The sequence below is a fragment of the Malaclemys terrapin genome, chromosome 16, assembly GCF_027887155.1.
Source record: "Malaclemys terrapin pileata isolate rMalTer1 chromosome 16, rMalTer1.hap1, whole genome shotgun sequence".
In the NCBI taxonomy this organism is placed as follows: domain Eukaryota; kingdom Metazoa; phylum Chordata; order Testudines; family Emydidae; genus Malaclemys; species Malaclemys terrapin.
The window spans coordinates 29,991,563-30,275,609 of record NC_071520.1 but is presented as its reverse complement, the minus strand read 5'-3'; the positions used below and the strand labels follow the sequence as shown (position 1 = coordinate 30,275,609).

General features: G+C 53.6%; 3 protein-coding genes and 1 long non-coding RNA gene across 7 annotated transcripts in view; 2 read left to right on the top strand and 2 right to left on the bottom strand.

The window, feature by feature from the left end:
* Positions 1-12,702, top strand: part of GLTP (glycolipid transfer protein) — a 15,497-nt gene extending 2,795 nt beyond the window's left edge. The window contains exons 2-5 of the mRNA XM_054006725.1: positions 8,936-8,997; positions 9,808-9,941; positions 10,659-10,809; positions 11,749-12,702. Of these exons, the coding sequence (XP_053862700.1) occupies positions 8,936-8,997; positions 9,808-9,941; positions 10,659-10,809; positions 11,749-11,931 (530 nt within the window). The 3' untranslated portion in view covers positions 11,932-12,702. The remainder of the gene's footprint in view (positions 1-8,935; positions 8,998-9,807; positions 9,942-10,658; positions 10,810-11,748) is intronic.
* Positions 12,703-20,276: 7,574 nt separating this feature from the next.
* On the top strand, positions 20,277-62,521 carry TRPV4 (transient receptor potential cation channel subfamily V member 4). Its single transcript, XM_054007016.1, has 16 exons — positions 20,277-20,354; positions 38,063-38,482; positions 44,766-44,938; positions 45,507-45,659; positions 45,881-46,021; positions 48,278-48,576; positions 50,460-50,639; positions 51,428-51,586; positions 52,095-52,187; positions 53,239-53,312; positions 54,094-54,259; positions 55,295-55,361; positions 56,034-56,350; positions 57,445-57,572; positions 58,992-59,113; positions 59,611-62,521. The coding sequence occupies exons 2-16, from the start codon at positions 38,103-38,105 to the stop codon at positions 59,766-59,768; spliced, it is 2,610 nt and encodes an 869-aa protein (XP_053862991.1). The 5' UTR covers positions 20,277-20,354; positions 38,063-38,102; the 3' UTR covers positions 59,769-62,521.
* Positions 62,522-80,244: 17,723 nt separating this feature from the next.
* LOC128824964 (uncharacterized) lies at positions 80,245-83,041 on the bottom strand. Its single transcript, XR_008442551.1, has 3 exons — positions 82,898-83,041; positions 81,238-81,311; positions 80,245-80,669 (listed from the first exon to the last, which is right to left on the bottom strand). It is a non-coding gene; the product is annotated as an uncharacterized LOC128824964 (long non-coding RNA).
* Positions 83,042-104,773: 21,732 nt separating this feature from the next.
* On the bottom strand, positions 104,774-213,519 carry FAM222A (family with sequence similarity 222 member A). Of its 4 annotated transcripts, XM_054006951.1 has the most exons (4): positions 213,010-213,519; positions 190,628-190,736; positions 157,700-157,831; positions 104,774-106,115 (listed from the first exon to the last, which is right to left on the bottom strand). In XM_054006951.1, exons 3-4 carry the CDS (start codon positions 157,779-157,781, stop codon positions 104,872-104,874), a joined length of 1,326 nt encoding a protein of 441 aa, XP_053862926.1. In that variant the 5' UTR covers positions 157,782-157,831; positions 190,628-190,736; positions 213,010-213,519; the 3' UTR covers positions 104,774-104,871. The 4 variants fall into 4 exon arrangements, with proteins under 4 accessions (XP_053862926.1, XP_053862927.1, XP_053862929.1 ...); XM_054006952.1 differs by lacking the exon at positions 190,628-190,736 and having other exon boundaries at positions 213,010-213,518; XM_054006954.1 differs by lacking the exons at positions 190,628-190,736; positions 213,010-213,519 and adding an exon at positions 189,622-189,647.
* Positions 213,520-284,047: the final 70,528 nt, after the last annotated feature.

Below are 284,047 nucleotides of genomic sequence, written 5' to 3'. Positions count from 1 at the left end.
GGGAGACAGTTGCCCAGTCCCCAAGGAATTGGCAGTCTGAATCATGTCCTAGAAAATGAGCTCCCCAGGCGTAAAATCCGCTTGCCTGGCATCTAACATGGTGTTGGGACAATACGTTGTTTACTTGCTCACCCCAGGGGCGTTGACAAGTAGGCCACAAGGCTTGTTGCAGAATTTATGGATGATTTTCTCTGGCCTGTGTTACACAGGCCGTTAGACTAAAAAATCTACCTGAAATGTTGTTCTGCTTCCTGAGACAGACATTCTGTTCCGAGAGAGACCTGGGCATGGGGCTGAGTTGCCCGCTAACAATTGCATTCTCTTTGCAGTTACTGGATCCGTTTTGTTCAGTGGTTGAGATGTACGAATTGTTGCCCTTTCAGGGCTGAACTCTACATTTCAGTTCTCGGGACTTGGCTGGAAAGTCAGCACTCAACTGAGCAGGCTGCAGGGTTAACGAAGCAGGGTTGTTTAAAGTAAAACCCCACTCTTCACGTCTGCAGGAGAGGGTTGCAGCTAAAGCAGACGAACAGGCTTGATGTTTATTACCATGGCACTAAAGCCCTGCCTGAGCTTTAGGACTGTGGTGAATGCCTGCTCAAGAATTCATGTAAGGTTTGGATATGGTGGATTTTAACTTCCGTGGATTCCTGGTAGATGCCTCCCCTGATCAATTGATCCTCAAGCAGTGATGGCCGTTAAACGTCATACCTTGGGTACATCTGCCTTCTAAAGATTTGCTCTTGCACCGCGCACCGAGGTGAACTCTGCTTCCCTGTGCTGTCCTATAATAGGTCATGGGGGGCAGGGGATCGCTCAGTGGTTTGAGCATTGGCCTGCTAAACCCAGGGTTGAGTTCAATGCTTGAGGGGGCCATTTAGGGATCTGGGGCAAAAATCAGTACTTGGTCCTGCTAGTGAAGGCTGGGGGCTGGACTCAATGACCTTTCAAGGTCCCTTCCAGTTCTAGGAGATAGGATATCTCCATTAATTGTTTTTTAATGGGGCATCTTTTCCTGCATGGTCTTTGACTGTTTCCTCATCCTTTCATCTCTCTCTCTCTCTCTCTCTCTCTGCACCATGTCTCCCTCCCTAAACTGAGTTTTCAGCCCCACAACATCTCATTACTGTACTTTCTGTAAAGCTTTCCCTCCTTCCCTCCTGGGCACTCACAACGTTTGGCAATTGTACCCCACACCTAAAAGCCAGAGGATTAAACCTACTAGCCAAAGATACTGACCAGGTGAGAAGCCAATTTCTATGCCCCCTACCTTCTTAGGCTCCTTGCAAAGAGGAGGATGTTGGGATTCCAATGAAGTGTTGACCCTCCTCCAGCCGCCTGGCTTTAGCAGTGGAGAGGGGTCTGTGACTCGGCCTGTCTGTCCTACTCTGGTTTTGATCTGCCTTCCCAGTGGATACCTCCAGTGCCTGCCTCAGCTGTTACAGTGGTTGCCAAACTTTTTACTGAGGTGACTCACCAACTGCATTTTTTGTCTTCCCCTGCTCCTCCTCTTCTCAGCCCTCCAGTGCCCTGCTCTCCCCTCCCCTACCCCCAAGCCTCCTTCTTGGCTCACCAGCCCTTTCCCCGTCTGCAGCCCCAGCCAGCTCCTCTCTCTCAGGCCGCTGCTGTCAGCTTGCTGGCTCCAGCTGCTCCCTCGATCCCACTTCCCACCCTGCTGCCCTGGCCCAGCAGCAGTGAGTGCAGCAGGGGAGGGGAGGAGAATGCTTCCAGAGCATGCATGGGGTGAGGAGTGACAGGAGGGCAGTGACAGGCAACCCACCTACACCTTTCCTGTGACCCCCTAATGGGTCAAGATCTGTCATTTGGGGGACACTGACTTGCAGCTCTTTTGAGCAGCAGTGGGGAAGCTGACTTGATTCTGTTAGTTTCATTGCTGCCCAGAGCGTTCTGACTAGCAGCAATAAAACTGACCAGGAATTGTTCAGTTTTCACCCTGCTGTAGCTTGGCAGAGGCCTTGAGCTGTAGGACTACGTCAATTCCCTTCTGCTTGCATTTGCAGAGTTAGTGTTACAATCACGGGGGTTAAAATGGAAGCTTAGATTCTGCAGCTGTTCCGATGGTGCAGGAAAGCTGCCTGTTTCCCCGAGCATGTGGGTTTGTCCTGTCCCAGTAAACTAAACATGTTTTTAATATAAATGTTTGACAGCCAAAAGAATTAGGTATGTTCCTGCTTGGTTATATCTCCTGCAAATTACTCAGTTAAGTGGAATGCAGCGTATTAGAAATCAGCCCAGTTCTCAGATAAGTAGCATGCTTCATAATTGAGTGTAACTGAATCTTGCCACCAATCCTGCCCTGTTTACAGGCAGTATATAGTGATACTTTGCTTTCTCTTGTTGTCGGATATCCAAGTGAATAAGGAGCCTCTATCCTTCAGTCATTTTGTGTGTGTGATCTATAGAAAAAGAACTTCAGCAGTGCAGTGTGTTAATGGTGACTGTCTTTGGAAGGCTACCAATACTTGTCAGCAAAGGGAATCGAGAGCAAGAAGGAAGATCTCGAGCCCACACTCAAAACAGTGGGAGGTCGCTGAGTTGTGACTGCTTGTGAGCTGTGGCGGTTACTAGATGTTGCTATTGCTGTTCTGATCAAGAGGGAAAAATCCCCAAGGTGTGTTGCACTCTGTATGTAACATGAATCCATCCCTCCAACCCAATATTTACTTACCTGATTTGGCAGCATAAGCAAGACTTAGGTAAGCAGTGACTGACTCTACTGGATAGGACGGGTGGAACAACTCTTTTCTTGAATGGCTTGGGAAATGCAGGTGGTAGCAGCACAAGTAAGAGCATTAACCTTTCTGCGGTGCTCTGGGGAGGGAAGTATCCTGGCAGCATCCTTCTGAGTGAGGTGGGGATTGTCTTTTGACCAGTCACGTTGGGATGTGGAACACAAATGAAGTGGAACTCTGCTACTGGTGATTGGGGGGGGGAGTTAAATGTGTATATACAATTGTTAGTGACTTGTCTGTGGTCTACATCAAGTGGGTACTAGAGCCAGGGTTAGTGCCTGGGCATTGCTAGCTCCCAGTACTGTGTTCAGTCCACTTGGTCACGCTGTGTTCCATTGCAGGCCTTTCCTGTTTGTCTCGCTGCATTGTAACATGCTGAGCTCCTCCTGGCAGTTGGATGCCAGTGGACTAGGTAATGCTGTTGGAAGAACATTGGGGCTACTTCAGCGAGAGATGCTGCTGTACGACCTCGTTCCACTCGTGTCAGTTTCCTGGAGGCAGTTAGGGCCCAGTAGGATTTGTCACAGTTTACAATAATGCTGAAGAGTGACTCTGCCATCTGTCTAAAACACCAAACAGATGCCCCTCTGAGCACCCTGGCTCTGCCCAATCCCTTGCCCAGAGAAGGGCAGGGATGCTCGCTGAGCGTGAGAACCTCTGGTCAGTAGTAAAGTCAGCAGCCCTGACTGGGCAGGAGAATCTTTCCAATGTGGAGCTGTTTTACCCCTGCAGCCCTGGAATCTGTGATCGCACCAAACCTACCGCAGCTTGGTGTGGGGAGGGGCTGGAACAGTCTGTGTGAAGGGTAACCCTGTGTCGCCAAGCAGCGGTGTAAAAAGGGCAGCAGAGGTTCCATGCCTGTCTCAATGACGGTCAGATTTCTCAGAGTACAAGAGAAGCTGTTTTACTTCTGGCAGCCCCACAAATGTTGCCTATGACGGATGAGAGTGAAGGCAGGATTTGGCTTTGCGACGAGCCAAGTTAACAGTTCTGTTATAGTCTAGCACTGTTTGCTGCCGATAGCTATCTGGGGTAAAAAACAGTAACTTTGAATAACAATGTTGACTCTGAATTCACATGGGGAGCAGCAGACCTGTTGAACAGAAATGTCACTCTTTACCAGGCCCCTACCTGCATCCCAGCAGATTGAGGAAGTTTTAATTCATCATATTTCAAACAAAGTACCAAGCAAGGTCTTTAGCTGGCACGCCCATCACTGCTATTGGCCTACGGGGCGTGCTCGTGGGTGAGAACCAAAGCTTCTTACAAAGGGATCATCCCACATGTGGTCTGCCTGACTCAATCATATCGTAATCCAGTGACTGGTTGGATTGCATCACTGGAGAACTTGTACAGTAGAAGGTTAATTGGCAAAGATCCCATCAAACTGGCTAAACGACTGAGTGGAAAACTGCTGAAGCTCGCAGTTCAAATTCCCTCGAGTCAAACTGGTCACTGTAAGAACCGCCTGGGCTGGCCCAACCACGTCAAAGAGGGAGCTGAGCAACAACACAAGATCATGATTTAACCAAGTCACCCGGAAAATCAGGGGCCGTGCCAGGGATAGAACCCAGATTGGAGTCCAGTGCTCTAACCACAGGACTGCTGTCCTTGTCCTGTCCCCCCTCACTGCCGGGGCACTGGAAGCTCGGTCTTCTGTGCAGTGACCTTTATAGTACTTCATGGCTTCTGTCCCTCCACTGCACTAGCAGTTGGTTGAGTTCTTATGGCATTGTTCCAAATCAGATGGGGGGAGGACTTTAAGATGCTGTTGTGGGAAGGCAGCTTGGGAGACCAGATTTCAGCCTGAATTGATGTGCATGTATTGTCACTCCAAGAACCTTCCCCATTTCCCAGGATTCCTTTCCTTGAGCCAGTCCTTCAAAAACGCAGACCAGCTTTGCTGTGTGAATGGAGCTGTCTCTCACCAGCAACCCTCAAACGCAGCATAGGGCAGCTTGGTGACCCTGGCAATAGAGGCTTGTCTCAAAACATCTGTTCAGAAATCTTGTTTTATCACACTGACCTTACTGAGCTCCCACCTCCCTTAGTGCAGACAGTGTTGTGTTAGGGAGCAGTAACCTGCGTTACAAACACACCACAGTGAAGCCATTAACAGTCGCCTCCTTCACAACTCCCTGTAATGGTCTTGTGTAACCACTGACACATCTGCAGCGTAATTGAAGGGCTTGTTTACACTTGAAAGTTAATTCAGATCAAAGTAGGGTGTGGATTTAAAGTGTGAGATCTGTTCTAGACTAACTCATGTGTGGACAAGCCCTAAAAATCCGGATTTTTATTTGGCATTGGGATATTTCAACACCGTGGATATTCTGCTGTTAAATTGTGAGCAAATAAGTGTCTGGTATAGCGCAAGCAGGAAAGAGGGCTGATTATCCATCTCGCCCTCCGCTTTATCCCCAGCTTCTCCAGCATTTCTTCCTGGGATGAAATAGGAAGGTGGCACCTCCCTGTAAAGGTATCAAAGCTGCTAGGGTGAGGCCGTCAGCAAGAGCCATTACGCTGCGCTCTGGGGCAATGCAAAGCAGAAGGATTCGGTCTGAGCTAAAACTGGTAAAACAGGAATGTGACGGGCAGAGCAGTCGTGTTCCCAGGACCGGGTTTGTGCTAAGCGTAGCCTTGGACGGGCTGCTGCAGTAGGGGAGCAAGAAGCAGCTTGTGGCCCTACGCTCTGGGAATGCTCCTCTACACCCACGTGTTTGGGGCAGAACTTACTTGCTGAGTTAGTTTTTATCCTATCTGATAAAGCTGTTACAAGCTAACCATGTAGTCTTAAACCTAATGGATGTTCATTGGAAGCTGAATAAATCTGAAAACCTTTGGCTCAGCAGAGCACTAATTGCAAAGAGTAGTGCTACGAAACGGAAATCCAGGATGCGTCAGCGATTGGAGCACCAACAACATGAGCTGGGCTGCCATGGGATGAGTTGAACAGTCTCGGATGCCTTCCTAGAAGGATCTGAATGATCCTATTAAATGCATACCCCGCTCCCTGCCCATCCTCTGAATTTTGCTTCTGTTCATCTTATTCTAATGGTTTCCCCTCCAGTTTCTCTCTCTGCAGAATAAGATTTAAAACTAGTTGGATTTTTATAAATGGGAATGCAAATTGATTTGTATTCTGTATAATCAAATGTTGAAAGCATAGGAAAGATGAGGTAGCAGTGGGTTACTGCGTTGTGAGAAGCTTGCGTATGGAGGGATGGGGAGGCCTGTATGTGTGTATTTAAAGTTTTAACGCGTTGATGGTGGGGAGAAAGAAACGGCTTGTGAGCGCTGTCGGGTGTTGGGAAGCTGTGTCCCCTGGGATGGCGGCTACTTTGGCTGACTGGGATCTCACCGCGGCTCCCTTCTGGACAGCCCTGGGCCCTTTGCCCAAAGTAGAATGGGCTGTGGGGAGCCAGAAAAGGGGTTTTTCAAACAGCGCTTTGCTCGCCTAACCCACTATCTCTGCTATTCAGTGGCACGGAGGCCAGCATTCCTTCTCAGCCCGTCCCTCTGGACATCACTGCTGCTTTGGGTCCTGACAGGCCCAGGTTCCTTCTGGCATCCTGTCCCCCCTCGGCTTTCCTGACTTCCTCCTGGTTCTCTGTCTGGCTGTTCTTGGAGGGGATCCCGCTCTGCTCTCCATCTTCTCCCTCTGCTCTCTCCGGGTGAGCTCACTTGCACAGTCTCAACCATCCTCCTGATGCTGAAGGCTCAGGCTCCGCCTCTGCTCCTGACCTGTCTCCCTCCAGCTGACCCTGCACCTCTCCCTGGCTGCCATCTCCTTGGGGAGTCTGGCTTCCGCGGCCCAAGCTGTGCTCACGTCCTCTCCTCTTCAGCCAGTGCCGTGATGGGCTGGGGCCTCTAGGTGCTGCAGTGATGTATGTGTAGGTCAAACTCCTCTCCCATCAGTGTACTGGGGATGGGGGAGCTCAGACGCTTGTCCCATGGAAATAATGAACCAGTTCACTCGTCTAGTGTGGACGGGCCAGGTGGTCCCTGGCTGCTGGCGAACAGGATTTCCATAGCCAGTTAGGCATTTCCATCTGTGGGGGAGGGGCAGGGGCGTCATGGAATGTGTACAGCAACTTCTCTTTTCTAAGCAGACTGGCCGGCCCCATGCAGAAAAATCCCAGTGGGGCGTGTGGTGCCCAGGGGCCCTGCCAGTGGGGATTGCACTGTATCAGGGAGCCCCAGCCGCTGCGGGGTGGGGTGGGGATATTGCGGGCATTGCCCCAGTTGCATTTCCTGAGCTGATGCTCCTCAGTGGCAAACCCAGAGTGCAGATTCTGCTGCCTTTCCACGTCCTGATGTCAGGATGTGCAGTTCTCAGCCGCGTCCATCTCTCATTGCACGGGTGGAAGCTGTTGCTCAGTTAAATGTCCATCAGACAAGAGCTAGTGTTCTGTTCCAGGGGCTGCCTCCGTGGCCGTGCTCCTGACAATGTCTGCTATTGTGGGAGACTTGCATTACAAAAGTCCCCCTACTAAAGCTGCGTATAAGGCAGTATAATGGCTGCCTTGATTGCCAGCCACTATCAATGAGGTGCTGTATCTTTTAATTGGATGCATTGATTTTACTGAGACACTTTGGTCGAACGCCATAAGTCACAGAACAGTAACCTAAACCCCCTTCAAGTTGGGTCAAGTAGTGAGATGGCGTGAAAATGGTTCCCAAGTGCTTGTGGTACCTGCCCACATGGCGCTCTCTGCATGAGGGCTCTGGCCCCTGGTGCTCTGCTGTGTGCTGTCCTCTGGTTTAGGGGAGATGTTCTCAAGAGCCAAGTGTGCCAGGGCCCTTCCCCATCTCTGTACGTAACTCTGGGGATCTGGCTGAAGCACAAGAAATTAAAGCTTCGGGCTTTGCTAAAGTGAATTTGGAGACCGTGAAGTGCAGGCACGTCATGGGCAGCCGTGAAGCTGACCTGGCTCTGCCTTGCTCTCGTCATTCCCTCTTCCCCATTGTCCGTGTGCTCCTGGCCTGGCCTGGCAGGAGCGCTGGGAAGGGGGAGCGGGATCATTCAGCCTCTGGTGCCTGACCCTGCTGGAAGGGGCTGACCGTGGAGCTGGGTTTTTCTGCCTTGTGTGCTTGTCCAGGGGAGACTCCCAACTCCTGGTCTATTTCAACCCAATCCAAATTCAGGCCTGTGACCTAGAGGTAAAGGATCTGTATCCCTTGGCATCTCTGCTGGATCAAAATATCATTGCCAGCCCTATGCAAATAGGGTCATGGATTTCTCCGAAGGATTGTTCAGGGGTCAAGGAAATGTTACACACTAACAGTCGGTGGCACTGCCCTTCAGTTAACCAGCCTTTCTTAAAAATAAGATTCACAACAATGGAAGGGAGGAAGTAATCGGAATCCACAGATTATTGCTAAGAACTGAAAAACTAGTGTGCCTTACCTCGGAGTAACTAGTGTGTGAGCTGTCCCGAGGGAAGAGCACAATGAAGACATGGCACTTGAGTTTTATAGTGAGGTAAGCTGGGCGTGGCCAGCGCTCGACCCTCACCTGGGGTTGACCTCATGGTAAAACTGAAGTATGTTGTGTTTCCCTGTGTTCTTCCCTCCTGACCGCTCATGCAAACATCCCTCCTTTTGAGCAGTGAGGACAAGGCCATAGAGGGCTGGGAAGTCAGATTCCTCGACAAAGGAAAGCTTTCAAACTGGGACATGTGTAAGCACTAAACAGCTGACGCGTGACAGAGTGACGATGAAACTGGGGGATCTAAAGTGATGTGGTAATACAGCATGACCAAGCTGACCGCCTTGAGAGCATTTTGACCTTAAGCAGAATTCACTTCCTGCCCCAATAAACTGGTGGTACCGACTGGTAGGAGCTGAAGCTCAATTGGTTTGTCCCCGAAGTGCTGTGAAGATAGAAGCAGTAGGACTGCTTGTGATTTTTTTGCCCCAAGTGTGTGTGGTTATTTATCCACTGGACACCCCCTTTGTAGCTCGGCTGTTTGTAGATACCTCATGCTTTTTTTCACCCTGACTTGTTTGTATCTGATCTGTTCCGGATCTGTTTCCTTTTGACTGTATTTCAGAGGTATCTGGTTGTATGCCCTGATTCAGGGATCTGTTCTGTGACATAAATTGGCTCTTTTCGTTGGCCTTCCTGACACGCCCTCTCTTTTTTTTTTTTTTTTTTTTTTTTTTTTTTTTCCCCCTAGATTGCCTTGGGACACCAATCGTGTATTCGCCAGTCAAAGCAGATCTAGCTGGAAATATCAAGGTAGGAAGGGGTATCCCTGAGGTCTCGGATTCTTCAAGACCTGTATTCTGGTGGTACTTGCACTACATCACCAAACTCCAACACTAAAGGCTACAATCACTAATAATTGTGCTGTGCTGGGGAGACTTGAATTTGGCGAATTTCTCCATGTGAAGCTGTTGTCAAAATGGAAAGCTGTGAATTGGAGATGGCAAGGAGGGTCACACTGGGTTTCTTAGCACAGCTTCAAGCAGAGGAACATTCAGTCCAGGGTTGCTTCTGGCTTCCTCCCCCCTCCCCCTCCCCCTGCAAAGACCTCTCTAGGTTCAGGATTGACATTTGCTATTAGGTTTCTGTATTGACTGGCCTCTTCAGTTAGTTGCTTCTGCTTGAAATTTCCCACAGTGCCTATAGCAATGAATTCAAGGAACAAAACTGGCGAGAGCACCAGGCCAATGTCTCCAGCAGGCCTTGGGAATATTCTTAGTTACATTGCAGTCATAAAATGGGAGTCTCTTCCTGAAGGAGCCTGCAGTTCTGTGGACTTGGGTTTCCAGCAAACATGCTTTTTGGCTAGTTCATCACTGATTTCCCCATTTATGCAGCTGTGATGCTATCTACCAATGTTAAACACCCTGAATTTGGATAAATACTTAGACCATTTTCCCTCCTCCTCCTCCTGCAATGTTGCTGAACATTGCTAAGCTGCCTGTAATGGGAGTGCAGAGGTCAGTGCTCATAACACTGCATTTTAATTGCAATACACTCGTTTCTAAGGCTGTAGGCTGCATTCAGGCAAAGCTCTGAATTATTTCCTTTGGTCAATTTCAGAAAATCCGAGCAGTTTATGAATCAAATCCTACCAAGTTCAAAACGCTAAAGAACATTTTGGAAGTGGAGAAGGAAATGTATGGACCAGAGTGGCCGAAAACTGGTGCGACACTGGCACTAATGTGGCTAAAAAGGTGAAATGTAGATTGTGTGGCTGTAAATCTCTCGCTCTCTAGACTTGCATGCCAAATGCTGATTCCACTACAGAGAATGAGTTGCTCTTTGTGGTTCTGGCCTAGTTAAAACTCCATTGCTATTAATTTGTCCCCCTCCAGTATGTCTGTCACCTGGTAAAACAAGGCTGCTGTCTTCAATACATAGTCTGTTCTAGCACTGTGGTTCTCAACCAGGGGTCCGCAGCCTCCCAGTGTCTGGAGCCCTGTGCCCCCTTCTGTGGCTGAAGCCCTGAGACATCTTCAACGCAGTGGCTGAAGCCAGGAGCCCTGAACTTTCCCCTGTCTCTCTTCTCTTCTCTTCTCTTCTCTTCTCTCCCTCCCCCCCCCCCCCGGCCCCTGGAGTTTTTATGGTGTGTGTGGGAGGGGGGAGCTCAAAAGAAGGTTTGGCCTAGACCATGTGGGCTGCCTGATGCATACATGGCAGGAATGGTAAATTCTGGAGAGAGGCCATGTGAAAACCCTGCTGCAAGAAATCCAGAATCCTGCTGCAGCCACAGCCTGTTAACCTCCCTCGGGGAGGTGTTTTGAGACTGGTACTATGGGTGACACTTGCAGATGCGGTTTCTCTCCTAACTTGGGCTGACTGGTGATAGAACTGCGAAATGCCTGATGGACAGTTGTGTGTCTAGTGCAAACCTCTCACACAGCTGTTCTGTGCTCTCCTTATTCACTCAGGGGCCTGAAGTTCATTCAAGTTCTCCTGCAGAGCCTTTCAGATGGCGAGAGGGATGAGGAAAACCCGAACCTCATCCGAGTCAATGCACTGAAAGCCTATGAAATAGCCCTGAAGAAATATCATGGCTGGATGTTGCAGAAGCTCTTTTCAGTGAGTGCTTGCCTCCAGAGGGACTAGGGGAGAGACGCCCGACTCATTGGCTGGGCATAGCCCCTGGAGCAGTGCTTCCTGGTGAAGGCGGCTGGGAGTTGGTGCCTAGATGCTCACCCTATAAATACCTTTAGTCTCTCCTGCATAAGGAGTGCAGGATTGGGCTCTGCTCTGCTTCTTCTCCTAGGCTTGGCCAGGAGGGGACATGATTTTCCAAAGTGTCTCAGGGTTTGGGAGTCAGTCTACACAGGGTAAAGGAACCTGACTTCTCAGAGTGCAGAGCTCCTGCCTGCTGAAAACCCAGCCCCTGGGCCTCTGTCACTAGTCACTCCTGGGAATCCTGGCCAGTTGGTGCTATGCAGGGGACTTGTGGGCTCTGGGCTAGTCTCCGTGATCCCAAGGAGATGCTCAATTCTGAGTAGCCAGTGGGGTTGCTATCAAAGTTTGCTGTGGTAGATGCTTGTCACAGCAACTTCTGTGTGGCAAGTTGTTGGTCTCGGCTGTGCTTGTAAGAACTCACTTGGCTCCTTTGGTGCAGAGCCGGGAGTGTTCTGCTTGGGGGGGGGGATGGGCCCTAACAGAGCTAACGGGAGCCTGGGCAAGGCAGTGGAAGTTTGTGGTAGGCAAAACGGACAATGGTGAGCTTGGGGGTGTCTCGGCGGGGAGCAAGGGATGGTCGTGCTGATTTAATCTTCTAGAGTGAGGATTTCCTCAGTCAATTAGGCAACTTGGAAGGAAATTTAAGTTTTGCACCTACCTTTGGCTTTAAGCCTTGTGGGCCTGCTGCTTTGAGGTGTTGAGCTCATGCAGCTTCTAGGGTGCATACAGCCCAAGGTGGGTTCATTTTATCGTCCATTTGTACAAAAAACAGTGAACTCTGAAGCGCCCCAGGTGTCTTGCCTACCTCTGCTTCACTACAAGTTCTTTCCCCCCTCTTAGGGATCCGTCTATGCTCTTCCATACAAGTCAGATTTACTGAAGGCTCTTGAGAAAGGAAAAGAAGTGAACGAGGAGGAGACTTTAGAGAAGATCCACCAGTTCCTAGCAAAAGCCACTCCTGTGCTGGATGCGATTTACGATATGTACACAAAAATGAATGCAGAACTGAACTACAAAGCTTAACATTTGCACAGGACTCCTACCACCAAGTATACACTACCTTCATCCTAACGTGGGAACCCGAAATCACTGAGCACGGGGGCTGCTCCTGGTCAGCAAGGGACTGATTCCTGGCCTGGATATGCAGGGAATAGCCTGGTTTTTAAATAGAGCAATAAACTAATGATTGTATCTCAAATCTTCATGGAACTTCCCACACCTATTTACCAACAGGGGAGCAATGAAACTTTCTACTCTTGACTTAACAGATTTCTTTAAACCCTGTCTGGGGAATGAGGTGAACTGACAATGCTTAGCTGCTGCTATTTTCTGGCTCTGCCTCAGTTTTAGAGAAGGGTCTTATGAAGATATTGGTGTATATTTAGATACCACCATGAGTTTGTACTTCCCTTGCAGCAGTTCCCTCTGATGGCCTGTGTGGGGGGTTAATAGGGTTAAACAGCTTGATTACACTGACTGAGAAGCTTCCAAAATAATGCCAGAAACTTGGAAGAAAATAAGCCTTCAGTGATTTCTCCCCCCTCCTCCAAGGTCACAGTGAAATCTTGTAGGATTGATTTTCCTCCAGGGTGGGAATGGTTTCTTTTGCCTAACTATTTCTTCAGGGACAGTTACTCCAAGTTAAACCACTTGTAACTGCTATGTGTGTATTCTTAAAAATTTTGCTCCAGAGACACAAGTTGCCTTAATAGTGGTTTGTGGCACAACTGAGCCTTACCTTAGGACAATGGAGGAGGGAGGGGAGAGAACTTCAAATAAATGCTAAAAATGAAACATCTGTTTTGAAATTCTTTTGATGTTATCTGACTAGAGAAATTCCTTCTCCTTTGGTGCCAGTCTCCTCACCATCTGTTCTCTTAAATTTTACATAGAGCATCTGTTTGATAATGTGATGCTTCACTCTGCACACATCTGGAGTCCTAGATTTGCAGTTCGATAATTCGAGAAGCTAAATTACCTACAAGCCTAGTTCAGATCGAGTCCTTTATCTCACCAGCAGATGGGGCTATTTGCTGTTTAGCATGGTCCAGCTTTAGTTCAGTGACTTATTTTTGCTATTTCAACTTGATTTGGCTGTCCTGCTCCTCCAACTTCTACCAGTGTGGAGGCCTAGAGTAATGGGGGTCAAATTGCCTGCTGCCTTTTCCTACCTGTGTTTTTACAGGCCACCTTGGCTATTGTAACTTGGCACAGAGTTCTACTGTTTAAAGTATTTCCATGGGATCTAGCTACACGTTCAGGTACTAGGCTCTGCTTTTTCCATCAACATGTTCAGCATTAGGAGAAAAAAGGTTGGTTAAAATCTGCCAGGTGCTCAGCTGATCCCATGCTTAATACTTGACTGATCTCAGAGTAACATGTAGGGCTGCTGGACCATGCCAGCACTGTCCCCTGTGAGCTACAGAACAGGGCCGCACCAATCCAGGCTTCCCTTGAAACGTGCCTTGTCTCAGGGCATGCAGGAAGCCCTATTCCATGGCAGGAAGGAAAAGGAGCTCGGTCCCAAGCCCCCCCTTGCCATTGCTCAGACTGCACACGGGGCTGCTGCCAGCATAGCGATCAGCTGGAGAAGGGAGCATGGGGAATCCCTGATCAGAGGGGCGGCCATCTTACAGCAAGGCATGTAGGCAGTGGGTATAGAAGGCCAGGGCAGGCTATGCCTCCCTTAGCACAGCTGGTTGTGGGGTTTGCAGGGGAAGATTTTGCTTATGCCCCATGCAGGGTCTGTGCTACTCACCTTCCTGGCTTCATCAGTAAGCTCTGGCGTCCAGGAAGATTACTAATGAACCCAGGAAGCTGAGTAACACGTTCTGGCCCCGGACCCTGCATGGGGCATATCAAAATCTCATGTTCTTGGGCAGAGATGAGCTTTTCTCAGGAGGGTAGCTTGGGGTCTCAGGAGGTGGAGGCGCAGCGCAGCTTGGGGGGGCACTGGCTGGCCTGGGCCTTCTCTGGGGGAGGTGGGTGGAGGGGGGACTCCACCTGCTGCCCATGGTGAGGTGAGTCCTGTCTGGATTCCCCGGGGTGGCTCATGCAGGAGAAGCAGTGCGGTAGTTTCCCAGCTGGGGGCCAGTGATGAGGAGCCAGCCCCTACAGGTGCTCCCTCAAGCTGGGGACAAGCAGCAGCGACCATCACCCGAGTGCCCCCCCCTCCCGCCCTGCCTGACATGAAGAGTACCAACAGGCCCATCCCAGTCTCATGGGTTGTAAGGGGCAAACTGCTCTTAAAGCCGCAGGAAAGCTCTGCCTGTGTGTGATGAGCACTGCTCGTGCTCCTTGCAGTACGTGTTCTGCCCTACGTCTCCTGGGAGAGAGGGGCTGCTGACTCCTCTTCTCCTGCAGCAGCAGGGGGCTGAATTACCAAGACACCAAAAACGTCTGAGCTTTGAGTGAATCTTCCACAGTAACAAGGTGCCCTGGGCCGAGTGATGGGCACAGTTATCTTGTGGGGTTGTTTTGGTTTTAAAGTGTTGTGCTCGGAGGGTCATTCACTCCTGGCTTATTGATGTACTTGCCCTGGAGTGCTGCATTGGGACAATGCTTTGTATGGCCTCCCACAATCCCCCTGTTTAGTGCTGGAATCCAGCGGGCGGAGCCTAACGTTCCAGGATGGAGCTGTGCCCTTGAGCCATCAGCATCTTCAGAACATGCAGGACGGGTGCCTGTCCTCATAGCCGCCTGGCATGTTCAAGCCATGCTGTGCAAACAGGTCACATGGAGGGGCCTGAGATGCTGACCAGCAGCAGGGCTGCCCAGAGGATTCAGGGGGCCTGGAGCAAAGCAATTTCAGGGGCCCCTTCCTTAAAAAAAAGTTGTAATACTATAGAATACTATATTCTCGTGGGGGCCCCTGCGGGGCCTGGGGCAAATTGCCCCACTTGCTCCCCCCCCCCGGGCGGTCCTGACCAGCAGTGACAGGGTTAACTGCTAGTGGGGTGATTTTAGCATTCATCAGTCAGTGCAGAATGTAACCGCTCATAGAGCTGAATGGAGACATTTGCCCATCTTTGGTCTTTCCGTGGCTGACGTGCAAAGATGCAGCCCATTGACTTCCACCGCAAAGGGCCCCAGCAGCTCACCTTTCAAAGTGGTTGACTTTATAAATAATGAGATATATTTTTGGTCCTCAAGAGTGTGAATATGCTGATGAACCTTGGTGAGTTCCCTACCAAACCCGCTCGCTCCTGACAGTAGCAGTAATAGGGACTTCACTGAAGAGAAACTATGGGGAAGGAGCATTTATAGGAGGCAGCAGTACTGTGTCCCTCTAAAGGCAAGTGCTAAGGTGTGATTATGGTAGGAATCCTGCTGTAGCTATACACTGGCTTCTAGAGCAAACAGTGTTTTGTGGGCACTCTCTGAAGGTGACACTAACACAAATAAGGCACATGTGTGTTCAGAATGATTCTCAATGGCGTTTGGGGGGACACCAGATGATTTGAAAGCAAGGGATGGAATAGGAGAGTGTAGTGCACAGTGGTTACAGACACACTAAGGATTGGGCCCTATCCTGTTCCCCAATGGGAGCGTTGACACGGACTTCAGTAGAAGCAGAATCAGGCCCTTTGTCAGTGACAAATACCATTCCAAGACCATTCAGAACAGGCACAGTTTACAGCAGTTCTTAAACCAGCCAACGGACCACTGATAGCATCACCGCACTTGCTGGTGGTCCATGGGCGTCTGGCTGATCCCACTGCACAGGGTCCTCCTTGTTCCCAGCTGTTTTATTCTCTACAAATAATCACCCTTGTTCCTGTGCTTGCTCTTGCTCACTTTACATTCTGATTTCTGCAGCTCATTGTTCACTGACCAGAAGTTAAAAAAATCCCCTCAGCCAATCCAAACTCCCAAACAGTACGATATGTAAACCACCCCACGCTTAGCAACAGTCTTCTCTGGAGTTGGCTAGTGCATGGGATGTATCCCATTCTGCTGTCACCTACTCCAGGGTAAATCCAGCCTGATTTAAACAGAGTTGGGCCAGATTTAAGCTGGTGTAAACAGGAATAGACTTTGGCCCAGTACATTTATAGCAAAGGCATTCCCGGTGCAGATATTCAAGAACGGTTCTGTCTTCAGCTTTCCCCCTGGCTTTTATGCACCAGCCTTGATCAAACAAAATGATTATCCATTATCACAACTACATTGTCTGTGGATTTAATGTCATGGGCTCAGTGGCTCCAGCCTTGGCTACGGCAGCCTCTGCTCTGTTCTGCGTGGGCACCAAGCTTTGATACGCTTCCACTTTGCCCTAGTTATAATCACCATCAGTGCCACCGGAATCCCCTCTTCAGACCGGTGAGCGACCGTGGGCTGGGGACGTTGGCTTGCGTTTGTCTGGAAAGCACTGTGCACGTTCATGTGCTGTGTAGGACACAATGACACCAGCGTTAAGGGCTTCATCTGACCCCTTTGTGCGTATGCACTGTGATGCAGTCTTTAATTACTCGATCACACACTATTCTTTGCACAGCATACCTGCCTCATTCAGCATCCCGGGCAGCGCTTGCTTAATGAGCTGCTGTGGGCGTGTCGCTAGAGGGCGATGGAGGCACACACTCTGTATGCGTGTATATATATCTCCTCAATATTTATTCCACTCTATATGCATCCAAAGAAGTGGGCTGTAGTCCACGAAAGCTTATGCTCTAATAAATTTGTTAGTCTCTAAGGTGCCACAAGTACTCCTGTTCTCTTTGGGGGTGGTTTCACAGCTCTGGCAGACAGCAAAGCAATGCTGAGATTCAGGAATGCTGGGGGCAGTTCCAGGTTGGGATGGGGGCAAGTTCTCTGGTGGTTATAGACCCTCCTGCCCTGTCCCCCCACCCCAGGCTCTCCTTGTCCCCTTCTGCTCAGATTCCCCCCTGCTGCCATCCCTCCGCCAGTCCCTGCCTATTCACTGCACCCGAGTCCTGCCCGTTTTCCCCTCTGCTCCCGCTCCCATCCATGTGCCCCTTAACCCTGCTCCTATCCTCCCCCACTCATGACTCCTGCCCCTTCCCCCCAATTGTTCCGACTCTCTCTGCTTCTGTCCCGTCCTGCTCCTAACCCGCCTCCCTTCCAAGCTCCTATCTCCCCTCCACCAGGCTCTTGCAAGGGGAGCACTGAGAGCAGCACTGGAGGGCCAGGCTCCTTGCTCTCAGTTCCAGGGCCTGGTGCCACAGCCGTTCCCCAGCTGCCAGGAGACGCAATGGCAGGGAAAGTCCTGCTCAGCCCTGCAGCCCTGGGCTGGAGCGTGCTCAGTCACTCTGTGGTGATGGTGCATGCAGGGCCGGCTCCAGAATTTCTGCCGCCCCAAGCAAAAAAAAAAAAAAGTTCAGCGGCAGGTCCTTCGCTCCTAGAGGGAGGGAGGGACCTGCCACCCCTGAATTGCCGCAGGTGCCGCCCCTCTCCCTTGGCCGCCCAAAGCACCTGGTTGTTAAGCTGGTGCCTGGAGCCGGCCCTGGGTGCATGTTCAATCTGGTCACACATGGCCACACTGCAAGGGGTTGGAGCATGCTCAGTGTGGATGGACTCTTTGGAGAATTTAGCTGCCAAACTCTAACAAGTCTCTACTGAGCATGTACAAACTGAGATTTTTCAAATGCTAATAACTGCTAAATTTGGCAGATTTTCATGGGAATAGCAAAAGGCACTTCTGACACTGGGCAATCCCACTGCCATATTTCAAGTGCTTTCTCCAAAGCAGGTGGGTGCTAGAACTTCCCAACCGAACAGCTGTATGATTTTTTTTGACATGGGCAAAATAATGTATTTCCCCCTAACCCCATTCTATAAAATAGCTGAACCATTTTAGCTGAAACTTTCCAAAAAAGTTCAGCTGGAGGCAAACACCTGGCATGGAAAATTTCATCCCAAATGGTTAAAATGTGGCGAAGTTATAAGCAACTGAAAACAGGATCTTATAATGGAAGGTGTCAGATAAACTTACGTATAATGTTACCTGCTCTGCTTATAATAGATGATAATAGTACTTTACGCAACTTCAGCACCCTGTCCATTCAGTGATCCCAGCGTTCTTAACCCACTTAAATGAAGGCCTCCGAAGTAGGCATTATATGCATTTACACACAAAGAAACAAGCACAATTGTGTTGCCCAAGGTTACACAGCAAGTTGGTAGCAAGTTAGGAACAGAACTCAGGAGTCCTGATTCACAGTCCTCAGCTCCACTTACTAGACCAAAATCCAGGTGCATGCACATGGCAGTAAACTAGCAATTGCTCTTTGCTGGTAGGCTTATGACATGCAGCCTCCAGGGAGTGGCCTGTCGAGAACAGAAGTCATCTTTAGAGGTCTTCCCAGATGCTGTATGGTGGCTCGGTAACTTCCAATGCAGCACCAACAGCCTAGCGCAGTTACCCAGCAACGGGTGTTATTACGCTCCCGTTAAACAGGTTCCTCACTTTGCTTGGAATGGAAATTGCTTGTTCTGCTTTATCCTTTCCTTGACAGTAGCACCCCCAATGTCCTAGCTGCTACCCACACGGTCCCTGTCCAGAAGGGACACCGATCTACAGCTTGGATCTGCAGGGGCCCCTGGCATAGACAATGCTGGGCTTGAAACCAGGGGAGAGGAGTCAGGGGAGAGGTAAAGAGTTACCCCAGACCTCAGGAATGCTCTCTCTCTCATAGCCCAAGTTCTCCAGACCCTCTCCTCCAGCACCGGGATTGGGGCCTCCCAGCTACACCCAGCCCCATGCAAACCACGCTAGTCTCCTGAGCAGGCTGTTGTAAGCAGGGGCAGGCTTGCACAACTGGGGTGGCCTGGGGTGGGAAGAGCTGGGTGACGTCCCAGCTTCTCTCACAAGGCAAGTGAGTTTCCTGGCCAAGGCCCCAGGCGTCATTTGTGCACCTCCCTGGATCTCCGGTGAGAAAAGGAGAGACCAAGGCTGGTGTTTCAGGGAGGGACAGCAGGGCAGTGGGAGGGGCACAGGCCGAGCTGGGTGGTTCTTACCTGGCACCAGCTGTCCCCCATTCCCATTGTGCTGCCCCTCTTGTCTTTGTTCCAGTCCCTTCACATTAATGAGCTCCCGTGGAGCGGGGGTGCTATGGAAGCAGGGTGGGTCCGGGTCTCCCCATACCAGGCACAGAAGAGAGTCTGGGGAGCAGGGCAGAGTCGAGGTGCAGGGAGTGGGTCCTCCAGTGCCAGGCAGGGTAGGGTCGAGACGCAGGGCAGGGTCCGGGCTCAGGGAGTGGGTCCCCCTGTGTCGGGCAGGGTTGAGGCACAGGGAGCAGGTCCCCTTGTGAGGGCAGAATCAGGGAGCAGGAAGCCGGTCCACAGGTGTCGGGGTGCAGGGAGCGGGTCCCCCTGTGCGAGCAGGGCAGGGTCGGGGCGCAGGGAGCGGGTGCCCTGGGGCAGGGGCAGGGCACATGGCAGAGTCGGAGCACAGGGAGTGGGTCCCCCAGGGCAGGGTCGGGGCACAGGGAGCGGGTCCCCCTGTGCCGGGCAGGGTCGGGGTGCACGGAGCCGGGCAGGGTCGGGGCGCAGGGAGCGGGTCCCCTGGGGCAGGGTGAAGGGAGCTGGTCCCCAGGTGCTGGGCAGGGCAGGGTCAGGGCGCAGGGAGTGGGTTCCCCGGGGCAGGGTCGGGGCGCAGGGAGCGGGTCCCCCGGGGCAGGGTCGGGGCGCAGGGAGCGGGTCCCCCTGTGCCGGGCAGGGTCGGGGCACAAGGAGCGGGTCCACAGGTGCTGGGCAGGGCAGGGTCGGGGCGCAGGGAGCGGGTTCCCCGGGGCAGGGTCTGGGCGCAGGGAGCGGGTCCCCCGGGGCAGGGTCGGGGTGTAGGGAGCGGGTCCCCCTGTGCCGGGCAGGGTCGGGGCACAAGGAGCGGGTCCACAGGTGCTGGGCAGGGCAGGGTCGGGGCGCAGGGAGCGGGTCCCCCGGGGCAGGGTCTGGGCGCAGGGAGCGGGTCCCCCGGGGCAGGGTCGGGGTGTAGGGAGCGGGTCCCCCTGTGCCGGGCAGGGTCGGGGCACAAGGAGCGGGTCCACAGGTGCTGGGCAGGGCAGGGTCGGGGCGCAGGGAGCGGGTCCCCCGGGGCAGGGTCGGGGTGTAGGGAGCGGGTCCCCAGGTGCCGGGCAGCGCAGGGTCGCGGCGCAGGGTCCGGGTCCCCCGGGGCAGGGGCAGGGGCAGGGTCGGGGTCGGGGCGCGCAGGGCCGGGCAGGAGGCGGTGCACTCGGAGGGAACCTGAGCCGCTCCGGCTGGAGACGCCGGCAGGGGCTGGCGCTGGGCCGGGGGGCGGCCCGGGCTCCCTCCCTCGCTCCAGGCGGGGTGGGGCCGCGGGACTCAGGTCAATCACGGCCAGCGCGGGGCGGCCAGTCCCGGCTCTGCGGCGCGCCCCAGAGACCCCAGCGCTCCGGGGCAGACGGGCCGGGCCGGGCCGGGCCCCTTCGGCTTTAGCTGCGCTCCGCCCGGGAAGCGAACGGAAGGTACCGGGGCGCCGCCTGCCCGCGGCGGGGAGGCGTGGGGCTGGGCGGGGCGCGGGAGACAGAACCGAACCATCTGCGGAGCCCGGTCCCCTCCGGGCTTTCCCAGCATCCCCGTCGGGCTGCCCTGAGCTCCTGGGGCTCGGCTCCCCGCCACACCTGGGGATCCCCCCCTTCCCTGGGGCTCGGCTCCCCGCCACACCTGGGGATCCCCCCTCCCCTGGGGCTCGGCTCCCCGCCACACCTGAGATCCCCCCCCTCCCCTGGGGCTCGGCTCCCCGCCACACCTGGGGATTCCCCCCCCTCCCCTGGGGCTCGGCTCCCCGCCACACCTGGGGATCCCCCCCCTCCCTGGGGCTCGGCTCCTCGCCACACCTGGGGATCCCCCCCCTCCCTGGGGCTCGGCTCCCTACCACACCTGGGGGATCCCCCTCCCCTAGGATGCTGTTGGGGCGCCCTCTCCAGGGGTCACACACTGTTTTGCTGGGGGCAGCATTTCTCCTCTCCATTGGGGCTTTGGCCTCTCTGAGGCTCTGTACCCGCCCGGGTCACTGTCCAGAGGGAGGCAGCTGGAGCGTGCTGGGGGGTGTCGGAAGTGACACTATCAGGTCGGTTGCTGTGGAGCAGGCTTGGTTCATGTGTGCGACTGGAACTTTGCCACACAACCCTGCCACCTTCTCCTTAAAGCACCAGGCGCCTTTCCTCGCCCTTCCCTCCTCTCACAAACATGTAGCAGCCTGTGCCGAGAAGTATCCGATAAATAAGTAATTCCCAAACAAACCCTCCCTTCCAAACCTTTCTCTTCCCCTGGGGAGAGGAGAGAGCTAACACAGGTCATCACTTAATGCATTACTGGCACATGCTCAGATGGGGCGGTGATTATATGAACCGAAGAGAGGGAGCAGCCGTCCTGGCACGAAGTACAGTAGCATTCATTAGTGGCAAGTCCTGCTGGGAGGGTGTTGCGTCCATGAGGACGTACCATGCGTGTGGCACAGCTGGGGAGGTGTGTTTCACCCCGTGTACATGAGGCATGAAGCAGTGGTGAACAGTGCAATGGTTTCTGCCTGGCTGAAATCTCTGTTGCGGATTGTCGGTGAAATACCCTAGTGCAGGGAGTTTCCCTGCAATTCAGTCACTGGGCTGATGGGAGCAAACGCTCCATGTGCTAAAGGCGATGTCAAGGTTACTGGGCTCCAGCACCCCTCTTGAATGGTCTTCTGTGTCACTGGGACTCAGCACTGTCAGGAAAGCCTTTTATCTGGCATCTGTGGTGGCAGGGAACGGAAGAGCTGACTCTGTAGCCACTGCAGTGGCCAGGCAGGCACCGCCACCGGGCCAGAAGTTGGATTCAGGGAGGGGAATCGCTTTCTGGTGCAATCAGGCGTGTTGTGACAGGATTTGGGATGTGGTGAGGAATGGCTGCAGGCGCATTGAAACCCACAAATGCTCAGCAGGCTAAATCCGCAGCTCTCTGACTGGTGACGGAGGGGAACTCCTCTTGACCTGCCTGCCTCCATTTCACCTACCATTGCTTTCCCTCTCCTTATGGCTGAGAACCTGGAAATTCACCAGCCAGGTCCAGCAATCTCTCTCTGAGGCCTTATTGCAAACCTAGAGGGATCTATGTCTAATCTCTCTGTCTGACTCATCTGGGTGTTTCTGATACACCCAGCACTCTGATATCAATGGGTCCTTCTTCAACTCTAATGGGAGTCTATCTATCTATCTGTCTGTCTGTCCACCCTGCTTTTCACTTTAATATCTCAGCAGCCATTCAGACTCACCAGATTGTTTGTATGATAACAAAGTCAGCTGGGCTGGTTTCCAGAGTGTATGTGTCACTCCACCGGCATGCCCTATGGCTGGCGGGGGTGAATCTCCAGGGTAGATTAGGGAGCGTGCTCGTTTGGGAGCAATTTGAGCAGCAGTTTTCTTAGTTCTCTACAGGAATTTGTTGTTGAACCAATTCTTGGCATTTGTAGGCGATGCCCACTTGCTTGTCCACCCTGGGCCTTGTCGGAGAGACTAGCCCAGTCCGAGGCAGGCTGTCCTTTGTGGTGACAGACCCCTATCTTATTGACGGGGGCATTATGTCCTCATGGGACAGGTGCAGGGCAGGCAGTGGCTTCCCCCATCACTGAGCAGAAACAGTCACTTAGCCAGGCCCTGAAGAGAGGGGAGTTCAGTATCTAGATGGGGTGGCCAACCTGAGCCTGAGAAGGAGCCAGAATTTATCAATGTACATTGCCAAAGAGCCACAGTAACACATCAGCAGTCACCCTCCCGCCTGCTCCCCAGCTGAGAGTGTGTCTAGGTCTGTACAAGACACGGCAACACAAGCCCTGCCTGGTACACCAGGTCAGCCCCAGAGTCCAGAGCCGGAAATCGTTTGTGATTTCTTGTGATTGGCATTGCTAATTACTAGTGACTCTCCCCTGGCGTCGGCTCTCAGGGCTTCGCAGTCTGCACCGAGATTGTCCCGCTTCTCTCGAGAGGATACATAGAAACGGGAAGTTTAAATCTTTTGTGTCGAGTGGCTTCCTCCTAAGAGGAAACACGTCTGATGGCTCATCAGAGAAGCAGTGGTTTGAATGCCAAGGACGGGAGCGACCCAGACGCTGCTAATTCACAAGGCAGACTGCAGGCATTGCTTTTTTTCTCCAAATGAAACTTTGGGACTGTACTAGCCTGTGTGTGCCCGGGGAAATGACGGCGATTAGCGTGCACGGCCCTCCCTTCCTGCTGTGTCATGTGGCATTAATGGCGGGTCAGTCTCATTCTGCTCTGGTGCTTCTCATGCAGAGAGAGAGAGAGAGTGTGTGTGTGTGTGTGTCCGTCCTCGAGCCACAAATTGTAGCTCTGGATCCAAAACTGGAGCCTGCCTGTGTGTGGCTTGCAGCTCCCCCAAGGTGGGTCACTCACCACCTTTCAGGCTGGATCTCAGGGGCAAACCTGCAGGCGGCGTGGAGACGGCTGGATAGCTGCTGGCCGGTTTGGATTTGGAGCATGCCTGGGTCAGTCAGTCTCTTTGGAAATTTAAAGCCAAGAATGGAACCCTGGTACCACCTGGCTCCATGCAAATTGCAGCCCCAGCCCCCAAGGGAAACAGAACCTCTGACCCCACCCAGTATCCCCTCTGCCAAAAGCCTGTGCAAATAAACAGGCCTCTGAGTGTGACCTAAAGGTCAACAAGCTCTGGGGACTGAGCTGCAGATCCGAGAGCCCCTCGCTGACACCGGGATTCTCGGGAGCCCTTCCCTGTAAAGCGGACTCCCAGCTGTCCTGACCTCTGGGGCAGAGAGGGGATCTCAGGTGTGTCTATAACCCGAGCTGTATAGGTCAGAAGGTCCCCGCTGCAGGGCACCGGGGAAGGGACTGGAATCCAGAGCAGATTGCAGAGATGTGACAGGTGCCTGGCCCAGCGAGTGGGCAGCGGCGGTTCCCAAGTGCCCCTGTGCAAGACTATCGTGGCATTCTCCTTTAAAGGTGGCAGGGCCCTGCATCACTGCGGGGAGGCCCTGTCCAGGGGGAGAGGTCGCCGTCTCCTAGCCAAAGGCTAGGGTTGCCAACTTTCTAATCTCACAAAACCGAATACCCTAGCCCCGCCCCTTTCCTGAGGCCACGCCCTTTCCCCACCCCTTCCCCGAGGCCCTGTCCCCTGCTCACTACATTCCCCCTCTCTTGGTGGCTCGCTCTCCCCCACCCTCACTCACTTTCACTGGTCTGGGGCAGGGGGTTGGGGTGCGGGAGGGGGTGAGGGCTCTAACTGGGGGTGTAGGCTCTGGGGTGGGGCCGGGGATGAGGGGTTTGGGGTGCAGGAGGGGGCTCCAGGCTGGGGGGTGGGGCAGAGGGGTTCAGGGTGTGGGAGGGTGCTCTGGGCTGGGGCAGGGGGTTGCGGTGCAGGAGGGGGTGAGGGCTTCATCTGGGGGTGCAGGATCCAGGGTGGGGCCAGAAATGAGGGGTTCAGGGTGCGGGAGGGGGCTCTGGGCTGGGGCAGAAGGTTGGGGTGCGGGAGGGGGTGAGGGCTCTGTCTGGGGGTGTAGGCTCTGGGGTGGGGCCGGGGATGAGGGGTTTGGGGTACAGGAGGCGGTTCCAGGTTTGGGGGGAGCTCAGGGCTGGAGCAGGGGGTTGGGGCGCGGGCTTACCTCTGGCATCCTGGTCATCGGCGCAGCGGGAGCGCTAAGGCAGGCTTCCTGCCTGTCGTGGCACCACAGATGCGCTGCACCCCGGAAGCGGCCAGCAGCAGGTCCGGCTCCTAGGTGGAGGCACGGCAGGCTGTTCTGTGCACTGCTCTCGCCTGCAGGCACCGCCCCCGCAGCTCCCAGTGGCCGCGGTTCCTGGCCAATGGGAGTGCAGAGCCGGGATGGGGGCAGTGCGTGGAGCCCTATGACCCCCCACCTAGGAGCCGGACCTGCTGGCTGCTTCTGGGGTGCAGCACGGTGCCCCATGACAGGTAGGGACTAGCCTGCCTCAGACCCTCATCACCGCCGACTGGAGTTTTAACGGCCCTGTTGGCGGTGCTAACCGGAGCCGCCACGGTCCCTTTTTGACTGGGTATTGACCACCCTACGGAAGGCAGAGGCCCCTGTCCTGAGGAGAGGTCGGTCTCCTAGCCGAAGGCAGAGGCCCCCGTCCAGGGGAGAGGTCGGGTCTCCTAGCTGAAGGCAGAGGCCCCGTCCAGGGGAGAGGTCGGGTCTCCTAGCTGAAGGCTGATGGAAGAAACCATTTCTGCTATTTGGTCTCCTAACAGCAACAGCGGCCTATTTTACAGTGTGATACCTGGGCATATTGACACCATGGCAATCCCAAAGATATTTTACCAGCTTTAACGCAAGTTGTGCTGATGGCTTGATGGATGTGGACAAGTGTCTCACCAGGAACTGGACTAAGACCATCAACTTGTGTCACAGAACAGCTGGGAAGGAGCTGGAGCTATAACCAGAGGAGAGGAAAGGGGACCAGGAAGACAGAGCAAGGAAAATGGGGGACTCTGAGGAGATGGAGAATGACTGATGGTGAATACAGGAGACCTATGGGGGAAAGATGGGAGCCCAAGTGCTCTGGTGTGGGCTGGACACCGCCTACACTTAATGCCTGTTATGCCCCGTGGAGTGATGTGTGACAGTGGTGTTCTGCGATGGTGGGGTGTGGGGGAGGTTTGAATGGCTGCACAAAGTGGTACCCAGATGCTATGGCGTTAGAGGCCTTAGAAATATGCTACTTCGTAGAGCTAATACAGCCTCAGGACCTGGGCCAGCCCTTCAAGCACCAGGCGTGGATGTGCCAGGACACAAGCTGCTAGCAGAGTGTTCTCAATGGTGGAATATCGATGGTGGCCACATCTCACATTTCTGTAGCACTGTTTATCCCAGAAGAGCCCAAAGCCCTCTACAAACAGGCTCTAACATACAGGATCTCTGCTGAAAAGGCAGCTGCATCTGGGATGGAGCACAGCACCTATGGAGCAACACTACACAACAGTTTGGCCAGGAAGCGAAGGGGAATCCAGGATACAGTTGAAACTTCAGGGGGAGCTCAGGGAGCTGGCCTGTCATCGCCCAAAGTGGACTTTTGCCAGGATGCTGGGCTTAACACCCCTCCCTGCTCTTGAAATAAAAGGGCCAGGGGATTCTTAACAGCCATGTTAAGGACATGTGCCACTTACTGAATCATTAACACCACTTCCTGGGTTTCCAGGGAGGTCTCCCATCCAAGCACTGGCCAAGCCTGACTTTGCTTAGGCTGTGAGAGCTGATGAAATCGCTGGCTGAGGTGGTCTGGTGGGAGCGCGTTACGGGAGGGTAGCAGAATAGTGGCCTTTAGCTGGAAAGGGCTGTGGCCACAGGCTGGAGGCTGCACACTCTCCATGGGCGTCTGGTGGCCAAGGAGCACAGTGCAGCTCTGTGCAGTGTTCTGGCAGCACGGAGGCACCAGCCCAGAGAACACAGGCTGTTGCTTACCCTGAGCCCAGGCCTGGAGTAGCCCTGTAGCCGACAAAACTGTGCAAACTGGGCTTTGGTTACGAAAACAGGATGACCTGCAGGGTGGGGAAATCTGGAAAAACGACAAATAAACTAAAAGCTCAATGAAATCCAATTCATCCCCTGGCCATCACCTCATCGGGCAGCCCGTCCGCCTCTGGGATTGTTGGGGCTTCTCCACTCAATGGGGCCAGTTATAATCAGCACACACTTTCCAAAGCAAACTTCCTCCCGGTGTCCCTAATAACACCACCGGATCTTACCAAGCTGCCTGCATTTTCCATCATGCCGGGCATTGACTCACCTTCCGCACTTTGCTCTGCTCCAGCCATGAAAACAGACCTGTCGGCTCTGCCTTTGTGCCGTCCCATTCTCGTTCTCCTCTGCAAGGAATCGGCCGCGTTACTGGGGTGCAAACCCCGGGGGGAGCGGATAGTTCAAATAAAAAAATGGTTGCCGCTGAAATCAAGGCCAGTGTTTCCTAAAACGTTTGTAGTGAGATTAGGGCTGGTGGAACTTTGTTTAACCCCCACTCCTCCCCCGCGACTTGTGGGCCTGACCCACCTGTCTGTGATCTCCTGAGTCCCAGTGACTGTGCCTCGCCTAAACACAGCTGTGCTTGTTTGCCCCACACCGTGAGGCAGTCTGGATTCTCCCTGGCAGCAAACAGAGAGGCACCGAACCAGTCAGGAATCAACAGTGACAATGGGCTTGGATGGGAAAAGCCAAGTTCCCACCTAGTGAGGCTGTTCAGTTGGTTTTCTCCTTTGGGGATTAGATCAGAGTAAGCGAAAAACAAACTCCCAGCCCATGGAGGGGTGTGTTTCTGGAGTGATGCCGGCCCCCATTTCGAGTGCTGTTCCAACAGGTATTCCAGGAATTGTGGTTGGTGCAGTGGCATTATCCCAGCTGGGTTTTGACCAGTGTGCTGGGGATCACAGAGGGCACGGTGACAATTGGGACTGGGCGTGTCCTCTGAAGCACCACGGGGGATCTACAAAGTAATACATAGCAAGGGGAAGCATGGCCTAATGGTTAAAGCAAAGGACTGGGATATTGGAGAACTGGCTTCTCTTCTTGCCTCTGGTTCTAACTCACTGTGTGACCTTGGGCCAATCCCTTCATCCCTCTGGGCGAGGAGGGTGTGTGTTCACTGGTGGCTAGCCCATGTCCGCTGATTCAGGCTCACGGGGATATCCAATTGCAGTGTAGATATCCCGGCCGGCTGGGAGCCTCACCCTCTGGGGTCCCAGAACCCAGGCTCCAGCCTAAGCCCGAACATCTACACTGGAATTTTAGAGCCCTGTGACTGAGGCCCGCAAGCCCGAGTCGGCTGACACGGACCAGCCACGGGGGTGTTGTTGCAGTGTAGATATGCCCCGAGTGCTGGTGGTGGAATGACATCCACATTGCAGCGCTTAGCGAGCCTCAGATGAGGAGTGTGACACCAGGGCTGAGCAGTAAAAATCAGGGTCTGATCTGCCGGAATCTCCCTGCAGCTGGACTCAATTCCTGTGCTTGTGCTGACTGCAGCAGGCTTGCCAGAGGTTAAGTGACAGCAGAATTGGGCAGGGAGCCTGTAATCCCCACCGTTGCTCCAGCCCTGCCAGTGTGGAGACGGGCAGCTGCAGTTCCAAGATGTCTGCACTCAGCTCTGGTCTGGATCCCCTCCTTATATGACCCAGAACGTCAAGTCCAGGGGAACACTCCTGAGTTTGTGGGACAGGGGAAAGCCAAGAGATCTATTAGTATATCGCTCTGGCAAGGGGCTGTGAATGACCAAAGCAAACGTATAGTCACAATCTGCAGATCCACCCAGTCCCTGTAAATACCCTGTTTGTCACTGAATCTCCTCCCATGTTACTACACAAGGAAGCCAAGAAAAGGGCCAGAGACAGAAATGACCAGATTGGAGCTGCCTGTCGTTCTGCTCTCATGTCTGTCCTCCTGCCGCTGTCATCAGCGTGGCTGGGGCGAGCAGCACATTAACAGCAACGTGGGACGCAACAAACCGTGCCCTGCGGTCTCCTCCACACACCTGGTGCACAGAGGGGCACTCCTGGTCTGTTTCCAGCCTGCCTTGGCTCCCTCGAGGCGGGACGGGATGCAGGGCTGGGATGCAGAAGTGGAATCAGAAGCTCTCCGGCCTGATCGGGACTTCGCTCTGTGGGATCGGCTCCTTCCAAGTCAGGAGGTTCATGTGTAGAAGAGAGAGAAACCACTTGTCATAGTAATAAAGATTTCTAAGGTGCCTCCTGCCCAAGGCTTTCCGGACCTAACACACTTTAATCAATAAAATATACAATAAAAGCTTTCTCGTCCCCGTACTGAACAGAAACGCTGCCCCGTGCTGTCTGCCTGAGCTATCACTGGGTTTAGATGCTTGTGCCAGTCCATGCCAAACTGACTGGAGCTTTCTGCCAATTCTGATGGGGTTGACGTCAGTGCGCCCGGTGGATTTGACTGCGTGGAATCGACATTCCGGGTTCTGCTTGGTCTTGGGCAGGGAGATGGGTCTCCGGGTGAGACTCCCCTGGCAGATTTTCGGCTGCCAGCCTTCGCTCTCTCTTTGGCAGAGTAGCTTTGCCCGCCCGCTGTCGGCCTGTGTCAGTTAGGGGCTGGGCCCTTGGAGTGACTTTAACCCAGCTCTAAGCTGGACTCTGAACACTCTTTGAAATCCCTGATTGTTTGTAATGAACTCCTGCCTTTCTACCAGCATGGTGCCTTCTGTCTGCCTCACGCACGCCGGCCTGGCTGCATGCTCCTCTCCCTACTTCTAGTCCCCCTTCCTTCTCCCGATCCTTTAGCTGTCAGACCCATCCCCTCTCTGAGACGTCCACTGCATTTCACCCCAAAGCCAGCAGCACTCATCCTCCTACAACAGCACTCCCAACCGAGCACCAGCCAGGTCCTGTGCGTGGTCGTGGGTGTGGAGCCCCTGTCCTGTTACCCCATCCACTCCCTTGGTTTTCTTCACAATCGTGTTTAGTAAGAGCCTGGCCCTCCAAGGGCTTCTCACTGGCCATAGCACTTGCTGCCCTGAGTATCACCCAGCAGAGTGCCCCGCGCCTGGCACACACAGCCAGCGCTGCTGGCTAGCGGGCCAGGGGACATCACTCACTGGAAGCCGACGCTGGTGCAGCAATGGGACGTGCCCCATGTGGATGTTTTTTTTTTAATTGCGCCACCTGCCGCTCCTGTGCGACTCTGGCCAGGCACGGCCCAGCCACAGAGGAATCTTCAGTCTCGTGCCTGCCTCTTAGGGTGACCAGATGTCCCGATTTTATAGGGATAGTCCCGATTTTGGGGTCTTTTTCTTATATTGGCTCCTATTACCCCCCCACTCTCTGTCCCGATTTTTCACACTTGCTGTCTGGTCACCCTACTGCCTCTGCTCTGCTGCTTCTGGGAAGGTCATTTCCATGGAAGGACCTAGCCCCTACGGCATCCCGTTGCACCAGCTTCTCCCGTTGCACCAATTTCTCCCATTGCACCAGCTTCTCCCATTGCACCAGCTTCCGTGTGGAAAGTTTCCTGACTTTCAGTGCTGGAGAGGCCTGTGTGTCCCCGACCCCGGGGTGTACATAACAATGTGATCTGTTCTCCCCCAGGGTGGGTGCAGCTATGTTAATGGGACATGGATACCCCTCTGGTGTGGGGGGCAAGATACAACCGGCATGATTAAATAACAAAGGACTGTAAAGCAAAGGCTGCCTGGGCATCCCCCCCCCCCCCTGTGTGTGAGAAGAAAGAGGAACCCGAGAAAGGCAATGTGGGGTCAGTGCAGCTGGAGCCGGTTTGTTAAACCTCACGCTGAGTCGTGAGCGCTGAGGTTGCTGCCCGGGCACGCAGCGCCCAGATCACTATCTCCTTCCTGTGCCCAGGGCGTTTCGGAAGGGCTGAGACATGCAGCGACGGAGTCACTCGATCGGGGGCGGCGGCGGGTTCACGTTGCATGACATTGTGCTGGGGCAGCGATACTCAGACCTCGGGGGTTCAGGGGCCAAGTAAGGGATCAGCATTACCCAAAAGAGCCACGCTCACGGGAATTCATTGTTTCATTTACTATAGTGCTGTAGATTCATAGTTACACAGCATGACGGGGCAAATATTTAGTTTATATCTATATATTATTCTCACAGTAAATAAGTTAATAACTTAATTGGTTAATTTTTAAAAGCATCCGGATTGGCTAATAGCTTAGGTTGGTTAATAATTAAATCACCCCGTGTTTTAATATCACGCGCTGCAACATCAGCGAACCGTGTGCGGCTCTTACTCCTCCATCTGAGCATCGCTGTGTTGGCGTGTCGTGGGCGTGGCTCCGCTGGGTCCGGCATCAGGACGTGTGTCGGCCACGTAGTGATGAAAGCGCTTCGGGGTTCGGGCTGCAAAGTGTCACTTAGACTCTGTTAGTAGCTGGGGTCCCACCCACGCGGCTCGTGGGGTCTGGGATCGCCTTGACCGTGCTGGGAAGATCCCAGGGATGTTGGGTTGGGTGGCATCCCTCGGGCTGCATGCCCCTGGCACCCAAACGGGTGGACAGAGGGTAAGCAGCCATTCATGGGAGCACATGAGACTTTCACAAGCTCCCGACAGACTGGAGAGCTATTGGCTTGCAAACGTCCAGCGCCATGGTTCATAAAACCAAGGGTTCGTGGCTGGGTGTCTGGAGCCGGGGATCTGCCTGCCTCTTCCAGTCAGGCCAGGCTCTGAGGAGCTGAAAATGAGCAAAAGAGCTGAAGGACATAGAGTCCCCCCCACGCCCCCAAATGCCATCCTGCCCTGGGATGGTGGGGAGGGCTCGTTCCCAGCTAACACTCAGCCAGTGCTTTAAACTAGGATCTATCCCACGTAAAGGTGTGAAAGGCTCTTCCAGGTGCCCCAGGGAGGGGGAGGCTAATGTGGTGGGCGGGCTCGCTGGAAACACAGCCCGCATGTGGCAGCCTGCAGGGACCCTGCCCACCGAGGGCTTGAGCCTTCTCTCAAGTATATCCATGGGAAACCTCCCGGGAGCAGGAACGGGCCATAAAGACAAACAGCTTCTCACGGCCACCCCTCCCCTCCAGAGCACTGCCCCCCAACACCCTCCTCCCCCTGCTCCATTAACCAAAAGCAGGATGGGGACAATGGATCCAGTCTCTGCCGTCTCGCTACCTGTGTCACCGGGCTCCCAACACGACAGGCTCCTCGTTCACTGGTACTCCTCTCCCAGGGTATTTAAGGCACTTTCCTGGGGTGGTTTTAGTGTCTCTTTGTAATCAGGGTTAGTGGCAAGAATGGGAGGGCAGCGTGGGCCAATGGCTAGGGCTTGGGATTGGGACTCGGGAGACCTGGGCTCCGGCCTCACCTCTGCCATGGACTGTCTGAGATGCCTCTGCTCTCCGTACAGTGGAGAAGAGGATGCAGACCTGCCTTTGTAGCATGCATGAGGAGCCATCTGTGGGTGCAGAGCACTGGCAGTTATTTGATCAGCTGGTGGGACCTGTTCTCGGTGGTCTCCTTTTGAGATGTACCAAGACCCATCCGCGGGGTTCGGCACAATCCTTGGCAGGCCTGGACACTTCTGTCTTGGCAGGTTTTTTCCCTAAGCCCAGCCATGAACCCTCCTGTACCAGCCCTCACCACCTGCCAGGCCGAGTGACTATGTGACCAGGAGGCAGATCATTGTGTTTAGTCTGTGCTGCGGGTGCCGCTAGAAGTTTAGTCTGTTTCCCTCCGTACACGCCACCCTCTCTCCTCCCTGGAGGGGAGCGGGAACTTCTGCTGCCATGGTGCACTTCGAGATCAGGGATAACACGCTCTGCCCCCTCTGCAAAGCACATTACTGCCAACCCTAAAGATTCACCCTGTGCGAGTCCAGCCCAGAAATCATGAGATTAGCCCCGAAATCCTGGGGATTGTGATTATTGAACCACCTCTCTGCAGCTGTGTGTGCCAATCCGTGCTACCAGCTCGCCCAGCGTACGGTGGTTCTGGCCCCGCTGCAGGAGCTGTCACTGCCGCCTGACGGCGTGGAGCTTTCAGCTTCTCCCCAAACCCAGCATTGTCAGTCATGAGTTCTGTGCCCTCATCGCACCCATCCTCCATCCCAGTTAGTCATTCTGCCCCCCAGCCCTCACATCAGTTCCCTCCATGCATCAAGTTCTCCCCTGCCACGTAAGTTCTCCTGTCAGTTCTGCCCTTGACATCGGTTCTGTGCCCTGAGATCAGGGTCCCATTGTGCCAGGTTCTGTCCAAAACACTTTCCAGTCTCCTCCTCCTCCTACCCAAAACCTTGAGGGGGAGCTCTGGCCGCCTCAGCCAGAATCCTGTAACTGGGGAGGAAACCGTGAGAGTTGGCAGCACCGATCACGTCCTTCTGAAAGCCAGACCTTCCAGGGAGGGTCATGGGAACTCCAAGCCTTCCAGGAGGGATAGCTCAGTGGTTTGAGCATTGGCCTGCTTAAACCCAGGGTTGTGAGTTCAATCTTAAAGGGGGCCACTTAGGGATCTGGGGCGAAATCAGTTCTTGGTCCTGCTAGTGAAGGCAGGGGGCTGGGCTCCATGACCTCTCAGGGTCCCTTCCAGCTCTATGAGGTAAGTATAGGTATATCCCAGCTGCCCAGTGTGCGGGCTGCATGCAGCGAGCGGGGCCAGAGGAACTTCTCCGGATCCCTTCCCCACAGTTCTCAGATCCCCTTTAAACAGCCAGAGAGGATGAAAGACACTGAGAACAATGGCACAACTGCCTGGCTATCCAGGGAGCCCCCAGCTGTGGGCTCCTTTAAGGAGTGGGGCAGGGAACTACTGGCCTGGGGCTGATGGGTCAGGATTCTCTCCTTAAAAACTAGGGGAGGTGGTTGTCCTTGTTTCCAGGATCGGAGGCTGGACAGCCCTGGGGAGTGGAATCGTCCCTCGGCCTGTGGAACAGGGAGGATCCAGGCTGCTGGAGGGGTGCTCAGGAGATTAGGCTGCCTGGAGCATACAGCTGTAAAATCTGCCCTGGAATTTTACTGTGTGTTGAAATTAACCCTTGGAGTGCTGGTAATTTCCAGGCTGCTGCCAGCGGAGCGCTGGCGGGAGCCTGTGTCTGTAGCTATTCATATTGAAAGGCTGACATGACCTAGATCCTGAGCACTTGGGCTATTGCTTTCTGCCCTATGTCTCTGCATGGTGGTTACACTTGGCCAGGGCGGGGCAGCTCTTAGCAGGAGGACTCCCTCCCGGAGCAGCTCTGCCTAGACCCCGAGGGCTGCTTTATTGCCTCTTACCCAGGGTTGTTGCGGGGCTGGAGAATGAGTCCCTTTGACTGGTGGCTGGCAGCGCCCATGGTTATTGGCTTTGCCCTGGGCTGCCCTTTGTCTGAAGAGGTGAGGGCTCTTTGGGCTTTGCCCGTCGGGGTTTTGTACTTTTTGTACAACACCATCGATGCTTTGGTTGGAATTGTCAAAGGAGCCTCGGGAAGTTAGGCCCCTCCAGTAAATGTCAGGGAGAGCTGGGTGCCTAGCACCCACTGGTTCCTTCGAAACGCTGCCCCATGGTCAATAGCCTGAATACCACTAAGTCTGCAGAGGGTTCACCAAAGGGTTAATGCTGTGAGTGAGCAATGTTAGCAAAGGGGTGTGGAATTTGTCAGGCAGGACGTTTGTGTGGTGCTGCTAAACGGAAGGGAACCAGGGAGTGATTAGCCTGATGACAGAAGCTCCTGGGACTTTACCGAGTCTGTGCTGACTGCTGCCTTTCCAGCCAGGAGGGAGGCACTGTGCAGTGGCCTCTGTCTTGTATTCTTGTGTTGGGGAAGCAGCGTGGTCCAGTGGCGAGAACAGTGGATTGGGACAGTTGGGTTCTAGTCCTGGTTCTGCCACTGGGGTAAATTGCTGCCCCTCTCCGTGTCTCAGTTTCTCAACCTGCAAAGTAGGGCTAATGATAGTGACCGCCTTTCTAAAGTTCTTTGAGCTCTATGGATGAGAAGCACTAGATAAGAGCTATGTATTCTTCTTCTTCTTCTTCAGAGGACGCTGGAGATCTGCCCTCTTAGGCAGTGTCTAAACTGGACTCTCCCATCATCGCACTGGTGTGGACGAGGGCGGACGCATTGGTATGTCCGTATCTGTGATGTTTGACTCTGCTCAGAGCAGGTCTAGCTGACCTGCAGATAAATCACGGGTGATCACCTGTGCCCTGGCTGCTCTAGTGCCCCCTACTCCTTGGTACCACCACTGGAGCTGCACCAGTGGGAAACCTCCCGAAAGAGGCTATGTAAATGCGGCTCGGAGGAGAATCTGGTGTAACGGTCCTGGCGCCATCACTGGGAGGGCTGAGTCACCATGGTGATAAACCTGGGGAAATGTCAGCAAAAGGAAACCAGATCTGAAGATGGGACAAAGACACCTCTGTGTGGGTGAGCAGGGAAGGAGACGAAGGGCAGCCAGAGACAGTCATTCAGAGGCCAGCTCAAGGGCTGGGAGCTCTGGCTTCTATTTCTGACCCTGTGGGGACGGGTGACCTTGGGCATTGGTTCCCCATCGGAATAGTTGTGACCAGGCTCCGGGGGCGTAGCGGTGTTAAATCACATTGTTCATCCACGTGTGTAAAGCGCCGAATGCCTGCAATGCTCCAGCAAGCGCTCGGAAGTGCTGAGAGACCCTCCGGAGGTTGGGGGATCAGCCCTTCTTCCAAGCGCTTGGCTCTGCAGAGGTGGGCTGGAGACCCCATATTTCTCGGTCAGCTGGGGGACCCTGAGCCTTTCCCGCGGGGTTTGGCACACCTCTCGCCCGCCCTTCCAGCATAGGAAGAGCAGAGGTAGCACCGGAAGGGGAAGAGTGGGGCAGCAAACTACTCGGGACTCCCCCAACACTCTGGGCTTGGCTCGTTTGCCCCTGCTTTGCAATCCAGAGTGGTTCTGTCCATGTTGTCTCTGGGTGAGAGGGTGGGATGCAGGGAACAGAGGCTGGACACTGGACTGGGAGCCAGGACACCTGGGTGCTAATCTTGGCTCCCTAGGTGACCTTGGACTGGGCACATCCCCTCTCTGGGCCTCAGTTTCCCATCTGTATAAAGGGGATAATGACACCCCCCCTTTGTAAAGCGCTCCCATAGGAATGAAAAGCCCCTCTCTACAAGCCAGGTTTCTCCAGCTCCAGAAGGCCTGCTCAGCACTTCACGCCTACCCAGGGGTGCCTGCAAAGGCCAAGGTCCCAGCGGAGCGACAGACTAACCGCCCAGAGAGGAGGCCGCACAATATGGATGAGCCCCACCAAGGCAGATGCCAAGGCTGGGTTGCTCCTTGGAGTCAGGACCTCCCTCGAGCGGGAGATGAACGGGGTGGTGTGGAAGGGGCCATGAGGGGTGGCTAGGAGAATGGCCTGGCTGACCCCGGAGAGAGGAGCAGGAGACGGGGGTGGGTATGGAGCTGGGCAGGACCTTCAGAGTGAAGAGGAGACTCTGAGCCTGGCGTGGATGAAGCTGCGTAAGACAGGACAAATGGCGCTCCAGGGTGGTGACTCTCCGGCTCCGTTCTCCTTGCTGTTTCATTCCTTTCCTTCCTCCCCATCCCGGCACCATCTCCCCATGCCACACGGGGCGCGCGTGCTGCCCCAGCCCGGCAGGGAGCGGGGATGCCTCCGTCGCTCAGGGCTGGGCTCATTCCAGACACCAGAGTGCTGAATTTCCGATGACACGGCAGCAGGATTGCTGTGCCATTGAAACCTGCTGGCTCTCTAGTAATGACATGCTACATAATTAGAAGCATGTTATCCAGCAAACGTTCCAGTCTGAGGCCCGGAGAGCAAAGCCCCACATTAGGGCTTGTTATACAAAGCTACAACCAAGTCGAAATGACATGTTCCCAGGCAGCTTTTTCTGTCCTCCCAGAGCTGCTGGGCCTGTCAGCAACAGCACAGACACCGACCTTGGCTCCCAGAGCTGGCTGTGGCTTAGAACTTGCTGCCTGCTGGTTATTTCTTTTGCAAATTTTCCTGTGCACCAAAATAAATCAGGGACATGGATTTGAATTCCAGCTGCAGGACAATCCACACTCAGGTCCCTCCCCTGCCACGGAGCCCTCATTTGGATCCCCTCCCCCATCCCATTGCAAGCCTCCATCTCAGGGTCTGATTGAAACAGATTCCCCGTTGCCCCTCAGTTGTGTCACCTGTGCAGTGTGAGCGTGAAACACTAGGGGGCAGCATCTCACCCAGCTCTGCTCTGGTGTAACTGGCTGCACGCAGGAGGGGCAGGGTGACCAAGAATTGGGCCCGGGAAGCCTGGTCCCCCCCCTTGCCTACACCTGGGAAAACTGGGAATGTCGCCGTTGAAGTCAGCGGAGCAGCACGGGTGTGAAACCAGCATGAGACTAGAATCGGGCCCTTAGCGTTCACACTCATGCCTGCCCTCTGCTGAGTCCACTCTGTGGGGTCCTGCGAATGGCACTGTGCCAGCCTGCTCGGCCAGGGTGGCAGCGTCTGGCTCTCGCCTGCTGCCCCGGATCCACTGCCTTGTGTTGCTTTTAGCCAGGCCCTTGGTGTTTATTGGAGGGGGTTTGGGGTGGCTGGTTGGTATTTATAGGGCTGGAGAAAGAAGAGCCTGTTCTCTCCCCTGCACTGGGCTGTGCCCAACAAAACCACATCTGGGCAAGGCAGGGCTGTGGCAGGGCTCGCCCTCTGTCATTACAGCAGCTCTTTGAAACACGAAGCCCGCAGCTGATTGGATCCCACACACATCTGCAGATATGAGGGACCCGGCTGGCGCAGCCACCACCACGGCACGGACTCGCTAGCTGCCTGCCCATCCCGCCCTGCATCCCAGGGGCCCTGGCTCCGAGTGCAGGGGAAGCACGTTTACTGGGAGAAGTGAGACGCGGGGAGTTTGTGATCTCCCTGAGCAGGGAGGGACAGGACCCCGGTGCAGGGAGTCCCCCGACCCGACTAGGCGCACAAAGGGTGAGAACTGGGAACTGGCTAGGAACGATCCCTCGCCAGCGAGACCCAGGCAGCTGTTGCAAGATCCCAGCAGACACAGGTGTGAGGGGAGCGGGGGCCCTGCGATCTGACGCGTGCTGCTCACTGGGTTATTCTGTTTTAGGAGGGTTGAGTCGATTTGGTCCACCCCCACCCCCTGGGAGATCTCGTTCCTCTTTGGGCCCATGTAAGTGGTGTCTACACTGCAAAGGGGGGTGAGCGTACCTGTGTTAGCATTACTCTAGCTAGCACAGGTAACAACAGCAGAGTAGAACTGGTGGCAAGGGCTTCAGCGCAGGCAGGCAGCCCATGGGTTCTGTGGCTGGCTTGTACTGGGGCCACTAGCCCGCGCTGCCATCTTTGTGCTCCTATTGTTACCTGTGCTGGCTAGTTCCGGGGTGCTCCTACCTGCAGGGCAATTCCCCCTTCTCTTGCAGCGTAGTGGGATCCCAAATCCACTTGCTGGCTTTCTGCCCGGGCACATGGATGGTCCCCACTCCGGCCTTGCCCCTTCCTTTCCCTGACACAGGGAGGCTCGGCAGCGATCCCCCACCGGGCTGCTGCTCTTCGGGGCGCTCTGGGGCTTCGGCCCAAGCTGTGCCCCAGAGCTGGGGGCCCAGGATTCCTGCCCCCGCAGCGGGTGGCGCTGAGCAGGGGCGGCCTGGCTTTGTGCGTCTCTGGCTGGGAAGGTTTGTTGCGTAGGGCGTCTCTCTCACCCTGCACACACATGCCCCTTCCCACCCCCCCATGTCATTTCTCACACTCTCACCCACCCCTTCTCTTCCAGGCACACAGGGAGGGATTGGGGCCCTTCCAAAGCGGGCGGCATGGCGGACTCGGACGACTCCCCCCGGCTCCACGTCGGGGAGGCCGGCGAGGCCCAAGGCGAAGAGGGCTCCCCTCAGAACGACGCTTTCCCCCTCTCGTCTCTGGCCAACCTGTTTGAGAATGAGGATGGCCCCTGCCCCGCTGAGGCGGCCCGGCTCCCCCCCGGCTCAGGGGACAGCAAGCAGCAAAACCTGCGTATGAAATTCCACGGGGCCTTCAAAAAGGGCGTGCCCAACCCCAAGGACCTGCTGGAGTCCACCATCTACGAGTCCTCTGTCGTCCCAGGGCCCAAGAAAGCCCCCATGGACTCGCTTTTCGATTACGGCACATACCGCCAGCACCCCAACGAGAACAAGCGCCGGCGCAAGAAGATAGGGGAGTGAGTATGGCACCCCCGTCCCCTACGGGCAGCATGTCTGCTTACGCTGCTGCCTTTCCATGCCAAAGGCTCTGCGGGGCATCCAGCCACGAGATGCCAGCCAGGGTCAGAGTAGAGCTGGCTGGGAAAAGGAGGGAAGGAGGGCGGAATTGTGAATTGCTGTTTTAATTTCAAATGGTTTTACTTGCTCTAGAGGTGTCTGGAAAAAGGGGGCATTTTTTGAGCAAATTTTATCCAAAATTTTCCCATTTATTTTTCAAATTTCGGAATTTCCAAATGCAACACTTACTCAAAGTTCTGAAAAATATCAGCCGGCTCTAGCTTGGGGCATTTGCCTTTCCCAGCCTCACAACCCAGCGTCTCTCTGGGCCAATCCAGAAAACGTCACAGAGTTTGTGAGCCTTTTTGCCCCTGATGTTTTGTTGCTGTTCAAGAAGTGCTGGAGAGATCTTTGTGCTCCTGTTTCTACTATTTTCCGTGCTCAGGTGCCCTACCGAGCCACATTTCTTTTATTTTAATGCTACTTTTTAAAAAAATCCACATTTTTATAGCAAATATTTGGAACTGTTCGCTGTGGATTGAACCTTCTTTGAGATGTTTGCAGTGAAAACTATTTATCTGAGCTGCTAGGACTGCAGGAAGCAAACGCACTAAGAGGGGGGGACATGGAGAGGCAGGATGGGGTCGCTACGTTTGATGCCACAGTCCCAGCGCTCAGCAAGGGCATTTCGGCCAACCTGGTCATTTCTCACAGGTGTCAGCTAGTAAAAGTAATGAGTACGTCTAGCACCGGGCAGCTGCATGTTGTAGCAGGCTCTGCAGCGCTTGTGTTGAATGTGCCCACTTAACACCACCTGCTTGTGTCTGATCGAACGTTTTCCATGGTCACTTACAAAGCAGAGGGGCACTGGGGTTAAAGGCCCCTTGCTGGGAGCTGGACAATAGCCAGGCCCCTCCGACCTGGTCCCGAGCAAACCTCTGCCACCCGAGAGAAATGCAGGCGGGGCAGGCCGCAGAGCGAAGGGGCTGCCAGGGGCAGAAGGTAACAGTGAGCTGTGCAGACCGCCCAAGAGGCAGTAAGGCTGTTGAAGCAGGACTGGGAAGCTCCAGAAGCCCAAGGGACGATCAGAGCCAGGGGGATTTCCCCTCCCCTGTGTCCCAAGCAGGAGGAGTAGCTGGGATGCCCTTGGGTGCCCATCAGTGCACTGCCTCTGTCAGCCTGCGGGAGCTGCTGAGACCCATGAAGCGTTCCCTCCCTAGCTGGGCGATGCTCCTGGCGCTCCAGGCTGGTGTTAGGGGCGCTGGACCTGCCTGAGCTGTCCCTGAAGTAAGGATGAGATGAGCCCTGATACTGGGGGATGGAACCCCAGTGCTGAGACCAAAATGGGCTGGAGCCGCGGTCTGGAACGGACCTCGAACCCTGGCGCAGGCCGGCGGGAGGTTGAGCTCGATCTGGGGGCTGCGAGCGAGCAGCGGGGCGGAGGGGGAGGTCAGCGGGAGCAGGGCTGCGTGGAACTGTCCCCCTGAGCGAGCCGCGTTGGAGGGCGGTGCAGACAGCCTGGCCTGGGAGGTACTGGCACGCGTCAGGGCTGCTGGCTGCCAATTCCCCTCTCACGCGCTCCCCTGAAAGAGAGCTCTGTGCTGGGCCGTCTCACTCTGGCTTTCCTCGCGGGGAGTGGCAAGCCGGCTCCGGCATGAATGGGCTTTTCAGGAGTCCCCCCTACCCCCTCCCTGCCAGGCTGGGCCAGGAAATGCTCCCGGGGGACATGGAGGCCCAGCCCGCCCCAGAACAGGCAGCAGGGCACAATGCACCGGTCTGTCCTGGGGAAACTCCCCACGCTGTGGGGCTGGCCAAGCCATGGGCTGGAGAGACTCCGGCTCCGCTCCCCGGGGTCGTTCAGACAGCATGACAGCCTGCTGGAGTCCACACTCCACTGTGCTTCCCGGGGCGATGGCCACCCAGGAGACCTCAGGTGCTGAGGACTGACAGGGACCCAGGGGCTGGGGGGCAGGACCCAGGGTTCCGGTGCCCGCTCTGGGAGGCAGTGTCCCCCCATGCTCAGGCTGTTTGTCAGAATCCCTTCCTTCTGTCTTCTCCACTGCACCCTTCTGTGGCCTGGGGCCAAACCCACACCTCTGGGTCTCACTGTCCCCACATGGTCTGTAGTAAGGGGATGACAACACTCCCCCCGCAGATCCTAGGGTGAAAGGGGCTAGGAGTTGGGGGGCATTGCCCAGGCCAGAGAACAAGGGAAGCAGGGAAGCGGGGGAGGGGAGGGCGGGGATCAGAGGGGAAGAGACGCTCCCAGCTGGTTTAGCAGGCACTGGCTGGAGAGCTGTCATTGTGCATGGTGCTGTACAGCGCACAGAGGCAGATGCCGCTCTTCCCGATGCTGAGAACAAATTGTCTCCTGCTTCTCTCCCCCGCCCTGGTTCCTGTATATGTGTTGGGTGGGGGGGATCCCAGACCGTCCGTAGCAGCCAAGGTCCCGAGCCCCACAGCAGCCACATGTGCGCGGAGAAGCATTTAGGGCCGTTGCTCTAGGATAGGAGCGTACGCCTGGATGACCCCGTGACACAGTCACCTGCCTTAGATGGTGCTGGGGGTCTCCCCCTCCCCCACCTGCCTGAATCACTTCCATTCCCAAGGGGCTGGGGGGCCGCGGCAGAGACCAGCGCTCGGAGGGGAGTGTGCGTTCATGTCGCCCCCACGGGCACGGTGTGGCACCACGCCACTGAGCTGGGGAGAAGGCCCTGGCCTGTATTGACTGTCTGCATCCCACCTGCACTGCAGGGACATTAGCTACAAGTGAAATCGGACCGGCAGGTCTGAAGGCCCCATCCTGCCCCCTAGAGCGTGGCCTCTGACTTCCATGGGGGCAGGACCAAAAGCTTGTGGACGTTCTCCGGTCGGATCTGGCCTGAGTGGGGTCTGTGGACGAAGTCTAGCTGCCACTCCCCCGCTGTCCCTGAAGATGGTCTGAGCTTTGCAACCTGGGTGCTGGGCCAGGACTCATCCCCAGAGCTTGGAGCAGCCTTGCAGGGGAGGACACTTCCCCTCGTTCCTGTGGGAAGCTCTTTGGGGCTGGGAGCGGGGGGGCGGATTTGTTTGTAAAGCGCCACGCCAAGGTTTTCATTGATAGCAACAATCTGGTGATCTCCCTGCTAGGAGGTTCTCCTGGCGTTTAGCCACACTTTCCCTTCCCACATATCCCCCCGTCACTCTTCTTTCTGGCCCCTTATGCCACCCGAATGGTCCCTCCCCAATAGCTGAGTTGTTTGCTTGTAACCTACCAGGAAGTGCAAGCAACTGCTGCTCAGGTTTCTGAGGCTAGAACCCAGCCAGGCCGGGTTAGCTGTTTGGTTGGGTTCTTGTGCCGGCAGCACTGCCTGGGCCGATCCAGCCCTGCGGACCCCCCGGGGTGGGCAAGCTCATTGCATTGCACAGAGGTCCTGGGTCGCTCCTTGCCGGGTGAGGTAGAAATTCCTTTAATGATGCCTTGTTCTGTAAGTGGCTGACTCGAGGGAGAAGGCCTTGTTCCGGCTAGGCCTGGGGCTTAGCTGAAACCGGTTTGTGTAGATGTAATTAGCGGAGACAACAGAGGTGCCCAAACCAGCCCGGCTTGCGTCCACAGGACTGGCCGGAGGGCCCGTATCCTCTGGAGAGTGGCGTTTAGCCATCCCCAGCCTTCCGCAAGGGAGTTGGCCCACGTCACCCCCACCCCGTCCCTGAGCCCGTTTATCCCTTTGCGAAATGATGCTCGCCTGTCTCCCGGGCTAAGGGCATTAAGGTTTGCAAAGCCCCTGGGGCGGACGGCACTCGGAAGAGGCCACATGTTCCTGCAAGCTCACTGCGCTGGGGCAGATCTGCATCCCGAGGCCCATTGGTGCTGGTCCTAGTGTAACCAGAGGAGGGCGCTGCAGTCTTATTACACTTTCTAGCTCTGGGACAGGACCTAGTCCATCACCCCACCCCTCTCTGGCCATCAGCCTGCTGCCACTGTAGCTCTCACTGGCCCTGGAACCGAGCCCTGGTCTCCCGCGAGGCCACACGGAGCACTAACCACCTGGCTACGGGGCTGCCTTCCCAGCGTGAGGTGTGAATTCTCCCCCCAGGACTGTGTCTCTCTGGTGCCCTCTGGGCTCGGGGGCAGCAGGCTGCTGTGACAGCTGCATTGCTAAACCCGTTTGGCTGCAGCCTCTAAGCAGGAGTGGGTTCAGGTAGCGTTCGGGGTCACGTTCACCTAGTCCTTGTTTGCCAGGGGATTTCAAATAGCACCAGGGTGGGTGAGGAGCTATCTTGCATTGGCCCAACAAGCTCTCCTCCTCAGGGGTTGGGTCCAATACAAGGTATCGCCTTGCCCACCCGGTCTCTCTAATCTCCTGGGGCCGGCACGGCTACAATTGCACTGTCTGCCTGGGATTTCGGTGTGCGCGGCCAGCTAGAGTTACGTCTTCCTTCGCAGACACGATCCCTTTATTTGCAGACCCCTCTTGGGGCTGGGATTCTCGGGCAGCTCCTGGAGTGAAGGGGAGGATTTGGGATTTGCTGACAGCAGCAGCGTGGAGCTGGACAGGGGCTGCGTGTATAGTTGTGTCTTGGGAGATAATTGCATGCACCAGCGCCCAGGCTCGCTCTTTGCATCCTCTGTGATGCAAAGTCCTTGCCGAGCAGCTGTCGGCTGGCCTCTCTCAGAGCACGCAGGGTCCCCTGAGGGGCAAGTGGCCTCCAAAGCAGGGAGCCATTCGGAAATTCAAGTGCTGATGGCCCTGGGCCCTGTGAAGTGAGGGGCAGGCCTGCAGGGCCAGGCATGAGGGCAGGGTTGAGCCCATCCATGGCGGTAGCTGTACCAGACCTGTTGCTGTCAGGTTCTGGAAAGCTTAAGCTTTGATTTAACTTCATATTTTAAAAGTAAATGTCTAGCCTCATTTCTAATGTGCCCTGGCACAGCGCTGCCTCTCTGAAACAGAAACAACGCCCAGGAGAGGTGGGAATGTCTAGGAAGGAGTACGGCAGAAAGGGATCTAGGGGTTATAGTGGACCACAAGCAAATTTTGAGTCAACAGTGTGATGCTGTTGCAAAAAAAGCAAACATGATTCTGGGATGTATTAACAGGTGTGTTGTGAGCAAGACACGAGAAGTCATTCTTCCGCTCTACTCTGCTCTGGTTAGGCCTCAGCTGGAGTATTGTGTCCAGTTCTGGGCGCCGCATTTTAAAAAAGATGTGGAGAAATTGGAAAGGGTCCAAAGAAGAGCAACAAGAATGATTAAAGGTCTTGAGAACATGACCTATGAAGGAAGGCTGAAAGAATTGGGTTTGTTTAGTTTGGAAAAGAGAAGACTGAGAGGGGACATGATAGCAGTTTTCAGGTATCTAATAGGGTGTCATAAGGAGGAGGGAGAGAACTTGTTCACCTTAGCCTCTAAGGATAGAACCAGAAACAATGGGTTTAAACTGCAGCAAGGGAGATCTAGGTTGGACATTAGGAAAAAGTTCCTAACGGTCAGGGTGGTTAAACACTGGAACAAATTGCCTAGGGAGGTTGTGGAATCTCCATCTCTGGAGATATTTAAGAGTAGGTTAGATAAATGTCTATCAGGGATGGTCTAGACAGTATTTGGTCCTGCCATGCGGGCAGGGGACTGGACTCGATGACCTCTCGAGGTCCCTTCCAGTCCTATAATCTATGAATCTATGAATCGGCCCTTACCTCTCCATGGGCTGTGTTAATTCTGAAGCCTAATGACACCAGCTGACATGTCAGCATCGTTAACTATTGCACTGCGGTTCAGTTTAATAGAAACACCCAGCTATGCCGGAATCAGTGGTGTAATGCGGAGAGCTTGAGTTATGTTCCCTAGTGTGAATGCGGCTGGGTTTCCTTCCACAGGAAATGAAACACTTTACACAGGCGACCAAGTATTACTGCCTGCATTTTACAGATGGGGAAACTGAGGCACGGAGCAGGGAAGCACCTTGTCCACGAGAGTCAGTGGTAGAGTTCAGTCCCCCTGTCTTGACTCCCAGTCCAGTATCCTGTCCACTGAGTCATACTGCCTCTTGTGCACCTGGGTAACTGCAATGCTGTGGGGCAGAGGAGAAGTCAAGGGCCAGGAGACCAGATGCCCCACCCAGGCACCTGGCGCAGGCTGTAGTAACGGGAGTGTCAGTGGCCGTGTCTGGCTCATGCACTGGCCCTGTAGGCATCAGGCCGGCGCTGGTGGCCGGAGGAGCTGCGCGCTCTGAGAGCCTGTTTGTAGAACCGGTGCCCCTTTTCCAGGAAGCAGACCCACAGCCCGAAGGCCCCGGCCCCCAACCCGCCTCCAGTCCTCAAGGTGTTTAACCGGCCCATCCTCTTCGACATCGTGTCCCGGGGTTCAACCGCCGGCCTGGACGGGCTCCTCCCCTTCCTGCTGACCCACAAGAAGCGCCTGACCGACGAGGAGTTTCGAGGTGAGCTGCGAAACGGGCAGCGTCAGCACGGCCTGGGTCTGGGGCTTCCTGCCAGGGCGGGGGAGCCGAACATACCAGCTCAGGACAGGGGAGAAGAGGGGAAGCCAGTGGCTGTGCTGCACAGGCCCTGTGCCCTTGCTGCAGACTCTAGGGACACAGCAGAGTCCGTTGGGCTGGGCACTTCATGGGCAGTCAGCATGGCGGAGCGTGTAGTGACGGTGAATTGGGCTTGCACCTTCAATTGTGCATACACAGCTTGGCTGAGCCTGGCTGTGCAGCCACTGCCCATGCCTGTGTGAGTGCATCGGGGCTGGTGGGTTCCCCTGAAGACCCGGCTGCCCTTGTGGGGAACTAGCTTCTCTTCCAGCCAAGCAGGTTTGAGGCCCCCATGTGACAAGAAACGCTTCTGAACGCAGGTGTTCCTGGGCCTTGCACACCTGGGGGCTTGTGGCTGGGACAGCAGAGGGTGAAGGTGGAACCCCTGGAGGTGGGCACGTGCCCGCTCTGAGCTTCAGGCTGTGCCCGCCTGCCTCGCTCCCTCTCTCACAGCCCCTCCACTCCCCTGCAGAGCCCTCCACGGGGAAGACCTGCCTGCCCAAAGCGCTGCTGAATCTGAGCGGGGGCAAAAACGACACCATCCCCCTGCTGCTGGCCATCGCGGAGCAGACGGGCAACATGCGGGAGTTCATCAACTCGCCCTTCCGAGACGTCTACTACCGAGGTGGGGGCTGAGCCGTGACCCGGGACGGGGGTGGGATTCCAGGCCACGGCCAGCGCTGGGAGGGCTGCTGGGAGCTGAGCCGCGGCTGGGGCAGAGCAACGTTCACCCCCCCCCAGCCTGCCCTCCCTGCAGTGCGTCGGGAGCGTGACGCCGGCTCGGCCGGGGCGTGGAGGGCTGGGGGTGGGCGCTCAGGGCACTGACGGGCCTGCGTGTGGTTCCAGGCCAGACGGCGTTGCACATCGCCATTGAGCGTCGCTGCAAGCACTACGTGGAGCTGCTGGTGGAGAAGGGGGCGGACGTGCACGCCCAGGCACGCGGCCGCTTCTTCCAGCCCAAGGACGAGGGCGGGTACTTCTACTTCGGTGAGTGGGGAGTGCTGTCTGGCCCTGCGCACGGGAAAGGCCATGTCCTTAGGTGGTGGGGGGCCCCAGCTGGAAGCGCGGGTGGAGAAGTCACCTCCAGTGAGGGGGATGCCCCAATGGGGGGCTTGGTAATGAGCCAGACCTGCCTGCCCCTCGGCCCAGCTCCCAGGTGTGGGTGCCAGGAAGCGTCCTTGTCTGCCCACTGATTGCTGATCTGGGAGATGGGCTCTGGGGTCTCACTCCGTGTCCGACAGACCACCCCAAAATGGACCCCTCCCCCACATCAGCAGGGGCCTAGAACTGACGCATCGCTGGAGAATGACCTGCCCTCCCATAGCGGGTCCCCTGGCGCAGGGTTGAGGCCGGCTGGCTGGGCAGAGAGGGGGAGGCTGGATGTCTCTGGCAGCCCCAGTGGGAAGGGGGGACCCCGAAGGCGACTCACAGGGGGCCCCCTCGGCTCAGCCACGGGAGCGGCAGCACTCTGCGCCTGGCCACCCCGCGACCTCAGCTGGGTGCCTGTGCCCCACTGCACCCTTCGACGCCTCCGAGCACTGGGGCCCTCCCCGCTCGGCCCAGGGGGGCTCGCAGGACTGGGCACACGAGCTGGCCGAAGCAGGCAGGGCCCCGCACAGGCAACCGCCAGCCTCCCTCCTGAGCAAACACTTGCCTAGGCCCTGCAGGGACACTTGCCCAGGGCCAGGGCGGCTCCTCTTGAGGTGCGGGCAGGCTGCTGCTTCCAGCCGGCTGGGGGAGCAAAGGTCACAGGGCCAGGTGGGGAAGGGAGCTGGTTCCCTCAGAACTGGCCTCCCGCCTGGGACCATGGAAACGGAACCGAGCCCTGTCCCCAGGGCAGCGCAGGAGGCCGGAGAGCCCCGTGGCCCTGTCCTGGAAGGCAGGTTTCCCCGAGCCCAGCAGGGATCCAGATGACAGCGTGCTGGTGCATAGGGGCACTCGCTCTGGGGACAGAGCCCCCCTCTCAGCCCCCACAGCCTCTGAGGCCCAAACCCAACAGGCCTGGCTGGTGCCTGGGCAGCAAGGGTGGGTCTGACTCACAAATCCCATGGGCCCGATCCTGCTCTCTGGGGTTTTACACCCATCTCAGCAGAGTTATTCCCATTTGCACCAGTGGGAGTGAGGGCAGAGTTGGGCTCTGTGTCTCAGCAGGCAGCCCCTGTCCCCATTGCCTGGGGGCATGAGCCGGGGCGCCCATTCGAGCCGCAAGCTGGGGCGTCGAGCCCACATCCAGCTGGAGATGCAGGGGAAGAGCCCGGGCCTGTTTCTAGCACGTGCTGAGGCCCTGGCTCCGGGCTCTGCTCTGGAAGAGGGCATGGGAGGGGGCTGGATGTGCCAACTGCCCAGGAAGCTGTGATGGGGATGAGGCAGGGGCAGGTGGGTTGAGGCCAACATCCCCTCTAGAGATGGGAGGGAGACCAAGGGGTACCAGAGGGTGGGAGATGTGGGCCACCTGGGCCAGAGGTTCCCTGCTGTGCCCCACCAGAGGGAGCCTTGGCACTGCTCCCTCTGGCCCCTGCAGATGGAGGCGAGGGACATGGTGCCAGGTGGGACCTTTAGACCAAGGCCCATGGCCCAAGCAGCCACCTTAGTGCGAGGGGGTGAGAGCAGGAGGCTCGCGGGCGAGGCTGGTCCTGGCACCAGGTGGGACTGGCCAGGCTCCGGGGGTGATGTGACTCTCCCCAGGGTGCCCTGCACGGGGATCAGCGACTCCCCCAGCTTGTAGGATGGTTGCCATGGTGAGCGGTGGTGGCTTCTGTGTGGAGATTCGACCCTTGCGCTGGTACACACCGGCCTGTGTGGGATCTCCCCGTCGGGTCACACAAACAATCTCACACGCAGTCACGGTGTATGTGCTTCACACATAATCATAGAACTGGAAGGGACCTCGAGAGGTCATCTAGTCCAGTCCCCTGCACTCAAGGCAGGATTCAATATTATCTAGACTATCCCTGACAGGCGTTTGTCCAGCCTGCTCTTAAAAATCCCCAATGATGGAGATTCCACCACCTCCCTAGGTAATCCCATCACACACTCACGCTCCTGGTTACTCCACCACTGCTCAGGCCTATACTTCTGCTCGCCCCAGAGCTGTTCGCTCACTGCCTGGGGGAGCAGAGCGGCTGCCTCTTCTCAGGCCTCTGGCCTGGCTCCCCGTAGCTGGCTGCCCGGCACCCAGAGCCCGGTTCTGAGAGTGGCGGGGCCGAGAAAGGCTGACGTCCGTCGTGCTCTCTCCCCTGCCAGGCGAGCTGCCCCTCTCCCTTGCCGCATGCACCAACCAGCCGCACATAGTCAACTACCTCACGGAGAACGCACACAAGCAGGCAGACCTGCGGCGCCAGGACTCGCGGGGCAACACGGTGCTGCACGCCCTGGTGGCCATCGCTGACAACACCCGGGAGAACACCAAGTTCGTCACCAAGATGTACGACCTGCTGCTGATCAAGTGCGCCAAGCTCTTCCCCGACACCAACCTGGAGGCCCTGTTCAACAACGACGGCCTCTCGCCCCTCATGATGGCGGCCAAGATCGGCAAGATCGGGGTAAGGGCCTGCCGTCCCGTGCCCCTCCAGCTGCTGCTGCAGGGAAAGGGCAAAACCAGCTCCGCCAGCCCCAGGGTCCCAGCTAAATACAGGGTGGGACAGATGGTTACGCACAAGGGGTTAATGCATGTTGCAAGAAACCACTTAAAATGAGGCAGGTTTCCTTTGAGGAGGAGGGCTGGTCGGGCAGCTCTGGAGTGACCTTTGCCCTGGGCGCTGTGGGGTTTTGGTCTGTTAGCATTGTCCTGCGGGAGTTCATGTGAGCACTCAGGGATGGTCTGGTTTCATCCGGCTGGTTGTTGGGGTGCTCGATGTGCTGGATGAGACACCACATGCTGGGATAGGCCCGGGCAGGACCCCTGGGTGCTCGCTCACCCACCCACCCACCCACAGCAGGGGCTGGTTCCCCTGATTGTCCCAGGGTGCGCTGCTCTGGGGAGTGAATTTGGGCCTGGCTGGTTTGTGATTTAGTGACTGCCTCCCCCTAGCGGCTGGTCACAGTTCTCCAGCGGGTTTGTGTGTTTAAGAAGCTGCACTGGAACCTTACAAGACAAATGGCTGTGTGGCGAAGGAGTCCCCGAACTTGGGCATAAGGGTAGCAGCCCATTAACAGGCTTGGTTAATGAATCATAGAATAGCAGGGCTGGAAGGGACCTCAGGAAATCATCTAGTCAACCCCCTGCTCAAAGCAGGACCAATCCCCAATTTTTACCCCAGTTCCCTAAATGGCCCCCTCAAAGATTGAACTCACAACCCTGGGTTTAGCAAGCCAATGCTGAAACCACTGAGCTATCCCTTCCCCCTGCAGGTGTCTTGACTGCGCCACTTCCCTTCTCTTCTACCTTGTCCTCCTCCCCCCATACTGTGCAGCTGGGAGCACGCTGCAGTGCCACGTGGCGGGGTGCATGTGTGAGTCTCCAGTTAAAGACACGGGGATTGTGAAAGAACAGGCGCTGTATGATGTTACTCCTCTGGAAACAGGGTGGTACAGCCGTGCCGGTCACTGCTGTGCCTTTCCACCCAGGGAACAGGGTTCATGGGGTCCCCAGCACCTGCCCCAGCACCCCCTCCCAGCCACTCTGCGGCAGCATCGTAGGGGTCCCAGCTCATCATGGTCAGGCAGAAAAGTTACCCCAGGGCCTTGAGGAAATGAGGTGCTAGCCAGGCTGGTAAAACAGGCGTGGGGTGGAGAGGAAGCAGGGGAAGAGCGTCCATCACACAGTAATTGCTATGGGAATATTAAAGCCAAATCTTTCCATGCTGGCCCCTGATTCTGGCTGGCTGCCGCAGTTATCGGTGCTCAGCGTGGGACACTCTGGGCCGGCGTGACAGACAGTCAGAGGCTCGGCCCCTCTGAAAACCTGGGAAGTTGGGTGCCCAGAATCAGCAGCCACTGCCGAAAATATTGGCCTGGACACTTAAAGCAAGTGGAACCCCCTGAACCGGCTGCTCAGGGCTGCAGGGAGAGTGGGGGGCTCTGAGCAGTGTGTCCCGGTGCCCGGCTGCTCAGGGCTGCAGGGAGAGTGGGGGGCTCTGAGCAGAGAGTGGGGGGCTCTGAGCAGTGTGTCCCGGTGCCCGGCTGCTCAGGGCTGCAGGGAGAGCGGGGGGCTCTGAGCAGAGAGTGGGGGGCTCTGAGCAGTGTGTCCCGGTGCCCGGCTGCTCAGGGCTGCAGGGAGAGTGGGGGGCTCTGAGCAGTGTGTCCCGGTGCCCGGCTGCTCAGGGCTGCAGGGAGAGCGGGGGGCTCTGAGCAGAGAGTGGGGGGCTCTGAGCAGTGTGTCCCGGTGCCCGGCTGCTCAGGGCTGCAGGGAGAGCGGGGGGCTCTGAGCAGCATCACTTTCTATATACATCGTGCTGTGATTGACCATCCCCCCCCCGTTCCCCAGATGTTCCAGCACATCATCCGCAGGGAGATCACGGATGAGGACGCCCGTCACCTCTCCCGGAAGTTCAAGGACTGGGCTTATGGGCCCGTCTACTCCTCGCTCTATGACCTCTCCTCACTAGACACCTGTGGGGAGGAGGTGTCTGTCCTGGAGATCCTAGTGTACAACAGCAAGATTGAGGTGAGCGCTGAGGTGGCACCAGAGAGGCAGGCTGCAAATGGTGGGCACGCAGCCTGATGTGGGCCTGGGCTGCCGAGCAAGGGCCCATAGGCATGGCAGGCCCCTTGCAGGACCCAGCCCCCAATGCCTCGGCCATTGTGAAGATTTCGGGAGGATGCAGCCTGGCTCATGCACAGACACGACTCCAGGCCAGGCACGGTCAGCGCCACCCGTCTCTATCCCCCCAGCCGTGGGCACGGCCAGCACTGCCCTGTCTCCATCCTCCCCCGGCCGCGGGCACGGCCAGCGCCGCCCTGTCTCCCTCCCCCGGCTGCGGGCACGGCCAGCGCCGCCCCATCTCCATCCTCCCCAGCCGCAGGCATGGCCAGCGCTGCCCCGTCTCCCTCCCTCGGCTGCGGGCACGGCCAGCGCTGCCCCATCTCCATCCCTCCGGCCAAGGGCATGGCCAGCGCCACCCCATCTCCATCCCCCACTGGCCGCGGGCATGGCCAGCGCCGCCCTGTCTCCATCCCCCAGCCGCGGACACGGCCAGCGCCGCCCTGTCTCCATCCCCCAGCCGCGGGCACGGCCAGCGCCGCCCTGTCTCCATCCCCCAGCCGCGGGCACGGCCAGCGCCGCCCTGTCTCCATCCCCGAGCCGCGGGCACGGCCAGCGCCGCCATGTCTCCATCCCCCAGCCGCGGGCACGGCCAGCGCCGCCCCGTCTCCGTCCCCCCGGCCGCCCCGTCTGCACAGGCGTAGCCCCGCCCCCCGCCCTGAGCTGACAGCCAGCGTGCCGGGTTGTTGCAGAACCGCCACGAGATGCTCGCCGTGGAGCCCATCAACGAGCTGCTGCGCGACAAGTGGCGGAAGTTCGGGGCCGTCTCCTTCTACATCAGCGTGATCTCCTACCTCAGCGCCATGGTCGTCTTCACCCTCATCGCCTACTACCGCCCCATGGAGGGCACGGTGAGGCTCACGCCGCCCGGCCTGGCGGGTCCCTGGGGCTTGGGGCAGCTGGTGTGGATCTGTGCAGGAGCAGCGGGTTCCCGCTGTCCGGTTGTACACAGAGCTGAGCTTTCCGGGCAGTCCCTAGCGGTTCCCCCAGAGCCCAGCCCGTTTAACGCCTGGGGTCTCCCTGCCCCATGGGAGCTACAGCCCACGTCAGGGCCCCGGCAGGCCGGGCCAGGAGTCCAGGGAGACAGGCCCGGATCCCACCTCCGGCTGGGATCCCTGCCTCTAGCAATGGCCAGCGCCTGACCCCCATACAGGAAGGTGAGCCCGTCTGGGTGTCCCCGCCGGGTGTGTCCTGGGCAGCGTCTGGCTCCCGGTGCCTGGGAGAGGGAGGGCTCTCATTTCTGCCCGGGGCAGGCTGGCCATGGTGCTGGGGGGGGGGGAGAGGGAGCATGACTCTGTAGGAGGCCATAGTGCTGGGATTTCGAGGTAACATTCTCATCACCGTATCCCTGCTCTGCAGCCGCCGTATCCCTACACAACGACCATCGACTACCTGCGCCTGGCCGGGGAGATCATAACCCTCTTCACCGGAGTCTTGTTCTTTTTCACCAATGTGAGTGGAAACCATTCACCCCCTTGCACAAGTGCCCCCTCTGTCTCGCACGAGAGCCTCCATGCCCCTCTACCCTCACACGAGTGCCTCTGTGTCCCTCGCACGAGTGCCCCCATCCCCTCGGCCCTCACACGAGTGTGTCCTGACCTCACACAAGTATCCCCCATCCTGCCACTCTGCACTTGCACAGGTGTCTTGTGTCACACACACGTAAGGGGTAGGGCCCAACTCTGAGACCCACAAACCCCACAACACACGCGTCCCCTGAGAACAGAACACACCGGGCTGCCTGGCCCCGGGAGAGCTCAGCGGCACCCACACCCTTCCCAGGAATCTCTGAGCTGTTCCGCACTGCGCTTGGCAATTGCCCCTTGGGCTGCAGCCCTCAGACTGCTCCTGCCAATCTCCCCAGAGCTTCCCCGAGGTCACGGGTTGGGGCAAGGCAGGAGCAGAGTGGGGTGGGGGGGGCCATGGGGCTGGGAGCTCTGATTCAGGGTATTTAACACACCCCAAAAAGTCCTCTGAGGGCCCGCTCCCAGTGGCTGTAAACCGGCTGCGCTCCATGGAAGCCGGTGGTGCTATGCCATGGGGCCATACCCACTTGCACGAGCAGGGGAGGTGGCCCCTTCCTGCTGGCTGTCTCTTTTCTGACTCTCTCATGGTGCCGGTCCTGGTCCCCGCCTCCATGGGTCTGGCTTCCCTGCACAGCAGGGGAAGGGTTAAATGCAGAACGAGAGGGCTTTGCATTTACAAATTTCGGATAAAACCTCGTGCTGCCCCCATTCCTGCGGGGCTGGGTGGGGTTGGAGCCTCTTAGCACTGAGCCTGCTGGGCGGCTCCCTTCAACTCCCCTCCTCTGGGTGGAGCAGGACCAGTCCTGCCTCCATCCCAGCAAGGACCCTGTGGGGATGCCAGCTCCTCTTGGGATGCCCACCCCAGCCGGACCCACCCTCTGCCTCCATGGATCCGTACGCGCCCCCAGGTGCCGCGCTGGGCTCCCCTCCCCGAGCCCACCAGGCTCCGGCTCCACCACCTTGTCTTTCTTCCCCAGCTAAAGGATCTGTTTATGAAGAAATGTCCAGGGGTGAATTCGTTCTTTATAGACGGCTCCTTCCAGCTGCTCTAGTAAGTCGCAATGCCCTTTGCCCCTGGTGCACCCCACCCATCGCCCATGCGATGTCATCTGACCCCCAGCCCTGGAGATGCATTTGGAAGGGAAGGGGCGGTTGCAGGTGCCCGGCGTGCTGGGATCAGCCGTATTGTCTCGGGGAGATGTCAGCCCAGCCTGGCGCTGATGGAGTCTCCTTTGTAGTGGACAAAAGCGCAGAGGCCTCCCGGCACGCCGTCTCTGGCGCTCTCGCCGGGGAGTCCAATAGACACCTTGGGAGAGGAGACAGGTGTGCGAAGAAATGCAGACAAGATCTCTCCCCCCCCCCCCCCCCGCTGCAGAATTCTCTCCAGCGTCGCTGTGTCTGCCCCCTGCTAGGGGCCGGCTCAGCAGCCCGACATCCCTGCACCTGCGGGTTCACGTCCAGCAGGGATCTCATCCTCCTGATGGAAATCAGCGGCCTGCCCTGCCCGGTGCTCTGTGTGGGTTTCTCAGATGGGAACTGTTGCCTATGGCAACTGAAGCTGCCAGGGCACTGCATAGGGGGTGGTGGGCTTGGTCCGGATCCCCACACAAACACCGCTCTACCTCCTGCTGTGCTCCGCCAGCCCACAGTTGGCTGCCTGGGGGGCCCTCCTAAGGCACTTTGGAAGTTGCTACAGAGACGGGAGCCAGTCCCATTGCTCATACAGTGCCCTGGGGCAGGACTGGCAGAGTGCAGGAGCTCAACCCCTCTGGGCTGGTTCATTCCAGGGGGATGTTTTGATTTTGCCTTTGAATCCTCCTGCTCTTCCGCAGCTTCATCTACTCGGTGCTGGTGATCATCTCGGCAGCGCTGTACCTGGCGGGGATCGAAGCTTACCTGGCTGTCATGGTCTTTGCCCTGGTCCTGGGCTGGATGAACGCACTTTACTTCACCAGAGGCCTGAAACTTACAGGGACCTACAGCATCATGATTCAGAAGGTCAGGCAGGGACCAGGCCTCTGTGTGTGTGTGTGTGTGTGACACTCTGGGGCTGTCTCTCACTATTTGTCTGTGCAGCCCCTAGCACAGTGGTATCATAATACAGCTGATTGTGGTAACAGATGTGCCTGGGGCCAGGGCCAGGGTCTCCCGGTGCTTTTAACCTCTGTCCTGGCCAGATTCCAGCCAATCCCGTTCTTCTCCCTAAACTGCCCCAGCGGTTGCAGTTGGATCCCGGAGTCGCCTCCAGGGCCTGTCCTGAACTGCTGCTGCAGACCAAGCCTGGTGGAAGGGATGTTAAACCGCAGGCTGCAGGGATTAAGCCAATCTCTAGCTATTAGGGTTTAGGACGAGACCTTCCCGGGGGCAGATTAGCCCAATCGACCTATGCAGGGTTCTTAATACCTTCCTCTGAGGCATCTGGTGCCGGCCTGTCTGCGACAGGACGCTTGGTTAGATGGACCTCAGGTCCAATCCAGGCTAGTAATTTCTATAGTCCTGTGGCATCTCTGTGTGCTGTTAAACAGCTGTGTGACAGGGGGCTGGAGCCAGCGCTCTGGTCACGGAAACACCCCTTAATTCCCCCCAGGGTGGACCTGATGGGGCCTAATTAGTGGATTTGAATCTGCTGGGAGTGGACTAATGAGCGGATTGGCCCATTAGCACAGGAGGTATAAGAAGGCAGAGGAAGGATGCGCAGGGGAGAGAAGTAGGCTACCAGAACAGATCTCTGGGTAGAGAGAGCTCTTCCCTCTCCCTGGCAGAGAACTGAGGAGAAACTGAAGCTGTAAATGATTGTTGTGTGTGGGCAGGAAGGGGGTGGGAAGAGCAAAGGTAAATGAACTGCCCAGGGGTGTCTCTGAGTCTGTGTAGACAGAGCAGGAGACAGGAGTGGGACATGGCCCTGTCATGGGAGCATAGCCCACCCCAGGGCTGGCTGCATTTCAGTGAGTGGCTGCTGCGGGGCTCTCCAGGGACGTAAGGGGCTGGCTCTGATCCCAGCACAGCTAAGCTCTGCCTCTGGGGTTTTTTCAGATCCTCTTCAAAGACCTTTTCCGGTTCCTCCTGGTCTACGTGCTCTTCATGATTGGCTATGCTTCAGGTACGGCACGTCCGTGGGAGCTGTGGAGGGGATGCTAGCTCGGTGTGGAGTGGGGAAAGTGGCAGGGAGCAGGATGGGCCCTGGCGTGATGCTCAGCCAAGCTGGAGAACCGTGGCCCGAGAAAGGGAGAACACTGCATATTGGCACTGGCCCTTGGCAACCCTTCCAAGCTCTCACGCGGTGGCCGGGTAGACAAAGGGCTGAGTTCTGCCTGGTCGGGGGAGGAATCTCACCAGGGTTTATTGTTCAGATCCCCTGGAACAGGAGCTGTGGGGAATGGCTCGTGTGTCAGCGCAGCGTGCCTCGGGTTGTGGTATAGTGCTGAGTGCCCGAGCTGGCCATTCATTTACCTTCCTTTGCACCCTGGGGCACTAGTGAGGGAGTTACGCAGGGAGGCCAGGGAATGCTGCTCTGACCCTCGGCTTTGGGAGCTTCACTCTTCCATGGGAGATGCGGGGAGCTCTCCAGGCTGGAGTAGGATGAGGGCAGAGCGTGGGGCCCAGGTCCCCACTGCAAGTGCAGGCTCCCGGCAAGGCGGCGCGCAGCAGTCATCCAGAGAGGTGGTGACACTGACTGGCACCTTACCTTGACTTGGCCAGTTCTCCCAGCTAAGCCCCTGGCTGAGTTCTCTGGGGATCTCACCCATATCTCTCCCCCCTCTCCCGGGCCCAGCTCTGGTCTCGCTCCTGAACCCCTGTGCCAGTGCCGAGGCCTGCAACAAAGATAAGTCCAACTGCACGGTGCCCGCCTACCCGTCCTGCCGGGACAGCAAGACCTTCAGCAACTTCCTGCTGGATCTCTTCAAGCTGACCATCGGCATGGGCGACCTGGAGATGATTGAGAGCGCCAAGTACCCCGGCGTCTTCGTCATCCTGCTGGTCACCTACATCATCCTCACCTTTGTGCTGCTCCTTAACATGCTGATCGCTCTGATGGGGGAGACGGTGGGGCAGGTCTCCAAGGAGAGCAAGCACATCTGGAAGCTACAGGTAAGGTCTGGCCAGGCCTTGGCTGCCAGGGGCAGACACCCTGTCAGGCCAAATGCAGGGGGCCTGCTGAGGCCATGTTAAGCTGCTCGTAGACTGGCCTCCTCCCCAGAATCCTCCATGCCGACTCCACGCCCTGTCCCAGGAGGCACAGGAGAGAACGGCCGTTTATGGGATGCTCTTAGCGTCTACGGAGCATCTGATGCAGGTGGTGCAGTGGAACCCTGGAGATGGGGAATGGGAGCAGCTGAGGTTATTGCCCTCCGAGCTGCTGGTGGTCCCCAGGCTGAGATCCATAGCTCTATGCTGCCCAAGCTGGTGATGGCCCATCCGTTAGCATGCATGCCCTGATGAGGACACCGGGTCCGCAGCCCTGGACACCAGGGTGTGTCCGCCCCTTCTCCCAGCAGCACCTACTGGGGTAGCACAGGGGGAAGCTGTGGTGTAGAAAGGGCTCCGGCATTTTTATCGCCAGGTTCCCTTCCCCTGCTCAGGGACTGGACATGGAAATGAACTGGCGGGTCCCATCTGGTCCATGACCACCCGCTTGGCCAGAGCAGAAGAGTGGCCTGTTCTCCTGCACTCTAGACTGGGGTGTCTCCCCTGGCAGAGCCTCATGGGAAGGGGGGACACCCCTGCCCTCAGATACACATGCACCTTCCATTGGTTGCATCGGGTGTCACACTCGGGTACGTAGGGGCAGGACTGGCCTGTGCCGCTAACCCAGGGAGACGCTGAACGAACTGAGAAGGGGCAGCCCCAGGATGACCCTGGCTGTGGGGAGCTCGGCGTGATTGTCTGAACCCTTTTGGGGAGCTCAGGTGCTCGAGAAAGAGGCGAAACAGGGGTGTGACGCTCTGGAGCTGGGTGACGCCCGCGTCCCAGGGATCCTCCCTGCAGCGCATGGCTGGCCTTAGCCCCAGCAAGATCCCAGCCTGAGGAACATCCGAGGGAGCGTGTGACCCCCAGGGTGGGGTTTCCCATAGTCCTCCCAGGCAGTTTGGTGCCCAGCGCCCATTGGAAGCCAGGGGTCAGATGTCCAGCCCCCCCTTTGGTTCCAGTCTGGCTGACGGGCCTGTGTGCTCCTCCCTGTGCAGTGGGCCACCACCATCCTGGACATTGAGAGGTCCTTCCCGGTGTTCCTGAGGAAAGCTTTCCGCTCGGGGGAGATGGTCACCGTGGGGAAGGGCACCGATGGCACGCCGGACCGGAGATGGTGTTTCAGGTAAGCTTTGGGGGCCAGTGGGGAATCAGGTGGCCAGTAGCTCAGAGGACTACAAGCTCTTTGGGCTAGTGCCTTGCCAAGTGCCTTCGACCTGGGCTCAGACCCAACCCCCTGGGAAGCCCAAGCCCACCCCAGCCTTGGGCCCGTCCTGACAACACCCATAAACAAACCGAACCGTGGGGCTAGCTAACCTCCATCCTGAGCCCCCTCCCCGGCATCTCCTCCCTCTCCCCTCGCCTCCTAGCTCCAAACCTGCTGCAAGCTGATGGGCTTCTGCGGCTGCACTGTTAACGAAGGGCGGGTTCATTTGCATAGGAATGAAGGCGTGAGGCCGGCTCAGCACCCAGCGGGGGCCAGCAGTCTGTATTTAAGCAGACAAGTAAATATGAAGGATGGGACTCCCCATCCCAGGTGTGACAGTGTTTCATGGAGTGTCTCCATTGATTCATAATTAGGCCTCGTTAGAGCCTAGTAGTTTGTACTAACCGGGAGCCAGGCAGAGCGTCCTCTGCCCCTCTGTGTGGGGCTGAATCACTTGTTGTCTTTCAATGGCCGATACGCGCGGCCGCAGCGTGGCTGTAAGTATCGGGGCCGTCCCATGACATGGGGTGCCTCTGGAGGAGTGAGTGGGCAGAGCGCGTCCTGGGGGACCTGTAGGGAAGACAAAAGCCCAGGCCCGACTTCTCCAGAGCTCGGGAGCCCGTCTGCCAAAGGGGCAACCTGGCGCCGTTTAAGGGACGGGCGCCCCCAGCCTGTCTCACCCCGACGTGCTGCATGGGAAGGCTCCACGCCGTGGGGGGCGCATTGGGAAGAACCATGGTGCCAGGCTGGTGCTAAATGAGTTGGGACAGGCCCGTGCCATGGCTGGGGATGCTCATGCAGCCAGCTCGCTGGCATCGGCATGTCACCCGGTGTCCCTGGGCTCTCTCCAGATCACTGGGGAGCAGGGACAGCTGGTGCGAGGAATTCCTGGCTCTGGGTACACCCCAGCCCCCCCCATTGCCAGGCTCCATTTGCTGGATGTAGGCTGAGCCTGGCCATTTGCTAAAGGGTCTGCCAGTGCATTGGCTGCCCCATCCCTCAGCGGGCTGCTCCCATCCCCACCACCTCTCCCATACCAGGTGCCAGCAGCTCGTTGTGGAGGGCGGCTCAGGCCTGGGAGAGGGAAACGCAATGACTGAGTCTCCAGCTGGTCATTGCATGGACCATGCACCTACCCTTGCACAGCCCCACTGTCCAGGGGCACTCACGCTTATCCTGCTGCCCAGATACCGTGGCGATGGGCCTGCGTAAGAGCCTGAATGGGGCAGGACAGAACCCAGAGGGATTCCCGCTGCGGGGGGCGGGGCTGGACTCCAGGGCCTGTTGCCCCACCTCCATTCGTTGCCCTGCCCCAGGAGTGCCTTCGTTCCCCCACAGGGTCGATGAGGTGAACTGGTCTCACTGGAACCAGAATCTGGGCATCATCAACGAGGATCCAGGCAAGAACGACACCTACCAGTATTACGGGTTCTCCCACACAGTGGGCCGGCTGCGCAGAGGTGAGCGGTGGGACGGGGGACCATGGACCCAAGGCACTGCTCTGGGCTCCGGGTGGAGAAGGGGGGTTGCCCCTTGGTGGCGCCTTTGGGCAACTCTCATGGGAGTTAAGGAGTCCCCTGTTTATGTGCCTCCAGCGTAACCTTTGGCTGACCTGTAAGCAGGGGGTGTTGGCAAACAGGGATGTTGGGGCAGAGGCCTCCCTGCGTCCCAGCAGGTGTGAAGGACGCTGGCCGGGGCTGGCCGGGCTCAGCAGAGCTACCCGTGCTTCTGGACCGGGCATGCAGGTGGGGGGGAGTGCGGAGATCAACACAGCCAAAGCTGCATCACAGCAGTGAGCGAGGGGGCCGAGGAAGCCGGCGTAGGAGCAGAGGTGGGGGAGAGATGAGGGCTGGACGAACCCACCGGGGGAAAATCCAGACTGGGGGGTGGAGGGAGTTGGAGTTACCGTGCCAGGGTAACTCCCACTAAATGGCCTCTCCCCATCCCCGTCCGGCAGATCGCTGGTCGAGTGTGGTGCCCCGGGTGGTGGAGCTGAATAAGAGCTCGCAGCCGGAGGAAGTGGTGGTCCCGCTGGAGAACAGGGGGACGTCCGACATGCACGACTGGAAGCAAGGGCATCCCTCAGGCTGGCGGAAAGAGGACTCCCACATCTAACAGCGGGGTCAGGCACGAAGAGACAAGCCAATGCTGGCTCTGTCCTCCGCCCGGCCTCTGCTGCCCACCATGCACAGGCCCCAGCGTGGGGCAGCGGGGCTGATGCGCACAACGCAGGCAGGCAGAAACCAACCAGCAACGGAGCTTCTGAAACAGCCTCCCTCCCACCAGCGGCATGCAGCGCACAGCCGGAGCCCCCCGCTCTCTCCCGGAGCCCTGCGCACGGCCCTTGGGTCCGAACGGACTTGTCCAGCAGGGCCCTGGCTGGCTCAGACACCAGCCGCGGTGAAATAATCATTTTGCTGTTGTTATTTCCAAGCGCCGAGCCCCTGGCTCCACACCCCTTGAGCCCGACCGTCATGAAGTGCAGAGCAGGGCTGTAGAGAGAAGAGGGATTTGCAGGGAATGTTCATGAGATGCTCACAGGACAGCACCCCCAAGCCCTGCGGTGTGCCCATGCCCTGCTCTCGTCTTGCACATGCTGGTTTGTGTGTGCGGGGGCCCTGGTGGAGAGACTGGCCGGTGCTGAGATGCCACGTCACTTCCTGGGCGCTGTGCCAGGGCTCCCCTTGGCACACACTCCCCTGGCTGGGCAGCAGGCAGTCTGTCGGCGTGCAGAGCGTCTCAGTGGGAGCGCCGTGCGTACCCCTGCCCTTGGCACCAGGATTCCAGCTGCACCGGGAACTGCCCAGTGTCCCCTAGTGAGTGGCACCAGTGAGCTTGTTGTGCACATGGAACCCCACTCTCAGCCCCAGCCATGGGCAAATCTCCAGGGGCGCTGGCATTTGCTCCCCCAACAATCGGCTGGGCAGGGGGACGCCATTGTCCGGCCGACAGACAGCAATTCTGTCCGAGCTGCCTCCTCCCAGGAGCCGGTGTTCAAGCCTAACCTTTGCTTTCTGCAAACGTCAGTGCCGGCAAACCCGACCCTGCAAAGCCAAAGCACACAGGCCTAGTGCGGATCCCCCAGCCCTTTCCTAGCCAGGGATCCAGTCTCTGCCCTCCACCAGCTGAGGGAGAGCCTAGAAATCAGCTTGCCCAATGCAGGGAGGTTCCCTACAGCATGTTCTCCAGGCCTTAGATCAGCCTGTTTCCAACGTCCTGGGCAACGGGGCTCCCTCCCTCTCCCTGCAGAGGTTGCGTTCACCTTACCGTGGCTCTCTGAAGAGAAGGCCTGGACAGAGGGACTGGTCTGTGTCTCAGGCAGCTCCCCCCTTCGCCCCGCTCAGTGCCACAGGTGCCTTGCAGGCAAATGGCACGGCTGCCTGTTTCCGTGCGCAAAGTGTGTTAATCAGTGACCGTTTCCAGTGCTCGCTCCCGACACACCCCAGCTCTGCAGTGGAACAGAGCTGGAGCTCAGCGGTTCGGCTGCCCCATTCATTTCCCTCCCTGTGCTGGCGGGACAGGGCTCCGTGCGGTGGAATCGCTGTTGTTACCCACAGGGCATTGGCCCTGTTAGCGCCAAGGGGCTTTTCCGTCCATGGTCTCCTCTGCCCGGAGTTCTGCCCTGACAACGGGCCCGAAGGGGTGTGCTGGGGCAGCGATGCCAGCTGCTGAGTCTCCTCCCAAGCACCTGACCTATCCCAGGAGCCGAGGCCACTGGAGGTGGGTGAAGAGTTGGTGAATTAGCTGCCAACAGACGTAGGTTTTATGACTTTGTTTGCAATCAGCTGAGGCACGGCCCCTGTCACCATTACTCAGCCTTAGGGCTGCTCGCTGGCTCTGCCCCGTGCCCGTTGTGGCCGCTACGTGCTCTTTGTAATGCAGACTCGGTGCCGGGTCACTTACGTCACGTGGCATTGTTTCTGCTCCCTGCCTGGATGGTTCCCACGCCCACAGAAATCTTCCATGTTGGTCCTTGAATATTCAGCGTGTGAATGTTTGTGCAAATTCGTGCCAGGCACAGTCAGTGTGCAAAGCCATCTGTGCACAAGTACTTGTGTCCCATTTCTTCTCTTTGGAGGTGCTTGGGACCAAAATGTCACTTGTGAGACTGTTCACGAGGAGTAAATCGCAGGGGCCGTGGACAGGCAAAGCACAATCTTGATGTTTACACAAACGAACGTTTGTCACTGCCATTTGCCAGCCTTTGCCCCGCTGTACTAGAGACGCAGGCAACTGGAGTTTGGGCTCCTTTCTGCCGAACTGTGGGGCATTCCATTCAGTTCCAAACCCCGTCTGGTAAAAACCACCGGCGGTAGTGATGGAGAAGGCCTGGGAGCCCCGTTCCTTTCCCTTTGCTTTCCACTGCCAGTGCAGGCTTGTTCCTGGCTGCCTCAGGGATTTGTCCAGCCTCGTTGTAACCGTCTCCTGATGGGCTCCCCTTGAAACATTATTCTCCAGACCGGTAGCTCGCCCCAGGCCAGTTCTAGCCAAGTTTCCAGCCTTAACAAGAGAGAGGAGAGTCAAGTTTTAAAGAAGCCACGAGAACCAGTCTGGCTAGTTCAGGCAGGAGAGCAGACGAGCCAGTATTTTGTAGCACTGACTTTCCAGCTGGTACCTGTGACACCGGGAGAGAGACCCACCTACCCTGAGAGTAGTTTCACCAGGGAGTGATAAAGTGGCTGCTAAACACTGCCCTCTCTCTAGCTATCGGGAGACGACTGTACCATTCCCTGGGAGGGATATTTCACTAGTACGAAGGGGAGCAGGAAAGATGAGCGCATTATCCATTACATCCCCCAAAAGGCCAGTGGTGGCGCCATATACATTTTTGCACAAGATTTATACAACTATTTATTTAGTAATAAAAAACGAACCACGCCCCCCTCTGCCTCCGTGTTTTATTTGCTGATCCCGCTCTGAGAGCGCGAGACTGTATGTGTCCCGGCTCCCTAGTGAGAGATGCAGAAATCTGTGGAATGGCTCATCCCAAGGGTCAGTGGCCAAGAGATGCCAGCTCAGGTTCCTCTCCGTGGCCAGGTGAGCAGTGAATGGGCGGTGCTGGTTTACAAGCCAGGAATCCCTTCTGTTAGCCGACCACTCTAATCTGTGAGTGGCTGGAAGTGGGCCACAGATTCTGTGGTGTTGGCTCATGGCCACTCATCTCTAATACAGAGCAGAAGGCAGCAGGTTTCATCCTGCAACGCACCATTTTGCTGTAAGTAGCCTGACCCTGGAGCAGTGCATGCAGGGACCTGTAGTCCTCATGGGCCACACCATCATATTAAAGATGATGTAGGATTGTGTCTCAGGCTCCGGGCAATGTGGCCCTCAGAGGGCAAAGACTGGGAGCTTGTGTAGCTCTAAGGGTTTCAGATATCGGTTCCTTGTAGACTCATCTCTTCAGGCGCTCACATGGAATGGGTTCTGCTTGTGCTGTTGCACGGGATCCCAGTGTGAGGGGAAGTCTTATTCCAGTATTTGGGGGCCTTTTGCTGGCTCAGATACAACGTTCTGTATGGTGCGCTTGCCCGACTATGTGCATCAGCTCCTTGTGTCCATGTGCCAATATTCCTTCGAGGTGGAAAAGGACGTGATGATCCCACGCCTGGTGAGGCTTTTCTTCTCTGTAATGAGGCGCTTTCCTGTCCCGGCTCAGGGCTGGGACTAGAATGGGTTGAAATTTTGCAAATTAAAAGTTTTTGTTTTGAAAAATGGCCAACCCCCCCCAAAATGGTCAAAAAACTGTAGAATCAGAATTGTAGGACTGGAGGGGCCCTCAAGAGGTCATCTACTCCAGTCCCTGGCACTGAGGCAGGACTAAGTATTGTCGACATTTCCCCTTGTGTTTTTTTTTTTTCCAGAAAAAAATTGGGGAGGGTGGGGCAGACGGTGAAAATGTTTGGAAACCAAGGAAAAATGGGTCAGTTTTGAAGTTGTCACAGTGAAACCAACCTTGACGTTTTTCACGAGAATAGGACTTCCTTTTTCTACCAGCTGTTGCTGTGGTCTCCTCTGACGAGTGCACAGGAGAGACCCTGCAGGCCATCTCGTACAGAGGGGAACCGGAGAGCGTGGAGTTTAGAAATGGCAAAATAAGATTGCAGCTCATCAAGAGAACGTCTAGGCAGTGCCCTGTATTAAATCTATCCACGGGCACCCAGGGCACTTGGTGTCTGGCTCATTCTCTTTGTAGATTAGAAGCTCCTTAGGGGCTGTCTCTTCTCCTGCATCGTGTGTGGCACCGAGCGTGCCTCCAGCACTCCACAAATCATGCTTATGCTAAGGGGCAGACTTACGACCAACAAATACAGTTGCAGACAGGATCATTGGTGCTCATGTTACCTGCTGAGACGTGTGCATTTCGGGCTCTGTGGTTCCCTCTGTTGCTGGTGGGCCCCAGGGCAGAGCACAGCACTGCATTCCTTACATTGTGTTAGGTGCCAGGGAAATGCCCAGCTCATGCCTTAGCAGGCAAAATCCTTCCAGTTGGGCATTAGAGGCGCTTTTCCATGGGGTCAAAACAAGGGGCTGTCCCTGGCTGGGCACTTTCTGAGCCCCACTGGCTCTGTTGGCCGCCCTTAGGGCCCAGTCCTGCAGGCTGGAGCTTGTTGGTCTCCTCTGTGCACAGACGGTTGCCAGGGACTGGGCCTTAGTGTTTTCAGCATGAACATCCTTCCTCACAGCCTCTCTTCTCCCTGTCCATGCCCTGATGCCGCAGCTCTGTAGCTATGGCATCACCAGCTGCTGGGCCCGTGATGTCACACCACTGCCGCAGGAGAAGGAGGAGGGAGCGATGGTGTGCACGTGGGTAGCGTCAGCCACTAGCAAGTGTCCCCCGGTGTGAAAAGCAACGGTGAAGGGGACGGGCGTCTGCTGTAAGCTGAGCCGTCTGAAAGTCGCTCTTCAGGCATGGCTGAGAAGATTGGGTGGCCCAGGGCATTGATGTCCCAAGGCAAGGTTGCTATGGAGGCCTGTGCTGTGGTGCGAGAGTCCCTTTTGCAATCCAACATTTCTGATGCGGTAGCTTTGCCTCACACCCTTAAGACCGGCCAGACTGGGTCAGACCAATGGTCCATCTAGCCCAGGATCCTGTCTGCCAACAGTGGCTGGTGCCCGGTGCTTCAGAGGGAATGAACAGAACAGGGTGAGGAGCGAGTGATCCATCCCCTGTCGTCCAGTCCCAGCTTCTGACAGTGAGAGGCTTAGGGACACCCAGAGCATGGGGTTGTGTCCCTGACTACCTTAGCTAATAGCCATTGACATATCCAGTTCTCTTTTGAACCCCGTTCTACTTTTGGCCTTCACAACATCCCCTGGCAAGGAGTGCCACAACTTGACAGTGTGTTGTGTGAAGAAGTTCTTCCTTCTGTTTATTTTAAACCTACTGCTTAAGAACATAAGAGCAGCCATCCTAGATCAGTCCAATGGTCCATCTAGCCCAGTATCCTGTCTTCCAACAGTAGCCAATGCCAGGTGCTCCAGAGAGAACGAAGAGAACAGGGCAGTTATCAAGTGATCCATCCCGTTAGCTAGTCCCAGCATCTGGCAGTCAGAGGCTTAGACACACCCACCTATTAATTTCATTGGGTAACCCCAGTTTTTTGTGTTATGTGAATGAGTAAATAACAATTCACTTACAGTCAAAAATGGTGTGAAGAATCGCCCTGTATCACATTCCCCTTACTTGTCTTTTTTTTTAAGCTGAACAGTCCCATAATCCCATAATCTCTCCTCATATGGCAGCTGTTCCATCCCCTAATTAGCTTTGTTGCCCGTCTCTGCACCTTTTCCAATTCTAATATAGCTTTTCTGAGCTGGGGGGACCAGCACTGCACGCACTATTCCAGGCGTGGGCGTACCAGGGTTTGATATAGTGGCATTATATTTTCTGTCTTCTTATCTATCACTTTCCTAATGTTCTGTTCACTTTTTGGACTGACGCTGCACGTTGAGCGGGTGTTTTCAGAGCACTATCCATAGTGACGCCAAACTCTATCTTATCTCAGGGGTTGGGGGGGAACAGGGGGAAAATCTACCACCCTGAGGGGAGAATGCTGATGGCAGCTTTGACGAGGCAGCAGGAAATTGGTGTCAAGGTTTGCTGGGTGCATCCTGCCTAGCCTGTGCTCAGAGCAGCCAGTTCCCTGAATCAGGATGAGAATTTCAGGGTTTTAAAATTGGCCTTGAGGACGTTATCAGGAAAGTTGAGTGTAAAGAAGGATTATAACCCCTCCCCTCCCCCCCGGCCCTCCAATGGGTTCGATCCTGCACTATTTAAGCCAGTGGGCATTTTCCCATCAGCTGGAAAGGGAGCAGCATGAAGTCCGAGAGTAGATAATCAGCCCTAAACACGATGCTTTTGAATCTACTGCACTGTTGAAATGGCCTCTCAAGGCCTCCAGTGTGTGTGTGTGTTTCCCTATAGCCAGCTGCCTGGCTGAACCAGCGCTCAGGGCTTTTCTTCCCCATCAGCTGTAAATTGTGTTACGTGGGTGAAACTTGTTCACAATCTCATTAAAGTTTATTGACAGGGCAAGTTTAGAGTCTTTAATTCAAGCCGGGTTCCTGGAGACTTTGATTGCAGCAGGGCGCCCTGGGTTACAGTCTGCAGCAAGGAGTGATAGTGTTGATGGATATTTTAATTAAAAGTGTGCTGTGTGCGGGGAGGAAATTAACCCCTTCCCGCATGCTGAACCCGCTGTTTCTCAGCAGAGGTGCCAATGAACTCTATGTGCAGACACAGGGCTGGAGTAGCACACACAGGTCAGTAGAGCGGCGCGTGGCATTGGCCCATTGAAAACCTGGGGCAAACCTCTTTGGCTTGTCCCGGGCATGACAAGCACCTCTGGGTGGGGTGAAAAAGTGTGTGTGGGGGTCACCATGGTAGTTTGGGAACATGTCTGGTTTCCGCCAGTAAAAAGTGACAAACCCTGGGGCTTGTGTAGCTCAGAAGAAGGGTGCAAATCTCGCCTGACCCCCCACAGCAGCCGGGGAAGGGGCTACAGCCCACAAGAAAGCATGTCGCCTGCAGGCAGTTTGATGGGCAGATGTGATTTGGAGGTGAGGGGGGCACGTCCGAGGCTGGGGCACATCCGAGCTGGGGCATGCCATGCCAGCTGCAGAAACTCAAGAATAAGCTGGAGTGAGCAGGCTGGACCTGATGGCTCTGGCCTTGCTGCCGCTCGGCTGCACAGCCACAAAGCTACCAGCCCGCAGAGATGGCAGCAGGGACAGGCAGCGCGGTGGTTGGCACCTCATGCCACTGGAGGGCGCCACACACCACACAACAGCAGCCAGGCCAGCAGGCTGGGCCCCGTTCTCAGTTAGCGGGGCTGAGCTGAAAAGCGTTGGGCTCCTTGGCCCTGCCGCGTGTCTCTGTGCCCCCCCGTGGGGTTACCGCACTCCCTGGGGTCCCTCAGCCAAAGCACTGTCAGGCCGCGTTTCCCCGGCCCAGCGTGACGCTCCCTGTCGCTCAGGCCTTTGGCGCCCACCAGGTCTCAGGGATGCTCTGACCCGTCCCTGCCCTGGCCCAGGAAATGGCGTCGGCAGCGGCCCACATCCGCTCATAACGCCTCACCCCGCGCCGTAGAGCGCCTCTCTGCCAGGCTGGCTTGGCATGGCTCCTCCCCACTCCGCTGCCAGAGCCTGGGGGGTCCACTGTGTTACGTGACGTGTGTGTGGGGGGGTCCCCGTTTTGGGGTGTCCGGGCTGATTCACATTGCACCAGGAAGTCGCGTGTGGAACAATTTGGGGCTCAGTGAACTGCGCTCTGGGTTGGGGGGTGGGGGGTTGTTCAAACTAGAATGTTCAAAACAGGCCGGGGGGGGGGGGGCGGTGTCCCCCAAACCCAGGGTAAAGTTTGCACAAACCCTTCCTGAACCTGGCACAGGACGTGGCGGCCTGGGGCTTTTCCTGCTGAGCGGATGTTGGTGTCCGTAGAGGGGAAGGCAGGTGGGACGGGGTGGTGTGTAGGGACCACAGACCCCTTCAGTCTATCTGAGGCCATGGGCCAACGGTGCTCATAGAAGTGACTGGGGAGGGTCCCGTCCAGCTACCGTCCACGGCCACCATCCCCTCGGCTCTGCGATCAGGGCTCACCCCTGCACCATGCTCCCCAACAGGCACCATGGCATCTTCGGAAGGCCCTTCCATCGCACCAGCCTCCCTTGCTTCCTCTGTTGGCATGGCAACTTGTTACTTCCTTTGAGGCAGGGAACAGAGGTGCCTGTGATGGATCAAGTGGCCAGATTGTCATGACAGCGCCAATCATGGTTTGTGGGGGCTCCGGGTGATACTCCCCCGCCTCACACTGCAGTAATGAAACAGTGGGGTAAGCAAAGGCCCCGTGGAGTGACTGCCCAGGCTGGCTGGCTCTGACATGCTGCCTTAGCACCATCCTCCATACAAAGCCAGCTCGCCGGACACCTCCTGGGATGTTCAACCCTGTCAACTTGGCCCCCCACACCATCAGATGGTCTGTGATGGGCTTGTCCCAAGCTCGCTGGGCCACGATGGGAGAAGAGCTGTGTAGGGAATGACAGCTGGGTAGACCCCGTACCTGCCCTGGGCTGACCCGCTCCAGGCTCTGCTTGTTCGCCTCCCTGCTGACCGACATCTCAGCTCAGCCACGTTGGATGGCCTCTCTGGCCACCTCTCTCTGCAGCAGCCCCTAGCAGAGACATGCCAATACTGACATGTACTTGCCTGCTGCTGGGCGCCATGGCTGAAACTGAGAACGTGCCAGCTGTGGGCATGCCGAGTGTCCCCTGAGCCCAGATGCCTGTGTGAGTGTGAGTGGGGGTGGCACGCCCATGCAACCGGAGACCCTAGGCTAGGGTTGAAGCCCAGCTGTGACACTCACCTGGCCTGGGCTGAGTGGCTCTGCTTTGGTTTGCCCATTTGTACAATGGGAGCAGAACCTGAGGTGGCGTGGTGATGCGCTGACCAGCCTGGGTAGGGGCAGGGAGGATTAATTAGGTAATATGTGCGAAGTGCTCTGGCGGGCTACGAATTCCTATTCCTCCGGGCTGCAAGTCCGTCCATGGCTTGGGAGCCCAGCCTGGGCTTTGCACCATTCACCACAAGCTGGGGCTGTAGCTCGGTGCCATCACAGCCTTGTTCTGGGCTGGGCCGGAGAGGCCGGGCTGGGGTTGCTCTGAGTGGGGTTTGCAGTGGAGTCTCGCAGGAGACGCTGGGGATGAATTGGCTGGAGGAGGGGAGATCCGTTTACAAGGGTGATTTCCCCCCAGAGTTTGCATCAGGTGAAGCTGCCACGTGGCCCAGGCCTCGGGTGGGGAGGCTGCTTGGCAGGGAAGGACCTAATACAACAGAAACTAGGGAATCAAATAGTTTGTAATATAGAGCCCAGCCTCGCATGCAGCCCAATCATAACCTAGCCACACCGATCGCACTTCCAGTCATGGCCCAAAGGAGCAATCCCTCCCTCCCTGGAGACGTGGCCAGGCAAACCCTACACTGACGGCTTTGCCGCTGGGAGCGCTCTGCATGACCCTTCCTGCTTGCATTGAAGTACCACTTACACCTGGAACTAAAGATTCATTCTCGCCCATTATGCTGCCAGCTTAATTCATGTTTCTCCGCACTAGGACCTTTGTAAGGCTCCTGTACAACTTGCAAGCGGAATGCAAAAGCTCTGCGTTCAGGGCAAGAAGAACTAATGCTGCGAGCTACAACACGGACCTGGCCCGGTTCCCTTAGCCTTGCTCCTAGGGCTTGCCCTTGAGAACGCTGTGCTCCCTCTCAGCGCAGGACATCCCTGGATGCAGACATTCATTTCCCACTCTGGCCAAGGAGAGGAGCAGAGTCAGTCAAGTATTTCCAGCTGACCTGTGCAGTCACGAGCAGAGCCATGGCTGCCTAGAAGTGAGGCATCAGAGATGGAAAGGTCGTGATCAGCTTGTGGAATCCCCACCCAAATCGCCTTGCTTGCAATCTGTTTCATTATACTTCCTGAGCGCTGCGGGGGCATCAGAAGCTGGGGACCTGTCCGCATCAGATTTCAGCCCAAAATGTTGGCAATCTCAGCGGGCCATCAGATCTCGTGAGATTTTCGCCATCTTGGATGTGTGACATTGGTTGTTCTGCAAGGTTTCTACCCCTGTGGTCTGCATCCAAGCCCCAGGCCCCTTCTAGCTGCAGCTTCCACCCAGAACCAGCACCAGAGAGGCAGGGTCAGAGCTGAAGATTCTCAGCTAATGCGTGTGTGGTTAGCTCCAGATAGGGGTTTGCAATTGGAGCCCAGCTCTCCTTAGCTCTCATCTTGCTGAAGGAAGATCCCCCTACGGCACAGATAGCTGATAAGACAGAAAATATCATATTGCCGCGCTATAAATCCATGGTACGCCCACACCTTGAATACTGTATGCAGATGGGGTCGCCCCATCTCAAAAAAGATATATTGGACTTGGAAAAGGTTCAGAAAAGGGCAACAAAAATGATTAGGGGCATGGAATGGCTGCTGTATGAGGCGAGATTAATAAGACTGGGACTTTTCAGTTTGGAAAAGAGATGACTAAGGGGGGATATGATAGAGGTCTATAAAATCATGACTGGTGTGGAGATAGTGAATAAGGAAGTGTTATTTACTCCTTCATGTAACACAAGAACTAGGGGCCGCCAAATGAAATTAACAGGCAGCAGGTTTAAAACAAACAAAAGGAAGTATTTTTTCACACAATGCACAGTCAACCTGTGGAACTCCTTGCCAGAGGATGTTGTGAAGGCCAAGACTATAACAGGATTCAAAAAAAGAACTAGATAAATTCCTGGAGGATAGGTCCATCAATGGTTGTTAGCCAGGATGGGCAGGGATGGTGTCCCTAGCCTGTTTGCCAGAAGCTGGGACTGGGTGACAGGGGATGGATCACTTGATGATTCCCTGTTCTGTTCATTCCCTCCGGGGTACCTGGAATTGGTCACTGTTGGAAGACAGGATACGGGGCCAGATGGACCTTTGGTCTGACCCAATCTGCCTGGTCTTCTGTTCACAGCTCGTTGGCTTTGGGTTTGTGATGGGTTGGCAGAGGTAGAGGCCGGAAGGTGGGTTCTGGGACAGTGGTTGGGAGCCAAGTTTTGTAGGCAGCCCCCTTCCCTTGCGGGCATTGTGGGCGCTTGGGGCTTGGCAGTGACAGACGTGCCAGCAGGGAAAAGAGGCAAAACAAACACATGGCCGTAATGACTCTGCGCTGGGAAATCAGCTTCCAGTGGGTGATCCAGAGGCAATAAATACGTCTAAACAAAGGCTGCCGGCTGCACCTACTGGCACCAGGGAAACTCAATTACAGCGGGGGTCGTAATATCATTTTGTCACACTCGAGCATGACAGGCACGTGGGTCGTGATGGAATGCAGCATAAATTGTGCACGTCAGACGAGCACATTGGAAATGAACTAACCAAGTGAGGTGAACTTTCAGGGTAAATACTGTAAGTGGATTCCTTCTACCACTCAGCCAGCCCGCAACTTCTTTGAGCCGGGATTAGAAATGGGGTCGTGCCTGCCGGGTCCCCAGCCCCGAAGCCGACCTGCTGTTGACACTGATGCGGCTTTTCTTTGAGGTTACTTTGCGGGAGGCCCTGACTTTGCTTCTTAAGATTCTGCTTCCAGCTCTTCCGTGCACTCCCAAGGTCACTCAGCCCCCCACCAGATTTCTGAATGGCACCGCTGCCTTTGGGCAGTAAAAAGAAGATAAGGTTGATAAATGTTTCTAGAATAAGGGATTTTGGTCGTAAATTGCACAATTCACTTTACAAGACTGAGAGAAGCTCATTGCGGTTTTATTGCAATGTGCTGCCTCATTTGCCTGGTTTTTATTCCCATCCTGGGCGAATCGGTTACTGCGCTTCTCTCCTGTTGTAATTCCAACGTTGGAAGGACCGTTTGGCTGCCCAGGACTTCCACTCGTTAAGTCTCAGCTCACCAACACTCTGCCCTTAAAACAGCATTAGCTAGCTGCTTCACGCCGGGGGTGGTCCAGGGGCAGGGACCAGTGGAGTCTACTATTCTGAAGTGTAGGCAGGTGTAGTTTTTGAACCTGTTAAGTGCTTGGCCTCATGGATACCCCGTGGCACCGCGACTAGGCAGGAAAACATCCAGAAGAGGGCATAGCTCCGTTAGTGACTAGCTGTAATACAGGAGGGGGAGGCTAGTGGCATGAGCACGGGGTAACTCCTAGGCAGGTACAGAGGGTAGTGAGGTGCCCAACTTGCTGGCCCTACATTGTTTAAACCACTCGGTTTGAAATATCGCTACCAGGAGCAAGCTGATCGCCATGGAGCAAGCATGATCGCCGTATGTTCAAAGCCCCAGACCTTGCCTGGCAGTGCCTAAGTCTAAACCAAAGGGGTGGGGGAGGACTGTGTGATGAATAGCTGCTTCCCACCCAGCCCGGGAGCTGGAGCAGTTCCATCGAACAGGTGTGCTAATGTCCTTGAAACACCCAGGCAGTCTTTGCGACAGCCGCGTCCAGGAAAACGGCAACGGCAGCCAACAGGGTATGCCGGGCCGCCTGGAAAAGCTGCACACGTCTCCCAGGAGTAACAGGCCCGATGGTCACACACTGCCAAAGCCTCATCCCCACCACCAGCCCCAAGCTACTCTCCACACCTGCCCTGTGGGGTTAAAACTCACCCCGCCTTCAACTAACAGGAACAAGACGACTCATTTGTGTCTCCTAGGGTTCCTCATTCTGGCTGCTCGGCCTACCCACGGGCTCCTCTCTGCCTCAGCCCCCCAATCCCTCACTCCAGGCAGCCTTGCTCCAAAGCTTGCTCATGCTCTTCTATGCCCTTGGCTACAGGGGCCTTCCTCCAGGCCTGATAGTGCAGGCTGGTGTTGCAGGAAAGCCTGGGTTTAAGCCCTGTCTCCAGGGCTACACCTTCCCCCTTTCCTGGCCTGGGCCCGTGCAGGGTTTGTCTTCATGCTGCAGTGAGGTTGAGGGGCATGAGTTTCAGAGGGGCTGAAATCAGCCAGAGCTGTGGGGGGCTCAGCGCCTCTGAAACTCATGGTCTGAGGTGACTTGCCTGAGGGGGCACAGTGCATGAGTGGCAGGGTCAAGGCTGCCACCCAGGAGGCCTGAGCCCCGGGCCCCTGCTCTAGCACTGACCCCATAGGCCTGGAGCAGCGTTCCCTGACAGCAGAGCCATTCACAAGCCGGGTTTGGCCTTTTCCAGCCTCTCCCCAGCCGCTGGGCTCCTGCCCAGCCGTTTCATTGAGCCCCGCACCATCCAAGAGGAGCGGGTGCCACTTACCCTAATTGCATTTGAATTTTGAATGATAAAGTCACAGCCTCACCTGTTAATTATCTGCCTTTAAAAATATAATTCTTATTTAAAGAAAACAAGCTGTCTATAAATCCTCATTTAAGCCAGGAAGATTTACCGCTCGGAGAAGGAAAATCCAATAGGCTGCTCGCGCTAATGAAAGTCTCTGGAGGTCACCCCGCTCTCTGAGGTGTAATTATCTTCTCAAGCCCCATGTTTATACTGCAGAGGCCGCTAAGCCACAGGGGAAGGCAGCTCCCATCCTCTCCCGTCTCCCTTGATAGCTTTCTAAGCTTACCTTTCATGCCAGCGTCCCCCTGCGGGGCTCTGCCTCCTAGGATGTGGGCGTGTGGGCTGGACCTAGAGGACGATGGTGTTATGGCTCTTGAGACCAGCAAAGGGGCTGGCAATGAGAGGTGCCTACTCCGAAATCTGCGTGGGTGGCCCTGCTGGGTCAGCCCTGTCAATTCCCAGGGGGCTGTGTCCTCCTGACAGGAATCCCCCACCCCTCCTGGAGAGGCTGAGCTGGGAGGCCAAGAACAAAATGGGCCATGGAGGCTGAACGCCCCTGCTCCCCCCATTACCGGCAGTCTCCAGCCCCGGCCGAGTGGCTTGGGGAACCTCCTGCTAGCGCACCAGCATTCCCAAGAGCAGGGAGAGCCCAGGACTGGCAACCCAGCCTCCTTCAACGGGCCAGGGAAAGCCGAGCCCACGAGGATGGTGCCAGGCCAAGCTGCCTCCCTCAGGCATTCCCAAGGAGATGGCGGGCGGGCGGGCGAGCACAGGGAAGGTTTAGCAGCAAGGCATAAGCAGAGTCTGCACCGGTTCCAGAAAGCATTGGCAGGAATGCTGGGGGTCCGGCTGCATGGCCCAGGCCCGCTGACTCCCACTGGGCCAAGGCCTCACTTTAACAAGGGAGCTGCTTGGTCCCTGTCTCTGACCCCTGCTCGAGTCTTGCTTTTCCCTTGTGGGTGGAGAGCTGGGCTGGGGCCAAGGCCTGGCGCGGGGCGGGGTTTGGAGAGCCATGCTGCACCACTGAGCTCACCAGAAAGCTTCCTGGCCACAACGGTGATGGGGTGTCACTCCAACCGGGCCAGGAACGGAGCGCGGCTTCAGCTGCGGGCTGCTCCGGGGGCCATTCAAACCAGCACAAGGTCAACGCTGCCGGCCTAGTCCAGCTCCAGCCATGGCCCCTCGTGTGTTGGTGCCCATGTCACACAGGACTGGGCCATCCTAGCCTGGCAACGGGCCGTGGGGACGCCTGAATATAAGTCACTTGCTGCTGGCACTGGTGCTCTGACACACTGCCTGACACCCAGACAATGGAGAGTGGAGCTCACCTCTCCTGGCATACAGCCAGGGTGCCGCAGGGCCAGCTCGCCTCAGGCAATGGCCCGGGCGAGGTCAGATTTCCCTTCCCACCGCCCGCAAACCTGAGCTGCTGGCTCTGGCTAGCAAGTCAAATGCTCACATTCGGAGGAGACGCCAGCAGGGAGGCTGCAGACGCTGGTACTGAGGCGGTGTCAGTCATCGTGACTAGAAACGCAAAAGTCAGTTCATTCAAACCCGGCACTCGTGGCATTGTCGAGCAGAGAGCAACGGAGTACAAAGAGCAGAGCTGTCAGCTGCCTTCAGACAGCCCAGCCCTTTACTTCCCAAATGCCAAGCTAGCAGCTGAAGCTGCCATGAAACCCTCAGTGCCTCTGCGGAAAACGGCCTCAGCGCCGGGTGGATTCTCTCTCGCTCCTGCTGCGGGAGGGTGTGCGATACGGAGAGTCCAGAGGAGAGCAGCAGCAGTGATAAAACAACACAAACCTGACGCCTGAGGAAAGGTTACAAATACTGGGGCTGTTTAGTCTTGAGAAAAGCAGGGGGGACCCCTGAGAACAGCCTTCACATATGTCAAGGACTGGGATACAGAGGAGGGTGATCAATTCTTCTCCCTGTCCACTGCAGGTAGGACAAGAAGTCATGAGCTTAATCTGCAGCAAGGGTGATTTAGGTCCGATATTAGGAAAACCTTTCTAACTCTCAAGGTAGTCAAGCACCGGACCAGGCTTCCGAGGGAGGTTGTGGGATCCCCGTCACGGGAGGATTTTACGACCAGGTTGGACAAAGCCGTCAGGGCTGGGCTAGGTTGACTCAGTCCTGCCTCAGCCTGGGCAGTTGGATTTGCTGACCCCTCGAGGACCCTTCCAGCTGACGCATCTATAAGTCTATGCTTGGCTGACTGGCAGTGCCCCCGTTGTGCCAAGTCCCTTCCTCGTGGGGAGGGGCCTGGTGGGGAGGTGAACATGCTGCCCAACTTCCACCTGGGACAGACAGGGGGGCAGAGAGGGACAGCTTGAAGGAGCTAGTTCTATCATGTCTCATGCCCGAAGAATGGACTGGCGCCCCTGGGCTGGGCGCTGCACAGATGACTGACAGACTTGGCCCTTCTCCCAACAGGGCACAACAAGGGAGTGTACCGAGCGCTAGGCGGCTGAGGCTAAGGGTGAGCGACCACACAGACAGTCAGGTAGCTAGGCCCGCGTCCCCCATGCCCTTCGGGCACAAAGCCGTGGCCCCAAAGCACGTAAGAGACAGTTCAGTTTCTGCAACCCCTGGTGCTCCCCCCTTGCTTCTGTTGGCGTAAGACACCCCTCAGCTTTCCCCTGCCGTGGGGGGGCATTTCGTAACGCCAAGGCCTGGCTGACAGGAAATGTCCCACCCCCCAGCCCTGAGTTTGAAGTACAAGTGGAAGGAATTAGTCTTAGACTTTCTGGGCTGTCTCTTCTGACGTGCTGGCTTTTGTTTTTTGACTTCACTAAAATCTTAGCTGAACAATTACCTCTTCTGGCTATGAAGAGTGCATTATTGCCAATCCCCTTAGTATGAGCTGCTGTTATTGTTTGAAGATGAATAGCGGGAGATTTTTTTTTTTAATTAAAAGCAATTTCAAACTCGAAACTGCTAATCCCCCCCCACCCACACACACACACACCTTAAAACAATGTTTTCTGGCTTCATAACATGTGATTCCCCCTCCCCCCACCAACCAACGCATTTCGTGTATGTTAAACTCTACTAAGTTGCACATACATCAGTTGCTCTTGCTTTAGCAGGCTGAGGGACCTCGGGCTTGTACTTCTTCTGCTCTCAGAAATTACCCCACTAGCCGGAGAGGTTGGCGTCGTCTCTATAAAGCCCCAGGCCCAGAACGAAGGTGTTACGTGGGCTGGCAGGTAGGACTGGCAGGCGGAAGAGGTGAAGGAAGGCACAGTTTAGAGAAAGGGGGTTGGGTGGGCCGGGAACACTGTGTGAAATACTGGAGAGGAAATAGCATAAGGGCAGGGGAGGCTGATTAAAGACATGGTATGCGAAGCCAGGGCCCTAAATTGAAAGGCGGACGGGCGTAGATGAAAGGAAAACTTGCTTCTGCTGAGAGCCTGGAGCAGCCCTCCAGTGAGGCAGCGTGGTCTGGGCGATGGGGTGCCCCCAAGCAGGGGCACCAGCCGCACAGAGCAGCGGATGAAGTGGGGCAAAGGGCTGACGGACTGGGTTCAGGGCCCAATGCAGCGGGCTGCTGAAAGCGGCTGACGGGGCGTAGTTCTGGGAGGGATGGGGGGAGACATGGAAGCAGAGGCAGCAGCGACTTGCAATATCATCGTTATAAAAGTAATTCATAGCGACTGGGTGTGTGGTTGGCTTGGGCGGGCGGTGTGCTCCTGGGTGGGCCTGGAGGGAGCTGCCTGCCAGTGTCTTCGGGTCTCGTGCCCACAGGAGAGACGACAACCCCAGCAGAGGTGGCAGGCAGAAGGGTTAGCTAAGGAAGGAGCACAGCTCGCCAGGGAAACGGGAGGCTGGATGTGGAGCAGAGCTTCTGAGGCCCAGACGCCCGCCGCTGTCCGTGCCCAGGGTCTGCCCTGGCCTTTGCACCGTGCATTTCCCGGGGGCAAAAAGTTGTAGCCAAGCTACTGTAGGCGATGCAGGGCCCCCCAACATGGCTCTCTGAGGGCAGAGAGAACTCCTGGGTCTGTTCCACCAAATACGATAGTCTGGGGGGAGAGACTCTCCTGCTCTCCTCTCCCTGATGCTCCTGTTTCATGCTTACGCCTCGGAGAGGGGCCGCAGGGAGGCACTGCTCCTGGCAGGCGAAATGGGGCAGCCCCGCTGATTATTGCTGCCATTACCTACTGGCCTCGTTAGCCCAGCTGGAATAACGCCGGGTTGCCTGGCCCCCAACAGAGTGCCAGCTGGCCCTTTTGTGTGGCTTTTCCAGCGGTTCAATTAGCTCAGAGAAGGCCTGAAGTTAGCATCCCTCTTAGTTCTTAGCCGAACTGCTGGGGAGCCTGGAGGCTCCCACCCCGTGGTGCTGAACACACAGGCAGCTACAAGGCCTGCCCCCACGAGTGGCCAGTGCCGCTGCTTGTCATGCCTGCTGTCGTGAACACTCGGACGGCAAGTGCAAGGGTTCCATGACCGGGAAGAAGGAACTGCTGCTCTAGGTGACCCCAGCACTTCCATGGCCCTTGAGCGTCACCCCCAAAGGTGGTGTCTATCTTTGGAGCTGGAATTCCCCGCTCGCAGCTTGCGCTAGCTCTCAGCAAGCCAGCATGCTAACACTACTAACGTAGCTGCAGTAGCAGGAGCAGCAGTGAGCGGCAGTCGCCCCAAACACAAACTCGCCCGGGGGGCCGTCCTCGGGGTGGCCTCGTGCTGTGGTGGCTCGCTGCTGCGGCTACGCTCCTGGGTTTAGCACGCTAGCTTGACGAGAGCTAGCGTGAGTCCGTCTTTGCGAGCTGGGGTCGTTCTCCCAGCTCCAACTGTAGATGTAGCCAAAGTCAGAGGTGGGCCTGCGAGGAGAGCGATGCAGAATGGAGAGAGACGTGGGTGTTAACTAAAGGTGGTGTCAGCATTCAGAAATACCAAGCAGCAGTGGCGAAGTGCTCCCAGGCCCCCCAACTCCAGTGTTGCAGCACCCTGGTACTTAGTGGGGATGTGCGTTTGGGGCACGGATAACGTGCTGGGAGCCAACGAAACGGGGGCAGAGTGAACCAGAGTGGGCCAAGGGTTAGGAGCTGCGTTCATCAGGCCTCATGTGGAAGTCCCTCATTGGCCATCGAGGACCTGTCCTGCCTGGATTGAACCCACTTTGCAGATGAAATAAATACCTGCATCTTGCACAGGAGGAAAAAAAAAAAAACCCACTATGAGAGACTCCGAGCTGACTCCATTTACAGCAACAAGCTCATAGCCCCAGTGAGCACACAGGCCCTGTGAAACCAGTCTCCTTTGTCCACATTACACAGACCTGCTGGTTCTCTGCACTCATATTCCCTCTTCTTGGGTTCCCCCCAGAGCCGCCTGCAAAACCTCAGCTCTCCGACAGGCCCTTTTGCACCCGAACGTCTCATCGATGTGAAGATGTCCCCTGAATTGACTGTGACCCTGGCAGTGCCTGATGGCAAAGGTCACCATTCACCAGCGCTGGGGAAGGAGAAAACCCAAGCCGCTAAGTAAATTAGATTGCAAAAAAGGGGACACTTCATCTTCAAACTTGATTACTAGCCCCTAGCATTAACTGCGCTGGCTCTGTTTAAATGTGATTTACACATCGCTCTCATAGTGTGGTGTAAGTATTTCCCCAGGGCAAGGGAATGAATAAGTTTCATTATCACTACTTAGGAAAGGCTGATGGTTTCAGCTCTGAGCTCAGGCTGCATAATCAAATGAGGAGCTGTGCCGGCTGCAGCTTTCAGGCAAAATAATATTTGAAAATGATCAACTTTGTTTTCGAGTCTGGTTCCCACCCTACCGTGGAGGACACGTGCCAGGCCCCTCGCCAGCTCGCACCCTGTGCATGAGGCAGGGGGAGCCCTGGCCTAGAGCTGTGCACAGGCAAAGGGCCACGCTGAGAATACCCCCTGCCACGGCAAATCTGATGCACTGATCCTGCAGCTCCTCCAGCGCTGCTCAGGCTGTCACCATGGTGGGTGGCTACGGCTCAGGAGATGGGATTTTCCAGCTGAATTGAAAATAAACCAATTTTCCCCCATGAAGATTTTAATGTCCCAAAGCTGAGGGACCGGATGTGAGTGGTTTTTAAAATAGCTTGGGATGCATTAGGAGCAGATGTTACCTTCTCCCCATGCCCCTGTAACATACAGACATCTGAGCTAGCTACAGGAGAGAGACAGGCACCTCGGGGAGCACGGACTCCACCCATAACAAGGGGACACAAGTCTCAGGCAGATCCCTGCTATGGGCAGCCCAAGTCCATGGCTGGCTCCTGACTGCACTAGAGATATCTAATACACCTGCATGCTCTTCACATTGGTACTGAGGCTCTGAGGAAGCTGCGGGTCTCCCAGAGTCTCTTTCTCCAGGCACCATTTCCCCAAACTGTCTGCACGGGACTGACTGAGGAGTGGGTTGACTCAGGACCTGGGTGTAGCGGTTTTAGGGAGGGATCCTGGCTTGCTGGAGAGTTATGAAGCCAACAGGCTATACGCCCCTGAAGGTCACAGCAAGCTTGGGCAGCGAAGGAGGATTTCCTCTGGAGTACTAGCGCTGGTTTCTGTCGCTCAGGACAACAGGCTATGCCTTGGCCAGGTAGCAGCACAGTACCGATGCATGCAGCTACGGCGTCAGGACATGAAATGGATTTCAGCCTGTAGTCAAGAGTCTGTCAATTATTCCTGAACCTTGCATTAGCCACAAAGGGGACGCTGCAGGAACACCGACTGGGTAATAAACACATATTGATGTATTTTAAGGTCAATTTCAAAGCAAATTGACCTCTGAGGTCCACATTAACTGAAACAAAGGGAGGATTGAAAAAGCAGTCGATATGTGCATGGCAGAGGGCTCATGCTACACACCCAAAGACCAACAAGCATATAAGGACCAGTCCATGCCAGGGAGTCACAGACCACAGCATATTCCCACCGTGTGGAGCTGGGTTTGTAGTTCTGCCTTGGAGTCCTGGGGGGTGGGGGAGAGAAAGCGCCTCCAAGCAGCCCCCCTAATGAGACCCCTCAGCCCTGGGCGTCTCTGTGAAGATCTGATGCAGTCCTTGAGCATTTCACCAGGCCCCTGCCCCACTGCATGCATGCCCCTCCAAACTCATTTAAGAGCTTCCCTTCCTAGGAAGCTGATACCACGATGACAAACCTGCCAGCATGCAACAAAGAGAAGAGAAAAGCACTTGTCATCAGGAATGCAGAGTGCGGAAGCAAATTTATTTTTAGATAAATTTAAAGCTTAATTTGTGAAGCTAATATCAATCAAAATGAGAGATGGGGTTTTTTTTAAGTCCTTTTGCAGCAGTGCAATTTATAGCGCCTGTCTCCTCACTCTCAAGGAGTCCACACAGACTCAAAGTTTAATATCAGCTTCATCGGCGCCTTCCTTAAAATTATTATTATTATTTTAATAGAAAGATATTCGCAGACCAGAAATGTCATTATTTTCCCATTGACACGTTATTAAACTGCTCGTTGTGCACGTCCTTGCCTCGCAGAGAGCTGCTAGCACATTGCTAGAAGAGCGTGACGCAGGCCCCTGGATGGCATCAGCTGATTTGTTGTCAGAAACCGGCTGTCCCCCTGGAGTGGGGATCTCACCTGCTAAGCAGGGCTGGGGCAGTTCAGTGCTTGGAGGGGAGACCTCCAAAGAAAACCCAGGTATGGCAATGCAGAACAGGGAGTCCTTTGTGCTCATGGGTGAGATGTGACACTTGGAGAAGGGAATGCCTGCAAGTGATCAGAAAACCAAGAGTGGGTTAGTTCTGTTGCCACTGTCATTCCACATGGAGCCCTCGGATTCTGCCTCTCTCAGAATCTACCATACTCCAGGTTCAATATGGTATCAAATCCATAGCCACCTCCTCTTCTAAGCGGTCACAGAGCCTTGGACGTGAGTTGTCAGAAAGCTGCTGCCTTCCATGCCCTGCCTTTCAGTGATGGGTAACGTGACATTTACAAAGTGCTTTGAGCTCTTCCTGGAAGGAGGATCAGGTCAAAGAGATTAATATGAGCCCAGAGGAAGCCTGAAGATCACTTAACACTACTCCTAGCAACTGCTTCTCATAAGAGTTCAGACACATACCAGGAGTTGTTACTGATGGCCACAAAAGTGCCATTTGGTGATGCCTGGGATTTATGAGTCAGTACAGGGACTCCGCGCACACACACACACAGAGCCCTGGGTCTCGGAACATGCCTGCATTGGGCTCTCTGAAGAGTGTGTTTCTTTTTGTATTGCCAGCTGCTGTTTCCTAGCTGAGATGTCTGTATTCATTGTGAGTATTGACTTACTTACCTGATTTGGCGCAGTCTGATTCTCAGATATCCGCCGGAGCTTGTGTTAAATGAATACTTGATCGAGGCAGGCACCTGTTAAAGAGGAACACGGCCATTGTGCATTATACATTTGAAATCTTCCCATGTACAGTGAAATCCGCCAAGACGGATATATCTGAGGGGAGAATTAAACTGCTAAATAATAAAAACCCAGTGCACCTCATAATGAAATGTAATGACTTCTAGACCTGCAAGATGAATCACGCTGCTCCTTAGAGCTGCTAGCCCCTGATTTATAGCACAGTGGTAAATATGATAGAGGCCTCTTCACTGAATTCCTTGTACCAAGGGAAACGGATACCAAAGTAAAGTTCCTGCTGTGCTCACCCTTCCCACGGGGTCCCTGCAGCATGGAGACGACATACTGAATCCCAGCCTGTAGTGTGCTGTGACATTGTAGTCAGGCACGCAATTGTACACCTCCATGCAAAATGGCGTCCTCCCCATGCGGCGTGAGGTCACGCTGTGTGAAGGATGCCAGTTTGTTCTACAAAACTGCCGTCCTCCATGTGCATTTTGGGGCTGGATGGAATGGTCCCAGGGGCATAGTCAGTCCTGGAGCATGTAATGCATGCCTTACATACGCAGACGGCACACTGCTGATCCCGGCCCCGCCAGCCCCAGCCCCAGCCCCAGCCCCAGCCCCCCCTGGGAAACAAGCCAAAGAATCCATTCTCCACACTTTATGGCCTTTCCCAATGGGAGACTCTCTCCTGCTCCCAGAGGGCCAGTCCCACCAGTAGCTGGCTGGGAGTTTCACTGGCCTGGAGGGGTGCAGCCACTGACGTACCTGGGTCCTGCCCCACTGGAGGAGGGAGTTAGTCTGGGGCAGGAGAGAAGTCACGTTGCCAACTGGGGCTGTAAATGCTGACCCTACTGGGACATGCAGGGTTAACGAGCAGGCCAGCAAGCCCCTGATGCATCACACCACCTTGCTAGGATTAGGTACAGAGCAGATGCCTTTGCTGGGAGAGGAAGTCAGTGCCCCACCGAGCCCTTTGAAACCTCTCCCCTCCTGGGTAGCACCCCGTTGAGCATGCCCCGTTCCATTCGAGCCACATGCTGCTCTCCTGGCGAGGGTGCTCGGAGCGTCTGCATTAAAGGAGCTCTACAGCTGGGTGTCATCTGCGTGCTGCCAGGGGCTGCCCTGCCAGCCTCTCACCAGCTCTCCCGGGGGAATGGAGCCACTGAAGAGGAGGGAGAGCAGGGGCCTGACTGGGGGAGGAGGGCGTCCTGCTCCATACATTCTCGCCTGTCTCATCTGGCCCGTCGGGCCCACTGGGAGCAGATTCTCTGGGGGCTGCAGGAGTCCCACGTGCAGCTGGCAGCAGCAGTTCCCCTGGGAGGAGGGGAAAGCCGGCTTCTGCTGCTCACGACAGGTAACAAGCAGCAGTTTGGATCCATCAAGCAAAGCCGAGAAAAGCCCACAAAGGTGTCATGGCGCCGGCATTTATGGCTGACCTACTGCCTGAAGAGTTGGGGCTTGGTCCTGCGCCCAGTGAAACTGAATGGGAGCAGATCTGGGCAGGGGCGCCAAGGCAGCCCTGCTTGGGGGCACTGTTCTCTCAGGCCCAGACGCAGCACGAGGCCTGTTGTGAGCGCTGGGCCTACGCATTCACCCGACTCGGGAGCTCCGCTGGGGAAAGCAGGTCAAAGTTCCCACGCCGGTCCAGTCACCTACATTGACAAGTGCTGCTGGGAAACGGTAGCAAAGGGAGACAGATTAACGGGGTCAGTCTAGACCAAAAGGCCCCGCTGCACGATTCCAGGGCTGTGTTGAAATCACAGGAGATGTGGAGCCAGAAGTTAATAAGCCAAAATTGGCATGTTGGATATCTGGCCTAATTGGTGGACAAAATAATGAGGGGATGGGCTATTTCCCCCCCTGCTCCCCCCAGTCACACCCTTTTGGGCCCTTAGAAGCAAGATGTCAGTAACGCAGCCAGAGGTCCGGGTTCTGTTACAGGAGTGGGAGGGTGAGGTTCAGCGGGCTGCGATTTGCCAGAGCTCAGACTAGAGGATCATGACGGTCTCTTCTGGCCTTAACGTCAGAGATTTATGTGGGGAATACAAGAAGAACTGAGGGAAAGAACAGATGCAGGCGTCTGCCACCCCCCAGGCTCCTGGGACCCCAGGCCTCAGAGGGGTCCTGAGCAGAACGGGCCGGAGAGAGGGACTCAGATCATCGCCAGGCCTACCAGCTCCAGCTGAATCCCAGACGCCACCAGGGATGACAGTTATTGCTAGCTTTGATACCATCTAAGAGACTGTCAGACAACAAGAGATTTTTTTCCTACTAAAAACTGCCTCCAGCTAAAGGGACAGGGACCAAGGGACGCTGTTTGAACGAAAGCTGTATTTAATACCTTACATTTCAAATGCTTTCACCGTTTTCCCTTCTTTTCTGTCTTTAATAAAAGGTTAAAAGGGCCTTTAATGGGGTGTTTGCCCTGGTACAAAGCAGGCTGCGGTCTCTGCAAGCCACCCCCTAGGCCTTGTGTAACGCTGTTTAACAATGGACAGTGACAGGGTTCTGTTACTGCCTTTCGCCCATCTACTCCATCCCACTTACTACCCCAGCCCCTGGGCCACGGCCTGCGGCTCTGGCTGTACTTTGACTCCTCTCGGACTTGACTCCACAGATCCTCGTACAAGGAGTCCGCACCAACGCTGGTTTACACAGACGGCGCCGCGTCAGAGCTCGGGACCCCGGCAGGACAGGCGCTGCCGACGTGGAGACTGAAAAACTGCCCTATCCCGGACACAGCTTTGTTCCCGAAGATTGGCACCTAAAGGGGACGCCGAGACCGATAGGAGGAAGCTCAGCGGGCTGAAAGGGGCAGAAAGTCACTGGCCAGCCCATGGGTGCCCCAGTGGGATGACTTGGTTAGCTCCCAGAGCCCCTGCTCTGTCCCATGTTTGCAAGACCTTCTTAGAAGGCTCAAACTCCACATGACCCCCCTTGACTCCCCAAATGGCAAAGACCGATTCCTTTTCTCCAGGGTCCTGATACCAGCATGGCTGAGCCAGCAGCCTCTGCCTGCTGAAATACCCGCGCCAGCCACCGAGAGCTAGTCGTAGGGCATTACACAAAGCACGAGCCCCCAGGACTCCCTGGTATGAGCCCAGTTCCCTGGCGGCCGGATGAGCACTTGAGCACCTGCCCAGGCCACGTGGCAGCGCTGCTCATACTGTGGTCTGCCGTGCAGCCCCCGCTGCTCGTGTCCTGGCCGTGCGAGGGCCTTTCCAGGGCTCCCTGCACACGGTGCTGAGAGATGCTGGGTAATCACAGGTATTGCCTAGAGAGTCAAGGCTCCCAGCACTGAGCCGTTGCCTGTGCACTGAGTCATAGCGATGAAGGGGGCAGAGTTAAGGGTCCCCAGGCTATTTCACCCTTGGTATGTGCCAAGTTGAGAGCTTGTGTGTGTGTGTGTGTGTGTGTGGGGGGGTGTTAATGGAAAATACACACACACTTGGATTTTATCTCACCCCCTCACCTCCCCCCTACACACATTACAGATCTATTTAAAACCCACACTGCAGATACACAGATCCCCGTAATGTCCTGGATGTAACAAAGTTTGGAGCTGCTTCCCGCCCCCCCTCCGGCTGTGGGACCCATCTCCTCATCTGAAGCAAACCAGAGCGGCGGGCCGGGGAGGCCCAGGCTGAGGCCGAGAGGCGGTGGGAATGGTTTCTGGGTCAGGGGAAGCCCTTTCTAAGTCTCGGTAAACTCCTCCCAGGCACTTGGCTTGGGGAGTCAGAGCCTGATGTTAATATAAACACCCAGCCCTCCCACTGGGCACAAGGGCTGGCACAAGCCAAAAGGCTTCGGTTTCTCTCTGCAGCCGGAACTGGGATTCAGGGTATTACAGCGCGAAGGGCGCCTGCCCTTCTGTCCCCACCTCCTCGGGGAGGTAAGCGGCTTTGCTGGGCTCAAGCGAAGCCGGTAATCCCTGAGCGTTAGCTGGAGCCGACACCTTGCCTCCCGTCGGCTATCCCGCAGGCAGCAATGTAGGGCAGCGGCTGCGCTGGGGTCCACTGGAGTCAGCACGGGCTGCCTGTTTATAGCCCTCCTGCTACTAACCCCTCGAACGCCACGAATCAGATTTCCGGGCATGGAAGGAAGCCAAGCAACGGGTCGAGTGCCCTGTGGCTTACGGACCAGCTCCCTGCACTTGACGCCGAGCCGCGTGGTTAGAGTGTGGCCAGGCAGTGCTCGGCTCCATGGAAATCAATCGCCCGGGCAAAGGCTGGGAACCAGCGACAGCAGCGGTTGCATAGGCCACGTGATCCTCAATCCCGTCAGCCAGGCAGTTCCTGATTCAGTCTGAACTGGTGAAATAGTCACACTCCCCAGCTGCTCCACGATACTGTCACTAGGGCAGCCGATGGCTTCCAGGGGGAAGACCCAGGCCCCCGTCAAAGCAAATCAATCCATGTAGGTATATAACCCGCCTACCCACCCAACATGGCCCCCGTGAGATGCCACTGACTGCACTCGAGCATTGAGACGCCACGTTTACTTCCCCTTCTAGGAGGGGTGAGAATTGTAGCATCTCACGCACCAGTGTCCAGTGGCTGCTGCTGGAGAGCAGCTTTTTACAGGGACATCTTTCTGCTCGCTTACCCAGCCAGGTGCTTGGTGGCCTCCTGGGGAGGAGAAGAGGACAACAGACAGCTCTTTGTCTCCACATTACTGGTTCTAATCCAGCCGGAGACAACCACCACCACCCAAAGTCATTTGGGAAGTCCCTTGTGAAAGGAGTTGGAAGCAGGCAGGTGTCTGTGTCTGAAAGGCCCGGCGCCACCAATGTGTCCCTTTGCCGGCAGGCCCTGCAGCAGAAAGGTCAAGGAGAGGACGGGGTAGGAGAAGGGTGAACTCGTATCTTAAGGGGACTTTCCTTCAGAGCTTACATGGCTCCTCTCCATCCTGTGGATGAGCAGAGCAGTCCAGTGCCCAGAACTTGGCACGAGCCCTCAGTTCCCCGAAGGAAATATTTGCCAAGGGGCAGCAGAGACTTGAAAGGTTCTTAGTGGGGACGAGCAGAAAGCTCTCGGTTGGTGTGCAAACGCATCAAGTGATCCCTCCATCCCCTAAAGCCTGCAGCAACAGCATCTCCCGGCAGAGACCTTCCCCATCACAGCCACTCTCAAACAGGGAGAGGCTGAAGTCTTCAACCCACACACCTTCCAGAGCTACTCGCATTTCTCTTCAGCTGCACACTACAGTCACCCCTGGCCAGAGAAAGCTGCACGAAGCTCATCCTCCCAAAGGAAAGAGCAGCAGCTGCATCACCTGGGAGATGTACAGCTCGCGCCAGGCCCAGGCTGCCACGCTCAGGTCTGGCGTCAGAGCCAGGCGTTGGACAAGGCTGGCTGGTGCAGCAGCATCGAGACTCACATGGAGCTGGATCTAGATAGAAACGTAGCCGAAGCTGGGGGGACGGAAAGGGGTTGGTTCACGCCTCTCTCTGCTGAAATTGGATGAAGCCCTAGAGGGGAGACTGGGGGAAATCCAGTACTGGCTGGGGGACAGGGGAATGGGAGCTTTTCTACCCCTCAGCTCTAGGGGAGCTGCCACGTTCCGCTCCAGAGGTGGCTGCATTTCAGTGGTGGGTGACGTGATTGCTCTCTGGAAAGCACCCTGTAATCCTTTAGGATGAATGGTTCTATGCAGATGCAGGCTAGCAATATTACTGGTAATCAACCTCCAATCCTGGCCAAAGGGATTCCGCTCTGCAGACCCCCCTCAAGGAATGAAACGCCGTGACACAGGGATGTAGAATTTAAGGGCTCTTTGGTGGGGGGTGAAAGTCTGCAATAAACACAGCCTGTCCATTCAGATCGATCTGCCTTGACCTGGTGCTCGCTGCAGTATCAGGGCTGGTTTCGGAGGATCTCAGATCACTCTCTTGACTGAAAGTCATTTTTTTGTCTTCTTTCAATCCTCTCCATGCACAGAGATTACGCAGGGCAGCTCCAGCACTCTGCAGCCCGGGCAGCCAGCCGCTCCACCAGGGACCTTGCGCAGGGAGGGTCAATGGAAGGTAGGTTGCCAAGTAGAACAGCTTCCCCAGCACAGTTATCACCACCCTTCTCTCTCAAAGGTGGGGAAGGGTAATTATCCCTTTTCATAGGTGGGGAAACTGAGGCACAGAGAAGGTAACTGACTTGTTCAAGGCCACAGAGCCAGGAATAGAACCTAGCGTCAACAGGCTGCGTTTAGCTAATGAGGCAGGGAGAACCCCAGGGTCTATCCCTGTCCTGCAGGCTGAACAAAGAACCCCCTTTGTGCTGCCTTTTCTCAGCCAGGAGGGACCCTGCAGAACCCAGGTCTTGACCCACTGTCCCATGCACTAGGCCATACGCTGGATTTACCTGCCTAGAGAACAAACAGGAGCCAGTGGCGGGCTGCAGAGTGCCCTGTGGGGCCAGAGGCTCAGGGTTTGCTGAAAGTCACCTTCAGTCGCCAGCCCTGGGCAAGGGCCACACACAAAGCGTTAACCCTTTGCGACCCCCTTCCCTGCTGGGGTGTAAGCAGGGTGTAGCTTTCCCGCTCGCTCCTGGCTCGCTCCCCGCCTCTGCCGTCACAAGAGCGGACACGGCAGGCCAAAGCTCCCCCAGCATCTCGCCATAGGAACACCGCTTGCAAGGCCTTCTGTGCTGTCTGGGTCGCACCGTCCTGTGCTTCCTGGCTGGCAGGAAATCACGAGTGGGTGACAGTCCCTGTGTGCGAGGGTGCGGTGCGGGTGTCCCTCGCTCTTCGGAACATGGCTGGGGAACGGGTCTCTGTCGTCCCCCATCACTCCGCCGGGTTGGGTCCCAGTTCCTAGGAGCTCCGCCCAGCAAGGCACTCTGAACCTCCCCACTGCAGCACTTAGCATCAGCCCTATTGATCACGTCTGCACTGCATGGGCATTCACGCAGCACCAACAGCTCACCAGTCCTGCTCCCGGATACATGGGCTCTGTAAATCCTGGGGGGATTCCCTGGGCCTGGTCTCGCCCAAGTCCTGGTCAGGACACTTCAAGCTGCAATCAGTTTGGAACTGGGTGTCCCTGCAGGTGCGACTCCCAGGAAGTCAGTAGGCGCAGGGTAGAATCCAGGCCAGGTTCCTTAGCAGAAGTTGTGGATAGTGCCACGCATGTGTGCGCGTTCACATGACCAAATGCCCTGACCTCAGTCTGTGTATAGTGGAGATCACAGAGGACGGCCAGCCCCTTTGCATATGATCCCTGGGGCTCATTAAGCAGATGAGATACAGTGTGTATTCAGGCTGGTTATTAATGTACAATCTTTGATTAATGCTTTGCATAATACTAAAAAAAAAAACCTTCACAAGTATCATGAAAACGTGCTAATTATCAGGCCAGCTTTTGATCAGCAAGTTCCCTTCAAATAATTTACCAGCTCTTCTTCTTTCACTGCTTTTCCCTCCTTCCCTGCTCTCTCTGTCCCAAATGCCTATCGGAGAGCGCATTAAAAAAACCATAATCCTGGAAACAAAACTGCTCTAGAAAGTTCCTGCCTAGCATGCTCCTATCTGGACCAGTCACCGAGGTCATGGACGCTGGTAACATCTGAGAATGGGCAGGGAAAACCAAGGTGCGCTCAGAGCCAGTTCGGAGCGACAGCCAGTATCGGACTCCCGCGCTGGGTCTGCCCTCTGAACGCGGAGCAGCTGGTGTCCAGATTGGTGTATGGTGCCGTGTTTCTGAGAGCAGCCGCTGATCCCACTTCCTGTAACTGACACCCCTTCTGAGAGCACAGCCGGAGAGACACCAAACAGACTGTCTGCTGCTGAGCGGAGGAGATAAGGAGAGCGGGATGGGGCCCGCAGGGCCATTCAGAATGACAGAGCTCTCCAGAGAAGTGACAAAGGAAGCCAACGTTTGCTTTCCCCAGGATCGGACTGGGGCAGGAGCAAACTGCAGAGCGATTCTCTGAGCGCATCTCCCCCCAGTCTGGCAGGCAGGATCCTGAACAGGTGGGGAGGCTGGAGGGCTGAGATCCGTTGGGTTGCAGATTTCCTGGAGAGGCTGGGAAATGGGAAATCGAAGAGCTGGAGAGGGTAGTGAGTGGGAGTGAGAGAGCAGCTTCAGGGGCTAACCTCATCCCTTCCCAGTCCATGCAATGCCAGGGTTCCCTGGGCCCAAACTCCTAGCCTGGGTCGGCGCTAGCCTTCGCCCTCCAAAATCTTCCGGCCACGGTGCAACTCCACCTGGGGTAGCAACAGCACAGACAGGAACCAGGCAGCCACTGGTGCCCTACCCGCTGCCCAGAGCGGATCTCCAGAAAACGGTGCTTGATGGCAGGGCCGCCGAGAATGGGTTCGGGCCCCAGTGAAACATTATTTTCGGGCCCCCCAGCAAGGGTGGACCGGCTAAATAAGGCCAACGAGGGTGGGGGGGGAAGCTGGGCCCCGGGCCCCCTTCCGGACCACTGGGCCCCAGTAATTTGTACTGCCCCCCCCCCCCGTCAGCCCTGCTTGCTGGTGCCGTCTACACTAGCGCTCTCCCCGCTGCTACCACCAGCAGGGCTGCACCTGAGGGACAAAAGGCTGGCGTAGACACCTCCTGGGATCCAGGGCCAGCAACATGCGCTGCCAGCCTCTCCTCGCCGCTCTGCGCTGGGCACACCAGGAACCCCTGGGCTCTTCTTCTAGCTCCGACACTGACCCCTCAATGGCCTTGGTGAAGTTGCTTAACCTCCCTGGGTTTCAGTTTTCCCATCTGTGAAAGGGGGTCAGTACTCACCTTCCTCCCATGGGGTGCGAGCGCGGCTCTCTCCAACGCTCAGACAGCACAGTGCTGACACAGAGGAGGATGGGGCTTCCTTGCTGTTCTGCAACCATCCAGTCCTGCCAAGCAGTCACAGAGAACAATGAACGTGCAGCTCAGGAACGCTCCCCTGCAGCAGCCAGGCTGGGGTGATGCACGGATATCATCTCCCTGCCGGCTGAATGAAAGACTCTAATGCGTGTCATCATCTCGCTCTCACCTGCCTTGCGGCCTTGTGTTCTCCCTCTAGCGCGCAGGCTTCCAACGTGAGCTCCAGAAGATCTCACAGAAGAGCACACAGTCCTTCTCCTGCCCACGGGGCAGCTGAGCAGATTGTGAGAAGTCGGTGTGATTAGTTCAGGACAGACTAAAGTAAGCGGTTCTTTGGGAGTCTTCCACGCAGGCATCCCCGAGCCGGACGGCATCGCCTCAGCACAGCCACTGAGACCAGCACCCGCTGTTAGCGCCAACAGGAAGAGAGGCAGAGATTTACATACCCGCAAACAAGATCGGACACTCCGTGGCCACAAGTGCAGTTTGATTTCATCATCCTTCTGCCTTGTCAACTTGAAATATGCGAAGTATTTAGAAATGTCACGAAGCTGGAGCTGTCCGTCAGGCAGTGACCAAGCACCAGGCAACAGCAAGCTACCGAGGAAGGGGAAGTTTGTGTCTTGGGGAGACAGGCAGATTCTCCATTGCCCTGCACTTGGGTAGCCATTTGCATCTGCACGGGTGGAATGACAACACCGGCTACAAGGGTACAGACGTGTCAGTGATCGCAATTGCAACCTCTCCAGCGGGAAACATTCATCTCTCCAGCTTAAGCTGAAGAGCAGGCTCTGTTACTAGAGTTTGTAATGGATCCGTAGCCTCTGTGGATTGGAGGGAAAAGGGGAAACACATTGCTGGGGATACAGGCTCAGAGCGCATGCGCTTACATGCACTCTCGTCAGACTCTGCTGGGAGAGAAAGCCTGCCCAAGAACCATCTAAAGGGACATTGTTTTGAAGACTCCTGTATTCTTAAGTTGTCTCCTCCTCTGTGTTACTAACACCTTTTAGTCTAAAAACTGAACTGTGCAGCTGTTTAACTCCAGCACATACAAAACAGGGACTGGAAAATTGGGCTGGGCCAGAGCACCACAGAATAACTGGCTGACATCCCCAGTCAAAGACTACACCACGCAGTGGAGTTCCCCTGAGATCCGAACTGGAATACAGGTCTTCCCACGCACAGGGGATTTCCACTCTCAGAGGGAGGAAGTCTCATTCTCTTCGTGTTTGGCCTTAGAGATCCGCGATCAAATGAAAGCCTAATGAGAATTTCTCCGCAGGGCAGCCAGAAAGGGCTTTAGTGCCCACATATGCCAATAAATCACCCTGCGATCGCTATGACCCTGCACGCCCCACTGAGATACAGCGCTCCAGCTGGACGTTGGTGAGGAATGAGCACATCAGGCAATTTGCATCAGCCACGGTTCTGCAGCAAAGCCTGGTCCTTGGCCCTGCACAGGCTGCGGAGGAGACGGGATCCCAGCTGGAGTAGATCATCCATAGCTCCACTGGTCTCAATAGGGCAAAATCCAGAGGTGGTGAAACTGATCGTGGAGTCCGCTGGAGTCCAAAGGGCCCGATCCCCAGCTGGTGTCAATCAGTCGTAGCTTGACTGGAGTCAATGGGGTTACACTGATTCACACCAGTTGAATGTGAATTTACTATCGATGTGAGGGGCTGGACCGAGCGCCCTGGAGACTGAAGGCAGATACAGTCTGGGCACCTGCAGGCAAACTGCCTCCTCCGGCCCTGTCAATTGGTCTCGATCCTGCCCTGCAGGGACCAGCTCTAGGAGTGTGAGCGAGGGGAGCTCCGTCTCCATGACCCTGCTGCTGAGCCTGGCTAGCAGCTAGACCACGACTGCGGTGGTGCTTTCTGTGATGAGGACACTAGTGGTGTTGGAAACTGGAACGAGACCCAACAAACCCATTTCATGGGGGCCGCCAAATAGCCGTCAAGGGACGGCAGCAGCTTTTGACCTCTTACTGACCCAAGCCCGGTTCAAAGCAGTCCCCTAGACGGGCAGGTCACATGACTGATTCCCACTGGACTCAAACCAGAGTCCCGCTAGCAGCATGTAGCGCTCGGTTCACAGTTTGACTTGCTTTGCCGGGAGAATTTTCATATGAGAAGTTGCCCAGATCAGCTGAAGGTTCCACTGTTACAGCTTTGGTTCCCTTCACCGGCACAGTGCCTGGCTCCTCCCCTTCCCTTTAATATAACGGAGGCTGGATCTCTCCGCGCGCTTGCTGCTCTAACCCCCAGGAAGGGCAGGGGCTGTTATCCATTTGGCCGCTCCGTCAGCCGCTGCAGTTTAATACGGCTCACGAACGGCCGAGGCGGCAGGAGAGGAGCAGAACTCCAGGGAGAAAAGAAAAAGCGCTGGGCAGTGCCAAGGCCAGGGCCGAGCAGGCCAACATTTCTTCTCGTCCCGCAGGCAAACAAGGGGCAAGGAGACCGGGGGACGACAACCGCATCCTCCAGCCAGCGCGGAAAGCTGGCAGCACCCGGCTTTCCCGCCTCACAAGCTGCTCCCCTGACAGGCCTTAGGAGCCAGCGCCCCATGGTGCTTTACCAGGCTTCAATGCCAGTGGAGATTTGCCTTCTGGGGAGGCCTGTGAATGGACCTGGAGGAGGGGAGGCCCAAACGGCACAGCTGCCCCGTGGAGGGAAAGGAGACTCGCTGGCTGGGTGGTCGTCGCAGGAGTGTCACAGGCGGGCAGTGGAAGGCTAATCCCGGAATGAAGGAACGGGCCCGGCTGGGAGACCTTTGTTCACAGCAGCACCAATTCTGGCAGAGCCGGTGGCCTTGGTAACCCTGCTCGCTCCTTGCTTGTCTCCAGCACCGAGTTGCCCGACGGTAATCTGGAGGGGCCAGAGCGCAGTGAGGGAATTCAGGCCTGGCCGGTGAGCCCCTAGTGGGCCCGTCTCCATGGCACTGGTACACTTCTCTTGGGCACGGCTCCCCAGGCCTGACTGAGCCTCTCCTCTGCTAGCGTTTCCAGAGGCTGCTGCCCATCTCGTGCAGCTGGCACTTGGCATCTCGGGAAGGGGCCGTGGCAGCCCTTATCAAACGGCTCGTTACAAACCGAGACCGCATAATGAAGCGGTATGTGAGCCCAGCAGGCCCGGGGGACTCCTCCCTGGGGGCTGAGCCCAGGCCCACTGAGTCAACGGGGGCCTTTCCACCGGGCCACGGCTCAGGCCCTTGGACACGAAGATCTCGCCCTGAGCTCAGCCCGTGGCCGGTCACTGAGCGTGGCCTGGCCCCGGCCCTCGGTGCTGAAATGGTTTCACTCTTTCAAAGAAAGCGCCATTGGTCCCAAGATCTGGAACCCCAGTGCCTGGCCTCACCTGGTCATGTGATCTAATGGGACAGCACACGCTGGATTGAGTCCCACATTTTTGATTTGGTTAAAAAAAAAAAAAAAAAAAAGGTGAGAAGTTTTCAATAGCCCCCTCCAGGCTGGTGACTCCAGAGCCCAGCGCTGGCCTGGGAGAACCAACTAACAGGGACTATAAACACAGCTGAAGTAGCCCAGACTAGCTTCCCCCTCCCTGCTGGACTCCACCCAGCCTAGCCGCCGTCCCCAAACTGTGCATAGCATTACTCTGCCGTCATTACACCAGTGAATGCCAGCCCCCCGTACACTGCACACTTACCTTCCTGCAGCAATTCTGCCCTTGCTGCCTGCGCCCCCACCTTTCTTCAGAGTCTTCTGTCGGACGTGGAGAGGCCCCGAATCACAGAGCCTCGGCAATACTGCTGCTCCCTCCGCACCGGTGAGAACCCGTTGCAGCCGCGCTACTGGCATCCATTCCTCCATCTTTTCGCGTCTCCTCTGCCAGGGCGCGGGAGTCCAACCGAAGCAGAGAAACAGCCTCTTCTCCAGAGTTTCTTCCAAGTCCATCTCTTGGCTTTGCCACTGAGCAGATGAGCCCCGACTGCAGCCTATCCCCCGCTCCTGGGGAGCGGCGTATTTGAGAGGCAATGTGCAGGTGTGGGGAGATCTTGACGCAATACCCATTGGTAATGGGAGCAGAGGTTAGCACCTGCGCTCTTTGCTCTGACGCTGCTCAGCACTCACTCTTCTCTCCGGGTCCTGACAGCCCATCACCGTGTTATCTGAACACTCACGGGATTGTCTCAAATTCAGCAGCTTGGACCTTCTCGTTCATATTGTCCTGCAGGCAAATCCAAGGGCATTTTTGTCAGAGAAATGAACTCCAGGTTTTTAGCACTGGTGGGAGGTAGATTTTTACCTCTTGCCCAATCGGCGGCCAAGATTGTCTCCTTGCTGGCTGCTCGCTTCTCTAAACTTCAAGTTGATGAGCTCTGACCGGGCCGGATCCTTCCCAGAGGTCAGCGAGCACTGCCCGGCCATCCTGAATCACTGATAATCCCGCACTTGATGCAACATCCCTCATTTGGACAAACTCACAGAAGCTGCCGGATTGCAGCAATGGTCTTAGATTTATCTGGGCACAGGGTGAGCTATCAGAACTTTTCTTCCCCCAAGTCATCAGGGTTGCTAGAAGTTGGGAAGGCTCTGGTTTCTAAGTCACTCTCTGCGGGATGAAATATAGCCCCGGCTTGATTTATGGGGTCAGTGGACAGCTTTATCATACATGGATCACCAATTTGCCTCTTTCAATAGTATTCATTACTCCCACGTCCACCTCTCCCTGGTATGTCCTTCAGAAACGAGACCCAAGAAAAGGAAAGAGGCAACCAGGGTCAGATGCTGTTCTTATGAGATTAACAGTAAATCAGGTGTCACCTGGCAATAATATTTCAGAGGACTTGTAGAAAATTGTTTTCTGTCCGTCCCAGCCATGCTTGGGAGATCAGGCAGCCGAAAGCTTGCTGGGCAGGGGATAAAGCCAGATCGCTCATTTCAGTTTTGATAAGAATATTTGTAACCTTTTGGCACATGTTGAGTGACCTCTATTACTAATCCGCAACAGTGAGATTCTCACTACAGGGTGTATTTACTTTTTTAAATGCAGGGACCTAATCTAGTGGTTTGAGCAGGGAAGAACTAGGAGCAGGACTCCGGGGTCTGAGGCTCACTTGGGGCTTCTCTCCATGACACTTTTGTCCGCACAAAAGGCGTGTCGACGCTAGTGTGCACCACTGTGTTGGGGACTAGCTGCCCCACATGGCCTCTCCTGGCAAGCACAAAATGTTCTCAAATGCCTGTGAATGCAGCGCAGTGTGAAAAGGGTCCATGTTAACCGCGTGCTTCGCGAGCGCAATCCACCCACCATGTGGTGTGTTGAGGCAGGGAGCTGGGTCCAGAGAAGCCTGGATCGCCAATGCACAGTTGCATTATTTGCATAATGCAAATCTCTCTCTCTCTTTTTTTTTTTTTTGGTTAAAATCTGAATCACTTTCTGGGAGGCAGGGGACATTTGATTCCATGACAGCATGTATTTACTGAACAGCCCAGGAGGCCAAAAGAGGTGTGAGGACACCTATGTGCTCTGCATTGTGTGAAAACCATTTCCCCCTCCCCCCGGCACGTCTCACATAATTCATCAAGAGGAAAACGAAGCATCTAAAATGAAACCAAAACCTCTCTCATGATAGTGTGTGCTCCTTACTTCACTGAGCGGGCCAGTCAGCCCCTTTCGCAGAGGGAAGGGGAGATTTGCTCACTAGTGTGGGGTAGATCCTGGCCCAGGCTGTATTGTACACCCTTAGGTTTCAATCTGTCCATAGGCTGAGAGATTCCCATTTCCCTCTCCGGAGGAAGCGACGCGCTCGGAACGAGGAGCCATGCTCATTTCAGCATTGTTCTAGTGGTGCGGCTCAGGCAGAAGGATAAAAGCAATATGCCGTGAAAGGAGAATGATCACTCCACTGTGCTAACAGTATCCGTCAGGGCACACAAACGGGATTGCCGTGGAAACCCATGTCACCAGGGTGGGAGACGTTCAGCTCCAAGACAACAACCCTATTCCAGCAGCCGGAGTGCGCGCGCACACACACACAAACACACACACACACACGCACACACGCACACACTTACTTCAACAGAACAGCCACAATTTTTCCAGATTCCCTTTCGAAGGCACGAATGTGCTGCATCGTCACATTTCTTTTAACGCGGCATCTTTTTAATAACAAAGATCTAAGCAAAGATTTTCCTCCAGACAATTTAATTTTAACGTGCCAGGCAGGCAATTTCGTTCCCTTTCCCAAAGTAGCATTAACCTCTGTGTCCCAATTTCTCTTTGTTCCCTTGATTGGCTGTCATGCCAGTTACACTGCACATGACTGAGAGCTCCCCTCCTAGCATGCAATAAATATCAGGAGAAACACGTTGTTTGCAGTTATGGTAAGGGAACAAATAAGACAAATGTCACTGTTTTACCATTCTGGAAGGAATGCTCGCCAATCCCTTTCGGCAACGGGGCGACAACAGAGTGCCTGCAAAAGGAGCAGACAAGGCCCCTCTTTCATCATTTGACTACCTCCCCACACTGCTGGAGACCTGGCATTAGTGCCTGAGGCCAGGAAATTGTTGTGTTTGTACCCTGTGCCTAGCAAGCTGGGGTCCTGATCCATGACTGGGGCGGCTAGATACTACGGTACTATAAGGAAACTGACCAGTCCAAGGGGAAATGCAATCAAATAGCATCGACTGTGCAAAGGGTTAACAACACAGGCAAAGAACATTTCTCTAGGTACGGTTCTGATTTCACTGTTTCCCTTTGAGTGTTTTAACTGGGGAACTTCTGAGTGAAGGGTCTAGAAATGCTCTGATGGAAAATCCTCCGGAAAGGCGGAGTGTCAAAGGGACACAGGTGACAACTCAGAGCAGCTTCTTGTCTCGGTGAAAGGAAGGAGACAGATGCAAAGATGCAGACTCAGGCCTCGGCTACACTAGCACGTCTGTCGGCACAACGTAGGTCACTCAGGAGGGTGGTTTTTTCACGCTTCTGAGTGACAAGAGTTTTGCCGGCACAAGTGCTCGTGTGCACAGCGCTACGTTGGCAGGAGACACTCTCCCATCGCTCGGGGAGCTGGTTTTATTATGTTGACAGCAGAGCTGTCTCCCGTCGGCACAACGCAGCTACCCGAGCGCTCTTACAGCAGCACTGTTTGGTCGACAAGTGTAGACATGGCCTGAGAGATGGGCTCAATTGATTATTTTTATTTGTTCCAAGTGAACAATTAGGAAAGACTAAATTAAAGAGCTACACAAAAATCGAGGTTGACAACACACAAAGGTTTGCTCTGCTTCAGACCCGTTTAGAACAGCAGCAGCGACGCACATTTTTCAGACTCCGAGATAAGAGCAGTCAAAGGAGGAGGAGGAACTGTAGGAAGGTTTGAGAAGAATTAGTCCAAAGGCTGAAGCAATTTCAGTGAAAACAAAAAATAATCAGGCTCTGGAGTTCTTGGAGCTTCCTTAAAAACAACCCAACCCCCGCAATAAGGCAGGAAACAGACTTTAAAAAACAAACACAAAGAGGGAAATTAATGCAAATGAGTGGATTTATCTCAGCACTAAATCTGTGTGCTGTGCTCATCACTGGAACCTGGATACGGAATGCATTCAACAGGGCCTCCTCTACAACAACGACTGAGCTCCACCAGGATAAGCGATGGCATGGGGCCTAGTGTAGGCAGGCTGCCGCCGCTGTTTTAAGCGCTGGCTTGATTAGACCTGCTTGGAGGACAGTGAGAGGACGCATGAGCAGCCTGTCTAAGCTACAGCTCCTGGAGTCACTAACGCAGGTGAACTGGTGTTAGAAGCAGCAGGAGACTTCTTGCCAAATGGCCCTTGCACAGAGAAGGCTGAATTGATTCCGTTACAGGATTGGGTCTCACAGCAGCAGCATTTCTGCTACGATCACGTCACAGCTACCCCCACTAGCTTCTCTTAGACTAATTCAATTACCTGGCCCGCTACCCAAAGAGAAAGCGAGCAAGAGCGAGCACGTGACACTGGCCTCGAGGGCTATTAACATTCGACATGGCAGAAAGAGCCATATTCTTAAAAGGCTCATGCAATTTTTTAATTTCATTTGACTGAACTGAAACTGATCAGCTTTCTTACATCCTGCTGCACTCACCAATCGCCAGGAACCCATCCACCCCGGCTCTAACTCTGCCGGAGCGTTTCAGTAGGGAGGGTGCGTTTGCTGGTTTCTGAGCGTGTGAATTCCAATTCGTCAGCGCATGGAATCAAACGCAGATAGGTTTCCTTGAGACAAACCAGCAAAGCAGAACTGTGGTGCAATATCACTCTCCACGTGTTCTGAATAAATCAATACTGGACTGGAACACAAACTCGTTACTCTCAGCGGTTTTGCTTTCCATCCAGCTCTGATGATTGTGTTACAGAAATGCATTTATCATCTAGGTATGTTTCACACATTGATCACATTTGCCACTGATCATGTAACCCTGAGAGGCAAAAGCTAGATCAACTTTCTCGAACACTGGGAGGCTGCAAACCCTGTCGATGCTGACATACCTGTGTAACTTTACTCACGTGAGTAGTCCTGCTGATTTCCTTTGCCGGAGGATTGGGCAGGGATGAAAAATTGTGTCGTGTGTCCCTCCCCTCGGTTTGCCAGAAGCTGGGAATGGATCACTCAATGATTCCCTGCTCTGTTCATTCCCTCTGGGGCACCTGGCATTGGCCACTGTGGGAAGACAGGATACTGGGCTAGATGGACCTTTGGTCTGGCCGTTCTTAGGTACGGCCGGTACAGAACTGGGGCCAGGGAGATCAAAGAATGCCAGAGGCTGAGGACTGGCGGGTGGCTGGCGTGTGAGAAACTGCTTTGCAGCCCAGCGTGTCCCCTGGGCACAGCGGGAGGAAAGTGTTTTGCCAGTCAAAAATCAGCAGCTGGAAGCCGACAGGAAGAAGCCGATCCCCTGATGCCCCCCAGCAGCGCTAGAGAGAGGAACGAATCCGGCCTGCTGCCTCCGCCCCCTCTTGAGGATTAGCCGCCCTCCAAGATGCCCTTGAAATGCAGATATCCAGACAAGAAGGGGCAGCCCTGGGCGAGCGGCTGGCTGGTGCTGCGGACAGGGACCCACAAGGGCCTGGGGGTGCGACTCAAAACAGCTAGAGGCCTCGCTAAGCTTCTCGGGTGCTTCCTGGTTCGACGGGAGCTTGCTCCCAGCCCATCTGAGGAAGCTGGCGGTTACCTGAGGCCAGGGTCTTAGTTCCATTGACATGGTCCCCAGGAGGCTTCGGCAGGTCTTGGGCTCTCAGTCTGTCCCAGGTGGCTGCTGGCTGGGGTGGGATGTAGATGGAGAGGAGGGGAGCAGGAGCAGCGAAGCCTTCCAAAGCACAGGGTGCAAACTGCGATTGGAGGGACCCGCAGAGAGCGGCTGCTGCGTCTGACAAGCAGGTTATGCCGCACGCATAGCTCCGGTTTCCCAGGCTATCCGTGCCCAACAGAGACAGGCCATCAGACCTCACTGCAAACAGCCCTGGAATCTGGGGGACGCTTCCAAACCCCCCACTTGAAGGGCGACCACGTTCGATGCTCTCAAGAGCACTAGGACCAGGCTGAGCACTGCACTAGTCCACCCGTTGCTGGTTATTGCATCTGTGGTTGGGCAGACGGGATTAAACTCCTGCTCGGCTCCTGGTTGCTGCTCTCCTCCCAGCTGCTTTCGAGGCACCTGCGAGGCCAGGGGGTTTATTAGTAGCTGGTTTTAGAAGCAGCTTTCCACCAGCAGAGGGAATCAAACCGTGTGTCCCGAGGCTCCCTGCCGCATGCGCCAGGGAGAAACAAATGGAGGCAGTTTGGCAAAACGCAAACTAAGGCTCAGGCAAGAACCATTTCCCCCTACATCAAGCGAAGGCAGCGCCGGGGTCAGCGCAGGAGTCACAAGGGCTGAGCTCACAGCGCTGGAAGTTCGCTCAGGCTCTGCGATGAAAACACAGCTCCCCTTCCCCGACCAAACTGTATCCACAGCAGCCCGGTTTGCTAAGCCCTCTCTCCGCTAGGCCAAATCTCATTTGGTTAACAAAACAGCAGTAACAAGATGTGAAATATGGAACCAACCCATATTTTTCCAGGATTTCCTCTGTGTATTGTGCAGAATTACAAACAAATCCTTCCTAGGCCTCCGTGCTGAATTTTTGCCCTTGAATGGGAACCGGGCTCAATGCATAAACATCCAACCGTTCGGCACAATCAGCATTTTCATTAGGCTATTTCTTTCCCATTACTGGGCGACAGGAAGAACAAAGCCGCCTCTTTCCGCGGGGCGAGCACCACGGGGCGAGCAAGTGAAAACAAAATTCCTTTCAGATTTGTGATCAAATGCCATCCTCAAGTGAACACGCACAGCCTAGTAAAGGCCGCCTCTCTGTTTGTTTAAGCATTAAAGCCTTTTTGCTAGGCCGTAGGCTCAGATAATGGAACACCATATGTCGCAGTGTCTCCACAGCTGAGGGAGACAAGGGGCTGAGTGATAGCAGCCCGGAGTTGAAATCTATTTGGAATTTAATACTATTATCCTAATGCAAGCGGCTCATTGTTTGGGCCAGGAATCTGCTGCCGCTGCCAGAGCGGAGAGGGTCACCGTAGGTGGAACAGAGTAGTGGGAGCTGAGGGGAGTTAGCAGAGACAGTGGATTCACAAATAGAGTGGAGCCTGCCTTCCTTCCCACAAACAAAGCTCCTTGCCCCCCTCCGGAGCGTTTACCCACCACAGCCCCCTGAAGAGGTGAGACCATTCGCCTGAGAGATGTGCCTGGAAAAGGGGAGGAAAAACGCAGGGCTGATTTCTCAGCTGGGGCACTTTGTATACAGTGCACCTCAAGCACCGGATTGCTCCAGGGCCGGGTGGGGAGCCCACCTGGCACGCTGGGCTGGAGTTTATAGCCTTCAGAGCCTTGCCAGTGGCCAGTTCTCCCACGGAGCCAGTTGAGGTCTGCAGGGCGAGCGAGGATTGCCCCAGCCTAGCTGCCTCTACAACTACGTGCCAGGCAGGGGCCTTGAACGGAACCCCGGGGAGATTTCCATTTCAGACCAGCCCAGACAGCGGTTCCCCGCCGCCCTGACCATTCCCACAATTAACCACATGCCAGGAGCCATGCAGGGACCTACAAAGCCTCACTGCTCAGGCTGTGTTCAGCCAAACACGCCTTTGCCAAACCCGTCCCCACCCCATCAGCTCCAACAACCCAGGCACGCTGCTGGGGAAGCCAAAGGCAGCTTCAGCCAAAGAACTTGAGCATGAAATCCAAGCCTCCGGGAGAGCGATTTCTTTCTGATAGACCTTAGTCCAGGTTGTGCTCCCTGATTCCCTCCCTCCCCCGTAGCTTGGGCTGTCCAGCGCCGCTCTCCCTTCCACGTGGCCCCCGTTAAGCTGCGCTCAGAGAGCACCACGTTTCAGCATCTTGCTAGGTGCACGTGCTTTGCAAGAGAGACCGGTGTCTGGCAGCAAGCAGTGGTAAAAACATTAAGTACAATGTATGTACGTGGGGGTGGTGGTGTATCCTGGTTTTGTTTAATGCGCTGGTTTGGATGCTGGAGCCCAGGCTGGATTAATGGCTCACTAGCATAAGACATTTATTTATAGACATTTCTTTGGTGCCCAAGTGCCCTAAAAAATCTGAGCGACTGAGATGGAAAAGACCTGTTGGACTATCGCCTCCACACCTGTGAAAGGGTACAAGCAGTGCGCTCCCCTTTGTGGGGACAGCCCAGAGCAAATATATCCCAAGGACAAGCCGCAGCGGGCACTGTTCTTCAGAAACAGAGTCCCATCCTGGTGCCTGGACAGCACCAAGGACAAACTCTCTTAATCCGGCTCTGCCCCATAGCTGAAAAAACCCAGCCACCAGCTATTCAGCTCCTCCGACTAAGCCTGCAACCCACCAACTGAGATGCAGGCGGCTCTGACAACAGGTCATGGCATCGCACTCTATATCCTGGCACCTCCTTGCCCCTTCTCTTTGTTTCTCCTCTTTGCCTTTTCTTCTAAAAGCCGCAGTTCCCAGCACCACCATCCTGGCTTTGACAGTTTTTATGTCTAGGTTCCAGGGGAATTCCTAGGGCAAGTCGAAATGATTGATAGTTATCCAGGTGGCACTGCATCTAATTTGGAATCCTGCAGGGGGACGGCGGTTATGAGCAAGATACATCTTGGCCTGAAAATTCCAATAAAGAAAATCAAGAGCGAGCGCCTGCTCTGCTTAAAAGCTGGGGGAGAGGACGGCAGGAGAGGGACCTGGCGTCCTTCAGGGGACATGCACAGAGGGAGGGACTGACTGCTGACCCAACAGGAGAATTGGCCCTAAGCGTACAGTGGCCCACGGGCCTGAATTTCTATGTTCTTGCACTGTGTAAAACCTGTCAGTAATGCACATGCTGCCCTGGGAGAGGGGTGTGAATTAAGGACAACAGTCCGAACACTCGCTGGCACTGGGAGGGGAAGCAGGTCACCGAACAGACAGCGCGCCAGAGGGACTGTACAAATGGACCTGGGAGCTCACATCCCCACGGTTCCAGCCAGTTGTCCTAACTTTGGAAAGACCCAGGCACAGCATGACTCCCTTAGGCGCGCGAGGCCAGTCAGCACAGGCCTAACCAAACAATGTTATCAGCCGGGCAGGAACCGGACCCAAGGTAACTGTCCGGCCGAGGCTGAGGGGCCAGGTAATAGTCAGTAAAAGGCAAGTTCCACATTGCCCATGACCCGCCCTGCTGGCTGCAGATTGTTCTCCTGCCCGCCTCCCCCAAGAGTCAGGAAATTGCTTCTCTTACTTGCCACGAGTGCCAAAATCCTGAGCGCGCAGTGGGGTGGGCGCCCGGGAACCTTTGTTGGCGCTCTCCGCCTTCGCCATTCCTGTCCCCCACCCCTGCAGAGGGGCTGAAATGATCCAGGAGGGGCCGCAGCCAGCAAACAAAATCCAGAGCACACAGCCGATGATATCCTGGTTTTACTTTGGGAAAACAACATTCGGACACACAGCTTGTGGGTTTTGTTTTGTTTTTTTTCCGTTTTCTCTCATTTTTAAAACAATATAGTGCAGACAGCACTTCTCACAGTAGAATATAATGGTCAATTTTAGTATAAAAAAAACATTCTCAGAGATTTCTAAATGCACTTAGTGCTTGAACAGGCCTTTTAAGGATACAGTACCTCTTTTCTGAGCACAATCACATTGGGTTTCATTGGGGTGGGTTTTTTTTCCTTTAAACATCAAAAAACTTTGTATTTTCTGTAATGTAGAACCGCTTGTTTTAAATGAATAAATCTATTAAACACATAATTACACATACTGAATAACAGACCATAATGAACATTTTTGAACTGTTTAAAAAAGAAAATAAAGTATGCAAATTACAACCTGGTACAATGGGTAGATGTATTAAATGTGATTCTACTTCTCTTCACCTGCAAGTTGCCTCTACAACAGAACAAAGGTATAATTGACAGTAAAGAAAAAAAAACAACCTTGGAAATCTTAGAATTCAGAATGTTCCTGTGACGGGACCTGGGTAGAGGGTGGGGATGGGGGAGGGGAGACGGACCACTCCTCTGAGCAGACTTCCCAGAGCCTGGAGACACCATAATGGCTCCCTATTCATCTCCTGATAATAAAAAAGAAACTGCTTTGCCGGGTGCTCAGCTAGATTTACGTTTGTGCCCAGCCGGATTAGCGGATGATCAGCTGGTTTGAGCGCGGTGGAGGGAGATCACAAGCTCTTCCATTTGGGATGGGGTGAGGGTGCGTTTGTTAAGCGGGTGTGGATTCTTTTACAAATTAGAACAGGGGTCCTGCCTCGGATCTGGCCGAGATAAGTCACATTTTGCTTCTGCCCTCTCAGGCTCTCTTTACCGCAGGGGCTAGGGAAATGCTTGGAAAACTGCAAGAACAATGAGGAGGGTAAAATATCCTTAACTTGGTGCCCTTTTTGCTCACCCAGGTCCCTGCCTCCTTAGCTTAACGTGGCTCTCCCCCCACCGTGTGGGCAATGAAACCTTTTCACTGAGAAAGCATCAAAAACGTATGGTTTAATGAAAGTAACAGACTAGGCCCAAGCAATGGGGGTGGGCGGGGGAGGGCGCGGAGGAAGAGACTCTGTAGCAGCCAACACATAAATGTACAGTATATTTAACTAAAAAAAAAAATCTGTTCAAGTTTTCAAGTGTTTTTCTTTTTCTTAAATAGCCTCCAGACTGTCCCCAATTATTAGCTTTACTCAAAGCAGTGCAAGTTATGGACTTCAACTAGAAATTAGGCATTAGCTCTTTCTGGTCCTGACCAAGCTGCAATGGCCTGGAATTATCGGGGGGTTGGAGCTCTTCTTTTACTTAAAACTCTCCTAGGGACTCAGCGCAGGAGAGAATTGGGGGTTCTCCCACATGCAGATCCGCCTGGCGCACGCACACAGACACGCACTCGCACACGCGCACACACACACACGCACACACAGAGCGAAACCTTCTCTCCCTGGATAGCAGCAACTTGTAGCGATTCCCTGTTCACATTCGTGGAAATGAAATGACCATTTCAGAGCTCTAGAAACAAGCATTCCTTCGTCCGTGGCTTCCAGCGGGTTTCAGGTGTATCCAGTTCAACGACCCCAATTAATTCCAGCGTCTTTGGGGCCCCCCAGCCCCTTTCGTGAACGACCCCCCCCCCCCCCCCCGAGCCCTCGCTTTGTTTCGCCACAGACCCTGGCGGTGCCGGAGAGGAGAATGGATGCCAGTCAAGTTCCCACCATGGCCCTTTGTTTGGAAAGCAGCGCCAGGCTCTTATCTGTAGACGGGCAGGCGAATGTGGGCGTGTTGATGGTCCAAGAGTCTTGGCACAGACACGGTCTCGTAGCCCTTGCCCAGCATCTGCTCTTTGATGCATGGCGGGTGGATGTCATTGATGAGATACTCCAGTGACTGGAGGCTGCTGCTGAGGATGGAGGTATTGCAGAGCGTTTTGCTGGACAGGCCGTCGGAGGGGGGCACGCCGAGCTCGCGGTGCCCGTTGGCAAGCTCCTGGGGGTTGTAACAGTCGCTGTTGGGGGTGACCAAGATGCTGTTCCAAGGGGGGGCAAAATACTGGCCCACCGAGAAGTTGCCGTGCATGGCCACGCAGTTCAAAGGGGAGGAGCTCACCTTCTCCACTGCGCCTGTCAGGGTGTAGGGGCGCGAGACCCCCGCACACGTCTCTGGGGACTTGCTGACGGCGCCCCCCCCTCCGCTGCCCCCGCTGTACATTCGGAGCTGCTGCTGTTTCTGCTGCCAGATAAGGTAATCCATGCCGTCCGGGTAGATGCCGGCCTTGGGGCCGACGGTCATGGCTGGGTTGGAGCTTATGGCGAGTTCAGCCCCTTTGCGGCAGTCGGGCAGGACGGCACCGGCATAGGCCACAGCAGCGCCCGCCGTCGCCATGCTAGCAAAGCCACTGGCCGCACCGTGCTTTGCTGGGCTGGGGTCGGTCACCACCACCCCTTGGCAGGCCTGCTGGGAGCCCTGGGCCTGGCACTGCTGATTGATCTGGTAGATGATGCTCTGGATAGAGGGCAAGTTGGACTGCTGCAGGGCCAGGTTCCGGCCTGCGAGCGGGATCACGGACGTAGCTACGGTCACGTTTGGGGGGACCGGCGCCTCGAGCTGCTTCTGAGTACTGTGATAATTCAAGTGCCCGGCGCATGAGGGGCCCGGCGCTAAAGTGCTTGACACTGGGTAGGGGGCAATGGCCACCTGCGCTGGAGACATCTTAGTCCGCTTGCCCTCCGAGTTCTTCACGATGCTTTTGCTTGAGGCCTTTACGATGGCCAGGAGGCCCTGGTAGCCGCTGGAATGCACGGGGTAGGGGCTGTAGCGCTGCCCTGTCGTGTCGTACCCATTGACCGTCCGGTTAAGGTGCTTGTGCTGGGGGACCCTGATGTTGGTGGGAAAGATCTTGATGGTTAGGGGGTTGTTGGCGACTTTCTGTGCATAGGCGTCCAGTTCGGCTGGGCTGGGGTAGCGTGGGGAATGCATGGAGGCCACCGTTTCACCTACGAGACACAAACGAGGGCAGAGCATTAGACTTGGCCAGGAACGGCACTAAACCGCACGTGCCGAGAGGCACCGGCAGCAGTGGCTGGCGCAAGGCATCGGCAGCTAGAACTCCTGGGTTCCATTCCCAGCTCAGGGACAAGGCTAGACCCAGGGACCAGCCTCATCCTACTCCTACTTTTGGCTCCCTGTGCAAGTCACTTCCCCCACCAGTGGGCCCCCTGTGAAACGAGGACCTACCGCCGGGTCTCACAGGGGCTGCGAGGTGCCTCGTTAATTGGTGTTTGGAAAACGGTTTGGGAGCCAGAGAGCAGGCAGAAATACTGACAAGGGAACCCTTCATTTCGGCATCCTGCTGTTAAACATACCGACCGACGGGGCTCATTCTGCCATCGGTACCCATGGGAAAATGCCATGCCAGCCTCCTGCGGGCACAACCCTTGGCAATGCGGCCAGCTAGCCTCCTCCCCACGTCCGGTAAGTGTCGGCTGCTGGCACCGGCTGGACCACCCAGCCCCCTGCCGTTACTCCCCGTCACCAAGCGTGGCTGGAGAGCCGCCACCCATCCCGTTTACCACGCTCCCGGTGCGCTGCTGCCTGCTCCCCGCGGAGCACGTTACGAGAAGTACGGCCTTCGTTTATAGAATGAAATCCGGAGGAGCTGCCAGAACGTGCCAGGCCTCTGCACCAGGGTCGTGCTCAGGGCTCCGGAGCAGGAACCGCTCTCTCTGCACGGTCAGGAATGGGGGGCACCGAATAATTTCCGGGGCACCCAAACCATCCAAGCTGCTAGAGTGAGCATCAGCACTGAGCCCAGGGCACTTCAGCACTGAGCCCTCGCCTCTCCACACGCGTGCACCCTCCCCCGCCACATGGCGCGTGCGCGCACACACCCCTCCCTGCAATGTGCATGCACATACACACACCCGGCCACATGCACACACCCACAACCCCCCCACAACGTGTGTGCACACACCCACTGCCACATGGGTGCACACACCCACACCCCTGCCACATTCACACACCTCACCACATGCACACACACACACAAACACACACCCCGCCACATTCACACACCCACACCTCTGCCACATGCACACACCTCACCACATGCGCACACCCACACACAACCCCCCCGCAATGTGTGCACACGCACACACACAATCCCCCTGCCACATGCATGCACAAACCATCATATTCACACCCCCACCACGTGGGTGCACACACACACAAAATCCCCCTGCAATGTGCACACACACACACACACTACCTGCCAGATGCACATACCCCACCCCCCTGCCAGAGTGCACACATCCCCTCTGCCACGTGTACACAGTAAGTTGCACGCACACAGCAACAGCCACACCTACACTCCCCGACACACACACATCAATCCTTGCACACACAGCGCACAGACCCCTCTCCACAGAGAAGCACGTTCATACATTAACAGCCCCACATCATCCCCACAATCCCACCCTTTATATAGACTCACCTACCCACCCCCAAACATCCAACATCTCACTCCCTTCTCCCCACCCACATGCCCCCAGAGACCCCCCTGCCCCAGTAGCTTCCCCCCAATGGCATCTCTACAGCATGGGTCATGCTCAGGCAGGAGATGCGAGAGCAGATTCAGGTGCCAAGTTCCCGCCCAGGGGCAATGCCTCTGTCATGAGGCCACCTGAGCTGGGCTTCGGTCCTGCCAGCCCAGAAATGCAGGAGCTACAAGAGCAGAGCGTGGGAGTGGGCAGCAATCCCTTCCCCCCCACAGCAGAGAGTCGGCCTGGGGACCCAGAACCAGCCCGGCACTATGCAGCCCCCAGAGCCAGCAGCTCCTCCCTCCTCCTTCCCGGTGCGGAAGAGATGACTCCAAATGGGAAAATGGACATTTTCAAAGTAAGTTAACAAGGCAAAGCTGCAATTTGATCAGGGATCTGTTATCTGCCATCCACGGCTCGGGCCATAAAGCCGGGGAAGACAAGATTACAGCCATTAAGCCAGTCATGTGGCAAATAGGCCGAATACGTGTGAGCAGCTCTAGGCTGACGGGGCACCGCTGGCCCCTCTGAACTGGCTCTTTGAGGCCGGCTCCGTAGCGAGAGCATTAAGGGGAAGCGCTTTGGAGAGAAACAAAAAGAAATTCTCTCAATCTCTGAGCCGACTGCTTTTCCAAAGAGCTCTGGGACTGGTGCTGGGGGCCGGGGGGGGTCTCCTCATCAGGCTCTTGATTGAGTGAAACCCCAAAGGAAGCCGTGTCCTTCTCCGGCAGCTGGGCTGGGAGGAGGCTAAGGGGAAGTGCGGCAGTGGGGTGATAACAGAGAGCTCCGGAACGGCAGAGCCTGCTGCCACGCGGTGCCCACCTGCTACTCAGGCAGCAGCAGAGGGGAAGTAAAGGCAGGCGCCTCCACAAGTCCCCTCGCCCCAGACTCAGCTGCATTCACTAGGGTCCTTGCCTCACCCTACCTGGAGTGGCTCAGGAGTGGCCTAACGCAGCCCACAGATGCCATAATCTTGTGACAGGCCATGCAGCTGCCAGATATAAATGGGACACTGCACACTGGGAGCGGTCGTTCCTCTGGGCTGCAGGTTGGGGGCCATGGCTACCCGCAGCCATTCCGCTGCACTGGGGCCTTGTTCAGGCTGCTGGCCCTCAGCCAGGAGCACCTCTTCGGCATGGGTGACCCAGCCACAGGTGTGCCATCAGCCAGCCTGGCAGCTTCCAAGCCACCAGCAGCTGGAAACGCGACGGTGCGCTCCACAGGGACAAGCCGCATCTGAACTGAGCGCGGGATGGTGAACAGGCCTCGGGCCCACAGCAGGGGCCCTTGTTGCTCCCCGCGTGGGAAAGAGAATGCACTGTGATCCCCGGGGCCACCCAGCATCTAGCAAGGCTGCCCAGGACAGAGGCCTCAGATTAACAGGGTCCCTGACCCCCATCCCCAACCAACCAACCACTTGGGGCCTTGTGTTTTGGGGGGTCCGATGGCCCCTGCCAGTAGCAGCACCCCAGCAGCAAAGGCTCCCACCTCTGCAGGGAGAAGACATGCACAGCCTGAACTTCCCACGCCAGCAGCTGGGGGCTTCGCCCTGTACTTCCCTATCACCATCTTCCTGGCTCAGCACTGGCTTGGGTAGAGCTGCAGCCCCCGCACCAGGGCAGAATTTGGAGTCCAGAGGAAATACAAGTGGCCCGCAGGGACATAACCGGGGAACGGTAAATGATAGCGTGCTGGGGGGAACAAGCCCCAGCTGCATCTGGCCTCTAGATCCCAGCATGCTCGGCGCAGCAGAACCGCCCACGACAGGCAGATGAATGAGGTTCCACGGGACTGGGGAGGCAGCGGTTTCCATCCCTGCATGTTAATTGCACATATTCATGCCTGGGCCTCTCTCCTGTCCCCTGGCAGCTCCCCACTGCGCCTGACTAGTGAGGTTTTATTCAGTTATTCGGGAATGCATTGCCTGTCGCCCACTGCGCTCGCCTCGGCTCGTCTTACTGCCTGATCATTTCACACTCAATCGTCTCTTCTTCTTGGACAATTTGGGGCTCCTCACTCAAAAGTTCTTCTGAGTCAATTTTAGAAAAACTTGCATGAACCCTCCGCCCAGCGGCAGGCTCCAGGGAGTGTCTCGCAAGCAATCCCCAGCAAGTGCTCTTTGGACCTCAGCCCGGCAGAAATGAGGTTACAGCGCAAACCTGCCCCCTTTCTCTTATAAAGTCACTTCTAAGTGGCCTAAAATAAACTCAGTGTGGAGAATGGAAATGTCACTTTACCCAACGGGGGGATCTTTCTCTGAGATTGGATTTAAACTACATTATACAAGCAATTTCATGGGTGCTTTGCGCTGCTACGAGAACCTCACCAAAAATGGAAAAGCATTCCATTTACTAGCTATAAATCAGCACTTCCTATAATGAGCACAAAAATGTCACTTTTATGCAATTTTACAGATGAACAAAACTGGTGAAATTAACTGTGGTAACCTACTATAGTCAGCAAAAGCCACTGCAGGAAAAAAAATTATCTATGTATATATTTTTGTTCCTCTCAAACTCTTTCCCAAGCAAGTTTCTGCCATTCTGGTGTGAAAACTCATTTGTCCTACCCATTATACTTTCATTTGGAGTTTATCTTGAGTATCCAATGAGCCACCAACTGTGAAAATGATTAAATCTACAAAATCTATCTAATAGATGGAATAAATTAGGTGTTTAAAATCTCCACACACACAAGAAGGCAGAAAACGATGGTTGCTACTGAGTCATTCGTAAACGAAACGCTTTCAGGCTTAGGTAGCTGCCGGCCTTCTCCTGAGAGAGACAAGGGTCATCCAACCACAGCGCTGACCTCAGAGTGAGTTACAAAAACAGCATTCTCCAGCCTCGGTGCAAGCTTTTTCACCCTCATATTGCGAAAGGGAAGTTTCCTCTCGGGCATCCGGCTGAGAATTACCAGGCTCCGGAGCCGATTCCCGACTCCTGTCAGGATGCACCATGCTCTACAGAGTACATGCTGAGGCATGCCGGTCTCTACTCTCCTTGAAGCTGACCCAGGTTGGTAGTGGCTGGATGAGACCCCCCCCTCACTACCACGTGATGGCCAGGTGGAGACCAGGAGGGGGTCTCAGTTAGACCCGCCCCTAGAGGAACCGATGTCAATGTCACACAAGCCACCGTGGGATCTCAAAGGTTTTTGGTCTATTTCAGTCAAGGACTGAATGGACCCTGGAGACTGAACTCCTGTGTCGTCACCCTCAGGTCAGGGGGGGTATGCTGGGGGGCCGTGCTGAAGTGCACACAAGGGGGCTGCCCTGCAGGGATGTCCAGCTGCTCCCCTTCACCATTAGCACGTTTACACTGAGGTCTTTCAGAGCCGACAGGAGGCGCAAAGGCTGTTTCAGCCCCAGGTGGAGCTATTCGATTCCTCAGGGTTTGTTTTAGGAGAGGCAGTGCGGCCTAGAGGAGAGGGCACTGGGCCAGGAGTACGGAGACCTGGCTCTGCCGGGTGACCTTGAGCAAGTCAGACAAAGCGTCTCTTTCCCCTCCCCTCCCTGTATTGTCTACTCAGGCTGGTGAGCTCCCGGGGGCAGGGCTGGCTCTCACCGTGTGCACACAGAGCGCCCCGGGGTGCTAGTCTAATCTAAATACACAATACTCGTATTCTGAAGACCCAGGGGCCATATTCACACTCCAGCGGTACTAGCTTGCACCGAGCCTGAATGTGACCACTCGATTCTCGCTGCATGGAGAATCGTCTGGGGCCCGCCTAGAGCAGGGGAGCCATCTACCAATCTCCCACGAGCAAAGGCGGATTTCAAAGCCAGCAGGAGCTTCCCTGGGGGTTGCCAGCAGACTCAAATCACCGTTACCAGCAGCTTCACGCTCGTGTTCCAATGACTCCAGGTGGGGCGCAGAGACGGGCAGAGAAGTGGCAGCGCCATCAGTGGGCGAAAGAGGAAGACACCGAAGCAAACCTGTGAGCTGCCGAGATCTCCAACACGTCACACGGGCAATGCAAGCCTTCCGGGGCCCCCACACCTAATGCACGTGGCTCAGGCCACCGGCAGTCTGAAAGGTCCCGCGGCCCCTTCTCCCAGTAATTAACCAGGAGATGTAGCAGACACACCACGTCTGTTATTTAGACGTTTCAAAGTGGCCACGGTTGCTGGGGGCGGGTGACACCCCAGGAGCCCAGTGGGGTCATTGCCAGCTTCCCACCTGCTGCAGCGCTGGGTTAACAATAGAAATGAGAGATTGAGTTCAAAGCCCAGCCTAAGAGTTCTGATGTCCCATCTAACCGTCCCAGCGTCCCATGGTGAGCAGACCAGGGTCTGGGTCTGGCGGGAAGCAGGCTGGACACAGAGTTAGTAGGGGCCACAGACCCAGCCCTCCAGGAAACCTTGGAGCCAAACTCACTTTCTGAAAGCCTCAAAACACAAAACTCTTCCCCCCCAATTCTGAGTTTCTCTTCAGAACCAGAAGGGCCACAAGGTCTCAGGAAACACAGCTCTGGTGAGATTTCCAACATGCGTTTGCAGGTGCAAGGGGTGCAGAGGCAGGCCCACAGCTGGTGTCGAGGTTCTGGGCGGGTCAGCCATCACCGCTCTGATGTCACTAACAACCTGGCCGCCGCCAGGAACCGGCTCGGAAATGCCAAGACAGGACCTTGCTTTTCAGTGATAACACACGCATTGTCTGCCTGTCGTCCTGTCCCGGCACACAGGGCACTGGGCCGTGTCGCCTGCTCCAGGCCGTGGTTTTCCTTTAACCGTCACTGGTAATTGTACAAACTCCAGAGCAAAGGACTATTACAACACTCTTAAAAACGAGGATGAGCAGTTTTATGGAAGGGGAACAGCAATCCCACCTAATAGAGACATTAGCCAGGAGGACATGGTTTCACAAAATCTGTTTTCAGAGCATGCTGAGAAACCCTTTTTTTTAAAGCCACGGGGGGTCCTTTTTCAAATGCGCACACCAGCCTATAACGAAGGCGCTAGAAAACAGTTCCCTGTGCAGCACTGTAATGGCTCCTCTGGCCTATCCAAATCACAGGAGAGAGAGTCAAGCCACTGGGGTTCTGGCTATGTGGGGCAGGCAGAGCGGAGTATGCATTGGGCTCGAAATGCAATTGCACACACTCAATTCCAGTAGAAGTAATGGCATGGAAAAAGACATCGTATAAGCATTTCACACATACTTTATGAAGATGGGGAAATCGTTCCACATGACTGGGAAGTGTCCTCGCGGCTCAGTTCCCAAAAAGGAAGAGCTGCTCTAGCAGCAGTGGGGCCCGCCGGCAGGTGTGGGAAAAGTGAGCTGGCTAACGAGTGGAAAGGCCCCTGCCCCTTTAACCCAGTGGATGAGGGAGGGAAGTATAAGACCTTCTCAACCTTCACTAGGGACTGGGACGGGCGCACCCTCACCTCCATGGGTGGATAACGGAGGTGGGGTCATCAACAGGCCTTTCATGCAAGAACTCTCCCTGTGCCACAAGGTATGCCCAGCAATGCAGGACAGAGGAGCGGCCCCATCTGCTGTGTGGCCAAAGGACACTGTGGGGGGCTTAGAGGCTGATAGCATTGGGAAAAGAATTAGGACAGTGGTCTAAACTCTCAGCTTGGGAGCCCATCGTTGCAGCGCTACTGCACTTAGAGAGCTACTGTCGTGATATACAGATTGCTGCCTTAGGGAAGGTCAATTGTTGAGGTCAGAGGGCAAGGCCTGGATAGCTAGATTCCCGCCGGAGGTCCTGGGATAGATCGTTTGTTCCCAAAGGCTGCCTGACGCCCAGCCCCCCTGCCTCCCAAAATATAACAGAGCTGATTTATCTTAACACCCACCAGTCCAGGGCACTTAGAGGAGTACCCCATATCCTGGGGGGGTGGGGTGGGGGGGCAGGCTGTTAAACTGTGCGTGGAAGGCTTCTATCTTTTTGCAAGAGTCCATGAGCGATGGAGGAGAAACTCCAAACGGAGCTGGTGCAGCAGAAACGACAGAACGAGAGATCGGACCAAGTGAAGTACCACAAAGCAAGCTCCAGAGAGTGAGTATGAATTACACACGCCACATAACTACCACCCAGGATCTAAACCAACCCTCCAGCCACCCGCTCCCTGCTTGCGGGAGAACAGTAATTACCGAATAAACTCACTGTGCAAAACCCACGTTAATTGTAAACTGCTCAGAATTCACCATTGTATTAAACGTCACCTTTAATTTTAGCTAATTAGCGCCTATCCAGACAATCTGAAATTCTGTGGTCAGCCACCCCTCTGCCAGGGGGAAACGACAGACGATTAGTATTCCAGTGACTGGCGAAAGCCCCCTTTTATATTGCTCAGAACCTGCAGAGAGCCTGGCGCTAGGAAGAGACTGTGGGTAACAAGCAGAGGAATCTCGCCCACTGTTCAGCCGATGGAGTTGCTCCAATGGCTTCCAACGACAGCATAGCAGATTGAGATTAAATCTCAGGAAAAGCTTCCTGTGGGGAGAACAGTAGGCCAAGGGAACAGCCTGCCTGGGGAGGTTGAAGTTCCTTCACTGGAGGTTTTCAAAAGGAGGCTGGAGCCATCTGTCTTGGATGGTTTAGACCCAACAAATCCTGCATCTTGGCAGGGTGGATGGTTTAGACTGGATGACCTTTGCGGACTCTTCTAACCCTACGTGACTCTGAAATGGAGAGCTCCCTGGCATGAGAGAGTTGAAGGAATGCTGGACTCCACGCCCCGGCTGACCCCTGCTTAAATCCATAGCAAGAAGAACCCTTCAAGTCACCTAAAATCCTGCCACTGGCGTCTCATTGCTGCGAAACACATAAAACTCTGTAAAAAGCGACAGAGAGTCTCATGGCACCTTATAGACTAACAGATGTATTGGAGCATAAGCTTTCGTGGGTGAATACCCACTTCATCAGACGCATGCTCCAATATGTCTGTTAGTCTATAAGGTGCCACAGGACTCTGTCGCTTTTTACAGATCCAGACTAACACGGCTCCCCCTCTGATACATAAAACTCTGTGGCCACCTAATCAGCATCTGGGTCCCCCTACAAAGACATGGGTTTTCTCCTCTAGCTCTCTCGTAGTGAGAAATACTCCCGTGCAAAGAGTCCATCTTAGATGATGGCGGAGGTGGGAGGTGATAGGTCCTGCAGAGACTACAGGTCCCAGAATACTGAGATTGCTTGGATTCGTATTCAAATTTCTTGGATTATTACCGTTGACATCAACAGGGTCAGGTTCGGGCCCGACGGTTGCGTGGCAGGGCACGCTGAGATCTTCCGCAAAATGCCTCTCTGTACGAAGAGGAAGGCAGCTGTTTGCTCCAATGTATGCACCCTGGGCTGCACTTTGCACCACCTCCCATGCTGTGCATCCTCACCAGAGTCCCTGGGATTGCAGGTGTTGTTAAGGGGCCACACTCTGCTGACTATCTGCTGTCTGCCATGTTGGACGGGCTGCAGTTTGGCCTCCCTTGGCTTATTGCTTGCTTGCAAAAAGACACGTCCCGCTCTTGAATTCAACCATACCATCGGTGATTCGGTCCTATGCTGCCCGCCCTGTCCTGGAATTCCCTCGGCACCTCCGCGGGGAAGTGAATTCTGTGTGCAGAGGGATGGCAGCAGTGTGTCCTCTGCTCTTTGTGCCATTAGACGCTTGGTCTGTGTCACACGTGGAGGGCACATGCCCTGCTGCCTTGGAGATAGTGACATGGGGTTTTTCTGTCTCTGACAGCAGCAGTGATGCAGGTTGGGTGGTTTTGGGTTTTTAAAGCTGCTGAGTTTTTCCAAAAGGGCCCGTCTCAACCAGCACCTACCAAGAGCCAGAAACCGGCCTCTCGGTTTAGCTTCAGCTCCTCTGGCTCCTGCTGCGCGCATGAGAGCTCGTGTTGAAGATGAATTTGTGGCATTCTGACCCCTAGACCCTTAGCGTAAAGCCAGCTGTGTGCAGACCCACACGCACACACCCAACAGGACGGCCCATTTCCTTGCCTGTTCATTGTTCTTCCATTAAGCGCCTGGATCGGTAATTCAAAAGGCAGAATGGAAGAGATCACTGGCCATTTCTCCCATTAAGTTAATGTTATGGGCTTTTTACAGGTGTCTTAAATAGACATTGTTATTAACGAATCTATTAAGGCAATTAAAATCAGGCCCTTCGAGCAGGATTAAATGTAGCTGCCGGGGGAGATGAGAAAGACACTTCAGATCAGTGGATGCCGTCCAGCAGAACATATGCAGCAACCCGATTCCAAATCAAGAGAGTGGGGGAGCCGAGATAAACTGGGACTGGGCTGGGGAGAACCGAGGGCCGCTCCTACGTGGGATGAATATTACCGACAGTTTGACATCTCTCCATTGGAGATTTAAGCTCCAAACACCAGTGGCTCGTATTCAGACAACAAGAAGGGACACATTCTGCCCCTGCCGCTATGCGATTCAATGCATCCGATCCTAGCCCTGCTCAGTCTCAAGGGAAAGAAGGACTCTAGCCTTCCTGCCAGCACCCTTGCTCGGGAAAATGACCAGCTAAACACACCCGGCAAGGGAGCCAAGCAGGCACGGCCCCTCTCAAGACAGAAGGTTTGAACAAAGCTAAATGGGTGAAATTCACCCTTGTGCTGAGGACTGACATGAGGCTGAGGCATTACTTAAGTTCTACTTGTCCCCGAGAGGTCTCATGCTGGTCTTTAGCACAAGGGTGAATTTCACTGGACAGGAATGGGAAAGTTTTCACAAGGCTGCCGAAGATTGTTGGTGGGAGCATGTTTCTTCATTTACATTTAAGCATCCCGGCAGTGCCACGAATGCCACAACAGCATGCCACCTGCAGGAGAGGCCAATCTGGTCTCTGTGGCTAAGGGAAAGGAATTGCAAAGGAAAACAATACATAGCAAAAGGGTGATTTTTTTAAATGTCCTGAGCTTAGGCCTTCAGCACTAGCACAGGAGAGGAAAACACACACACACACACACACACACACACTGTTGTAGCGGGGCTGGTAGCACCGCCTAGTAAGGTAGCCTGGCAATTCCCATTATAAGAACAATGAGGAGAAAACAAAATAATGAATTAAGCACGCACTATCCCTCTTGTGCACTGAATGAGTCAGGGGTCATGTGGAAAAATAGTATGTGATCATATAATTAAAGACTATCATAACACATGCACAAGAGGGCTAAATTAAGGTGACAAAGGCAACCTTAACTATGGCACTTCCTAGCTTCTGAGTGCTTGACTTTGCAACCTTCATTTTTTAATGTAGTTCTTTGTGCATGTAGTATGTATATACACACAGAAGTATATCATATATATACAAACACACAAATATATAATATACCATGTGTGTGGTGTGTGTATGTGAAATATGCAATACATATACACATACATACAAATGTATATTATATATACGCTTAACATACACACACATACACACTTCCGCCTCACCCCACCAAATTTTGTGTATATAGACAATGTTTGTTTAAAGCTATCTGCTGACAATGACAATCCAGGTGGCTGTGGACATGTTTCAGCCAGGGCCCAACTCCAAAGACTTCCTATTAAAAGTGTACAAAGAGAAATCAAAGTAAAACCATGCGGAATACTCAAAGGCCTAAAATCTAACCTTTCTCCCTGCCCCGCACCCTCATGTGTCTCCATCACCAAAAAACCCACCCTAGACATAAAAATTGGTGGCTACAAACTGCCATCTGCTGCCCTCACACTGGTCCCTCTGCTTGCATGTTCCACCATGCTCCTCTCCCCTGTCCAGTCTATTTAGACTGTGCGGACTTTGTACGCAAAGCACCCACCACAATGGCACCCTGTTCTGAATTGGTCCCAAGTGAGTATTGTAATAAACAAATAATATATTTGAAATTTCATGTGAAATTTCACCCCTTCCCTCCGTGTCCTGATAGGAACATGCGCTCCGCTCTGATCCCATTTTAGCAGCTCCCACTCCACACTGTGTCCACATGGCCCTGTGAGATCTGCCCCCCCGGCGTGGCGGCGGAGTGCCAGGCAGGGAAGGGCTGTCTCCAGTGCCACAGTAACGGATTCAAAACCCTGGGACACAGACAAAGCACGGCAGCCTCTGCTCTGGACCTGCTTGAGAAAAGCCACACTCCATCGGCCTTTCCAGCCGCGCTCCGGCAAGAAACTGGCGAATTCCAGCGCTCCTGCGCCCAGCCAGCTCCAGCGCTCTGCTGGCTGCAGGGAGGCCAGTCTGCTCTGGCAAAAAGCTGCTTTGCTGGGCCAGGGGAGCTGCAGAGCAGTGCAGGCCAGAGGGAGCCGGATCTCTGCTTTACAGAAGGTGCCAAGGCTGTCCGGCAGCCATCGCCAGGACAGGAAAGGCAGGAGCTTTTACAGGAGCCAGTTCTAACGAGCTCCCCTCACCCCCCAATCTTACCAGTTCTGCCCCGCCCTGTTCTTTACCCCTAGACGTTAGAAAGGAGACTATTTGTGTTACTGTTTTTAAAAAACAGAATGGTTCCGGGGTTCGGGAGGAGCTGGGTTTGTGTGCAGGGCCTAGTCCCCGGGCTTTAGGGAGTATTGCGTTTGAAATCACCGTTAAATAAAGCAGGAAGCCGAGATCAGTCACTGCTGGAGCACGCTGAATGCGAGTGCGCCATCCATCCGGTGCCGCGGCTGGGAGGGGAGCTCTCGCTGCCCCCAATGCCCTCAGGCTGGAGGCTTTACAGCAGAGGTGGTCCATGGAGCGCAGGAGGCTAGCCCAGGACGGCAACCGCAGCACGAAGATAACAGAGTCAAGGCCCCCAGGCCTCTTCCAAGAGTGGAGGTGACATTCTGGGCACTAACTCAACAGCTGCTTGGGGCTCGATTCCTAACACGTGGTCATGATGCAAAGGGCCTCGTTTTCAAAGCACGATGATCTGAATTTGCCTACCCATGCTCCCGCTGGCGCAGATGGGCAACGCCACGTCTGGCTATCACCGGCCTGGCAGTGCGTATGCCTGCAGGCACCCCTGCAGTGCCCATTATTGGCGTTCAGTTCATGGCAGGGTGGGTGGGCAGGGCCCTTTTAACAAGCACAGAGCTGGGCCCACCAGTGACCAATGTCCAGGCCAGAACTTTCCAACTGGCCAACTTGAATGCGGGGGTCTCTTGGGTGGCCCAAATCCCCTGCCGAGCCACTGCCAAGCTGAACTGGGCATCCTGGAGCTGCTGTAATCCTCCCAACAGACCGGCAGGATGAAAGACACACATCTGCATTCCCCTTCAAGCCGGCACCGCTGTCCTTGGAGGTGGCAGCATTGTGAATACTCAATTAACATGCCACTAATTAGCTGGTGACACTTGCAGAATCCCTAATGAAACTGTTTCATGGAGTGAGGGAGAAAAATGCTCCATTCCACCGGAAAGCGCCATCCATCTCACGGGAGGAAGGATGGAGACGATGCCTCTGAGTGACGCACTGACGGAGGCTTGCCACAGGCCCAGGCATCTCCACGCTCCTTACGACCCGGCAGTGAGGCCAGTTATAAGAGATCGAGGGTTTTGCCCGGCCGCACGACTCTGCCGTGGTGCTTGGTGGACGGACCCCAGAGCCAAAGGGAATTTGCTAATTTAAAGGAGGCAGGAGCAAAAGCATGAGGGTGTCTGCCGCAGAGCTCTCAGAACGGGGCCGCCCTGCAGGAATACGGCTCAGAGAGAAACGCTTCCTTGGGTGGGCTGCCAGGGAGCAGACAGACTCGGTGGGGGCAGAACCCTTTGGATCTTAGCCTGGATTGGGAGGGATGTTGGGGCAGCTGAAGTTTGCTGCTATCCCTGCCTCACGCAGAGTCAAAGCAGGCAAATTTACCAGCACAGCTATCCCACTCTCGTTGGAACGGCACAATTCCCGTGTGGCTCTCTGGAGAACAGCGTCCATGGGCGCATTCTGCTGGCAGAACCCCTGTGGTATAATTAGACCAGTGCATGTTCCCATGCGGACAAGCCCCAAGTCTCTCCCCTCAAAGGCAGCAGAGCACGCAGCAAGGGAACAGCAGTTCTCAGGGGCAAAGGATGACAGGGGAGCGGTCATACAGCAGGTGGATGCTGCACAGCCCCGCTGCAGGCTTCGCTGTGCGGCTCCACGTGGGCCCAGTGACACACCTGGGCTCGAGGGATAGAGAGGAAACGAGCACGTGAGCACTGCCGGAGGCTTGGCCCAGGTGTCCCGTCAGGGAGGAGCCCTGCACAGCGCTCACAAGGATGCGAAGGCAGGGCCTTCCTCGCGGGGCCAGGAAGCACAAAGAGGCGTCAGGAAGGGCCGTGAACGGGAGTCCCGAGAGGAGGGGCTGCAGGTCCCATGCAGGGCGGAGAGATTATAGCAGGCTCCTGGCACCAGCATGGCATTGGCCTCTCTCTGCAGCCGAGCACCTGCAGCTGCCCTCCAGAAGCACTTCATAGAAAAGTAAAAAGGATAAGGAGGACACAATATACAGAGGAAGCAAGGAAAGGCTTTCAAGGCACATAAGGATGGTGTCCTGGAAGGCACAAAAAGGCTTCACTAAAAGCTCATTTAAGGAGAGAAGAAAGAGCCCTACTTTGTCGCCTTCTACACACCAGCTGGGTTGGCTATGACAAGTCACAAATTCAGTGTGTTGTCACATATCAGGGTGACGCACCAAACCCCCACTGGGAAAATTACAGAGCTACCAATTTCCAAGAGGTTCCTGGCGCGTTCTTGCGCTCCACTGGTAAGCGGCTCCCCCTCTCTGGAATAATTACTGCTTTCTAACGGGCTGTAATTACTGTGAGATGCAAACTCTCCCAAATCACCACCATCACCCGTCACGTACAGACAGCTTGCCTGACACTCAGCCGGTCGCCAGCATTTCTTCCCCTCCTCTGAAACTTGAACTGTCAAAGACATTACAGTAAGCCCCCATCTCAGCTCACAGAATATGCCACAAACTAGGTTTCCTTATGGGGCCAGGTCAGCAGGGAAGACAGAGAATCTGTTCTGTTTAAAAGTTAATCTGTCATGGAACAATGCACCGCAGGGCTAGATCCTCCGTCAGCTACACTGCTGTCAATCCAGGGTAACGCCACTGACTGCAAGGCGGGCATCCTGGAGCTCCAGCAGCGTCATGAAAGCACAACCTCCGCGTACTAGGCCTGGCTGCAGACAGCACCAGCAGCCCCTGGCTCTCACCAGCACTAAATTCACCGAGATAGAGAGAAAGTCAGCACATGAAAATTCAAACAAGGCTGGGTACAAGCTTGGCCCAGTATCTATCCATGTCTTATGTCACATTTTGACATCGGCACTTGTAGGGGGAAGAGAAGATACTGCAAATTTCTGGAACTACACAATTGAATGGCAACGTCTGCCTCAGATCACGATCAGCACCGGAAAGGCCCCAAATCGGACCTCCCTTCTTATATCAGTCTGCAGAACCCATGTCGTTCCGGCTCCGTGTGTGTGTGTTTGTGTGTGTGAGTGAACGCTATGTGTGCGCGTGTGTGTATGCGCGTTTGTGGGCAAGGCTTGCTCTGCAAAACAAATCACTTAAAGCTCTTTCTCCTCGAACAAAACAATGCCAGAAATCCAGCTCCCAAGAGCAACCCTACAACAACAAACCAGTGCTCATTAATCATAGAAATGTAGGGCTGGAAGTGACCTTGAGAGGTCATCCAGCCCCCTATGCTGAGGCAGGATCAAGAAAACCTAAAGCAACCCTGACAGGTGTTTGCCGGACATGTTTTTAAAAACTTCCAATGATGTAGATTCCAGAGATTAACTAACCTTACCGTTAGAAAGCTTTTCCTATCATCTAACCTCAATCTCCCTTGCTGCAGATTAAACTCATGATGTCGGTCCTCCCTTCAGTGGACGTGGAGAACAACTGATCACAGCCCTCTTTAGAACAGCCCTGAACATATTTGAAGACTATTCTCAGGTCCCCGCCAGTCGTCTTTTCTCAAGACTAACCAGGCCCAGTTTGTTTAACCTTCCCTCGCAGGTCAGGGTTTCTAAACCTTTCATCATTTTTGTTGCTCCCCTCTGGACTCTTTCCGTATCTTTTTTAAGTGTGGCCCCCAGAACGGGACAAGTGCCAAAGAGAGCAGGACAGTTACCTTCCAGGTCTTACATATGACACTCCTGTTAATATTCCCCAGACTGATATTACCCTTTTTTGCAACTGCATCACACTGACTCATTCAATTTGTGATCCACTAGCACCTCCATACCCTTTTCAGCAGTATTACCACCTAGCCAGTTAGTTAATCCCCATTGTGTAGTGGTGCACTTGGTTTTTCCTTCCTAAATGAAGCACTTTGCACTTGTATTTACTGAATTTCATCTTATTAAATTCAGACCAATTCACTGAGGTCATTTTGAATTCTAATCCTGTCCTCCAAAGTGCTTGCAACCCCTCCTAGGTTGGTGTCATCTGCAAATTTTATAAGCATATTCTCCATTCTATTACCCAGGTCATCAATGAAAATATTGACTAATACAGGAACCAGGACTGACCCCTGCGGGACCCCCTCAGATATGCCCTCCCATTTTGACAGTGAACCACTGATAATTGCTCTTTGAGAACGGTCTTTCAGCCAGTTGTGCACCCACTTTATAGTAATTTCACCTAGAGCACATTTCCCTAGTTTGCTTATGAGAATGTCAAAAGCCATACTAAAATCAAGGTACGGCATGCCGACTGATTCCCCTTAGCCGCCAGGCCAGTAACCCTGTCAAAGAAAGAAATTAGGTTGGGTTGGTGTGATTTGTTCTTGACAAATCCTTGCTGGCAATTCCTTATAACCCCATTATCCTCTAGGTGCTTACAAACTGATTACTTAATAATTTGTTCCAATATTGTGGCAGGTATGGAAGTTAAGCTGACCAGTCTATCATTCCCTGGGTCCTTTTGCTTCCCTTTCCAAAGGCATGTTTGCCCTTCTCCAGTCCTCTAGGACCTCACCCACCTCCAGGCGTTCTCAATGATCATTGCTAAAGGTTCCGAGTTAGGATATTTAAGGAAGCAACTGAAGCGAAGATGAAATTCATCAGGTCCTGGAGACTTAAATACTCCTAACATATCTAAATATTCTTTAACCTGTTCTTTCCCTATTTTGGAATGTGTTCCTTTCCCTTTGTTGTTCATATTAATTTTGTTGAGTATATGGTCACCATCTAACTTTTTAAATGAAGACTGAAGCAAAACAGGCGTTAAACACCTCAGCTTCCTTGATGTCATCAGTTATTAGGTCTCCTTCCCTGGTAAGTAGAGGTTCTACATTTATCTTGGTCTTTCTCTTGCAGTTAAAGAACCTCTTCTTACTGCCTTTTATGTCCCTTGCTAGGCGTAACTCATTGTGGGCCTTGGCCTCTCTGGTTTTGTCCCTACATGTGTGTGCTGTTCTTTTGTATTCCTCCTTAGCAATCTGTCCACGTTGTGTAAGAGTCCTTTGCAATTTTGAGGTCATTAAAGAGCTCCTGATGGAGCCATACCGGCCTCTATCTATTCTTCCTCTCTTTCCTTGGCATCGGAATAGTTTGCAAATACAATACAATCTTAAGTTTAATGACCTAACAGAACAGTGCTCATGTACAACTCTGCAATAATAAAATAGCGTTCATAAGAAGAGGGAAAAATTGAAGTTTCTGGGGTAGAACAGACTCCAGTTTCACCCTCCCAAGTGGAGTCTTCTTTTTCTTCCCCTTTATCCCCTCAACTGGGGGCAGTTCGTTGTGCAAGCATCCGCCATCTTCATCTGTCTGAGGCGGCACTCATGTCCTCCTGCTTAGCATCTTCTTTGATGCAATCCATCCATCACTTCCGCAGCTTTCCTTGGGGTCTCTGTCCTACCACCGTCGCCTGCTATGCTATCTCCCAAGTGTGTTAGTTTATAATACCCTGACAGCAGCCTGTGTAAGTGCAGGGATGGAGCCCTGGGATGAGATGAACAGATAAAGGGCAGTGGAAGTGGTTATTGCCCTTCTGTTTTATAGCTCAGTGTGTCCAATTATTGGCTCATCAAGGGGAGTGGCTCATTGGTCTGTGAGAAGGAGCCCTCAACGGTCCATCCTATCTGCAGCACTGGGTTCAAATTCTGCCTTAAGTGAGGCTCTGAAACAGCTTGGACAATTCTGTGCAGGTCCCTAAAGGGCACGTGTGAATCAAACTAAACCAGTGCACAATGCAGTACGACTCAAAAGCGGGTCAGGACTGGGCTGCTGCAGGGCCCTGGCCTCTGGCCTATCTGAACCTCAGTCCTGACATGCAACAAAGGTACCATGACTGAGGGAGGGCAGCAGGGGTGGGGCTGTGGGTCAGGATTGAGGGACAGCAGCAGAGCGGTACGGGGAAGGGCAGGACCAGAACAGTCCCGGACTGAAGGTTAGGCTTGCCAATCGTCTAATCGCACAAACCCAAACATCCTTGCTCTGCCCCCTGCCCCACCCCACCCTGTCCCTTCTCTAAGGGCCCGCCCCTGCTCATTCCATCCCCCCTCCGTCTGTCGCTTGCTCTCCCTCACCCTCACCAGACTGGGGCAGGTGGTGGGGGTGCAGGCTCTGAGCTGGAGGGTAGGGCCGAGGGGTTTGGAGTGTGGGAGGGGGCTCTGGGCTGAGCCTGGGGTAGGAGGGTGGGGTGGGCTCTGGGAGGAAGTTTGGGTGCAGGAGGGGGCTCACAGCTGGGGCAGGGGTTTGGGTACGGGCTCTGGGAGGGAGTTAGGGGTACAGGCTCCGGCCAGGCGGCACTTATCTCAGGTGGCTCCTGGAAGCGACTGTCATGTCTGGCTTCTGGGCTCAGGGGTGGCCAGGCGGCCTGCAGGCACCGCGCCTACAGATCCCATTGGTTCCCGGCCAATGGGAGCTGTGGAGTCGGTGCTTGGGGCAGAGGCAGCGCGCAGAGACCCCCTGGTCACCCCTAGGAGCCAGAGGGACTTGCCGGCCACTTCTGGGAGCTGCAGGGAGCCTACCTTAGCCCCGCTGCTCTGTCAACCGGACTTTTAATAGCCTATTAAAATCTCTCGGATTGTTTCAGTAGTCTCAGAGATCAAGGCTGATTCCAGGAGATTCCCGGCCAATCCGAGAGGGTTGGCAACCTTATAAAACGCATTTCCTGGCCTCCATTGACTCACATCAACAATGGCTTCCTCCCTACAACACTCTGGCTCTCTGGGTAATCTCTCCCCCCGGCTTGTTTTTGAGTGGATAACAATGCCGAAGAACCAGCTTTGGATTTCTCCCCTCCTCCCCTGACCTGTTCTGTTTTTCTAGGCCGCACTCAATATCAGCTAAATAATTGAATCTGCTCAGCAGCCAAAGATTTGTTTTGAATTTTATTGGAATTTTAAATTGTTTTGTTTCTTCAGTATTTTATTACTGTAAATGGAAAATGCATTGCCTGCAGTAATAATCCTCTGGCTTTTTATATTACTGCAAGCTTCTGCTCAAAGCATTATTGGAAAGCTAGGCAGAAATGAGAAGCCATTATAATAGGCAGCATAGGCTTATAAGATTACGCCTCCAGCTAAACAACTTTTTACTTTAGCAAATTGGCCACCAAACAGTTCAAGAGACAGATTTAACTCTAGACCCGGGAATATTGCAATATAAAATAAATCTTAGTTTATGGATTGGGGGCACCTCAACCCGATTCTGTTCTGAGCAGTGCAGTCATTTCAAAATGTCTGGCGCTGATGGCAAGTAACATTTGGTAGCCACAGGCAGATACCGAGCCCAGAAACGCAATGAGGGCTTTTCAAACAAGCTCCCCTAGAGCGTAGAGCTATCCCAGCCCCCTGCTGAAGGCCGAAGCCCTACAGAGAAAGGGCACCGATCTGAGGTGGCAAAGAGGTCACATTAAGTCGGACCAGGGGACAGGAGACAGGACCTGGCTCTTTAATCTGAGACGGCAATCGGCAAAAGCTTCCTTAAAAAGCCCAGATGGTTTGCAAGCTGTGAAAGCCTCCCAAAACAATTCAATAATGTTTAAAGTTACCAATAACCACCCAGGGTTCTCTTCTCCCCCAGGCCCTGCCCTGGGACAGGTTCTCTTAATAGCAGTGCATGGAGCTGGTACATGTGCAAACTTTTAAAGATAAATTATACGAGTTAACGTTGGTCAAGTTATTTTAACGCTTTGTGCCTCAGTTCCCATCTTACGCTTGCACGCTGTAGTGCTGCCAATCCTGAGCATTCAAAACAACCATAAGTCAAGGCAAAAAAATTCAGGAGATTTTAAAATCAATTTGGGGCCTTTTAGTTGTGGTTCTGAACCTCAGGGGTCATGTTTTCAAACTTTTCTCCACAACTGTGAGAGCTAGAAACATAAGGAACAACATGACTCCAGGAGCTAGGGCTTTAAAGAAATCAAATATAGCAAGAACTAGCAATACACGCTGCTATTCCTTCCTCCTACCCTGTGTGTGCCTTGTCTAGTTAGACTGTGAGCTCTTCGGGGCTGGGACGGTCTCTTGCTGTGTGTACGAACAGTGCCTAGCACTGCAGGGGTCTCCACCACTGCAATACAAACAGGAGGGCTGAAGCATTATCACCTTTTAGGGGCAGGGGTTGGGGGGCGGGTGGGGGGGGTTTAGTTCATTAAGAAACTATAAAGAGTATTGGGGCAACCCCCCAAACACACCACCACCTTCCCCGGAGGGCAAACCCTCAGATCTGAGGGATGACTAAATGAATAATTAACATGCTCATTCTGTGGCCAGATTGACCAAATTCTGGCTGTGACGCTAACCCAGATGAGCCACATGCTCCCAGACGAGAGGTGCGTTGGAGCCCTATGGTTCCCAGCCCTAAGCAGAGATGTTTGTAATAATTTATTGCATGGGGGGTGGGGGGGAGCACGATGTGCTAAACAAAAACACCCTTCTTGAGGGGGAAGAAGAACCCCGCGCTAATTGGAAGGCTGACAATACCTGAGCTTGTATAATGCAGGAGCCAGCCAGCCCAAACTCACAACAGTTACCAATTAAAGCCGGCAGCATGGCAAACAGTTCCGGTTATGCTCAGAGACACAATAGACCCTGGAAAAGCCCAGCTGCCAGACCCCTAATTAACCCTGATTTTCACTGTACACTTTGAAATGCGGGAAGGCAGTTACAAAGTGGAGAACAAGGCAGGGTTAATAACAGAGACCTAAATTGCAGGCCCACAGGGCCTAGGCCTCAATTGAAATAACAGACCTGTCCAGGCTGCTCAGCTGTCAGTCAGTCAAACAATTCAACACCCAAGGAGCTTAGTGACAGGAAAGGAACAGCAGCATCTGGGCTCTGACAATTGGTCTCTGCTCATTTCAAACAGCTGCAGGATCAAACTAGCATTTGTAATGAAGGGAGACGGCAGCAGGCTCCAGCTGCCCCGACCCGGCCTGGGATCGTCTCCGCTTGCCTCCCAGGAAAGGGGAGCGCGTCCCGAGGGCCTCGGACCCCCCCCCCCCGTGCGGAGGAAGATCCCCAGCATCCAGGCGAGGGCGAGGACAGAACCAATGTATGGCTTTAAATGTGGGCCACGAAGTCACAGACGCTGTATGCAGCGGACGCTGGGCTCGCTGGCACCGATGCATAGAAAGGAGACGACAAGCCACAAGCCTCCGAGAGCTGGTTCCCGTCCTCGGCTGAGCGAGATGGAAAAGATAACAGCCGCTCTGAGGCTGGGCTAGTTCACCCGCACCCCCCAGGTTAGGCTGCTGGGGAGCTCAGGTAGGCACGTGTGGGTGTCGGTACTGCCCTTGGAGAATCGCTTATAGAACAAAGGGAGGAAGTCGTAAATTGGAGGGTCCTGGCCCCATATACCAGGAATCAGGGGCTTCTGCGCTCAGGGGAGGACGTCAGCATTTGAACTGGAACTTTACGGGACTGGAGGCAGTAAATTTAAACAGCAGCTTGGCTAGAAAACGGCCCCAAGGCCTAGACGTTGCTTTTGTCTGGTCTCCGGGGTCCGGTTACTTCCATTTGCAGCTCTCTGGCTCAGCTCTCTAGGGACGGCTTGGAGCTTGGGAAGGGCTCCTGCGCCAGGGGGTTGCTGCAGAGTTGAAATCTAGTCAGGGACAGGCCTAGGCCTGAGAGAGAGCACTCAGCCTGATGTGCCAGCCAACTGTGGCAAGAACGAGGCAAGGGCCAGAGCATGGATGGTTCTGTAGGGCACAAGCACCCAGAGAATACAAGCAACTAACAGCATTGGCCAGCCAGAATCCAACCTGAGTACATATGGGGAGCATGTGTGTAGCTGAAAATCAAAGGTCTCATCATTCTCTCTGCACCCCACAGCCCAGAGAGGTGATACGCATGGGCTACCCAGGAACGTCCCTTCCAGAGCCCCATTTCCCCACCACCAGGGATGGGCAGGCACGGATTTCAGTGGAACATCCGAATATACCTGAACATTCAGGTGCACAGCAGGTAAGCATTCCAGCACTAGTCTAGTGGGCTGTCGAATATTCGGGGTACATCCAACAGGTACTCTCTGCCTAGGGGGACCTGAACTTTCAGCAGCTTAGCAGGTGTGTTCTAGGCAGACACAAAGGCACAAGCAGCACTGCAGATGCATTCTACTAGGACACACCTGGAACATCCAGCATTCAAACAGTTAACACTAGGCGAGTAAAATGCACGTTGCCTGCTAGGAAACGGAGAGATTAGCTCCTGGCCTATGAAAAGACGTTCCTCCCCGCTCTGATTTCGTCGCTCCTCTGCCGATAACATGGGACAAATCTTATTTTCATACATCTAACGCGCGAAAATATTTTGCGACAAATGAAATCGTAATCTTTGGGGTAAATCTCTATAATACTACAGAAGGCAAAGCTATAGACAGTTATACGCTACCGGGGCCCTGAACCAGTCTCCGCTTCCTGCATCTATAAATGTGGCTTTAATATTTTATATAAAAATAAATAAAAAGGAAAAAAGTAAACAATGCGATCAGCAGCGCTAGTGCCGCTCACCAAGCCCACGGCGAGGTGCGTGAGAGCTGAGGCCAAGGCATTCTCTATCGAAGGGATCCAGCTACAGAACAAACGCCCAGAGGAGACTGGGCAGACCCAGCATCTGTTGGTCTTTAGGAAATGCTGCAAAACCGGCCTCTTTGGAAAAGCTTTTCCACCCTAGCAAGAACAACCCCCACCCCCAATATGAACACCCTCGTCTACCCAAACACCCGTCTTGGCAAAACCCCGTTGGTTTTCCCAGGCTCTCCCAGCACCCTGGTTCACTGAAACCAGCCCACCAAGCAAGCACAAAACCAGAGTTCTGACCCTGGAACGGGGAGAGTCACCCTCCGGGAAGCCCACCGGAGACTACACTGTTGCTATTGATTCTGCACGGAAGGAGCTCCGATACCATGGTGACAGGCTGCAGGATAAAACCCTCATGCCGTGTGGAGGAGCAGCAGGGTATCAGTGCGACACATTCCGCCCAATCAGGACTATCAGTTGCCAGTTGCATTATGGTCATTTCCTAGAAGTCCCAACCTAGCCCAGGCCCCTGTGGTGGGGGCTGAGACAACACCTAGGCAGAGGCAGGCCCTGCTCTGGAGAGTTTATACTCCAAAGAAAGATGCTGGACAAAGGGGAACTGAGGCCCTGACAGATTCAGGGGCTTGCCAAGGTCACATAGGGAATCTATGGCAGAGCCAAGGACTGTGGAGTGCGAGTCCACTGCCCTAACCACAGGACAATCTGTCCTAGGATCGATTGTTCAGCTCCTCTGCTCTGCCTCTCTCCCCGCAGACGACACTGGGCTGTATCTAACCCACCCTCTTTGCTCAGGCAGGAGCAACAAAACTGTGCGTTTCCGCTGTGTGGATCGTCCCTTTGTCTCCTGTCTAGAGCTCAGGGTGAGCTGCTCAAAGTAGTGCACTGTCATCTTGCTGGTAACCGCCTCCCAGGGTGAGAGCGAGAGCACCGAGAGCGTCTGGAGAGCCCGCCGTCATGGGTTCCTGTCTCTTCTGGGTCAGGGGGGCAGGTTCCTTTTTCTAAACATCCCCCGCTTCGTTTCCCGAGTCTGTGAGGCTGGCAGGTGCCGAATGCATGCATTCGCTCCTCTCTCTCTCTGCAGACAGGACACCGGCAGCTTTTGGAAGCCCAACCCTCGCTTTACAATTGGCCCACTTTCTTTTGAAAGTGGAGTTTGAGTGAGGGGTTAGGAGCGGAGCCAGCTCAGAAAGGAACAGGGGGATACAGCAGAGCTAGCATCTCTCTCTCTCTCTCTCTCTCTCTCACACACACACACACACACACACACACACACACACCTGGAATAACTAGGAGCCTGGTCCTGAGGGTGGCCAAGTGCCCCCAGCTACTACAGCCTGCACTCTAGATCAGGCCTCAAGCCCTTACCGACTCACCCAGGTCTGTCACCCTTACTCCACTGGTACCACTCAACTCCACCCGTAACCTCCATGCTTTACTCTCTATTCCTTGAGGAGTCAGACCACCAGAACCAGCCGCTGCTCTGCCCCAGGCCACACCAATCTCTCTTTCTGCTGAAACGGTCGGCCAAGAATTAGTTAACAGTGGGGTCATCACTAGGGTTCAGAGTCAACCTCCTACTGAAATAGCCTGAAACCAGGGCTCGTCGGCAGACAGTTCTGCACCTGGCTGCAATGTGGAAGGTTTCATTCGCAGCCATAGGGACAGAGACGTTTAATTTGTGTGTTTATTTTAAAGGGAAGCTCAGATTCTGCAGGGACAGCTGGTTCCAGCTGAGATGTGCTGGTACAGTGGGACAGTCAGCAGGGGGCCAGCATGCCCCCGACTGGGGCCAGGGGTCAGTGCACCTGGGCAAAAGCGGGAAATGCAAAAAATAATTTTCACCCCAAATCTCAAAAAGGTACATGTCTGGGGAGGTGGCTCGAGCAGATTCCTCTTGTGCATCTGGAGCTGCAGACGCAGCCAATCTTGTCAATAACCCCCTTTGGGGAAGGGGACTTTCAGCAGACCGTGCGTGTGTTGCCTGCTCCCAGCCTTTATTGCAGGAGTATGGGAATCACCAGTCATCCAGCGTCTGACCAGGGTGCCCATATCCTCTGCTTGCCATCCAGCAAATATTACAATAAAGCAACTGGGCTTCACTCCCTCCCCCCGCAGGATGCACCAGGCTTCAGTAAGATGCAGGGGCAAGAGGGCAGTAATTAAGGAGGATTTTAATTTGAGAAGGGAGGAGGCGTTTATAAGAGGCCACAGGATGAGGCAGATACTAAAAGCAGCAGGAATTGAGACCCCGCAGCTGATCGATACGCAGTGATCAGTAAGCCAATGGGGGTTATTAAGGGATAATAGCAACCCAGCTGCCTCTCCCCCGCCAGCTCACTCCTCCAAAGCAGATCTGATAGAGCGAGCAGGCTCCCATTGCCTGGCTACTATCTCTCTGATCTGTAGCACAAACCAAAGTCACTGTGGCTGTCTCCAAGCACGTATCCTCATGTTGCTAAGGGCATCTCAGGCAGGGGAGCAGAGGACCAGCTCTGAGGTACAGCGCCAAACACTGGCCTGTCCAGTCTCCAGCGCTAGCAGTAGCTGCGCAGCTTGGGACATTTGAATCAGACACTTACAAGCCCGAGGCCGATCTGTTAAGTGAGGGGAAGGGGAGACCCTAGTGAGGGTCAGGGAGCAACTGCAAGGCGCACAACTTCCAAGGAGATGCCTGGTGCTGCTTCCTGTCGGGGTGATGTCCCTGAACCTTCCTTGGGGACCCCCTGTTTTCATCATCAGCCTCCGGCTGACGGGGGCCTGATAAACCGGATGCCCCTGTCTGCACGAACAGAGAAGGCACTTTCTCTGCCCCCCATCCCAGAGCTTCCTGATACGGAGAGGAAACAATTTGCTGCTATTTCAGCCCACCCCGGCCTCCTTTTCTGGGTCACCCTCTTGTCTCACTCCACTGCCTGCCTCTGATATTGCTGGCTGCCTCCCAAGGGGCAGAACAGAGAAACTGACCAGATTTGTAGCAGTTTCGCTGATGCCCACAGGCTTGGAATAGCAGCAGCCAGAAAGAGGCCCACAGGTACTCTAGTGATGGGACGTGCACAAACCTGCACACGCGAGGTCATGAACTGGACCAGAGTCCAGTTAACACCACTCTGGGAGAGCCCTGGACAGCAGGGAAGGCGTTTGAGGGGTGTGTCTGCAGATTCAGGCAGCCAGTCCCGCACAGAGGGATACTGGGAAGGTTTCCTTCATAACTACCACGACTAGAAAAGGTGTTTTATTTTTAATTGAAATTTTAAATCTTGCAAAAATGATGGATCCAGCCCCTTCCCTGGCCAGAGAAAGTTCTGTACTCACCAGCAAGGAGTGGGTTTTCATTGCCAATTTATTAGAACAACCCAATCAACAATCCCCATTTCTCTGCCCTACATACAAGGAACAGATTTGGAATATTTAGCTTGCAGAAACCTTTAAAATAAAATAAATAAATAAGATGGGCAACTTTTAAAAAAACAAATGGGTCCCTGAAGTTCGGCTCCAAATTCCATACGTAGGCACCTAAGGGCTTGTCTAGATTAGAAAGCTTTGCCTCTAACTATAGTAGCATTAGGATAGTGGTCAAAACAAAACAAAAAACCCAGCAACCCAACCAACCGTGAGGGGACAATTATACTGGGATAAAAGTGCTTATACTGGTATAGCTTAATCTGGTTCAGGAAGCAAAAGAAGCTAAAGTCTGTATATCGGAGTCAACATTATACAGTTTATACGGCTCTAACTAGAGTGGTGAAAAATGACGCTCTAACTGGTACAGTTATAGGACTGCTGTAGCTTTTCTAGCATAGACCAGTAAATGGCTTAATTTTTGACAAATGATGAGCAATCAACAGCTCCTATTACAGTAATAGCAAACTGTATTGGGCCCATAAAAAGAGGGGAAAAATTGATCTGTGGCATGCTCCTCTATTATCCCCCTTTCTGTACCACGCCCAGCGAGAGCTGGGAACTGCACAGAACTTAAAAAGCTGCCTAAGAGATCGGCATGCCCAATTCCCATTACAATGAATGGAAACTAGGCTCCCCATTAGTGCAGAAGGCTTTGAATATCTCAGCCCTGGTCCCCGGGCAGGGGGACATTGAATCCAGGCAGACAACAGACAAATCCAGGGGGAGGAAAGGAGGATGGGTCAGGAGGGAATTAGAATGCAGCTGTACTTTCACCCAGAGATACTGCATTGCTATAGAAGCGTTCATTGTCGTGAGCTTTGGATGGTCACATTAATCGCATAGGAGCGATGCAGCACACAAAGCCCTCCACCCCTTCCCGAAAGGAGCAAAGAGTATTCAGCGAATACATTGCACTTGTACAGCTCCTTCCACTCAAGGGCCTCCAAGCACTTTACAATGGTGGGTAAATGCCATTAAGCCCATTTTACAGATGAGGCAACTGCCTCGGAGATGGGAAGGGACTTGCTGAATGTCATGCAACAAACCAGCGGAAGAGCCAGGAACAGAACCCTGGCTACCAGCCCTCAGGCACCCACTACCTCACCACCTCCTGGATAGACAGGCTGTTGTATGCCACACAGGCTCGTTTTCTGCCAGGTTCAGTCTTCTTTTCAGCCCCTTTGAAGTACAATTGTTACTATGGAAACGGAGTCACTGGGATGGGTGGAGCATAGGTCACAAGCACTGTGAAAGTCACTTGATAAAATGGGTTGCAATGAATACCCTGCTTTAATAACTGCAGCACTTTATGCCATGGGTATCATGCAAACAGATGCAGTGCGTCTGGATGTACCTCTGTGACAGCTGCCATCTTGGCTGACACACCAGGGATCGAACCAGGGACTCTGGACCTAAAGGCATGAGCTCAAGGTCTGCGTAGCTGAGGAATGTAACAACTCATATCATCTGTGGATTGGCACAGAGGGGGAGCAGTACCACAATCACCTGCGGGTTGCTATATATAATGTAGATACACAGACGCACAACCCACTTTAGTTCGTAACATTTCATATTAATTTTTCATCCAGGATTACTGGGATTTGTTGCATCTTGGGGGTGGGGAATCTACAGCTTATTTACAACAAAATATTTTAGAAAAACGTGACACTGAAAAGCGGTTTTTAAATTGCTGATGCCGCAGTCACAAAAATCGAGCTGAAATCCCATAACGCTGGACCCCTTCCCAGACCCCTCTGTGGTGTAGCTCAGCAAAATGGCCTTGAGCCAACAAACTGACCGTGCATGGTTGTGACTCCCTCAGAGCGGGTTCAAAATGACCAGCTCTGAGGAGTGTCTGTAGCAAAGAGGAAAATTACTTAGCTGACGTACTACAAGTACCACACGTTACTGCAATGGCCTGGTTGTCCCCAACTTTCAGATCAGCAAGGAAATTAAACACCCTCCCTCACGCCACAAAAAAATGATGAAGCAAACTAGAACAAAAGCATCTCTCAGCGCAGGTCGGCTCGAAGAGTCAGGGAAAAAAGCACATTCACTTCAAGGTCTTGAATTCAACCAACCACAAAAACAGCCGGAGAAATCCATCAGAACAAACCCAGGCGGAGAGCCTCGGACAGCGAAAACCCAGAATCCTTAATGTGCAAAGACAACAACCTTCATGACAAAGCACAAAGAGAAGAGCAGAAGCTTTGCCATCCCAACATATTCCTCCATTAACACGTTCTCTTTTTAGGCTGACATGTCATTTCAGACGGGCCTTTTTCTCCCCTTTATTCTCCTCCTTGAAGAAGCGAGAGGCTTTTCTGAGGCGTTTGCTGGATTGGATCACCCCAGGGCGAGCACTTTATTATCTGCAGTCAAAGCGTCACCACAAATACCATTCTACACACACACACGTGTCACTTTCTATTTGTCTCCTCTCGGAGGTATTAGCACTGAGCTCTGCGCACAGCGCCACTTACAAAGAGTAAATGAAAAATAAACATTGCAGGACGGGGGGGAGGAGGGGAGACTGGGAGGGGAGTGTAGGGGAGGCACTTTCCCTTCACAGCCTTGCAAGCAAAGAACTATTTATCCTCAAAGAAACAGCACAGCCATCTCCTCTGCTCACCACTGCTGCTGGGGCTGGGTTTGACTCCGGAGCGAACCACCACAGCCATCCATATTCCAGGCACCCCGGGAATTCTAGCTGGTTTATGCAATATATTCTCCAAGATAGGCTAGTGTAAAAATACTTACACCTTTCAAAGAAGGCCCCTGACTTTAAAAGTTGGCATCTTAATATTACTGTACAATCAAAATAACCACAGGCTGACAGTGACATTGATAGTTAAGGTTGCCCGGCACTTCCCCTTGCAAGACCCTGTTTTCAGTTGCTTATAACTTTGCCCACAGGCGCCGACTTTCTAATTTCCCCAGGGGCTGCTCGATCCTCGCTCTGCCCCAGACCCCACCCCCACTCCAGCCCTTCCCCCAAGGCCACACCCCTGCCCCGTCTCTTCCTGCCCCCATTCCGTTCCCTTTTCCCACGCGCACCATGCCCTCGCTCCCCTCCTCCCCCACAGTGCCTCCTGCACACCGCTGAACAGCTGATCCGTGGCAGGCAGGCGGCACTGGGAGGAAGGAGCAGGAGCTGATCCTCAGGGCCGTCGGTGGGTGTTGAGCACCAGGAACGCCCACGGAGTCGGTGCCTCTGACTTTGCTAAACGTTAATGGCTTGGGCTGCAATTTTCCACGCCAGGTGTCTGCCTCCAACTCAATTTTTCTGGAAAGTTTAAGGAAAAATGCGTCAGCCATTTCTGAGACCGAGATTAAGGAAACCTCTATTGATTTGCCCACGTCAAAAACTTCCTACAACTGTTTCACTGAGAAGCTCTATTGCTTCCACACTTCTGGAACAGGGACTTGAAATTTGTCAGGGGCGCTGCCCTGGTGTCAGGAATGTGCCTTTTGCTCTCTCTGCGAAAAGCTACACAAATTTGGCTGAATTATATAGGCGTCTGAAAATTGCTGTTTGCACATGCTCAGTAAAGGTTTGAGAGATACTGGCAGCTAAATTTCTCCAAAGATCCCATCTGCACGGAGCATGCTCAACCTGCACAGAGTCCACTGAACAGGCCTGTCCCTGAAATTGCTCCTCCCTGAGGGAGGCTGCTGGGGTTCGAGGCACCAGAGCTGAGAACAGGGAGACTGTCACATGTACTCACACCACCTTCCCACCTCTAAAACGCAGGTAGTGAGGAGGAGGCAGCCACCGGACTGTAATCCAGGGGAGCGTGGGGTACAGGACAGGGGCAAGGGGAATCAGGGACAGACTCAGGTAGGATAGGCAGGAGCAAGAGAAAAAAGCAGGGTAGACAGGCAAAGAAGGAAACAGGTGGCACAAGGGTCTATAAATAGGGCCCTACCAAATTCATGGTCCATTTTGGTCAATTTCATGGGCCTAGGATTTTAAAAAATGGTAAATTTCATGATTTCAGCTATTTAAATCTGAAATTTCACGGTGTTGTAATTGTAGGCGTCCTGTGGGGAGGGGAGAGGAGGTTGCAATGTTTTGTAGGGAGGGCTGCAGTACTGCTACGCTAACTTCTGTGCTGCTGCATGCGGTGGGGCTATCTTCAGAGCTAGGCAGCTGGAGAGCGGTGGCTGCTGGCCAGGATCCCAGCTCTGAAGGCAGCACAGAAGTAAGGGTGGCAATACCGCAACCCCCCTGAAAAAACCTTGCAACCCTCCTGCAACTCCCTGTTGGGTCAGGACCTCCGATTTGAGAAACACTGGTCTCCCCCGTGAAATCTGTACAGTATAGGGTAAAAGCACACAAGACCAGATTTCACGGTCCGTGACGCATTTTTTGTGGCTGTGAATTTGGTAAAGCCCGATCTATAACCACTAGAAAACATTCCCCTGCAGAACCCGGAAGTGAACCCAGCATTCCTCTGCTGTCAGCAAATGCCATCGAACCCAAAGTGCACATCTCATCCCCCTTTAGCGGCTGGCTCTCAAAAGAGGATAACCGCCTGCTACTGCTACAGTTACTCCATTAGCTCAAGTAATACAAGGTCTGGGCTGCAGATCTAAAAGTTCCACCCTGCTGTTGACTCATGTGGGAGTCAGTGGAGTTCAATTACATACTCTATCGTAATGCACAGGCACAAGGGGCTGAATCAAGGTTACACGGGGAAACTTTCTGCATTTTCTGACTTGAGGGTTTGACTTTGCAACTGAAATAATATTCACTGAATGCAGGGGGTTTGGCATGCGATAAATCGTAGACCTAGAAAGGAGCCTCAGAGGATCTCAAAGGGTTTTGCACACATTTGTTGAGCCTCCTGGCGCTCTGAGTTCAGTATCAGAGAGAGGACGAAAGGAAGGAACAGGGCAGGCTCATCAGTGCCTGGAATCAGTAACGAGGGAGGTTTGGAGAGAAGACCAGGGAGATACTTCTGAACTCGGAGAGTGATTTGGAGAGGCAGCACTCAACAGAGACCAAGCCTTTTGCTAAAATACCGGGAGTGCTTGCTGCTAAATAGGGACAGCGGGTGTGTGTAATGGAGGTTCAGAGTTTTAGGACGAAACCCTGCCCTGCCGAAGTCAATGGCCAATCTCCAATTGATTTCAAAGGGGGCCAGGACTTTCCCGATGAAGTTCACACAGCAAGTCAATGGCCCAGTTGGGAATAGATCCCAGGATCCAGACTGACAGTTTCCTGCTCTAGACAACACAACATCTGTAATGATGCCCGGAATACGCAGCCTTTGCTCTTTGTTCTTGGTATATTTACACTTTACAATGGAGAAATAGCATCAGTGCACAATAGCTAAAGTGCCTATAATGTCTCTGGGTTCAATCCTGCACACAGACAGCTGTTCGCCATCTCCCCACAACATATTCCCGAGTCACACTGATGTGATTTTGTTTTGTTTTTTAATCACTGTGCATATCCAGTACTTGCTGTTCACAATTCACGCTGTCCTGGCCAGCTGTGATGGGCCACAATGCCTCACGACCCCTGACTGCATGAGCAGAATTCATACAGATTAGGAACTTCTTCAAGCCCTGCTCCTAAGGTTTGGAATCTTAGGAGAGGGAATAGGTAACCAGATGTAGGGAAGTGTAGAAACATTCAAACCCCGTCCTTCTGGGCCACACCTGCCTTCCACCAGGCACTGTCCCTGAGGATGGGGCAGAGTTTTAAACTGCCCCAAGTTTTATGTGGCATTCACTCAGTTCAAATAGAAATCCGGGGCCAGGTTCTATGCTGGTGGAAAGTCAGCACAGCACTGTGGACTTTGCCTCTCAAGCTCTCTGGAGGAGAGCATCTATCTACTGTGACTGGCAGGGACTGTCTCATGTGTGTGTGCAGCAGCGAGCACAATGGGGCCCTAAATTCAACTGGGGTCGCTAGGTGCTGCCATAGTATAAATAAGAATAAACTAATGGTACCTCTCCGAGCTGGGCCAAAATCCCATGCTTCCAATTATCAGATGCTCATTTAGGGCACTGCACAAGCAAATACACCTATCCAAGGCTGTAGAATTCCCCCTCACACCTTTAGATTTTATGATCTTAAGGGCACGGGTTGTGTATCCTTTGCAGCCCGTTTTGCACAATGGCAATCCTCACACACAGTTACATGCTAGCTAAATAATCATACACTGTACAACTACACAGACACACAGAAGACAAATGCACAATCCAGCAGGGTGCAGCGCAAAGGCAGGAAATTTACAGCATTAAAGATTCTCCATGTATTTTTTAGTTATGCGCACCAGGATTTCAGAGAATTGGTTTTGCTGTCCCTGGTGTGTGGGAAGTTTAGGAGATGACCAGACCATCACCCTGAGAGCCATTCCACCCAAACTCTGGGGCCAGCTGGCCTGGCCTGACAGATTTGTCTCCTTAGTCCCCCAAGAATTCCACAGGAGAGGAACATGGCAGGGCGAGCGCCCCTGCGTGCTGAAATGAAGGCGACATTCAGGCTTCAGCACCACACCCAGCTCGCTAATCTGCTCCTGGTTTTAAATATTTAATCTGTGCTAAGAGATGCTCACACTCCCTCATGCCCTCTCTCCCCTTGCCTGCCCTGCTCCCTCTCTTTAGGGCTGGGTCACTCCCAGATCTATTTCAAACCGAGAGGAGCAGAAAAGCAAGGGGGGGAACAGCCCCTCAGCTGTCCCAGGGCAGGGCAGAGCTGGGGCTAGGAGAGACACCCTGGTGCAGGGAGCAGCGGCCAGGCCAGAGGTAGCAGAGCCGCACCCAGTACACACCCCCGCACCCCCACACCCACCCCAACGCCCAGGCTCAGCACAAACGGGAGAGACGGCGGGCTGAGCCAGGACTGGCGCACCAGCAAACGTTGTCAAAACTCGTTAGGATGCCTGGGCGGAGAACAAAGTGCCCAGCGCCACGAGGGGGATTTCGCTCGCTCGGAGATTTACACAAATTAACTTCACAGCGCGTCTGGAGTGTTAAGATCAACAAGAGCGACGGGAGCTCCAGACAGAGGAGCAGGCTGCCAGATGGGATACCCGGCCCCCAATTCCCCCCCAGCCTGCCCGAGTCCCAGGGCGTGGGGGGAGGCAAGGGCTGGTACGCAGGCTGCATGGAGTCTCAGGGCCTTTCCCCCCAAAGAGAGAGGGGCAGCGCTAGACCAGGCCCCGCTTCCGCATTCACACCCATTTCAGACCAGTCCGCATCCCCTTCCGTGGAGCTCTCTGATTTTCCTCACTCCTGTGAGCCTCTTGGCTGGCCCAACCGTAACGGCCCCCTGTTCCGTAAGGAGCGAAAACGGCGGGTTGAAACTTGGCAACGCAGATGGGCGTTGAGAAGCCAGGGCACTGGGTGGGGACACGAGATCGTCAAGGGCCAGCCCCAGCCGATGGCCGGGCAGTGTCTGGTACCATGGGCCGCAGGTCATGGTCTAGCTGACAGGCATCCACATCAGTCAGCGCGGACCAGCCTTCGCGTTGGCCAAAAACCAGTTACGCCTGGAGAACTAACCCCCCAGCCAACTCCTGCCGAGGGTCTCTCCAGGTCTGGGTTTTGGGGGTCCCTTCGGGTCACTCCGATTGCACAGAGGAAGCCTGCACTGCCATTGCGTAGAGAGGGCCGCTGTCTGCAGGGCTGCTAGCCCTCGAATCCATGGGAAGAAATGACCAGAACGCGTGGCAGCCATCATCTCCTGCAACTCCCCCCCGCCTCCCTTAGCTCCACCATCTCCAGCTCCTGGCTCCCAGCAGAGCGCCGGGGGAGGGAGGCTGCGTCCACGGGGCGAAGGGGCTGCTGTCACAAAGCCAGGAGTGACTCCACAGCGGCCGGCGGGTAAACGGAACTGAAGGCAGCTTGCCTCGGGCACTTCTCTGCCCCTCCAGTCGGTTATTCAGAGGAGACGCACTCGACTGATCTCCCATTAATATCGGATTCGGTTAAAGACACTGGCTTTTCATGTCGACAGCCTCCCGCTGGTCAGCACGGCTGTGATGCGGCTGGGGGAGTTACCGCTCCCTTCACACACCTGGGGGAGGGTGGGGATGTCAGGCTGGTGCGAGTCTAGGGAGCAGATCCTTCCCTCACGACCGGGGCAGCTCCTCGGCCTGCAAACCCGGCTCCTACAGCTCTCGGACGCCAGCAACGGTGAGGAGAGCGAGGCCTGGCACCACCGCAGCACCAGGGATCCCCAAGCAACACCACTGATGGAGTCAAAGCGAATGTCCCCCCGCTGCCTCGCCAGTCTCAGACTAGGATTCCAGCTACCACGTGGCTCTAATACCCAAATACAGCCGTACAATGACTGCGCTCCCCTCATTTAACTCACGCCACGCCTCCCAATGCACAGAGTCCTGCAGCGCGAGGCAGACACACGAAGATCACACTCCCCAGCCACACTCCCCTACCCCACCACTTCCTCCTCCTGCCACAGCACAGGCGTTCAGGCTCAGCCGTCTCCTCTGCAGCCGGCAAAAAGGGATGGTTTGAACCATGGAGACGTTCTGTGCCCTTGTCAAACCAGCATCACTCCACAGGGATGGCTACACACAGAGCCGGTGTGCCTGGACCTGGGGGGATGGAGGGAGGGACATTCACTGTTCATACTGTCCAGGATAGACACAATGCTCAGCACTTGCTTGGCACCTTCTGCCAAGGGTCCCCAAAGGCTGCACAAACGTTTGCCAAGTAAGCCCAGCACACACACATTTTATAGATGGGGAAACTGAGGCACGGAGCAGCCAAGAGCTGGCCACACCGCATGGGAGTGTCAGTATCTGGATTAGAACCCAGGAGTCCTACCTCCCAGTGCCGTGATCCAACCACTGGACACCGCTCAGTGCCAGATCTACTGGTGCACAGGCATGGAATTATCTTCCAGGAGGAGAGAGAAGATGTGCAAAGATGCCATGGTTCTGCACGGTGTAATTTCACTGCTCATTTGTGCAGGAAGGTTTTGGTGCCAGGCCCATCCCCATGGTAACCAGGTGTCTCTGGGGAAAGGACCAGCCCAGAACTGGGAGTTCTCAGCTCAGTCCCAAGAGCCATGGACTGCAGAGGCAGCACGCTCAGTTCCCTACAGAAACCTCTCCAAGGCTCAGGGCTGGGGCACGGCCCAAGTTCCCTCTAAGCCGCACGGCCGCGCAGCAGCCTATCAAGGGCTGCACAGGTGCTCAGGGCTGTGGTGGGGAGCAGCGCCTCTCCCCAGCCCTGGAGCTGCTGCGGCAGGGAGAACCGCCTCTCCCCCACCCAGTCCAGGTGCTACTGCAGTGAGTCCTCTCCCCCCGATGTGGCCCCGGGCAGCCTGCACCCCAAACCCCTCATCCTCGGCCCCACCCCCGAGTCAGGTTCCCAGATCCTGGGCGGGCGTTCCAGTTATCAAGGCAACGCTATGGAGAATCTGAGAGGACCCCTCCCTGGGGTGAGGGGGAGATCAGAGGGCCAACCAAAAAAATAACACCACAAGAAAGACAACTAAGAAGGAAAGGGCAGTGTGGTGAGCACGACCCAGCGGGGCCAAGCCTCTAGCTGGGTTAGGTGTTAAATGCAAAGGGTGGAATCCTGGCTCCATTACGGTCCATGGCAGTTTTGCCACTGATGGCATCAGGGCCTGAATTTCACCCAAATATCCCTCATCTCCCCGCTCCAAGCGCCCTTCTCTGGCCTCACCACCCAGCCACCCAAAGAACAGAGGCTGCCGCTATCTGTCTGTCCAGCAAAGCACACCAGAGCTGTGCCCCTGCGAACGTCTGGAGCGGGCTCCTCGAGGTCATTAGAAAGCAAGGCAGAGGGGCAGGGATAATGGGCTGTTTTACACAGAATACAGGCATGTAATGGGGAGGCAAATGAGGTCAGACACCTTGTTCAGCAGCCACATAAAAGGAGATTTTATTGGCCTACTCCCGCTGGCCCTGTGGCTGCAGCCCAAGCTGGTGGGGGCCAGCTGCCCACTACCTGCACACTGTCTGGCCTGACCGATCAGCTCCCCCCAGACCCCTGGGAGCGTAACTGATGTGAGAAGCCCCAGCGGAGCACCGAGGCTGGCCTTTAACACCCATCGAACATGCTGGGGGGCGGAGCCCAGCTCCCACGAATACACGGCAGCTCCGGCAACACAGACAGACGCTGACACAGAACCAGGGCAGGCTGCCAATGAGGGGGCCAAAGAGTGCCATAAAACCCCTCTCCTCTACCTCCATGGCTGGCCAGGCCCATGCTTCCAAAGCAGAAGCTACTGTGTCCGGGCAGTCGGCCGGCCCCACACTTGTGTCTCCCTCGGTGCACGTCCCATGGCCCGGATGCTCACTTGAGGGACTCAGACACATCTGCCTTTGCCCCTCGAGTGACTGTCGGTGCTGCGGGACCTGCAGAGATTTAGACACCAAAGCCTGATGCCTGGGCCCTACATCAGGGAAGTATCAAGCATGGACCTGAGCTGCAAAGTTTGGATCCAGAAGCATAAGAACATAAGAATGGCCAGACGGGTCATACCAAAGGTCCATCCACCCCAGTATCCTGTCTGCCGACAGTGGCCAAAGCCAGGTGCCCCAGAGGGATTGAACCTAACAGGTAATGATCAAGTGATCTCTCTCCTGCCATCCATCTCCACCCTCTGACAAACGGAGGTTAGGGACACCATTCCTTACCCATCCTGGCCAATAGCTATTAATGGACTTAAACCTCCATGAATTTATCCAGTTCTCTTTTAAACACTGTTATAGTCCTAAAGCAAACTTCTCCAACGTTGGAAGGTTTGAGCTAAGTGGACTCTGAGGGTCCATTCCCACCGCCCGAATGGGCCTCGCGCACCGGAAGGCCCTGGCTTGATGTGCTGTGCTGGCGTCCCTTATCCATTCATCTCACACAGGCACACGTGACCAACCAAATAGTGTTTTTGCAGCATTTCCTGGCAAAGAAAGTGCATGTCAACAGCACATTTTGGGCAAGGCAGTTAATTGACTCCTCTTTTCAGCACATATATAAATATAGAGGTAGCATTAACTGATCCCTCGCAGAAGCCGAAAATGAAAGAATTAATCTTATTTCACTCTTGTGTAACCCTTCATGAAATTAAAATGATATTTTATGTGTGTGTACAAAAGCGGAGCTTTGCTGCAGCTCCTTTAATGAAAATGCCCTTGGAATAAGTAGAACTGTGTAATGAGAAGCCATTAAATGTGTTTTTATCCCATATGCAATTAAACAGTTTTATCACTCGTAGGAGAGTTTCCACTGGTGAGTGTCAGAGCAAACACTGCAGCATCCAGGGGACGAGGAGAGAACAATCTACATTTCTAGGTTCTACAGAATTTTCATGCTTTAATTACTCCTGTACGAACCCCTGGGCTACCCCCTTCCCGCTGACTTCTGGACTTCCTCTGTCCAATGCTCACAGAGCTCTGCGCTCTTACCAGAAATCACTGGCATCACAAATGGTGAATTAGGAAACAAACTAGAAGACAGGATAACTAGTAAAACAAGTGCTCACCTCCTTTTCTCTCCTTTCCACAGAGCCTTTGCTCTAGCAAGGATCCCGAAGTTCTTTCTGAACTAGAAACCACCATTCCTCCAGCTGTAACTTCTTAACACCCCACATCCACAACAATGCTACACAGCTGCAGAGTTATCATTGCTCATGGCTTTATTTAATGTTTTTTTTTAAACGAACCAGCTCCTGGAGTCTTGTGATTTTTTTTTAAAATGAAAGCTGAAATTCTCAAATAAAGTCACTTTTTTAACCCTCCTAGTTGTGGAGGAAAAAAAATTCAGTAGGAACCACTGTGATCATCTAGTTTGCCTTCCTGTATAGCACAGGCCATAGGACTTCTTTAAATTAATTCCTGCTTCACGTCCTATAGCTGTGATTGAACTAGAGCACATCTTTTAGAAAAACGTCCATCCTCATTTAAAAGTGTTCAGTGATGGAAAATCCACCAGAGTCCTAGGCAAATTGCTCCAATAGTTAAAAATTTGCACCATATTTCAAGTCTGCATTTGTCCAGCTTCAACTTCCAACCACTGGATCTTGCCAGACCTCACTCCAATAGATTAAAGAGCCCTGTCATATCAATTTTCTGTTCCCCATACAGGTAAATACAGCTGTCTGGCCTGACCGATCAAGTCACCCTGTAGCCTTCTCTTTGTTAAGCTAAGTAGATTGAGCTCCTTCAATCGTTCTTCTGGCTCTTTACTGAACCCTCTCCAGGTTTTCAACATGTTTCTTGAATTGTAGACCCCAGAACTGGACACACACTTCCAGTAGCAGTCACACCAGATAACCTTCCTGCTCCTATTCCAGATTCCCCTATTTATACATCCCAGGTTCGCACTAACCTTTTTGGCCACAAACTCGTACTAGGAGCTCACGTTCAGCTGATTATCTACCACAACCCCCTAGTCTTTTTCAGAGTCCTTGCTTCCCAGGACAGAATCCCTCATCCTGTAAGCATGGCCAACAGTCTTTGTTCCTAGATGTATATATTTACATTTGGCTGTATTAAGAGGTATACTGTTAGCTCGCGCCCAGCTTACCAAGTGATCCAAATCGCTCTGTATCAGTGACCTGTCCCCTGCATTATTCACCACTCCTCCAATCTTTGTGTCATCCATAAATGTCAGCAGGGATGACTATGTTTTCTTCCAGGGCCCTGACAACAATGTTGAACAGCATAGGGCCAGGACCCAGTCCCTGCGGGACCCGCCGAGAAACGCAGCTGCTTGACGACGATTTCCTGTTTACAGTTACATTTTGAGACCTTTCAGTCGGCCAGTTTTTAACGTGTGCCATGTTGATTTTTTATTGTTCTTCTTTCTTAAACAAAATGTGCAGTGCCAAAGTACGTGCCCGACAGAAGTCTATTACCTCGACACTATTACCTTGATCAACCAGACTTCTAATCTCATCCAGGAATGATATCTAGTTAGACATCTATTTTCCATAAACCCAGGCTGATTGGCATTAACTAACTTTTAATTCTTTATTAATTGAAGTTCCATTCCATTATTTGGCCTGAGTTTGATGTCAGGCTGACAGGCCTAGAATTACCTGGATCATTCCCTTTACCCGTTTTAAAATACTGGAGCAACAGCTTTCGTCCAGGCCTCTGGAACTTCCTCAGTGTTCCAACACTTGTTAAAAAACAACATTAATGGTCAGAGAACTACTTGGCCAGCTCTTTTAAAACTCCTGGATGCAAGTTCTGTACCTGCTGATTTAAAGCTGTCCACCTTTAGGAACTGCTGTTTAACATCCTCCTTAGTTACTTTGGGAATAGTAAGTATTTCTTCATCAACATACGATTCTGGCTTTTCCGCAAATACACAACAGAAATAGTTATTGAACCTCTGAGTACTCTACCTCTTCTGCATTATTATTGACAATTCTACCATTTCCATCTAAAAATGGACTAATACCATCGTTAGGGTTTACGCATACACTTTAAGGCCAGAAGGGACCATCATGATCTGGTCTGACCTGTTGCACATTGCAGGACACAGAACCTCACCCACCCACTCCTAAACCCTCGCTGAGTTACTGATAAAATCCCTTCTTATTGCCCTCCGCTCTGCCATAGAGTTCTCCTGGTATTCTTTTGCTTCCCGTATCAATTTTCTACAATTTCTAGCTTTTAATATCATATTCATCACTATCAGCTTCCTTTTTTCCATTTCTAATTTATGTATTTTTAAAAAAATATTATAGCGGCTTTCACCTCCTCTCTAACCCAGGCTTATTTGTTTTTAAACCAGTGCAGCCTTTTCTCTCAGTTGTGGCTTTGTGGGCATCCAGTAAAATGCTCCTACAAAGTTCCTAATTATCATTAACAATTTCCGGATTAAATTCTTCCTCCTAGCTGATTTGGCTCATAATTGTTTTCAGCTTTGTAAAACTGGCCCTGAAATCTGGAAACATGACCCAAAGGCTCAAAAACCAAAAAGCAAATAAAATAAGTGGGGTTCATATTAAGTCTCACATTTTTGGGCTCTGAAACAGGGTTTTTGACTGCTTGGGGATACCAATACTGCAAAAGTTTGGGACAGGAAGTGAAGCAGCAGCTGTAGTCTCCTGGTTCAAGCCGCACCCTCCCCCCCATACTTTAACCTGCAATTCACGCCCTTTCAAGGGCGTTGGGTGGAAAGTTTGACAGGGAAGCTGCAAAGCTACAGATTGAAACCCACCCTACGCACACCTTAAACTGAGAGCTGTGCATGCTCTGTCCACTAGGACACATTCCCCTCCTGAATAGCTCTGGTGGGAGACAGACCTGCACACAGGGGCAAAGCATCTTCCGTCTTTATTTTAAAACACACATCTGCCAGCCAGTCTGATCCTCTGCCTCATTTGGTTACTGTTTTGGGGGTTTCACATGTAGTCCCCTTCCCAGGGCCGGCTCCAGGCACCAGTGCAGCAAGCAGGTGCTTGGGGCGGCCAACGGAAAGGGGCGGCACGTCCGGCTCTTCGGAGGGAAGGACCCGCCACGGAATTGCTGCCGAAGAATGAAGTGGGGGCGGTAGAGCTGAAGTGCCGCCAATTGCGGCTTTCCTCCCCCCCCCACCGCTTGGGGCGACAAAAACGCTGGAGCCGGCCCTGCCCCTTCCCCTCCAAAATGCTATTTCTTGCAAATTAAAATAAGTATAAATTGCCAGGAACCTCCAACAGAGCCCAAGACGACAGCTCTCCTTAGCCGTTTAATGACACACTTAGAGCTGCGTTCAGAGCTCTGGACAGGGCGGCGTAACCTTTTAAAACCCAGCCCTTATGCCCTCCACAGCAAACGCACGCACAGCGTCCTTCAGAAGGTAGCGAAATGCAAAATCTCCCCCCCTGCTCGCCCCATGGGAGTAATGACACACAGGCCCCCAGCCTGCTAGAAGAGGTGCGCAGGCTCTAGTGGGCCAGGCGTGAAATCCAATCATGCTAAAACAGTGTTTACGGTAAAAGGCGGCGTTTTATGTTAGCAGTCAAACCCCTTTGTTCCTTGGCAGGCTTTGGTAAACAAACGGCACTGGTTATCTCATCTTTCTAAAAAGCACCTGCGAAAAAAATAAAACACAGCTCAGCAAAGCACTTGATGTGCTGGGAACAGGTGGGTTTATTCCACAAACCTTTGATGCAGTTTGTTCAAAGCAAGGACACGGAGCATCACACTCGGAGGACTTCTCTGCCACGTCAATGCTTGCAGCTACTCATGTGTTTTAGTTTCTGCCTAGCTCACCCGTCCGCCACCCCTTCCACCCAGCAGCGCATGCAGCAGAACCTGCTAGCCACCAACCTGACAAGACTTCGCACTTATCTAGTGCTTTTCATCTTCAAAACACTTTGCACATCGTTAACTCATTAACCCACATAGCACCTCTGGGAGGGGAGCCTTTTAGATCCTCATTTTACAGACTGGGGGAAACTGGGGCCCACAGCTAAATGAGTTGCCCAAAGGGTCTTCCCCTATTCGATCTCCTGGCTCCCAGGTCAGTGGTCAGGCTAGCCTTCTTCCCCCTCCAGGCTGGGGAGCTGAAAGTCCTACAGCGTGTTTCAAATGCATCATGATAAAAGTTCCAATTGCCGCTGCAGATCAGTCTCTGCGCAGAGCAGAGAGGCCATGTGATTAAAAATATGACATGATCAGAGGTTCTACCAGGCTGGCAAGAAAGAATGGGAGTTTTCATTTAATTAAAAAAAAAAAAATCAAGGCTGTGAACCACTAAGCGCTCACACTTTGAAAAAGCCTATTTCTCATTAACATTCTCCATCTCGGGGGAGCTATGGGCCCCATTCTGTCCTTGGAGGTGCATGTGGGCGCAATTTTACCTTGGGCTAACAATACAGCAGGTCCTCCAGGTTGGTTCTCGGTCTCCAAACTAGCAGCCTATGACGCTTCTTTTAGCGGTCAGCATCTTACCAAATTGCAAGCCCTTACGTTTGAATACAGCTAATTTGCTCGGCAGCAAAAAGTGACCTGGCAAAGGGGTCCATCTGGTTAATCCATAATCAATATTTTCCATGGTGCAGCTTTAATTTTAGACAGCAGTGTGTAAATTAAACAATATTTATCAGCCAATAAAAGGAGCAATTCAAATAGGCACAGTAATTACTCCCCCAGAGTGGCACTACATCTCCGGCAATCTGAGGAGTCTCTCTCCACGTGGGGCTGGTCAAGGCTGTATTTTATACATGAAACGTGTAGCACAGAAGAGAAAAAAAAAAAAAAAACAACAACTAACAGAATGGACGCCCCCCCTCCCCAACCCTTCCTATATGTACCTAATTTGGAGTGCACAAATCTGCTGCCACTGATGAAAATGACCTTTCTGACCAATGTCACCCAGACCTTCACCTCCCCTGCAGGAACAGTGCAAGTGGGAATTACTAGCTAAGACTTCAGCTGTCACAGCCCCCACAATAAGCTGATGGAGAAAAGCGCTAGTGGAACAAATCCTGGCAGAAACAGGCTCTTTAATTCCCTCACAAGTCAGCGTTCCCTAAAACGCCCACCCTAAGATCCCCACGTCCGCTTGGAACACACGCCCTTCGCCTGCCTTCCTTCAGGGCTGGAGGTTCTGCTCTTTGGGCTGATGCCAGGACAGCAAGAGCTCCAAACGCCGGGGGTTCTTGGCTTCATACCATGGGCAGGAACAACAAAGACTTTAGAAGTGGCATCAAAAGCTGAGCTAAGGACTTCAGAAGGCAGACTGAAAACCTGGGCCTGATAAGCAACCGAAATCCTTTAGTAGCTATACAAAGAAAGTTGTGTCAGAAACAGGCATGCACTGAAATGTCTGAACAGTCTTATCAACACAGGCACTATCTCTCTGCGTACAGCCCCGCTGTCAGCACGGAGTGCTCTGCCCCCAGCCTGCACCGAGCCCTGGCATGAAGCAGCCATCAAAAGAAAGACAGAGACGAGACCACGGCGGGGCGGGCGGGCTGCGGGGGTGGGAACGAAACTTGCTCTGTTGAGAAAACGTTGGCTGTGAAAGATGTGGCTTTGTGGAGCGGCCAAACGGTCTCTCAAAGCCAAACGCCTGCCGCAGCCCTCCCTGCTGCTGTGCACACACAGCGGGGCCCAGACACCCGTGCAGAGGCTCACCCCGGGGCTGCAGCCCCGCTGGAGACAAACGGAAACCTCTGAGGCCCTGGAGCGGCAATTGCACCCAACGAGCCGAGATGGAGGCCAGTGGACAAGCAGGTGGGAACTCTTCTTTGCTCTTCCCAGCGGGAACCTCTGTGCAAAGGCTAAAGTCACCTTGAAAGCGAGGTAAGTGCCCCGGCTACAAGATGAAGCCCAGGCTGACACAGGCAGCTGGAGTCCCAAACAGAGGCAGCCTCCTTTCCCGGGCCGCCAGAGCGGTCCGGTGATCAGCTCCACTCGGGGCTGCTGTGACGTATGACATGAACAGCACCCCCTGGGCGAGGGCAGGGAGATGTAAGGCTCCCGTTGGGACAGGAGTCGCACGGAGCACTCCTCGGATCCGGAGCCACCAGAGCAGCATGTGGCGGACTCCTCAGCGGCGTCCGCTGTTGAGATTTCCCGTATGGTCCGTTCAGAGCCGAGGGCGTGCTCCACTCAAGACAAATCCAGGGAGGTGCTGGGCGCAGAGATCCGAGAGCACGACGCTCGCCCCGGCAAGCCAGCCGCATGCGGAGCCCAGAGGAAGGAGGCAGTTGGGCCCCTCATTTAGGTTTATTCCTCATAACGTATTTTAGCAGGGCTGCGATTCGTCTCCTCTCAGCATGGAGAGGCCAATTCTCCCCGACCATCCCCTTGCGTGATCAAGCCCACCAATGCCCAGGGCGCTCGGAGGGAACACCACCCCATCAGTGCACACCCCCGGTGGCGGGGGAGAAACCAGTCCAGTGCCCGGCCCCTCTCTGCACTGCAATACACACCGCAGCTTCACACGTGACCTATAAAGCCCTAAACAGTCTCTGGGGCCAGGTTTGCAAAGATCTTCAGGCGCCAAAGGATGCAGATAGGTACCTAGTGGCATTTTCAAAAGCACCATAGGTCCCTAGTGCCGTTCTGCATCTTTAAGCATCTAAAGACATTTGATAAATGGTCTAAGATACCAAAGACCAGATTATCTATCAGAGCAAGTTAGCCTCAGTGCCTCCTTCCGCAGGTTGGCCGCTCTCCTCCTCCCAGAGGCCACAGTATTTAGAGAGTGACAACTGTAAATTCCCCCTTGTCAAACCTGTTGCTTGACTAATTACCGTCACAGTCACCCACTCCTGATGGAAGCTAGTGTCCGGGCTATGGCCACAGATCCTCAGAAACCACACAACCGCAAGAGTCAATCAGAGCAACCAACCAAGAGTTACCTCCAAAGGGGGCGGGCAGAGGATGACCTGTGCTCCCTAAAATGCTGATGGCAGGCAGACGCCTCTCCTCTGAGTCACTTGCTGCAGGAAGTTGTGTTCAGGGCGCGGCTGCCCTTTGCATTAGTGCTGGACAAGGGGGTATGTGTTGATAGCATGACTGTCTTTCTGACCCTGAAAGCTGCCTGACGTGCTGTCCAGGAGCAGAGGTGTTGGCCCCAATGTCCTGGCCCAGCTCCAGTTTGGAAATTACATTTGGTCTCTTCTAAAATTACCCAGGCAGCCTCAATAGGATGTGGGAGCCTCTACTTCTTGGTGGCTTTTGTGATCTGTTTACTAAGTGAGGGACTGAGACCACAAGCTCATTTCACACAGCCCACGAGACAGCCATCAGATACTAACAACGTGCAATCCTTATTGACCTGGGCCGGAATTGAACCGGCAACCTAGAACTCAGAGGTTCTGGTAGCTGTCCAGCCCCGCCACTTGCTATAGTTCAGGCGTCCCTGAGAATCTATTTTTAATTATTTTTTTAAATAGAAAGCGAGCGCCTGGCTCAGGAAGCGCTCCATAACGCTGAGCTAAATATTGATCCCAACCAATTACAGATGTGCACTTCCTGCTCACACCACCGCAGATGCACTAACAACCCGGCCTAGCAGCAGATGCACTGGCGTCTAACGGAAGGCACATATCAAGTGACATTTAATTAAATATAAGCCACTGCTACATCACTGCAGAGAGCAGGAGAACAGGGGTTGGCCAAGCTGAGAGGGATATTATTTGATTTATAATTTAAATAAAGCTCAGAATTCCTGTAACACAAGGAGAGTAAAATCAAAGGGGCCCAGCCTGCTGAAGTTAATTGGATGTGATATTTTCCGAGGATGCCTCCTTTTGCAGCGCATCCCTGCTCCTCTGCAAGAAGACCAGGAAACGGAGAGGGGGTCTGGGGGAGGATATGGAAGGCCAAGGCATTGGCTCACTGTGCTGGACCCCCCCCCCCCCCGTTCCCTCCTGTCTGCCCAAAAGCTGGGTGTCCATGCAGGACTTTTCCTCTGCCGAAAGCAAACAGCCCCCCTCCTCCTCACTCACCCAGGGAACTGAGCTTGAAACCACAACGCCAAGGGCCTGGCCGAGCGGCTCGATAAATCTGACAGGAAACACACTTAGAGATAGCAATAAGTGGCCCTGTGGGTCCAGAGGGAGGCTGGGACGGGCGGGCGACAGCCTAACGCGCTGGCTTTAAGAGCTATTATTGGTTTAAAGTCTAGCTGGAGACCGATGCCTGCAGCAGCTGCATCATGGGCGAAATCCCACACGGCTGCAGGATGTCCCACAGTGCTCTGGGGCATGCACGACAGCCTTGCTGGGGAGCCCAGCACTGAAGAAGCTGTAATGAAAAGCATCTCTTCACACAGCAGAGATGAGCTCTGCTGTCCCCCCTCAAGGGTACCTTGCCTTCCCCTCTCTGAGAGCCACGTGCCCAAACGTTTCCAGGAGCACAGGGCTGGAACGTGGGTCTGATCCATACTGCCAAGGCACTCCTTAGAATCGCTGATTGTAGTGAGGGGCCATTCAGATTCTCCAAGTCAGCACAGGGACAGCACATGGAGGGCAGGGGATATTTGTCAGAGTTAAACTGAAAACAGCAACATCTTCCTGCCTCGGAGAGACAAGGCCTAGAACGACCTGCCGGGCATGGGTCTCTGCGGGGGGAGGCACACTGGAGCTGTTCGCCAACAAATTTGATAGCGTCCTGGGGGGGGGGGGGTGGGGGGAGACAATGAAACGAACGTGGGTGAGTGGAACCCTCTTATCTTCAGAAAGGGAGAAACTCCAGCCACAGACGAGAGCCTTATTTACAGCTCAGTGAAGTTTGTGATTCCTGGTGGAACAAAGACTTTAGACCTGTGGCACCAGGACTTGAAGCCCCTAGGCTGGGGGATTCTAAGGAGCAGACAACAGAGCTGTGTAAAAAGAGGCAGCGTGGCCTAGTGGACAGGACTCTGGCCTAGGACTCAAGAGACTTGGGCTCTATTCCTGGCTCTGCTGCGTGACCTTTGTTGAGCGTGCCCTCTTCCTGCAGACTGCTGGCTCTTGGGGGCAGGGACTTCCTCTCACCATGTGTTTGCACAGCACCTAGCCCAGAGTGGCCCAGATATTGGTCAGGGCCAGTAGGTGCTACTGTAACACAAACACCAAACAACAGGTGGGCATTTTGGAAGGCTTCCATGAAGCAGATTCACAGGTAACTAGATTCGTGTTACTCTGGCTACCTTGGGTGCGGAAACAAAGGGTGTCTAGGCCAATGTGGTCCAGGTGCCCTGGTAACCTCCACCGTGTCTGGGTAGTGGTGGTACAAGAGGTTTCAGAACTTGCTGGACTGTGTTTTTCCAGAATCTCTGGGTGGCTTTTCCAAGATTGAGAAAGATGGTTTGGCCTTGGTGCAGTGGCGAGTCTGAAACTGTCCAGTCAGGACTCGGGATGGCAAAATAGAGCCCAGACGCCTTCAACCAGCCAGCAGCCTTCCCTGCTACAGGCCCTGCTCTGCTCCTGGCACGCGCTGGGGCCCCTCATCCAGCTCCGGCTCTCTCCCGGAGAGGTGGAGGAGAAGGCATTGCTGGCTCTTGGAGATTCAGATGAGAAGCAGGCCAAAGGCCCAAGAAGTTCCATGAGGGATCTCGCAGCGGATGTGGCGTGGGTCTGGAGAAGACACTTCTCTCCTCTGTAGGAAAGGAAGCCTCTGACTGGAGAAGTCCTGCTCTGTTCCCCAGCCCCAGCCTCTCTGGCTTCACCTCAGCCCAACCCTTATGTCAACACTCGGAACCACCCGCTCCAGTAAGACCCTGAGTGAGGTCTGGGCAGATTTACACCCAACGTCACCAGTAGCACACAGCTCTGAGCCCTCCGCCACCCCGTCCTCACCAGTCCTCGCCACAGGCCGAGGAGCAGTCGAAGCCATTGCGCTGGTTCGGGGCAGACGGGCTCACCGCCGCACACGGCAGCACTGCATTTCAGAGCGGCCCCAGCAGTGGGGACCCCACCAAGGCCCCCCACTGCCCTCCCATACCAACTAAGCAACTCACGAAGCCCGTGTGCACTGGTCGCTTTCCAGATGCCATGGGGAAAAAGTGTAAAGGGAGAAAAAGCAATTAACCAGCAAGAGAGAGGGGAAGGGAAACCCTAGGGTGGGGCCCCACCTGGGAGGCCAGGGCACCGGGTCCAGAAACGTCAGTGACACACGCAGCTCCCGGCGCAGGCGGGGACATTAGTCAGCTCACCTTTTACGTGAAATTAATACAAAAATTAATCAGAGGCGCAGGCAGGATAATAGGATTTCACAGTGGTGCCAGGCCAGGCGGCCACCGTGCCGAGCGCCAGACTCATTTAATATCGACAGAAACAGTGCCAGAGGACAGAAATAAGACCCATAAAGATAATTACTGAGATACTCAGGAGCAAATTAAGCAATCAGAGGCACTTCTAAATTGTGGCTCGTTGGAAAAGAATGCTATCTTTTTCGATTACCTAAGCAGGCGTTTAGCAGGAGACTCATCTGCCCCATGCTGCACGGGGCCCGGGCTCACCTTTCATTCTGCTTTGCAGGGCTGATGGCAGCTTCCCCTCCCAGTTTGCCACAGGTGTAATAAATAAAGAGGGGAAAATTATATTCAAAAACAGATGCCTGGCCCTGGATGTCACCTGCAATTTAATCTGAAATAGCAGGAGGCCGAGAGAAAAAGATGCGTGCTGCATTTTCCCATAACGAGCGGAAACATACGGTCAGCTAAACTTTGATTAAGGTGACCTGGCTGGCGGGCGGGCGGAGGCAGCGAGTGCATTGTGGGGGAGTGGGCTAGTAGGAGACTGTTGCCGAGAGAGGACAGAGTAGCTCCGAAGTGGCATAAAGCGAATCAGTGGCCCGTGGATCTCTTCTTACCCGCCCCTCGGACTTGGGGGAGGGGGGGGAGCGCTAGGGGGCAGGAGGAGGAGAACCCGGCTCAATAAAGACAGCAGCAGTGAGAGAAAGGGACAAGCAAGGCCTACAAAAAATGCTACAAGCAAAGAGACAAACAGGTGCGCCTGGCATGGCTGGCCCAGGATAGGGGAGAGTGTGAAGAGCCTCCCCCCCCATGCAGTTATCAGGCACAAGCGCTGTCCCTGCACTGCCTGCTCCCTCTGAGCACCCTGGGGCAACAGCCACCATACAGGGGCCTTGCTCCCTGGCATCGGCCAGCAGAGCATGCGGCACCCTCCGTCTGGGCTGGTGCAGGCGGCACCCAACGCCTCCCAGATTTCCCCCGGAGAGGCCAGAGCTGCACCTGCACGCAGCCCAGTGACTCAGCGGCACAAGCTAGCCCGAGTGCCCGGAGAGCACTGGGATACTCGCATCTGGGGACGGCAACGCACGCCACTGCTGCTCCTCTGCTCACACTGGGCATCACACCGACGTTACCAGCCCGGTAAGAAATGCCATAAATAATTAACAACGAAACCATGGCTGTCAAAAAAAACGCACAAAACGGTCCCTCTCCCACTGAATTTGCAAAATCCAGTTGGTTGCCTTCGAGCAAATCAGCCAGAATCGGCTGCATGGCAACTCGTTGCTGTATAGGCCTTCAGGTGCCAGAGCTACTGGCCTCGGCAGCGGGGCCAAGAACTGGATGTGCATGGAGGCTGCACGCCACTCTCTCCCTTCCGCACACTGGGGACTCTGCACCTCTGCTGTGTCTGTTCTAGAGGGAGAAGGGCAGGACCCCTTGGCACCATCACTCCAAGGTCTTCTCACACCTGCTCTGCACATGCTCACGTGAGGCTTAGGCTCATAGGGAATCAGGCTCAATCCCAACCCTGGGAGGCAGGGAAGGTCCCATTCAGCTGTGGCATGGATCGGATGTTGGGCAGCCAGCCACTGCACCTATTCACCTGATCCCGATCTCTCCCCGACACGAACGCTTCGCTCGCTCTGTTATTCCACTTGCCACTCAGTGCACTAACAGCAGGGCAGCATATGTTTCAGACCCGCGGGTCACCCCACCACGGGACTTCACTCATTCCACGACACGTGGTAACATCTCACACGGGACCGGGTGCACAAAGGCCTATTAACTCCCCCACTTCCAAAGCTCCTTGGTAATTTAGACACATTTCAGACAAGGAATCCTCCCCCAGCCTGAACATCCACAAGGCAGAACACAGGAAGAACCCAGCCCTTGCTCGTGAACCTGCCAGCACCCGAAGTAGATTGTGCACTAATTGATCCATTGAAGGGGCTCGGGATTCCTTGCGCCCCCTCTGTCCCGAATGGGAGGAGGAGGAAGGTGATGGTCTTTCCAAAAACTTTCCTCCTTTTACTGAGTGCAGCATTAGGCAGGCTGGTGGGTGTTTCCCAGGATCAGCCTCTATGGTTCAGAATCCCTCGCAAACGACAGCTTGCAGACATGCCTGTTGTCAATATTAGAGAATGACAAGCCATCCTCACCCCCCCGGCCCACCCCTAGCCCTGAGTCCCACGGCAGTCGGGGAAGGGAACCTCTGAAGCCCTGCGCGCACGTTCCCTGAGCCTGGCTCAGAAGAAACGTAGCTCGGTATCCAGGCGTGACTAAATAGCAGTAGTTTTACAACAGCAACACTCAGTTGCCTTCCGGATGGTAATAAGAAAAAGACCTGAGCGACGCTGTAAGCTCTGAGCAAGCGTCTACATGCACAGACACACGCTTGGTTCGCTCCGCACGCTGAGCCAGCAGTGGGCTGCAAGACAGAGCTCTGCGAGAGAGGAGAGGGGGTGGCAACCTTCCCGTTCTGGCACAGGGAGCAGCTGAATGCTCAGTGGGGAGAGCCCCTGGCGTCCTTCTCCACTGAGTCTATTGGAAACACTGGGAGGATCTTCCTCTGGGGCACAAGAGGAACTCAGCCCTGGTCTACACTAGGTGGGGGGTCGACCTAAGATACGCAACTTCAGCTATGCGAATAGTGTAGCTGAAGTCGGCGTATCTTAGGTCGACTTACCTAGCCATGAGGACGGCGGCGAGTTGACCGCTGCCGCTCCCCCATCGACTGCTTCCGCCTCTTGTGAACTGGAGTTCCGGAGTCGATGGAGAGCGTGTTCGGGGATCGATTTATCCACGTCTAGACGAGACTCGATAGATCGATCTCTACCCGCCAATCCGGTGGGTAGTGAAGACCTGCCCTCAGAGAGGAACGTGAACTGAAAGGAAAGGTGCCTTCAGAAATACAAACAAGTTTGTAGATTAAGGCCACATGGGCCCACTGTATCATCTAGCCTTAACATGGGCGTTCCCCTAACTAATTCCTGCTTCACGTCCAATAGCTGTGGTTGAACTTGTTTTTTCTAAAAGATACAGTCATCTGATCACTTCAGACCCTTCCCATCTCGACTTAAAACGGCAAATTCAGCAGTTGGTTTGATTGTGCTGGGGTGCACAGGTAGGGGAAAATACGTCTCCAGGAAAATACAGATCATTAACCAAATACCTTGGGGCTGTCACACGCTAAAAAGCGGAGCTTTAGTAGTTGATTTGTCTTCAGCCCGGAACGCTTACAAATTCAACTGAGACCAGTAGAAAAATATCCACTCCCCTCTTTAAAACACACATTCATCACTTGAGAATCTTAATGTGTCTTTCCCAGCCGGAGAGGTCAAACCCGCCTGCCTAAAGCAGGCTCATTAAATATACATTTAATCATGGTTTGGATTGAGAGACAAAGGCTGCGCGAGACAGGTGCTTTACTGGAGTGACCTTTTGGAACCCATTTTAATGTAACTAGTTTACAGCTTATCTGAAAGGCCAGCTCGTCAGGAACAACAGAGCTACAGCAAAACTGGGAAAAGTAATTATAGGAGAGGGAGGGGGAAGGGTGGGTTAGAGATATTTTAAGGAGGCTTCAGAGCAGGTGTTTGCCACGGCGCTTTGGAGACATTGCTGCAAAATTTTCTGAAGTTCGACTTATCAGCCGAAGCGACTCAATTTAATTCGCTTATCGCGTCTCCTTCCTTTCCCCCCCTCCCTCTCCTGATTTTCCTGTTCTTTTTAATTACCAGTTAAAGAAACGTCTTTTTCATTGAGACAAGAAGCATCAAAGCAGCAAGTAGGCAAATGCTTCCTATCCGGGAGGAAGGGAACTGGACTCGGGCTGCCTTCCATCCCCCCCAGCAGGAGAGGCACAGGGCAGAGAGGGGCCTCAGGGCTAACCCGCTCCATGGGACAGGGTGCTTGGAACAGACAGCTCAAGGGACAGCCAAGCACGAAGCCTGACAGAGCCAAGGAAGGTTTGAAGGTCAATGAATAACTTGATGCCAGGAAATGAACTGGGGAGGAAGCCCCCTCTCAGTGCACAGCATCTGCCGCCTCCCTGGCAAAGTCCCAACCGGCACTTACACTTCCGCGGCTCCAGGGTCTTGTTTGGACATGCGAGGTGCTGGGCTGGCGGGTTCTGGGTTCTCTGGAGACAGGCCAACATGGTCCAAGTGTTGGAGAGCGCTGCTGGAGTCACGACTGGAGACCCTCACGCTGCAAACAGACAGAAAGGGAAGGCGTCAATAAGCAAATGGGATCGGCCATGGCAGCTGAGCGTCACATGGCCTCTCTCCCCCTCACGAACACTGCATGTGGCTGGGAAAGCCAGCCTGGGAGCTAGAGAGCGTGTGATGGGCGGGTAACGCTGGGTCGACGTGCATTAAAAGCAACGTTTGTCAGAAGCCCAGTCATAGGCGCCGACTCTGTGGGTGCTCTGGGGCTGGAGCACCCATGGAGAAAAATTGGTGGGTGCAGCCAAGCTCCCCGCCCCAGCTCACCTCACCTCCTCCCCTGAGCATGCTGCGTCCCCGCTTCTCCTCCCAGCGCTTGCCGCCGCAAAACAGCTGTTTCGCAGTGTAACAAGCTGTGGGAGAGAGGGGGAGGAGCGGGAACGCGATGAGCTCAGGGGAGGAGGTGGGGCTGGTGTGGGGATTTGGGGAAGGAGTCCAATAGGGATAGGAATGGGGGCGGTGCAGGGGTGTAGTCAGGGCAGGGCCGGGGGTGGCGGCGGGGGTCAAGCACCCACCAGCGCCAGGAGAAGTTGGCGCCTATGAGCCCAGTGACCACAACTGGTTTATACATTTCCTGTTAACGTTGGATGGGAGAAGACCTTTCTTACACACCACGGAAATTTCATCCCATTCTAGGTTTTCTCCAACAGAAAATCAAAACCTGAACAATTTGTAGTTTAAGACTGAAAACATTTATTTTTCATACCCCCTGTCGCTCCAAAATCCTCTCTACCCCCCAAAAATATTTGCTTCGTTCCCACTCCAGCCCCGCAGGTAACATCCCCTCAACAGGGCGGCACAGGACACTGGCACGCGACTTTCACGCTTGTGCAGCGGGACATTTGCAACGGCAGCTCCAGAAGGCTCTGCAGGTTACCGAGGGCCTGGGCTCCTTGGCTGCCTTCACTGCAACCCAGGTGTGATTTTACTTCGAGATATCTACATATAAAGCCCTAGTGGAGACAAAGCTCTGCAGCTTTTATCTTGATGTAGCTAGGTGAGCGGGGGATGGGGGGGGAGCATCGTGTTGACCTTGGCTAGCTACTTGGAGGTAAAAGCTACTTGCACAGTGTCTGCGCTAGGTCTTTACTGCCTGGTAGTTATCCCGAGCAAACTACCTAGATGTTCGCACACGCCTCCCTGGCAGTGACACCCGAGGCCCGGGGCTGCCGGAGGCAGGGCTGTGTGTTTGGAGTTCCTATAACAGGGGGCTGCCTTAGGACAGACTCCAGGCGAGCAGATCAAACCCCATCAGCGAGGGATGCCCCCCATCTGCTGTGAGACACGCTGACATCACACAGAGGGGGCAAAGGGCAATGTGCACGCCCCACACCGCTCGCTAACGCCTCTAAGATGTCCTGCCCATTAATTATCCAGCCTCCTGAGTGGATTCCGCACGGCTATCTCCAGGATCCAGGGTCACACATGGCCGTGAAGTTATCAGTGTCTAGCTATGATGACCGTGCTCCCCACCCAGAAAGGCAGCGAGAGCTCCTGTCCCAAAGAACTTCCTATCCCACATAAAGGGCGAAGGGAGGGGAGCGACACATACAAAGATTCTTACATATAAATCAATGAGCCACTCCCACCTGCCCCTCAATCTAACCATGATTAGCTAGCCACTTCCTCCCAGGTAGCCTGGCCAACTGGGTCCCGAGGAGGGATCCCAAAGAGAAGAGGGTTTCAGTTCCTATCCTGCCTCTGAGGATGCAGCCTGCATACCCCGAACAGCCCACTGCCACCCCTGCAACGTGCTGATGCCAATGTCAGACAGCACGAGACAGGCTGCTTGATTGTACGCTGGCATGATGGACACCATCTCCTCGCAGTACATCATAAAGCATTCGATTACTTCCCCTGCAAGCTGGCCATTAAGATCCCAGCCTAGATCAAACCCTCCATTTCAAGTGGATATTGGGAAAAGCCCCTATTAAAAACCACTCGAGTCCCAGCGTCTGCCACCAGAGCTCAGGCTGGCCTTGAAATCTAGTTGACTAGAGTCAGAGGGGTCAGGCCAAAGTCATCCCCAACAACGATTTGCACATTTGGAGCTACAGTAATTGTATATCCCCTTCAGGAGCCTAGATGGAAGGCATAAATTATAACTAATTCCTCCTGATGTACTCTCACTGCCTCAAGTGACTCCCGGACTGAGCTCTCCTTCCGACGGGGCAAGTAGAGGTTGACTTGAAGCATAAGAAAAGCGGGTTGCAGTCTGTCCTTCAGAGCGAGAAGTTCTGACCCATTGCTCTCGCTGGTTGAAAGTTACTGACGGCTGGATGTCACAGCCGATACATCACATGGCCCAACGCTGTGTCACGGAAAGTCTGCCCCATCTCCGCTATTCCAGGCAGAGAGGGGACCGTTCTTACCCGCCACAACCCAGACCTCGGCGGGCAGGGAGCACCACTTGACAGGGCAAAGGGGCGGGCAGGGCTACAGGGAAGAGGACTCAGCCGGCTTTAAACGCATTGGGTTCTTTGGTATATTGTGCACTTACACATAACCCCGGAGAAGATCGCCACTTTCCCCTCCAACAGGGGGCAGTGATGTGTGCGCAAATCCTCCCCACCCCCACCCATATGCAATATCTTTTTCGAGAGTCAGGGAGTGCATGCGTTCTGTTTTCCCAGTTTCACTCTCACCCATTCACGGCATTTCAACCTGGGTATTTCCGCTTTACACAGAACCAGGACCTGACCCGGCTCTCCCTGCAGGTCAGCACAGAACACCAGCTGGTCAGCGCACGCTATCCCAGCCCCGCTGCTCCACAGCTTCATCCAGACAGCGTCCAAAGCACGCAGCTGCTGTACAGACAAATACCATCTACACCCTGACGCACTTGCGAGGTAACTTGTAATAAAGTAAAATTAACAACAATCCCCCCCTCCCCTCCGCTGGTCTCTAGCGCCTCCCACCCACACAAGTCACAGTGCCGCACAAGCAGTAGCCGACCCTGCTCAGTGCAGGGGTTGCCAGGTGCCCGGTTTTCGACCGGAACGCCCCGTCGAAAAGGGACCCGGTCAGCACCACTGACCGGGCTGTTTAAAGTCTGGTCAGCGGTGCAGCGGGGCTAAGGCAGGCTCCCTGCGTGCCCTGGCTTTGCGCAGTTCTCGGACATGCTGGCCACTTCCAGGAGACACCTGAGGTAAGTGCCGCCTGGAGCCTGCACCCCTCACCCCATCCTGCGCCCCAACCTCCTGACCCAGCCATAAGCCCCCTCCCGCAATCCAAACCCCCTGCCCCAACCCTGAGCCTCCACCTGCACCTTAAACCTCTCATCCCCAGTCCCACTCCAGAGCCTGCACTCCCAGCCAGAGCCCTCACCCCTTGCCGGAACCTGGAGCCCCCTCCTGTACCCTGAACCCCTTATTTCGGGCCCCACCCTGGAGCCTGCACCCCCAGCTGGAGCCCTCACACCCTTTTGCACCCCAATCCCCTGCCCCAGCCCTGAGCCTCCTTCCCCACTCAAAACCCTCATCCCTGGCTCCACCCCAGAGCCTGCATGCCCAGCCAGAGCCCTCACCCTCTCTTGCACCCCAACCCCCTGCCCCAGCCTAGTGAAAATGAGCGAGCGTGGGGGGGATGGAGTGAGCGGGGGTAGGGTCTCGGAGAAGGGGCAGGGTAAGGGTGTTCTGTTTTCTGCAATCAAAGTTGGCAACCCAACCCAGTGCCCCGGGGGGAAGGCGAGTGCAATAGGGTGCAGTTTACAGCTGAGGAATGTGGGGTGCAGAGAAGGGGAAGTGGACACACAGCGAGTCTGGGGGGGACCCGAACCCCAGGAGACCCCAATCGCTGTCTCCTGATGAAGCTGCTAGAGAATTCTCTCCCCCAGCCACAGAAATCCTTGGTCTGCACATGTTAGGGGAAACCTCTCACGGACCAGCCTGGGGTGGGTTTCCCTGGCCCAGGCCCCGATGCTCACTTAAGCAATGGTGTTTAATGCCAGGGCTGCTGCCAGAGACCCTCCCTGCAGGCTCACGGATGCGGCACCGGAAACTCCTGCACACGACTCCACTCGCCACCTCAGGGGAAGCTCACGACTCTGCCAACAGACACAAAATGGCCTGGAACTCGCTCTGGAGAGTTCTAACGCTGGGGAACCCCAGGCTGGACACGGAAGAAGAACAAGTCCCCTTTTCATTATTTCCAAAGCAGCCAATAATCCCACAGGGGGAGGGAAGGCCCATCAGGGCTTGGTCACTTCATCACATGCCGGCAGGATGTGTGAGCCGAGCTGAGACGAAGGAGAACGACATGCCATTAGCTAGATCAGAACGGGTAAGAACGCTGCCACTGTCCCTGACTTCCCGCTACCTCCCCCTGGGCCTCCAGAACGGACGGCAGCCGAGGAGGAGGGTGCCTGAGACAAGACGAGAGGTATCCACAAATCCTAGCCTAGGCCTCCTGCGACGCGCACTTAGCGAGCGAGGGAACCCCACCCCACAGACCTCAGCTGCTCCCGGCCATTCGAGCCCAGGACTCAGACCCCGGGGGCAGGTCCTCGAGAAAGATCTGAGATAGACACCCACATAACCAACTGCCCCCCAAATCCGCCCAGTGCTCTGCAATAAAGTTAGCCCTCCGCCCACATCACGTCTGTCCGTCCAGTGGAGTTCCTTCTACTAGGCACTGAGCGCCACAGATTTGTTAACGACCAATATCAGAGAGGGAATTCCCATCTCATCCCTCCTCTCCCCCCCCGTGGCCAGTACAAACTGTTCTCTTCACTGCGTTCTCGAAGCTTTGCCCAAGCTCGTTTTATGGCAAGTTCCTCCGTCCTCCTTTTCCGTACGGCTCAGAGCACGCAAAGGACTCCAGGATAGATCCTGCACAGAACCTTCTACCCGGTCAGTGCTCAGACCCGAGCACTGCTCCAGGAGACCTGCCAGCTGGACAAGCAGGGAGCACAAACCCACTCTGCTCCCAGGCACAGCACACACATGGGACCTGCAGATGGAGGGCTCCGCTGGTGCCACTAGGGGAAATCTGCTCCATCGCCCAGATCCTGTTAGCGGACATGAGCTGCAATTTCCGAACATCTGGGGTGTTGGTTCCCTGCAATGCAAGCCACAGACCGCGGGCCAGGTTCCAAGCTCAGGGCCTGGATTCCCAGGTCTCACTAGCACCCATGGAAAATCAGGGCCCACGTTTCTGAAGCTGGGCACCCAAAAATGGAAACACCCAAAATTAAAATGGCAGCTTTGAGAACTTCGCACATACACACCCATCCACGAGGGTGTGCACGGGAGCTGTGCGAGATCCACGTGCGTAGGTGTGCCTGTGGGGAGCAGGGCAGCACAGTCACACTAGGACTTTTCTCGGCTGCAAAAATGCCTTTCCTTTAAGAAACAGAGTCATCCGGGCTGGGGTTTGACGTGATACGGAGGGCACCGCTTGTTCAGACACAATGCTATCACAAGCTTCTGAACTCTCCCGCAGCTCAGGACGCAGCAGCCAAAGAGCGGACTTCTCTTCGCAGCCTGGATCCATGATTGCATTCAACGGCCGGGAATGAAGTTAGCTGCAGTCAGAGTGAAGCTCAGTAAAGTATTCCAGGCACAGCCTGACCCACTGAGTTGCCTGAGAGCCAGGGGAAAAAAATGCCTGACAACCTGGCAGATCTCTGCTACCTAACAGAACAGGCAGGAGCAAATGAGGGCAGAGCGGCAGGTTGCTCTCATTTTCACAGCATTTGTTCCCATTATTTCGTCTTCGGCTCTTGGATTCTGCTGCAGCGTGAGGAACAAATAGACGGAACACACGGGAGTTACATACATGCCACATACATGTTATTTGTATTGCACATGTCCTGCTATCCACGTTTGTCCATACACAGCCTGCATAATTACAGGCTGTCCGATTTAGCGGGCCCGGCCCTGTGTCCTGCCACATCACAGAACAGTCAGGCCAGCATCCTGTCGTGACACCACTACCTCAGGCCATGGCTCTGGTACCGTGACCTGGCTGTACGCACATCATGCCATACACAACCGGCCTGCAGGCCGGACGTGCCAGCGACGGTGCACCTGCTTACGTCGAGGACACAGAGTGAGGCTCAGGGGATTGGAGCCTTTAAATGGTGGGTCATTGCTCCTCGGGCAGCCTGGACCGGCAGTGCCAGAAACGCATCGTCCTTTGATGGCTGTGAAATGAGCTGCAGGGTCCATTTCCCAGCAGACGGCTACGGACATGCCGTGGACCATCACCACAGCTGGCCCCTTGGCGGGTGGCATCAGTGGAGATGGCCAGGAATGAATGGCCCAGAGAGACTCAATTCCCCCATTCCCCCAGAGGGGCTGGAGCTGAGACCTATCTGGGAAGGCAGCGTGCAGGGACGCTTGCCTGGAGATGCTCGAAGGACCCCCAGAGCAGGCTGCGCTCCCTGAACTCACTCCCGAGTAATAACACACACCACCCTTGAACTGCCCCCGGGGGCTTTTCCAATCTGCTCACGAGCCGAGCACAGACTCAACATGGAGCGTGCCCTGGCTGAACAGGGAGCCGGCTGACCCAGGAAATGGTTCCTAAATACCTGCTATTGTACATCAACGTGTCTCAGGTCACTGCAGGAGCTGCCTGCTCCGAGGGGGCTCCCAGGCCAGCTAGGCAAGCCCCAATCAGCCTCCTGTCGAGGGAAGCACCCGTCCAGCTGGGATACAAAGGGAAGACCTTCCTCTGCTGGGACCAGACCTGCAGATCACCTCTGTCCACGAAGATTTCCCTCCTCCCCCCCGGCCCCCGATGTAGACACTTTCCCCCTCACGGTGGCTGAAGCCGGAATAGCCGCTCAATCTGCTTTGGCTGCAGTGCACTGGTTACCGGTTGTGTCGGAGCAATTATAGAAATATCTTTTTCCTGAGCACAATGGACAGACGTTCTTGGAAATCGCTTGCTTTCGTCTCTGAACTGACAAACGATCTTGGGCACCTGCGGATTGCTCGCTCCCTGCCTCCCCCGAGCTCTCTTCCCCTGTGGGAAGGCAGGCTGCAGAGTAGACTGTAACTCCTGCCCTCTGAGCAGAGGGCAGATGCAGACAGGGCTGATGATAAAGTGGGAACTGGTTCTCCGGGACACGTGCCCTCAGATTCGTCCTTCAGCCCCACCTCTGGAGCCAGGCAGCGACATGGGGAAGGGAAACCACCACCTGTTACCGGTGTCACTGCTGCAAAACCTTCAAGTGCAGCCGTGCTCTGGCCTACACCCAGCTAATCCAGCCGGCTCTGGCTTCCCTCAGGGAGGGTCACAGACTGCCCAGGCCGAGGCGCTGGTTGGCTAGTCCCACAGGCTGGGAAGGGATGCTCTGCACTGCTGCCCCAGGTTCCCACTTGGGCACAGAGGACAGCATTGTTCTGCCAGCTGCTTGGTCAGCCTGTCCTTAGCAAGGCCGAACAGGGCGCCTTAGACTGAAGCCCGTACAGCTCATCGCAACCAAGCTTGGTGCCTCCTGGAAGTGCCAGAGATGACTGGGAGCTAAGGACACAAAACCGGCATTCAAGGAAACCGGCTGCCAAAATCCCACGTTCCCAGCCTTCTTTCAACCCGCTACCTCCCCAGGTGGGAGCACACACTGCCCTTCAGGAGGCAGATTGGAGCAGTGGGGGAGACCATCTACTGACCCTAACAGAGACCACATTAAAACAGGATCAAGCCCTAACCCCAGCCAGGTTGCCAGCCCAAATGCAGCTCACGGGACAAAACCCCCCTCCTTGCTCTAAGCACGGCGCAGGCTAGTTAGAGCCGGGACTAGCTTCCATTTATTGTGCGACCCTCCGGAGCCCGCCAGACCTCCCCACGCATAACACCTCCCCTGTGCTCCCTGGCCTCGCTAACGCTGGCTTGGGAAGGGCTCCTAGCACGGCTCCATAACCAGCCGCGGGACAATCCGAAGGGCCCTCGTCAGGCTTTGATCAGCATTGAGTAACGTCGCCTTGGGGGGCATGTTCCTCTGTGCCGGCTCCCCATACATCCCCGGGGGAGTCAGCCTGGGGCTCTCCCTGCACCTAACTGCCCTTGTGAGCCTGCAGTCCCCAAAGTGAGATGTCTGCACAAAGGAGGGGGCAATAAACGGGATCTCTCCCTACGGTGAAAGGCGACCGGCAGGAAGGGGCCTTCCAGCGATGATGGAGGAGGAGTTCGGCAGCAGCAACTTCCCTCTGTTGGTATTTATGCATAATCCAGTGCTCGTCATTATGAGCCTCCGGGCTCACCCCGACGCCAGCCCCGGGGCCTGGAGGGAAAGCTCATCCCGCAGGCGCTGCAGAAAGCCCCGCAAGTTGGTTAGAGTGAGCCAGTATTTCAGCGCTGGCATCAATCTGCCTTTGAGAACAGCCCTCCAAGACTCTAGAGCCAATCTCAGCTGTCTCCCTCCCCCAGAACTTTTTGGGCTGAAAAGTTCAGCAAACATGATACTCTTTTCAGAGACAGGTTGGGGCGGGGGGATGGGAAGAAGTTATTTCCTGCCGAACAGGTGTCTGGAGAACCCAAATTGGGCTGTTTTCTACTAATAATGAAGTATTCATGAGTAAAAGCCTTTTCACGACTTTCTTAAGATACTAATTTCACAACAAGCGCCTTGTTACCACGCAATTATTCCAATCTTGTATTTTGCTGAGATTCCATCTGTCCTAGCCTCTCTTTAAATGAAAGACAATCATGTAACCACCTTTCATTATTCACTATTTTCCTTTCAGCAAAGGTACCCTGAAAGAAATGATTTCCTCTGAAAGGGACTTTTATTCAGTTTCAAAACCAATTTTCTCCTATTACTGTCTTAAAAAAAAAAAGGAGTGTTTTTATTTCATACATTACGTATCCCTTGTTAATGCAGCTCACAGTAAAAGCAGCAGTATCCATTTTCTGGCTTTGATTTCTGGTAATTTTAAAATATGCCATTACAATCAGGCAGAAATTATACAGTTTGAAAAGAGAATGAAGTGCTTCTTATTCAGAGACTGAATGCACTTGACTGTTCGCTCGCTCGCAGATCTCCGCTGGGACTGGGGGGTTCATTACACAGCCCTGCGAGGAGCGAGGTTTCAGATCGCGCACGCACACACCACACCACCACCCTCTGAAGTTTGGTAAAAGCCAGGAGGACGATCGATCAAAGCAGGCGCTGAAGTAATAGCTCCCTCTTACTGCTGTGAGCATGCCAGTAAGCCCCAGCCCCACGGAGTTCCCCCACAAGGATCCTGCTTTGTCGGTAAAGGAAAGCGCCTGACATCTGCGACAGGCTGACCCTTTTCAGGGGGAACCAGAAGGGAGAGCTGTCCCGGGGCAGCGTGATAAACCCCCAGCAAGTGTTGTGCGTGCGTGTAGGTGAGCAGAGGTTAAGGGGAGGGAGAACAGACAGGTACCCAAGGGAGAGTGCGAAGCGGATTAGAACAGCCCTAGCCATCCAGCATGAGAACTCGATGCAGGCAGAGGGGTCTGAGCTACAACGCTCCGTGTGACTCTGCAAGGACCCTAGCTTGAGATCATGGCAGGCCACGCTCAGTCCCCCTCCCCCCTGGAGACCTGCCCATCTCCCCATCCTTGAAACGTTCACAGCGCCTCCAGCGTGAGCGCACGCGCCGCAGGCCCAGCCCAGGTACCCTCCTGGCCCACGCGCACTCCCGGCCTGCAGCAGCTCATGGGCGAAGGCTCCTAGTGCAGGAGCCCATCCGACGCTGCGCAACACAGCGCAGGGGGTGACCTGGCTGGGGAGTGTGGGGGTTGCTGCAGAGACGGGCGCAGCGGAGCGACTGCCCCTGCAGGGACGGACGCACAGAGCCAGGGATAAAGAGGAAGGCATTGACCCTGCCCAGTTCAGTGTAGGCATCCAGGTTCCCTGGGTCTGGCCCACGCTGACTAATGGCTAACCCTAACTGCAGGCCCCACCTAACCCTGTCTCCACTGAGCCTTCAGGGCTGCCGCATAGTAGCCACCATATCACCTCCTCCCCCACACAAAGGGCCCTCTCTCCCCCCTGCACTGTGCTAGTCCCCACACCTCTGCTGGCCTGCCATCACCTCGGAAAGCCGATTGCAATTCTCTCCTTGTCCTTCCCTCACAATTCACCCAAGGGAGCCAGCGCCCTTCCTCCCCACGCACCCAGCGCTTGCACCTTTGCGAAGGCGGCCGGAGCACAGCCGTCCTTGGAGACTCCCCGCTATTAGGGACCATGTCTCAGCGTCAGGCTTTTGATGCTCCAGGGTTGAGGGGCGAAGTTGGCAGAGGGGAGCTGGCTGGTGCTGGGGCCAGGCCCACTGCAATGCAGGAGAAACGGCAAAAAGTGCTGCCCGATGCACAAAGAAAACAAAGGAGAAAAGCAGAGGAAAAAGCCATCTTCCCGTTCTAGCCATCTGCAATGCTCCTAGTAAGAAAATGTGACCCTATGGAATACAATGGGAAGCTCAAGGCTTTGACTCAGATCTTGGAGGCACTCAACAGGTTGGGCTCAGGACACCTAAAAGGTACCTAAAGCTTCAGGCCAAGAGCCAGAGGGAAAACTCTGCTGCTCAGGCTGAATGCAGCCACCCACAAGGGTACAGCTCGTCTGGGCAGGAGTCAGAGCTTTCTCAGGAGCTGGCCCGAGACTGGACCAAAACGCCCCCAGATCTAAGCATCAGCACAAGCCTCCCCACCTTCCACTCCAAGTGCAAGGGGCAGTTCTTCCACCTGGCTGGGCTAATACCAACACCGAGCCCAACGCACATCCAACATGACGTTACACGGCAACTCCCATACCACTTCCCCTTTGGAAAGGGAAGGAGAAAGGACGAACCACACGTGACCGATGCTGGTCACATGATTTAATGCCCAACTGGAAGGCGCTTGGATGCTGCAGTGATGAGGGCAGGAGAAGAACCTAGACAGAGCAGAATGCTCTTGTTGGACGCTGTCCCTTTAGGAGAATGGGTCAAGGGGGTGGCCTGACGGGGATGTGCACACCTCAGGAGGACCGGGATATGGGAAGCAGTGGATAGTCACAACCAAGTCACATTAACATGAGCAGGAGCTACTACAAGTGGAAAAAAAGGACAAGTGAAGCAGCCCTAAAGTTTTTAAGTAATAACGATGCTTTCATTTATATTGGCCCTTGCATCCCAAAGCACTTTACAAGCAGAAATAAGTTCACCCATCAGTGGAATGCAGCCACCTCTGGGGTGGAACATGGCAGCTGTTTCACAGCAGCACTGCACAGAGTTGAAATCAGGAAGCGAGGAAGAATCCTGTCTCCAAGTGAAACTGCCAGGTGGGAATTTAGGGAGGCAAAAATGTAATGGAGATTTGGGCAGAACACCTGGACTGGTGAAGCAGACACATGATCGTAAATGACTGAGTGGGTCAGAGCCTGGGTTTTATGTCTCATCTGAGTGGCAGCACAGCCGCTGTTAGGGTATCACGTCCAAAGGGACCACCATGCAACATGGCGCTACCAGTATTGGCTGGAGCAGCACCCAGGGATTTTCCTGGAAAGGCTGCCAAAGCGTCCCCTGCTCTCCAGGGGTCCCGGCCCGGGGTGGATAATGCTGACCGCCCATTTTGCTGCAGCACATGGGGCGGAGATGAGACACTTGCTGTCCTTCCCTGGGACCTACAGGAAGCAGCTAATTGCTACTTCTGTAATTAGCTGCAAGCAAGCAGCATTCTCCCTGCAGGCTCCCAGTCCAGGTGACCAGGGCTGCCTGATTGCTGCTCACAGAAGGGCTAAGAGCAAACCTCAGAAGGGGCATCCCTTGGCTCTACTCAAAGGCACCGTAACAAATGATTAAGGGACTTTCCAAGCCAGGATGCAATAGCAGCCTCTCCCCTGGAAACTTGCAAGGTCTCGGCTAAATCCCTCCAGGTTGGGACTGCAGCATCTGAACTCCACCCGCCTGCTAGTGCTGCCATTCCCCCCCCCCCGCCCCCGCAGCTGGCAATGTGCCCACCCTAGACCTCACAGGGCCAAAGCAACCTGGCTGTACAGCAACGGGGGCAGCTCGGGCGCAGCCGGAGCAGCAGCGTGGCAGGGCCTGGAAAGACGAAGCAGCCACATGCCAGACTAAATAAAGCCACCGATTAATTCCGATCACAATTTTGCCCCAGTCACCCAGTGTCACGCAGCTCTTAGCAGAGACAATTTTTTAGACAGCTAAGCTAAGCTTCGCCCCATATTAATGGGCACATTTAATAACATCTGAGGTTCCCAGCTCGAGATGCTCATCCCCAAGTGCTAATGATTCCACCAGCTCCTCTGTCCTTAAGTGTCTTTGTCTCATCACCCTTTAACCCTTCCCAGCCCAGCAGCACTTGGGGCTCACGCATCTCCTTGCCAGCTCTCCTCCCCAGGCAGCGCCGGTTGCTGCCCTGAACCTCCTTTGCCAGATCACTTTCCCTGTGTTTATTTGAAGTCACATTGGCGCCTCCAGCTTTTCCACAGCACCTCACACTTCTAACGGGGAGGCAAATCGGCAAAAGGAAACCCCCACCCACAGTCCGGATTATTCCCTGAGGGCTTCTCAAAGCTGCACTGGCCTCCACCAGTCCGGCGGCATTGGCCATGTTCCCCAGACCAGCTCCCTGGAAAGGCACATCGAGATCAGCCCCCTGCCGCCTACTCTCCAAGCCAGCTGAATGGCGAGCGTCCCAAGGGATGGGGCATCTCCCCCTTCTCCAGGAGCTGCGCTAGTCCAATAGATCTCACTGCTAAGGACGTCATCTTGGCCAGCAGCCCAACGTCACCTGGGCTCCTTTCATCTCCTCGTTCCCTCTCCCCTAGGACGTCTGCGATCCCGGATTTGGGCAACAGCCCCTCACAAAGAGCTATCCTCTCTCCCGGCTGTGAGCTGTCACTACCCCACGGTACAGAGAGATTCAGTGACGCGCCCAGGATCTCACAGAGCGCGTGCAGCAGAGCCAGGAATCACACCCCGGTCACCTGGATCCCAGACCAGTGCTGGGGCCATCCTTCCTGCGGCTCACACCCTGCCCATGCCACGGTTTAACCTCTGACCTGGCGACCCTACCCCGGCCCCTGGGGTGAGGCCTCTCCCATCCCGTGCCCTGGTTTGGGCACAGCCTCACACAGTTTGTGATGGGCCATCAGTCAGTGCCATCCCCTTTAATGCAGTATTGATGAGCACTGCTGCAATCAGGCTTAAGGGGGCAAGTTAACTGCATCTGCTGAAATTAAAGGGATTTCTCTCACGTACTCTCTTTTTTAAGGCAAAAAGGCCACAGCTTTTGACATAAAGCAGCCCTGGCAGCTACGCTAATTATCAAATTAGATTTTCTGCTACAGTTGCCTGTGCATACTAACGCAGCTGGGGGAGCCAGCCCCCGCCACCTCCCCCCCGCCAGCCCCACGCTCACAGCAGGCCTGGGGTATCTAGCACAGGAGTGGGGGGTGCGTCTGCTGGAGGAGGGTTGAAGTCTCTGGCAGCAGAGAGATCAGGTTCCTTCGCTTCCCTAGAAGCAGCACGTGTGGAACTTAGTGGGACAACTTGGGGTTCCATGTGTTTGACTGTGGGATTTGCTTACCAAGGAGAGAGATGCCTCCCCCACCCATGGGCCTTGCCCCTCACAGTGCATCCTGAAGCAGGACTGAAATCGAGGCCAAGCTGCTACGGCGGATTATTCAGGAAGTGAAGCCAGAGGCCCAGGCCCTTTCTTGGGCTCGGACACACACTGTGGACAAGCAAATGCACAGAGACCTCAGGACTCAACTCTCAAGAGGTCTGATCCCAGGATCAAACCCCTGGGATTGGCATTTGAGCCTTTCCCCCTGAGGGGCTGAGCTCCCCTCATTTCCTCCCACCCAAATCTCTGCTTCGAGGGGGTTATGCCACGGGCAGCGTCTCTGGATCCCCACTGAATGGAAGGGGCTAATTCTTAGAGCCGGGAAGACCAGCACTGTGCAGAGCCCAGACAACTCTGCTGCTGAACACACAAGCCCTCACCACCCCACGCCTCTAATCACCAGCCCAGTCTAACCGAGGGAAAACAGTGTCTCTACCCCCATGTGTTACACCAGCGACAGGGGCTGCATTACCACAGGTGACCTACAGGAAGCCCAAGAAATGCAGCTCTCCGGTGACTTCAAAGGTCAGTTTCAGCCCAGGCCTAGGGCAAAGTCTGGGCTTTATTAGGACTGGACACACGGTCCTGCCACTAGACTGCACCGGTCTCAGACCTCTCCAGAGCAGCCTGTTGGCTGGGAGAACTCAGCCCCGCAGCAGGTTACAGGGACCAGGAACCAGCTGGCCCTTCTGCCCTCCAGACCTGCCTCAGTGCAGCTCCCTGCTAGAACTCGAGCCCCGGAGCCGCCGCCTGGGTAAAGGCGTCAGCCGGCGAGGGGCCCGTGGAGCAGGGCAGCGTGGCCCCTGGAGGCTGCCGGGACTGAGCCCGAACACACCGCCACCCTGGGCGCTCTGCACCCCGGAGAGCTGCCCGAGGACGCAGCGGGAGAACGGCTCTGAAGGCAGCGGGGCACACAGGCCGAGGGAGTTAGCACAAGCCGGTGGTGTCAGCCAGCCCACGTTCCCTGCAGTCACCCGGCCTTCCTCAGCCTCAGAGCAACCCACACTGGGGTAAGGCCGGGACGTGCCTTAAGGCACAGAGGAGCGGAGGGCTGGCAGCTCGGGGGTCAATACTGGATAATAGAGACTCGTGCACCTCTCGGCCACTGGTTCAAATGTGCAGTAAGGTCGGTGGTGCCCACACACCGCCCCCTGCCCTGAGGGCTGGATGGGCTCCACACAGCAGAACTCAGGCCAGCCCCCGGCCTGGAGGAAGCTCCTTTAGGGGATGAAGGGGGAACTAGTCTCCATGGCTCACTCACATCTTGACCCCTCCGTTAAGCTGGAAGCAAAAGGGTGCCAGAGCGTGGAGGGAATGGCACAGGCCGCTCCAGAAACCCTGCCCCCAGTCCCGGGGCAGCAACAGCAGGGAACCCGCTTCCCTGTGGCGCTCAAGCCAGAGCCCGACACCGGCAGGAGCCGTGGCAGCAGAACACGGCTCCATAACCCCACGCTATGGCCCAGAGAGCAATGGCTGTTGGCCCTGCTGGCTAGTGCCAATCCCCAGGGCAACGCGAGCAGGCCCGTCTCTCGCCGCTGCCCTTGAAAGCCAGGTGGGGCCCCAGCTTCGGGGGCGTGAGGGGCCGTGTCAGCAACTTGCCAGAAGCCTGGGGGCTGTCACACCTGATGCGATGAAGGAAATGGATGGGACACCACCCTTGTCATCAGTAGCAGCAAGGCCATTACGGGTACGCATGCGCAACCCAGGCCAGCCCCTAAAGAGCAGGACAAGCCATTGCGGCCGTGCCGGAGATCGGAGGGTCACGCTTCAGGCTCCTCAGCACAGACCGACACGGAGGGCTGGACCATCTCCCTTCCCCCATGGCTTGTGCCCTGCGGGCTGAGTCCTCACCCAGCAGGACACTGATCCTGCAGATTTGTAGAGCTCTGCATAATAATTGTGCTGCGAGCCGGGCCCACATAATGCACCCGGTATGTGAGAGGGCGGAGATGGCCCCACCGCACAATAGGCATCTGTCCACTCGATGGCATTTCGTTAATGCTTTTCAGAAAAGCCCTTGAATCAGCTGACAGGAATTGGACACTGGGCTGTTCAAATGCTTACCATTAGCTTAGTTAGCTCCATCTGCATTTGAACTAATTCCAATCAGCAGGATCCGATTTAGTTCAAGCTGCTCTGGCTCCTTCGCCACAAGAAAGATGACACTCGGCACTTTTGCTAACCTGCCCCCAGTTTGGACGCCCTCTGCTGAGCATGCGCTGAGGAGCTGGGGTGTGAGCGGGAGATCTGCAGGCTTAGACCCCCTTCCTCAGCCTGCGCACGGGGCAGGGGTTTGGGGCATGTTGTGAATTGGGAGCCATGGGTGTACAGAAATGGGTTCAATGCTTGAAACAGGCACTTGGCTACCGGCCACTGACAGAGGGGAAACGTTCCCTGGTGAGGGAAGGGACCAAACCCCTTCATTTAAGCTATCACTGAATGTTCTAGTCCTTACTGCTGCCAGCGGGACTCCTTTCAGCGCCGGTCCCCCGGCCTGCACACGGGCTGCTCCACAACTCACAGGTTTAGCCAGCAGCAGCAGCAGCGTGAAAGTGGCCAGACGCTGGTCAGTTCCACCCCAGGAGTCAAAGCTGAGCAAAGCAATCCTGGCAGGATTACCCTGCTCCTGCTTTGGGAAGCTCTGAGCAGCTGCCGAGGGAGGCTCTGACATAGCTGCTCCTAGACCTCACAGAGGGACCTTCCCCGGTCTTGTGTGTTAACCTTGCACCCGGAGAGGCAGGCGTAGCCCTCCCGATAGCAGGTGTCTGCTCTTGCCTAGATGTGCCGCAGGGCAAGAATTAAAGGAGCCTCTGAGCGGATTTAGGCACCTACCGTTCACTGGGAGTGGACTGCCATTCTCCTGGGCCGCACTCTCCAGGGGGAGGGCCTTCTCCTTCCCACAGCAGGGCCCACAAGGCTGCTCTTCTCAGCCTGTTCAGAGTCACAAGCCCCACCCCGCCGGAGGAATGGGGTTTCCCCTGGCGAAGGAGGACATGCGGAGCAGAGGCTGCGGTAGCAGGTGCTGTCAGTGCAGATCCCCGCCCCCGTACCGGGAATCGCTCTGACAAGTTGCATTAGGAAAGGTCACGTCACTCTTCATTACTGACAAAAGCAAACAGCTCCTTCCCCATCCCAACCTGGGGGGGTGGCCGACAGGGGGAAGAGAGAAGAGAACCTGGAGATTTTAACCCTCTCTTTCCTATTCGTCTGTAACCCTCTCCGCACCGGCAGCCCAACCATCCCCTAGCTCTGGGGAGGGGACAGGCTGGCGGGGAAGGACCAATGCAAGACGAAGCCAGGTCTACACTAGCGCTTTCAGCCATTCGTGCACACCAGCATGGCTCCCGCAAGCTGGGATCTGCGCTAGGGCTGCTTCCAAGCAGGTGCAAAGAGCCCCGTGCACACGAGCCGCAGCATCCCCTGTAGAGACAAGGCCTAAGGGGCCCCGTGAGAGTGGCCGGGGTGGGGGGGGGGGGAACTCAGCTTGTGGCACTAAGTGCAGGCTCACACACGTTGGGAGCTGCAGGGTTTCTGGGGGGATAAGTTGTTTTGGAGACTGTCTGGCTTCCTGCTACTGCAGGTGGCTGTTCTGGGATAACCAAAGAAGTTGTCCTTTTCCCCTGTTTGACTCAAACTGCTCCTGCTGGGCCCTGAATGATCCTCTTCCATCATGGATACAGCTTAAAGAGCAGAGAGCCGTCATTCCCTGTGGGAACAGGGATCAATCACTGCTGCTATCCTGCCTCTGACGGAGGACAATACCTGATGCTTCAGCAGAAAGCAGAGGCCCCCTCCCTCTGCCTGGCGACCTGTGCAGTGCTATGTGTGCACGGTGCCCTTCCTGACCCCTGCAGCAATTAGCCAAGACCCTGGAGCATGAGGTTTGATCACTTCCCACCCAGGACCAGCCTCCTTTGGAGTAAATGAGGGAGAACACGTGAGGAAGGAAGGAAGAGACTGGTGCGATGAGGAGTGGGGACGAAAGCACGGCACGGCACAGTTCGCTCCCGATTCCCCTAACAGTAGCCTGGCTCTTCCCCACTGTAAAACACCTTGTGACTGAGGCGCTCCTAAAGTGCCCCTACATTCCCCTCCCTGGCTAGGCAGCAGGCAACAGCGTCCTCCTGACCTGGGCATTTCACAGTGTCTCTCTCCAGCGCCAGAACTGGCCCAGGAATTGAGACAATTCGCGTTTCCCTCCACATCACTCTCCAGGAGTTGCACCGGGAAGAAACGGCGAGAGTGGAGCGGAGCTGTCAGCAGATTCCGTTCAAAACGGCTGCAGCAGAAAGCAGACGGCAGGCTGGGTCCTCCCGATCCCAAGAGAGCCTGGATCTTCCTCCTGGGCCCAGGCTGCCAGAGGCAAACTCAATGTCCTCAGCTAAAAAGCAGGGTCTCCGTTCTATATTGACTGCTATGGAAAGCTGCCCTGGATGTCTGGCTGGGGCACGCCCCTCCTTTATTAACTCCATTCCACAGTCTTTTTCCAGGGCCTGCTAATTTTGAAGCCCTATCTCTAAATCAGACTATTTATAAGCCCAAGGTCTTTGTGACTTTAATAAAAAAAAATACCGCATGTCTAAAGCTCCAATGACAGAACGCTTTGGCACCTTCTCTGACATCAGAGGCTGATAAGACCTTCTTATCTCCTCCAAGAGCCTCAGCGAAGGTCCCTTCTGCGCGATAAGGCCAGCGCAGCTGTCGATAGAGGCTTTCATAGGCAAGGATTTAGATAAAAGAAAATGTGACGAGGGGGAGAAATAGGAACTTTCAAAGTCTAAGGCTGAATTGAGTTTGTGCCGCTCGCTCGCCTGGAGAGAACAATGACTAAAAGGGATTTGAGAAGCAGGCCTCTTGTTCTGAAGAGAATGGGGGCGGGGGGGATCTCTGCAGCAAGGCCGGCTCCAATTTATCATTTGTGCCATCCTTGCTGAGACGCTAATAAAGCTGGGGGGTGGGGGGAGGGAAGCATAGATCGTTCCAAGGTGGCCCAGGCTACAGGTGAGAACAGGCATGTTCCCCCAACTGCTCCCCCCTCCCCGACTTCAGCTAAAACTCCAGTGACGGGAGTGGACCAGCACTCGGGTGACTCAGCTTTGCAGTACAGAAAGGACCTAGCGATGGCACTGCCCCCTCCTACAACAGAGCCGACTGAGCGTTAGCCACATGTGCAGCCTCCCCCCCTCGGGCAGCCCCAGCGGGTTCGCCTGGCACGCACCACCACCAGCACAGCCGGGGCAGAACCGAGCAGCAGTGTCTAACCGGGGTTTAGTACAGTGTCTGTGACCGGCGAGTCTAAGGCAGTTTTGGCTGCGATCAGCAAAGGGGCTCCAGTAACACAGGGATGGGGTGGGAGAAGCACCAGAAAAGAAGGGAATTCTGGGAACTGGGAGAGATAAAAGGAGCGGTTACAAAGCCGAGAGGAAGAGAAGGATTTTCAGGAACTGATCGAAAAATATCTATTTTAAATAACTCCCAAGCTTGGCCCTGCATTATTACGAACCCGCAAACAGCAGCATCAGGCTCACCTGCAAGCATGCGAAAGTGAAACCGAGTCGAAGCAAAGGTGAGGAAGTGAAACCCAAGGGCTCTTGGCAGCATCCTGTGAAGCTGCAGGAGGGTGCTAGTAAAGATCCAGACAGGCCTTGACTAGCCTGACCGACAGCGTGGATCAGTGTGTCCAAGGCGCTGCACCAAAGCATCCCCCATCGAACAGGCCAGCTCTGGCTGATTCAAGCCAGGCCCAGAACGTTCGAGACACATTCAATTCAGAGACTGTTTTAAACAAGCACAACTCCTTCCCTAGAGTAGCAACAGCCCAGTACTGCTGTTTGCAGAGCAGCAAGAATGGCCGCACCACAGGTTACTTTTCGCTATGAGGGGAGTTTTAGGGGTTTCTTTCCTGTGTCCGTCCCAGCTTGGATAATGAAATCTGAGCCCTCCGTTTCACTTCTACTTACTGTCAGGTTCACCTGCACGCTCGACGGGTGGCTCAGGGGCAGCACGCTCTGTGACTCGGTTTCCCTTGCCAATCTCCACCCCGCCCGTTAGACTGTGGGCTTTTCAGGGTGCAGTGCCTGGCACAATGGGGCCTGGCTCTCAACTGGGACTTTTTGGGGCGACGGTAATACAGATAATAACCAGAGTTCCAATGTCTGGGTTTCAAACAGGAGAGGGAAATGTGTGTGTTTGAAAACAGCTGTTTGGATGGGACCTAAAGAAGCCATTTCCCCTGGCCTTTGGGCACCTGCCCCTCTCCTGCAGTCAGTTTGCCAAGTCTCAGCGGTCCCTTGGTTTCTGGTGGACTGTGCCCATGGCAGCGTGGGAACGGCCCAGCACACCCTACCGAGGCAATGGCGCCGAAGCGGCCCAGCAGCACTGGGTGAGCACAGAGAGATTCAAGTGGCATTGCTTGGTGGCCTCGCCCCGTTTGGTGCCGCCCCCTTCACCCGTGGGACAGCATCAGGAAAGGTGCCAGGCCCAAGCCACCTCCTCAAAGCCGCTTTCGTTATTTTAATGGCTTTTCCATAATCAATGTACATCTTCGAGCACTTTAATCAGGCCGGGAGCTGAGGACGCGGCTGCAGAAACCAGCCGTTGCAGCCACAGAGAGCGGGGACGTTCTACCCAGCCAACCGTCGCTTGCACTGGCCTTCCTCCCAGCCATCCCTCCCCTCCCCGGCTGACAGCAGGGAGCCTGCCCGCTGGCAGGACGTCAGCGCCAAGCTGCTGGCTGTACGCTCGGCCCCACGGGGATCCATGTTCCCACCAGGCCCAGCAGCAGGCTTAGGCGCTCCATGAGGCCAGGCCCTGTCCCACCGAGTGGGGCCAGCACTGCTGCAATGATCCGAGAAGGGGGAGAGACCCACACCTTGTCTCCAGCCACCTCTGCCAGCCGGCGGCTGGGGCGCCCCCAGCAGGAGAGAGGCAGCGGGGGGAGGCCAGAGCTGCCCCCTCTGGGTGCTTGCAGAGGCTCCTCCTGCGGCCGAGCGGCAGGGCAGTGACTGCAGCTGGCAGTCGACACGGCGACGCGCTCCCCTAGCGAAGCCTGAGCCGGCCAAACTCCATTTGCTGTCCCCGTAATGAGCCAGCGGGGAAAACCAACGTTCCAGCACGTACAGCCGCACAACCATCTCCGTGGCCACGCCAGCACTTCCTGCTCACCACCCGCTCCACACGCTGCGCCCCGCGGGTGTGCTAGTGCCTGCCTTTGTACCAAAGCAGCCACAGAGTCCAGGGGCCGGGTCTCAAAAGTCAGCAGGGGACTGTGGCGCACGACATCTGAGCCCCAAACCCTGCAGTCTGCATCCGCTCTGCGTACACACAGGGCAGACTGCAGCCGGAGACGACAGGCTCCAGAACCATGCTCCACCTTGCCCCAAGCAGCCCTGGTGCAATGAAAGGCACTGCTGAAAGACAAGGATATTAAGGAGGTAGCCATGCTCCAGACAGCGGATCAGAGGAGGGAAGGCCAGGGGTTAGGGCCCAGAGAGCGGAGATCTATCAGGCAGAATAACCACTTTGAGAGGAACTGAAAGGCGGCACTTCCCCAGATCCACCACGGCAGAACAGAGCTCCTTCTAACTGCCTCCAAATCCCCTCCCCTAGACGGCATGGGCAAGTTGCATTTGTGCCGCACCTAGCGCAGTGGGGTCTCTGGGCTTTACTGCAATACAAAGTCACACATTATCGCCATTGTACAGAAGGGAAAATGGAGTCAGAGCAGTTGAGTGACTGACTGAAAGTCCCCATCAAGAGTCACTGCGAGTCCAGGCTCCCAGGCCTGCACTCAGACCCCTCCCTGGTCTCTGCGCAGAGCAGCCCTGCTCTACGGACAGACACGCCGGCAGCGCTGGGGATGGCGGTGGAGGAAGCCTGGCTTCCCGAGCAGCCTCTCTTCCAGATATTCTGGGCTGGAAGTTCCCAGGTAATTTATGCTCACCCTTGACAGGGAAGGGGAGGGAGGCATGCGAAAGAAGGGCAGGCCAGTCAATTAGCAAAGCTGACAGTTTGGTCCCGGAATGAGTTAACATGGGAAAGGTCACCCCTCGGTAAATTATGGGAAATAGAAGATAAAATCAAAAAGAAAGTTTGACGACACCTTGCCGAGGGCTGCAATAAAGCACGGCGCGTTACCATCGGCCGCGCAGCGACCTTCCCCTCTCGGCTTGCAAATGTCTCCATCAGGCCTGTCTAATACATTCAGAGCCGCCAGCTCCCTGCTCTCCCCCCTCTCGCGCACACAAGCCCCAGGCCTTCCAGAGAGCCCTGTTAATAATTAAATGTTAATCTAAAAAGCAATTTTAGCTGCAGTACTGAAGATCTGGTTAGAGATTACATTAGCATGTAAGAGTCAAGGGTAATTTTCTCTAACCCCTCTTGTGATCTTTAAAACCCATAGCTCTTAAAGCAACACAGGCGCCTCTGATTAAAACTGGAGGCTGGGGGTCGTAATGGAGAATGATGCTAAAAGTGATTATTTTCCTGCTTATTATTTAGCTGGTTTCTTTACGTTTTTGGGCCAGCTGGTGAGGAGTTCTCCTGCCCTTCACCCAGCTCACCCTCCCCGGCCCCCGCACCGTGACAGAGACAGGAATCAGAAATGAAAGCGCCTGGTAATGGCTAGATGGATTTGCATACTGCCAGATCCTGCCCCAGCGCCTCTCTTGCTTGGTCTTTAAAGGACGATCTTTGTGCATAGCAGAAGCAGGCTCAGCTAGTCAACTGGAGGCCCAGATAACCTGGTTAAAGGTCCCCAGGAAAAGGCGGCAAGGGCTTTACAAGGACAATTATTTTCCCAGGTTCATGCCAGATAAAAAGAAGACCAACTTGGGTTGTCTCTTCAGCCCAGCTAAATCCCTGGCCTGGACTGCGCCTCCTTTGATTACAGCTGGGGAGGTCTGGATGGAAACCAAAGCCTTGTTCCTTAGAAGGGAGCCAGCTGAACCTGCCCACTGACTGTCCCACCCACCACAACCTGCAGACCCATTGGCCAGAGAGCAAACAGGTGACTGACCCACCCCACATGCTGCCAATTTGGAGAGGGAGCGGGGAATGGCTCAGCAGGCAGATTGCAGTTCAATCCCAAATACCCCGTGGAAGATGGGGAAGCAAACAGCCCTGCCCCCAGCCAACTGGGAACAAGTCTATTGACACACCGGTGACTCCTTGGGGAGAGGCAAACACAGGACAGCCCTTTAATGCACACCTGTCCATACCTGAGGCCCTGGTCCCACCAGCTGTGCCCAGGCAAGACTGTGTGTGCAGCTCTGCCAAGGCAATGCCAGCAGGGCACAACCACTGCACTGCACGCCCCCCCCGGGCCACAATGGCACATCCGTTCTGGGGGGCGCAGTCCCTGCGGCCAGCGCTCCGGCAGTCCCCGCTCCGGCTGGACGGCCTTAGCGAGGCGACCCCAGGAACGGAGAAGCCGGTGACAGCAGTGTGGGGAGCTGTAGCACAGACAGCAAGACACAAGGGCCCCTCTGTACTAGTCTCTGCTGCTACCACTTGTTCAGTGTGACAGGCCAGCCTCCTAGCAGAGACCAAATCCAAAGCAATTCTTGGCATGAAAGACACCACGGGGGGAAAAAAACAACTGTGTGCTCTTCTCTCCTCTATGGTTCTTGTACCGCGCTCGTCACTGCCACGCTGGATGCAGTATCTGGATGGCATTTGGACCCAAGGGACTAATCAAAGGTTTGAACAGCCATGACCCAGACTCAGTATAGCCCCCCCCACTGCTGAGACACTCCCTACCAAGCAACCTCCCTCCACCCCCCCACCCTGCCTGGTAATACCCTCCCTCTCTTCTCAGCTGCACCGCAGTTTTGGTCTACTCTGGCTTTGTTCAGACTGAGGACAGGTCCCATGCATGCCAGCAAAGCACCGTGTGTGTTTATAGTGCTGCTAATCACTATAATCAAATCTGCGTGGCAAAAATAAATTTTTGCAGGGAACATTAATTCTGCGCAAATTCTGCCTTGCACAGTGGTGCAGAATTCCAGCAGGAATAAGTGTGTGACCTTGTCAAAGGCTTTGTGAAAGTCCAAGTACACTCTACCCACGGGATCACCTTTGTCCACATGCTTGACGACTCCCTCAAAGAATTCTAATAGATTGGTGAGGCATGATTTCCTTTTAGAAAAGCTGTGTTGACTCTTCCAATGCATCTGATAATTCTGTTTACTGTAGTTTTAACCCATTTGCTGGTACTCTGGCCTGTCCTGAGCACTCGACAACCCAGCACCCCTTACAAGGTTAAAATTCAGCCAAGCTTGTGCCCCTACCCTGACAGTGCCAACTCCCAGCCCAGTCACCACACCCCCAGGAGCGCTGCCAGCTTTTTTGCTGCCCTAGGCAGCGGAAGGTCCCGCTCCCGAAATACCGCCAATGACCGGGGCTGCTGAAGGTCCGGCCGCCATGGTCGCCGCCCCCCCAAATGTTAGTGCCCTAGGTGACCGCCTAGGTCGCCTAATGGGTTGTGCCGGCCCTGCACTCCCCCCCCCCCGCCCGAACTGAAGCCCACATCTACCCTCCACAGAGCCATGCAAACAGAGACTCCTTGCTGCATGGGGTGGGGGGAGCTTGTTTTACAGCCATGGGCCCGTCCCAGGTACTTGGTCACCAGACCCCCAGGTTGTAAATCGAGGGGGGGCAGCTCAAGCATCTCTGCGAGCGCATGGTGGCCTCTCAAACCAGAAAAGGTCCATGTTGGCCTTGTGACATGGGCCATTTCCTTGGCACCAGCTGCAGGGCTCCGGGTCCCAGAATAGACTGGGCAGAGGGAGAATGACTGTCCCTCCTCCTCTCTCCAGCAAGTCTCTTTGGAGCACAGAGCGAGATGCACTGACCAAGGACACTGACACTTCCTCCAGCGAGGGTCACACTGTGACACAGCGCCTGGCCCCACTATTCTTCTTAAAAGGGTGACAGCCCTCCGCTGCCCTGCCTCGGAGACCTGTCCCTCGTACAGCAAAGACCATCTGGCTCAGGATCAAGAACCCCTGAAACCAGTGGCCCAAGCGGCTGGTGTCGCCCCAGGGGCGGGGAGCTGGGCCCCGAATACTTGAAGGACACGAAGCGAAATGCATCCCTCAATGCGAGTTGTTAATGCTGGCTGTGCTCCCGCACCTTTTAGCGGCCATCCTTCGGGGGAGCATGGGGCATGGCCTCGGAGTGTAGAAACGGAGAAAGCCCCGTGGTTGGCAGCATGGCTAGGGCCCCACTCATGAGCCAGTGTCCCCCCCAAACCAGGACATTTAAAAGAAATGAATGAATTTGGGATCTGGTTATTTGGCTTCTGTCTTCTAAGTTGCTCAGGGTCACGTTTTCAACCAAGCTTTTCACCACAACACCGAAAGCAAGAAACTTGCTATTTTAAAAAAAAAAAAAAAAAAGTATATGAAAGCCAAAATTCTCCTGGAATCTCACGCCGGGGCTCTAAGAAAAACACTCAGTGATAAACTCCCGAGCGTCAGTGACGCTGGGGCAGAGCACAGTTCGCTCGGTCATGATTAGACTCAAGCAATGGGCTTCCCACTGCTTCTCACAGGAGCGGCCGGGAAGCTGGCCCAGATGCCCCCACAGCCAGAGTCAGGGAGGCCAGGAGTCATTAGAAAGCAGAGGTGGCGACGTGACCTCTGGAGTCCTGGACTGGGACTCAGGAGACCCGGGTTCCATGCCCCGCTGTGCAGCTGGTGAAGAGAATGAGGCAAGAGACAGCTACACCGACTACAGCAGCGCCGGGCAGTGCCCGGCTACATGAGACGAGCCTCACCTTATCCCAGCCTAGCCTGATGCTTCCATCACTAGGGTCAGTGCTCACATCATCTCCGGGAAGAGCCAGCCTGAGGCTCTTCCCCTCTCCCCGCTGCCGGTGGGGACAGGGAGCTAACACTGCGTTCATTCACCCAGGTTTGGCAGCAGTCGAAGGAACCGGTGGAGTCAACGAGCCCCTCCTTGGTGCTCAGGGAGAAGTTTATGCATTAGTGTGCTATTAAGCGCTGGGTCCCTCTCCCTCTCGCAGGGGGAACGTCACATCCTGCAAAGCAGGCCCCCAGCGGGCAAACCCACTCCCCTTTACAGCTTTCCCACCGGGCCTTTATATAGCGAGGTACCATTTGGCTGCCATCTCCCCACTCCTCTTTCCGTTGCCTTTTAACACCATGGCAATAAAAAGACAAACTGCCCAAGGCTGCCACACAAGGCAGGAGTTTCACAGCTCGAAAACCCGGGGAGTTGGGGGGATGTTATTTTATGCAAAACACCCGCCTAAAAAAAACCTGACAAAACCCCAAAGCAGGTCCCTGCTGGAACGATTCTTCAATTAAAAGAGCAGCAAAGCAACCAGCACGGCTTGGTGGCTTATCCTTTGTCCTTCTGGAATGGTTCTTTTAATTAAGATAGCAATAAAGTGGAAGTTAGGCTCCGCCATGACCTCCTTAACACGGCTTTGGGCTGACTTTGAAAACTATTCGTACGTCAACTCGACTTAAAAGGCAGAAGAGTCCAGAGTAATCGCAAAAGCTACACTCTCCCGCCCGCCCGCCTCCCCCCGTGCTGGGCCTTGCAGGTTTCTCAGCACAGCCTCATTCCCCAGACCCGTGCCCAGGCAGACGGGACACCACCCAGGACGCCAGCACCTCCAGGTCACCTGCCCCGTGCGTGGAAGAGGAGCAGTACCCAAGGAGAAATCACCCTAAAAAAAGCCGCAATCGCGATCGGCAGCGGCAATTGGGAATAATAATAAAAAAAAGCCGCGATCGGCGGCGGCAGTTCAGCAGCAGGTCCTTCGCTCCTAGAGGGAGTGAGGGACCTGCCACCCCCGAATTGCCGCAGGTGCCGCCCCTCTCCCTTGGCTGCCCCAAGCACCTGCTTGTTAAGCTGGTGCCTGGAGCCGGCTCTGAGCACCACAATACACCAGCTGAACAGGCCAATGTGACATCTTCAGGCCATATGATCTTCAAAGCCTGGTTATTACCTATTTCCTGCATCGGTGGGGGAGTGGGGGGGGTCTTACACTCAAAAGCCATTTAACAGACCCTTGTTCTAAAAGGCAGCCTGCCATAGGGCCCCCCCAGCTCGGGCAAACACCAGACGCAAACAAGCCACAGTTTACAGCAAAAGCTGAAGCGCTGAGCCACTGCCTAGCTGTGCTGCTGCCACAGACCCGACTCGCCTGTTTGGGGGCCAGGCCTGGACGCTTTTCTAACAACGGTCAGCAGAGAGTTAAGGCGGCTGAACTTTGCACCTCCCCAGCAGAACCAAAGCCCCAGGCAGGGAAGCCATCAAAGCCCAGGTTTGCTATTTCTTCCCCATTCCCGCCTCAGCAGCTACGATAAAGGGGGGAGGATCAAGAGGGGGAGTGAGGTCTCGGAAGTGAAACTCACCAGTTGAATTTCACGGTCCAACTGGAGAGGGACAAAGGAAGTAAAACAAGCAGCATCAGCAACAAAACATGGATGGATTCAACGTTCGCTATTTTTTCAACTCCAAGAAAGCAACAGGGCTGCTAGTACCAGGCTCGGGTTTCCCACTCGCCCCCAAACGATAAGGGCTTTGCTAAAAACAAACTGACACCCGTGGGAATTTCCACAGAAAATCTTCCAGGATTTGAGCCGTTTCTTTTTTAAAATCTCCCAAGAGCATCCCTTTAAGACACAGCTCGGCAATCACCACGCTACTGGTTCGGTCCTGCTCCTTGGCTTCCGACCGAATGTTTTCCCTTCCAACCCTGCTTCGAAAAGGGCCGGTTTTAAAAACAAACCCAAACTCTTTTGCTTCTCAATGAGGCCACAAAAGATGGGACGAAGACTTTAAAAATTCAGCCCTGCATAGAAAAATGGCTGTGACAGCACGAATAGTGAACTGAATCAGAGAATGGGAGTAAATTGCCTAGCGACTGTTACAAATGATCTGATGGAAGAAAGAAGGTATCCGATGTGTACATAACCAACTTAAAAACAACCACCCAAGTGCTACTGAGCATTTGCAGACACCAAGGGGGGGGGTTGGGGCAGCCGGGTGAAATGTACGTGTCAGCTTTAAAGAGGCCTCCCATCAAATGAGCTATTTTGGGCAGAGATTAAAGATCTATTTTAGCTGTGAGCAGGAAGAGCTCTCTAACAGGTTAATAATGAGCCTCGAAACCAACACGTCTCAGATGCCTTCGGAATGGCAGCCGACTTGGGCAGCAGCAGAACCAGGCCGAGGGAGAGACTAAAAGAAAATATGGAAGAAAATTCCTTAGCTCGGTTACTAGCGACACCTTGGGCTACGCGGAGGATCTTGGCCATCGAAGGCCCCAGTTCTGCAACGTACTAGGAGGCACAGGAGGGCAGCGTTCTTGGGGCTCCACAGAAGACCTGCCGTTGAGTCGAGTCACCACAGGCCCACACTAGGCACTGGGGTTTGGAGCCGAACTTTTCATCACTGAAGCACTTTGATTTTTGTACTTCTCTCAGGGCTTGTCACACGGGCAAGTTATAGTGGTGTGAGCGGAGGTGTGAATTTTATGGCTACTGTTAGACTGGTATACAACTCCCTGGGTTGACACTTCTCCCGGAATAAGAGTGGCTTTTGGTTTAACTTACGTTACTTTGGAAAGGGGTTTTAGCTAAACAAAAAAGCCATGCACTCACGTATGCTGCGTTTGCATTTACAACACTGTTGTGGAATCTTTAAATCCAAGAGGCCATATTTTGGTTTCTTTTTATTGCAAAATGCTCAAGGAAGATACTTAAAAAAAGCAAACAAAAAAAACAAAAGAAGCTTTTTTTGTTTTAAAGCCACTGCAAGAACACAGATCTAGCAATTCCCGGAGTTGATAAAACCCCTTTTAAAGAGTGACTCCATATTGTCCTTTACGTCAGCGCCACTTTACGGGGCCATTTCCCTCCCTTTGGAGTATTTGCTGTAAGCTCATGTAACGGGGTCACAGCTTTCGCTTTGGCAGCCGGAGCAGGGTGTGCAGATGCAACCCCCAGGTGGAACGGCCATGCATTTATCAGAGAAAAGTGCAACATGAAAAACAGAGGCGACATTACTTTCGAGACTGGAGAAATCAGCGCACTGCACTGAATCCAATAACAATGCCTCCAGGCCTCGCTATACTGATGAGCTACAATTATTACTTCATTACAGGCAAAATGCACCACCGATGTCCAGTAGAATGGGTGGGAAATAGCATGCCCATATTTCTTTAGTCCTACGTCACTCATGGGGGAAGGGCACAGCTCTACTCCCATGGCAGCCCCCCCTGGAAATTACACTGAGGAGACATTCTGAACACGAAGTGTTCATTTCGGGTAGGCAGGTAGAAGATTTTTGCTCCTACAGTAACCTAAGATTCTTGGAATGTCACTCCCATCCCCCAGCCTCAAACCCCCAAACTGACAAAGCAAGATCACCAGGAAAACAATCAAGGCAGATTCACAGACCTGAATTAGCAACTGGGTATGGGGCCCACACCCTAGACGCTCTGTTGAGTGGCCCTCTATAAACACCTAGCAGAGAAACGTGCTGCCATTCAGTCGGTATAACTGTGCAATGACACACTGACTTCTCAGGAGACAGACAGACAGACGTCTGATGGAAAAATTACAAGTGGAATTATAAACGAAGCCCCTCTGTAGCCTATGGATCAGGGAAACGTTTGTTGAGAGAGGCGTCTTGGTTAACACGAGCTGAATGCATCTAACAATCACCATCTTGCACTGCTATAGGACAAGCCAGGCTGAAGGATCCACAAAGTGCATCACAAACAGCCCCAATGAAATGCAACCACCTCTGGGGAGAAAAGCAACAGCCAATCGGCGCACAGGAGACAGAGGAGAAAGGACGCTGGGGCCAACTTCACTCACCAAACAGGGATAAGGGCTCTTTAAAGGGCCTGCGGTGTAGACAGGACTTTCTGCCATTGTTGGGGTGGAGCTGGAGCAAAGCTGAGTCGGCAAATTGTGTTTAATGTGAGAAGGTCTGAGCCCGAAGGCAGAGCGGTTGGAAGCAGCAAGGGACAAGTCACATCTGCCTTGATTGGAACTGGTGGCTCCAGGGAATCTTGATATTTTACATGGGGACGCTCAGCCCATGACCCGATTAGCTGGCACTGGCCACTGTCAGAGACCAGATACTGGAGCAGTTGGACCCTGGTCTGATCCAGTATAGCCACGCCCACCTTGGAATAGATATCAGGGCTCAGATACCACGGGGATGGGCACAGCATAAAACCCTGAGGAAACCATTTCACACAGGCCCCTACACTTAGCGGATTTGCTTCTTGACATAAATCTGGATTGTGTGATTTCCATTCCCAACGTGAACAGGAGGCCTCGGGAGTCGCGTGCTGCGCTAGCTCGCTGAACAGAAGGGATCGCAGAGACGGACCGAACCCAGAGCACCTCGGCCGGGACAGAACGGCACCTTGGCAGCACGCTGGCCCCTGCTTCAATCCAGCCCCTGGCACCGCAGCCTGCAGCGCTCAGACGGAGCTCTCCTTGGCCAGTGATCACCAGGAAGGAAGAGCTAGTGTGCAGTGGAGCTGCCACGTAACCCTCCCCTGACAGGACGAGTCCTTGCAGCACCAACTCCTGGCCCGCCTAGCTGCCTCTTCAGTGCCCGATTCGGAAGTGGCTGCCTGGCGTGGACGGGTCTGGGGGCAGCTCGTTAGTGGCTCTCCACTTGAATTGGCACGTGAAGGGGATAAACATGAAGCCCAAGGTGACACCGAGAACAGCCACGTGCTGCTGGGGACTAGATTAGAAGGGGGGCTTATCTCCTGCCGGCTCATAGAGACACACACACTGCCGGGATGCTGTCTGCTTCCATTTACAAAGTCATCCTGGAGGGGGAGGGGCCGGCGCAGCTTGCCGCGAGACGGAGCGAGGTGAAAAGCAGCTGAAAGAGGCTGACCAGGGTGTCAGTAATTGGAAGTGGCGCGTGCACACACATCTCTGAGGAGAAGGTCAGTAGGTGGGACCAGGAACAAAACGTCAGACCCCACCCAAGGCAGCAGACACGCTAGCAAAAGGTCAAGCGCCGACTTGGGTGGTTTCATTTTGGGGCAGGAACAGGAAGGAGCCAACAGAGGCACAGGGCCAGGGCACGCGCATTGGTAACGGAGGGTCCCGGCAGCGTGGGCGGTGTTTAAAATATACAGATTTCCCCTCAGTTTTACACTCGCTAAGTCACGTAGGATCAGGGCGTGCGGGAGGAATGCCGCCGCTGGGGCAGCCTTTCAGAAAGCCGCACCGCCATCACTTTGAAAAGAAATCACGCTTGTCGGACACAATTACGCCGCGCTTCAATCCCGCGCGCAGCTCTGGCTCCAGCGGCCGCACGTTTATAGGAGATCAATGGGAAGAGTTTTCAAGGTGGCACCGCGCCCCTGGGGGGCTTCGCTTCTCGAGGGCCAGCCAGGCAGTCTGCAATCTCAACCGCTTCCCCAAGGACCTGCCTGCCCCTGTACTGCTGCTCCTCCTCTCCTCCTCCTCCCCTGGGGAGGTGGGTTTTCCTGCTGCATTGGGACCCTGGCGCCGCCACACAGCAATGAAGGCTCAGGATGGGGAGTCTGTAAACACAGAGACATTTTGCCAAGCAGCAGGGAAGGGTCAGAGCACTGGGGATCCCAACTGCCACCCTGCACTGGCCGCTCAGGGTCAGGCGGCAGCCATCAGGAAACACAAAACACGTCTGTTCAGACAGCCCTAGGAAAGTGCTAACTGCTCCAGCCAGGCTTCCAGTCCCGAATGAGACGACCCTGAGTGAGACGCTAACCCAGTCACACACACACACACACACACACACACACACACACACACACACACACACACACCCTTTCCGTGCTGTGTGCGGTAATCCCCATTCCCAGCTGTGCTGCACGCATTTCAGCCTGCACTGCATGGCTTTTCTGCATGGGACTCGCAGAACTTAGCGCTGAGTTTCATTTCAGTAGCACAAATACCCTTAGCCCCTCTGCTCCCGTCTCCTCAGCAATCGCCCCCCATCAAATGTGGCTCGAAGAGCGACGGGGGCTCAGCAGAGCTCGGCCAGGCTCCTGGACTGCCCGGTCGAGCAGGGCTCTGCTAATCCATTGGGTGTCTAGAGAGGCCTAGAATGGCCTGGCTTTGCTACGCCTACACTCCCTGCACTTGGCCCACTGTGTGTCCAAGAGCTGCTCACTCCACACATGCTCCTGAAGCATCACACCAGGGACACGCCGCTCACCTGCCCAGACCAAGGCGGCAGCTGCCAGAGGGCAACTAGCCCAACTCTTTCCCAGCTACGCTGCAAACCAAGGCAGAGCTGCACTGGCTCGTGTAATTACAGGCCCCAAGTGCCTGAACGGTGAAAGAATCTAAGGAAGGAATCCAGGGTAGATCACACTGCTGAAATTACTATAATCAAAGGCTTTCACAAAGACTTCAAATGCAACCAATTATCCTGAAAGGCAAGGGAAGAAAGAAAACAAATTAACATGTTTGCATAGAGCCTTTGCGGAACACACACACACTGCACAACCTACACATGTCTGACCCTGTTAACGCAGACCACAAATTCACCCCCGTGCTCCAGCCTGCACCGTCAGAAAGGCAAGTTCCCCAGCCGGCCAGCACCCCTGCACAGAACCACGACACAGCGGTGGCAACGTGGATGGCACGCTTAGGTTACACTTTCCGGGCGTAGCACTTGCTGCTCGTCTCTTGCCCTACATGCTTCCGTCTGTAACTGGCTGGCACCGTCTTCATCAGAACTAGCCTGTGCTGGGGAGCGCCCTGCTCCAGCCTACACAGACCCCGCGGTTGACATCAGACCCTTGCCTCCACGTCGCCTCTTTGCTCTAGACTCTCTAGTCTTTACGGTTCCACAGGAGAGTTCGCCACAGCCCTGGGTTGGCACCCACCCTTTGCCCTCGTACCATGCCGCTGGGTACAATAGAGCTCTCGGCGAATGGAAAGCCCATTTTTCACCCCGCTCTGTATGTTTAGGGGCAGCACGACTCCCCCATGTCCCTTTTCCCGCCCCACCTCCCCCGCTCCCCCTTTGCCCTGGGAGCAATGAACACACACAAAAGGCCTATCTTGCATTGGCTCACTCCTCTTGGACTTGCCAGGATGGCCTGAGGAAACCTCATTCTCTCTGGGAGATGGCTCTTTTCACAGCACAAGGGGAGGCGGCGGCAGGGCCCCAGCATGTAATCAAAGACGTGCATTGAGGAAAGCGATACATTTACCAGTCGACAGATGGGGAAGCTATTCAAGGCGGTGATCTCCTAAAGCTGCAGCAGCTCCCGTCCCCACCATCCTCGCCTAATTAGGTTACGCTTCGTCTGTGCTGCAAGTCTGCAAAAAAAATAAAAATCAACTCTTTCTTTTAATATTTAAAAAAGTCCATCACCCTAAGTCTATTTTGTAGCACAAAGCTCAGGAGATTTAAACCCTTCTCACCCGGGGAGACGGAAATGAATGGTATTCTTTAATGAGCTCGTTCAGCAGAAAAGATAGATTTCTAAGATTACAGTAGGAATTCTTATAATTGATGTGGACTTTTGTACCAGGGATTATACCACCATCCGGTCAAATTCCAGCTTTCCCCACCCTGCGCGCTCTCCTCTTTGAGATTTCCTTCGAGAGGAAACACACATGCACCAAACAGCCCGAGCTCTGAGCAGAGACAAAAAGCTCCCTGCAAAAGGAAAATTAACAGGCTTTTCTTATTTAGCTGTAGATAATCCAACACAACAGCTGAATGGGAAAATAAGGTATCTATCAAGATTTATATATTTGTTTTACAAAGACCTACTTTCTCTTGCTATTTGGCGAGGCCAGATGAGCCGCTGAATGCAAAGTAATTAAAACGAACACAGAACAATACAAGAGCCCTCTGAAGAATGTGGAGTTTCCCTTTTATGTTTATAGCAATTGTATGAAAATGTACAACACAGAATGGCAACAGCTGACAAATGAGATGAAACAGACATGATTTCAAGTTGGCTTATTCCTGAATCTGATTGGCATTAATTGTGAGCGTTTGCAAAGCAGAACACAAAGTCTGACATTAGCTTCAAGCGAACATTTCCTTCTAATAGTCTTAATGATTACAATGCGAGCTGATGATCATTGTGGTGCGTTAATAGCGCGGCTGTGCTGCCTTCTTCCTTTGCTCGGGACTCAGCTCCACTAACCCACAGCCCCACCCACCGGGGAGCAGCCCCTTGTGACCCAGCAGGCAAAGCTCCAAGGATGGAGACAGGGTTCTGCAGGACGATCTGGCTGAAGCCCGCAGCAGGGTTCCCCCATTTGCGGCCGGGAGGGGAACACGGGATTTTTACTTCCTGCAATGATGGAGGTGCAGAGAAGGGAAGGGAAGGAGGTGTGGGTGTCGATTCAGGCCAGCATCTCCCCCACCCTCTGCCCCTTTGTGACTGGAGAGCTGCTACTTCATATTCCATCCCGAATGCCTCGGCCACCATGCTCGGGATAGGCAGGGAGAGAGCTTGAGGGCCTTCCCTGGCGGACTCTGCACGAGCCGACAGGCGAGCTTCGCATCAGCCCAGACACCATGGAGATGGGCACAGCACAAGACCTAGACAAGGAGGGCGGGGAGCGAGGCAACGCTGCTCAGTGGCCTGGTCCTCCTCCCTGACGGTGTTTTCCTGCCAGCGAGTTACCCATTGCTGGCAGCTCCAGCAGGGGCTCGACGTGGAGCCTGGCGCTGGCATTTCAGCCACCGCATCACAGTGCTCTGGGCGCAGGGATTGGTATGACGGCAGCTGATCTACGCTAGCGCCCCCGCTGGGTAGCGACACCAGTGGAAGCTTTTTGCCAAGAGGCCATAGTTCAGAACACCCCCCCGGAGCACGTGCTCCTCCGTACAACAGATCAGCAGCGCCCCCCAGCATGCTCTGGAGCCCTTACCGAGCTCTCCGGGCTGGGAGCGGGGTGGGCCCCAACCCTCGGACGGTGTGCCATTGCCCGGACTCCGTTGGACGAGAGAGAGAGAGACACGGGAGCGAGGCGGTCGTTCCCATTCCCGCAGATGGCCCTTCCTCCCCCCCCCCCCCCAAGCTACAGCCCCCAATGAACAACTGAACTCTGCCCGGGTGGGTTCAGCGCTATGGCTAGCGGCAGGGGCGCGAGGGGGGCTCGTGCTTACCTGGGCAGCGCTGCCAGGCAAGGCGTGCATGAGGGGTACCGCGCCGCTCACACAGCTGCATGCACGAAAGCAAACGGCCGGCAGTCGGCTCAGCCGCTTCCTTCTCCCCCGAACGCAAGGGGTGAAGGACGCAGCGAAGGGAGCCCTCTGCACCGGCTGAGGGGAACCCACTACACGGGCCTCCGCCCTCCCCCATTCCTTTCGTTGGCAGCAGCAGCCCTGCCAGCACGCTCAGCCCTGGGGGTGCAGGGACGGTGCCCGGGGCGGGGGAATGGCCACTCAGTGACAGGGTGACAATTAGAGCCAATTGTCTGGGGGTGGGGGTGAACAGCTCGTTTCTCTTGCAACAGACATGCAGGAACATTGCAAGGGATCAGCCCCCTTCGCTTTAACACCAGCTTCAGGGCTCCCAGCGTCTCTACCCCAGGCACTCCTGGAGCTGCATTTCCGAGTCCCTTTCAAGAGCCCCAGCAGCACAACACTGGCCCCAAACTGGGCCCGGCCTGACAGGAAGAGAAACGGGCCACTCTGGATTTCAAGGGGAGCTGGGCCTGTGTGGATTTAGACCTCTCTCCGCACTGAGCTGGAAACCCGCACAAGGCCGTGCTGGCACACTGCGGGGAGATGGCCAGACGGGCCCCTCCAATTTTGTTAAGCAAGAGGAGTGAAAAGCAGCAAGAAAATACCCCACACGAACACAGGCTACGACTGTAAGGCCAGAAGGGACCATCGTGATCATCTGGTCTGAGCTCCGGCACATCACAGCCCGCTGAACCTCACCTGCCCACTCCTGTAACACAGCCTGGACCTCTGGCTGAGTTACTGACATCCTCAAATCATGGTTTAAAGACTTCATGTTCCAGAGAATCCACCATTTACATGAGTTCAAATCTGCAAGCGACCCGTGCCCCATGCTGCAGAGGAAGGCGATCCCCTCCCTTCCCCCCCCCCGAGGGTCTCTGCCAATTGGAGACAGGGGAAAATTCCTTCCAGACCCACATATGGCGATCAGTTAGACCCTGCACATGTGGGCAAGACCCACCAGCCACCTGGGCAAGAATTCTCTGGAGTAACTCAGAGCCCTGCCCATCTAGTGTCCCATCACCAGCCCATGGAGTGGTGTCAGTTATTAAAAGCACGGATGAATTAACCCAAACCCAAGCTTTCAGCACCGAGGTTTTACTAGGCAGTTTGTATTGTGGGTAACCTGTGAAAGCCCCAGTTTTTAGGACAGTCCCAAATATGGCGGGTGGAGCCTGCGTTTGGGGACAGAGTCTAAGCAGAGACAGCAGCATGGGGGCCTGAGGACCCAGAAACCAGGCGTCAGAAGAAAAACGAAAGGAGAGAAGGGTTCGAGCTCTCTCCGTGCATGAAGAAAACCCTCAGCAGTCCTGACCACTTCAGGTTTACACAGGAGGAAAATCAATTGCCATCGATCAGCAATATCAAGTGGGAACACAGAGCTATCAGATGGCAGACATCTGGTTATCTAGCCGATGCTGTGCAGGGGACAAGACTGTAGGTCACAGAGTAGCAGCGTCTCACCGAAGCTACAGAACACCCGTATGCCTTTCCCTTAAAAGGAAAAAGCAGTTTAGATTAGTGACAGCCACACGCCAACCAACCAAAACAAACAGCCTGCGCTGGTTCCAATGACCCCCAGGCTCACGCTCTCCCGTGACGGATGCCACGTCTGCGACAGCCCTGGAACTCAGCCGCCCGTTCGACCTGCACACAGATACCGAGCACCACACTGCTGAATGGGGGCCCCGGCTTCCCAAACAGCACAGCAACAGCCACTCTGGGGGCTGCCTGCCCCCAGCGCAGCACCAGCTCCTCACGATGCCCCGCGTGCCCCCAGTATTGTGGGATTTCACAGTCACCACGACTCCCAGGGAGTTTCCCCTGGGCGAGGCATGTCAGCTTGGGCTCTGCTATCTCGGAAGCTGCCACCGAAGAGACGGGGTTCGGCTGCTGCATGAGCAAACCCAGGCTCAGTCGCAACAGACAAGAAGTGTGGTCCCTCTGGTGCCATGAGCGGAAGCCGTGCCCCTGGAAGTGCTCCTTATGGCAAGCTCAAGGAAGGTAACTTGGGCCCCGAATGCTACTGCAAAGCTCGGCCCATGCCACACGCAGCCCCAGTGCTCACACCCAGCCCCAGTGCTCACACCCAGCCAGGCGATGCAGGCTGGGAAAGGTCACGTTTCAGTTTCAAGCAGAGCTTGAAAGGCACCACAGAGCAAGGGCTATTTTCAATCACGAGGGCCACTGGTGTGCTGATACCCAGCGACGAGAGGGCACCAAAATCCGTTGGCATGCTCCCCTTGGCCAAAGGGCGTCTCCTGCAGCTGCAGGTCAGGAGCTACCCCCTGGGTGAGTGACCAATAGAGCACTGCTCCGTACCCTAGAGAACAAGGACAGGCGAGCCCCGAGTGCCAACCCAGACAGGAGCTGGGCCTCATGCTTGGCTATGGAAGCGGCTTCTCTGAGACAGACTCTGCTAGCCCAAGACAGCCAGAGAGGGAAGGTTCAGGGAGAAAAGCAGCAGGTCTTACGGTTAAGTCACTGGGGCTGTTGGGGGAACCCAGCCTTGTGCCCCTCGGGAAGGCATTTTGCTTCTGGTGCTGGCATACCGCAGAATGTAGAGCCATGTCCTGCCATCCCGGGACAGAGCGCTGGCACTGGGGGTCTCCCTTCACGGGCGATGGAGCTGCCTCTCCAGGAAGCAAGGAAAAGGAGAGCGGTGCAGACACAGAGCTCCCTCCGAGCCCAGCTCTGCACGGGGTTCGGGTTTCCCTGTACCAGCAACATGCTGCTGCTCTCACAGAAGCCGGGAGCTTCCCTTCCGCCAACACAACCAACCCCACTTGAACTCCTCCGCCTGGGGAGGAGACAGACAAAAGACGTGTTAACACCTCTAGCCTGAAACAGGTGCTCCGGAATCCTGCCCTCCATGCCATGCAGTCAGAGAGGAAGCCTCAAAAGCCGCTCCCCAAGTGGGGAAGGGGGCTTGCTTAGGAGTTAAAAACCCCTCACATGCCCCTAGAGCAACTCAAGGCAATATATTCAGCAGAGAGCCGAACCGGGGAACCCTCCGGCCGAGGACATGGGGCAATTTGCCAGTTAATGGGACATAAATCCTTATCCTAGCAGATAAGAAATATTCACTACACACACACATCCCTCGTTTTATTGGCCGCCATCTCATAAAACTTATTGCCCACACGACTAACTAGAATCGGTTTTTAATGTAACATTAATAGCACTGCAACAAGAACACACACACAACAGGAGATGAAGCCTCAACGAGCTGCCTTCCACCAAATCGTTTCACTGTCAATCAGCCCAAATCATGCACGGAGCTGCACTGAATGCCAGACATAGCAATGGAGCCAGATCCCACTCCGTACCCCTGAGCATCTGCAGCCCAGAGCTGAGATTTGCTTTGCAAAGGCAGGCAGAAATAAGTAAAGATCTCACTGGCTCCTGGTTTGAAGCCTCCAACTGGGTTCCTTTCCAAGTGGATTAGTTGGGGTGGAAAAAGATCAGGGGTGATTTTTTTTTTTTTTTTTTTTTTTTTTTTTTTGCATATGGCAGCACAGATGTGAGCACAATCCATAAAAACTGTTTGCAATTAAACTCCCACTTTGCATGACTTGATTTGTCAGTTATCTGAAATTAGATTGTACTAGTCAGGCGCTGACAAGGGAAGATGAAAAAGCAAAGGCAGATTCCGTCCACATCCAGAGGGAGACCGAGTCCCGGTTACCCATACAGCCTGAGGGGGAGGAGATCCCACCCAAAAGCCCGAGGCGTGGGTTTGAAACAGGAATAACCGTTCTGAGAGGGGAAAACTCAATCTGTAACAGGCCATGGTTGTCAGCTACAGCACCCAGCCGACACGTGGAAACGGCCACTGGGCCTTTAGTTCCGTGGACCTTTAGTTCTGGCCTGCTCCCCTGGAGCTGAAGGGGGATCTGCATTAGCTACAGTCCTACTAGATCACATAATTCCCTATAAACATCCATCCTTGCCCAGTCTAACACTGCTGCCTAGCAAAGGACAGTGACACCCCCCCCCACTCTGCCCCCAATTGAAGCCAGCTATTCACGATATTATTTAAGGTACTGAGTAGCAGGGAGCACAGTGAGGTATCAAGAGTCTGGCCAGAATGTAAAACAATCAAATATAGGGAGGCAGTGTTTCCTAGTGGATAAAGCACTGGACTTGGTCCTGAAGACCCAGGTTCTATTCCCAGCTTGGCCACTGGCCTTATGCAAGTCACCTCCCTTCTCTGTGCCTCAATTTCCTCATCTGTAAAACAGGGATAATGACGCTTCCCTCCTTTGTAAAGTGCTTTGAGCTCTGCTGATGAAAAGCCCTGCAGAAGAGCTAGGTGGCATCGCTATTCTATTGTGAGACTCCAATGCAGCAGCTGGACCGGTGAGGTCCATAAGTCTTCAAGCTCCCTTCAGATCACGCATCGCACAACCGCTCCAGAAAGCCAAGCGTACGCCAAGGGGAGGGCTTAAAACGTGGGACTCTGCAGCCCAGAGGAAGACTAGTGAGAGATTCCTGCTGTGCAAGGTACAGGGACGGAACAGAGCCAGCCAAGGTGGGAAGGACTGAAGAGGCATGAGCCATGGAGTCAGACGTATGCAAGTCCATGCAGGGATGGCAAGACAGCAGAGATGCCCCTCCCCGCAGTGAGATCTCCCAACCTGTGCATTGAGGACCCTGTGCAGTTTAGCGAGCATGGAAAGGCAGCGGTGGCAACGGGAAGCAGGGAAGGCGCAGCTAAGGGAACAAGCAGAGCCAGTGTCAAGGCCTGGCTGAACCCAGCAGAGCTCTGAGGTGGTGACAGGCAGAGCTACTGAGAAGGGACTTGGGGCAAAAGCAGAAGGTCAGGACCAGGGCTGGCTGGCTGCCTGTCACCGTTAGAGCACAGAGCACCTACCTTTCCTCCCCTCCTACCTCTTCATATGCAGCAGCCTCACCGTGAGCATCTACTCAGCATCAGCTGTACTGGAACAACTCCCAGCCAGGATCTGCCCCATCCCTGCTGGGAAAGCCACACGGCTGTTTCCAAAGCCCTGCATTGCTTGAGCACCGCTCAAATCCTTGACAGTCACTAGCTCTGCACAGGGCAAGGCATTCACTACGCGTCAGCTCAGCGGCAAGTTGTGTGTGACCAGCTACTCTGTGGTGGCACCAAAGTCCAGCAGGGACAGCGCTGCTCTGGTTACGGAAGCCAATAGGAAAACGCAATAGAACGGAGAGGATCACGCACATGAGTCATCAGGCACATCAGCGATGGCTGTGCGACCTACAGAGCCATTTCCTCCAGCCTAGCCTCCAGTCCAGCTTTAACCGACTCAACTGCTGGACAGAGATTTACTCCTCAGCTGCTTGGAGTAACACATTTTTATGAGTGAGGCAACACACAACGTGATTTGGTAACGTACCTGTGGGGAGCTCACTGGGACACGCTACACACATCTCCAGGACCAGGCCAGTCACAGTTTTCCCTACATTTCCCACTACCATCTTGTGTACCATGTCCCTTCCAGCCACAGCCTCAAATGCTGTCCTTCCCCTGGTGGCCATCAAGGCTCACTTAACATCCCCATTTTTTCCTGAGTTGTTTACCAGCTTACTAAGCCCAGTTGTCGCAGTGCAGTTGGCCCGTCCCACCAATCCTGAGCTCTGGGGGTAGTAGGGAACCTCGGATCAAGTTCCAGTATCTCAAACATCCCGGGGCACCTTTCCCACAAATGCTGGACCATTATCACTTAGCCAGGACCAGCTTCAGGGTTTTGGCGGCCCCAAGCGGCGGGAAAAAAAAAAAAAAAAAAAGCCGTGATCGCAATTGCGATCAGCGGCAGCTCCACCACTCCGCTTTCTTCTTCAGCAGGAATTCAGCGGCAGGTGCTTCCCTCCGAGAGGGACCCGCCGCCGAATTGCCACCGAACAGCCCGACATGCCGCCCCTTCCCCTCGGCCGCCCCAAGCACCTGCTTGCTGGGCTGGTGCCTGGAGCCGGCCCTGCACTTAGCCTTAGCAAGCTCCCACCTGAAGAACACTTGTTTGACCTTCGTTGCCATGGTGGCTGTACAATGCCGAGTTGGGATGGCTTCTCTCCACCTAGTAAACACATCTACAGTTACCAAGACATACTGGCTCCCTCTCGCGGTTGCAGGTAATTCTCCGGTGTAGTTCACCTGTATTTTTTCCCAAGGGCCCGTCAGAGTTTGCAACCTTAACACCGAGCAGTGGGACTCCCAACACTTCCTGCAGGAGCCAAGACTCAAGATCAAAGAAGAAAGCAATTCTAGTGCACTAATATCCCAGCTAGCCCCTAGCGCTGCACTGTCTGAGGTTACGAGTTATTCCCTGCAGGTGTTCAGCTGACAGCCAAACACACTGGGCCTTTGGAGAACAACCCTTGGGCAGACAATTCTAACAGGAAACAAGGGCGCTTCCTATGGCAGAGTGCCTCCAGCTATAAAGGGCCTTATGCAGCCAGCCAACAAGCAGGTCAGAGTCATTTAATACAGCTCACGTGTCCCGTGGGGAAAAGCCAGCGTGGAGAGCAGCCCCGAGCGACACCTCTTATGGGAACTGGAAGGCCTGCGTTAGCAGGAGCCACCCGCCTCTCCATCCCCAGGCTGCCAACGGCTGTATTTTAACCATTAGGCTTTTTATGGTTTTTGTTAACAAATGTATCATTTGGCTTTGGAAATTCCTAGATCACTAATAATTGTTCCCTGGGGAAAAGAAATAAAGACTTGATACCCCCTTGTTTTGTAAAGTCTGTAAAGAAAAGTCGTAAAAATGGCTTGTTATCTCACCTATTCAAGCTCCGACTGTATGTTATTGCTAATTGGGTATAACATCCTTGTCTTGTTCTGCTCTCTGAAGCTAAATCAAGAAAGCGCCACTGCTGCGAACTAATTATATCTCTGGACTGCAGACTCCAGCTTGTCTTTCCCTTTATTGAGTTAAAAAATGGTCACCAACCTTAATCTTTCATATCCCCAAGCATTAGGGCTGTTGAAAAACTACTGCTTCCATCTGTGTTCCTGGCAGACACTGAGAAAGACGGAGCACATGGCTGGGAGGGGCACAGGTCTAGGGCCGGCAGGTCTCCAGGGGCAGACTGGCCCAGGTGACCAGCAATGTGAACAGGAGCCTTTTGCCAGTTTGCATTCAGCCAGCAGCATCCTTCATGGCCACATGGCAGCTGCCGGGAAGGAGGGGCATGGCAGCTTAGCTGAAAACTCCTGTCCACCAGGAACTCTGACCCAAGCCTCCTTTGTAACGCCCAGGCTCAGTTAGGGTACGTCTACACCCCTGTGACGTGGGCAGTGTGGGGGAGAGCTCTCCCGGCGATAAAAACCCCTCCCTGAATGAGGGGTTGTCGCTTTATCACTGGGAGTGCGGCTCCCGGCGAGAAAGCGCTGTCGATACAGGCGCTAAAACTTGTGTTGCTCGGGGGGCGGGGGGGGGGAGGGGTGGTGTGTTTCCACACCCCTGAACAACAAAAGTTTTAGCGCTGAAATTGGCCATGTAGACACCGTCTTGGTGAGCACCGACACCTTCAGGGGTAGCAGGAGGGAAGTCTACAGCTCCGAGCGAAGGAACTGGGGTACGGGAAAGCCTGCATCGTCATGGCACATGGAACCCGCTCTGTAAGTAACAAGAGGGCTTCAGCCTGCACATGTACAACCAAGGCGCAGGGAAGGACACCAGAAGAACCCTTGCCATGCTGCAGGGCAGGACTGAACTGGGGTGACCGATGTTAACAAGTGCTGCCCAGCGGCTGGGAGTCAAGAACAGAGCAGGCAGTGCACACCCAGCCCCAGCCATGATGCCAGATCGCCGGCTCTCTCCTTACCTAGCGTTTAGTCCAGTCTTGGCACCGTTCTCTTCCCAGCCCAGAGCAGGGCCCCTTTGCTGTAGGGCATCCACAGGGAAGAGGCTGCGCTAAGGGTTACATTGCTCCTGGTTGAGCCCCTGTTCTCTGAACGCCGCAAAAGGCCGTTCAACAGGAGGTCTGGTTCCGGAGAGCCACCCCTCCCATGATGACCCAGCCAATGCTGGGAGTGCCAGGCCGCGGGGGTCAGAGGCAACTGTGCTGTTATCCAGAAAAACCTGACTGAACCTTTCACTCTTTTCCAGAGTGCCCAGGAAGGTGGGAGCCCCCCGCTCCGCACAGCTGTTTGCTTTGACAGAGCTACAACCACAAAGCTGCTGACACAAAAGCCATGAGAACCTCCTCTCCGCTGGGCTCCCCTTGAGACACAGCAGCCCAAGAGCTGTGCTGAGATCCGTGAGGACTGTGTTTGTACACCACCATACAAGGGGCACTCGAAAGGACCTAGGATCAATATGGAAAGTCCCATATTCACCCCATACCAGAGTTTTAGCCCCTTTTCAAAGCTACGGCGAAGAATAGCGCCGCAGCAGGGCAGACAGAAACCATCCTGGCCCCAGAGCAGAGTTCTGCTGGGGACCTGTCACTTTTTCAACAAGCATTTTCCTTTATTAACTTCAGCAGTTGCTTTTATACCCAGCTCATTAGACAGCATTAACATATAGACATGTCTTGCCAGGGCTGGGACCAGACGCTATTTCTGGATTGCTGTAGATCTACATACAGGGAGGAGGTTAGGGTGTTTTTCCAGTATACTTTATTCATTCTACCCCCAGTGATTTATTCTCACAGAAACTCATTGCTGACTGTCTAGATATTATGCGTCTATTCTGGTCTGTTTAATTCCCAATGACATTAATGGGAATTACACAAGAAGAGATAAGCCCTCCAAGATTGTAAAACTACAACATAGATATTAATGGAGTATTTCTATTGCACGCACACTCCAATTCAGTACTTCTGAAGCCAGAACGGGACTGCAGAACCCTGGAGGCAGTGAACCATCAAGACAAGACAGAAAAGGTAGCCAATGAAGAATATACATAAACCTACTCAAATGCCATATTAAACAGGAGTCAGCAGAACTTAAATGATTCCTTGACCTGGTCTTAAAAAAAAAACATCCACCACACACACTTCTCCAATTTCCTCCCCAACTCCTATTGTTCTAAGTAACGCCAAGATCACAAAGACGGCAGAAAATAAGGCCCCTCTATCTGAGTTTACTTTGGGCACCTGGCAGTACCTTGTGTCTGCCCCTCTAGGATCAGTTTCCTTTCCTTGGGGGTTTTCTAAGAAACATTTTTTAAAAAGCTAGGAAAATACAATGGTGAAAACATGAATGTTCTCCGGGCAACTCACAGGAAGGTCCCGAACCTCAAGTTGTTGGTAACTCATTTTTGGAACTGATGCCACAGTACGTGGACAATGACCCTACAAGCAAGCCGGATTTCTGACGTGCCATTACTTAACTTTATTTCACGCACCTTGGACACAGGACTAGGCAGCTCTGTTTCAGTTCACTGTGTTTATGTTTTCTGATTCTCAGGCGCTAATACATGCTGCACTTCTGAACCGCAGAGAAACAGAGAAACGCATTGGATCTAAAACTTAGCCAGCGTTTACTTAAAAGGGAAAACTGTCCTATTCTAGATCAGGCGTTGTAAACCTCTTGAGGAAAAAAAATTAAGCTTTGATGCTCCAAACTAGCCAAGGGCATCCCTTTAAAAACCGATACTCCCGTGACTACTAATAATTAACCTGAATCACTTAAAGCCTCTTTTAATTTGTCAGTTTTAACTGCCAGCTCTACCCAGTAAATCAAACCAAGCGCGTATATACAGGCTGTGTGTATGGGGATAGCGAGGGGGTATCAGAGCAAGAGATGAGGTCAGTAAATATCACCCAATACAGTGGCCCTGCTTCCGGCTGTATCCACAACAGGACAGGCGCACACATGGACCAATCCGCATCATGCTAACAGTCTTGTAATTCAGTAGCACTGACGGGAATATTTAGATCATGCAATTAGCAACAGAGCAGTCTAAAACTGACGGCCGAACACCCAAGCAGGAGCTCACCCTATCGACGCAGTGAGCTACAATGGCTAGCAGCATTACCAACATTAAAAACCACCCGGCAGTATTTGCATCTTTCCTCCCCACCGCTCCCTTGTTGTGGAGCTGGAGCTGAATTAGAAAGCAATATGAATATTTATCTCTGACAGCTAAATCTCTTCACTGCAGAGTATTAAGGCTTTATTAGTGTTTGGTTACCACTGATGATAAGCCAGCTTTAGTTCTAGCCTGAAGCATGACAAAAATGACCTACAACAGGCAGCTGGTAGAAGCATAGAAGATTCCTTGATTCCAGGAGTGGGGGAACCCACCGAAACACAAACGCACTCCATCCCTCTGTGGGCCAAAAGCTCAATTTAGACCATCAATAAGCAGTTAAAATCCCCCTTTTTGCTGCTGCTCTTCGCTGAGCCCTGGTGCCTTCGCAGCTGCTGCTTGGGAGAGATTTTGTTCCGAGGGGTTTGGGGGGTGCAGTTTGCCATTTTGGGTTACAAATGCCGATCTACTCTCTCTTTAGCAAAAGGAATCCCAGGGGCTATAAAAATTCCCAGCAGGCTCTTGTCAGTTTCAGGTCATTAACTTTCTTTCATTGGGAGTTTGTTTACAGTGAGCCATAAATAGATGTGTTTGTGCTGCTCACTAGCAAAAAAAACCAGCCCAAAACCCCACACCACCCAGACTCTGAACAAGGCTTTTGAGATGCTACATGAGAAGGGGGCTGGGATGGGAAGAAATCCACATTAATAATTTCCTGCTTATCTTGCACAGCAATTTAGAACAATCTGGGGAGCACGACCAGGGAGAGAGAGCTGGTGCACGCTCCCCCAGTTTGGCCTACAGGGACTCTGCCGGCTCCTTCCTCCCCTCAACTCAATCTACCTTTGCATAGCTCCGACGGCCCCAAATTAAACAGGTGCATCGCATTTTCCACTGATTTTTGTTTTCACCTCTCCACATGTCAAGATAGAGTTGGCAGAAGCAGGCTAGGCATTGGGTCACGGGTCTCTGTGCCAGCCACATTCTTCAAATGCCAAATTCAGGAAAGTTCACTACTCCCTCCTCCCCCACCCCGCTGGCAAGGCCAGTGATATTACAACAGTCTTTGTATGCCATCCTTCATGAACCCACGTCACCCCTGCAGGGCCACAGGGGCAGCTCATAAATTACAGGGGAGCGGGGGATTGTTCTCAGAAACGTGGTCAAGTCAGGGCTAAAGCTCCCATGGTTATTGAGCAGTTGGGTTAGGCTTAGTTGATGCAGTTCATGGAATTGTGGCATCGCCCCCACACGTATGCACAGCTCAAAGGGCACCAGACACGTGACTACCAGCAGGAATGCGTGGGGCTCCTAAGAATGCAACCAGGGCCTCGCTGCAAACAGCACTGGCAGGAGAGCCTTTGCCAAGGGCAGCACGTGGCTGCTTTCTCGGAATCTCTGGGTTTCAGAATTACTGCATTTCTACCCAAGCCCTCAGTATGAAAGCCTGGCCAGGCAGACATACAACCTTTCTGGATGGCAGGACTGCCATGCACAGACGTGGGCTGTAAAGATCTCCAATGTTCTGAGTAGGGGATGTGTCCAGACTTTCCCCAAATGAAGACTGCATTAGCAACTGGCCCAGAACACCAAGTAACCTGACTGCAGTCACCTAGTCTGTAATATGAAGGATTGGAGTTCAACACCAAGTGGCCAGTTCCCTGGGCATCCTGGGATCTATAGTCTCTAAAGGCCATACGTCCATATTAAAGGAGAAGGTGGCCAAGGCTGAATTGCAGAACACTAATGCATATGTCACGCCGTGCAAACCTCAGGTCGCTATCCAGGCCCCATGTATTCTGCAGTGATGGAAGCAGATTACCCCCCCACACACCCACCCACCCAAAAAAAGATGGTTCCGGCCTTTGGGGTAGTAAAGAAAGCCCCGATTGTAAACAGATGCAGCTCTCTCTGCCCCAAGATACAGACAGTCTGTGAGAGCTGCAGACAGCTCCAATGAGCTCATTGGAGATGGACTCTGAAACCTAAAAATGAGAAAGTAAATGTCAACATTGTTAACAATTTCACAGCCGGTTTTTTTTTTTTTGTTTTTTTTTGTTTTTTTTGTTTTTTTGTTTTTTTTTTTTAAGAGGGACACTTACAAAGTGTTTTCATCCCACAATCCCAAGGCACCTCACTGGGTACCAAAATCCCCTAGGGTCCCCGACTCAGCCTCCGAAGTCTCCAGCTTCCCTCTGGGAACCCCTAAAATACAACTATGCATGATCACTACAAACACTTGCAGCCACGGGAGAGTGAGAGCCAAGGGGGAAGAGTAAGATACACGGAACGTATTATCTAAACCAACAGCCCGTGGATTTAAAAATTTTATTAAGAAGATGTTAAAAAAAAAATAGTGAACAGAGTTAGAGCATAGAGGTTTCTGGTTATTAGGGAATAACATACAGATTATTGAGGGTGCAAAGTTTGGTTTAAGATCAGGTGGCTGAGGAATACATAGTCTGCAATACCCCCGATTGGGGGTAAAAGGTTGTTGGGTCAAAGTACAGACATTGAGATATGAGGGTATGAAGTTCATAGAGTGGTTGTGTTCGGGTGTGGAGTATAATGAATGGATACGATGATGAGGATGGATTGACCCTCATTTGGTGAGATTTAATGTTCAGGGAGTTTATGGTTCCAGTTCATATGATCCAATGGAGAAGGTCACTTGGTCCCTTTCTCATAGTGGGAGAATGTCGTCACTCTGGCTCACGCCTCCTGGTACTGTCGGTAGCCGGTGATGTGCTCAATGTAGATGTCCCTGGACCATCAGATGGCGTCTGAGACCATGAGGCGCCGCATGAGACGTGTGTAGCGTCGACTGATCCCGCAGGTCCGCAGCACACGCTCGTTGCAGGGGTCCCAGGCTCCCAGGGCTCCGACAATCAAGGCGTCCATCTGCACCTCATAGCCCTTCGCTCTCAGGGTGTCAGCCGGGGGGCGTACTTTTCCAGCTTATGAGCTTGGGCTTCGCAAAATGCCGGAGTCCTGTTCTCAAAGGAGACCGTGACGTTGATGAGGATGATCTTTTTCTGGGCCACATTGGTGACGACCATGTCAGGTCGTAGCTGGCCGTCGGTACCGGGGATGGTGCAGTTCACGGAGATCTCCCCCCGGCGTGGCGCGATGGCTTTCACTAGGCGGTTCTGGATGGTGTTGTGGCGCAGCTGCCAGGCTCTAGAGTGGGGTTTGCAGCTGCACAGGACGTGGGGCAGGGTCTCGTTGGAGTAGCCGCACTTCCTGCGACACTTGTCTCGGCTCCCGTGGCGGACGGCTCCGTTGAGCGGGACGCAGTTGAGCCGGGCACGGTGGATGAACCGCCCCGAAATAGGCAAAGCCGCCCCTGGCGAGGAAGTGGTTGCTGGCGTCCCACTTGCTGGTCAACTCAAAGGCTTTACCCTGGTCCGGTTTACGCTTCAGGGTTTCCACATACAGCGAGCGGATGGCGGCCTTTAGAGTCCTCTCCAGCAAGACCCTGGCCGTCGGGGTGACGATGGTGTTGTCGTCGGACCTGATCTGCGGCACCCGGACTCCTAGCTCCTGACGCTCCTTGCACCACTCCCAGCAGCAGCCGATGCGCTTCCCCAGGCAACGCGTGGCGTTGCGAGTGCGGGACCACAGTGAAGCGATGTCGCGCCCGTCCCATCTGATACTACTCAGGGCAACGGCTCATCCACTAGTCTGAGTTCCAAGGAAGTATCTGGCTAACCCAGTGGTGGCTGGAACCAGGCTGTATGTGCGACTAATTAGCCATGTGAGTTTGCCTCATGTCCGTGTGTTTGCTGCATTCCATGGTGTAGCTCCGGCAGGCCAAACCCAAGTTCTACCCTCACATGGCGGAGCTTCAGTCAGTTCTCTCTGCACCCGGAGCAGCTCAGCAGGCTAGCAATCTACACTTGCTCTCCCACCAGTGCAGCTCTACCTGTGGCAGCAATGGGGGAGGGAGGCGAGTTTAGAAAAGGAGTGTAGCATCCACACAGCTCAGGATGAGTGGCAATCTCTCAGAATGGCGCTGCTACAAGCCTGCTGCCTTGGGATATTAAGAGAAGCTCATGGAGGAGTGGAGTGGTCCTAACACACAAAGCTTCAATTTGTGAACATTGTTTGAAAGGAGAAGCACTCCCCTGTCCTTAGGGGAAAAAAAAGACCATGCAAAGTGACTATCATCAGATAGGGGATTCAAGGCCAAGCCAGGCCCATCAGCCGTTACTGGGACATACAGCACAACCTGAGTGGGACACCGTATCAGCCACGCTTTCACTACAGGCAGAGCTGCACTATAAATGAGGTCACAATGTGCCCAGAGGGCCACGACTTTTGGGCTCATTCTGTTTCTCTGCAGGATGGGGCCTTGCCAGCCCTAAATTCCCAGGGAGCCGTTTCCACTTTACATGGAAAATATTTTTTTTTTTTTTAAAACAATATACCCACGCAACCTGTAGTCAGAGCAACGCAAATAGCCCCTTCTCCCCATGTAAATTAAAACACCCATTAGGCAGATTTCAAAAGATGTCAGGAGGCTTATAATTATCCACGACATCCTTCTGAGATAAAAGCGATTACCGGGGATGCAAATCACTTAGCAACCAATCAGTGCCCCCAGAGTGCAAAGCACTGACCAGCCATCCATTTTCGCCTCGTCCTTTTCTTCCCTGCACCAAGCAAATACAAACACAGATAAAAAGAGGCACAATAGCTCTTGACACGCAAATAGGTTAACATAATAAAGCCAGCTTTAGCCGGCTCACTCGAGGGAGAAAAGCAATTCTGAGGCAAGCAGGAGGTAATAAAACAGGGCTTTTGTGTTCCTGGCTTCTATTCTCACCCTGTGCCAGCTTTGCTGCATTAGCTGATAGGAATCACCGTTTGATTGAATTACCTTTCATGAATATTAGGTTTTTGAGGAATGTGCAGGCAGAAGAGAAAGGAGATATGTCTTATTTTTGCATGCATGCGCGCTGCAGATGAACCTGCGATTTCCACAATCACTTGCAGTAGGACGGGCTCCCTCTTTGGGAGCATGGTCTCTGCTCAGAAAGACTTGTTTCTGCAGATGCAAATCCAAATACCCTGTCGGGTGGCACAAGCAAAAAGGCCAACCTGATCCCAGCCCAGCTGCAAATCAACCCTGTAGATACACATGTATTGCAAGCACGAGAGATGTGTATTTTACTAGTGCACAAGCATTCTACTCAGCGTAAAAGCTCCGACGAGCCTGGTACTCTAAACAACTTTCACCCGCCTCACAATGCTTTTAGAAACCCAATTCTAACTAAGATCAGGGAGGGGAAAACCCACTGCCTTTAACAGAAGCGACGGCCAAACAAACCCCAATATCTGACGTTACTGGGGAAACAAGGAAATGGAATATGCAGGGACTTGCATTTTCCTTTAGACTGGGCTTTATAAAAATAGAATCCCCCCTGTCCCCCACCCATCGCCAACCTACAGCTAGCGCTCAGTCACGGACACCCACAGGGTGCGGTGTAAGAGCTGGGTATTATTAATTATTTTGGAGATTGGCTGCTGAGTTTAGTTAGAGGCCAGCATTTTACTTACAGCTGTGTGAGATGTAGCTGCCTCTGTGTCCGAGGCTCTCCAGCATTTCAGCCGCGTGCTCAGTGATCTGTGACTCAGCCAGTGCCCCTTGCTCTACGCACCCTCTCAAACCACTCCTCCAGACACCTGTTCAAGCAGGTGGGGGAAGAGAATGAGTTGGGGGAACATGTGCTGGTCCCTACTGGACATTTATCCAGATTGTCCGATCACCGAAGTTTGCTGTGCCTCTGGCCAGGACTCTAGCAGAGGGTGTGCGAGCGTCAGGTGTGCGAGGGTGAGGCGGCCTGGCACCTCTGACAAAGGAGTTCAGGCCACAGCTTGCTGCATCAAGACATGCAACAGAAAGGCCCAGAGCATCAGGCCTGTGAAGAAGGCACCCTACATTGGCCCTGCTTGAAACAGAAGAGTACAGGGTAGCTTCAGAGAAGGTCACTGCGCACCCATCAGCCATAGGTTCAGGGCAATCTCAGATCAGATACCATTCCTGCCTGCAGGCTGTTTGGTGGCTTGAGAGAGAAGCATTTGGGGTCTCAGTGCCCAGGGGACATCATCTCTCCAGCAGAGAAGGCAAGGAAGGAGCAGTAAACTCCCCTCGTGCTGGCCTCTGGGACACCCCCTCCAGATCAGGCTGGAAGTTGACTGGCTATGCAGGGGGAATCTGGCACTGCTGCTGACCACGCCACACCTGCGCTGTAGATCACTGGGGAAAGGCAGACGCCAGCACCTCTCACGAGGGCGATACCAAAAAAGAAGAGTCATGGTAATTAGAAGTTCTTAATTCACGATGCAGAGACATAGGTGCTGGATCTGGGGGTGCTGCCGCAGCCCCTGGCTTGAAGTGGTTTCCATCATATCCAGGGTTTACAGTCGGGTTCAATGGCTCTCAGCTCCCCCACTACACAAACTGTTCCAGCACCCCTGGGCACACGACTGTTTGATGCAAAGACCTGCTGTTGGGGACCACCCTCAAACACCTGGGCTAGCTCACTCCTACCCCCAGTCTCAGAACGGATGGCAAATTGCGATATTGACCCACTCACAGAAAGTCATGGAGAGAGAGCACCCGAATCGGAGATTCCCTCCGAAAGCTCTAAAGAAGCCCAGCATATCTGAAGAACACCACAGAAAGCAGAGTACACAGCACAGCTACAACCTGGGATCCACAGCTTCCTAATAGGGACCTTTTGTTCTCGGCAGGTAGATCAGTGAGAAAGATCAGCCATTAAAAACACTCACTCCGCAAATTCAGCTATCCGTTTCCATTCAGAATAACTGACCAATCACATCATTCCATGGGTTTCTTTACTCTGGCCTTGGGATAAATATTCAGAGACTTAGCTGTTTAAATGTTTAATGATCGGTCTTATTTCTACTGAACATATCTTGCAGCTTGAACGCAGAAAAGAACTTGCACTGGTATTTACTGAACTGCTAAACTGGCAAGGAAGCTGTATGCAAGGACAGGAAGGAATGCCAAGTTCCTAAAGACCAAGATTGGCTTCCTCCCCTTTTAGCCAGTAGGGACTCCGAAAGACAAAAAACAGATTTAATGGCTTTTCTAATCTTTTCCTGCTAATTGGATCAAAGCACTCTTACCTAATTCAGACGCACACCCCCCAAGCACCTCCAAATCTCCCCCCGCAAAAAGTCAAATGATTTCCTAGACTAGATTCAAACATTCCCTAGCACTTCAATTCTATTTTATAGGTTTGCAGCTTCTTAGATTGAGAAGGTAAGAGAGGGAACCCACACACTGGAAAGCTGTTTATCAAACTCAAATGCCCCAGCCAATCTTTCCCCTTAACGAGTACATCTGACAAGCCCTCTTGTGCATAAATGGGTTACACTTCTGCTGTGTTTCCTGTTTTCCTCCAGTAATTGGCCATGTCTGTTAGGAACATTACAAGTTCCTCTTCCCCCCCTCACAGTCACACCTGTTATATGAAAGCTATTGGCAGGTTACATTTGCTTCTAGCAAGCAATGTACTTTTAAGAAGTTCACTTAACGTCAGCTGTATATTATGACTTGACACTGCACGGCGAGAAAGACACACCCCTCTATTAAACCGGTCACTTGCAATTTTGTTGTGTGTATCACTGATGCATGCCATTTACTAAGGAATGCACTACAGGGCTACCTGAAGCAGTGTATGCTCAGAGTGGGAACCTGAGAGGTGCCTAAGACATGTGACTTGCAAATACATTTTTTAACATAAGCCTTTCACTGGGTTTCGTTCAAAATGTGACAAGATTCATTTGGTCAGAATCAGAGCGAGCACACACACATCTTTATTAATAAATGAAAACACAAGCCCTATAGTCAAAAAGTCTACACAAGAGCTGAGGAAAGCCATAAACACTAGATCGTTCCTCTACACTCAACATCAGTCCCACTGCAGTAACTGGTGACACTTTTACCGAGCTGAAAAAGAACAGAACCGAACCTTGGAATTTTAAACATTCCCTGCCACCATCCTGGGCAACAGAACCTTATACAGTGCGCTCTGGCCTTAGGAATATGCCATTGTGACAACCAAGCAACAAAGAGGTAACTTGCACATAGGTTAAGTGTCAGAGAAGCCACACAAAGGGAATGAGGCATGCACAATGCTCTAAGAGACCAAATACTGTTGGTATCTTGAAGCATCGAGAGCCAGTAATGTCCTGAGGATCTGATCCAGTCAGATCATCTCCCCTACACGCTGCACACATTTGGCACAGTACAAACACAAGATACCATTTTAAAAATTAAACTCCTGTTCTTCCTTAAAACTACATTTACAGTGATGAACAAACCCTGGGTATTTTGCTTTGGACATCCTAAACATTCCCCAATAAGTGCCGTGAGATATCGGACCTCTGACTTGGATTGCTCAACATTAACATGCTGCATATTGAGCATTTTAATTGCCTTTATTTGGCAGCTCTCCTCAAAGCCAGATTTAGATGCTCTTATAGGTTCTTTGTACCTGGCATTAGGAATACCTCTAACTTTCTGTTCCCTGCTCAGCCAGATAGGAAAGATGTTCTGATCATCCCTGGTCATGTGAAAGGAACTGACCTCAGCTTAAACAGCGGGAAGCCACAAAATGCCCAGCAGTATTATCCATTTAACTCTTGCAGACTGTCCTGCTTTGCCTCTGGCAGTTCAAATTTCCCTGCACTGAAGTTACAGGAGATATTCTGGGGGATTCTCTCTCTACCCAAGAGCGAGTTTGAATGCATTTCAGGAAATTCATTGTGTTTGAAGACGGGTCTGTCTACACCCAAGTGGAGAAAGCTAGAAGTTTGAGAGAACAGCGTCTAAAGAAGAACATTTCTCAGGTGTTCTTTTTTGTTACTGGGGATATTCATATAAACACAAGGGCTGGCATTAAAGATTTCATGTTTCTGCCCTTCTCATGAATTCTGTTTGCAAGGGCCTAAGTGTTTCCACAGCTACCAAGGGATCAGGATGTTCGGCAGAAAAACCGCAGCAAGAACAGGTGGGTTATTTTTCCTGTAAGAATCCAGTTCCATGCCATCGGGGTCAGTGATGAAACTAGAAATATATATAAACTATATATGGAAATAAACTATCCATCTCACGGGGAAAACTCAAGAGACGGGGTCCTTTAAGGAGAGAGTTGTTTGCATCAAACATAGATCCAGTAGTTCAGCCATCACAAAAAGGGAAAAAAACTACTGTTCTGGTTTCATCACTGAATTGGCAGATTAAATTAAGCGGAAAGAAATATACAACCGCTGCTTGCTGAGGACGCAAGCAGTCCTGAGTATGCCAGAACTCTCCTTAAGACAATCTAAGCACGTAAATCTGCCAGGTCTGCCTGAGCGGTCTGTGTCTCCTACTAGGTCATTGGGGTTTATTAGCACTGAACTAACCTTTCAACTGCTCCTCATTAAGCCGAGAAGCCCCTTTCAGAGCTAAAAATACCAGAAGGTCATTCTCCAGCTCCCAGCAGGAGGGGCTCAGCCTGTGTCAACCACACAAAAGAATTTAGCAGGAAGAGGACATTGCTGGGTTCACATGTGCCCTCTGTGTGTGTGTGTGTGGGGGGGGGGTGTCTTCCACCCCAGATCCAAGCCAGTCCCATGCTTTGAGCCAGTGGCAGGTATTTAGAAGAATCCATCACACCCCTAGATTCAACCCCTGGTTGGGTTTCAAGGCTTACATTTCAGGCCCTGCAAACAGTCAGGGCTCCCGGGCTGGGTGACACCCTGGGGCAGTTCACAGCTGTGTGGGAAGGCCCTGGGGAGAAGGGCAGCCCTGGGAGCACAGGGTGTGAAGAGGCCAGCAGTGCCTCAGCTCGGGAGCAGGGGGAGATCTTCTCCGAGGTAGCACTCACTGACCGGGCCACTGCAGACGGGGAGAAGCCGGAGCAGCGCTGGTTCAGGTGGGGGTGTTGGGGGGCTCTGGCTGGTGGCGCCCCAGGGCTACACGCGATGGAGAGGAGTCACCCCCCGCCCCCCGGGCACAGGTCCGGGCTCTGCACAGCCGCCCGCCAAGGGTCCTACTTGTCCGAAGGCAGGTCTCGAGCAGCTACCGGCAGCGGAGTCGGGGACCCCTTGCCCGCGAGGGGCTGGGTCCCCTTCCCCGGCCGCTCGCCCTACAGCGCTGGGGAGTCGGACCTGCTCCCCGCTGGCCCGACAGCGGCCACCCGGCTCCCCCCGACGCCGAGCCAGCCCAGCCGGGCTCCCCCAGCCCTGCGCGGCGTCCGCTCGCGGGGAGCCGCCGGTGCTAGAGGGGACCGGGGCCGGTGGCGCAGCCCGGCCGGATCCCCGCCCCGGCCGCGGGCAGACACCCACCCCGGGGGAGCCGCCGCAACCCGCCGCCCAGCCCGCTACTCACCATCCGCGCTGCGCCGGGCGGCTGCCTCCCCAGGACGCTGCAGGCCGGAGCGAGCCCCGCGGCCATGAACCAGCGGCGGGGGGGTAAATCCCGGATAACAGCAACCAAATCCTGCCCGGGGCCGAGGCAAATCCTGTCCCGGGGCCCGGCCGGGCGCTGGGGGTCACGCCGGGGACGCAATGCCCATCCCGGGCTGCGCTGGAGCAGGGGAGCCGGGGACCGCTGGCTCGGAGAGTCGCTGCGGCGGGTGCACGGGCGGTGTGTCGCGGGTCCCGCCCGGCGTGTCGCCTCCGGAGCAGGGGGGGTGGTTACATCCTGGGGGCGGCGGGGCCGGGCCGGCTGCGCTCGGGGGTCCCCGCGCTCGCGGCAGGGCTGGGGTTTCTTTGTGTGCAGCCCGGGAGAGCCCGAGGATCCGGCGCGTGTCTCCGCGCAGCCTGCTCCGCCCGGTGCCTTCAGCCCCCGGTGCCAACCCGCTGAGCCGCTGCAAGCGGCGGGGAGGCGGCAGCGGCCGCTCCGGCGCCTCCGCGCCCCGCTAGCCCGTCATCGCGCGGCGGCCGAGGGTGGAGAGGATGCGCCGCCGGCTCGAGCCCCCGCCGGCCCCAGGCAGAGCCGGCGCTCCGGAGCGGTCGCGGCAGCTCCAGCCCCGCTCAGCCGCGGCCGGGCGCCGAGGAGGAAGCAGCTCCGGCTCCCTCCGCCCTGCCTGAGGGCGCCCCGGGGGCAGCGTCTCCTGCCCGGGCTCCCCGCTGCAGGGAGGGCGGCGGGGGGATGCACCAGCTCCGGCGGCGGCTCCTTCATGCACCGGGGCGGGCCCCGCACGCACGGGCCGCGGCCCCGGCTCCCTTCGGGCGGCTCCGGGCCCGGCTGCGCCCCGTCCCCGGCCCGGCGGCCCCGCTCGCTTCTCCCCTCCTGCCCGGCGCGCGGCTCCGGCGACACTGAGCGGCTGAGCCGGGGCCCGGCACCCGCACGCGGCTGAGCTACGCCCCCTCCCCGGCCCGTTACCAGGGTGACGCCCTGTAGCGTCCTGCGGGGGCGGGGCTGCTGCCACGCGTTCTTTTCGCGGTAAAATTCAAAGGGAGCCGAGCCGCGGGCCGCCCCCCTCCAGGACTACAGGCCCCGGCATGCCCCGCGCCATTAGCCCCCTCCCGGGCTCTGCCTGGGGGGCGCGGGGCAATCTGGGAATCGTAGTCTGCAGGGGGGCTGACCCCTGCCTTAGGGCCGGGTCCATTGTATTGACAGCGCTCTGGGACTGGGGCTCCTGGGCAGGTTGTCCGGTGGGACGGCCCTGTTGGTACGCTCCTGGGAGAGACACTAAGGGACATGGGATCTTGAGGGGGGACCCGCTGGGGATCACCTGGGAGGGTACTTATGGGAGAGGTGCGTTTGCGGAGTGCTGAGGCATCACTTGTGGAGCTCCTTTAGGAATCTTGGGGGGCCCATTGTGGATACCCTTTAGGTCCAGAGGGGTTGTAGGCCAGCTGCTATACTATTCTAGCACAGGGTTTTGTAACTGGAACACAGGGATGGTTGTAGCGCCTCCAACCAGCATCCATCTGCTCTAGTCTCCCGTTGCCCAGTTATTCCTACTCTCTGTTTTCCGTGCTTTAGACAGTTTCTAATCTATGACAATACATAGTCAGGGGGTGAAAGGTAGTTTCCTCAATAGACTGTGGTGAGGGACTTCTTCATAGGCTTTTGACAGTCTGAATAAATTATATCTACTGAATCTCCATTATCCACTATTTTGCTAACATTCCAAAGAACTCTAGTAGATTGGAGAGGCGTGATTTTCCTGTACAGATGTCATACTGGTTTTCCCCATCACAGCATGACTATTTAGGTGCTTTATAACTCTTCTCTGTAATTATTATTTCAAACAGTTCTTCACAGTGAAGTAAGACTGATTACATAGAGATAAAAGGCTCTCTAACCCATTCCCAACCCCAAGAGCCAGCTATTTTCCCGGGATGATGTTATAGTCTCATCTGCATGGGTCTCCCCTTGACACTTTTTCCCATGCAACTTCATGCCATTGACATCTTGCTGGTAAAACACATAAGGTCTGAACTAAGGCTGTAAATTTTCTGCTCTCATTTTACAGACAATTCAGATAGAAGCAAGAAAGACCTAGCACAAAGAGCCTGGAGTAAATGAATGATAGCTGCCTGCCTTGATGGGGCTAATCATTTCATGATGGGCTAACTCATTTCTCCATGAGATTTGGCAGCAACATTTTCACAGTGAAGCTGTGCAATCACCTCTGAATGGCGAGCGTTTTCATAGATTCTAAGACCAAAAGGGACACTTATGATCATGCATAACATGGGTGAAAGAATTTCAGCCAGTAATTCCTGCATCCAACCCAAGTAGAGTGTATCATTTAGAAAAACATCCAGTCTTGATTTAGGGTCTGATGATCCTCAAGCTCATTGAAGTCAGTGGACAAGCTGTCATTGATTTAAATAAGAGATGGAGGATTTAGCACATCCCTTTATAAGTTCAAGGTATTCTAAGCAGGTGCAGGCAAACATAGATATAAATTCTCCCCACCCCAGAGAGTCATCCAAACTCATGCTGCACCTTGATGGAGGTGCTAACTAGTTCCAGTGACTTTCTCAGTTTTTCCATTATTTTTTGTTTTCATTGGAACTCTTGAGTTTTCTGTTATAGGTCAGAACAGGAAGCAGAAGTTTCAAAATACCTTGGCTTGTCCTCTCAGTCTTTCTAGCTCCTTTTTCTCCATGAAGCCCTGTTCATCTTTGCAGACTTCAGGGAGTTAGGATAGCTGAGGTACTCAAATTTTGGGCATATTTTTATAAGGAACCAAATCTCCAAACCTCTGGAGATTCCTTCTTACTAGTTCCCATCCAGGGAACGTTAAGGTTGAGAAATTATAATAAAATAATAGCTAGATATGCTTTCAGAAGAGTGATTCCTCTGTGTAATTATAACACATATTATCCTCCCTATGAAAATACATTATACTGAATACATTATCTTTGAGCAGGGCTATTCATACTATTCATTTGTTTCATTTCTTTCTTTCTTTTTCTTTTTGCTAGCATATTCACTAGGTTCTTGTGCAACTTTATAAATCTGCACTTGCTTATTTATCTCCTTTCTATGTTATAGTCTAGGCTAGAGATTAGGAAAAAAACTATTATACGTTTGTGAATAGGAAATAGATTGTTCAAAGATAATTTAATCAAGGCTATTAATAAGTCAGATAGAAAGAGCTTTTTATATTCAGTACAAAAAAAGGAAACCTCATTTTTCCACAGAAATGTCTTAACTACCTGGAGTCACTCATTGGCACTTGGAAGCGTTACAGTGTGTTTACTGGGGAAGAAGTCTCTTTTGAATCAGGTGAACATTTTAACTCTGCATTAGTCTGTCAAACCTAAAATTTAGATGTGCAATACAAATGTTTTTACAGGATAGAAACGTTTCCATGATTTAAAAAAAAAAAAATGAATGAACTATTTTTTTACATAAATATTTCCCAACAATGTTGGGAACCTACACACAACATTATCCTGCTAATGAATGAGAGCCACAAAGTGCAATTGATTATAAACGTTAAATGAAACTGACCAGTTTAATTTCAATGTTCAAGCTGAGTAAATTGCAAAAACAAGCAAGCAGCTTCCATCAATGGTGAAAGATACAGATTTTTAAAAGTCCTTCAGCTTTAGCACAAATAATGTATGGGCCAGATCCCCTGCTGGCATAAACCCCCTTACACCAGTTGGGAATCTAGCCCAAAGGTTTTAAACACATGTGGTCAGATTCTGATCTTGATTCCACTGGGGAAGTGGAGTTACACTGGATTCAACTGAGAGCAAAATCTGGTCAGCAATCTGTAAGATGACAACATCCCTTTAATTTAATATAATTATTTTTGACTGGCACAGGAAATCCAAACTGCTGAGCATTTTCATCTCTCATTGTGACAAATGTGTGCTGTAATTCTTTGACCAAAATGTCAGTCGGCTCTGAAAATGACTGGCCCTGGAATGAGAGAGATTTCCAGGGGATTAAAACCAGGCCATTACTCTCCAGTTTAAATGCATTCAAGCCTCTGAAAGCCTATCTGCTTTGGCTCCTTTTGTACGAAAAGTTATTGACTTATCAAGGTTAAAATACATTCAGTACGGTCCAATAAAACAGGGATATCTCAGCATTCATGCTGTCATTTGGAGGTCCGTTTTCATGGCAACAGGGCTCTTTTCTGCACATTAAATGGTTCAGTTGTGCAAAGTTCAGACATTACATAAACAGAGAGGTAACAACAACAAAAAAAATCAATGCGCACATAGGCATGGAAAAAGGAGATAGCATTGATTTGTCCCACCATCGATATTTGGGATCACTGCTTCTTGCCCTGTACAAAATCCTCACATACTGGCAATATAGACACAAAACAAAGCCTGAAGGACCCGCTGGGAGAGAATGTGCCTTCACCTCACAGTCCGCCATCTCCTTCCCTTTAATTAACATTGTCTTCCGTAGTCACAGATGAGGAGCTACTGGCCGGGTTGCTGATTCCTGCAGGCCAGGCGCAGTGAGAAACTGATCCCTTCAGAAAAGAAATGGAGAGAGACCTTCTACTCTGACGATTTGTGATTAATAATGCCTTGTGCTGCCTCAGCTCTGTGTGCTGGAGGGCCTCAAAGTGCCTCCAGGCACTACGTCAACCTCACAGCCTCCGCGCGTGAAGCTGGGAAATACCCCATTATGCTGCTGTGGGATCTAAGGGACAGCAAAGTGCCGGGGCTTCTCCTGCCAGGCGCTGAGCACTTGATGCTCCCATAGAAGTCAATGGGAGCAGAGGGCTTATCACCTCATTGGTGGGGCCCAAGAGACGTTGGAGTGATCGTCCTTGGCTAAAACACCAGACTAGGCTACAGATCCAGGGTCAATGCCAGCTCAGGCACGGAGTCCTTGGCTGAGTCACTGCATCTCTTTGGGCCTCAGTTCCCCCTTCCTTCTTTCCCCATCTTATCGGTCTTGTCTAGTTAGCTTTTTGGTTCTTCTATGGAAGGGTGCAGGGACTGTCGCTCACTATGCGTCTATGCAGTGCCCAGCACGTGGGGGGCCTGATCTTGGTTGAGGCCGCTAGATAACTGCAGGAGTAGCATTATTGATTGATTTGTAACAGCCATGTGTGATTTGCTATAGTATTCCCTGGATTGCAGGCTTCACTAGCTCCAAGCAGGGATTTTGCTAAGGAGGGGCCCAGGTTACCTGCCCAGCTGCCCTGTATTTGAGTGGCCTTGTGACCCCGTCAGCCAGGTTGCAATGGCACTTACTTAAATTTGCCCCGGCTGCTCCTCCATCTTCTGGTCAGGGGCCAAATGGGGTGCCTGGTCCCCCTCCTGCCTTGTTGCACCCCTGGCCCCAGGGAAAGCCTTTTGAGATCTCTCTCATTTCCTGTGGGGCTTCCCAGAAAACAGACCAGTTTTGCACACACCTCTGTGTGTGCCATAGTGAAGGGCAAAGTGTTCTGAGAACGTAAGACCCTGCCATACCCTCAGCCCATCCCAGAGGGCTGGGAAAGTTCAATCAATGGTCTTAAAAAAGTTTCTCTCTTTCCTTTAGTGAACTACCATGAGAACAGCTCCTCTTGTGACATTTCCAGCCCCGGGGAAACCAGGATAGGTTGGAAGGCGTCATGCGGCAAGGTTTGAAGTCAATGGGAGTTGCGGGTGCTCAGTGCCTCACAGGATCGGGCCTGGAGTCTCTCACTGTCCCATTGCAAATCTGTCATCTTCCTGTATGTAGTGCTCATCAGGGGGTGCCCTTTGAATAGCCTGATGCCCTCTCGTTACGCTTGGCTGCTGGGCAAGCTTCCCTGCAGAGCTCTGTCCTGATGCGTAGGGACCCCACTGGAGCGGGGCCAGGGGAATCCAGTTTCCATGGCCTTGGCCTCTCTGCCAATCAAAGGGCTGATTGTGGTGGGCGCTTGCCCCCCTCGGCACTGGGTCTGAGACCCAGCAGCTCATCACATAGACACCAAACACCCCTGGGACGGCCCAGGCTTGACTGATCCTATTGACCCAAAAATGGAAGGCTGCATATCCCATTCCCAGCCCGTCGAGCCATCCAGTCTCCCTTTTCCTTATTATTAACGGGCCAGATCTTGAGGCCCTTTCTCTGCCCTGGCTTATGTCTTTTTATACACACACGAAGGCTGCATTTCTCAGCTGTCCCCTTGCCCTCGGTGGGACCTTTCATCCGAAGGGGGGAAAGCCATGTGACGTGTAGCTCTGTGCTGGGCTGGACCGGGGAACCTGTCTGAGCTACAAGCAGGGACTTGTGTGAGAGCAGGAGGGTTCTGTCACTCATCTGGTGGGCCTAGAATGGAACTCCTTCTCCAACCCATCAGCTCTGTAAAACATCTCCATGCAAATAGCTTTCCAGTCACTTGTAAAGGCAGCTTCTGCAGGAGACATGCTTCCAGCCACATGCTGGAGATGGATGGTCTTTGGAGTTGGGCCTAGGTGAAGATACAACCGAGAGGCCTTCATCTTAATTGGTTAAAACAATCTCTTAGAGAGCTCCTGTCCGGTATCAGATCTCCTGAGTCCTCAGGGCTGTCTGGAGAAAGGGCACAGGGTGAAAATAAGCATATTTTCACCCTGTGGGGGGGAGGGATAGCTCAGTGGTTTGAGCATTGGCCTGCTAAACCCAGGGTTGTGAGTTCAATCCTTGAGGGGGCCACTTGGGGATCTGGGGCAAAATCAGTACTTGGTCCTGCTAGTGAAGGCAGGGGGCTGGACTCGATGACCTTTCAAGGTCCCTTCCAGTTCTAGGAGATGGGATATCTCCATTAATTTATTTAATTTATATTCCAGGGGACACTGCACAGAGCTCTTGGGCGGGCACCCAGAAGTCAAATGCCTTCCCGTCAATCCAATCAGCACGACCCAAGTTCTCCAAGAATCCCAGTCTCCCCAGAGAACGCCGATACCACCAGACACATGAGGAGCAGATCTCCAGCAGTAGCAGCCGGCTGACAGAAGTCAAAGGGGTTTGGGTTTTTTTGGCATGTGACTTTGATGCTGATGATACATGTCAAGCTTTTTGCTTTCCGGTCGAGGGGTGAGAGAGATTCCAGTGGTAAAATGCTCATTAGAGGAGAGACACCAACATCTGTTGCGAAAGCAAACAGAGAGCTAGGCGAGGAAACGAGATGACCGTAGCGACCGAGTGTGAAGAAAGGGGGAGAAGCGGGAACCCTTCTGCAGCTGCTGCTGCTGCATCGTGGAGACACTGAACCAGAGACCAGCTGCTGTTGCTAAGTTCTTACCAGAGGATGGGCCAGAATCAGCTCTTGCCTGCCCCAGAGGAAATGCTGAGTAACTCCGCTGGGGTCATTGCAGATCTACATCATTGGAACAAGGAGTCAGGGTTGGTCCATTATTCTCTTGAAAGCCTGAGAAGTCCCCAGCTTGAGGGCCCTGCAGAGATACTGCTCCTCCTCTGCCCTTCATCTAAGAGCATGCTGCAGACTAGTTAGCCAAGCCCATCACACCCTGTGTTGGAGGCCAGTAGTGTTACCCCAACTTTACAGACGGGGGAAACTGAGGCCCGGTGCAGGGAGGTAACTCATTTATGGCCACAGAGTGAGTCGGTGGCAGAACCTAGACCTCCTGATCCCCAGGTGTCAGTACAATCACTGAGAGAAAAGCATTTTCCCCCATATCAGCCACCAGCACTGGGTCCAAGTTACTACTGACACGTGGAGTAGATGGAAAGCCCTTGGGGCAGGGTCTGCTTCTACCTCACAGGCTATGGGCTCACTAGAAAATTGGGTTGTGTTAGAACACGACTTGGAGGAGTCGTGCTAAGTAACAAGCTGGTAAACATGACGTTGCAGTCTGTGTAGACGGGACAAGTCATGCTGAATTTAACACTATGAGCCGGGCATGGCCTAGGAGGCCAAGAGGGCTCACCCTCAGCCAGCTGACACAGTGTTAACCCTGATCCTCCCGGTCTACACTGATCGCTGACACAACTGCATTATCTGGGGAAGACAAGCCCCAAGTCATTCAGTACCCGATGCTGGCAGGGGCCTCTGGGCGCTGTGAGTCTTCTGGAACAGCCCTGACCGCGCTGTGGTTACCTGGGGATGCTCATAGCTCATTGCAGTCACATGACAAGGTGGTTGTGGGGCTTTCCCCTGGCCCCTCCCCGGTGCCTTTCCCCAGGTTTCCGGCTAAGTGCTGCTGTGGGAATAGTACAGCAGCAGGAAGACAGCACACCCATGGCGGTCCTGCGCTAGTGGGAATGCGGAAAACTTTGGGTGGGCAGAAGGCACAGGCCATCCCAGACCACCTGAGTTCCTGGCGTTCCCGTGCAGGTTCCCATCCAGGCTTGGGAAGGGGCAGACGTGCATGAGAACAGCTCCTCTTTGTGACATTTCAGTCCCTCTGCTCCTGGTCCTGGCTGAGGCCCAGAGCCCTGGCAAGGGGAGCCTAGCGCAAGGCCCGGGGGCGCTGATGGATGGATGTGGGCAAAAGCCTACATACATGCATGTGTCAAAGGCAAAGAGCTTCTCCACACTTGTCAATCTCCAGCTGGTGCCAATGGGGCCAGGATTTCGAGTTCAGCGTGGCGGTCCATGCTGCATCTTACGCGCAGTGGCTTTTCCATCCCTGCTGTTGGCTGGCAGCATTCCCCCATGTGCTATCCGCTGCCATATCACAGCGATGTCTGGCTGTACATCCACACGGGAGAGGAGGACGTTGGAGGCTGTTGAGACCGACAGCCAGGTTAAGGACAGAATTGGGGGTCAGTTCCCTTCAGTAATCCAAGAGGGGAGGACTCACGCTCTGTATGTATTTCCCCCGTTTATTTATAGATTCAGAAGAGTTATTCAGATGAAACAAATCTCTGTTTCAGTCAAGTCCAGGGGCAAAGGCAGCCCGCATTAGAGAGGCATATTATCTCTGGGTACGTTTGAAGCCCAGCATAAATAATCCCAGTTTTCCCTTTCCAGCAGTACAGGGCTTTATAAGAAAGGCCTTTGTCTGACACAAGGGGACCCATTCTGGCCTGACGTCAATGGTAATGGAAGTCACACGCTGGGAATGTGCTCGCCAGGAAGTGGTTGTTAGTGGTAAAGGAGTGGAATTTGGCATTCAGCGGGGGAGCACAGTGAGTATGATGGGGCAGGGAAAGCCACCAACAGGAGGGTGAGATACAGCAGAGGCAGACCAGAGGGACAGAGAGGTTTAGTGACTTGCCCGTAGTCACACAGCAAGTCAGTGGCCGAGCCCAGAAAACAAAAGCCCATGTCTCCTGACAGCCAGTCCTGCGCTCTTACCTGCCAGCCTACACTTCCTCCCCTTAGCAAGTCAATGCAACACAAGATGTGCCAGAAACTGGAGTCCATTTTTGTTCTCTGCTGAAAATAGCCCAGACCAGGTCACCAACACCTGTTGGAACAAGAAGCCTCCAAGCTGTACAGGTAGCGATTGTCTCTTCTCTTCTCTCTTTTAGTTTGACCTTCAGAGGAACCATTCATTTCAAAACCTCAGCCAGAACCAGGGAAAAATACCGTGTGGGCCATTTGAACGTTTGGGTCTTTCTGAACCCCTCACTCCTGCTCTGTGCAGATGGATGGTGCTACCAAGACAATCCAGGCTGCAGATTCAAAGATACTTCAGGCTAAACACAGCTGAAGAGCCCAGATTTCACCAATGTAATCAGCAGCGAGTGCTGAACAGTTGTTTTCTAGTAAATATTATGCCAGCCAAATGAGATGCATGAGTCAGGCTTTTCACACAAGTCCGGTGCGTTATTTGCATATTGTAGCAGCTCACAGATGGCGTGTGTGTTGAGCATGCGCATGGAGATTAGGGGAAGTCAGTGGTGTATGTGTGTGTGTGTGTGTGTGTGTGTGTGTGTGTGTGTGTGTGTGTGTGTGTGTGTGTGTGTGTGTGTGTGTGAGAGAGAGCGAGCGAGCGCATGGGCGTGTCATGCCCATGTTAGAAATGGGTGAACCAGTCTGGATGAAATAAGAACTGACCTGAACTTTTGTAGACTCACAGACGTTAAGGCCAGAAGGGGCCATCATGATCATCTGGCCTGACCTCCTGCTCCCTGCAGGCCACAGAACCTCACCCGCCCACTCCTGTAATAGACCCCTGAGATTCACACTGCATCGGAACATTTTAGGCATATGAAAAAGTTCTGTTACTATGTTTTTATTTATCATTGACTTTCATGCCCTTGGAACTTCCTGCTTTCATCTGTGATGGAAACCATCTAGGAATTATTGAAACACCCCCAGAGAGGTGTTTCTCTTCAGGCCATCTCCAGCCGCGCTGAATCCAAGCAGCACTGAGAATCTCAGCCCCGGGCTGCTCCAAAGAGATTGGAGAAGAATCTGAATATCTGGCTGCTCGTCCAAGCCTGAGGCAGCTCGTCCATCAAGGATGTGTGAGTGTAGATGACAGCGATGCAAACGTCACTCTCCCGGCTGTACACATCCATCCTGCTGAGTTTAACTATTGCTACAGTGCAGAAGAGGCTGCAACTGAGCATCAATTCTGGAACATTTCCCTCCGAGAGTCACAGAAGTTAAAGACAGACACCACCTCTTGGTCACCTGGTTCCCTTTCCTTACAGCCCTTGGCTGCTCCCTGCAGAATATCCTACTGAGCGTTGTCTGGCCTGGTTTCCAATGTCCCAGCACTCATCCTCACCTCTCTGTGTCGGCAGTCGGGCCTGCTTACATTTCCAACAGCCCTGTCCACCTCGCTCCGGAGAAGATGGTGTGGACGATGGTGCAGATAACACAAGCATGGGAAGAGGTATCTCTCAGCCTAAGGCCTCCCACTTCTCTCGGTGCATGTCAGACCCTGGTTGCACATCCATAAGGACAGATTTGGGCCCTTCCTTCTATGACAACAACTTCCCATTGGCTCTAATGACATTACACCAGGGGTGGGTCTGGCCCATTGTTCAGATCTGATCTTTATGCAGCCAGTTGTGGAGGTGTTTTGTGCACCCTTCCTTGCAGCTCTTTGCCCGTTCTTTGCCTGTGCGGAAGCTGAATTGTATCACTTTCTGTTTCTTCTTTTTTAATTTGTAAAACGCTTGGATCAAAATCCTTGTGAGAGGAGGAGAGGAGGGGGGGGGAGCGGGGGCACACAACCCTGTGATATATTTGCTAAGCCTGTTCGTCGGGAGCTTCTGATGCCACCAGAGATATGAGGATGAATGACAGATGATTTGGTCTTATCTCACTTGGCTACATTTCATATCCTGTACAGGCCCATTATATGGTCTCTCTGTACCAGGAGTGCTCAGAACAATATTATATTCCACTGGAAGGAAACACAATGGGTGCAAGGAACTGAGGCTGCAGAGACTTGGCTTGCAGCCTCCCACGCTGCCAGTGGTAGCCACAGAGAGGCGAATAATGCACCCAAAGCTCCAAAGGGCTTAAGGGATGGAGATGAGCGGCAGCCCCGGGTTGGCAGCTGGAAGAGGTTAGTCCCTGGGCGAGACAGGCACCAATTGCAACATTTCGTCCTTTCTTTGCATACACCCAAAGTGCAGTTCTTGGGCACGTGGCCTGAAGTCCTCTATTTTAGCCCAGGAATAGGCATGGCATGGGCAGTAGCCGCGCAAGTTTCAGCCATACTGTCCCCTCCAGCCCAGAGCCCCACCCTCAGAAATACCCCAGCCCAAGCTAGGCTAGAGAGGGGAGGGCAGACTGCAAGGACCAGCCTGGTTCTGCCCCTGTTCAGACTGTTAACAAGAGGGAAGACTGAGAGTAAGGCGGATGGCAGTTTTTGTGGCGTGGGCACAGTCTGATGTGGCAAATGAACTGAGATCCACCATACTCATTTTGCGGAGGTCACCAGCCAGCCATCAGGGTGGTGATATGGCGAGCTAGAAATGGACATCTTTCCCTCCCGACTTAGGGTGAAAAATCTCCATCAGGGACAGGACGGTGGAGAGTTAGATCTAGTCTCATTACCCCCCTTGGTCTTTACATATTGAAGCACTCCTCCTTTGCTTTTCTTTCAGAAATGCTAGCCCAGAAGAACCTCTTATTAACTATTAGTTTTCTGTTCTCAGTAGGATGCCCATTAGGCTCAGAAGCGAGTGCCCTTTAAGAGTGGAGCATGCTGGGAAAGCCAGCCTTCAGGAATTCAGTCTAGCGGAAGGACCTATAAGAAGTGAAAGGACCTAGGGCCTGGCTGGGAGACCAAATATGCTGCCAATGGGTTGTTGTTTGATTTTTGTTGGGGTTTTTCCCATTTGTGTTTCTTCTGATCGCTAATAAATCAGAGCTGATTTTAACCCCCACCGTTTGGGTCAGTGCATTTTTGCCAGAAGCTCCAGCGTCCCATGCCAACAACTTGTGGTCATTCCCAACCATGCATTCAGCTTTGAGCAGAACACACCTGACAATCAAATGCATCTAAGTACAAGCCAGTGAATCATGTGTCCTTTCTCTGGTGAATTTCACCTCCGTGTTCTGGTCACAGAGCGCATGCAAACAGGCTGAGATTTTCCTCAGGTTCATAATTCAAAATGTATCTGTGAAGTAGTTCTTGAATTTCCTTTGCTCAGTAGCTTGTTACATAGCTGTGAGTGGGCATGTGTCTCCTAACAGTATCATTTCCCTGGCCGTAATCAGGTCTCTGTTGAAAATGCTCATGTGAAGCAAATTTAAAATTCACATGCTGCAAAAATTGGGGCATGCAAGCTGAAAATCCCCCTTCTAAGTGTTTGTGCTAATCAAACCCACCAACACAAGCACTTCCGGAAACCAACACTAAAAGGGCTGTGAACAAAGGGATTTGGACTAAAGGTGAAAAAAATGTTGCGACATTCACCCATCTCCAGATCTAAACACTCTGGGTCTGCAGTTCACTGCAAAGTCAGCTGGGTTAGGGTTAGGGTTAGAGCTAGATCTAGGCTAGTGTTTGGTTCAGGCAGGATTTGAGCTAGCTCCTATCACCTACACATCTCTGGGCAGCAGAATTTATTGATGACTTGCGCTGTTTGCAGTGTTTGAAATGGGTGCAAAAGGTTTCTAATGTCCATTACATGGATTTTTTTTATTTTCCCTCCAGTTGATAGGAAGTTAATTTCTTTCTCCCCCCAAACAATTTGGCAACACTGAATTTAACTGTGTGTCTAGAGCAGGGCTAGCATGTGCTGGCAGTGTAGATTAGCGGGTGGTCTCTCTGTGCAGAGAGGAACCTGACTGGGGAGTTGCTGGGTGCATCTGGGACCTGGAATTGGAGTGTGAATGAGCAAGGGAGTCCCAAGGGATTTTCACCTTTAACTTATTTCCCTCCAAACCTGCTGACATTTGGAAAAGGGAAATAGTTGTAATTTGCTTGTTTCAGCAAGTTTCAGGCCCACTTTTTCTGCGTGTGCTGCCTCTTTAAAGGCTGTGCACGGCCCCTAGCATTAATTACAAGCTCCCAGGATGTGTGCAGCCGCTGAGGTGGCAGAGGGCTCTGGCGGTAGGGAGCTGACAGCAAGAGAGCTGTGTAACACAATCCACAGAACCCCAGGAGATGGGACAGCCCGGCTCCCACATTCACCCTGAATGAGTGGTGAAACTCAGCAATATTCAGTCTGCAAAAGCTCCATAGAAGGTGCCTGGAGGAAACCTCCAGAAATCAGAACATTTCAGAGCAGTGGTTCTCGTTGCCTTCCGTGCAGACAGCCGCACAGTCAGGACACACTTCCTTCAGCTTCAGGAAGCTAATGGTTAGGGCTCTAGCTAGGGCCTTTTGAGACCTGAGTTCAGTTCTCTGCTCTGCCACAGACTTCCTAGCTGACCTTGAGCAAGTCCCTTAATCTCCCTGGCCCAGCTCCTCAAAGGAATTTCGGGGCCTAGCTCCCACTAGAATTCGATGGGCCAGCCGTCCAAGGGGAACGGTTGGGAACCATTAAAACTGCTCTGCCTTTGGGAACAATCCCACATGGGCCCCAGGAGTGGAGAATGGTCCAGTCTCGATGATGGACTGGGTCATTCTAGACTGGGATTCGTATTCTGCCTTTGGGCTGTAATACAGTTCCATCCCCTTTTCTAGCCAGCCATTATTATTGATTTGTATTTCAGCAGTACCTCCAGGCTGCAGCGGAGATGGGGATCCCAGTGCACCGGGAGCCACGCAGACACAAAGTATAAGGCACTTCCTGCCCCAAAGAGTTTACACTCTAAACAGACACCAACCAGGGAGGATTATTATCTCAATTTTATTGACGGGAAACTGAGGCACAGAGAGACTAAGTGACTGGCCTAAGGTCACAAAGGGAGTCTGTGCCAGAGCAGGGAATTGAACCCAGCACCCTGAATCCCAGACCAATGTCTTAACCTCCCCAGGCACCTCTGATCAATGGGAGTTGGAGAAGACAGGGCCAGATCCCTGGGTTGTCATCCTCTTCTGTGAGGAGCTTCATTTTCTGCTCAGTTTTGTTAATTAAAAAAATTAATAAAGAGTTTGGACCAAGAAGGGGCAAAAGGATGTTTCTGTGGCTAAGCCACAGACCAAGGGGCAGGACACCTGGTTCTGTTTGCTGCTCCGCCATAGCCTTTCTGCATGACCTCGGGCAAATCTCTCTTCTCGGTAGAACGGGGCTAACCAGACTTACCCATCTCGGGGGTCTGTGGGGCTGAGCTTACCGATGGGAGGCTCTGGAGAAGGAGACAGTGTTGGTGTGATTGAAGGAGTAAGGAGAGAGACAGCCCTTTGCATGTGCGGGGCAGGCCGCATAGCACCTTCCTGGGCCCAGGACGGTCCTCAGAGTTTCAGCCACAGCTCTGAAACTGGCAATTGTCCATTATATTAAAAAAAAAAAATGAATAAAATAAACAGCAAAGCAGCTGCACAAAATCAATGTGATTATTTCCCGAGTCAACAGGTCATTACAGACCCTAACAGCCACGTATTCTCCTCTGGCAAATAAACGTCGGAAATACCACCTCCAGTTCCAGGCTTTATGATATTTTTGGTGCAAGGGCGTCCCTAATACCCAACGTATGAAGAGCTTTTCTTTTTCTATCTTCTTAATCTCCTAAAGCCAGCCTGTCCCAGGTGCGGAGCTGCCCAGCCGCGGCATGCCAGGCATAGAGAGAAGGTAATATAGATGGTAATTTTGTAAAGGTCTTTGTGAATATCCTGGGGAATAAAGCATAACGGACTCAGCCACTGCTCTGGTTCACTGGAGGCCTTTCCACTGACCTGAGTGGGCTTTGGTCCTGGCCCTTACACCCTAATTCAGCAAAGCCACTTAAGCACAAGCTGGATCTATCTATTTTAGGCACATATAAGGCCCCCCCATCATGATGGAGTCTGAGCACCTCCCAATTTTTAAGGTATTTCACCACACACCACCTTTGTCAGGAAGGGCCGGGTTACTACCGAAGGCACAGGCAGCCTAGGGACTACAGGAAGTCTGTGACGGATCAGGGAAGCAGACACAGCTCTCCCAAGTGCCAGGCCAGCGCCCAAACACTGGGACATCTTTCCTCTCTGAGTCAAGCAGGTGTTTTGCTGGATCCGCGGCTCATTGGAGAATATTGGAGCAGTGGGATTTTATTTGCACTGGTTGCAAGCCGCCAAAGGCTGGTGGAACGGCTTGTAACAGCTCCGCACAAGGAGGTCAGCGCTGGCCGTTCTTGTTCTCTCACCATCACTGTTCTGGATGGTCACGGATAATTTGCCATCAGGAAAAGGAGATTCCTGTTTCGATATCCAATCAGAAACAGACACATAGCAGGTGACTTAGCCAATGGGTCCCACAGCATGACTGACAAACAGCGCCAGTTTGCCACCTGAAACACATTGACGTAAACGATCATCAGGTTACACAATACAAGTCAATGTGGCTGTAAAGCTTCCACAAGGCTGCAAACAAAACCCTGTCTCCAAAACAGGCCTCTGATTTTGCTTCTTCCTCTCCCGTGCAGGCCTGATGCCCTGACCCAGCTCGGAGTCCCTGCCCAAACACCCAACTAGAGCAAGACCTCCGGCCCAAAACGGTTCTACATCTCGCGGTGAGTCCTGGTCCCGTGGGATCTGCAGGGTGCAGTGGGTAGATGCGCAAACACGCCTGTCTTCCAGGGGGGAGGCACCTGATTCCATTCTCCTGACAGTAAAGGATTTAATATGATTTATTAAAAATGTATCAAGCCCGGTTGTTGGTGTCTCTTCTCTGATAAGAGCATTGTCTCCCGCGCCGCTTCCGTGTCAGATATGCTCAGCTTTGGTTTATGTACCCCTCACTCAAACTGCTCCTGAAATGACATCCTCCTCGGATAACACGATCCCGCCACTGCGCATATTAATTTTCGGCATAATGCCTGAGGCAAACAAATTCAGACTTCAAGAGTCATTACATCTGATCCGCGACCTCCGGGAAGACGGCGTTCGAGTTCTGCCTCGCATGGCAGCTAAGAAAAGCGTGCATTTAAAAATAAACAAATCAGCCCAAACCCAGTACACTTGGTGTGTCTCTTCAGCAACCCCTCCTGGGACTGGCTGACACGGGCTTCATCCTCAGCCCCTCCTCCAAAGCGCTTGCTCCTTGCCGGACGGTGCACTCACCAGTGCCTCAGCTCCGGGCCTGGGCAGGGCTGATGGAGCCGATTAGCAGGGCACAATGAAGACTTCATCATGGCCCCTTGTTGGGGCGATAGGCCGAGGGCTGCAGAGGCTGGGGGCGGGTGGGCCACACCTGCACGTCGTGATGTCCTTCGCCATGGCCTGGATGCCCAAGTCTTTCAGCTCAAGGGATGACGACTTGTGTGACTGCGATGTGCAGACAAGCTGCGGTGATTCCCTCTGACACCGGTCCCCTCTCTCCCTGACAGGAGCTCTGTCACAGCTTCTGTGCTAGCCCCTCTCCCTTCCCCTTCCCTGAACATGCACAATAACTGCTGCTTCCAATTAAACTGCAATATCATCTAATGGAGCATATGATTAGCTAGCGGAGAAACGCGGCTCTGGCCACTGCACACGGCTGTGCCGGGGTACAGCACCCATTACACATGGGAATGGGCCAGGAGCTCTGGGCTGCATTGCCCAGCAGTTCAGTATGTTCCATTTATACTTTGCATAAACCCCCAAACAACCGCAATGTTCCCCTCATTAAGCTGTGCTGATAGGACCTGCCGTTCTCTGCCTGTCTTGCCTATATAGGCGTGGACAGCTCAGGAGAGTACAGAGGCCACACCGCCTAGGAGCCCTGCTCTGGCCCAGCTGGGCGGTCAATGGAGATTCCTGAAGTGCAGGTATATAGGATGCATAGACAGTCACCTTGCAACCACTCTGCTGGAGGTAGGGACAAGCTTCAGGAGGTCTCTGCATGCCAAAGGAGTCCGACGGGTCTCAGTCCACATTCCAGTGCAGCAGGGGTCTAAGCCCCCCAAAGTATCACGTCGATAATAGCATCCTCCATTGGCAACCTTGTCCGAGAGGCCAAAGATTAAACAAGCCGGGGAGACGTGACGCTCTCCTTGGCAGAAGTGATCCCTGCAAGGTGGGGCTAAAGCCCATTGGTGGGACGGTGTGGATAGCTGGCATTGCTGCCGTCTGTACGGTACTCATGCTGTGCACTGAGGACTCCCTCTTCAGAGCCATCAATCCCTGGCCTCCACACAGCACCAAGAGGCACTTTCACCTCACCTGCTTCTCTAGCTCCAGGTTTCCTGGAAGGTGCGTGCTGAATGTGCGTTGGGTGCCTTTGCCGTTCTAATGGAAGGCCCCCAGGTCCCATGGGTCAGAGTTTCTCAGACAGATAAAGCAGCTCACGGCAGACAGATTGGAACAGCCAAGCACTTAAAAGATATCAGCCTCCAGATCAATCTGAGACCCAGGGTTCCTGGGATTTTTCAGTAACTGTTAGTACACAGATTGCTTTGCGGGGATGTTGCAGGGCAGGTATATCTCCCGCCCCGTTTGGGGCGTTATGGCCCTGTGGCCAGGTCCAAATAACTGCTCTTCTCCTCAGGGTGGTATGAGCTAATGTTTCAGAGGGGCTGTCCTTGGATTCAGGGCAGTGTGGCCTAATGGCCAGAGTCAGTAAGATCGCCCCTCTGCACCAGGCAGTACGACCTAGTGGCCAGACAGGAGGTGGGCCACCACCCAGAGGTGGCAGCTGGGGTAGGGGGATCCTACTCCACTGGGTCCCAGCCCAGGGCCCTATCAGAGGCGAGTGTATCCATCAGTGGGAGTCACTCTGAAACATGCTGACTCTGTCCCCTGTACCAATGTCTGGTTCCCCTGGGCTACTTCCTACCCTGTCATCCTGTTCCATAGTCCTCTGGGGTAGTCAGCAGGCAAAGTTCCTGATGACTCCTTCCCCTCGTGGTCTTCCGCAGACAGCCAGGTATTCACCCGGGTCTCAGCGTGCCTGGCCTCTGTGGTCTGGGGCTCCAACAGCTCCTGGACAGGAGCCTGCAATGCACGTCCTCTCTCCTCCCCAGTCAGGGCAGACTGAGCTGAGCTGCTCCCTTTTATACTGTGGTTCCAGTTGGAGCATGCCCAGCAGGGGAGAGGGGGTGTGGCCTTCTCAGTCCACAGTATGGGGTTAACCCCTTCCAGCCAGTGCGGGGCAGGTATATCCCGCCACAGGGGGGGTTTACTTGAGCGTTTTCTCTTTCAGTTGGGATTCCTCTCCCAAACAAATGCCCCAAGATGGCAGAAGTTATATTGACCTACCTGATACCAGGCACTAGGTTGGAGAAAGAACCCATATTTCTCAATATATCTGGCTGCTAGACTGGGGAACCCATGTGTCCCCCAGATTCATTTCCCTGGCAGGGAATTTGCCATTTCTCCCATGAAAACATCACCAAGGTGTGTGCATCTCCCCAGGGAATTTGGCTGTTTTGAAGAAGCTGCATCCCTGGATGGGAGGGGGCAGAATTTCACCCCAGATCAAAATTGCGAACACTTGTGAGAACATCAGCCTTTGTGCAGGAAGGAACTCGCGGCCCAACTCATCGGCCTCTCACAAATCTTTACACCAACATGGCCAGTGTTCATTTCATAATGGAAACGAATGGGTCCAGCTCCCTTCTCTTATCACAAGTGCGGGGGTCTGTTTCCAAGATATGGTTCCTGCTCACCCGGAACCTACCGGGAAGATTAATGCAGATGTATCAGTATCTGAATGGCTGCGTCCCTGCGTGATATATTCCAGCCTTCAGCCATAAATCCAGTTATGGACGTTCAGCTGGACAGTGGAGGAAAGAGAGAGGGAGGGATGCTGGCTTCCCTAATGCAGGAAAGGTCAGTGGGGTGTGCACGCTGCAGTCGCCATGAAGATGGATTTGATTTGATTCATGGCCAATTGGGCTCTGTGAATTTTTCGAATAATGTTTATTACGGGCTTCAGGCCCAAGAAGAATTTATTACAGAAAATTGGGAAACAAAGTGAAAGGAATGAAAAACCTCTTTAGTTTGTAATATTTTAGACGGACGAGGTGCTGGATGGAATCTATTATTTTCTTCAGGTGACCCAGCTGTGCTGTGCAGCGTCGCCTGGTGCCATCGGAGGGCGCTGGTGGGCTATACTGTGGGCAGACTGCCGTAACCCCTTGCCACGGAGCTTCGTCCACCACATGAATTCAGTAGGAAGATGATTTGGTGCCTGCCCCAACCATGGGACTTGGAGTGGCGAACAGACGCGGTGACGTGCTGGATTTGGTGCCTGCCCCAACCATGGGACTTGGAGTGGCGAACAGACGCGGTGACGTGCTGGATTTGGTGCCTGCCCCAACCATGGGACTTGGAGTGGCGAACAGACGCGGTGACGTGCTGCAAGGAGCGGACGGTGAAGGACACCTGTTGGCATTTCCCTGGCAGCGGGGAAGGCCGTGCTCCACAAACTAGGGGGCTGAGGTGGGGCAGCCAGCAGTACTGCCGCCAGGTGCTTTGGAAGAGATGCTCCTGGACCATTTCCAAGGTGGAGCCTGGTTCAGTCCAAATGGGGTCATCCAGCCGGCACCCCCGGGCAGTGCAGGACAGCTAGGGCAGACGATCCGGAGCAGACGTTCCTCAGCAGCGCCTCCGGGCAGCGGGGAGCTGGGAGAGCAGAACACTAAAACCAGGCCGGCGAGCGGCTCGCTGCCTGACAACGGGCCTCCACTAACACGCTGCGTGGAAACCACTCCACCTGCCGGGCTGCTCCCCTACAGCCGCTGAGCGGTGTTGACATTTCCGGGGCTGAGGCGTGCTGCGCGCCGAGGCCCCCGTGGCTGGCAGCAAGACGAGGACTCAGCCCGTGTTTGACAGCTTTAAGTATGCGCTGTCTCCGTTTGGTCATTAAAAGCGCGGTGGAGATGAAAGGCCTGCAATTACCGTCGGCTGCCCCCCGCCCCCTGTAAAATGCATTTGAAGTTATAAATACCTGGGGACAGAATAATAATCATGCAATAAGGGGCTGGCTTTGGAAATCCTCGCGGCTGCTGGGCCCGGCCGCGCTGGTACGGGCCGGGGCTGAGCGACGCTGGCCAGGGGGCGGCCAGTGGTGCGGCAGGGCCGGGGAGGGGAGTCCAGTGCAGTGGGGGAGGGCCCGGAGAAGATGGGCAGCAGGGATGCTCCTATGATTTTGCAGGACAGGAGAGAAGCAGTAAGCAGAGCGTGGTGCTGAGGCAGAGCTGGGACCATGCAGACACCCCCAGCTCTGCAGATATAAGGCAGTCACTCACACTAGGTGAGGTTTGAATCTCCCCCAAGTGCCTGCAAGGCGCCATGGGCCTCTCCTGTCTATCCTTGGTCCCGCCCAATGCTCTCCTCCCAGCTGGAATTCTCTCCTGGGAGGCACATCCCCATCGCAGCCTCCATGGGGATCAGGGATGAGACAGGTGCTTTTCTGCCCTTCTTCCCTGTCGCCTCCCTGTCCCCCCCTTGCTCCTCTGTTTGATATGGTTCAGCCATACCTTTGCCCCACTGGTTCCATGCCAGCTGGTCTCCAATGCTCTCTGATGGGGGCCCTTGGATAGAGCGCTTCCTCCTCACAGCCAGAGCTTCCTCTGCCCCCTGGCTACAATATCGCCACCGTTCTCCTCTCCTCTCCACCCCCTAGTTGTGCCACCCCTCCGCAGTCTCTCTGCTCCGCTCGGGAGAGAGAAACACCCTGCAGCATCTCCAGGATGCAGGGCCAGGAGTCCCCCACGGGGTCTGGAAAGAAGTTCTTCCGCATGGCAGCCTGATGCCCTGATGGATTCCCAAGGGAGGAGCAGTTCATGCCCTCCCCACCCCTGCAACGTTCACTGGTGCCCTGCGTCTTGGGCAGGTGTTTACCCGGGCGCAAGGTGCGTCTGGAATGCTACACTTGGCTGTGGGAGCATGTGACACCCTCCTTTGCACTGGTGTAAGTGATGCCCGCAGGCTCAGGGGTTAGGATGAGCTGCACTCAGCTTGCCTCTGTGGGAAATAGAGCCAGTGCAGACTGAGTAGCTGAATCATTAAAGCTTGTCCAAGAAAATCCTCGCAGCTGCTGGGCCCGGCCGCGCTGATACGGGCCGGGGCTGAGCGACGCTGGCCAGGGGCGGCCAGTGGTGCGGCAGGGCCAGGGAGGGGAGTCCAGTGCATTAAATCATTAAAGCCTGCCAAGAAACTTTCCTGACTCCCCCCACACGCTTGGTAGCGTTACTGCCCGTCCCCCCGGGTCAACTGGAGACTGGCTTCCAGAACTGAGCAGAGAGACTAGATGAAATCTCTGGATCATCCGGAGAGCGGCCCAGGTGTATTGATGGAAATCAATATCTTTGCTGGCAAAAAATAAAAAGCCTCGTCACGATCGTCTGCTGGGACATTCGGAAAAAAGAAATCAAAGGAAACGTTTCAGCTGACAACGCTGCTGAAAAATATAGTACTCCGTCCCCTCTGTGGCCGCGCACCCTGGCTTGGGCTGAGCCCAGCACCGTATTTCATTTGCTTTGTCTATTACCAGGCACTGAAACGAGCCATTACGGTTGAGATTACGTTTCCGAGTCTGCAAGGACGATAATTGATTTAAACTGGGAGTTTTGTGGTTTTTTAACCATTTTCTCCTTGGCAGCTTTTTATTCCTTGACAGTAACAATCAAGTGATGGGGGATGGGGGGAGTAGCAGACACAGGACTGGTGAGTAACACCTAGGCTAACCCCCTCCGTTCGACCCAGGACTCCTCCTCCCCAAGGAGTCAACTGCAATCCTCAAAGGAAGCAGACCATAAGAGATCCTATTCTGAACGTCTTCAGGGGCTGTCTGGGTTATAGCTGCTGTAGGGCGGTTCGAGAAAGGGTGTGAGAGTGAACAGACCTGGATTCTGTTCCTGACTCTGCCATTGACTGACTGTGAAGCCTTGGTCAAGTCCAAGGCTTAATCTCTCCTTAGGGCACTTGCTCACCTTCATGAAGTGCTTTGAAGGCCTCAGACAAAACATATTCTGCGAGGGCAAAGTAATATTATTCAAATACGTGAGGGCCCCAAACGCTGCCCACCCCCAACGCCCATCCGTAAGCACAGCCATGCAGGGTTGATGAAATGCAGCCCTCTCTAGCCCACTGCATCACAGAAGGAGAGACGAGAACACTGGTGCAAACGCCTCCTCTTGTGTAAAGTACCATGGGATTGCTAATGTTCACACAGAGCAGACAGGGCCTTGGTGGCTAAGGTCACACCCAAAAGGCTCCCTCAGACAGTCAGCTGTATGGAACTCAGTTGTATTGCTGACTGTCCATTTAAAAACCATGGACAGAGCCTCAAGACCAGTGCACCTCAAGAAAGGGATCCGCAGAGCCACATCTGTGGCTCCCAGGCCCTCAGACTACCAAGGGCTGGGTTAGTCTCAAGGAGCAACTTTGAGCAGCTTGAAGGCTGCTTTGAATTGTGTTGGCTGCAACCAACCCCAGAGGGACTATTTCTCCCTGTCCGTGCCAAAGCCATGCAAATCACTGAATGGGGCAACGGAATTACCGGGAACATAGACAAAGGGCAACCTCTATAACGAGTCAGTTTGTTTGTCACTGGTCATAACGTTTGCCTTTTGTGTTGCAGCTTAGACTATGCAAATCAGCGCAGTCAGCTTCCTTTTTGTTTATAGTCAGTTTCACTTCCAGATTGCCTGGTCCAGTTTCAAACGCTGCAGGCGAAGGGTCATTTGTTTAAGAGCCACTGTTTCCACTGGAACATTTGTTTTGGTTTGTTTTAAATCCTGGAACCATTCCTAGTGGCCTTCATTTTTATAAAAGTTTGTTTTCGACTTTGGACCAGTTTTCAATTGACGGCATCCCTCTACGTGGCGCCAGGAACCTGAATCTGTCCCGTAAAATAGACATTCATTCCTTGGCAAAGGACTTGGGTTTGGAGATAAATTTGATGGAAAGATTTCAAGAGACAAGAAAGAGCATAGCAGGGTTTCCAGGAAGAGGAGGTTGCCAAGGCTCTGATATTGGCAGAATTAGCACCACGTCCAACAGGGACAGCAAACCCCTTTGCACTGTTTTCGACACACAGGGTTTCTGGGAAAGCTGGTGGAGGAATTCATCATCCAGGTTGGGTATTTGCACTCGGGACACATGATTTCCTGAGTTTTACAAGGCTGATCAATTATCACATTGAAACTAGCACTATGCCCTAGTGTATGATCCCAATTAGGCATTGCCTTAAAAACAATTTAAACACCATTATAACTTTTCCATTTAGGCTGAAGTTATCATCAGTATTTATTACCCAGAGACCGTTTGCATTCAGGCTGAACTCGTTAATTAGTCAGTTGGGGGCAATGATTCTCAGGGTGGAGGAACTGAATGACACATCTGACAAAGGGGCACCTGCATGGATCTGTGTGGGTGTTGAATGCTCAGCGCTACCTCCCTGATGTCAATGCAATTACCCCTGGGATGAATTTGGCCCAGTGTATTTAAAATGCATAGAATTGGACATGTCCCACGACAAGCATGGCAAGAATTAAACTTCTCTTTTACTAGAAGTGGGGGAGTTTGGCTATAGGGTGTAATGGAAAGCCAAAATTCACTTTTCCCCACTGCTAGTGCATCAGTTCGCCTTCCTATTCATTTCTGCATTCTGCACTGGAACACGCCACTTCCCTGATCGGCACCCCGGGATCGCCGCCACTACGCAGGTTCTTGCATCATCCGGCAATTATGGAACACAAATCAGGGAGCAGCGAATTCTAGATTACTCGCATATGCTAATATACAGTTATGGAAATGCAGGAGGCACTTGGCTGCTAATTTGCTTTCTTGTTAATGACAGATCACGGGTGGTAAGACACTAAATGCTGTAATTAGAGATGACTCCAACGTACCCACATTTCTACCTGGAAACCCAGCTCTTCTGGAAATACCTGTTCTTTCCTGGGGGCTCTTAATCTGACTCTGCATGGGAGGGCGACCGGCCCCTTCTTGGACGCTTCTCTTTGGGTGGTGTTGCTGGTGGGAGGTTCAAAGGGAAGACAGTGCGGTCATGCTACATGATGGGTGATCAGATACTAAAGTGATAGAGGAGGGATATGAGCCTAGACTGTCATTCTCTTGGTCAGTCACCTCCTCTAGTGTGTCAGTAATCAGCCGGGAGCATGGCCTGGAGGTTTCTAGGCCCCTGCTCCTCTCCCAACTGTCTCTCGGAGTGAAATCTTGCTCTCTGCTCCACTTTCCAGCCAACGATCTCATGTGCTTTACAGCCATTGACTAACCCCGCTGTGAGTCAGGGGGGCATGTCAGAGTTGCAAAGCAGAGGCAGAGAGAAGGGAAGGAACCTGCCCATGTATGCCCAGAGAATGAACGCAGAGCGGACAGCAGAACCCAGCGTTCCCGACTCCTTCACTCCAGTGAGAACCTCCTACAACTAAGACAGGAGCTATGCTTCATATAATGCCACCTGCCATGTTCCATGCGGCCCTGGCCCTTGCTTGAGTGTGCTCAGGAACGTGCGTCTCTTTTCGAGTCTCGCCTGGCCAGCTAATGTGCAGGGTTTCAGGTTTGGCTCCAAACTGCATCCGATCACACAGGGAAACTGCTGACCTAAGGTGCAACACTCCCTACATGTGAGTTGGCTCCAGAGCCCAGGGCAGCGGCACGGTGGGTGGGAGGATTATGGCTTGCTGTGTGCTACTTTTCAAGGGTGGCAGATTACAGGAAGGACCAGAACCAGAGCTGGGCTGAAGAACCAGAGTTCACAGTCTAGTGATAAGGACGGTTGGTGCATTTGACCACAGCATCTGCCAGGCTCCCATAGCCCATGGATGCTTCCATCGCTGACCTTAGCCCAGCACCCTTGTGAGGAAGAATTAAGAGAGGTATTTGAGAGGGACATCTTACCCCAGCCCCTCCTTCCTGCAAACGCCTCTTCTTGTGACACAAGGGGTTATTCAGCACTAGGTGAAGCAATGAAAACTCTACAATCTCAACAGCATCATTTAGTATTTTAGATCTCTATTGACATCTCTTCTGATCTCCGCAATTAATGGCTTTTTATAATAGGGTCCTGTGTGTTGGGGGGTGCGGTCTACAATGAGTTAACCCTGCTCCCAGGGGCACTGGCTGCTCTCAGCTATCCCAAGCATTTCCCTTCTCTCCCAGGGGAGTGGGGAAAATACCACTTCAGGTGACGTCTCCTTTAACTTTACAAGGCCCTGAGCTTTGATGGGTGTTATTTCTATGATGCTCTGAGCCGTACCATAAAACAGCAAACACAGTATCCATTAAATGCGGGGGGAGGGGTAGAAGAGGCTTTGAAGTCTCTTCAGCACAGACGTGAGGCACAAAGAGAGAACGTGTTTATCTCTCTTCCATTCAGACATTTGCTCCCCCCCCCTTTTGATTGGCTGGTGCCCAGTTAGGAACCGGCTCTAACTTCCATAATGAAATTCCTCAGCGTTCCCCAGCCAGATCCAGCTTGGGGGCTCCCTCGGGAAGCTCTGGGCTAGACTCTGGGCCTAGGAGAGAGAAGGAAGTGCCTTTCAGTCAAGGGGCTGGGTGTGGGATCCACCGCCCGCTTGGAGGTGCCACCTCCTCACCCTTTGCCTTTTGTCTCTGTTATTTCCTCTCCTGTCTTTGATCTTCCAGATGGAGCCTGCCCCGCCCGAGCATTCCTCCTGGCAAAGGGTTCTGGGCACGGTTCTCTCAGGTGGATGGACACTGCCACTAATGGAATAAAAGAAGGTCACGGATCAATGAGAAACAAGCTTCCTCCATCCCTTCAGCGCCATCCTGAGCAGCTGGACGCTACGGCCTGGATCCTGCAAGCCTATTCCTGAGGTGCAGCCAGGAGGCCCTGGGGGCAGAACACCGGGTAATGGGGAGTGGAGGGTGTGCATGGATGTAAGGAAGGGTAAGCGCTGGGCACAGCCCTTCCCGCTGAGCTGAGGTCGCAGGGCCTTGGCGTGTCTGCTGCCTCGCTCTCAAGCAGACAGGGGAGCATGGGAGCAGCTCTGAGGAGACATGGGTATAAGACAGACGAGGCTCCTTGATCTCATTTGTGCCACGAGGCAGGATATTCCGACGGCTGTGCAGCAGCGGCCTCCTTAATGCCGGATCGGGGCCTCTTTCACCTTGCCCTTATCTGGGCACCCTTCTGCACCTGTGCCACACAGGTCCAAGCCCTGCTAGCTAAAATACAGGGACAGCTGTGGAATGAGCATGGGGCTGGGAATCAGGACCTGGGCTCTGTTCCTGGTTCTGCCACTGAGCTGTTCTGAGACCTGGAGCAAAACACTTAGCCTCTCTGGGCTTCAGTTCCCCCATCCATAAAGTGGGGACAATGATGCTTTTAGAAGCTATGCTGAGGCCTGTGGATACCAGTGCCAGAGAGCTGCCGAACACTGGGATTACTAAGGTGCCGGGCTGGGGTGAGAGTGTGAACTGCCCAGGAACTCCCTGCTGGTTTCCCACAGGGATATGTGGACATCCCTCCCCATGCTCCCTGCATTTCTGGGTGAATAATTCATCTGACAAACTGAGCCTCTTGTCCTCCCCGTGGAAGAGCGGCGGCGAGCCGCTGGTGACGTCCCCGAATGTATTTGTTATTAGGATTCATTCCACTGACATCTCATCGAAGGCTTTACTCTGTGAGCTGCTGCCTATATTCGAAGAGTTGGGCTGGGTTGCTTCCTTGCAACGGGTCAGGCAAGTGACATGCTCTTGCCGCTGCTCCCTGACAGGACCGACCAGCCCAGCACTTAAGTAAAACGACTTGCCCATGCACATTTTAAATTCAGTTTCTGCAAATATCTGTGTGTGGGGCTTTCAAATTCACGTTCAGCAAGCCGATTGGCCAGTTACAAATCGATAGCTCAGGTGTTCGTGGGCAGCGAATGGAGCAGGGGCAGGAATGCAGTTGAAGCAAGTTCATCCTTCCAGGGAATCGTCCTGTGGATCGGTTTGCGGTATTCACGCAGCTCTGGGATTGATGCTTATACAGAATATTTTCAGGAAGAAGGCGAATAATTACATTGAGCTCTGATGGATTTGGGAGCCAGGGCTCTCTAGGCGATTCTGTCCAAGGGCCTTCCTTTCTCTTGGCGTTGAGTTACTGAACTAAGTAGCTTAGATATGGGCCATTTTTATGGGTCTGTCTATTAAAGAGACCAAAGAAGGGCTTTAGTACATTTTTCAATACTGATCTGCTAAAATACAGGACATAGAACTAACCTGAGACTCACAACAAAGGCCTCCGAACAGCTGATGAATTAAACAGATACAAAACCTCTTCTGTAGGGCGTAAAATTAAGCGCTTCCCCCATCCTACCACCTCCGATAACCAACTTCAAAGCCACATACAAAGTTGGGAAGAACTTTTGGCTACTTAGTTTCCTGTGCTTGGGAGACAGGTCTCATTGGTAGTAGCCACATGTTCAGAACATCTGTCTCGCTTTGTTCTAACTCTCCGGGATGCAGCGTAAGAGGGGGAGGAACGGGGAGCAGCTGGAATTAACTGGGAAGGATACTGAAAAGGGTATTTTCTTTCTTACATTTTCAAAACTCACAGTTTGCAATAAGCCTCTGGGGGATTTTAAGCAGCAATCACTTGTGTGAGTGAAATACCAGAATTATGGCTTGGAAATGCTTTGCTTTTACACTCAAAATTACTCCATGAATCTCAGGCTGCCAGAATGGGGCAGGAGGGAGCAAATGCAACACAGAGGGGGAGTTTAGGCAAGGAGAGGGACAAGAGAGCGAGGGTGATGGTTTGTGAGTTGGTTCAAGAATCCAGTTTTACCCCAGTAACAATTTGCTTCTTTCAGTCAGAGTGCAATAGCCGTACAAAATGTGTGCAGCAAACCCCCCCACCAGAGACCTGAAACTTGCCTTGAGTCTCAGCTCAGTTCTTCAAAGGCTTCCTGAGCCTTTCAAGAGAATTAGGGTCCCGTTTGGAGCAAATTTGGGGCGGGTTTATGGAAACACAAAATTCACAATTTCTCAATGGTCGCAGTGTGAATCCAGGTGGTTTGGACTGAGATTTGCTTTGAGATTTTAACTTGGCTTTAAGTTGAAACACAAAGCAAAGCTGGGGCATGTGAATTCCATCTGGATCGGAACCAAAGGAGATGCTGGCACAAAGCCCTGCAAAGAGAATCCACCGAGTGTGGCCCAGCTTGGCTTGTCTGAGCCAGTTTCTAATCTTTTCCCAGAGATCCAGCGCACTTTGCTCAGACCCCAAAAGGCATAAAATCTGCCCAGATCCAGCTGTTCTTGGACAATTTCGGTGACAACCAAACCAGAGATGAAAACAGGCCTCTTTGGGCCTGGGATCTGACTTAAACCCAGAAGTGTGAGGGCAGGTTCAGAGCAAGGGATTCAATGCAACCTTCCCCTCCTTGAAAGCCACCGAATTCCTGTCTAAAGTCCTGGTTTGTCCCATGTTTGTTTGTGACGGAAACAGCCAGTCAGTCAGAGCTGAAGCAGATGCAATGTTCATACAGCGCAGGGCTCATGGGCAGAGCCCAGGACAAAGGCCCAGCAGATGCCTGGGCAAAGTTCAGAGCCCTGACTCGTCGTCCACAAACCCATACAGGAATTTATGCCCCTAGTTTTTAAATATGCAAACTTTGAACTTTAAAGAATCAGTCAGTCAAGACTGGTTAATGTCCTCCAGGTTCAATGACATTAGCCTGTATTCTCCTGGGGCGCAGGCTGATGAGTCTGCAGGTTTCCCGGCGAGGCCGTGGCTGAACAGTCTCGGCAAGGGGAAGTTGTCCCCAGCGTATTGTATGTATCTGATCCCCGATGTGACTCTTCGCGGCACGGCTAGAGCCACCGCTGCCGCCCACATCACAGAACTGGCCACCAGTGTCATGAGCCACCCAACTTCAGTGGTCTCAGAGCTGTCCAGGAGTGAGTGGGCCAGGTTGGGGCGGGGGCACCCTGCAGCACAGGGTGAGGGGAGCTTGTCCTGGAGCTGTCTGCGCTGTACCTGCTCCTTGTCCGTCTCAGAGGCCGTCGCTCTGCAGGGCTGCCGGTTCGACGCCTTCCATTGGTGCTGATGTCATTTCAAGAGGGTTAACACTCAAGTCATCAGCAGCATGTTGGGCTGTCTTCACTCCGGGCTAGCACCGTGTGCATTGACTGTGCTGGACAAAGGCAATAACTAGCCAAGCCAAGCGCGGCCTGGCACTCAACTCAATGGCATTTCTGTTTGTCTGTCCGTACTGCGATGGCTTTGAAAGCCACATCCAATCCAGTCTGGTCACTCGGGACACAGGGCAATGGCCTCAGGGTTAAGGTGAGTGGGCTCCTCATCTGGGCCCCCTTGTCCCTCCAACTCAGGCCTGTGGCCCCCAACCAGCCAAACCCCCACATGCACCTCCCCACCTGGTCAGAACCCTATTGATTCTGGTGAAAATCAAAAACAGGCAAAATCAATGTCGGCTGGGGCCTCTCAATGCAATCCCAGTGCACATAATGGTAATGCTCAGCTAAGGCAACCAGACACCCTTAGCTCTGCCCTGTATGACCCCAGGCAATAGCTCGGTGGTCGTGATCCATGCACAGTACTGTTTGGGATCCCAGATTATTAGATGAAATGGATTTTTTAAAGACACATCAGCAGTATTGCCAACCCCAAAGGAGCAAAAATCATAGGTCAGACCCAAAAACATCATGAGCTTTTTTTAAAAAAAGATTGTATTAGGCTTGGATTTATCAGTCAATTTCACTGTAGACACACAACCTGACCAAAAAAAAATATATATATTTCCATCAAAAATGATCAAAATTTACAGAAGGAAAACACTACTGGGATCTGCTCAAATTAGCCTTTCTCCAGGGAGTAAGAAGTAGAAGGGTTGGTGTATACTATTTTTAGCAATATATTATGTACAGTCTGGTTAAATTAAAGTTTAATGGTTTTCAAACCAGTATTTGGAGGCGTCGTCAGTCAGTAGGGTTTGAAGACGCATGAGGACTCTTGAAATAGAGTTAGCAAAAACAGCCAGGATCACCTGAGATTCCCAGGCCAGTGTCCTGAGGGGAAAAGAACTGTACTAGCGACTCAGAGATGCTGATGTGGAACAAAGCGTGTGTCTAGGAAAGGGCAGGTCGTGACACAGCGTTCAAAAGTTATCGTGTTTCAGACAGACAAAGAAACACCCGCAAGTCGAGTCTAGGGCTAGGCAAACATTTTCTGACAACCCTTTTTTTTGCAAAACAAATGAAGATTTGGCGACACCAAAACATTTTGTGTCCGTTCTGCCAAATTGGTTACGCCAGGAAAGAGCAAAATGGACAAACCAAAACACCCAAGTCTGAAAAAGTGAAACCCGTTGGAGTTTTCATTTGAAAAGGACTTTTTTGTTTTGCAATTGCCTGCAGTTGTATTTGCTTTTTAAAATTTAAAACGTTAAAAAAAAGTGCGGAATTGAAAGAAAGCGTTTCCTTCGACCCGAAATGATTTTTTTTCTCTTTTACATTTTAATTCACTGAAAAGTTTTGAAAAATGTTGTGTCCGGTTTGACCAGCCATGAACGCTCCCCCTGATCTTTTGGAATTCTCAGTGCACCGAAAAATTCATTCTTCCCGCAGTTCTGCAGAGGGCCTCCCACCCCTGGGCTACTGCTTTTAGCATCTGCTCTCTCTAGCCTCCTTGCCACACTGCCACAGCACCGACTCAGACAATGTGGTCTAAAAACCATTGCTGTGCACCAGCCTAACTCAGGGTGTCACGTTTGCCCCCTCAGCACTCTGGCGATCCTGACTGGTCCATGGGGAAGGCTGCCAGAGACAACAGCTGTGAGAAGGCAAGAACCCCCACTCTCCATCTCCTGAGAGCGGCCCGACCCCCAAGGCAGGGGAAGCTGCTGCTGGTTACGCTTTTCGCTTGCGTTCCCTTGTTCAATCTGTGGTTACGAAGCTTCTCTCCGGCTTGGAAGCGCTTCCTGCCTGTTGCCATGTTGTGTTTCCACCCACAGAGAGGGAGGCCGTGAGATGCTTGCATCTAGCTGGGATTCGCAGGAGACGCTCTTAGTGGGGCTGTAACAAGTGTATGGATTGCTGGGGTAGGCAGCATCTTGCAGCATTGCATGTTGCAGAGATACTTGCTAAGCACAGGCCGGAGAGTTACCACCTATATTGTCTTGGACAGTAGAATGCTGTCTATAATCAAATGCTTGTCGGGTGATTGATTGCACTGGATCCATGTTTGCATATCTGCCAAATCTCCTACTTTCCTCCTGAGGCTACAGTCTCTCTCTCTCTCAGAGACAGCTCTCATTTGGGGGAATTCCTGCATCCAGTTGTAACCAACATGAGAACGTAGCATTTACGCTAATTCCTTATTCCATTTTAAACACAGATGGTCAGTGATCACTTCACCACCAGGTCCCCTGGCTATTGCAGTGATTGGCACCCCATAACCACTGTACCAGAGACTCCCCCACAACAGGGAGCTGGTTTCTGAGCTCTCTCCCCGAGTACGTCTTTCCATAGGCTTTCTGCTATCACTGGATGGACAGCTGACACCGGACAATGAGAGCATGACCTCACCCGTTGGAACACAGGTTCGGCTGTAATGGCTCAAACCACCGGTCTGCCTAGTCTGGTACCTGCAACAGCCAAATAGCTGATTCTCCAGAGGAAAGGGAATGCCCTCCCATAATGCACCTGGCCACTCGTTCTCCCTTGTCCATCTATGGGATTTATACCATAGCTACCGTTGTGGTATCTAGGTGCTTTCTTGACCCCGGTAGCAATCAGCCGCCCCCACAGCGCAGGAGAGATTCATGCTGTGAGCAGCGCTGGGAGAACAATTTATCTGATGGGTTTATTCTCTTAGCTGGCTGGTGAACGGTCCAGGAACTTAGAGCAATTTTTACAGATTTGTGTGTTATTCATAGTGGCCTAGCAAGTGGTTTGTGGGATGGATTGCTTTATTCACGCTGGGTTTTTGTGCTGGTGAATGGGCTGGTGTCTCGTGTCTTCTCTCTATCCATTGGAGCAGACACTGCAAGCTTCCCCCCCCCAACCCCCACCACCACTGCAGCGCCACCAACCTCTCTCTCTGATGGCCCAGAGAAGAATCATCCTCTGTGACCCATTGAGTCCTAGACCTCTCCGCTGTGAATGCCAGCCAAGGGCCAGTCAGTGCCGGTGGTGGGGAAGAGCTCGCTTGCCTGTAGACTGAGGGTCCCCAACTCATTCCAGATAGACCACTGAACATAGGCCCTCATGGGTGGGGGGCGGCTGACAACCGTCTCAATGAAGAGGCTGCGCGAAGCCCAGCTGCAGCGAAGCCAATGACATACACCGTGCTGCCCCTCCAGGAGCTGTCTTGTCCAGCAGTCAGATGCAGCACTGATCAGGGGGTTGTTTGCAAGCTACTGTCTCTCCCACTCGCCCGTCCCCGGTGCTGCCTACGCTCTCTGTTTCAGTGAAGGTGGCCGTGAAAGATGAGGTCCAGTGGAGAGGTCTCCTCAGCTGCGTGGTTTGGCATGAAAACCCTTTGCGGACGGGATCCGCTGCTGGCAATGCACTCTGTGCCCTGGGTGGCTTCTCCACGCCCGTCCTGAGCTGACACATCTGCCCTATTGAAACTGGCAGAGCACCGTGGCATTTGGCACCACGTCTCCCAAGCAGATGGCCCAGACTGTAGACACGAACGAGGAACCAGCAGGTGTATCCACTCTGAATGCCTTAGACTGAACCCTCGCCCAGCCGTGGTCGCTGTTGGCCCTTGACATGATTTTGCACCTGTCATGGAGGAGCTATGACAGAATCCAGCCCTTTCCTCTCCCACCCCCAAGTATCTTTCCTAGCCAGCCCAGGGTGCTGCAGAATCAGGGTCAGCGCTCTGCTGTGTAGAATGACGCTTGGTAACGCTCTTGAAATTCAGCTCGGCCAGTGTCTTCTGTCTCAGAGAGCTGCCTATAGCCACACCCCGGGGAAATATCTAGGCTCCCCCTAGAATGGGGGCAGCGTGTGTCTCCTGCATCACTTGTATGTAGCATTGCAACCTCGTTAGAGATGGAAAATACCACCCAGCCCAGCTCCCTGTCAATGCAGGACATTTTTCGAATGCTTTTGGCCAGTCTGGTTTGAAAAGTCCCACCCGAGGGGGCACCTGCCCCTTCCCTTGGGAGACGACTCCGCAGCCTGCTAGATTTTGTTCTCCAGCTGGTCCTTCCCCCTCGATACACAGCCTAAAACCATCTGTGACGTGCTGCGTCACCTCTATCTGTTCGGGACATCACCATCATCTGCACCGCAAGCCATGGTGAGGTTACAAGCGGAGGAGACCGACAAGAAAGGTAACAGAGGAGCTTCAAATGCCAAGACTCCAGTCCCGCTGGTGCCTTTCGAAACAACTCGTGTGAAGTGCCCCCAAACTAGAACTGGGGGAGCTACTTGCAGAGGACAGGTTATTCAAGCCACTTGCCCACCTTTTCTGTTGTGAATTGTCCCTGAACCAGCTCCAGTCTGTACCAATCCACTCACTCACTCGGCACCTGCTTTATACCAAGAGATTCTGCCCTATATGCTTCTCACAAATTATATGCTGTGACTAGCGCCCGGATTTTGCTGGTTGTGTGATTGGTCGCTCAAATCATATGATGTTCAAAACCCCCTCTTGTTTCTGCTGGCCAATCAAGAGGTAGAAACAACAAGTCATTGGCAGTGCAAATGTTTGCTCGAGCATCTCTTTGCACCAGTATTCATGATATATCTGGCACATATCTGCTCCCGAAGCAGTCATGCAGTCATCCCCAGAAAGCAACCAAGACCAAGCAAATGAGATGCTGGAGAGTTATACAAGGGAATATTCATGGATTCTTTATTTTCAGGATTCACCCAGCTCTTTTCACAACCGAAAGGAACCCCATGAAATACAAGGACTCAGCAGAGAGGGGTACAAAACGAGTGTGCACTTGGAGAAAGACAGGGAGTGAGGACGGCTGGCCCCGGGGGTAAGCAGGGAAGGGAATTCAGGCCGGGGCCTCACACCCACCCACCATCTTAACTCTGAATCCTCTCTGGTCCCTTGAAACTGTTCCTGTTTTCACACTGACGTGAGGTTTCTGGGAAAGGGAGTGTTAGGAAAAGGGTAAAATATTTAGCTGAAAAGGCTGCACGGCTTGCTACAGGTGAAAAGGAGAGCAGGTTCCCAGCACTCCTTCCTTTCAGCCTGTGATTAGGCTGATTATAGTAATTAGCTCTGTCCCTAATTTTCACCCACTTTTATCTTTTATCTTTCAAAAGCAACAGAAGGAGGAAGCAATTTCCCCCCCCCCTTTTTAGTGTCCCCTTTTAAACCTCTAAGGGGAAAATGAGCTCTGGGTATGTGTGCATGTTTTTGCAAGAAAAATATGCATTGATCATTTCTGGGAATCAGCCTGTGTTTTTCACTCTGAAGCATCCATTATACACAGCTGCTTAATTGACGAGTGCTGCCTAGTCACCTCGGCTGCTGGAGTAAAACAGGCTAAAAGCTCCAGCACAGAGGAAGTCCGTGCTTTATAAATTGATTCACTGGGAGAAGGGGAAAAAAAGCATTAATTACAGATGCTTCTGTGGGCACTGTTTTATGGCAGAGAGACCAGGATGTGGGCAATTCTCCTAAATGTGTTGATTAGGCAGCACTTTATGTCTCTGAGCATATTAAATGGGCTCTGTAAAGCTATTAAAGATGCAGTGCTCTAAAGAATTGAAGAGAGGGAGAGAGAGTCCAGGGTTCCAGCCAACATCATGCATGAAAAGATCAGTGTCAACCAGTCCTCAGTGGCCCCTGAAAGCACAGCCCTCCGTGACAGGCAGCAGGCGGGTGTAATGAACTTTGACCCACCACTGAATTCTCGGGTTGTTGTTGCTTATTTTCCTTGCCTGCCCCTGGGCATTTTGGGGCCGGCTACTGCATCTCACACCCTTGTAGCGCTGGCTGAGATTTGCCCCTGTGCAGAGGGCCAACAACGGGGGTCAGATTTTTAAAAGTATTTAAGAACATAAGAACGGCCACACGAGGTCAGACCAAAGGTCCATCTAGCCCAGTGTCCTGTCTTCCAACAGCGGCTGGTGCCCGGTGCTTCCGAGGGAATGAACAGAACAGGGCAATCATCAAGTGATCCATCCCCCGTTGGCTAGTCCAAGCTTCTGGCAGTCAGAGGCTTAGGGACACCCAGAGCATGGGGTTGCATCTCTGATCATCTTGGCTAACAGCCATTCACGGACGTATCCTCCATGAACATATCTAATTCTTTTTTGAACCCAGTTCTATTTTGGCCTTCACAACATCCCCTGGCAAGGAGTTCCACAGGTTGACTACGTGCTGGGTGAAGAAGTATCTCCTTTTGCTTGTTTTAAACCTGCTGCTTGTTAATTTCATACATATTTAGGAGTGTAAAGATGTAGACAGGAGCCCATCTTTAGGCACCCTGAAAAATCTGGCTTCAGGTCTATGTATCACTTAAGTCCCATTCAAGCCCTTTGAGGCCAGTTGGCTCCCTTGTTAGCAGAGGCTGGGCCTAGGGCATTGGCAGAGGTGCCCAACCGGCCCCTGCACTGTGTTTGGAGGGTTTCAGTCACCAGCGTGTTAAATCCAGAGTCAGGCATTTAGTCCAGCTCCGTATGGACGTCTCCGTCCGATAACCCGGCTGCGGTTGTCTGAGGAACGTCTTTGGTTCCATCTCACCCACATGGCGGATGGTCCGGACGCAGCTGACTGTGATGGGACTTGTAATATCCCCAGTGTCTTGGGAATGTGTAGGGACAAATTCTGCTCCCTCCCTCCCTCCCTCCCTCCGGATTCCTCCTCGTCGCGGCTCCGCTGATGGCAGGTCCGGAGGCTTGAGCTGGTCTGGCTGAGAGCAGACTCCACCCCACAGCGTCACCCATTGGCCTTCCCATCAACATGGCATATCTGGCATCTTTCAGCAGCTCTAAATCCGCCTGGAGAACCAGCTTGCAGGAGCAATGACACAGACAGCTTGCGCACCCCACGTGTGGATGCTGAACGTGTCCTGTTTCTCCGCGAGCGTGAGTAAACCCTGCTGTGGGAGTCCCAGGGCCTTATTCCCAAGCAATCGAAGATCCCTCGGCCCCGCTGTGTTTGAGGGTCATGCAGGAGGGTGAGTTCGCTGCTGAGGCCGGCCCGGGGCTTGGCGTAACTGTTGCCTGGCGAGATGACATGCCGCTCCACGCCGCCCGGATTCCGCTCAGCTGCAAGTGATGGGCCGTGGCGTCGCCTCCGTCTGCGCAGCCATTTCCCGATCTAAAAACAGTCGCTGGGCGAGGACAATTGCTGCCGAACTGCAAGCTCAATTGAACAAATTGTCCTGGCATCTGAAATCAAGCAAACAATTTCTCTCCACTTCAGAGGAGAGCGCGCGGGTGAAATGGGAAGGGGAACGCAGGGTAGAGCTTGCTGAGCAGCACGGGCACGCAACGAGGGCATGCGGCAGAGAAGGGGGATGTGCACCCGGGGCCCAGCTGCCAGGGAGACGAGGAAACCAGCCAGGGCTGCCTGGTGGGCTAGAGACTGCGTGTGCGAAGCTTGGGTCGTTTGGCTGCTGTTCACTGCATCTACTGGGGCTTGGCGCCGTGTTTGGCACTGGGGGGTCTGTCACAATAGAAGCAGCATGTGTGGGCTTCCTTGTCCCCATAACTTATTAACCCGAGTGCTTCCTGTCTTCCGCTTTCCCCCTTGCGTATCTGTCGAGTGACCCTGGTCCTGCCCTGTGTGTACCCAGGTGTGCATGGGGGATGCCCTAGTGTGCATTCTTCATGCCCTCTTGTGCACAGTGCAAACTTTGCCCGCTCCCTGGTGTGCCCGCTGTCTGTCCGGCCAATTCCCTGGGCCCTGGCTATGCCATAGTGAGCAGATGCCAGCCACCCTTCGCCAGCGTTTACATTAAGGCCCGGGGGGGAGGGGGGTAATTCCTTCCGTTTGACTAAGGGAGCTTTTGGCCACCTCCTTTTCCCAGAGCTGATCCCACTCAACTGGCTCTGCCGCCGTCCCTGGGGGTCTCCTTCACCCCCACAGCCGGCGCGCTGCCCCTCTGCCGCGTGTGGCCAGCCTAGAGCAGCAGGTCTGGGTGGAGCGATATGGATGCCCACCCTCCGGGGCCACGGGCAGCAACGCCTACTGTCAGAACCTCCTACACTGGCCTGGCTGACGCTGTCCTTAATCGTCTCCTGGTCAGACAAGGCAAAGGGGAAGTGTCGCATTTCCTGGGCAAGTCCAGCTGTTGCTTGCAAGGCGGCTGCAGTGAAGAGGGTGTGCGAGCCCTGCAAAAAACAAGCCATCGCTGCTGCCTTGAAGGTTGCTCGTAATGAATGAACTCCAGCCCTAGAGACGGCAGAGGCCTCTTCAGAAATTCCAGTGGCTGTGCATGAATAATCTGGAATCATCTTCCAGGTGTTTGAAGTGCTGCCAGTTGGAGCGCAGCGAATCCCTCCGCACTCCAACTGCACCAGGAGGGAGGGAACGGGCAATGGCGAAAGGTACAAAATCCTTCAGTCAGAGGGTGCAGAATGGCTCCCAGGGGACCAGAACTTGCAGCTTTCCAGTGGGCTGCACATAGTCAGCTCCGTGTGTGCGAGGCCTGGCAGATGGGGAGGCGAAACGCTGCAGTTCAGGCAGGGGATCTCCCTCCTGCTACAAAGAACCCTTGGGTGCAATTCACCCCTGGGCCTGCGCCAGGCCTGGGCACCACTGAGGGGCAAGTCTGAGCGCCTGGGTGGGACTAAAGTGATGCCACGGCTTCTGCATGGGGGTGGATTGCCCCCAGCAGGGGTAAAGCTTGGAAATACAAAGCCTAACCGTTTTCCACACAGCAGATGTTTCTGGGAGTGGAATAAAAAGCAGGTTTCTCTGAGAATTTTGCCCAAAGCAAATCTGGGAGGGGCGTAGCAGGGGGAAGGAACCTTGCTCAGTTTTGCTTGGTTTTGGCAGGGGATAGAGGCTCGTGGTTAGAGCAGTGATGAAGAGACAGAACTCCTGGGTTCTTTTCCCAGTTTTCTGCTGCCTCCCTCCGTGACACTTCCCAAGTCACTTTCACATCTCTGCACCTCAGCTCATCCACCTCTAAAGTGTGTCTAACAACTCTTAGCTGCTGCCCAGGCCGTAATGCCATTGCCTTCATGCTCATTGTGTGGGTTGCGTCCCGCCATGGAGGGTGCTATAGCCGGGCACTGTTATCACTGAGCCTGGCTCTGGAGGTCCTGAATCCCCCCTACTCCCTGGACCTGGCAGAGCTGGGGGGCTCAGCGTCTGGAGATCAGGCTCCTCGCTGTTCTGCCCAGTGCTCCAGAGTTCTTCTGCACTTTTCTTACTCGGCGAAATTCATGGGGACGTCTGTGGATAATTTCAGTTTTGCCCCCCAAATTCCGCAGTGCAAATTGCCCCCCTCGACACGGCTCCCGGTTCTAAGAGAGGGGTTGTTCCCACGTCCCCGACAAGCAGCCAGCTAGAATGGAGCCGGCCTTCCCCCACCAACTTCAGACGCTCATGACTAGTCTCAAGAAATAAGTCTCCGATGGCACCTCTGAGCAAGCGACATGGCTGAAATGACACAGAGTCAGGAGGTCCTGCCCTTGGCTCCGCCGTGGCCACAAGTCCAGCCCTGCTCTGCTCCCCTCATTTGCACTCTGCTGCTGGACTCCCATCAAGTGTTAATTCCTTCTGACTGGGAGTTTCCGGGGTCTGTAGGGCGTGAGATGTTAACACAGAGCCGGCTCTGTCTGAGTCGTGCCGGCAAATCAATTTGTCAGAACGCAGCTCACCAATTAGCATTAGCTGGTATTATTATTCATTTTCGTGCTGCAGATTTCTGGGAATTAATCAAGTGCTTGGTGGGCATGCCAGGGCGGGAAGCAGGAAGGATGCAAAATGCGGCTGGGTGCTGGGGTCTGGATCCCTAGCCAACCCTTGTGCTTGCAGAGGGGCCCCACCCCTGGCATCCTCCCGTCCACCTAACTCTGGTATGTTCCACGTGTGTTCTTATTCAGTACCAGCCCTTTACTGGGCCTCACCCAGTTGGATTGTGCTGCGTAGCCCCCAGAGGGTGAGGCACTGGCACGCTCCCCCTTGGACAGCCAGTGAGGCTGAAGCACAAACGTATTATTTGGGGGCTGCCTGCCCGGCCCGAGGGGCCTGACCGAGGCTGCCCAACCAGATCTCCTGAGTCCCAGCCCAGAGCTTTGACCCACACGAGTGCCGATCCTCCCTTTGCATCTGGAAGGTGAAAAGAGGAACCCGGAGCTGAACGTGCTGACCCTGGGCAAAATCCAGCCCTGTGCGGTGAGCCTGCCTGAGGGCCGAGCCCCACTGAAGCCCTTAGTATCGGGGTAGGTGCAATTTAAGGGGTTCATCCAGACCTTGTGTTTCACCCTCAATGCATTTCTAATGTGCCCAGCTCCATAGTCCCTGGTAGCGACCAGTCACCCAGGGCCAAACTCAGCCCTGGTGTAACTTCCTGGCAGTGGAGTTAGTCTTGGCAGGTGTGACTTCGTCCCAGGAAGCGTACCCGGCGCCCGCGAAACCCCCCCTCACTTCTGAACAAACCCAAGATGGGCCGGGCTGCAGCACAAGATTCATACGCACGCTCTGTGCGTTGACCGTGGGCCCCCTCAGCCCTGCCCTAGGCTGGAGCGAGTGAGCTGGGAACTGGGGAGGAAGGGTGACCCTGCGAGAACCCGGGTGTTGGGGGTGAGAGACAGCTCGCTAGCTGTCCCGGGGAAGGACTCGGGCACTGCATGATCTGACGAGAGTGAGCAGACATGGGTCCTTGTCCTAGGAGCTTCCCTCACCACTGGCCTCAATGCCTCCACTGAGACAGGAATCAGACTGGAGATCATTGGTGTGGTGAAGTCCCTCTCCATTGGAGCTGGGTCCTGCAGGCAGGGGTGGGGCGAGCTGACGGGGTGGCACCCCCGAGGCTAAAGCTACATTGTAGTAGTGGTGGTTGTGCTGGGGTGAAATGGAGAACTTTAGCCCAGTCCCTTTCGGGTAGTGCAGTGAGGAGGCCAGATGGCTGGATAGACAGCTGGGGACATGTGGTGCTAGACAGAGGGGTGCCTGAGGTGACCGAGACAGAGCTAGACAGCAATAGTATTGAATCTATTGATGTGTAGAGTGGTAGCTCCAGTCAAGGACATGGGTGCAGGGTGCAGACACAGAACCAGAGATGGTCCCTGGCCAACCAGCTTGCAAGCTCACTGGCTAGAGAGGTGCCGGCGCTGAGACACAGAGCTAAGGTTGGAAATTAAGCTCCATAGTTTTTGAATTGCAGCCCCTGCCTCCATCATTTCCTCCTGCTCCCAGGCCTCCTCCGCTCTCCCAGGCTGCTCTCCTGCCAAGAACTATGCTGGCCTGGCCTAATACCCTACGGTGCCGTGACATTTGCAGTAGCCAGCAGTTTAGGTCCAGCACCATTTTTAAAGGCCTGGGGGAATTGTTGATGGTATGAAACCTGCTATCCCTCTTCTTGGAGAGCACAGCTCTCTCCAGCCCCACGAGGTTAACAAACTGTCTCCCGAAAGAAGCGGCTGCTAAGTGGGGAGGGGCAGCTGATTCCCACTGGATTAGCTGGTCCTGCGCGGGGGGGGGGGGGATTCGCTAGCCAGTTCCCTCCCTTCCCCTCCGTGCTCAGTGCATCTCGAGGGTGCGAGGTGGGATGTGAACTGGAAAGGAGGATGTGACACAGGGCATGTGAAGGTGATGCTTTTCCCATTAGGTGATCTCCTTTAAGAAGCACCGTGTGACAAGATTGTGTTCTGCCTTTGACACCAGCCTCCCCTCTAGTCAAAGGCAGACGCTTTCTTCATCTCGAGGCACAGAACTGCCTTTTGGATTTAAAGGCATGAAAGAAAAAAAAAGACGAAGGAGAACAAGAGGAAGTTTTTTCTGCTGGCTGCAGATAAAAATTCCTGGGTAGGGAAACCACATGAGAAAAATCACAGACGTGTGAAAAAACAGGACAGGAATTTGCAATCAAGGCCATTTGAAAAAATCAGAAGTGCTGAGTGGTGTTAGCTGATCCTGGGCAGGGGTGGGGAAGAGACAGGCTCGGAGCCATCTGAAAGGGCAAGACAGAGAGACACATCCCTGGCTATTGAGAACACCACTGACTCCTTGAACCTCCAAACCAGGGGGTCTCAAACTGGGGGTTAGGTCCCCGCAGGGGGTCGTGAGGTTATTACATGGGGGGGGGGTCACGAGCTGTCAGCCTCCACCCCAAACCCCACTTTGCCTCCAGCATTTCTAATGGGGGTTAAATATATTTAAAAGTGTTTTTTAAAGTATAAGTGTGGGAGAGGGGGGTGCACTCAGAGGATTGCCATGTGAAAGGGGTCACCAGTACAAAAGTTGGAGAACTGCTGCTCCAAACCAAGTTAGTGAGTCCTCCTAGCTCCGGTCGTGGGGGTAGATGGCGAATCCGGGGCCTGGGGGGACGGCCTCCTCTCTGCATGCTGTGAGGAGCAGTGTGCAGGGAGGAGGCCCCCGACCCCGGCCGAGTGAATCAGGGCTTTCGGGGAGGGTTTTCGCTGCTAGATTAGGACCAATGTCCTCCCTGTGATGTGTGCGTGGGGATACCTACCCACTGCAGGCTCCGGGTCAGAGACCCAGGGCCAGCCGTGCAGGCTGAGGGGGAGTGGAGGGGAAGGGAGCCAAGGGCAGAGAGATTTGGCCTGTGGAGGCTTGAGCCAAGACGTGGGTGCAGTGGGCTGGTGTGGGAGGCTGCAGCGTGTGCTCCCTTCAGTGCCAGCCCTCAGCTGGTAACAGGCGTGCAGGGCTACGGCCATCCCTAAGGGGTGGAGAGTGCCTTTGGCCATGCCAGCCTGCCCCCCAGGGCCTCATGGGTAAGGGTAAGCCTTGGCATACTGGCTACAGCCCATCCTCATTATCCACTGGGCAGGAGGACCAGCATCTAGCTTTTCAGTGGGCATGGCGTCCCCTTTGGGGGGCTGGAGCTTGGGAGGGCCAAGGGGCTGCCTGCCTGTGTCTCTCGGATCCAGTTGGCCCATCGCTGCCTGCAGCACCCCTCACCCAACCCGTCTTGGGGGGTGGGATACAGCTGCAGCACATGGCCCTCTCTCGCTCCCGGGACGTGTGCGATAAGAACAGCTAGAGACCTGACCTGAGTGCCCAGCTGATGGATAATCAATTTCCCTGAGTCAGAAAGAGACAAACTGTCCGCATGCATCAGGCTTTAAATGCCGCCTCTCCTAATGCGATTTTACAATATCCTATAATTGAGTTGCAGGGAAACTTCCCCCCCGTCCCTGGTAATTAGGTGGAAGGAGCTCAGCTCATGGACAGGCTTTCACTCCTCGGAGAGGGGGAAACGATCTCTGAAATCAACGCCGCGCCCAAGCTGGGATGCAGAGCGGGTTATGCCAAACTGGCTGGTTAGTAAGTCCAGCCAGGGAGACCGCGTGCTCCCAACAGACGACGTGTGCCCCCGGTGACGTTCCTCATTTTGACGCCAGGTCACGTGTCACTTTCACGGGGAAAATGCCGCGGTGATTCTGGGTGCGCTGAGAGACGGCGGGACCCAGAGGAGCAGTCGGGTTCTTGAAGCCCCCGCCTGCTCTCTGCAAACCATGGCTTCCCTCTCCCAGCACGTGTGCAAACTCTGTGGCACCGGAAGGGATATTAAACCGCCTTGCACTGAATGGGCAGGTTTCATTGCCTGGCCCTGGGCCTCCCTTGTCCTGGAAACCTTCAAGAGTGAAACTGAGCATCCGCCTTCTTCCCATGCAGCCCTGTGTGGAGGAAAGGATCAGGGCAGTGGTAACTCAGCCAGAGCGCAGGGACCTGGCCTCCCTGAGCACACGTGCCCTGGGACTGGGAGCACAGCCCTTGGCCATTGTCACAGGACGTCAAGTATCAGGGGGTAGCCGTGTTAGTCTGTATCTACAAAAACAACAAGGAGTCTGGTGGCACCTTAAAGACTAACAGATTTATTTGGGCATAAGCTTTCGTGAGTAAAAACCTCACTTCTCAGGACGTGACGCCCCAGAGCAGGGTGACAGCAGCCGGCAGAGAGCAAAGGCAGACCACTGGATTAACCAGCCAGAGCAGGAAATATGCCACCCTTGGGGGTTAATCTGAGGTTCCCTGTGTGTCTCTTTGAGGCTGGAAAGTTTGGAAAGGAGACGACCCCCATAACGGAGCTGGCTTCAGCGATCGCCTCCTGCTGCTCTGGGTCTCCCCGGATTGCCGCCATGGGGTGGGGGGAGGTCAGTGCCGTGACCCAGTTCTTCATCCCCCCCACCCCCACCCATACAGGCCATCGGCTAGCACTGGGAATGCCCAGCCCCCTCCTTTATGACTCCAGAGCATCTCAGCCCAGCTCCTATCCACTTCACACAGCCCACTCCACAGCCGGTTCCACTACCATCTTGGTCACACATCTCTGCCGCAGAGCTGAACTTCCCCTTCCAGCCTGAGCTGTCCAGGCCCAAAGGGTGGAGATCAGCTGTGATCCAGGAGTCACTCTGGCATGAATCCTCTTCTCCCAGCTCTCGTTACCAGCCTCAGCAGAGGGGCCAAGCACTGATCCCTCTCCCACCCAGTGCTGGCCCCTGATCCAGACTGTCCCTTGGTCAATGGATCAAAGCAGATTCCAGTCTGCTGGGCTGACACCCGGGGGCCTTTCTCCAGCACTAAATTCACTTCATAATCTACCATGGTGAGCATGTCTCAGTGAAGCAGGGGATATTTTACAACGACCCCAATGGGGCTCAGATAGTTACCTGTTAAATGAAATTAAGAGGCAGCAGATTTAAAACAAACAAAAGGAAGTATTTTTTCACACAACACACAGAGGATGTTGTGAAGGCCAAGACTATAACAGGGTTCAAAAAAGAACTAGACAAATTCATGGAGGATAGGTCCATCAATGGCTATTAGCCAGGATGGGCAGGGATGGTGTCCCTAGTCTCTGTTTGCCAGAAACCGGGAATGGGAGACAGTGGATGGATCACTTGGCGATTCCCTGTTCTGTTCATTCCCTCTGGGGCACCTGGCACTGGCCACTGTCGGAAGACAGGATACTGGGCTAGATGGACCTTTGGTCTGACCCAGTCTGGCCGCTTTTATGTACCACCTTTAAAATGCAAAAAATCCTGGCATCTCCACACACAAGGCAAGTCTGCTACAACGCCGGTCCCCAACCACAAGGAAACTCTGCAACCCCCGCTCCCTTCAACAGCCACGTACAGTAGCTAGAGCGATAAAACATAGAGATAAGATTGATAACATCATTTTCTTACTTAAACTGCAGAAGTGGGAACACTGCAGCATCGTTAGCTGGACACAGAAACTTTTAATATTCACCCCCCCCACCCAGTGCATTGGGCTAATCCTGCAAATCTTTCCACCCACGTAAAAAAACCCAGCAGACGAAATTATTTTTCTGGCAACTGGCAAATCCATAAACAAACCAGCCAGATAGTAACCCTATGCTCTGATGCAAATTTGGTGAAGGTTTTGAACTGCCAGGCCAGAGGAAAAAAATGTCCCTACAACTAAAAGGGGGAAGAAAAAATCCCTTCTAGTGTAAGCTTCCCTCTCTGCAATGTAGGTGTGTGGGCTAAATGATCTCTAATTTCACTCTGATGAAGCACATGTTCCTGAACAGGGCGTACGTAAACGAGCAGGCAGGTGGCTCAGGCTTCGGCACTGCACGGTAAAATATCACCTGATCCGCAAAGGAATTTGCTTATTCATTTAGCAGAATCCCATCCTTCTGCCTCTGTACGACGCCAGCCACGGAATGATAAATCATGCTCCTCAGCTGAGAAGATTGGGGTGGAGGAAGGGAGACTGGGAGGCAGGGGCTCTTTGGTTTTGGGTGGCCCTGCCCCACACCGGAGGGGAAGCATTCTCAGGCCCTGTCTGCACTTAGGGGAGAAGACGTTGCACCCAGCCGTCGGTTGGAATGTCTTGGTTGCAACATTTGTGCAGCACTTCGGGTGCAAATGCAAGAGCTGCCTGGGTGCTTCTTGGTTGCAAAGATCCATTGCAACAGGGGAATTTTGCTCAGGTCCCACTGACCTGATGCCGTCCGCAATGGCTTCATCCCAGTCTGGACGGTACGGCACCAACATCGCAGCTGCATGGCACGAGTGGCCCCTACCGTCATGGCCTGACATGGGGAAATTGCTGATTAGCTCCAGCTCCCGGCAGCGGTGATGGGCACTATAAATAAGATGCTTCCGGTGCCCCAGAATGCACTGGTGCAACAACGGTGCAAGGACTGGGCTGGAACCAGCCATTCCCTGCCGTCCATGCCCTTGCTCAGTGTGTGGGGTACCGGTCCCTCGCCCTCCAGTCCCAGCTGGCCCATCACACACGGCGTCTCCTTGGGGCAGCCAGAAGCTTCCCCGGAGGATTTCTGCATGGTGAAGCCTTGCCCCGGGTCCGCAGGCACCCATCCCTTGGGGGTTACACAGTACGAATCATAGGAACAAAGATTACTAATAAATGCTTAAACGGCAGCTTTCCTCTCTAATGATGCAAGTAGCAGCTCATTGGTATTCTGCATTTCTGCAAGGTGCCCTGTGATATTCTACCTTCCGCCTAATTCTCTGAACTAAGGGGCTCAACTGGCTAATCAGGTGTCACCCCGCGACACCCCCTGATCTTTATTTCTTCTCCCTCGTGTCCTCATGCCTCATGGCCCCCTTGAAAAGCTTCAGGGAGAGAGGATCTGTTTTCCCTTCAGGACGCATGTTGTCGGAGCGGCTCAGCCGGCCACGCACCGTAAGTGTAGGAGGACATTCGAAGGGGTGAGCACGGGTCACTGTGTCCGAACTGCTCCGTGAGGCTGGTCCTCGGCTGCTGGCGGAGGTGTGTGCAGCGGGGCAGCAGCGGCCCGTGCTCGGAGGAGAGCTGGCTTGTGCACAAGCACTTCTCAAGGTTAGCGCTGGCAATTAAGGGTTGGAATTTGCATGCAGCAAATGACTCTAACTAATTACAGGTTTAAAAGGAAAATGATTTCAGATAGGATTGTTTTCAAAATTAGGGCACTAAAGAGGAACATTGCATTCAGCTCTGGAAGTTGTCTGCGTTAACCCATGGATTCCCGAGCCTCGCGCGCAGCCCGAGTAGCAATAGCATTAATGTGCATGTAACAGCAGCCACCTTCGAGCCCAACAGGCCACCTGAGCTAGATTTATGCTTTGCATCCTGGAGGGTCTGCTGTGCAGCCCGCAAGACACAGACTGGTGCCTGCTCATACTGCTGGCCCTGCTGGGCAAGCGGGTACATGAAGCCACGGTCTTCCAAAAATCAAACCATCTGGGATTGATGACCCAAATCCAACCAGAAAAGGGGACAGGAGATGGCTTCCCACATCCTCAGGCCTCTTAAAGGACCGGACATTGCAAGGACAAGGTCATCAGGAAAGGAAATCGGCAAGTCCCTTTAAAGGGTCAGGAAGGAGGTCACCCCAGGGAGGGCGTGTGTCCGTGTGTTATGCAATGGCTGACCAGCTGAGCAACTCATGAGACCTCCCTTGTCCTACGGGGTGGAGGACACACGGGCTTTGGACCAGCTTGTGACCTCGGGAACTCTGCTGTGCTGCAGAGTAACTCCACGGAGTTCTGGCTTTACAGTGGAGAAAGCGAGATCAGCATCTGGCCATTTATCTCCTTCTCACAGGAAAAACATTGACCCGATAACACGGGCCCATCTCGAACTGCCCAGCAAGTGAGAGCATGTCACATGCACAGTAGCTAATCAAGCCACCTGATCAATTCCAGGTTGTTGAATGGCAACTGTCTCCTTTCTTTAGGATTATTATTATTTATTATTTATATTACCATTGTGTCAAGGAGTCCTGGTCCTGGAGCAGGACCCCACTGAGCCAGGCACTGTATAATTTGCACCACGGAAGTATTCTTGTGGGCGTTAGTCATTCCCCACCAAAGCTCAGCTGCTGAGGGTTAGCACTTCAGGCTCAAAGCGCATCACCCCACAGTACATTAAGCAGAGCACCATGGCAAACCTGGGGGAAGCGCATTTGCAGGGCAATTTCAAAGTTATTAGGAAAAAAAAGATGCCCGGATACCGAATTGATTCATTTAATTTTCTCTTCTCGTTTGATCAAGAGCAGGGTGACATTTGGCAAAAGTTGCTGATGAGGGATGGAATGATTAATTGTCATGACAACCATTCTCGGTTAATGACGGGGATGAGCTTGTGCCTCGGTAAAAGACAAAGAGTGGCCTTGAGTGCACGGTGCAAATTACTAGGCATGTCACTGTTTGTGCTTTTGGTACAAAGTGGCCATGCGTTTCTAATGAGAGGTTAACGGTGTCCCCAAAGTAATTACAACCGATTGAAGAGGTAGTTAGTAATTAGAGGATTAACTGTAATGAGACTCACCTGCAACGGTTGTCATGGTGACAGTATTTTAGATGATCGGAGTTAAAAGAGGATGGAGGCCTCAGAGTTTCAGGAAACGAGCGTCTACCAAGTTGGGGCGGAAGTTGGAACTCTCTGGAAATGACTGCGCAGTGCCAATCTCCAGACCCTTCGGGGAAGGGAGTGGCCTCGCGTTGCTGGCTAATTGCCCGGGGCTTCTAATTTGCAAACCGAGCAGACTGCAGCTGCCCTTGGCCTCGAATACGAAGGAGGCAGACCATGGAGATGACAGTTCCCAGCATGCATTGTGGCCCAGCCCCTCCGATCAAAATGATGTAGCAATGCATGCTGGGACCTGTCACCCTCTCCATGGAGCAGCCCAATATGGTACAGATGAAGGCAGCTGAATGCCACACTGCAGAACATGGGCTTGGGCCAGCACTCCTATAAACTGCCCAGCACTTTAGAGCTAGCAAGCAAAGCACAAGGTCTAGCTGCAGCAAACCAGGAGGTAAGGACAGGGGAAACTTCTCTCTATATCTTCTAGACACAGTGGTAAAAATGCTGGTGGCCGGTGTGCAGCATTGCTAGCAGGAAAGGAGCTGCCCTGTAGCTAGATTAACAGTGAGAAAACTCCCTAAAATTCTCAGGGTAGGCGAGAGTTCAGTTTTCAGGCCCATTAAATTCACACTACTGAGCCTGCCAACAGGGGGACCAATGAACGCCCATTATCATGGACACTTGGAACTCTTTTCAAGGTCTTTAAAGAAAGACAGGTGGCCACTAAACATAACTGCAGTTGGAAAAAATACTCTTATTCTGCTGAATAAAACCAAATGGCTGTTTAACAACCAAACCTCCGACGAGCTTTCTCTGCTTTTGATCTTTTCAGGCAGCTGGATTTTGGAAGCAGATGCAACACCCTTCGCAGGGAGTGACATGAGAATAATTTATGCCACTTAACGCGGCACTAAACGTCTGTTTTCGAAACTTGAAATAGTTTGTAGTGCATAGAAGCATCCTCGCTGCCCGGGATACAGGGGAGAAAAGGCAGTAGGAAAAATATCAAATGCTTGCGCACATGGACGTGAAAGACAGGAGGGTGTCAAAAAAAAAAAAAAAAGCATGTGAATTTCCAGATTCCTGATTTTCCTCCCCTAGAGTGAGATTTCACCATCTTCATTGCAGAGCAGTGAGATTGTTGCGAGGAAGGGGAAATTTAACTCAACATGAAATCTATCCTAGTCTATTCTCCATAGGTTCTTAACCCCAGATCCTCAAAGGCATGTAGGTGTCTAACTCCCCTTGAAATCAATCCGCGTTAGGTGCCTACATACCTTGGAGGGTCTGGGCTTTCTGCCTCACCCGTCACAGAGGTATCCGAGTACCTTTCAGAGACAAGCTTTCCCTAGGGCTAGACAGCTCCAGTGCATCAGTGGAGCTCAGCAGACATGAGCTCTGAGATATTCCAGGGCCAGCTCACGGAAAGCCTGAGACCTGTGAATATTCATGAATATTACCTTCCACGCGGCATCCTCTCAAGGAAGAAACAGGCAGCCCCTCACGGCTTTGCCAGAGTAACATCAGGCCTAGAATACCTGACACCAGGCCAGTAATGCCGGGCAAAAGGGGTTCTTTAAATGGAACAAAACAGGAGCTGTTTGAGCGGGCCAATTTGAAGCTGTTTGAATTCTACTTACTCGCTTATTACCACTGATCACCATTTACAATACTGTGTAAAACTTCCAAGTACAGTATCTTTAATTATTCCATCCATAAATGATAAGTACCATTCATTTCGAGACTCTCATTACAAATTTATGGCTCTGTTTAATGTGCTCACTAACATCAGATGTCCCGCGGTTATCACAGAACTATCGAACAGCTCTTGCTGGAGAAGCTGAGTGCAAGAGGCATGTTCTGTTTTGGGCTTGGGAGGAGCCTAGCAGTTCAATGGGGCAGCGCTCCCAGATCTCCCCACAACTCTTTAGCCACGCCCAGTTAGAATGGCTGCTCTTACCTGAAGCCAAACTCAAAGGGCCAAATTCTCTAACAGCACAAATTTACATCAAAAGAGAATTTGGCTCAAAATATGCCTAGGGATCACTGTATCCATTGGTAGAGTGGGAATTGTCTGCAGTTGGCTATTCAGCCTGGGTAGAGGGCCTGGACAAGCCAAAAGAGGGTGGAAGTAGTGCATAGGCGTTACGCTGGCCTTCCAAATGTCACCTTCAACTTTCTTCCATGCCACCATCTTTTCTGGGAAGGGGGGTGGGGGTCAAGAAATTCAGGCAGGGGGGAGCTCCGGGATCCTAGATCAGCACCGTTACTCCAGGCGGAGAAGCAGGTGAGTCATTCCCCATCAGAAAGGCAGCAGCTCCCTTCCCCAAGACTGAGCATGTCAATTCCATGCCATTGGAGTCTTTAGCCAGCTGGAAACTAGAATCATGGACCTGGCCTGCAGGAGACGGTCCTCCCAGGAGGCAGCATGGACCCTGATTTGATGATAAGCAAAGAGTCAGTCCATCTATCTGACCTGTGTGAGTCTCGCTCTAATACAAACGGATGCCTTGAATAGCAATGTTTTCAGTGACGCGGGGATGCTCAGCCGTAATGGACCCACTGAGCTGCCTTTTGAATGCTGCAGCCCTCAACGTGCCTCTTCTTTACTGTCGCCTTAGCTACAGCGCGCTGAAGAGCATGTGTGTGCTATAAAACAGCACTCTGCACAGACAAATGATGTCCTTTTGGGGTTGCCAGATGGCCTTTACGTCTCAGGCTTAATGGTGCACATGTGACTTATTCAATGCCCTTAAAGAAGAGAAAGCTAGGAGCATAAATCCAATTTGATACATTTGATTTTGCTCCCCTAAACCATCCCCCAAAAGTGCTTTTGCTGTTCTCCTGAAGGAACCAGGAAGCCCTCTTTGGCTGACCTTCCTGATACACCTAATGTGAAGGCCGTGAGCAGAGAGGAAAGGTTGGGGAATTAACTAGAGAAACTGGAGTCAAATATAGAACAGGGGGTGGAACAGACTTGGAAAAAGCCTGAAGGTACCGAGATTATCTCTGTTTTGCAACAGCGGCGAATAGTCCTCAGTGAAGTGCATCGTCAGCCTTTGGCGTGTTCGAGGAACAACTCTGCCGAACACATGGCTTTGATCCCACAGTAAACCCTGTCATGAAGGATATGTTCCAACATGTTCTAAGTTCCATGATCAATTGCTGATTTCGTTAATACTGTATGGAACTGTTAACAGCAAAACATATGTGTATATGCGTGAGTGCACACACACATACCCCCCCCACCACCCCTGATTCCCAAATCTCATTGAAATTACTGAGGTCAGTATCTTTGAAAATCGCTGAGTGTTCCCTAAAAATACCCTGGCACCCCCTGACTGGCTGAAGTCTGCTTTGATAATTCAACTTCGCTCCGAGCAAACCAGAGCACTATGGAACACGTATGTTAATCCTTAGCCTGAAATCCATTATTTATTGCCCTTTCTGCTGTATAAACAACAGAGACCCGAACCAGAGAGCTTCTGCAGGGACCGTACTGTTCCTACGGCTAGCTCATAATTAAAGGGGATTATGGAACCCTGGCAGCCATTAAGAACAAGCCAGAAATTCTATTATGATAAAACTAATGGAGATTAGGGAGATTAAAGAGACACTAGTCAAGGATGGGGTGGGGGGAGAGGAAAGATCAACTACTGAATTTATTGAAGAGGAGACACCTGATACCAACAAATTAAAAAAAAAAATAACCAACTTTCAGGGATCAAGAGGAGCAATGAGAAGTATTTGGTTCGAATGACAAGAGTGTTTATGTAGCATCAGAGTTGCCAGCCATCGGTACATTAACTGACTGTAAAAATACATCCAATAGTGATTGTACATAAAAAAAGATGAATGGCAACAAAAATATATATTTGACCTTAGGGGGGGGTAAGTGTCTGGTCTCTGGGTCTGATTTTGCCCATAACTGAGCACCTCCACTCACAATGGCGTCCCCGCACAGGATCGGGCCCTATCTGCGTATCTTAAATTTGTCCTGTGGATTTAGAGTCCTTTGTGACAGCTGAAAAGAAATGAGCAGGAGAACAAGTTGGATGAATTCAAAATTACATCAAAAATGTAATTTTTTGGACCCCATAAACCGGATTTATCAGACTCTTGTGATTGAATTTCTGCCAGTGAATCTAATTTTGGGTGAATGACATCCTTGTTCATAGCATGCTTCCTCCAGCCGGTAATCTCCTTCCAGCGGCCCCCTCCCTGCCATCGTCAGCCTGCAGAGTTAGCTACACGGAGAAGGTGCTGGGAGTTCACAGCTGAGCCACCAAAACCAGGAGGGGAGTCAATTCGGATCAGCTCCCAGCCGTTCAGATTCTGATTCCCAGCCTCTTGGGCGGGTCAAATGGACTGTAAATCCTGTGGGGTTTCTGACATTCCCATCTCCAGGGTGGAAATATCATCCAAAGACCCTCCTCAGTGGGACTGAGCTATGTGCAATTCCAGTCCCCTCTGTAACCAGCATGAGATCAGGTTTGGGTCTGGAGAGAATCAGAGCTGGAGGCGTGGGACTGGTTTGACTTCAGAATCAAGATTTGAGCCAGGTCTTATTTTATCTGCACCCATTTGCCCGTCCATAGCCTCATGGGCACTGGAGTGCAGCCTCTTCCGCATCAGGCCTGTGGCCTGTAGATGTCGAGTTTCACATATTCCCATATTGTGTTCACGTTGATGATCTCCTGGATTGTCGTCTTCTGGAGGGCCTCGCTCCCGCACAGCTCGTGGGAGTTTGTGTCCACACAGACATTCTGGGGGGCTTCGCTTTCTAGATCTCAGAGGTTACATTTGGCTTCTTGACTGGCTGGCTGGATCCCACGAAAGGCCATCAGCTTAGCTTCATATGTGCTCTGACCCATTCCCTGCTGCTTTTGGATCCAGCCAGCTCTACCCAAGAGACGAGCCCAAGCCTATACCCCACCACCAAGCTGGAGTCTTCAAAAATAATTAATAACGCCTCCAAACGTCTGCCAATTTCCGGACAGCTATAATTTATGCTAATGTCTATGAGCTGGGCACAGAGTGACTTCCTGTCTACATGGGTCCCCAGCCGCAGGAATCACTTGATGGGGTTGTCTAGTGCTCCTCATGCACAGGTCAGCCTGACCTCTCTGTGTAGAGAGAAGGAAGGGGAGAACTACAAATTGTGCTTCTGCCGTTAAAATAAAGCTGCTGCGGAGGAACAGCTTCAGAGGCGACTGCCTGGGTCTTATCGAGGGGAATTGTGTGAATGGGCCACACAAGCACATCTTTGACTTATAGCACCATGGTGCTGTCTCCTCCCCCCCCCCCCCCCCCCCGGACCATGTGTCTTCATCAGACACGCTCTGCGCTTGCATTGTTTCAGGTCAGTGCAGCCAACTGCCGTGCCCTTTCGATGCTACATTGCACATATGCAGCATCTTGCAGTGAAGGAGCTCATCCATTCCTTATTTGCCAGGGCACGGCAGGTAGGTATGGGAGTCATTGATAAACAGGCAAATAGAATCGCACAGAGGCTAAGGGATTCACCCAGGTTGCTTCAGAAAGTTAGTGGCAGAGTCAGGAACAGAACCTGGCTGGGCAGGGCCTAAACAAAGCCCCAGATCAGAACAGCTACAAACCTGGGTTGGGGGGAATTGTTCAAAATTTGCACTCAGATCTGGAGCCTAGTTTTGCAGATGGTCCCTGATGTTAAAATGGCTTGACCCGTAACCCATAACTGAACAGGCCTGGCTTGTGGGGTGGTTGGAATCTGGATGCAAATTCTGCAGCATGAGTCTCTCTTTAGACCGCAGGAGGCCAGAGAATCGCCCTCTTCCACTGCTCCAGAATAACCACACGCAGTCGGCGCTCAGACTCAACCAGCTCCGCTTCTGGCAAAAGCCAGGAGAGACACTAAGAGCTCTCCCTCTGTTTTAAAGAGACATGCTCCCTTTCTGTGCTGTGTTCATTTCAAGGCAGCAGCATATGGCATTACCAGACCTCTTCCTCCTTTGCTTCTAACCCAGCCCCTCTCTTTCCCATTCCAGCTTCTATGCTTCTTTTATGTCCTGGCAGGAAGCAACATATTTGCTTTGCCTGCGTTGGTCCCCAATCCCTTTCCTAAGCCAGGGCCGGTCCATGCCCACGCAGGGGCTGCTTCATCCGGTGTGTGGGTCCTGCGGGAAGCCGGCAGAATTGCTGATTGCACCTGCACACGGAGACAAGAGAAATCTTCCTTGTGCATCACCATTGGCAACCGGCAACGATAATGCATGTCATTTGATATATTTCCATCCTGTTTGGAGAGTGATTTTGCTCATTGGAGTACATGGGAGGTGGGCATCCTGCATGCTTATCTGTGATGCTGAATGGGGGCTCAGACAGTGCAATCTCCCTCCCGTTTGCTTAGCGGCAACGGGGCTTGTGAAGCCAGAAGCAGCTGACTTTCCTTTCAGTGCGTTAGTCTGTTTACCAGGGGAAAATAGCAACATGGCAGGGAAATATAGCAAGCAAACCAGCCCTTGCCTTGGCAGACAAAATGGCTGCCAGCCAGTAGCATTTTAATGCCATTACACCACAGATACAAGCTCGTCAAGCATTAAAATGGCTTTTAGGGGTGATACATGCTATTATTATCATTCGCTCTAGTCACTAAACCAACAACGTGTAGCAGGCTGAGGGAGTGTGGGCCTAGGGGATCACGTGGAGGAAACTGTAATCCAGAGGGTCTCAAACTTCATTGCCCCGCGACCCCCTTCTGACAACAAAAATTACTACACGTCTCCAGGAGGTGGGACCAAAGCCTGAGCCTGCCCAAGCCCCGCCGCCCCGGTTGGGGGGGGGGGGGGGCAAAGCCGAAGCCCAAGCCCCGCTGCCCCAGACGGGGGAGGGCTAGAGCCGAAGCCTAAGGGCTCCAGGCCCGGGCAGGGGGCTTGTAACCTGAGCCCAGGGTGGGGGGGCTCAGGCTTTGGCCCCGGGCCCCAGCCAGTCTAACACCAGCTCTGGCCACCCCATTAAAATGGGGTTGCGACCCACTTTGGGGTCCGGACCCACAGTTTGCGAACTGCTACTGTAGGGGAATGAGTCCTCTTCAGGTTAGCCCTCCGCTAGGCCTCTAGGTGAGCTATTCAGCAGGGGACGTGGTGACTAGAACATGGCTCTGCTCAGGGGGCCGGTGTGCTGATGCTACGGAGCTGTGTCTGTATAAGGAGCCGGAACAGTGGTTCTCCCATCGCTACGTTCGATGGGCACTACAGCTCGGGAGGACAGACAATGGGGGAGCTTTCTAGCGCTGAAGGCCTAAAGGAAGGTGGGAGGCATGCCAGGCTAAGGCCTGAACATCAGCCGTCATGGCACTTCATGCGGTGATGGCAGCCCCTCTCCCCCGTTAAGAAGGACTCAGGTAGGTACTTGGCTGGGAGATCTCCAAGGGAAATCTAAGCCTTGAACAAAGAGGTTTGATGACGTTCGTCCGTCTGAGTGAGAGCTGAACCAGTGCCCCAGGCGTGGGGTTGAGCTGCGGGGGGGCGGGGGGGGGTTGTTCAGATGATAATGCCTGACATTGTACATTGGGAAGCTTTGTATGAATTGTGGGGCGGGGGAATGCCCCTTTTTGAACAGATGGTGAATGGCTTCACTTGGCTATTACTAAATAAAAATGTACAGACAAAACAGGTGTGTTTGGAAGCGTTAAAGTGCTTCATCTGTAGAAATCGACTTTATTCTCATTTGATTGATATTGGTTTACTCTTCTGTTACTATTATTATTAATTATTAATATCATTATTACACTAATTTACTCTGTGCATCCTTTTAATTGCTAGTTAGAAAGGGTCTATATACTCATCTGGTTGTGGTTGGAGACTCTGGCTTGGAGAGCAACGTTTGTGATCTGATTCTGAGCACACCGCTATAAATCAGGAGCGACTCCAGCGAGGGTTGCACGCCAAAGCAAATGACACCAGAATCAGACCATTTACACTGATTACCATTTTAAAACTGGGAGTGTAGCAGCCGTTAGTTTCTGAAGACTTGGACACTCTGTTTGGTGGTAAAAGTAAGTCCTTTGGGGTATGCCACAATTGCAAAATGTAGTTAGGAATCAGTGTGTCTCTGCCACGGGTCTGCACCTGGTAGTAGAGGTGAGATTTGCGTTACCAAGAGCAGTTTACTTTGGATGTAGCCAAAAGACTCATTCACTCTTCTTTGTCCCTAGGTTGCCAGTCATGGCTCTACAGAGCTTAGTGCCTTGTTTTCATTGTTGTGTTGGCTTATATTGGACTGGCAGTGGGTCAGGTTCTTCATTCCCCACTTCAGTTGTACAAAGAATGCAGGATCGTGCGGCTGTATAATCATCATTACGCTGTTAAAATCCCATGTGCTCTGTATCATAATATCATATAGGCTGAGTCCTTTCATGTCAAGCTGGTTTGCTGAGAATGGGTGAGTGAAGTTTAACCAAAAAAAAAAAAAAAATTCCATCCATCAGCTGGACTTTCTGTTACCAGCCATATAATTTACAAGACAACTATAATAGATATGGACAGGATAGTTTCCTATGAGATAAGAAGATTGTCTCCTTTGCAGCTCACACACACCCCTATACATTCATAAAACATCCCCTCTTGAAACCTTACCTTTTCTCTTTAGTGAATGATTGACTCTCCCTGTAAAAGGTTCTGTGATACTGTGTATGCCACTTCTATATAAAAATGAATTGTGCTGCACTGTAAAGCAGCCCTATCTGTTATCTCCTGTGGTGTAGCTGCCACCAGATGTATTTATTGTTGGCAGGAGTTCCTGTGCTACCTGTTCGGAACAAGTGGGGAGAGCATTCCCAGCTTTTTCTAATTCATCCTGTGTCACAGACAGCCTGTATGATCCAGAAACAAATCCCATGCTTTACAGAGGCAAGGGGGATGAGGAGAGTGGGGGCAGTCTGGCAAGTTGGAATCCCAGCTCTGACACTGTCTCAGTGTGGAGCCTTGGAAAAGTCCCTTAACCTCACGCTGTGACTCAATTTCCCCATCTTCAGGAGGGTGCTGGGAGGATTAGTTCAAGCCTCTAAAGAGCTTTCAGTATGTGAAGTTCTGTAGAAATGGTACTACAGTCAAACACACAAGGCAAATCCATCCACTGAGGCATGCTGTACTGTCTGTATGTTGAACTCTGATTAGAATGAATGATCTGGTTAGCAAATTAAAATGTAAAGCAGGTTCTGTTACCAACTACCTGTCTGTAGCAGGGAAAGGTTGGCAAATTAGCCCAGTAGTGCAGATGGGGAGAGGCCAAGGAAGTGTGGGGTATGGGGTGATTTGGTCACTTCTAGAAAGCCAGTAACTGAATTCTGCATTGCACATTTCATAGTGGAATCCATACAATATTGTATTGTGAGATGATAAATCAGGATGTTCTCCCCCAGGCTGTATTGCCGTACAGGGACACAGGGTTTGGTAACAGAAGTACAGACGTTAGCCAGGTGAAGGCCATACAGGATCATCTAGTTCCCCTCCTGCCTTTGCAGGATTGTCCCCTACAGAATATTCTCCAGTGCATTGTCCAGCCTTGTTTCAAATGGAGCTCGTGGCTAGACATCGTTGTCAGAGGTGAAATTCCTGGCAGCTCTTCCTAAAGACAAGTGGAACAACGATGCTGTATTTATACAAATTGGCGACAATATGGCAGAGTTTTGCTGCTTCACAGAAGAGCGGTGAGTGGCAATGGCAGAGTGTGGGCAGCAACACGAGTGAAATCTGACCTCAGAATTGACTGGACCTTGTGTGAGAATGGCTGGAACGTTCCTATCGTACCATAAACGCCTTCTCCAGATCGACCCTCACGGGCCTGATCCTACTGCGTTCACTCACGGCACCAGGCCTTGCCTCTCGCATCTAGACTCATTCTAGGACAACCTGCAGAAGCCAAGGTTGCAGGATGGGCTCACAGTGCGAACTATATTGCATCATCCTTGTGGCTTTGTTCTGGAGATCATACTTCATGCACTCCGAGATTCTTTGATTTGGGCACCTCCTCTTTTGGGGCCCAATCCTGTAAAATACAAAACGCTTCCTGGGAGGTGTTAATTGACCTCAATGAAATTGAGAGCTCACAGCTCCTCACAGGCCTGGGCCTTTGATCACTGCGTCTGACAATTCAGGTCTGGAGAACAGTGAGATTATTGCCCATCATTCAAATCCTGGCCCCATTTCAGCTAATGGGAGTTTGGCTATTGACAACAACCAGGGCAGACGTTACCGAGTGGGTACAGTGATCTTATAATAACATATGGAGATATACCTATCTCATAGAACTGGAATGGACCTTGAAAGGTCACCGAGTCCAGCCCCCTGCCTTCACTAGCAGGACCAAGTACTGATTTTTGCCCCAGAGCCCTAAATGGCCCCCTCCAGGATCTTAAACATCTTTCTCAGAAAACCCTAAATGTCCTGTGTGTGTGGCAAATCACACCCTCCGTTATTACAAACGCATTATTTTTAAAGCTACCCCAGTTAACATGTCACTCTGCCCCACATGTATTTATCTTCCCTTTTGGACAATGCAGATGAGCTAGTTAGTTTCATGTTTGGTCCTGGTCACTTTCGCTTTCTGGCTGGCGTACACCAGCAGGATGCTGCAGTGTTTGGTTTGTGAGAGCAGGGAGGAGACGCTTTGATTTCAGACACTCTCATTGTAAAATAATATAACATTTATAAAGGAATCTGCGTGTAAAACAATCTATTCCCAATGGAAAATTTAAACAAATCATAATTCATGGAAATCTTTGGACTGAGGACTTAGGCCAGCAGTATGCAACCTATGGCACGGGTGCCGAAGGCGGCACACAAGCTGATTTTCAGTGGCACTCACATCGCCCGGGTCCTGACCGGTCTGGGGGGCTCTGCATTGTAATTTAATTTTAAATGAAGCTTCTTAAACATTTTAAAAACCTTATTTACTTTACATACAACAATAGTTTAGTTATAGATTATAGACTTATAGAAAGAGACTTTCTAAAAACATTAAAATGTATTCCTGGCACGCGAAACCTTAAATCAGAGTGAATCAATGAAGATTCGGCACACCACTTCTGAAAAGTTGCCGACCCCTGATTTAGGCTTTTGCAAATTTGAAATCGGGGGCAGATTTTCTTTGACAGGCTCCCTTTAAAGAGCAATGAATAGTAGCCATTGTAAATGCAAACCAAAAGGAGTAGCCTTCTATCGGAGATAAGCTTATAATAAACTATCATTGCAGCATGGCTTCAGGGTATTAATACCTAAGTTAATAAACATGCATAACTGGGTGTCCCTTGCCAAGGAAACCTCTTTTTTCCCTTGAAGAATCACGATGGTATCCTGTAGCAAATGAGATGCAATTTGTAAAGCAGCTGTTTATAGCAAGGTTTCATAACAGTCTGGTCGCTAGGCAAACATTTTAGTAATCGTAGACTGCATTTAATTACTGATCGATGCAGAGTGAGAGACCGGCAGGAGAAATGGCCTCTTCTCTCTCATTGTAAGGTGGCACAGAGTATGTGCCGGATATAACTTGTGTGCAGTGCACTGTGCTTTCCTCCCGCCTATTGCCAGAGGCGGCTGCCATGTTGTGCTCAAGCGGATCCCGCTGCAGCAGAGACATCCCCACTGTGCTCTCTCAGGGAGCCCTCACTTTAGCTCTTCCAGGCCTGCTTCTCCTTTGCCCTACCCCCAGCCTAGTCACCAGCACCGGTGCAAGTGGTGCCGAGCTCAGTCAGCACCTGGCGGAATCAGGCCCTGCGTAAGGAAGAGGTTTTCGCTGATCGAGCACAATAATATACTAGAGCATTTCAGCAAAGGAGACAAAGGCAATGGGCAGCGATGGTGAGACAAACACTAAGCATTAGGGAATGGGATGGTCACGTAGCCAAAGCCTTTTAACAAATGAAAAGAAAGAAAGAAAGAAAGAAAGAAAGAAAGAAAGAAAGAAAGAAAGAAAGAAAGAAAGCCAATCAATGCAGCCCAGCTGCTCTTGCCGCCCCTTGTTTAGTTAAACACTTTCTCCCAGAGACGGAGAGCTCGCGTGCCAAGATTTCCCCCAGAACCAATTAAAAGTGACTAATTCCAGCCCCCCCAAAGGAATGGAAACGCACTGCCGCAGCATCACCCGCCTGCTGCTCGCCTACGGGCCCATACGATACGGTGGCCGGCCAGGCTGCTGACGGTTCAGCTGTTGACCGGAGGAGAGCTCAACGGTAGCAGCCACAAATGCAAGGCCCTGGGGCTGGAGCAGCGCTGATGCCGCGGCGGGTTGAGCGCACGCTGTGGGGAGGGAGCGAAGCAATGGAGCCCAGCAGAGGGTAGCGAAGGGGAGCCTAGGGGCTCAGACATGGCAATGGGCTGGCAAGGGAGCGCCGAGGAGCCCTTCACGGTGCTCTGGGGGACTTTCCTCCCTGGGCCCGTGCAGAGCGGGTTGCTGGTGCTGCGAGCTGGGATCAGACGGGCAGGGTTTCAGCGTCTGAGGGGAGGTGTAAGAGCCCTGTCCCTGTTCTGGGTTCTTTCTCAATGAGCAGTGTGATGGAGAGCTCCTGGCAGGCTCTGCCGGGAGGAGGAGTTCTGGGGATGGGACAGCTCCAGCCTATGGACCTGCCGGGGATCTAGCCCCCGTTGACTTCAGCAGAGTGACGCTGATTTACCCCCCTGGGCATCTGGTCCCTAAAGTGCAACCTGATGCTGCAAATTTCAGCCGCCACGTTGCAAGTGGTGCAGACGCTCGATGGCCGTTGGCGCCCGGAGGCTGCTCCGCAGAACTCTGCTGCTGATTCAATGATGCTGCGAGGTCAACTGCTCTGCCTCACTGGAGGAGGGGTGGGGGGGACACCCTGAGCCAGGGCCAAGTGGCCTCACATGCAATTGCAATCCATTAATTAGGGGGCAAAACTTAGATATTGGGGGGTCGAAATCCAGCTTCCCCAGCCCTTAGCAATGAGAGCTCTTGTCTGGAGAGTGCAGAAACACGGGTGCTAACGCCCAGTCTGAGGTGCTCCCCATGGGTATTTGGGCATGTTACATACAGTAACGGCACAGCCGTCAGTCGCTGGGCGCCCTCTGCTCTCACAGCCACAGGCTGGGGGCCTGGGCCCTTCCCAGGAAACCTCCCTCCCCACAGAGAAGCATCCTGCCCCCGCGGCCAGCAGGGCAGAGGGCCAGGGAACAGATTTTTCCTGAGGGAGGGCTGGGCTCTGTTCCTGCCCCAGAGATGCAGCTTTGATGTCTCTGACATCCCCTCCACCGTGCCCACCATCTGGTCGCCGATCTGGTTGTCAATCAATCAGATCAATGGGCCAGAACACTTGTCTCCAGCAGCAAGAGGCAAGGGCTAGTGTGTCCACTGTCCACTGCTGCCCACCCCCCCAGTGGGGAAAGATCCCCGGATTCGGGTCGGTGTGCAGGGTGCGCAAACCAGGATGAAGGGTCATTCACAAAGGCCTTGCCACTCTCGGGAATTTTCTTCTCTGTACTCCTGAACTGTGCGTTTAAGGAGGTGAACGATGGAGTGTCTCCACACAAGAGCGGATGTAAATGCTTCAGCCTGTCACTACTTAAGTCACAGACTAAAGTCAAAAAGGTGCTAATCAGGGAACTTCTATTCACATAGCTCACAATGGAGATCTACCACAAGAACTCATGGCCCGCCTTTCAAGTGCCTGTCTTGAAAATATATCAGGACAGGGGGTTCCACACGATCCTTCAATCACCGTCAATGCAAACCAGTCAGAAGTCATCCAACAGTTCAGCTACTTAGATTCTATGGAGACCACCAACCTCTCACTAAATGTTCGCATTGGAAAGGCGGCCACCACCTTTAGCAGACTAATTAAAAGAGCCTGGAACAACTCAAAGCTGGCCATCGAGACCAAAATGCTAGTGTGCCAAGCCTGCGTCTTCAGCACTCTTGTGTGGTGGGGAAACATGGACAACTTATGCTCATCAGGAGAAAAGGTTGAACAGTTTCCACCTACGTTGTTTATGCCACACACTCAACACCAAATGGCAGGATAAAGTCACCAGCGCAGAGGTTCTACAAAGGGCAAATTTACCATGTGTGATAGCCCTGCTCAAGCAAAGACGATTGTGCTGGCTGGGCCATCTGAGTAGGTTGGAAGACGGATGCATTCCCAAGGACATGCTATATGGGGAGCTATCAGAGGGAACAAGAACAACAGGACGTTCCAAGCTTCACTATAAAGACACAGGCAAGCGAGATATGAAGGGATTTGGAATTGATCCGGACCATTGGGAAATCTTGGCAAGTGATCGTAACAAGTGGCACCATCGTCTCCATCGGAGCATCAGAGTCCATGGCAGAAGCTGGCCCCTCAAAGCTTGAGGAGAAAAGAGCCCGTAGGAAGCAAGCAGCTCCCAACCAAGACACAGACATTTGCAATAACTGCCAAAGATCACGCAAATCCCGGATTGGGCTATTCAGTCACATGATACATTGCAAACCATCTACGTGATAGGCTGCAATTCCCACCATCTCTTGCAAACGGAAGAAAGCCAACTTGCCACTTAGAATGCCCCCATTCTCCTAGCTAGTCATGCCGAACATGTGACACTGCCGATTCCTGCCTGAGTTGACATGTTAATAATTATCGCGTTCGACGAGCCCCTTCTGCATCCAGCAGCACTACTTGACCTAATGACCTTGATTCCACAGGCCAGCCATGTGGGACCAAAACCGGAGCTCCTTCCCCGGGGGAGTGACCGAATCTGGCTCACGCTGCTTCACTAGACTGTATTCGTTGATTGCCTCTGAGTTAGCCGCTCTCCAATTGAATCACCTGTCTCCTTGTTATCGGCCAAAGCGCCAAGGAGGAACAAGCCAGCCTGCACTCCTACCCATCCACAGTCCCCTTCTCGATAATCCAGCTGCCATAGCTAAGTCTCGATGACAAAAGTCACCCTTCAATAAATCACCAACTTCTCCTGCTTTGTTTGCTGAGTGTTGTCAAAAATTATATTATATAAACTCTGCCAATCCATATTTTATGCCCACCCACTCCTTCTCCTTGTTGTGAGCTGATTATATATTTAAAGCCGTCGAGGGGAAGGCAGTAGAACAACTGATGTTTTTACTAAAAAATATTGCATTAAAAATCAGGGATGAAAGATAAAATATTTAGGGCTGTGAAATTGCTCTGGGCCCCGCAGAGCTGCTCTGTTGCTCAAACCCACAGACTTAGTGTGGCAATCCCACCGTGTCTGGTCTGCTGAGCCAAGCAAGTATAAGCGAGAGGGTGGGTCAAAGGTTGGGGAGCACGTGTAAGCAAACTGCTTGTGATCTGGGTTACGGAGACCGGATCAACTCTGGTCACCCCAGAACTTTAGTAAGCTGGATCTGGATTTGAATGCTGCAAATGATTTCTGATGGGCCGAACCAGAACCTTGGATCTAAACACTCCAACTACAAGGATCTTGGAAACCCAGCCCCAGATCTGAATCATCATCGCTTGTTTCATGAACATCCAGCAAATGGTTGTAAAGAACTGCCCTTCACTAAACGAGTCCAGATGGGGCGACGCGTGCCTAAAGCAGAGCTGCGGGGAGCCCCTGGAGAGCCGGGCGGAATTTTAAGAAGATTTTTCACCGAGAAATGCGGTTTTGGGCTGACCAAACCGTTTTACAAATTCACGTCAAATTCACTGAATTGTTTCAGGAAAAGAAATGCTGAAAAAGTCAAAATTAACCATTTCAATTTTTCAATTCTAAATGCCTTTTTGGGTAGAAATTACTCTTTATTTCATTTTTTAAAGGATTAAACCCCCCCAAAACTCAACATTTAATTCAACTGGGAATGAATTTATTTATTTTTTTACTTTTTTGTTTTGCTGAAAAATTCCAAAAATTTTTTGTTTCAGGTCGACCCAAAGTGATTTCCCCTCCTCCATGTTTTTTTGTTTGGCCACTGAGTCAAAAAATCGGTTATTCACCCAGCTGTAGCCCGCTGGGTCTATTGCTTGCCGCTGGCCCTGCACGGGGAGCGTTGATAAAAGCTGCAGTCGTCTCAGGAGAAGCACGCGATAGCAAGGAGGGCACATGTGACAGCAGGGCACTGGGAAATCTAGATCTAGCCCTGACTCTCCATGGGAACCTCAACCAGCCCCCTTGCCGCTCTGTGCCTCAGTTTCCCCACCTATAGAACAAAGATGATGACACTGGTCTCCCTCCCGGGATGGTGTAATTTTAACAACAGGCTGCATGGAAAGCACATGGAGCAGTCAGTTGTGCGGTTACAGGGAAAGGCAACAGGCTAGTCATTATTATTACTATTTCACAGGGAGGAGGGTTTACAGCGGTCCAGGTCCCTGAGTCGATTGCCATCAAGAGCAGCAGATCACGCTGATCTTATTTCAGACGACTGAGCATTCCCCCATTTAACTATAACTCCTCTGCCACGAGATAGAGAGGTCTGAATTATTGATGTGGAATATCTCTCTCGCCCTTAATAGGAATTGTCACCCCAGGACCAACTGATGGTCTCTAGCCTTCCTCCAAAACTGGCTGGTGCCGACTGCTTGAGCGGAAGGTTAAAAACCCTCTGATGCACCAACCTGTGCGATCCCCTTCCACGTGAGCATCTTCCCCCCTCACCGGAGCTCAGGGCGGATTAGCTCTTGTACCTTTCACCCGCATGACTTTCTTTGTAGACGCTCTCCTGATTCGGAGAACAGCCACATCCCATTCGGAAGCTTCCTAAAATCCTGGCTTCAAGGCCATCCCACTGTGGCACGTTCTGCAGCGTGGTTATACCCTGGGGTAAAGGCACATGTCTCAACTCGTTAAAAAAATGTCTTCCCTTTTCATTGCCCTGGCTGGACCCTTTGTGCTGGTGTAATGGGCAGATGTAGAGGGGAGAACGCGGCCGGCCTCTCCGATGGCCTGCAGGGTGGAAGGTGCTGGGCGTGGGGCTTCTCAACTCTCTTTTCACACATGTGTTTTCTAGACCACCTTTGTTAGCGCAGCTGGGAAATGGCTCATGGCTGCCAGCTTCCCCGGTCACCCACCTCCCCACACACAACCCCCCTGAGGATAACAAGCAAGGAGGTTGGGATGGGGAAGCTAATGGCCTAAGAGTGGGGTCCTCTTGGAAGTCAGCGGTTATCAAAGTCGGACTGGCCCAGCAAACATCTGGGTGTTCGCATTCCCTGCAGGTCCGGTCCCAGGGGAGTGGGATGGGGAGTTCCTGGTGGGTGGGATGTGAGAGAGGGGAGGGAAAGCACAGCGAGGGAGGCGGGGCGTTGGCAGCTATGCTGAGGCACTAGCATCCTGCCTGGGTTTGCAGGTCGAGCTCACAAAGGGAATTGCAGGCACCTGTCCGTGGAATCAGCCTCAGATCCCAGGATTCCCCATAGGAAGGCGTCTCCACCTGGCGTAGCCCGATGGATGGAAAAGGCCATCGCGGATACTCTAGGGAGACGCAGCGGCAGCCACAATGGCCCTGCTCCTCACACAATGAGCCGAATCAGTGTCAATTGCCCCAGACCTGTCCTTGATGCCTTTGAAGAAGGGCCCTGCGGTTTGTGCTCCCCTCTGTGCCGCATGGCTGCAGGCTGGGCCAGTTTGAACTCCAATGGCTTGTGCCCCTGGGATTGCGCCAGTACCGCGGCCCCCCCCCCCCAAATACGCTGCCACCACCAATGGCCTCGCACGTCTGCACAGAGCCTTGGACAACGGGATGCTAATGTAGAGCGACTGTTACATAAAGCTCTTCGGCACCCAGAAACACAAGACAGAGACACTCTGATTTTTGCAGGGTGTCCAACTTGATCATAGCAAATCCTGGAACAGCTATAATGGGACTGTCACAAAATAACTGGCTGGCATTCGTTTAATTTCCTGCAGAAGCAGCACTGCCTGGGGGGCTCTGGGGGCGGCTGGGGGGCTGCAGGGCCTAGGCATGTCCTTTGCTTCACAATGCACTGAGACGGGCAGGAATGGAGGTGACCGCAGCTCATGTGCTGCCACCCCCGGCACCTGGGAGGAGCAGGGGGTGGATTTCTGGGTGTGATGGGCTCAAACCAAAGCCCCAGATCTGAACCAGGGTTTGGAGCTGAATCTTGCAGATGCACCTGTCGTTTGAACGGGCTGAACCGGAACCCAGATGCAAACAGCTCTAAACAGTGGGGTGTTCAAAACCCACCTGCATGCGTGGCTCAGCCCCAGGCCAGACACCAGCTGGGTGTGTGTCCTTCTCTTGCTGGGCCTCTCCCCCACATCCCCTGTTCTGGGGCCATTGGCTGGGTTCGTCCTGGCCGCTCTCTGTTCGCTGGCCCACAGGGTTAGCCAGATTTCAAGAATCAGCTCCTACAGAAGGCAAGTTTCCCCCACACCGGTGGCTGTTTGGGGATTGAATACCAAAGGGAAAGCAGGAGGCCTGCATGCTGTGGGGAGAGACCCACGGTAGCTGTTCTCCTCTGCCACAGACTCCCTGTCTGTCCTTGAGCACATCCCCTGAGCTCTCCAGGCCACGCTTCCACAGCCATTAAATAACCCCGCCCAGACTCCAGCCTTTGCCTATTTACACTGTAAAGTATTTGGGGCAGGAACTGTCTCTTTCTTTAATGCTAATGGACCTACCTTATGTAGCTTTGTTTGCGCCATATATTTACACTGAAGTCAAATAAAAATTTCTTCACACAACGCAGTCAACCTGTGGAACTCCTCGCCACAGGATGTTGTGAAGGCCAAGACTAGAACAGGGTTAAAAAAAGAACTAGATAAGTTCCTGGAGGATAGATCCATCTATCGCTATTAGCCAGCATGGGCAGGGATGGTGTCCCTTGCCTCTGTTTGCCAGAAGCTGGGAATGGGCAACAGGGGATGGATCACTTGATGATTCCCTGTTCTGTTCATTCCCTCTGGGGCACCTGGCATTGGCCACTGTCAGAAGACAGGATACTGGGCTGGATGGACCTTTGGTCTGACCCAGTCTGGCCGTTCTTAGGTAAAAAAGGCTCTTCAAATGAAACACCTTTGAGAACTCAGAGAGCAAAGGTTCATAAAACTCAGCCCCTCCCCCTCCCTGACAGTCTGCAGCAGGGAATGATCAGTGTGGCACGGCTGAAACCAACCTCTGGACTTGCGAGGGGCAGAGCCCTCTGCCGTTGCTCTGGTTTGTCCAGGGAAGCATCCCACGAGAGGACCCAGGGGCCGGTCGCGTCTCTGCATGGGCAGCAGGAATTGCTATGAATGCAGCGTAGCCGTTCGGGCAAAGTGCACTAACCCATCAGCCCCCGTGGGGGGGATTATTAATCAATAATTGCTATGGAAACGGGATTGGGGATCCTGCCGGACTAGCCCCGGCGCACTAATAACCCAGAGCTTTGTAAGCACCTGGACCACAGGAGCTATTCTTCAGGCCCCTCCTGTCAATCAGCCCTTCCAGACAGGCAATCCACCGGCTCAACCGCAGGCTGCAAAGGTTCGTGTCTCATCCCCTCGGGGGCCATGGATGCTCTAGTACATCACGGGGGATAATCCTGTTCCGCGGCTGGAGCTTTGAGGAATTCCCAGCTCAGACTTATCCGCTGAGCTGTGCAATGTACCGGATCTATCCACACAGAGCAAAACTGCTGGTCTGCCAACCACCCCTGGTCCCGGTGGGCCAGCAGCAGACTGGGAGCTCACCCAGAGCACCAGCTGGGTTTGTGAGCCGACTTCGGTCTAGCATGCAGCTCCCAGTACAAGGCCCTCACTGACACTGTGCAGCCCTGGACTCAGAGGTCTGATTCCCCAGAGGACAGCCCAATGGGTTGGGAGTTCCAGCACGCCCCCCACTTGCGCCTGCTGGTAATCGTCATTCATTGGTTTCATTGTTCTTCCTTGGTCCAAACTGAGCTAATAAAGAGAGTCCAAAGAAGTGTCGCTTGGCTGGTACCAGACGCCTGCTGGAAGGAGAGGGCTGGTTTGGCGGCCAGGGTCGTGCCTAACAAAGCATCTGGTGGCTTGTGTTAGCAAAGCTGGTTAATACGGGAAAAGGCGAAGGCAGGAAACTGGGCTCCAGCATTGCCTCTCCATACTGAGTGTGTTAATTGTCTAGTGCCGGCCATTCTGGAGACGTGCAGCAGGCTCAGGTTTAATGTGCTGGCTAAGACATACGTGCAAAATGTCCCCAGGTCCACTGCCCAAATTAGCACAGAGCCGGCCCAGCCTTGCTGCCGTTCTGGTTAACAGTAAGGTAAGTGGTTGAGATGGGGGCACACCAGTCAGAACACAAAGATGATGCCTTTTCAGATTCGCAGAGGGCAAATATTCTGGGTGAGATTTTTGATGAAATCCTTTGTTCTGAGATTGGTTAGCTATGGAAGTCAAAAGCTGGGCTAGGACATTTTATCAGCTGTGCTTCCAGCCAAAGATAACGTAAATCTCCCCAAATATCTTTAAAAATAAACTAGAGAAAGAGTCAGTGCAGGAGGAGCTCAGTTTGGGCTCAATATGCTGAGAAAACGTGGCACCATCAGCGTTTGGCCACAAGTAGAGCCGGGCGGGGACTTTTCGACAACACGTTTTTTCATCAGAAAATGACAATTTCTCAAAACCAAAATTTTTCACAGAGGCACATTGGTTTCAACAAAGCTTTTGTTGGAAAGGTTTCTTGGGTCTAAATAGATAGATATATAGATAGATAGATAGATAGATAGATAGATAGATAGATAGATAGATAGATAGATAGATAGATAGATAGATGGGGTTTATGGGGTTAGCTAGCTAGCTAGATGCTCTGGATAAACAGAGGCCAGCATTAACCAGGGACTGACACATCTGGTACCTTTTACGAGTGCTAAAATTCACACAGAAGGGCAGGACCTATGGCCCTGTTAATAGTCTAATTTGCAAAATGGGAAGACAATGCTCAGCTGCACCTTGTATGGACACTAGATGGGGCCATCCTAGTCAGTGTCACTTACTGGTTCATAGAATCAGAGAATATCAGGGTTGGAAGGGAGGTCATCTAGTCCAACCCCCGTCTTAAAGCAGGACCAATTCCCAACTAAATCATCCAAGCAAGGACTTTGTCAAGCCTGACCTTAAAAACCTCTAAGGAAGGAGATTCCATCACCTCCCTAGGTCACCCATTCCAGTGCTTCACCACCCTCCTAGTGAAATAGTGTTTACTAATATCCAACCTAAACTGCCCTGTCCTTGCCCCATGCTCGTGAGGCTGCGTTTCTAGAACTGTGGGAGGAGGTTCCAATTAGGATTAGCAATGGCTTTTGCTGAAATTAAAAAAATAATTCATGCAAACCGTTCTGTTGGGTTTTGTAAGTGCTCTCCCCTCCCCCTCCTTTTTAATAAAACCTAAACTGGAAAGCTAAACTACTTGACACCGTCCTTTAAATGTGTGTAGATAGATATTTGCACGCTTTTCTTTTTCCTCCTGGAGGCTCTCCCATTAGGTAATATTTGTTGCCAACATTAATTTCATTAGATTTGCATGGCATTTTAATAGGAGACCCAGTGAGGTTTTTTGCATATATTAGCATGGGGGGGGGAAGCAAAGATGGACAAATTATAGTAAAGTAAAAAGCCATTTTAAAGCCACTAAAAGGAACACTTCCAAAGCTGTGTGTGAAAGATCGAGTCCCTCTAATCTGATAGTAGTAACTTGGGGGAGGATCCCCAAGAAAATTCTTCCACTCACTGCTGTAGAAATTCAGGGGTTACAGCCTTGTTGTGTATGGCATATTTTAATATCTGAAATTTAAACTCAGATCTGAAATCTGACAGCCACTTAATGTAGATATTTAAAACTGATTGTCTCTCTCTCACACACACGCACACACACCAGTCTGATTACAGCCAAAGACCTGAGTGGAAGAGCTCGCAAATTAAATATGTGTTGATTATGCAAACCTGATCCGGTGTTTATTTCTCATAAATAAAGCATGAGCCGTGTTTCATGTATGCTTCCTATGGTGATATTTATTGTATGCAAATCGGACGCAGGGTTGGGAGGAGAAGTAATCAACTGTTTATCAGATGGCATATACGATCAGGCTGAAACTAATAACCCAGGGTAATAGTTGCACATATCTTTCGAGTGCGATTATATGGTCATCATCTTGAATTTACAGTCCTGAAGACAGCTCCGGTGGTCAGATGCAGAGTACGAGCACTGCCTGTTGCCCCAGGCTGAGCTGTTCTCAGCTGAAAGGTGAACTAGGAAAGAGCGAAGTTGTCTCAGAACCTACATCAAGATGTCTACCGGAAAAGGGGCACTCGCTGTTAAGGTCTGATCCTGCAACGTGCTGGCATCCCCCAGCCCCTGTGTGGGACGGCTGGCTGCTCTCAGCTCAGCACCAGGCGGCGCTGAGCCAGGATTCCTTCCCGCACAAGTGACAGCAGGCTGGACGGGCCTTTCTTAGCCTGTGCTGGGGGTGAGCCATGACAGAGAGACGTGCCAGGTGCTAGCAGGATGGTCTGCAAGTGAATATGAAAACAGCTGATTCAGGGTAAAGCTGGAACTAAAATAAATACTAAATCCCGCCCCCGAAGGACCTCCGAGCGCTTCACAGACTCCGATGAACGTAGCCTGTGACTTGGGAGCGGATGGATGGGGGAACAGCCCCACCGGGCAGGTTAAGACCCAGAGTCACAGCCGTGTCACTGCCTTAGACGCCACCTCAGCTCCTGTGAAAAGCAGGCCCATGGCTGCTCCAGCTGGGCTCCCATAGACGTGGAGACCCCGAAACTCACCCGCCACTTTTGAAGTGACTTTTGAGTCCCCATCCTAGAATCCCCAAGCCCTGGCTCTCCGTGCAGCGTCCCACCCTAAAGCTCTCCTCTGGCCCACGCCCTGACCTTGTGTGCTCTGTGCTCAGCGTCTGCCTTGCCAACCCTGAGCAGTTTGTAATGAGAGTGCTGAGTCCACCCCCCAGGGAGGGGTTCCCCTGCCTGATCCCTCCCCAGCCAGCCGGGCTGCTGCAGCAATCCTTTGTAGGGAGCAGAGGAAAAAGCAGCCGCAGTTCTACTAACCAGGCATAAAAAGGTCCCAGTGACAAACGCCTGTCAGATGAAAAAAGGCCTTGAAAAAATCACACTTGCCGGTGGATTAATAAGGAACAGTGTGAAATACACGTGCCTTGATCTCCTCTCTGGGACTGGGCTGGTGGCTCCCCGGTCTGGGACCCCAAGCAGCCAGGGGATCCTGCCAGGACTGT

Bases quoted from the DNA above. Each gene is read 5' to 3' on its own strand.
- TRPV4 (XM_054007016.1), top strand. From the start codon at position 38,103: ATGGCGGACTCGGACGACTCCCCCCGGCTCCACGTCGGGGAGGCCGGC. The intron at 45,660-45,880 runs GTGGGGGCTGAG...GTGTGGTTCCAG, and splicing joins CCGAGACGTCTACTACCGAG to GCCAGACGGCGTTGCACATC. The intron at 56,351-57,444 runs GTAAGGTCTGGC...CTCCCTGTGCAG, and splicing joins AGCACATCTGGAAGCTACAG to TGGGCCACCACCATCCTGGA.
- FAM222A (XM_054006951.1), bottom strand. From the start codon at position 157,781: ATGTTGGCCTGTCTCCAGAGAACCCAGAACCCGCCAGCCCAGCACCTC. The intron at 106,116-157,699 runs GTAAGTGCCGGT...TGTGTCTCGTAG, and splicing joins GACCCTGGAGCCGCGGAAGT to GTGAAACGGTGGCCTCCATG.